General features: G+C 55.3%; 8 protein-coding genes across 9 annotated transcripts; 5 read left to right on the forward strand and 3 right to left on the reverse strand.

Moving 5' to 3' along the window:
* Positions 1 to 29,551: 29,551 nt before the first annotated feature.
* Positions 29,552 to 74,132, forward strand: SRCIN1 (SRC kinase signaling inhibitor 1). The gene is made up of 22 exons (XM_034070308.1): positions 29,552 to 29,669; positions 38,096 to 38,379; positions 49,303 to 49,326; positions 59,107 to 59,299; positions 59,565 to 59,763; positions 59,935 to 60,028; positions 60,414 to 61,243; positions 61,559 to 61,651; positions 61,803 to 61,846; positions 62,153 to 62,331; positions 62,675 to 62,850; positions 63,067 to 63,197; positions 63,788 to 63,935; positions 64,696 to 65,008; positions 65,947 to 66,196; positions 66,344 to 66,498; positions 66,600 to 66,752; positions 67,365 to 67,478; positions 68,683 to 68,729; positions 69,513 to 69,819; positions 71,331 to 71,468; positions 73,813 to 74,132. Exons 1-22 carry the CDS (start codon positions 29,552 to 29,554, stop codon positions 73,936 to 73,938), a joined length of 4,116 nt encoding a protein of 1,371 aa, XP_033926199.1. The 3' UTR covers positions 73,939 to 74,132.
* A 3,588-nt stretch (positions 74,133 to 77,720) lies between these two features.
* On the reverse strand, positions 77,721 to 92,629 carry ARHGAP23 (Rho GTPase activating protein 23). Its single transcript, XM_034070042.1, has 23 exons — positions 92,452 to 92,629; positions 90,803 to 90,827; positions 89,981 to 90,073; positions 89,534 to 89,612; positions 89,372 to 89,426; positions 87,483 to 88,851; positions 86,445 to 86,600; positions 86,206 to 86,317; positions 86,062 to 86,119; positions 85,810 to 85,947; positions 85,414 to 85,713; positions 84,296 to 84,357; positions 83,859 to 83,989; positions 83,578 to 83,696; positions 83,340 to 83,495; positions 82,526 to 82,604; positions 82,159 to 82,232; positions 81,957 to 82,046; positions 81,693 to 81,818; positions 81,510 to 81,551; positions 81,325 to 81,418; positions 79,907 to 79,938; positions 77,721 to 79,793 (listed from the first exon to the last, which is right to left on the reverse strand). Exons 3-23 carry the CDS (start codon positions 90,045 to 90,047, stop codon positions 78,789 to 78,791), a joined length of 4,344 nt encoding a protein of 1,447 aa, XP_033925933.1. The 5' UTR covers positions 90,048 to 90,073; positions 90,803 to 90,827; positions 92,452 to 92,629; the 3' UTR covers positions 77,721 to 78,788.
* A 17,866-nt stretch (positions 92,630 to 110,495) lies between these two features.
* Positions 110,496 to 130,956, reverse strand: SOCS7 (suppressor of cytokine signaling 7). The gene is made up of 10 exons (XM_034070309.1): positions 130,085 to 130,956; positions 125,917 to 125,981; positions 123,029 to 123,133; positions 122,239 to 122,340; positions 121,339 to 121,469; positions 120,695 to 120,863; positions 118,165 to 118,293; positions 115,359 to 115,494; positions 114,895 to 115,052; positions 110,496 to 114,676 (listed from the first exon to the last, which is right to left on the reverse strand). The coding sequence occupies exons 1-9, from the start codon at positions 130,906 to 130,908 to the stop codon at positions 114,932 to 114,934; spliced, it is 1,782 nt and encodes a 593-aa protein (XP_033926200.1). The 5' UTR covers positions 130,909 to 130,956; the 3' UTR covers positions 110,496 to 114,676; positions 114,895 to 114,931.
* A 1,025-nt stretch (positions 130,957 to 131,981) lies between these two features.
* On the forward strand, positions 131,982 to 142,186 carry GPR179 (G protein-coupled receptor 179). Its single transcript, XM_034070310.1, has 14 exons — positions 131,982 to 132,799; positions 133,172 to 133,280; positions 134,050 to 134,143; positions 134,555 to 134,751; positions 134,873 to 134,941; positions 135,647 to 135,756; positions 135,835 to 136,073; positions 136,393 to 136,531; positions 136,616 to 136,721; positions 136,808 to 136,954; positions 137,189 to 140,128; positions 140,294 to 140,662; positions 140,747 to 141,291; positions 141,337 to 142,186. Exons 1-14 carry the CDS (start codon positions 131,982 to 131,984, stop codon positions 141,929 to 141,931), a joined length of 6,477 nt encoding a protein of 2,158 aa, XP_033926201.1. The 3' UTR covers positions 141,932 to 142,186.
* A 1,356-nt stretch (positions 142,187 to 143,542) lies between these two features.
* MRPL45 (mitochondrial ribosomal protein L45) lies at positions 143,543 to 148,509 on the reverse strand. Its single transcript, XM_034070173.1, has 8 exons — positions 148,416 to 148,509; positions 147,995 to 148,187; positions 147,442 to 147,559; positions 146,564 to 146,662; positions 146,040 to 146,088; positions 144,909 to 145,058; positions 144,658 to 144,831; positions 143,543 to 144,173 (listed from the first exon to the last, which is right to left on the reverse strand). The coding sequence occupies exons 1-8, from the start codon at positions 148,458 to 148,460 to the stop codon at positions 144,114 to 144,116; spliced, it is 888 nt and encodes a 295-aa protein (XP_033926064.1). The 5' UTR covers positions 148,461 to 148,509; the 3' UTR covers positions 143,543 to 144,113.
* A 4,156-nt stretch (positions 148,510 to 152,665) lies between these two features.
* NPEPPS (aminopeptidase puromycin sensitive) lies at positions 152,666 to 185,017 on the forward strand. The gene is made up of 23 exons (XM_034070003.1): positions 152,666 to 152,812; positions 160,800 to 160,884; positions 167,778 to 167,855; positions 168,875 to 168,996; positions 169,873 to 169,980; positions 171,090 to 171,290; positions 171,737 to 171,833; positions 171,939 to 171,972; positions 173,306 to 173,420; positions 173,633 to 173,797; positions 174,125 to 174,229; positions 174,492 to 174,552; positions 175,368 to 175,477; positions 176,071 to 176,134; positions 176,712 to 176,851; positions 177,377 to 177,511; positions 179,012 to 179,231; positions 179,846 to 179,988; positions 180,745 to 180,801; positions 181,270 to 181,377; positions 181,584 to 181,739; positions 181,848 to 181,895; positions 184,072 to 185,017. The coding sequence occupies exons 1-23, from the start codon at positions 152,690 to 152,692 to the stop codon at positions 184,222 to 184,224; spliced, it is 2,628 nt and encodes an 875-aa protein (XP_033925894.1). The 5' UTR covers positions 152,666 to 152,689; the 3' UTR covers positions 184,225 to 185,017.
* Positions 185,018 to 189,112: 4,095 nt separating this feature from the next.
* On the forward strand, positions 189,113 to 211,924 carry KPNB1 (karyopherin subunit beta 1). 2 transcript variants are annotated; one of them, XM_034070093.1, is made up of 22 exons: positions 189,136 to 189,243; positions 189,480 to 189,538; positions 192,295 to 192,477; positions 193,311 to 193,511; positions 194,916 to 195,068; positions 195,888 to 195,947; positions 196,242 to 196,331; positions 196,517 to 196,627; positions 198,150 to 198,251; positions 199,454 to 199,678; positions 200,035 to 200,226; positions 201,181 to 201,311; positions 202,486 to 202,633; positions 202,882 to 202,953; positions 205,243 to 205,387; positions 206,992 to 207,074; positions 207,658 to 207,765; positions 208,025 to 208,168; positions 208,261 to 208,366; positions 208,712 to 208,826; positions 209,383 to 209,544; positions 210,452 to 211,924. In XM_034070093.1, coding segments are annotated over exons 1-22 (2,631 nt in total). In that variant the 5' UTR covers positions 189,136 to 189,203; the 3' UTR covers positions 210,453 to 211,924. The 2 variants fall into 2 exon arrangements, with proteins under 2 accessions (XP_033925985.1, XP_033925984.1); XM_034070094.1 differs by lacking the exon at positions 210,452 to 211,924 and having other exon boundaries at positions 189,113 to 189,243; positions 209,383 to 209,548.
* A 7,343-nt stretch (positions 211,925 to 219,267) lies between these two features.
* TBKBP1 (TBK1 binding protein 1) lies at positions 219,268 to 226,704 on the forward strand. The gene is made up of 9 exons (XM_034070253.1): positions 219,268 to 219,489; positions 219,561 to 219,683; positions 219,754 to 219,858; positions 220,285 to 220,435; positions 220,516 to 220,676; positions 220,766 to 220,815; positions 224,301 to 224,419; positions 225,063 to 225,808; positions 226,576 to 226,704. Exons 1-9 carry the CDS (start codon positions 219,268 to 219,270, stop codon positions 226,702 to 226,704), a joined length of 1,806 nt encoding a protein of 601 aa, XP_033926144.1.
* Positions 226,705 to 229,065: the final 2,361 nt, after the last annotated feature.

Consider the following 229,065-nt stretch of genomic DNA (forward strand, 5'->3'; position numbering starts at 1 on the left):
AGAGCACAACAGCTTGTGAGAGCCTCCCCACCACCCACCTTCCCTTAGAGGCAGGCAAGTATGGAGAGGCCAAAAATAGAGATGAAGAGTCCCTGAGGAAGCATATGGCAGATGGGACCAGATCCCTGACTATCGGGTGTTCTGTCAGTGCTTTAACTGGATGATCATCCTCTCTGCTTAGCTTTAAAGTATTGTGCTATTCCTCGTGCTGAGGGGATAGACTCTGCCTGTTGGGTTAATGCCTGTGAGGGCTTCTGAGGACTATGAGGACTTAGTGATACAGAAGATAGATTAGGGAGGTTTCCCCAACATTTTAAAGCTGTGATGCCTTTTGAAGTTTCCTTAAAGGAGAAGCCCCATGAGGGGGATTAACTGGAAGAAACCAGAAGAGAGCAATCGTGTTGTTGCACCAGAGCATCCCTGGGTTTCAAACTGCAAATGGCACTTGAATATTCCCATCCTGTGCTAAAGTTCTCCTAATAAAGCACTCACTGGAGCTTGTTTCTCCCATCTCTTCCTTTTATTTCCTGTTTTCCTTTGCTCATCAGCTTCTGGAAAGTGACTGATGGCTTTGAATCCTGGCCAGAGCAGGGTTGAAGGGGGTAAGAGCCTTTCTTGGCTGCCTTTTGTGAGCTGGAACTCAAAGCAGTGTCTTTGGCAGCTCTGAACAGAGTGCCTGGCTATGCAAGCACAACCCATGGCCTTCCAGGTATCTTTGTGCTGGGCTGCACTGTAATCTCCCACTCCAGCCATAGCTTTTGGGATGCAGCTTGTCGATGCAGTGCCTTGTGCCACACCAGCATGGCAACAAAACATGCAATATGAAGCTGTGGGGCTCCCCTGTGCCCTCCTTATGGACCTGGTGCCCATCATGCATCTTGTAACCCCAAGTGGGACCTGATGCTGAAGACAGGGAATTGCAGCTGGCTCTTGCCTGTAAGTTATTAGTCTCCTGGATGTTAAACCTGAATCTGGGAAGGGGCTCTGGAGCTGAGCATGCAGCATGGAGCAGGTAGGACCACTGTGAGCTGGCTGGGCCAGATGTTCTTGCTAGGTACAAGTAAGCATAGGCTGCCTCCATCCTCGGCTTTGCTATAGCAGGAAACAAACTTGCATTGAAGCAGTGACTGCATCGAGGATTTAATTAGCTCCGGCTGCCAAGCCCAACCCTGATAAGATCACATTGAAGGTAAATGTGAGTGGTGTTTCTATCTTAAACGGCATCACATCAAGAAGTCCTTTGGGGCTTGGATACAGGCAGGGAATGTCTGTGCTCCTGCCCCACTGTGGCATTCCCACTCTGGTTTGGGCCATGACTTTGTGTGTTTTGGTTTAGTTTTCTAACTCTATTCCTTCTAATGCAGGGCAAGGCACTGGGCTCTTCCCTCTCTTCAGGCTGTGCTCTCCTGCTTCATGGTCCAAGCCAAGCCTGAGTCCTGTCACATCAGTCCTGGCATGGGGTGAGCTGAGCTCACTCGTCCTCTGCAGCTTCTCTTGCATCATGCATTCAACTCCTGCATCCCCTCCAGCTCATGGGGCTGAACATCATCTTCACAGCCTCCAATACCTGCAGCCAGGCAGGCTCCACTCCATCAACCCATGTTTGCTAATTCCCAGGGACTGCAGAGGCTCTTATCCCTGTCGGAGCTATGGATATGCCCTTTCCAGCTGCTATCCTGGGGATCAGCCTGTCTCTGATTTAAAGGTACAGTCCGCAGGCAGCTGCTGCTGCACTTCATGAAAACAAGGGAAAGAAAAGTCCATTGGAGCTGGTTTCCTTGGGGCTCACCAGCTCTTGGAAATGGATTCCCCACCCGGGTGGCTTTGTGTGCGCCTCTGTCCTCTTACACATTCCAGGGAGTTTCTCTCCAGGTAGAGGAGACCAAGGCAAGGAAGCTGGGAAGGAAGGTGCGTTCCTGTATAAATCAAAGGGAGAAAGCGCCATGAGCACAGGAAGATGCTGCCGCCTCCATAGGGAATGAAGAGGAGAGCCACAGCCGCCAGCTTTAGCTTTTCAGGAAAAGCTTTTCCCCATCCTGTGCATGTCAGACTTCTCAAAAGTTTTCCTCATTTGCACTGGGATGAACCCAAGTTTTCTCGAAATCTTTGCCAAAATCCTTCTTTTTCTGTGTGACAGGAGAGAGAGAATCAACAATCTCTGAATTGCCAAACCCAGATCCGTGAGTCAGTGGGAAGCAAAGATGGGAAACTTCATGCGATGCTCCCGTTGCTCATCGATCGCGGTGGAGCACGTCATCCCAAACTGCCTCCCATTGCCGGCCCTCCTGGTGTGAGCACAGCACGGTGCTGGGGGAAAGCAGGCTGCAGGCACGCTTCAGCATCGACCTGGCTCTGTTAACCCATATGGAAAGGCAGATCCCTGTAAGCTCCTTAACTCCATGGGCTTTGCAGTCCTGGGGTGTTGCTGGAAATGGTACCAAGTCCCTGACCCTGATTGGAGCATGATTGAGCTGCTGGCATTGAGGAGCTCATCCTCTGTGTCTGGAGAAACATCTAGCAAACCACTGATACATCTCCTATCCCTTCTGACCCAGATTTCTGGTTCTTTCTGCTACAGAAATAGCCTTCAAACTCACTCTTTTTAGACATTTCCACCTTCCAGCGTGGCTGCCCTGTGCCGTGCATCATTCACACACATCCTCCCACCCAGGGCAAGCTCCTCTTTGTACCCTGGGTGCCATGGGCAGCACAAGGACCCTCTTGCTTGAAGCAGAGACAATTCTGCTTCAGGAGAGCGAGGATCTGGAGGAATCAAAGGTATTGCTGGCCCTGATTCCATTCCTTCTCCATTGCTTGCTATCACTTTGGGGCACTGGGAGCCTGTGAGCTCTCTCTATCTCTGCTAATGCCTCAGGACTGCCTCTGTGCTGTCTCCTGGTGGCTGTCTAGCCATCGGCTCAAGCACAGCCATGGCAAATAACATTTAATCCCTGCCTTTGAGTCCTCTCCCTTCCCCTTTTCCTTCTCTTTCTTGGCTGCTGCAGGCAGCGCTGCTCTGCTTGGGCTGTGGCATTCACCCATGAGCGAGGTGCTAGCTGTGACTCAGCTCTCTCCTTGCTTTTCTCCTTCCACAGTGTCTTAATCCTAACAGTCCCTTTATTTTTGGCACCGGATATTGCCCAAACTCTGCTCTTCGCAGTCCCTTCTCGAGCCCATCGCTGGCATCTCCTCTGCTCCTGTCTCCAGCACCGCAGGGCTGCTCTCGACCTTGACTAATGCTTCTTTGCCCCATGCTGGATGCTGCTGTGGATGTGGCTCTTCAGGCCTGATGAATTTGCTCTCCCTTTGCTCCTCTCTGCTGCCCTTCCTCCTCCCAACACAAACAGGTTTAATAAATCAGCTGCTGTTTCTTGCTCTCCTGCCCTTCTACAACCTCTCCCTGCTTGCCCCAGCCTGTCTCCTTCCCTTTTAACTGTCAGCATCTGCCTGTGATCAGCTTGTGATCACTCATCTCTCTTGTCCCATTGCTGAAGGTCCCAGCAAACACCTTGGCCTTCTGAGACACCCCAAGGCTCTGGAGAAACCCCCACTGCCTTCTATAGGCTTTCAGATGGTTCCTGTTTCCCACAGCCTTCACTAAACCCTGGGAATTAGTAAGATACTGGTGAACTGAAGTGATTTCCATCATCCATACTAACGTGTCCTTGCTGGGATGAGGGTGCTGTATGGCTCTGCATGGTATGGGGACACCCTGCACTACAGCCTGGCCAGGTTTTCCAGCCTGCACCGACCTCTTGGCTGCTGCTACATCCCCAGCATCATCCTAAGGCCATGGCTGGTTTGGTTCAGAGGGCTTTATTCTCTCTGTTCAATGGAAGGTCCTGCCATTGCCACATAAGCTGAGTCTTCCGAGGGGGTCTGGTAGAGGCAGGGCTGGTGGTATCCTCAGCAGTAAAGGGAAAGATGGAGCACTGTGAGCTCCAAGCCTGTGCTCCCCCCAGGGCTCCTTTAGCCGGGGTCAGTGCAGGATTTCTTGCCTGGTGAGAGGAAATATCGGTCATCCCTGCGATCAGCAAAGCTGCTCCTTGGGACGAGGAAATCCTCTTAAAGCTGCAGGGAGAAAACCAACCTTGTAAAGCATCCGGCTTGTCTTCCCCTGGGGTGGCTCTGTGGGGAAAGGGGAGGCTCGGATGGCTCCTGGGAGGATGCAGAGCTTTGTCCTGGGCACAGGATGGTCCAGTGGCCCCTAAGGACTGTCCTCAGGCTCTGGGACAGCCCTCATTGTGGATGAACACCCCATGGAGCAGTGCCAAAGACTTCTGTGAGGCTTCAGATAACAAAGGGTCCACACATAGCAGAGAAAGATGCCAATTCTTGGCTGAAGAGGGAGCAGACCTGACTCCCTCAACCTCTTTTCCTCATCTTTTCTTGCTCTCTTGTTCCCTCCATCCCCCTCCTGCTCAGATGTCCATACATTATGCATCAACAATTCCTTGCCGATGCAGCACTTGTGGATAGAAACCTGGCTATGAGCTGGTGAAAGATAGAGCTTCCTCTTCAATGCTAACCCAGGGAGCTGGCCACAGCCTCCAGATCTGGTGTAATTCACTAGCACATCCCACCCTCCTCCTTGCAGCCTTTCCAATCCGTGGGGGCAGCCCAAATATCCTGGTTGAGCTGGAGAGACTGGGCTGGGGATTAGAAGTTGGGATTCAGCCTCAGTTCTCCTGGGTGAGCTCTCCCAGGTTTCCTGCAGTGAAATGTAGGCAGGTATAGGTCAGCCCTCCTTGTGTGTGTGATGCAAGGAAGGTCTTGCAGGTGCCTTGCAGTCCGTCTGGTACATGGGGGCCTCACTCAGCCCCAAAATGTGTCGTGGTCACATCTGTCCTCGGTTGCCATGGAGACTTTTCCTCTTCCCAAGGCCCAAAGGAAAGCAGTGGATAATGAAAGGGCAGGGAGATGCTGCTGGAGCACATCACCCCAGGAGCCTCATGCCTGCATGGCCTCTGCCATCCTGCATCCCAGGGCATGTGGGATGCAGCATCCCCTTCACAGCTCTGGTCCAGCTCCCAGCCGCCGGCTGACTTTGATGGGGTGACTGCACTGGGTATTGATGCAGAGCTGTCACTACCAGGAGAAATCCCTGTGGATCCAGACATGTGATCCAGATGTGCAGCAATAGGTACAGCTGCTGTGGGTCCGCCTTGCTGCCAGTGTGGCTGTGGGTGAGTACCTGGCTCAGACCTTTGCCTTTCAGTTCCCACATTAGGGCCGGAGCTCTTTTCCTTTCCTAAGAAACAAGCTGAGTCCAAACTCCCCAACCAAAGCTTCTGTTCTCCTTTGTTGCTTGAACTTCTTTGGTTTCAACCCTTTTCCTTCAAGCTGTTGCAATTGAAGCTTGTCACCTCCATCCATCACCTACCTCTGTGGAGGATGGAGCAGTTGTCCCTATCTGCACACCTGGATTTGCTGTGGGAGGGCTGGGGGACAGGGATCACTCAGTCTTTGGAGCTTGCTGTGCAGACATGAGCTTCACAGACCCATTCCCAGTGGAAATCAGGCATGGATAGGCTCTGAGAAGGACTGGCGGCTTCCTCACGTGCTCCAGATGGGAAGGGATATGCAGGCAGCAAAGGGCCCCTTCCTGAGACAATAAAATCTATCGGTGGTGGTGGCTTTGCTGATAAACATCTGCCAATCCATATATTATTTAACTGTTCCTAAGCCCTCACCAGTCACTGGGAACGTGGGCAGCCAGCTCCTCCCAGCTTTATCCCTGGGTGGGAATGCTGGGGGATTCATTCCAGTCCTGCAGTATTTCCCCTCTTCTAGATACCTTTTATTGCTTGTCCAAGCTCGTTTCTGGAGCCCTCCAGGCTCTTCCTTGCCCTCCCAAAGGGAGTTTTCCATGGGGCAGAGCAGGGACCTGGCAACACCAATTCCTCTGCTCTGTTTTCCTTGTTTTACATTTGGGGAAGGAATAACACGGATCGTATTTAGAGGATGTAGCATTATAGGTGTGGGGCTGCTCAGAAGTGGGAAATCTGGGCATTACAGGCAGGAGATTGGGGTTTTAGGAGGAAAGGGATTGGTTGGTGGTGCTTGAAGAGAACGTAAAGCCTTCCTTTTGCTTTCCAGGTGGATTTGGGAAGAAGATGGAACATGTCTGGATGGGGGGAATGGTGAAGGCACATCCCCAATCTCTGCGTGTGGCAGGATGGAGCTGCGTGACTGGGTGCAGTATAAATGGAAACGTGTGGCCAATGTGGGCAGGGGCTGGGCATGCGGGTGAACGCCGAGGGGACAGATGTGTGTGGGATGGCTCCGTGTGAAGCTATATTAAACGCATGAGCAAGGCAGACTCTGGTGCTTCAGATGCTCAGCTTTGCTTCCAAGTCTCCCTGCTGAGGTGGGGAGGGGAGAGGGATGGTGCTGGAGGGCAGGGCTGAGCCTCAGTGGTCTCAATTCGCTCCTGCCCCCCCCCCCCCCCCCCCCTCCTGCTTTTGGGATGGGTCTGCAGGAATTGTACATGGGATGAACAGGGTTTCACCCACTAAATCCCTATGGATAGAGCCTAAACACTTTGGGAGGGTTTGGACTAAGGTGCCACGCACAGAGCATCAATAGCTGCTGTCAATGTGGGGGACAAGCTCAGAGCAACCCCTCCTGTGCTGACACAGGCTCAGGTGATGCTCACACCAATGCTCCCATTGAGAGGCCCACTTATAGCCTCTCCCAAACCTCCTTGGGTGCAGCTTTAATAGAGAACCTGGTCTTATGTATGTTTCTGGGGGAGGAAGGGGTAAGTTTAGCACTGCCCAGTTTGAGGTACCCTGTTAATGGGGATGAGACACCCCAGTGAGGTGGGTGGCAGAATCAAACCCTTTCTGATGGCTGCAGAGATTGAATGGAGCTTATTGCTGGGGGAGTTTCCTGAGACCAAGAGGAGGGATGCTACAGGGCTAAGAGCATCCTATTAGCCTCATGGTAGTGACGCTCTGGGTTACTGGGTCTTCAGGGCTAGTTTGGTCCAGCCTGGTGCTGACCCTCATCCATCTGTGGCAGGAGCTCCTGGTCCCCAGAACCCTGCTCACCCACTGCAGGGGTGAATGGCTGAAACAGCAGCCGAGATGGGGAGAGCAGGAGAAGGTCGAGGAGCCTCTTTTCATCCTTTATGGGAAAGGAAAAGGCTGCAGGTCTCTGCAGTGGGCTTGCTTTTGGGGGTGTTTGGGAAGACCCAGCCCTCCTGAGATCCCATTCCCACAGCTCTTGTGTGGATCCAGGTGTTGGCTCTTCTGCTGGAGTACGAGCTCCTGGCATGGTGTGGTTCCACACATGGAAAACCACATTAAATTGCTCTCTCTTGTGGCTGCAGGACCTTCCCTCTCCCTTCCCCTTCTGCAAAGCCTCAGAAATAAATAGACTTGTCCTCCCGGTTGACTTTCTTCCAAGAAACCTTGGATGTTTTCCGGTCACTCCCATGATTTTGGGTGGATCTGGCTCATGTCCCCAGCCCCCTGCATTGACTTCCATAGGGGAGCCCCTGCGGACACAGCTGCTCTGCCCTGCCACCCCCAACAGAGGCACTTGGGGGGTGACAACCCCACTGTGTCCCCAGGACCGGTCTCTTGTGCACATGTTTTGAATGGGGTTTTGAAAGCAGGAGATTGCCTCGTGGTGTCTTGCATGCAAGGTTATTGGAAGGAGACCAGCAAAGGTCCATAACCCCTCTGCTGATGAGGATGAAGTGCTTGTTTAATACATTTTTAGCTTTCAAATATTTCTCCTTAATGTGTTTTTGAAATGACTGCAGCTCTGAAGGGAATATGTAACTTGTTAGGAAATAGATGTGCCGATTAGGCTGCGTTTCAGCTCATTCAGAGACCTTTCACCGCCTCACTTGGATCTGCTGTGATCAAAACCCCTGCCTCTCCGCAAGCAGGCCCCCCCCCTCCACTGCCAAATGCCTGGTGACACCAGGATGCTGTCACAGCATCGCTAGGCTTGTGTTGGGTTGTTCTGGTCCTTCCCAGCTGCTCAGCTTTATGTTCATCCTGGATACCCCAGAATGCTTCCCAACCTGCTCCATGGTGGCCAGGTTGGCTCCCATTCCCAGGAGGGAATGGCTGACACCCTCTCTCCTTGAATTTCCCATGTGATGCTCCATATAAGGTAAAGCAGTGGCATGGGAAACCCCAGAGCCCCCAGGGAGAGCAGGATCTGTCCCACGCAGGTTGGTTTGGGAGGTGTGGGGTGGCCCCATGGGGTGACCACGTTCCCCTTGGGCACAGCGAGGTTCCGACTTTCCTGGTGGTACCTCTTCGAAAGCAGCAGATTAGGATCTGGTATTAAACTGGAGACTGTTTTAATGCCGTAGGGAACTTCAGCTCCTCTAATCTGCCTACCAGCAAGACACAGGCTGGGGGATTTCACTCCGTGTTATAAGCACTTCACCTCTTATTACAGCTCTGAAGTGCTCCCAGGTCTAACAGCAACTCCTTCCCATTCCCATGTTTCATTCATCACTTTACTCTCTCTAACCTGCACCCCCAGCAGACAGAGCTGCCCTTTCCCCCTCTCCCACCAAGATGCAGTTGCAGGGGTGCACGGTGGTGATGGGGTGCACTGGGAGGTGATGGGGAGCACGGGACCAGCCTGCTGGGACGCAGGAACAAGCAGCACATTACAGCGGAGCCCTGGGATGCCCCAGTCCCCTCTGGCCATGCGTGCTGGGGCATCCTGCTCTCAGGAGCACGTCAACCCCATCAAGATGCACTTCACTGGTGCTGGAAAAGGCTTTTGCCCCACGGATGCTCTCTAATGGAGCCGGTGTTGCTGCACTCTCCGTGCCGCTGGGCAGCTGCTAATGCAGCGCTGCGGGGAGCACGGGGCTGGTGTTAGCTGGTGTCTCTTCCACCTCCCCTTCCCCATGCTGGGGAGGTGCTGGTGGGCTCAGCATCCCGCAGGGATGGGAGCAGCACCTGTGTAGAGGGAAAGGCAAGAATCCTGCGAGCCCCCCGTGCTGCTCCTGGGAAATAGCACAAGACAAAGAGGATGCTCATTTAGTTTTTCCTCCCCTTTCTCCCTGGTGGGACCTCAGGTTTGTTTCTGTTGGCAAGGAGGTGCCAACGGGGGTGAGGTGCCAGTGGGGAGCACCTTTATGTACCCATCACGCTGCTGTTCTGCTCTCAGAGCCTGCGGCTGGGTCTCCACCATGGTGGGCACTGCCAGGGGGAGATGGAGCCTTGGTGAAGGTGCCCCGATGCCATCACTGCTCTTTGCTGGCTGCCTGTGCAGGTGCCACACGATGGACAAGCTGTGGCACTGTGATAGCTGTGAGTCTCACAGGGCCAGGTATGGTCATTCCTCTGCTGCCAGCACTTCCACCACCCTTTTGGCTTCATTTCCCATGTCCTACCTTTACCACAGGTCAAGCCCATTGCCCAGGCACGATGCCACCCACCCCACCCTCTCCCTAGGGATGTGCAGATGCTGTTTTGCCATCCCCTTTCGAGGTATATAATGAATAGAACACCTTAGGGATGCTCTTCCTGCACATCACCCGGAGCTGCCTCTCCCATGCATCCCCCATAGGTCCGGCTGCCTCCTCCGCTCGCCGGTGGCCGATGGCACACGGGGGTAACTTGCCACCAGCCCCGGATTGCTCCTGGCATTTGATCTAGCCACCTATCGCCGAATAAAACGTAGGGGCCTTTAAGAGGGAGCGGAGAGGGGGAGCCGTCTCCCCGCACATTAATCTCTCATGAGCTAATGTGTTTTTCCCATTTGTTCCTTTGTACATCCCGAGCTGCGCGCTCCCACGCGCATCCCTCCGCGCTCGCTCCCGCTCGCTCGCGCTCCTGCCTCCGTCTCCCATGCTCGCCCGGGCCTGAGCCCCTCTCGGAGAGAAAGGAAAAGGAAAAAGCAGGCGAGCAAGCAGAGCAGGAATGGGGAATACACCCTCTCAAGGCATGTCACTCTCACTATGTGCATCCATTCTTAAGTAGCAGGTATTTTTTTTATTCGTGTTGGTTTTTTTGCCTCCTCCCTCCATCTGAACCGGGGCAGCGTCGCTGATGCCCAGGGTGGGGGAAAGAATTAGCACTGGAGTTTGCTGGTGGTGAATTGGTACCCTGGTGGAAGGGGATGTGTGAAGGTGGTGATGCTCCGGAGGGGTGTGTGTCGGGATCGGCTGCACTGGGGATGCGGTGCCCTGCCTGGAGGCTCCCCCCCCCCCGCGCCGAGGACCGGTGGGCTGGGGGGATGCTGAGCTGGTGCTGGTGGTGATGCTGCTGCTCGGGGTTGGTTCGTTGTTGGGGCTGCCTGGCTCTGGAGGGATAAAGTAGCTGGAGAGCCACTGTCCTAGCAGCACCGGTGCGGGGAGCTGGAGCGATGGGGTGCTTGGGGGCGGGGGCTCACCGGGGATGCTCGAAGAAACCCGTTATTGTGCCGATGGCTGCTCCGGCTCCGTTGTGGCAGCGCTGTGCATTAAACACGATGTTTCGCCGACCGAGCCGGGCTGGATGCTGCCAGGCTCTGGATTTCCTTTCTCTGTGAGCTTGTGGAGACAGATGGGTGAGGAGGAGGGAGGCTGCGGGTGCTCTCCTACCTGCTCTCTCCCCTTTTTTGCTCCTCTCCAGCTGCTGCTGAGACACAAAGGGCAGGAAGAGCCGTAGCGCTGCAGGTTGCCCCTTCCTCAGCATCCTTGCAGGGGGAGGGAAAAATACCTGGATTTGGGTGTGGGGGGAGGCGCTGGGCAGGGGAACTTAAAATAAGTCCAAAGGCTCCCTGCCCTGTGCCACAGGCGGCTGCTCCCTGCATGGTTAGAGGTAACAGGTCCGCTCCCCCCTCCTTGTGTCACACAGGAGCTGCCCAGCCCCGGTGGGTGACAGGGATGCTGTCAGGGGTCCCTTTGTCTGCCCTCGCTGTCGGGAGCGCCCCGCAGCCTCTCCCCTCTTTGTTCTCTCTCTGTTCTTCGCCCTGGCTGTGGCGAGCCAGGCTGGGGAGTGGTGATGCTTCAGCCTCCGCGACCACCCACCCGCTGCTGCGTGGGTACCAGCTCCCAACTCCCAGGGAAGTTGGGTTGGTCTTAGCCTTGGGAATGCGTCTGTGGAGTGGGGCCCTTGGGAGCTGCACCCCTTTGTGGGCATCTTGGGGTGGGAAGGGGGTCACATCCAGACACCTCTTGCTTTAAGGGTGGAAGGGGTCCCTCAGCTCAGCTGGCCCAAGGTGGGTGGGTGTCCCCTAACCCAATATCAAGCAGGGAATTCAGCCCTTCCCTGTTGCTAAATAGGGACCCCAAACTTGCTCAGGCTCTGCCTGGATCCAGCTGTTGGTGTGGGGGCTGCTGATTAGGATCCCCCCTTCCCCAGCAAACCAACCCCGGGGTGCAGGAATGGCACACACCCCCCCCCCCCCCCCAAAGCTGCCTGAAGCCCCATGGTGGCTCTTTCCTCATTTTAATGAGGAATACATCACCAATGTGCTAATTACCCCCCACCAGAAGCTGCCAGTGTGGAAATGGTTCCCCCAGGGAGCTGCTGGTGGGCTGTGACCAGCTCAAGGCAGGGGGGGACTGGGTGGGTGTTTGGGGAGTGAGTGAGCACCCACAGGCCCTGGCAGCTCCAGGGGCTGGTGCATTTGTATGAAGGGAGCTTTAGTCTTTGTCAGGAGCTGTCCCTCCCCTCCCAGCAGGATGGGCAGGGAGTGGTGCTCGCCCCGTTTGGTTTTAGCTGGAATGTCCTGCTCGAGGTCTGGGCGATGCTCATCCTGCTCCTGGGGAGCGGGGCTGGAATGCGGTGGGGGGGAACAAAGGGGGGTGATGCTGAGAACTGGCGTGGCAATTGCACTGGACTGGGAGGGAAGAATCAGTGACAGGCTCAGTCCTGGTTCCCCATGCAGGAAAGCTGCACAGTTCCCACAGAATGTGGGGTTTCCTTTTTGGGGAAGGGGGATAAAGGCACCTCTCTGCATGCGTTTTGCCTGGGGCATGACCCTGCTCCATCCAAGGAGGGCACCTCTGTCACCCCACATCCTCCTCCTCTCTCCTTCCCTTCCCCTGGTGCTCACAGCATCAGCAAAGGCCCAGCCTGGTGGGAAACACCCACCCCTGCCTGTCTCTGCTTGCTTTTTCCACCAACCAATTCCCCATACTGAAGTCTCCCTATGGGAGCAGGAGGCCCTGGGTGCCCTTCCCTGCTGTGGGGACCCAAGGGGGTGCTCCCCTGGCACTGGCTGAGAGCATCCTTTCCCATGGACCACTGCTGTGGGGCTGAAAGACCCCACAGCAGCGCCTGCTGTGCGGGGAGCAGAGCAGGAGAGATGCAGCCCAGCAGTGCAGGGTTTAATTATAGGCATTGATTCCTCTGGTTGCCACACATCGATCCCAGCCGGGTGCACGGTGGCTGCCTCTGCACCCCAGGGACATGCCTGGCATGCATGGATGCGTGCGAGCGATGTCCCACAGTGTGGAGCATGGCCCAGGGCTGCAGGGAGCATCCCCCCACAGCCAGGGCTGGGTACCTGGGGTTGAAAGAGGAGGTGAAGGGGTATGGGTATCCCCAGGGTGCTGTGTGCGTGGATAAGTGGTGCTGAGGCTCCTGCTGTGAACGTTTTGGGGAGAAAAGAGGGAGGCTGCAGCATGGAGAGGTGTTTGGGAGAGGCTCAAGGGCGCAGTGGGGTTTGCACTGGACACTGGGAAGCTGCAGTGTGCAAACAGGAAGGAGGAAGGATGCTGTGCCACAGCCCCCACTCCTGGGGGGCATCACCTCCCCATGATGTTGCTCTGCTCCCAGTGCTGGGGTAGCATCCCCGCCTTGCTGCTACTTGTGATTTATGAAGCACAAACTGCTGCTTGCTCCATCACTGCAGCTTTTGGCTTGGGGGTGCTGGAGCTCCAGCAAAGCAGTGTGACGGGGACCAGCACCCACAGTCCTGGGGCACTGCTGCCGTGGGGCTGGGCGAGGAGCTATGAGAAGGACACAGATCTCCCTTTTATGCCAGCCCTGTGGTTGTGAAGTTCTTCCATCACCAGTGCTTTGCTCCGTGAGCTCTTTCCCAGCCAGGTTTGGTGACCATAATTATTACTATTAAAACCCCTATAGGTGGGTGAGGTGAGGGATGCCAGGTCCCGGGAATGGGGTGCAAAATTAATGGCTTTAAAAAGCAGCCAGCAACTCTGTTAGCATCACCATGGGTAGGTCTGGAGCCCATGATGGGTCCATTTGGATGGGTCTGGAGCCCATGATGGGTCCATTCGGATGGGTCTGGAGCCCATAATGGGTCCATGTGAATGGGTCTGAAGCCCATAATGGGTCCATGTGAATGGGTCTGGAGCCCATGATGGGTCCATGCAAGTGGGTCTTGCCCATAGGCCGGGCTCCATCTCCAGCAGCCGCAGCAAGGCATGAGGATGCAGGGTGGTCCCAGCTCCTCCTCATGAGCATCTTCAGCTCGAGCTGGGTGCTGTTCCCCATCAGCTGTGCTTGCTCCCCATCCAAGGTCCTTGTGAACCCCCCTCCTGGCTGTGCCAAGCTGCAGGTGCACCAAGGCTCAAAGAGGCACCCGGAGCTTCAGTGCTTGGTAAAACATCACTGATTTGCTCCTCGCCGCCCAATGGGGATAATAAAAGTTGGCTGTCAGCTGTTTTTATTTTCTCCCTCCCCCTGCCTGGTTTCCACTTTCAGAATGAATGCAAATGAAGATTTTTTAGGGGTTTTTTTTCCCCTTTTCTTAAATTCATCTCCAACAGAAGGGCTGATGGAGAGGGCTGGTGGGGGCGGGAGGAAGAGGAAAGGAGGGGGGATGAACACTTCTGGTTTGTTTGTTTTCCCCTCACCCCCATGCTGAAATGTTCTGATTGCAAAGGGAGGAGGGTGAAGGCAGATGATGCATTTGGGTTTCTAGCATAACTGATAGCTCCGGCTGGGGGAAACGTGGCGCCTGCACTCCAGTTCCAACTGGGAACCAGTTTTCCAGCATCTCCGGGAAAGGAGAGTCAGGAAACAGCTTCTTTTCCAGTTTCACCCATGGCTCCTTGCTCAGGTCACCCCATCGTGTCTCAGCCCTTGGAACAGGGCCATGGCTGTGGATGGAGGTGAGAGCTCCATCCTCACCCATGGGTGCTCTCTGCCCTCAGCTCCAGCCAAGCCTGTGCACAGCCTCTTTGGCTGGCATTGTTGGATCTCCTCCACCTCAAGTTTATATATTTCAATTACAGCCTGTTAAAAGCCTCCATGTTTCAAGAGCTGCCTGGATTTATGGCTCCTATCCTGCAGCCAGCCTGGGCATCTCCTGCCTCTCACAGAGCATCACGACTCAGGCCCCAGCCTGGGTCTTGCTGCCCCACAAGCTCTGCAGCCACAATGATGGGGAACAGCGTTAGGCAGCTGATGTCCCTGTTCCCTGGCATTTTCCCTGTGAGCACCCTGGGGTGGTGGGCATCAAAGTGTTATGGTCAGTGGCTCCCATTAATGACCTTAATTTCCCATGGGATGCAGGGATACCCAAGGTGGGGAAAGGATGCTGCAACTCCCAGCCCAGCAGCTTGACTTCCAGGGAGATGGATTTGAAAAGTGCTTATGGCATCTGCTTTGGGTTTTGTGGTTTCTTTTGTAAAGGGATATTTGGAGCTGAACTGGGACCCAGTGAGGAAGGACAGGGAAGCTCCGATCCTGTTCCCAGCTGAGCTCAGAGGAAGCTGTTGTGGGAGTGGGAGATAAGGACGGAGAGGTGGAGTGGGATTTCTGCAGGATGCATTTCCCAGTGTAGGATCCCCTTGGGGTCCTTCCTAAGCCCCATGGTGCAATCAGGCAAGGAAGGAGGCAAAAGAGGTGAAAATGGGGAGGGGAATCCAGTGATGTGCAGGGAGGAAGGGGCTGCACTGGGTTCCCCCTCCAGCTGGATCCAGGCTCAGTGCCACAGCCAAATTCCCATGGAATTGATGTGCATGGAACATATGCATCTTGTAAGCCTATAGTCAGCCTTATGGCACTGTCTTGCCCACCTCCAGCTTTGCCCGGAAGCTCCTTAGGGATCACGAGTGCACCGGGATCCTGATGTTTCGGGGTACCTGGTGACAGGGATGCCGTAGAGAGAAATCCCTCCTCCAGCTGCCCAACATCTGGGCTTGGTAACTCCTCTCCCAGCATTACCAAAGGCTTTGAGTGGTTCTGCCCTTCCCGAGCATTCCCTTGCTTGATCCCATCCATCTGTCAGTGGCTCGGAGGCGGCTCGGCCGAGCTGAGTGCTCAGTAATAGGGTGTGAAGGAACCACCTGCCAGTTGACTTTCCTCCTCGCCGTGATGCTTGGCAAGGGCAGAGCTGGAGATGAGGAACCTCTCCTCTCCCCTGTTATTTGGAGGGATGCTGTCACGCTGCTCAGGGGTTTATTTGGCTCGGTGGTTTTATGGTAATGAACCAGCTCTCGCGCTCTGAAAAGAGAGAAGGGAAGAAAGTGTCACTTTGGAGCTTCGTGCATGGAAAAATACAGCACCTCCCGCCCGCGATTCCAGTTGGAACGCTGGGAGAACACACTGGGAGGCAGGCAGGAATGGAGACGGGTGTCTGCCTCTGTGAGGCAGCATCAGTGGCCATCTCCTGGCCTGCTTTGGCCAACACATGCCTTTTCCTGGCTTCACCATCCTGTTTGCAGTGACCTTCCCTGGTGGGAAAGCCCCAAAAACCCCTTGTTTGCTCCTTTTCCAGAATCATGGAATCTCCGACTGGTTTGGGTTGGAAAGGTCCTTAAAGCCCAATCCAGCTCCAACCCCTACCATGGGCAGGGACCCCTTCCACTGGAGCAGCTGCTCCAAGCCCCTGTGTCCAACCTGGCCTTGAGCACTGCCAGGGATGAACCCATCCCATGGATCCATTCACATGGATGAGCCAATCCCAAGCTGTGCTCTCTGTGGGGAGGACTGGAGGGGCAAAGAGGGCAGGGTAGTTTGGGATGAGAGGACCTCCTCCCCATTGCTATGGGTTGGCTTTGATCAGTTTTGTTTCCCAGATCTTTTCTTGCTTCTCTGATCATTTTTGCCCCTGTGGAGCATCCCTGGTGGGGAGGGACCTCTAGTGCCTGGCAGCCCTGAGGACCAACAGCCATGTCTACAAAGGGCAGTAGGTGCATGGTGGGGCAAGGAGAAACATGAGCCTGGTGTTGGCCAGATCCATCTCGGATCAGTGGGTGTCACCAAGGGACATGAAGCAGAGGGGATGCAGTGAGGGAACAGGAAGCAGAGGGGATGCAGGGAGGGAATGTGAAGCAGAGGAGATGCAATGAGGGAATGTGAAGCAGAGGGGATGCAGTGAGGGAACAGGAAGCAGAGGAGATGCAGTGGGAGCTGCAGAGCCGTGGCCCCCTCCTGCAGACTGTGCCTGCTGCAGAAGAGCACTTGTGCCCCAGAGCTCCAGCCAGCCCCATGCTGGGTCCCTTGTAGAAGTGGGGGACAGGGCTACGGGGGTCCCATCTCAACGGCCCTGCTGAAAGCAGCACAGTGGAGGCAGCTCCTGCCTTGCCTGTGCAACAGGCAGCTGCCCGCGGGCGGCAGGATCTGTCTCATTTCAGGAGGATTAATGATTCCAGCATCATTTGAAAAACATTATATAGCTCATTAAAAACACATTGCCCAGACTAAACACAGAGCAGTTGCGTGTTTCCAGCCCTGCCAGCTCACCTCCTCGTGCCAGCCTGTGGCATTGCCCTGTACCCGCAGGGCTGCAGGGGATGATGGGGAGGCTGAAGGCTGCGCTCGCTGTGTGTGGACCGTGGCCATCCACCTTCCCTTCCTCCTCCAGCTCCTTCCAGGAGCACCCAGGGGCAGGCAGACAGCTCGGGAATGCTGTTCCCTTGGGATTATTGGGTGGCGGGTGTGCTTTGGGGAAAGGACATCAGTGCATGGCTGTTGGGAGCATCCTCTGCCCTCGCCTCCTTTGTGTATCAAGAGTGGGAGGCTCATGGAGAGCCCGTGTGCCCTCTAAAGGGACCTGATTCCCCCTCCTGTACCTGCTCTGTTTCTCCCTCCTCCTTTCCCACACTCCTCCTCCTTTCTCTCGCCTTCGCTGCTTCCTTTCAACTCTCTCTGTGGTGGTGGGAATCAAAGAGGAGAGCAGCTTGGGATTGTCAGTCCTTCCTCATCCGCTGCGCTGCGTGAAAAGCAAAGCTGCTAAAGGACACTCAAGGACATTCCTCACTCCTCTCCCTGCCCTCCTCCTCTTCCTCACCTGCAGAAAGCAATGCCCTGCTCTTGCCCTTCTCAACCTGCCCCATGGCACAGCTCCTGGCTCTCTCTGTGCCTCTGGTTTGTTCTCACCATGTGAGCTGCCCAGGCTCTGCGGTGTGAAGCAGCATCTTATCCATGCGTGATGTCCCTCACTAGAGGATGGGGACCTGTGTGGCTCCCTTGAGGCTTGCACCAGAGTACAGAAAGGCCCCTGGTAATGCTGAGCCCTGTGGAACCAGCACATGTGGTAGGATGCCTTTAGTTTGGGAGCTTCCAGGGCCAACTCCATCCTCAGGATGCAGCAGGACCTTGAGCAAAGGGTCGGCTGTGACTCGGCATCTCAGCCAAAGAACTCCAGGGAGGTTGTGCTGCTCCGCAGGTAATAATGAGTTCTTCTGAGCTGTCAGTCCCAGCTCTTCACAAAGCAAGGCTGTTATCTCCCTTCCACACGTGGGGAAGCCAAGGTGCAAGTCATTGGCCCAAGGTAACATAGAGTGAAGCAGAGACTGAACCCGGGAGCTGGGATCTGCTGCTGGGCCTCAGCATGGGATGCTTTGCAGTGCTGAAAACACCCCCAGCCTTTTCTTCCTCCCAACACCAACAATATCCTGAGGATGAGATTGGAGAGCTCAGTCTTAGTCTATGGAAAATGTATGAGAGGAACCACGTTTGTTCCCCTCCTTTTGTGATTTCATAGAATCCCTGAATGGTTTGGGTTGAAGGGACCTTAAAGCTCATCCAGTTCCATGGGCAGGGACCCCTTCCACTGGAGCAGCTGCTCCAAGCCCCTGTGTCCAACCTGGCCTTGAGCACTGCCAGGGATGGGGCAGCCACAGCTTCTCTGGGTAGCCAGCACCTCATCACCCTGGGCAGGCTGGCACCTATGGCCCAGCACCCTGCCCTCAGTGAGGTACCGCAGCCACGACCAGCAGCAGCTTCGCTCCAGGATGGTTCCTGGCACATTCCAAAGCATGGCATGAATAATTAAACTTGAACTGCAATTATCAAACAAATGAATAAAGCACATCGAGGAAGGATTTTCCACTTTTCTGTCTTTGTTTCTCTCCTGTTGTGCCTTGAAGATTCCTCACTCTGGGCATGAAATCCATTCCTGAGCCACAGGCGTTTGAATCCACACCCTGATCCACAGGGATGCCCCAACAGAAGGGGCGAGGGGGGGGGGGAACTGCACATACTGAATTCCCCCTGCTTGGATTTGAGGGTGAGATCCCACTGCAAAGCCAGGGATAACAGGGAGCATCCCGGGAACAGCAAAGCAGAGCTTCAGCAGCATTGGGAGGGTTGATGAGTCCGTCAGCGCCGTTTATTGTGGGATATTGAGTTAGAAAGAGCATTCATCCCCCTGCTACCCCCCCCCTCTAGGGCCCCCCTCAAGCTGCCTCATGTCACCCCATAGCTGAGCCCAGAGGGCAGCGATGGAAGAACTGAAACCAGAGCAAGAACACATGGAACAGAGACAGGCTTGGGACAAGGGGACAAATGTCCCCATGGCTGTGATGGATGAGCTGAGCTGCCTCTTGGCCACGGGAGCTGCTCTGCCCGCTTGCCAGCAAAGAAAGGGATCCTTGTGGGTGCTGAGGTCTTGCTGGCTTGGCTGGCCCCTTCCTGCCCCTGCCCTTGTCACCCTGCTCCTCCAGGCACAGGGGCTTGCAGGGGGGTGAGGACAAAACCACCCCATGGCCCTAAAAACAAAGGCTCAAAGCAGCTCGGGGCTGTTTAGCTGGGAGCCAAGGCTCAGCGCCTAGGGGAAGGATGCTCGGGGGGGGGTCTGGCTTTGGGGGGCTCCTTGGCAGAGCCTCTTCTCCCCCGTATTCACCCATCTCAGTTCTCAGCGTTGTGCTCGTGTCTCTCCCTGTGAGTAGGTTCAAGCCCCACAGAGCTGGGGTGAGGAAAGTGCTTTTTGATGCTGCTTCAAGGCTGTGCAGCTTCACCTATGCCAGGCAGGTCTAATCTGAGTGTGTGGCAGAAAACACCATGATTAGCCCATCTACTCTGATTCCCCCTTGCTCTTCCATGCCCACAACAAGCATCCTGGGCCTCGGCTTGGCAATACCCCACAGCAGCAATGGATTGGGGCATCTTGGGGTTCACTTGCAGCCCATGTGCGTGGATGCTTGCTCCCCTCCCTGTGTGCAGACAAAGGGGTGTCTGGCACCGTGGCTATGGGGTGGAAGGGGGCTGCTGCTCCTGTTGCCCGCACAGCAGGGCACATCCCAGCTCCCCATGGCTCCCCGCACTGTGTTTCATTCTCAGATGCTTCCTGCTGCTCCTCTTTTGTTTCACAATTATGCTGTGTTTGCTTGCTCTGATGTATTTGTTTATTCCCCTCCATCCCTGGCAAACTTTCCCGACTGGATCGCGTTCATTCATGAATCTCCTCCTTTCCTGTCCCTAACCAGGGCTCGATCGAATTGCAGGAGGGAAGAAGCCAGGACTCTGTTCCCTTTGTTTAAAGTCTCCAGGTCAGTACCGGGGCTGGGGGCCAGCAGCGTGCTCCTCCCCATACCTGCTTGTTTCATGTTTGATGTTTGCTCCTTCCCCACCCTTCTTCCAGGTGCAGGGAATGTGGTGGGTGAGAGCAGCACCTTGAGCTCGTTTGGGGTGTTTATAGGAGGTTTCATTGGTGATTAAGGTATCAGTCCCCATCCCTTTTTATAGGGGAGGGTTTCTGCAGTCAGAGGCATCATTGATGCTACAGGAGGGACCATTTCTCCATCAAATGCTGGAGCTTGCAAGGTTTGGGGTTTTTCCTGGTTGGGAATATGAAGGGAAAGCTCTCGAAGGGGAGTGAGAGGAGGATGCTGGTTCTCTGAGGGTTAGGAGGAGAGGCAGGTGCCTTATTTAGGAGCTGGCTGTGGAAGTGTGGCTGGTTCAGAAGAGCTGTAAGAGGGGAAATGTGGTGGAATCTGTTCAGCAGCAACCCCTGCTGGGTCTGTCATAATAATAGATTTGATTTCTGTGGCATCTGCTGGCCTCTAACAGGCTGTTTGCGTTGCCAGAGTGTCTCTGCAGTGATTGCAGTTCTTCTTTTGGGAGGCTGAAAAGTGCACCAGAGCCCTGTCAATCAGGGCAAGCAGCCCCAGGCTAAATAACCCCAAAAGCAGCAGCACTGATCAATGTGAGTGATCAGGGAAACAGCTCCCTTCACCCAAACCTCCTTGTTCATCAGCAGCATCATTCAGTTGGATGCCCTGGGGAATGGCAATAGGATGGGCTCTTCAGGAGCTGTTCTAAAGACTTTGGTGGCTTCCTGCTCTGGAGCAGGTAGATCTTCTGTGCTGGTTCGAGCCTGAAGGTATGGGGAGAGGCACCAGGCTGTCTGCCTTAAGGCATGAGTTCCTTAGGTATAAGGAAGTTCTTTACTGTGAGGGTGGTGAGGCACTGGAACAGGTTGCCCAAAGAAGAAGTAAATGCCCATTTACTGAGCAGGTAAATGCTCAAGGTAGTGCTCAAGGCCAGGTTGGACAGGTTGGAGGGTTTGGACAGGGTTTGGAGCAAGCTGCTCTAGTGGAAGGGGATTGAAACTGAATGATCTTAAGGTCCTTTCCAAGCCCAACCATTCCATGATTCTCTGTGGCTGCCAGGCAGGGCTGTATTATGAAACCCAGGCTGGAGATAGAGGAAATCAAGCTTGTAATAGATGGGGTGTGCCAGGCCTCCCCAACCCAGGGCCTTCGTGGTGTAAAACCAAGGCAACGGAACGGTGCACTGTAATTCAATTGCCTTGTTGGAATGAACACATTATCCCATGGGATAATGGGAGTGGGGAAGCAGGATGAAGACAGCAGCCCACAGCCAGGTCCTGCATCCATCTGAGGGTGTGCCCTGGGGTGCTAAACGCTGTTCTAGCTCATTTGGTGCCCTGGAATTACACATGGAATTACATTCCTGGCTCCAAATGGCGTGCAGGCTTTGCCCCTCAGCTGGAGAGCAGATTGCACGGCTGCTTCCTTGGGAGAAGGCTGGAAGGCTGCTCCTGGCCATGGCTTCTATTGCTCCTCATAGGAGTTTGGAGTTGGCTCTTCAGACTGGAAGCACAGCCAGCCCTGGTAGGTTCATCACTGATGTTCATGGGGAGGGCTGCAGGTCCTGCTGGTGTTGAGCCTCAGTGTACTGGGGAAAGAAGTAGCTTAATGGTGATGCTTTGCTGGGATTCTAGTTCTTGAATGGAGGTGTTAAAAGCAGCACAACAAGGAGGGCTTGGGGGGGTGTTTGTGGGATTTTCTGCATTGAAGGGATCTTTTTAAGACCCTATTTCGAGAGAAAAACCCTTCTCATCACCCAGTTTGACCCCAGCTGTGTGGCAGAGGCTGTAAAGTCCCCTCTCTAACTCCTGCATGGAGACGGTAACTTCTGGTTGAGCGGATGTTATCTCTCACCCTGCCTCCGTTCAAAGTGGGAAGTGATGGAGAAGCCTCCCTGCTCCGTGTAGGCTCTCCCTGAGTCCTGTTGAACGCATTTCCCTTCTCTGTCTGTGCGTCTGACGCTTCAGCTTCCAGCTATCAGATCCTGTTCCGCCTTTGTCTGAACAAGATTAAAGAGTCCCCGCTCTCCGAAGCTGCATCCTTGCCGAGGTGAATGTATAGACAGTTAGAAGGTCATCCTGCAGCCATGTAACGATGCCACTTAATGAGCTTGTCTCCCATGGAACGAAGGTGGCTTTGACCCCTTCTGAAAGGCTGCTGGTACCTGCTTAGGTGAATGGATCCATGGCTTGGTGATGGGAATCGGCGCTGCTCTTTCCTCCTGTCTCGTGTTCCGGCAGTGATGTGGTTCAGGGTAACCCTTGAGGCAGGCAGAGAAGGTTTAGGAGGTGTCTCGTGTTTCCCAAGTGCTGTTGCTAGCAGACAGGATGCAACAGGGACTCATTAGATGGAGCCGAGCCCCAGGACCGAGCAGGGAGAAACAAGGGATCCATGATGGGGCCGAGCTGGGAAGGTTCATGCAGCCTGGATGCTGTGGATGCACTTGTGGCTTTCCCAGGGGAAGGACAGTAGCCACAGGCAGGAATGATGCTGGCTCATAGAGACCAGAAGCAAAGGGGCTCCTGGCTGCCATGGGACAGGGAATGGGGATGTCCCCATCTGTTGCCCAGAGGTTCCCCCTCACTTCTCCCTTTGCTGGGGTTCCCCAAGTCAGGATGCTAAAGCAGCCCATGCTGTCGGAACACTTTTCCCTGTCAAGCAACCCAGGGAGAAATAATTCACAGAGTCAATGGCTTTTTAATATCTCTATGCTTCAAGTCAACTTCCAGTGCAGTCATTTGCCTTTTAATTAAAATCATTGCTTCTCCCCCCACATGCATCTTCCACCCCAGCACAGTCCAGGAACTGTGGAACCCCATGGGTGATGGAGCTCCCTTTCCAACCAGCGCCCAGAGGTGGATGGGGCTGGTGGTGGTGGGATGAGCCCCTGGTAATGGGGGATCTCAGGAGTGTGGAGAGATCCCCAAAATAGAGCCAGGAGCAGGTGGGAGGGACATGGCCCCTCTGTGCTCTCTGTGGGGTGTCTGCAGTGCTGTGCTGACAGGGAATGACGAGCTCCAGACTTGTCAGCGCCGGTGATGTACCTATAATTACTGTCTGATGTGCCAGAATTAGACCAGGAGCTGAGGAGTTTGATGCAGACGTGAGTGTCCTTGGTTGCCAGCGAGAGGTTTAACAAGTGCGAGGCTGCAGGCAGAGCAGATGCCAGCCCTCCCCGGGCGCTGCTCCTCTCTTTTCCTACTGGGAATGGACTTCTGGGAGGGATGGATGAGGAGCAAGGCACAGCCCCGCACCTGGGGTCTGTGGTAGAGGCTGCTGCTGGGGAATGGGTTGTTGCATTCAACTACTGGTTTCATGGGGTGGTGTGTGAAATCCCAGCTCCTCACTGTGATCAAACCATGGGGCTGACCTTCCCCATCCTCCAAACTGCATCTAAGCACCAACCTCTTCCCAGTGTTCCATCAGTGCAAACTCCTCAGCCCCTTATTCAGAGCTATATAAAGCCCCCAGATGGCTGCACACCCTGTAGCATCCTTCCACTCGAGGCACTTCTGTCTATCTCCTGTATCATTCGTCTGCTTCTTACCACGGTTTCTGGTTCTCAGCTCCCATCTATGGCTGTGGCCGTCTGTCACCAGCAGTGCTGGGTGTAAGTGATGGGTACTCCCAGCCTGCACCAAGGTATTAAAGCCTTTATCGTAGTCCAGGGCCTGTAATTCACAGCACAAGAACCAATAAATGGGAATGATTCACAATCATTTAGCAGCTTCTGCTCAGGAAGAGGGAGACCAGGACCTCAATTAAGCTATTTGTAAATTGTTAATTTAAGCATTTCACTCAGATGCCTTAAATTGTTCCCTCCTGCAGTTTACAAATGGGTAAAGAGCACAGAAATATAAATGGAGCGGTGGGGAAATGCCATTTACTTCCCAGTTTTTGGCAGTGGTAATAGCACTGTAGCTAGCAGCGCTTTGATTTAAATCAGAGTAAACCAGGGCTGCCTTCAAAGTAAGATTGACTGGGAAGCAGTGGCCTTCTGGTAATGGGGACTGGCATAGGGGCATTGAGGGGGTGATGTTTCCATAGGAGAAGGGGTTGCCAAAATGCCTGGGCAGCTCTGGAGTCACTGATCCCAACACCAGGGATGTGCACTTGAGGCTTTTTCCCATGCCCTGCAAAGTAATTGTTAAACCCCTTCTACCTTTCCTCTGGGTTTAAGCCAGGTGACTGCTTCCCTTCTGGTGTGGATGTCCTGGAGAGCTTTGGTTTTCCAGGTGGGTAAGGAGCATCATCAGCATCATTGGCTGGTCCAGATGGATGCGGCTCCCAGGGCTTGTTGTGACACCCTCTGCTTCATCCCATCCTGCAGATTTGCCCCCAGGCACTCAAAAAGTTTGGCATTTGGTCGGTGCCAAGTGGTTTTAAGAGTCATGAGCATCATCTGTGGCACTTGGGAGCTCTGCTCCCCCAGAAAGTGCTGGGGAGGAAGGAGCTTGTGCCCCCCCAAAAGTCAGCACAGCCCTTGCCAAGGCTTTCTCTCTGCAGAGCTAAAATGGGAAGCTCCTTCCAGAGACCTGGACCAGGATCTGATCCTGCACCAAGTGCTGCTGCAGCTGGCCCTGGCGTTATGTTCCCTTTGCTATTTTAATGCAGAACAGGGCACGTCTCCTTTAACCCTCCCCCTCCAGTATGGGACAAGGCTCAGCTCTGAATCCCGTTGTGGGAGCGGGATTTGCCGCATCTGCGCTCAGCAAGTGAGCAAAGGCAGAAGGGTGCTGAAGTACCCTGAGTGCGGAAGGACTTGGTGCTGTGCCACGGCACCGGCTGGGAGCCGGGCGCTGCGGGCGCCAGCCTGGCCTCGGAGGTGTTGGGTGCTGCAGCAGCTAGGGGCTGCTCTGTGCTGCCAGGCACCGCTCGGGTTGTGCCATTTAGGGAGCAAACTCTCGCTTCTCGCTTCTCCAGGCGGGTTTTGGCTTCCTCACCAGCTGGGGAGCAAAGCCCCAGCCCCATGGGCTCACCAAGCGGGTGCCCGAGGGAACAGCTTGGGATGCGCATGGAGCCGAGCCCCGGCGCACGGCAGCACCGGTCCCCGTGGGAGGCTGATGCAGCTCCCGGTGCCAAGTTCTCCCTTCGGCTCCACCTGCCACCGCTTGGCACATCCCAGCTTGGATCTGTGATGGGCTCTGCCAGCGCTGCCGGGTGATGCCAGCCTCGGCAGATGTTGCTTGCAGCCACGTGGACCTGGTTTCTCTCCTGCAGATCTGTTCCCTTTAGGGATGAGCCATCTCCCGAACCGCTTTGACACCTCCGGGTGCTCGCTGGGGTTTAAAAGAGTTTTTTATTACTTAAGAACTTATCAGCCATCAGCTGGCTGGGTTTAATGAGAAATTATGCTCCCTGGCCCTTCAGCTGTGAAATGCATTGAGTGCATTTAACTGTGTAGTGTCAAAAGGTCTCCAATGGATATTTTATTTTCCTTTTCTTTTTCTCTATCTGGCTTCTTCCCCATTTCTGATAGCAGCAGACATGCATCTGGTATGGTCCAATCAGCAGCCTCCGGGAGGGGAAAAGCCTTTCTGTCCACCCAGCTCTAAGCTGCAATGAGACCAATGCATCCATTGTGATGGTGAGGGTCTTCTTCCTGCTTGTGACACCCTGAGGACTGAGATAAGGTCTGATATAAACAGCCTGACCCACAGTCACAGTCCCACTACTGGATTGAGGCAGAGCTTGTGTCCTAATGGGGCCTTTTCTGGCCCAGTAATGGGCATTGTGTTGTGAGAAGGGGAAAGTGAGACCCTGATTTCCCATCAGATCTGCACTGCCCAGCTCAGTGTCGTGCCAGGGAGGATGCTTTAAGCGGATGCTCCTTCTCTTTCCCCCTGATGCTTCAAATGCATGGGGACAAGCAAGGAAAGGCTGGGTCTGTGCCTGTGGTCATGAGGATGGGCAGATTGGCTGCTGCTGGAATCCTGCATCTCTTTCTCCCCAGCCACTGGGAATGGGGCATGTCCATTCCCACAGAGTGAACCTGGTCCCAGCAGTGCAGCACAGGGCATGCAGTGACACTGAGCATGGAGCTGGGGCTCCCAACATAAGAGGGACATGGAGCAGCTGGAGTGAGTTCAGAGGAGGCCAGGGAGATGCTGCGAGGGCTGGAGCAGCTCTCCTCTGGAGCCAGGCTGAGAGAGCTGGGCTGGGGCAGCCTGGACAAGAGAAGGCTCCTGAAGGGGAGACCTGAGAGCAGCTCCAGTGCCTGAAGGGGCTGCAGGAAACCTGGAGAGGGGCTTGGGACAAGGGATGTAGGGACAGGCCAAGGGGAATGGCTTGAACCTGCCCAAGAGAGGGGAGACTGAGCTGAGCTCTTAGGCAGAAGCTGTTCCCTGTGAGGGTGCTGAGGCGCTGGCACAGGGTGCCCAGAGATCTTAAGGTCCCCTCCAACCCAAACCAGTCTGGGAATCTGCGATCTGCTCCTGGTTAACTCCTCTTTGCCAATCTGAGCATCCTTGGCTGCCTGGTGCAGCAGGTTCCTGCTCCTCCTTCAGCACTGGAGCTCAGCATCGCTGCTCTGAGCAGCATTGCCTTGGTCAGTCCCCAATATCTTGTAGTTTAAATGATGTACAATAGACCTACTGTGTGTAGCGTGTCAGGACACCGCATGCATGAATATTGCTGTATAGACTGCGTGTGCTGAGCCCAGTTGTGAGCAGAGACAAAGCTGTGCTCTGTGCCCCGGCTGTATTCCCACCCCATGACTGTCTTACTGTGCGGATTGAAGTGGTGCCGGGGCAGAGCGAGGCTTCATTGTGCTCGGGGCTGTACACAGGCATTGTGAGATGCAATCATCTTTCTAAAGAGCTTACGGAGTAAATAGGAGGATGGAGATGCAGGAATTGGCTGATGGAGGGGAAAAGCCGGAGCTGGCACCAGTGGCTGGAGAACAGGCACAGAGCAGGGCAATGGGCATCCTTCTCCCCTGCAGGCAGGTTTGGTGCTGCCTGAAAACAGCTCCTTGTGTAGCTGCTAAGAGCAAGCCCATGTCTGGCATTGCAGGTGTAAATGGGGATGTCTCACCCTGGTGTGTCAGCTCCTTTGAGCAGCCTCTCCCTGGGAATAGCATTGCTGGCACACAGCTGGTCCCTGGTGAGGATGAGGTGTCACTGAGCAATGGGCTTTTTGCATGACAAGTGGCTCAGCTTTGCATTGCAGTGAAGTTAGAGCCGTGGAAGCTCCAAAGGGGGAAGATCTCCCTCTGATTTAAAAGCAATCATTTGCCTCCATGACTGAGCAAGTCTGGGTGTAGGGAATGGTGCCTCTTCCGACGGTGACAGCAGGACCATCCCTGTGGTGATGGTGCAGCAAGCAGTACTGGGGGGACCTGGGATGGGAGGTGGTGGAAGCATCCTGGAGTAGACCTAGGTGCTCGGTGCTGCTTTTGGGTCCAGGCCGCATCCCATGGCAGCTCAGTTCCCTGTTGGAAATAAGAGATGTGGGGGGGTCTGCCCTGCAGGAGCATGGGGACCATCTATGTGATGGATGTGAGACAGCAGTAGATCTGCAGGCGGGCCCTTCTGAGCAGCTTTTAACTGATAATAATGCTTATTTACTCCTCATCACAGAGCAATCAGAATTAAAAGGTCACCCCATCCTCTGGCCCTCCCCGCAGCAGGAGTGAGCCAGGTTTCAGGGATCAGCAGGAAGGACAATTAATCCTGCTGGCAGGAATGGTGTTTGCTTTTCCCATGTAGCATCCTCCCATCCCCACACACTCTTTGTGCCCCAAACCTCCAGCTTCAGCTCTAGCATCCTGTGGTAGGGAGCACAGGGGAGATGCTGTGGGTCCTGGCATGCAGGAGGTCCCCAGACCTGCTGTTTGCCCTTGGCCGTGTCTCCTTGCCTCTCAACTCTGTTGCCTGTATTGACTCTAAGCTCTTTGGAGCAAGTCCTACCCCTTCCCCACGGTGTTGGCCAAGCAGAGCACAGCCGCTGTGCCAATACAAATAACACACAGGGTACAGATGATAGTCATGGTATCAATGTGAAGCGAGAGATGCCCTTGGTCCCAAACTAAAGGAGGAAGGGGAATAGGCCCCCTCTATGTGTATGATGTGCAGGAGCCAGCTCCTCCTGAAGTGCTCAGCAAAGAGGAACATTGTTTTTGGGGGGTTGTCAATGCAGAACATGCAGTGAATGCCTATGCCAGCTGTGACTCACATCTAAGGCTGTTGGAGAACCTGGAAGGGCTCCAGCCCTCCCAAACTTCTCCCTTCTTGTCCTGCCACTGCTGGGCTCTGAGCCATGAGTGCTCCTGACCCCCACACTCCATGTGTGCCTCAGTTTTCCCATCTGTGAAACAGGGATAAAACCTACCTATGGGTCTTTGGTATAAGGGCTCTACAGCCCTTCCCAGCCAGGGCTGAGTGGGCTTGGATGGTTTTTAAGTCCATGAGAGAATCTTCAAGATGCTGAAATGAGCTGGATGGAGGCAGAAACACTGGGAATGGGGGATGGAGGAAAACAGGAAGAGTTTGCAAAGCCACAGTGCAAGTGTCCCCCTCAATGCATGTGCAGGTGGTTTTGGGGTGCTGCTGGAATTTGCTGTCAATCGCATTGCACCAGTGTTTGGATGTTGCTTGACTATAGAAGGGGACCCTTGCAGCACAGGTCAGGGTTTTGCTGGGGTGTCATGGCCTTGGGCTGGGGTAAGACTGAGTTTTGGAGTATCTGTGGCAAGGTCAGCATCTTCCTTGGGGGGAGAAGCAGGCAAACACCCACAGAATGCAGACACAGCAATGGTCTTCTTTAGCTTGGGTGAACCAAGAGAACCTGGCTTGTGCTTCCAGTATCATCCTTAGGTCATCACTGCCTGTTCATCACTCATTCAGGGTGACTTCATCAGCCCCTGCCAGGGCCAGCCTGGAAATGGGCTCTGCTGTTACCTTGATGCCCTGTACATGTGCATCCTCCAGCATCGCACCCAGAGCCAGGGCGGATGCAGGAGCATAGGAAGGGCTCCTTGAGCCGATAGCCCATCACCAGCCCTTGCTTTGGCAGGGCAGGGAGGGGACAGTGGCAGTGATGATGGCTGAGCACCATCTCCTGGCTCCCAGCCCATGTGATGTGTTTGAGGGGGCACGTTGACATTTCCAGAAGAGAAGGAAAAAACCACACCCGGAGACCTGCAGGGAGCTCTGAGCCGCCTGAACCGGGAGAGCAGGAGACACAGGCATCCGAAGAGGAATCAAAGCGGGCAGGGGGGAGAGAAGTTGCTGGGATAGGGAAAGGATGTGAGGAAAAGTGCTGGCTGGGAGCCGGGAGGATGCAATGGCGGCTGGCAGAGGAGCTGTGGCACTGACTGTGAGCCATGGAGACAGCCCTGCCGCGCACCCCTCGCTAGCTTGGGGACAGCAGTGGGGACTGACGGGTGCCAGGAGCCGGGTGGCAGCAGGGCACCAGCTCCGGAGCTCCTCCAACCACCCAGCACTGCTCCGGCTCCGCTTCCCGGTGCGGAGGATCCGGCTCTGGATGTAAGGGATCGGTGTCCGCAGGGTTGAGCGCCGCCGGTCGCTGCGTGCAGCTTTCCTCGGGGTCAGCGCCGTGTGATAAGGTCGGTACCACCCCACCTCGCTGCATACGTGTTTAATAACGCTCTGATCCTGTATTTCATTAACAGAAACAGCTCAAGCGGCTCCATCCGTCTCCTTAGATTTAACTTGACATGTTGCTTTAAATGCCAAGTGATCAGGAAAAGCATCTTTCCCCTCGGTTTAAACATATGCGATGAGATGCGTGTGTTTGTCACACAGATTTCGGAGCCCTGCTCCGAGCCGGCTCCTGGTTCCTCTCGGCCGCCTGGGTACCACCATGCTTCCTCGCTGGGCAAAGCATCCCTTTGGAGCTTCCCCTAGAGCCGTGCCGAGGCTGCGGGAGCAGGAGAGACCCGCCGAGCCTGGGGACTACAGGCTGACTCCGTTGCTCGTGGGTATGGACCAGGGGGGTGACGTGATGGGGATGCAGGCACCAGGTGATGCTGGTCCCTCGGGGATGGTCCCAGCACCATTAAGGTGGGCTCTGCCCCCTGGGAGGTGATGGTGTGGGGCTGGGTTGGATGCTCAGTGGGGTGGGAGGAGGCAGCAGGGCTGCAGGCAGATGCTGCTGCCCTCCTTTTGCTTGACTAAACCTCACTGCCTGGACAGCTTCTGACTGGTGCTGGTGGAAGGGCTGGAGCTCTCCCTGTGATGTGCCCTGGTGGGGGTTAAGAAGTGCAAGAGAGCAAGAGGGTTTGCTCAGTGCCAACAGGAGGGATGGAATCTGCCTCTGGGGATGGTGCACCTCATCCTAATGTCACCTACAGCATCCCACTACAGGGTGGGATGTACTGGGGAATGCGGCGCCAGCCAGGCACTGTAGACTGTGCACTTCCGTGTCCTCATGCCCTGTGGAGAAGGGATGACGTGTCTCAGCAGCATCCCCATGCCATGTGCACATGGGGTCTCTCATTGGGCTGTCAGTGAAGCATTGTCGCATCTCACGCCATGATTTCAGATTGGGAGAGGCTTTCGATGTGGGTCTGAGCAGGTTGTTTTCAGCATTCCTGATTTTTAAGTAGCTGTGACTAACCATGCTGGCACAGCGGGCTGTGGCCACCCGCCTACATGCTACCTGGGCGCTTATAAATAGGGTCTGTTCTCCACACCCCATCAGGAGCCTTCCTGAGCCCCTCCATAACACCAAACCAGCTTCTTCCAGGCTCTCCCCCGCAGCCACCAGAGCTGGCATCACCCCATCTCCTGGCAGGAATCACTCAAAAAGGCAGCTCCCCCATAATTCCAGCCTGGAGGCTGCAGGAGCAGCACTCCGTGCTGTGGCTGGACCTGCTGAGCTCCGGGCTCTGCATCCAAGCACATCACAATGGCAGCAGGAGCCAAGTCTTTAGAAGAGTTGGGTCTTCCAGTGCCAAGGCAGAGATGGGCCAAGTGTTGTGCCAGGCTGAGCAGCCAGTGGTCCCCAATGTGCCAAGCTGGGAAAAATCCCCCTCCTGGGCACTTTCTCATGGAGCTGAGCTCTGTGGTGGCTCCAGGCTGGAGCACAAGGGCTGGAAAAGCCATGGGTTTGACTTGGATTCTTCCCTTAGTGATGATGGGTGGGGGGGTGATGGTTCTCTCCCTCAGCTCTGCCATGCTCTGTCAGATGAATTAGCTCCTGATACGGTGCAGCACGTTGAAGCTCCTGTCAGCAGCTCCCGTGGTCAGCATCCCTGTGCTGACGGCAGGAGATGAGAGGTGCTGATGAGCTGGCTTAGGGAATCGCATCCAGTGCACGTGGCACAAGGGGCAGGAGCATCACCTGCATCATTTCCCTGCACGGGAGGTGTCTCCCATCCTTTCACCTTCCTCTCCATCCACTTGTTGCATTTTGTCTCTGCCTTCGATCTCAGGCTCTCCGAGGTGAAGCTTTGCCTGTGTTCCCAAGCTGGTGCATCCCTTGAGCAGCAAACGGCCTCTTGGCTCTAACCTCACAGTTGCCTGTGGCCATGGGCCAGGCTGGAGGCTCCTGTTGCCAAATCCCCATTCCTGCTGCCTGACCACACTGCCCCTTCCTGTTTCTCCCATCATGGAAGCGGTTGTGTCAGCCTTGCTCTGTTTAGTGACTCCCTTCAGTGTCTCATTAGAGGGAACAATGGTTCTGTCAGGAACTTGTTTCTGATCGTGATGTGTGTTCCCTCCTCCTCTCTGCCAGCATCTCCTCAACCCCCTGCAGGCTCCACAACCTCCCCGTGCCTCTGCACTCTTGCTCTGCTTGCACAGAGGTGAGAGTAAGAAATGAATCCAAAGCTCTGCCTGTGAGCTCAGATGATGCCCTGTCTCCATCCTCTGTCCCTCCATCCTTCTGTCCCTCCATTCCTCCATCCCTCTGTCCCTCCATCCCTCTGTCCCTCCATCCCTCTGTCCCTCTGTCCCTCCATCCCTCTGTCCCTCCATCCGTCCATCCCTCTGTCCCTCCATCCGTCCATCCCTCTGTCCCTCCATCCCTCTGTCCCTCCATCCCTCTGTCCCTCCATTCCTCCATCCTTCTCTCCATCCCTCCCTCCATCCCTGGAGCTGCACCACATGCAGACATGCATCTTCCCTGCTCTCTGCCACACCAAGAGCTGGTTTTGGGGCCATTTTCTTCCAACTGGACCCAACTTCTGCTTGTAGAGGAAACCTTCATCCCTCCCCCTCTCCCACCTCCCTCCCTCTGCTCTGAGCTAAGAGGAATCATCGATTTGGTGTCTTGAAGTGATGCCTGATAGATTGGATTGATTTCCAGAGCCATTTGTCAGAGCAGCTCCAAGCAGGAGCACCCAGGACCCATGCTGTGACTTGGCTTTGCAGGAGCATGATGGGTACAGCTGTGCCTCTGGGGCTATTCCTGGACAGTGGCTCCATGCCTCAGTTTCCCTCTCCCATCTGGCTCCAAAGGGGATCCCCAGGCTCAGATCTGGCTGCTTCCATCCCAGCTGCCAGGCTGCACTGCCTCGAATCACTGCTGTCTGTATGTAGGAGACCAGACCACAATGTGGCTTGTGTCTGTGCTGGGAAGAGTCCGTCCCCTTCCATCCTCTCCTTTACTTGTCTCCTGCATCCCCAAGTGTTGGCATGTCCCCAGCCATCCCTGCCAGGGGCACATGGGCTCCTTTCTCCTCCCGTTCCCAGCAGGGATGCTCTCCATGCACAGAGGATGCTGCTGCCTTCGGCCTCCTGCCAACAGTCAAAGAGGAAGCTGATGGCAGGGCAAAGATCTGCCCTGCTTTCCCATCCTCCCTGTGTCCTCTGCCCATCTTATTTGCCTCTGCCCAAGCATGAGAAGCTCCTTGGGGATTGATGCTTCCCATTGCTGGGGTCTCCAGGAGGGCAAGGACATGTGGGGAGAAACTTCCACTTGGATGCTGCTCTTACTGCATGGTGATGGGGGCATTCCTGCCCATCGGCTGCCTTCAGAGCATCCCCTGATGCTGTGTACCAGGCCCATGATGCAGGTCAGGTCACATCTGTGCTTGGTGCTGTCCCCTCTGCTCCCTGAAGCACTCGGGTGAGGGTAGGGATGGTTCCCAGCTTGGACCTGGCAGGAGTTCCCAGGGAGATGTTGAGCCAAGGAGACAGGGTGAGGAAAAGGAAGGACAGGGGCTGGGTGATGCTTTTCAGGATGCTCGTGGTGTGTGCAGGCAGGGACAGGCAGGGAGGTGACAGGGACACCACAACGGGAGCTGCAGGATGAAGTGGACAAGGCTGGAGTTGCTTCTTGGGTGCCAGATCCCCCTTTTCCGGATGGCAGCATGGGGACCAGCCTGGCTCATGTACCTCATGTTAAAGGATGTGGGGATAGGGCTCTGATCCTGAGCCCAAAGTGAGCAGTCGGGCGTGCTGGTCCTGCTCTTGGCACTGCTGTCCATGGGATCTAGGAAGTGAACTCCTCTCCCGTCTCCATGTGCATGTGTGGGTGTCATAACACCCGGCGAGGTGGGAAGTAGCTGCTGCTTTTCACAGGCCTGGCCAGATGGGATTTCTCCTTCGGTTTGGGTTTTGACAATGACATGGGAATTTATCCGGTCTTTTCTCTGCTTCTAAAGTTAAAGGAGCTGCTTGTCAGGGCAGTGCAGTGGAGAGCTGCCAGCTGGATCATCCCATGCTCCAAGTGGGAAGCAACCAGGGGGCACCAGCCTTGCATGGCTTTGGACTGGCTCCTTGTCAGCAGCATCAGTAGGGCTGGCACTGGTGGGGTGCAGGCAGGATGCAGGCAGGATGCAGGCAGCATCCAGGGCACGTAGAGGCTGGGGACAGGCAGGTCTGCAGGGTCACATCCGGGCTGGCACCGTGTCCTGGCTGTGGGGCTGGTGGGATCAGCAGGGCCCTGGCTGGGAAGTTCCCAATGAAATGGTCAGCGGGTGGTGCTTTATTTTCCTTGGTTCCACTTGAATTTGGGAGTGAAAAGCACAGCAGGGAGCGGCTGAGCTGGGAGAGATCCTTTGGGATGGGGAGAGGAGATGGGAGAGCCCCCACCTCCCAGAGTGTGGGCATGGGGAGCTTTGCCCTGGGATGGATGTTAATGGTCCCTCATGGGTGGTCTTGGTGTTGCCTGGCTTTTCCCAGGCAGTTCGATGCTGGGTCTCCATCATCCCGGGAGCAAGAGGATGGCAGGGATGCTTCAGCTTTCACTCCTTGTACTGCTCACCCAGCACGGAGCGAGGGATGAGGAGAGTGTGCAGATGTCTTCAACACCCATGTGCTGGGATGAGCCATGGGTCTGTCCCACAACTGCCATTCCCATGGGATAGGGGCGCCCATAGGCACAGCTCAAACCAGGGATGTGTTCCTCTGCAGATTGATTTTAAAGGAGACCTGTCTCTGTAAAGCCCTGGTGATGGCTGGGTCGGTTTGGCTCAGGGTGGTGCTGTGTGTGGGGGACACTCATGTCCCCCCCCAGTGTGTCACTGCCTCGTTGCTGCTCCTGGGCACAGCTTCCAAAGGAGAGCACCAACACATGTGCAGCTCCAGTGCTTTTGGGCTGTGTTTGCTGGTCCCATTGCGGGAGTGAGATGGGGGCTAGGGACAGACCTTGCAGGGCACTTGACCATCCCAAAATGAGTGCAAACAGAGCTTGGCTGTGCCTGCATCAGGGATGCCTGGGCAGCAAATGGCTCTGAAGGTCCCTTTACCCCATCAGGTCCTAGTTTGGGTAAAGGTTCCCATTTCCGGGGTGCCCACTGAGTTCAGCTGTGCGGCACAACAGGACCTAAGTGTATCCAGATCCATGGATGCGCTTCCCAGTTGTGGCTCTGGTCCCCAGGGCCTGGCAGCAGCATGGCAGAGAAGGGGTTAGTTCTGAGCAGAGCTCTGGGTGCTGGGCAGCCTCCGTGGGTGCTGTGCAGGCAGTGGGCTGGCAGTGCAGCAGCCGCAGCCGCTGGGAGGAAGGCGAGAGCATCCCAGAGCATCGCAGAGCTCTTCCCTCTGCCTTAATGGCCGGGTGCGGGGGAACCGCATCGCTCCGGGGGGCTTCTATTCATTCACCTCCCTTTCTCTCGGAGCGGGCTCTCTCCTTGTCCTCGCCTCATCCCATTCTGTACAATTGCTTTCTCGGGCTGTGTTTCATGCTCCGGTAACTGCCGCTGCTTTCACGACCCGCTCGAGCTTCGCTGCTTCATGAAGATTTATGGAACTGCAGTAATAAACTGTGTTTGAAAGATCCTCTTCGTGATAAAGCCCTGCCAAGCTGCTGGAGGGGGGGATCAGAGAGGACCCTGCTGTTGTTCTTGCTCCTATGGGGCAGCACCCGCAGCCCAGGGCAGGGTTTTAGGGATCTTTCCCATCCCCGTCTCCTTTGAGGCAGCAGGGAGTTGGTGGAGAGCCGCTACTCGAGCTGCAAGAGCAATATCCAAAGCACCTCTGGTGCTGCTGCTTTCCTGGGATGCAGGCGATGGCCGCATCCTGCTAGCAGCCGGGGCTGTGGTCCCGGGACGGGTGACCCCTCTGCTGGCAGGTAAGGGAGATGGATGAATGAATCGGCAAAGGGAACCGCGCTCCCTTAACCTCCGGCTGCTCGGAGAGGGACTTGCCAGGATTTACCGTGGGATTTTGGTTGCTCTGGGAGCCCTGCGCTCGGCCAAGGAGTCGCCGCCTCCAGCCCCCGGAGCCCCGGGGGCTGCCTCAGTGGGGCCATCCAAGCAGTTTTCCAGCCGCCATGGAAGCTGTCCTGCTCCTGCGGGTAAGCGATGGGATGGTCTCTGTGCTGGGGACACCCTGCTTGGATGGGCTGGGGCAGTGCCGAGGGGGGACCCTGGGCAGGCTCCGGCCACCGGCTCTCCCACTCTGTTGACCTACTTGGAAGCAGCCCCTGGAAGCACTTTGCTGGCAGCGGGGCAGCCTGGGTGCGGGTACCACTGCTCCAGCATCCGTGCATGGGGTCTCTAGAGGGGGAAGAGAAACAACTTGGTGGGAGGATTTGTCCCTGTCCATGGCAGGGGTTTGGAAGCAGATGATCTCATGGTCCTTTCCAACCCTAACTATTCTGTGATTCTATTCTATACTTTCGGGTGGCAGGATGTAATTATCCCCTTGAGGTGAAGGCAGGAGGGATTAGGAGGGATGGAACCAGATGATTTCTAAGGTCCCTTTCAGCCCGAACCATTCTATAATCAATGTCCTTTCCCCATGCCCAGGGAAGCACAACCCTGCGAAGTTTAAAGTCTCTTTCCAAAGGAGCCCCTATATCCCAGCTGTTGGCTGTTACCAAATTGCCTCCTCCCACTCTGGGCTGGGATACCTAAAAGGGGAAAAGGTGGCCAGTGTGGGGACAGGTACACGTGTGTCTGTGGTGGCTTTTCCTCTTCTGAACTGAGTGGGGTTTATGGACCATGGGCTGCCTGATGATGGATGTGGGAGCGGATGCAGCACAGCCGGGAGGGGAAGAACCCCCAATGGCTTCCAGCTTTGCTCTGACCCCAGTGCAGATTGTTCAGGGCTTTTCAAATCACCCTTTTTAGCAGTCGGCAGAGGCAGAGCTGTCGCGTTCCACTCTTGGAGCATGTAATTAGGGAGCGGGGATCTGCATGCTGATGCATGGCTTGGCATCGGGAGCAGGAAGAGAAAGGTGGGAAGGAGCTGGGAATGATACCTCACCCCAGGGATGCTACACCCAGGGCTGGTGGAGGCACTGGGGAGGTGGCTGCAGGAAACCAGTGTTCAAGGCCAGGTTGGACACAGGGGCTTGGAGCAGCTGCTCCAGTGGAAAGTGTCCCTGCCCGTGGCTGGAGTTGGAGCTGGAGGAGCTTTAAGGTCCCTTCAACCCGAATCAGTCTGAGGTTCTATGATCTCGGGGTGTTTTGCATGGGGCAGATGTGCCAGCACGATGTGGTGATGCAGGGACCTGAGCAAAGTGATGAGGGAACAGGAGCTTCAGCTCTTGCTCACATTCCACATCCTGGGTAAGGGGACGATGGTCCCCTGGCTGAGGTCACATTTGATGATGGAGCTGTGGGGGACGGGAGCTGGACCAGTTGTGTTTTAGAAGAGGAAAGGGATGTTCAAGCTTTGGCAAGGGTAAGGATGTCCCCATGGCATTGCTGGGAGCGTGATGTCCCTGCCTGGCTCATTGCAAACCCCGTTGTATGACCTTGAGCAGAGGAGTTATGTCTGTAGCACACACTGGAGTCCTGTCCTACATTAAAAACACAATCAGTTGATATAAAGCTAATACGTGGTGCTGATAAATAATTAAGGGAAAAGGAAAAACCCGCTTATGATTTGCTTAACAGGAACTTGGGAATGAAGGGGGTGGGGTGGGGAGAAGGACAAGGAGAGAGATGAATAATGGATCAAGGTTAAATGGTGAGTGAAAAAGGAAAGCTGTAACGTGGTGAATCCCTGCAGTACACTTGCTGCGGGTTGCCAAACTAGTTAGAAGTGGTAAAGACAGCGCTGGGCACAGTGACAGTGTCCAGGACCAGCCCAGGGCTGTAGGACATGGGCTCTGGTGCCATCAGACCCTCACAAGTGGCTTCTTGGGTTGGGCAAGGGGCTTTGGGCTGTGGGGTGGCCCCATCCTGCAGCCAGGCAGGAGGTGCCAGGCGCTGGCAGCAGGCAGGGATTTCCAGGCATCCATCAGTGCTGGCGCTCGGCACAACTTCCCAGGAAACCCACAACGTGCAGCTCATGGATTATTAGCTAAGGGATGAGTCCCTTTCCCTGTGCTGCCTGCACCCTGCCTGCACTCACTGCCTGCTCTGCTGCTTGGGATGGGGGGAGCTGCTTGAGCGGGATGGGATAGGATGGAGCAGAGGGTCCCGTGGTGCTGCTGAGTTTGGTGCCCATGGGTGTTAAGAGCAAGATGGGGTCTGATGCTATGGGGGGGGGGCTCTAGCAGGTAGGTAGGCAGGTAGGACATGGGGGTTCTGCCTGCTCACATGGGCATCAGCACAGCACAGGATGGGCAGACACCAGCATCCCCTCACCCTGGCCCCGCTTTCCTTTTCTTTTTGGTTTGTCCATGTGTCCATGTCCCCCCGTCTGTCTGTGCTCTGGAACGGTGCCTGGCTCCTGTGTCTTGTCTGTGCTGTTTCAATGACCCAACACTGTTTTAGCCATGATTCAGTCTGAACATCGTGGTCTTGGTGGAATCCCAGCCCCTCCATCCCTCCTGCTCCCCCCCTGCCCCATCCATCTCCTGCCACCACCAGCCCCATGCCCCCTGCATCACAAGGGCATAAACCCTGCACCCACCAACCCATCCCACTGAGGGATGCTCCCGCTCCCATCCGGGCTCTGCTCACCTCTAGCTTAAGACCCCCTCCCCATATCTCAGCACCCCATAGCAGTGAGGCTGCCCCAGGGCTGATCCTGACCCTGCTCTGTTCTCCCCCTCCCTGTGCAGATCCCGAGAGGACGAGCACCCACATGATCTCGGCGGATGATGCCGAGTACCCACGGGAATACCGGACCCTGGGCAATGGCACCCGGCGCTTCTCCAATGTAGGGCTGGTGCACACCTCGGAGCGCCGGCACACTGTCATCGCTGCCCAGAGCCTGGAGGCCCTCACCGGCCTCCAGAAGTCGGAGATGGAGCGCAAGAGGGATGCATTCATGGACCACCTGAAGAACAAGTACCCACAGCATGCACTGGCGCTCCGGGGGCAGCAGGAACGTATGCGGGATCAGGTACGGGGCATCTTCTTGGGAGTGGAGGGGATGGGGACCACATCTCACCCTTCGGGGCTGGCTGGGGGAGAAGAGGCTCAATGGGGGCTTGGATGGTGCATGAAATGGGTGGCTGCTTGCAGTAGCCTGAGGGGGAGCATCCTCCAGGTCTGAGGAAGAGCATCCTCTATTCCTGGGGAGAAGCATCCTCCAGCCTTTTTGGGGAGCATCCCTCAGCCCTACTGAGGAGCACCTCCATCCCTCCCCAGGGCTGGAGGGCTCCCAGGCAGATTCATCCAGCCTTATGAGTGGATTCAATCCCACTGGCTGTCAGCAATAGTGGGGAGGAGATGGAGGTTTCTCCATGCAGAGGGGTGGGGGTGATGGCTGCAGACCCCAAACTCACCCAAAAAGGGGCAGCTGGACCCATGGGCTGGTGTTTGCAAACCCTGCTGCATGCCTGGCTCTCCTCTGTGCTATGAACCCCCCAAAATTGAAGATACTGGTGCAAACCCATGACATGAGCAGCAAAGAGACAGGATGGATGCTTTCTGAGCTGGGGGGTCAGTGCAGCTTCTGGGGCAGATATCTCCCCCTGGCTGCCCCACAAGGTGCTGTGGGGCTGGTGAGCTCAGGGGGCCTATGGGGCAGGATGAGGCAATGAGGAGCTGTTGCTCTACCCCAGCATGTGTGGCTGTGAAGTGTGGGATGCAGATGGGTGATGCATGCCAGGATTTGGCATCCACATCTTTTGGTTACCAGTTCCCCATGGAATCAATCCCACCCCAAGGACCTTTGGAGCAGGACGTGTCTGGGCACCCCTGCTGAAAGCAGCAGAGCCCAAGGGTTGAGTGGTCCCCATGGCTCGGGGTACACCCCTTGGCCAGGCAGCACCCCAGGGTGCTGGGGAGCCCATCCTGGTCTGGGTACCAGTGATGTGCCAGCGATGCTATTGGGGCAATGATAAATCCCCACCTAAACTGGCACTTCTATAAGGAGGCACAGGGGAGGGTGAGCATGGAGCTGCTGGAGGAAGTGCCTGGGAAGAAAAATCTTATATCATCTCCAACTAGACACCTCCCAACGGGATGCAGGCACTGAATCCCACAAAGAAACCGGCTTTGTAAGGAAAACCCTGCATGCCAAGGCATCGGCATCGCTGTCTCCTCTGTGTTGGGGTGCACTTGGGGGGGTCCCCACTTTGCAGCCCCTCTCCTTGCCCAAAGGAGGTCCACAACAGCTCATCATCCCCATTGTGGTGAAGGGCTGTTGGCTGGGGGTGGCTTGGCCGAGATGGAGAGGTGACATTTCCAACCAGAGTGACATTTCTCAGTAAATAACCAGAAATCTTTCCCCTGTTATTGCAACGATTTCAAGACTATTTTGTGTGGTTTTTAATATCAGCAGCTACAGAGGAAAAACTCAGCTCCTGTTGACTCAGGGTCTGAGCTCTGTGGGGTTTTATCAGGTGAAAGGAAAATGAGCTGGATTCTGGAATGATCTTGTATTCCTGGAGCCCCTTGCTCAGGGCTGTGGCTCCAGGTTGGCTCCATCCCCCTGCCCTGGGCATGATGCTAAGGGCTCAACTCCATCCATCAGCCCAGCTGCAAGCATCACCTCTTTGCAACCGATGGGGAAAGAAAACACCCAAATCCCATTCTTTTTCTCTACTTTTTTTTGTTTCCTTTCCTTTTTCCCTCATTTTCCCTGCGGGTGGCAAATAATAACAGGGAGAAAAATGCAACTAGAAAACACTGGAAACCCCAGGGGCCAACCTTTAAATGACATTGGGATGCAACACTCTGGGCCTTCCTATACCGTTTGAAGCTTGCTTTGCTATTCTAGGGGAGCCTGGCAGGTATTTCTGATCAGGCTTTGCTGTTTTGTTGGGGTTTTATGTGTAATTTCAACTGCGTTTGCCAAATCGGAGGTGAAGAGAAGCATTTCATGAATGTCAACATCCCTTTCAGCGCAGCGAAGCCTGCAGCAAAACGCCATCGTTCCCGTGCTGAGGAATTGGGAAGGGAAAGCAATATTAATTTTAATCATATGTATATATAACAGAGTAGGGGGGAAAGAAACACAGGGAAATCATTGTACCAACACCCAACAGACTGCTAGCAAAGCTGCGGAGAAGTCCAAGGAGGCAGCGAGCTTATTTAAAACCCAGATGGGAGAAGGCATTAAATGGGAACGTTAACAATAAAGAGAGGAATGGGAATTGGGATGAGGTGGCTGATGGAGCACGTTGGCTCCTGGGCTTTGAGGCTGCTTTGGGGGGAAATCCTACCCTGAGAAGGGGAAATCTAGAAGGAGAGGGATGGCATGGCTGGGATTCTTATCAGCGTGCTCTGGGATGCACGGTTTGGATGGGGCCACCCTGTGGTACCCGATGCTGAATACACATGTACCTATATGTCTATATACCTGTATATCTATATGCCCATATACCTATATATCTACATACCCACATACCTATATCTCTATCCCATATATCTATATATATATACATATACCTATATACTTATATACCTATATAACTATATACCTATATACCTATATAACTATATACCTACATCTCTATCTCATTATATTTATATATAGATATATATAAGGTTAATAACATCTAAAAAAATAGATGATGGTTCAAAGGGGTGACCCCATCACCCCTCCCTGCTTCCTACTAATGCCCACATTCCTATTGGATGTGCATTTGGGATGGGGCTCAGAGGGTATGTACCAACCAGGACAACATGGTTTTAATGCAGATAAGTGATAAATCCCAGAAAAGAAGGGATTACACCCCCTCCTTTGCCTGTAAGCAGGTAAAATACAGTTCAGCCCTGTCTGCTTGGGTGCCCTGCAGCTCCTAAGCTGCAGCGTGGGGTTAAATACTGCAGCGGAGCTGGAACAAAACCGTGCCTCATTTAGGGCTACAGGAAAATACATAAAAGCTTGGATTTAACTTGTCCAGCTCTGCTGCGGGAACAAAATAATAGGGAAAGGCTGGAGCTGAGTGGGAACGTGTTGGTGGCTGCCTGACAGCAGCAGATCTGCAGCTGCACAGAGCAAATCCGACTTTGGAATCGATAAATACCAACCAGTGCAGATGGATGTGCCCACAGAGTCAGGCCCTTGCTCTGTCCTCCCTCACCAGCGCAGACAGGGATGCAATGGGGATGCAGGCAGGATGCAATGTGGATGCAGGCAGGGTGCAACAGGCTGGGGAGATGCTGCATTGCTGCAGCTGGCTCCGTGCCTCAGTTTCCCTGATGGAAGCATGTGTCTTGGCTGCTTCCCCGGTCCATAGGAAGGGAGAACTCACAGAGATCTCAGGATCCCAGGACTCGGGGGGGTTGATGAGGCTGTGTCAGTCGCATTCGGGCAGCCTGTACTACAGCAGTGCTTTATGGGGTGTGTGAATGGACGCATGCACCACGCTGCCGGTGTCCAGGCCTCCAGCACCTACCCCTGCAGTCCCAATTCCCCCCAGCACTTACCTTTGCCCATTGCACTCCATTACACCCCAGCAGCCATCCCTGTCCCATTGCACCCCATCGCACCACCCACTCCATTGCATCCCCTGTACCCTAGCACCCATCCCTGCCCCATTGCACCCCATTGCACCCCATTGCACCCCATCACCCGCCCTGCCCCAATGCATCCCTATAGTACCCCATCGCGCCCCATTGTACCCCCCCATCACACCCCATCACCCTGCCCCGCCCCTTTACCCCCTCCGGGCCCCGCCCCCTCCGGGAGCGCGCGCGCGCGCCCCCTCCTGGCGGCCCGGCGCTGCCGCAGGGGGCGGCAGGTGGAGTCGCGGTTGCCATGGTGACCGCGCCCCCTATCAGGGCGGGCGCGCGGGGCCGGCGGCGGCCGCAGCGGCGGGAGGTGGTGGCTCCGCTCGGAACCGCCCGCCCTCCCCTCAACACCACCCCCCCCCCCCGCCCCTCCGAGCGGAGCCGAGCAGACCCGAGCAGACCCGAGCGGAGCCGAGCAGACCCGAGCGGGGCCGAGCGCGCCCCGCCGGCGCTGCGGATCTCACCTGCCGCAGGTACCGGGGCCAGCGGGGCGGGCGCGCCGCATCCCTCCTGCATCCCGGGGTCCGCCTCCCCGCACACTCCCCTTGCCCAGGTACCCGGGGTCGTTCCCACCCATCCCGGCACCCCCTTCCCGAACGTCCCCTTCCATCATCCCGGTGTTCCCCTCTCCCATTCCCACCACCAACGGGTGCTCCCGGTCGTGCCCTTCCCTCAGTCTCCCCTGTTTTTCCAGCCCCTCCGCCCCCCCCTCCAGCCCCTCTCCCTTTCCCCCAGTTCACCCCATTTGCCCTTCGCGGGGTTCCACAGCATGGAGCCAGTGGCAGTTTGTGGGTTCCATCGTCCCTGCATTACCCTTCGGTGCAGCAGCTGGTGGGGGGGGGGCCTCACCCTGCTCCTCCCGGTGCACGTGGAGCCATGCAAAGCCCCCCGTGGTGCCCGTGCCAAGCCCACTGCGCAGTCCCCGTCTTCCCAGGGCACCCCTGCATTGTCACCCTTGTCTCTGTCCTTCTGCAGGGGACACCGGTCCCCTCTGCCCTTCTCGGGCTGGGGGGGGGGGGGGGCAGACGGAGAGGGGCAGATGGTGGCCTGGGCATGCAGCATCCCTGCGCCGTGTGGGATCTTGTCTCACCTCCAGCTCACTTGGCCGAGCATCCTTCCCGTGGGGGTCCTGCCAGCACCATGAGGACCCACCCGGGTTTGAGCCCACCCCGGCCCTTGGCTTAACAGCATGTCCCTGCAATCCCCATGGTGTGAGGGTGGCATTGTCTTGTTCTCATGGAGTGCCTGAAGGCGCTGGGGGTCCCCCCCCATAGGCACGGGGTACCTGGGCCCTCTGCTTTTGCCAAACCAGTGGTGATGGTAGCTTGTGAATGATGCCCAAAGTGAACCGGTTGGTGGGAGCTCTCTGGGGCGGTGGGAGCGAGAAGCAGGGCCCTTCGTTGTGCTTCCCAGGGTCTCATCTTGGTCTCCAGAGGTGGAGCGTGTTGTGAACCATCACAAAGTGCTGTAATGGTGGAGGAGAGCGTGTGTGCCTGTCAGGAGTAACATGAAGGAGCGTGTGTGTGTGTCCCTGTGAGCAGCCAGAGCTGTCTCTTATTTGATTCTCTTATTTCTCCCCTCCTGGGAACGATTCTGGGCTGATTAAAAGAGACCTGATCCACGGTCTGGCTGGGAATCAGGTTCTCAGGAGCTGGGAGTCAGTCAAAGGTCCAGGGGTCACCCCACTTCCTGAGAAGTGGATAATAAATACGGCCGTGTTGATAACAGCAACGGCAGCCCTGGGGAGGGAATTCATGAGCCTGTGGTGTAGTCCAGCAAGGACATATCCATTGGACACCCACCAGGAATCAGATCTGACTCCATCCCGGCAGCAGGTGGGACGCGCCTGGTGCACTTCCCTGGCTGCACTTGGGTTCCCAGTGCTCCCAGTTCCTCACTGTGGTTCCCAGGAGCACAGTGCCAGTGCTGCTGCCCGTGTGTACTCCAGCCTTTCCGGCACACACGGATGCGGGGATGTGGCCATGTGCATCCATCCCTGCCCCTCCACTTAGTTTCCTGCTGGTCTTAACCCAAATGTGCCTCCTTCTCCAGAGGATCTGTCCTTCCTTGTTCTTGTCATAGAGTTTCTTAGGGATTTGTTATCAGGGAAGAGCTTCCTTGGCTTGGAGGCACCTGACAGAGGGTGGAGGTCACCCCAAAGCACTTGGAGGGGTCCAGACCCTGGTGCTGTTCCTGGCTGAGTGCAGTGGGGATGGATGGATGCTCGCTGCCTGCTCACTGCCAGGTTTACCTTGCACGTCCCTATTGTGCTGGTCCACCTACGCCGTGCCGTTGCCATAGCTACTCTGCAATCTGATCTGCCCAACTTCTGCCTGCTTCCCCTGCTTTCCCCCCAAAACCTTTGGCCCTGCACCTTGGCTGTTCTTCCCATGCCCCAGCAGCGGGATGGAGGTTGGAGGAGATCCTGGTCCCTGTGCTGGGGTGCATGGCTGCTTCCTGCTCTGGCTGCTGCAGCGTATGGGCAGTGATGGCACAGAGACCTTGACCTTGGAGGCCACAGAAGGGGGATTCTGAACACCCAAACATGGATGATCCCCAGCAGAGCTACTTGGGGGTGCACTGCTGGGAGCAGGCTTTGTTGATTTGCTTTGTATTGGCATTGAGAAAGGAAGGGTCAGGCGCATAAATCTATGGACATTCAAAAGTGCTTGTGCTCTAATATCACCTGGGTGTTGTAGGTTAAGGCCATAGTCACTAATGGAGACCTGATGAACCTCTCTTGGACAGCAGGCTGGGGTGTGTGTGCAGATGAGGGATGGTGCAGGGTGCCAGGGGTCTGTTGGTGATACCTGCCAGTGGCTCAGTGTCACAAACCATCTTTGGGCTGGGGACTGGAGAGAGGTGTCATAAACCCCAGGTCTCTGCCTGAATCTGCCTGAAAAAGGAGAAGCAAAGCAAGCATCTTGGTACTCTTTGCACGGTGGTGTCTGGGGTGGGTGACTCCCTGAAGCCGCTCAGGAGCCCAGGTCTGATGGGAACCATCCCCATCCCACCTTATCTCTCTCCTGTGTACTGAGATGCTCAGGTTTGAGAGGTCCTCCTGCAATAATTGTGAGGCCTCTGATGACAGTATCTGCAGTGCACAGCGCCAGGGTCGCTCTTCACTCTATCAGGTTCCTGTTTGCATTTGACTCTTTATCTTGTCATTTTGCTATTTCCACTTTCATTCAGTTTCTCTTGTGCTGAGAAGCATTAAAAAAAAACCAACCAAAAACCCAATTTTAATAAGGTGAAAGCAGATTAAATTCCCTTTACTGCTATTTTTCAAGGAGAGTTTTGTTTGTCAAGACATTGTGCCTGAGGGGGACTCCATCAGAAACTGCAACTCCTGAAAACGGGTGGATTAAGAAGCCTCTGTCCCTCCCTTTGGTGGAGCACACTGGAGCTGCTGCCTGGTTTAGAGGGATGCATTCAGTGCTGCCTTGTTAATCACTAACAGATCTGTGTTCTAATTGCTAACCTGGGGAAGTCTGCCTTGGTCAAGGCAGTGACTCACTTGGATTTCCTCCATTTACCTCCTTTCTTCTCCTGGGATAATCTCATAAAGCCTATAAAGAATATGACTGCTGAACTCCACCATGTTCTTCAATACATCCCCCACCTCTGGTTTTCCTCTCTTCTGCAGCACTCATGCAGGTGCATCTCTCCAAGCATTCATGTGCGCATAGGTTTCCTCATGGCCATGGGTTCACAGGAGCATCTCAAGCCCCATTTTACTCTTGGTCCAGCTTTAAACGTGTGCTGTGCACACATGTGCCCGTCTGTGCTTTTAGGGGGGCCCCAGTCCTCATTAGTCCATCATTTTGCAGCATCATGGACATGACTTTCATCGCAATTATCATCTCAGCCTTTGTAATTCTCCATACCTTCTGCACAGCCCTGCTGCAAGCGAGCTGCCTGGTTTATTGCTTGTAACAAGGCTGTCGCTTCAAATCCTCTCTCAGACCATTATCTCCCTTTGATGCTTTTGAAGAGCCAGCGATATGTTAATTCTACCTTGGCCTTCTCCTTTCTGTACAAACCCTCCCTTGCCAGCCTGGCTGGCTGCAGGGATGCTTGCAGGGGAGCTGGGGCTGTCCCTGCTCTGTCCCCTGCCTTTTGGGTGAGCTGCATTTAAGGCTGGGACTGTCTCCTGTCACTGTACCTGTGCTGGGGGAACATGTCCTCTTTGCTTTGAGTGATTTGGGGTGGATGAAGGACAGGCTGGTGCGGCAGCAAAGCCTGCAAGGACAGATGGAGACCTGAAAGGTGGTGTCCATCTCCTGCTTGGCCCTGGTAGACAGCACCAGATTGTAGGTCTTGGACAACCCTGCCGCTTGGCAGGGAGCAGGCAGAGCAGGCAGCACATCCCCTACCTCTCACCCAGCCCATACCCAGCTCCTTTGCTTAGGGGTCCCGCATCGCTCATGAGGATGCTAGCAAAGGGGCTGGATCCAGGGATCTGGGAGAGTCTTTGTGCCAGGGCATCCTGGTGTTGTGCTTCAGGTCATGCAAACCAGCCCGAATTGCTTCCAGAATATTCTTGATTCCATTCCACAGCACTTGGGGTTCAGACAAGCTCATCACCGGTTTGATGGGGAGTGGTTGTGTGCGGTGGGGATGTAATTTATGGACTTTGTGATAAGCCTGTCCAGTCATCCTAAAATAATAAATAAAATACATACCAAGGGCTGGCAGGAGATAGGATCAGTAATATCAGGGTCTGAGGAAAATTACTGAGCCTCTTCAACAGCAAAGGGAAGAGTAGGGAGGAAAAAACCCAAACTTGCACAAGGACAAACTCAAGAGCATCCTCTCCTGCCACAGACTGAGTTTGGGCCCTTTGGGGACTGGGACAGACTGGTATTGACCACTCTTCCCAGCAGCACCTGGCCAATATATGTGTTGAGGCCCATTGCAGCCATTCAAAGCAGAGAGGACCTGGGGGGGATGAGCATCCCCCCAGTCCATGTTTTCAGGGACCAGGCATGGTCCATGTTGCCCTCCTGCGTAGTGGGGTTCTCTTGCTTCCCTCCTTGTCTGGGTGTACTGGTGGGGAGAATTGGATGCCAGAGAGGGTGAGTGTGGCAATGGAAAGGGATGAAGGCTTCTCTCCTGGCTGTGATTTAATAAGAGTCTCTCATGCAGCATTTCCTGGGAGGCAGCATCCAAGCCTGGCCCTGGGGAGTTTGGCTGCATGCAGCTGAGCAGCAGCACAGCCACAAAACTGCTGCCCTGTGCAGCTTAGCTGGAGCTGTTTCCCCATCAAGGCACAGCGTGTCAGAGCCTTCAGGAGCTGATGCAATGCTGCTCACCTCCCCAAGACAGTGAGCTCCGAGGAGGAACGTGCTGAGGGTGTGAGCTTCTACCCAGGGTCAGATGCTTTGGCTCAGCACAGTTTGGGATCTGCTCCTGGGCATGGTCCGGCAGGTACCAATGCTACCAGTGGGCCTTGTGTCCTGCATCTCACCCCGGGATGCAAAGAGCTGCTGGTGCAGCGGGTGTGTTAATTGTAGATGTGATGGATGGAGTCATTTAGGACCAAAAGGCATCCTGAGGCGGTTTCTTACTTCCAAGTTCCTGGTGTTTTGGAAGAGCTTTATGTGCCCAGGATAGGTTTGGATCCTGCTGGTTGTTATCTAATGGTGCCTGGTAATCACAGCTCTGGGCTTCTATTTCTGGTTCTGCCTCTGAGTCACGATGTGCCCTTGGAAAAGACCTTTGTGCCTTGAGGCTCGTCCGCATGAAAACACTGCAGTTGTTTGACTTCAAACACTTTTCAAACAGTTTTGGTTTGGTGGAGGCAAAACTTTGGCTCTATGGATGTCTTGTGGAATATTAACGTGAACTGCACCTTGAATGCAGTTCACATGAATAAGAGCATCCTGCTGATGCTCGAGATGAGCCTAACAAGTGGATTGGTGTTTATATACATAGGCTAGACCTGTATTTACCTTGTCAGCAGAAGGGTTAATTCCCCAGCAGCAAGTCCTTGGATAAACACTCTGTGATGGTCTTGGCAGGCACCAGGGCATTGCTGGGACTGGTGGGGAGAGGGAGCTGGGGGGGGGGGTTACTTTCCATTTAAGATAATAATCCAAAATAACAAAGCAGGTTTGCAGCTGTAGTGACTGTGGTGGAGAAATAACCTCTGTATAAAAGCGAGGTGATAGGAGGGTGTGAGAGGGGAGGAAAGAGCAGCCGAGAACTTTGATCCCAATAAAAAGAGCGCTGGGACAAAAGCTGCTTTGTCCCCGTTTCTTCCACCCTACCCATTATCTGCTCATGTCGGTGCTGTCAGAAACGCTTCCCCTTCCAGCAAGGTGGATCCTCACCAGGTCTAACTTCCCTCCTGGGGGGTATTCCTCAAGCCCTGTCTTATGGTGCTGTGGGAGCTGGGATTGGGCTGCGCAGCACAGGGGCATCATCTCCAGGGTGGGATGAAGCTGCTTGTGCTGCTGCTGTGCCAAGTGCATGCCCTCCTCTGAAGCGCATCCCTGCTTTGCCTGCATCTCTCCTGTCCCCATCCTGTCCCCACATTGTCCACTGGGCTCCATCCTGGCTGTGTGAGCCCAGGGCTGCCCTGGGAGGGGGTCCCCAGGCTCTAACTCATACACGGGTATTGCCATGAGCCGCAGCTCAGAGCATCCTCAGCACTTAGAATCATAGAATAGAATCATAGAATCAACTAGGTTGGAAAAGACCTTCAAGATCATCAAGTCCAGCCATCAGATTTGGTGATCTTAAAGGTCTTTTCCAACCTCCTTGGTTCTCTGATCCTATTCTATCCCCTAAGCCACAGCGGGTGGCTGGGGAGAAGGAAGCTCCCAGGCTCTGCAGCGTGCTGGGCTGTAAGTGATGCCAGCTCCTGTCACTCGCTGTAGCACATTGACTTGACACCAGTGGAAACACTGTGAAGAAGCAACAGAGGGAGGTGGCCAGGGCAGGGAAGGGGGATTGGAAGATCCCTCTATAAATGAACATCATCCTGGCTTCCCAGGGCAGCAGCCTGAGCAACGCTTGGGACATGGGCACACCAGTGACTCCAGTAGTGATGCTGGGCTGCCATCCCACTCCCTGCTTTGCTTCACTTCCCTTCATTTGCACCCCGGTTTGCATTCAGTGCCTGTCACCATCCCTGCCTGCTTGCATGATCCTGCTCCCCCTTCACCAGCCCTTAGCAGCATGAAACTTAAGGAACCCGTTGGGAGGGGACTTGAAGCAGAAACGAGAGCGGGTTTAATGTCGCAGTTTAAAGTCAACAATTCTCAGAAGGAAACCCAAAGTCAAAGTGGAATCTTAATGTTCTTTTTGTTTTGTTTTGTTTTCTTTTGTTTTCTTATTTGGTTTTTTTCATTAGCAACCCAACTACTGGAGCTTTAAGGTCAGTATTCCTGATTTTCCATGCTTCTCTTTGAAATGCATGCACTTTTCCATCCTTGCCTCCTCTCCCTGTGTAGGGGGGGGTGGGAGCTCGGGTGCTTTGTTAAGGAATTCTGTGCCAAAGTAGTTTGTCCTCAGCTCAGCAGCAATTTAAGCTCATGAGAAGGATCTGTAGGCTTCTGGGGCAAGCTGTGGTGTAGATACAAAGCTGTTCTCTGAGAGGGGTGATGTGTGTCCTGCCCTCCTTTAGCCCACTACCACCCCATGGTCAAATCCTGCTGCTTTGGAGTTCTTTGATGGCAGAAGAAACCTTCATGCTGGGAAAAGGACAGGCTGGTGGTGCTGAGAGCTGTGGGAGGGGAAGGGGCAGCTCTGTCCTGCGTTGGCCATCACATCTCTGCCTCCATCCTCTGCTCTGTTGTTTGGGTGTTACGGTACCAGCCTGTTCATCAGGAGGCTGCAGGAGAAGCAGAATAGAGAAATCCCAGCCTGGTTTGTGTTGAAGGAACCTTAAAGCTCAGTCAGTTCCAACCCCTTCCACTGGAGCAGCTGCTCCAAGCCCCTGTGTCCAACCTGGCCTTGAGCACTGCCAGGGATGGGGCAGCCACAGCTTCTCTGGGCACCCTGTGCCAGCGCCTAAGCACCCTCACAGGGAACAGCTTCTGCCTCAGAGCTCAGCTCAGTCTCCCCTCTCTTGGGCAGGCTCAAGCCATTCCCCTTGGCCTGTCCCTACATCCCTTGTCCCAAGCCCCTCTCCAGGTTTCCTGCAGCCCCTTTAGGCACTGGAGCTGCTCTCAGGTCTCCCCTTCAGGAGCCTTCTCTTGTCCAGGCTGCCCCAGCATTTCCTTTACTGCACTGGGATCTCCGTGCTTAAACCCACCTCTCCCAGGCTACCCAAAGGGGACCATGGCAGGAGCCTCCTGGCAGCAGCAAGGGTCTGATTCCTGCCAGCACCTTGCAAACAGTTACCCCATTGTCTGGCAGGGTGAATGCGCCATCATCCCCTTGCCCTTCCTCCCTCCTGCTCGCCCAGGGATGCGGTGGCAGCACTTCAAGGCCAGGCATGTTGCTGGATGACCTTGGCGCGTTATCCCTGGTGGGTTTGCTTTTCCAGTGTGGAAAAAAACAGGCTTTTGGATGGCAGAAGCGAGCGGAGGAGCTGTAAAATGCAGAATATGTGCACTTGCTCCGAGTTTTCATTCCCGAAGGACTTGCGGTGTCAAAAGGGTGTGAGCAGCAGCTCCCCGAATGTTCAGCTGTCTGAGTTCTCACTGACCACGTGCTCCGGGCGACATTCCTGACGCTGGGAATGGGGGAAGGTGCCAAAGCCTTAATTTTGTTTGATTTTTCTCTTTCTTTTCATAAGTAAGGAGTAAAATGGGGACAAACTTTAGGGCTTCACGCACCCCAGTGGGGTCCTCTTGGGCAGCAGCCATAGGGGTTTGCATCCACAGAGACTGGGATCTGTTTTCTCCCCCAAGTTTGGAAGTGCTTTGCATTGCAAGGGGAGCATCCTCCCTGGATGTGTCCGTGGTGGGAATGTGTTATGGGATAAATCACAGCAGAGGGAGGCTGGCAGCTGCCTGACCCCATAACAAGTGGGGCATGAGGCAGAGGCAGCTGAGGATGCTTGTCATGGGGAGAGCCCTGCGGGGATGCTGAGCCCACAAGCAGGTGCTGGGGGCTTCCTTGAGGCCACTGCAGCCATCTGCATCCCCTGGGGTCTTGTGGAGCTGCAGGCTTGGCCTTCAAATGGGAAGCTGCAATCTCAGATAAGAAAGCTTTAGGTTCCCTATCTGTGCCACCCATCACTGCTGGGGATGCAAACTCAGCCCTTCTCCATCCCTTCTCCAAAGAGGGGGGCTGCAGCCAGAGCTCCAGCTGATGGGGATGGAGAGGATTGGATGGTGGGAAGGACTGTGCCAAATTCCTAGGGACACCCAGGGACGTGGCTGATGGATTCCCAGGGCAGGACCTGCTCTCCTCCTGCCCTGGCATCCCCATCTGCAATAGCAGGTGCTGATGGGGATTTGGGGCTCTTTTGGGGCTCTCCAGGTGTGTGATTTGGGGAAGAGGGGGCTCTGCATTGCTGTGTTTGTCTGTTGTGGTTGCCTGAGGATGAGCAGATGCTCTTGTGTCAGTGCTGTTGTTGCACAGGGGGTCCAAGCAACTGCCTGGTCCCCAGCCCTTTCCATCCTCTGCATCCCCTCGTGTCAGCAGGTCCTGCCCCAGCATCTGCCCTGCTCCATCCTCCTGCCCCAGCGCATCCATAGGGTTTCTGCACTTGCCTCTAGATGGAGCCAGCCCTGCTCAGCTCATGGATGTCCCTTCCCCTCGCATGGAGCCATTGATCCTGCTGCTCCATGGCCATTGTCACCCTGCTGCTGGTCCCTGAGTCCCCAGGCAGATGCCCAAGTCCCTCGGTCAGGACAATCTGGTACCCATTCGCCTTCCCATCACCTAAACCACATCCAGCCCCCATCCCTGCCAGTTTGGGGTTGTTCAAAACCATGTTCTGGGTGCCAGCACCTCCAGGGCAGGAGCATCTCAGCCCTGTGGGCTTGGGGGCTCCAAGGACTCATCCTGCATCCAGGGATGCAGCAAAGAGAGCCAAGTACCGAGGGCTGGGGGCTCCTGCTGTGCTAACACAGGGGTGGGCTGGCTCCTTGCTGTCATTTATGGGCTGGAGGAGGGATGGAAAGAGCAGAAGGCAGAGTCTTGGAATGGCTCCTTTGGTGCCAGGGCTTTAAAAGAACATAAAAGGGACTAAAGTGAAAGGTAGTGGGGAAAAGAATGGCTGGGATGTGGAAAAAGGGAAAGCAGGATGTGGGACACAGGACACCTCTGTGGGGGACCCACAATGTGCTGTCCCTGCCCAGCTCCTGCTCCAGCAGCACTCAGTGGCTTGGCCAGGGCATGGGGCCTCCCAGGAATGCCATGTTTCCTTAGTGGGAAGCCATTTCCATCCCACAGTAGGCTGGGATTCGAGGCGTTTCCCGACCTGGTATTACAGGCAGGCAGTGGTATTTACTTGTAGGAGACAAGCAAATAGCAGGCAGGCTTAGCTCCTGTATCCTGCTGCTCCTGCACCAGCCCTCTTCCCTGTAGCCTTGGCATCCACCGTGCTCTGTGGGACTGGCATTTACCAGTTCTATTTTGTTGCCCACAGGAGGAGGGGTTTGGGCTGTAACCTCTGCTTTTGGGCACTTGCTGGTTTGCTGCCCTGTCCATGGGAGCTGCTCTGGGTTATCTCTTGATCCTGGGTGTTGTCATGGTTCATTATCTCAGCAGGTATGGCAGGAGCATCCTTAGTGTAGGAATAGGAGAACTGAGGTGCAGTGGGACTAGGTAACACCCTTGAACACATTCAAGGCCAGGCTGGATGGGGTTCTGAGCAACCTCATATAGTTGGGGATGTGTCTGCTCATTGCAAGGGCTTTGGACTGGATGAGCTTTGAAGGTCCCTTCCAACCCAAACCATTCTATGGTTCTATACTCAGTGGAGATGCATCAGAAGGACCTACAGCCATACCTGGGCTGATATCCCAGATCTGGGGCTCTTTAACCTCCAGATGAAGTTGTCAATGGGTTTTTTTCCACCTCAAACCAGCCCCTTCAAGCCTTTCCCCCCCCCACCAGAGGCACCGCATCTGTTAACCACAGCTTGGTCTCCCTGTATACAGCTGTTAAAGCAAATCATGCCTGGGATGCCAAAGAGCTGAGCCTTGTCACCTGTCACCGGGAAGTCCTTGTCACTAATGCTGCTGACCCGTGTCCCTGCTGGTTTCCAGCCTGTTTTCCAGCTCCCATCCCTCAGTGGCTTCATCCTGGTGATCCCCAGCAATGGCTTGTCCCTTCTTTCCCTGCTCCCCATCCCCTTTCTGATGCTTTCCCACACCCGGCTTTGCTTCCTTCCCATCAGCATCCCTGAAGGATGCAGTCATTTGCTTATTTTGGAAGATGCTGTCACACGAGGCAGCGTCGCCAGAGAGCAGGGATTGACCACGGCTGCCGCTGGGAGCAACGGGATGGCCGGGATGAATGTCCAGGGATGGAGGCAGGACTTGCACCCTCACCCCCCTGCCATAGAACCTATCTCCTGTGACCACCTCAGCCACAGGGGATGTGCTGCATTCAGGCTTATTTCTGGTGTCGTGTTCCCCCCCCCGGTCTCCCCGGCCCATTTATCCAGGATCTCACTCAGGATGCTCTCCCTATGGATGCCAGGCTGGAAATGCCTGTTTGAGGCACGGAGAAAACAACCCCGGGAACAAAAGCACATCTGCCTTTGCTAGGGGGTTAATGCTTACCCATCCCAAGGGAGCCAAGGTTGGACCCGGTGCTGGAGGTGAGGATGAGTGGGCACAGTGAGTTCTTTCACTAGGGGCTGGTCCCAGCTCCCAGCCCCTCTGCTCATGATGGATTAGGATGGAGAGGGACCACCACCGTGGCAACCATCAGCCGTCAATATTCATGAGGCTGCAGAGGATCCAGGCTTTGAAATATTCATCAGGCTGATGGTGCCAGCAGGAAGGGGAAAAACTGCAGAGAGGGGACAAGCAGCCACCCGTGTCCTCCATGGAGCTGGCAGGGGCATGTCTGAGGCCAAAAGGGTGTTTTCTGCTTCGGAATACAACATCCAAGGGTCGGGCTCCAGCTCATCACCTTCAGAGGCTCGGGCAGCTCATGTGCTTTGCAGGGCAGGATGCTGGTGTCAGGAGATGCTTGCTGTAGGAGCACCCTGTTTCACCCATACATGGGGCCTGTTGCAGGGTATTGAGCACCCACCCAGCTCCTGTTCACATCTGGCTGCCGGGAGTGGGCTGTGCACATCTGGCTGGGAAGGCCCCTTGCTTTAGTCAAGGGGTCTGGTTTAAAAAAGCCTAATCCGATTTTAACGCTAATCCTGTTAACATTGAGATCAGGATTAATTCTGGGTTAATCAGGATAATCCTGACAAAATGGTGAGCATTAGACGTGGGATGAATTATTGCTGCCGTGAGCGGGAACGCTTGGAATTCAGTGGCAAGAGGGATGGGGGATGCTGGAGAGGGATGGAGAAACCACAGCCCCTTTGCATGGGAGACACTGGTGGTATATCCCTTCCTATGATGCTCAGAGCATCACCTCCGACCTCTCATTTCTTCCACCTTTGCTGCTGCAGCCCCACTTATTTCCAGGTTTTCCTCCTTTTCTTCCCAGTTGAGCATCTCCTGCTTGCTCTGTTTTGGGAAGCAGGAGATGGGGTACTGGAGTGTTTTCCTGCATGGAGGCTTTGCTCAAGTTCAGTGCTCCTGGTTGGTGGAGATGGTGTGAAACGTTGCACAGGGATGTAGAAGGGTTCATCCTGCTGGGATCAAGCACCAAAGCTGGGATGTGCAGGAGGAGGGAGGCACCTATGGATGTGTGGTACTGGGATAAGTTGGGCTGCCCTCTCTGAAACTGGTTTGAAACTCAAGAGCTGATACCTGGGCTGGTGGTACCCAGTGCTGGGGATGCTGCATCCCAATCGGGGGTGCTCTGCTCTGGCCAGGGATGCTCTCCAGGAGGGATTTGCAACCAGACTCGAGGTGAGGAGGTGTCTGCTGGGGAAGTGTCCCATTACCTGGGCTCTGCTCCTCTTACAGAGCAGCTGCCAGCTCCTTGCTGACTCACTCCCTGGGAGCATCAATAATTAAGGATGAGTGGAGTTTGTTAGGAATAAGTGAGTGAATGAATGAATGAATGAATGAAGCAGTTTGTGTCGTACTGGCACCAGGATGTTTGCTGAGGGATCAGGTCACTCCTGATGGGATGAGCTGGGCAGGATGGGAGCCTCACAGAGGTTGTCCAGACACCGACTGGTGTCCATTTTGCAGGGAAAATTCAAAATTCCAACAAAAATGTTTTCCTTGGGAACATTGACACGTTTCTCCAAAGGATAAGGATAGAGGAAGCTCAGATCTGTGCCCAAGCAGCCCAATGAAGCAGCACTGAGCTGGTGTGGTTGCGGATGGAGGCTACACCTGCAGTGTCCATGGAAAGGCTCTTCCCAGCATGGAGAGGGCCAAGGGATCACATCCAGTCTTTTTTCCCCATCACTTTGTTTCTGAGATATATTTATCCAGGGAATGGTGTGGGCTGGGGATGGTCCCCACTAGCTCCAGTGTGCCAGAGTCTGGGAATTCCAGGCAGGAGGCCTTGAAGCCCATCAGGCAGGAGTAGGGATGCAGGTAATGGCTGAGAAGAGCAGATATATTAATCATGTATTATATATATTTATATTAATTTTATAGATAGGGAGATGGCGAAGAGTGATAAAGAGCAAAGCTCCAAGAAGCATCAGGCAGGACCCCACATGCAGGCCCCTGTTACCCTCTCCCATGGCTCTTCCCAATGCCAGCTCCAAGGAATGCTATGGAGGTGGCACAGAAAGGTGCAGTAGCTCACCCTGGTCCCAGAGCAAGAGCCTGGAGTGACTCCCAAAACACCCTTCCCTGCTCCCAGCATTGCTGCTGGAGGCTGGTGGTGTCTCCTCATCCCCAGCACAGCCCAGACCACTGGGATGCTGATCTCCATCCCGAGAGCTCAGCAAGTCACCAGATGGGATCTGTAGTCAGATGCTGGATTAAACGGTGAGAGGGGGGATGATGAGGAATTAATCCAGATCTGTGTTCAACCAGGGGCTGGAGCCGGGGCTTTATGCACTTGGTAAATAACCGGTTGCATTGCTTTGCCCAGGGCTGGCTTTCCCAGCTCTGTGCCAGCTGTTTCCCAAGCTGACCAGAGTGGATTTGAGGGAGCTCTTCCCTTTATCCCCATCATGTGGCTTGGCAGAGAAGATGCAAACAGGCAGCAGCACCCAGTGCTGCAGGACCTTCACAGGACTCCATCCCTCCATCCCTCCATCCCTCCATCCCTCCATCCCTCCATCCCTCCATCCCTTCATCCTTCCATCCTTCCATCCATCCATCCACCCATGCAAGGACGATGCTCAGCCAGCCCAGATGCGCTCCTATGGCATTAGCACAGCGAGGACTTATCCATCCCAGCTGTGAGCACAGGTCTGTATCCATGCCTGGGGGCTGTTTGGGCTCGGTTCTGGGGGGAGAGGGGCTGGTTCTTGTGCCAGGACAGGGTGCAGAGCTCGGGATGAGCTGGGCCAGGCACTAGGTTGAGGGCAGAGGAGCTGTGTCCCCTGTGCACATCTCAGCAGGGTGCTTGGGGGGCTTCTATTATCCGGGGGGGGGGGGGGGTCCAGGTAAGGTCCTTACCATGGCTGAAACCCCCCCAGCACCAGGGGTTGCTGAGCACAGTGTGCGATGGGCAGAGGGGTCAGTCAGAAGTGGGGCTGAAATGGTTCCTTCCTCATCAGGTTAAGTCAAGCACAGCCCTCGGAGCCTGAGGTGCTGTTGGAGGCTCCATTGCATCCACTGGGACAAACCTTCCAGCTCGAGGGTCCTTTTGCCTGTCTTAGGAAGTGAGTGGGAATATGAATGAGCTCCGGTGGCTTTGAGCTTGGTGATCACTTCAGTGCCCATCACTGCTGGGTCCAGAGGGATGTCCCCATTCCTCACCAAGGAAGGACCTTGGCTCCTTCCCTCCCTCCAGCTCTGAGCATCCAGCCCTTGAAGCTGGGGAGGGTTATGTTGGAGAGGGGTTTGGAAGAAGGGAGGGAGGGATGAGGACAAGAAAGGAGAGGAGAGAAGGAGGAGTATCCTTATCTAGCCAGGCGGATCGAATGAAGCTGCTCCTGCGCTGACAGGAAAGGGATTGGTGGGAGTTTTAGGAGCTGAAAGGATTGCTTAATTGTAGCTTGTTTTTAGCTCCGAGGACATAAAAGACAAAAGCCCCCATGTCTCCTTCCATTCTCCATCCCATCTCGTTCATTTAAGGCTCCCCAGGAAGTGGGGAGGTGCTGGGGATGCTCCTGTTGCCAGCAGCGTTGTGGGGATGCTCCCACTGCTTCCCAGGAGGAGTCCGGGGGGGTCTGGCTGCTCTGTGAGTGGATTTTTCCTGGGATGATCACCAGAACAGCACCCATGGAGCATTCCCAGCATGTGGAGCACTGAGATTCCCCCTGCTTTAAACCGCTCCCTGGCAGGTCCCAAGCAGGTTTCTTCCCCAGCGTAGGCTGCAGACCCCCTGGCCTTGGTGCCCATCACCGCAGCTCTGCCCTCCCAAAGCCTTTCCTGCCCTTGGTGCCCATGGCCTTGGGACAGTTTTGGTTTACTTTTGGGCAGCTGCTTCGCTCCTTCCCGTTGTGCTCTGCCCAGGGGCTATAGGCACCCTGGTACATTGGGATGTTGTGCTATAGGGACTGTGGTGTATTGGGGTGTTGTGTATAGGGGCTGTAAGGACTTTCGTCATCTGGTGTGACAGCTCAACAGGTTTTAAAGCCCAGTTGAGGTGTGGGCTCTGGCTTGGGGGGGGATGTGGGTGGTGGGAGCAGGGAGGGATGGATGGAGATGGAGCAGGGTGAAGGCATGGAGGAGGGGAAGCAACAGAGAGAAAAGGGCTGCCAGGAGGGCAGAGCAGGGCTCATATCCTGGCCATGTATTCCTGACCCATCCCTGCAGCCATAGATCCATCCTGGACTGGGAGCTTAGAACAGCACCATAAACCCAACCCAGGACAGAACCCTCCAGGTTCCCCAGGGCTGTGCAAGGATGGAGAGCCCCAAAATCCAACTGCTCTGCCCCAAAGACCTGGGTTAGAGGAGACCAGGTCTCTCCATCACCTCCTGCATCTTCCTCACTCAGGGATGGTGCTGATCCAGCCCTACTTCCCTTTCTTGATGGGAGCTGTAAAGCCTCAGCGCTGCCAACATGCTTTGTGCTGGAACAACAACAGAACCAAAGCAGTCGATTTTCCAGCAATTAGCTACATACAGCAAGAACATTTCAAGCCATTGGAAACCCCACCCCACTGGATTAATTAACACCCCACCATTAATGTCTAATTTAAAGGATGATGATGATGATGCCTGTTATCATTTCATACTGCTGCTTCTTTTCCGTCTTAAAATAGAGCCCATGTCCCTTCCATGCTGCCTTTTCCACACCCCAGGAGCTGCTTGTTCTCCTTCGGTTTGATTTGCCAACATTAAAGACGGTGTCTGGGAAAATCTAGCCTTTTATTGGGAAGGATCCAGGGGCACCTCCCTGTGTGTTTGGAGGTGGTTGGTGCAGGAATCCAGTGTGCAGAGCCTGAACTTTCTATGCTGTTGGATATACCCTTGGCCATGCGAAATTGGGCTCGTGGTGTATTAAATCTTTCCTGCTCAAACCCCAAATCCATTACCTTCCCCCGGCGCAGGAAGCCATAAACCTTGCTGCTGCTTTGCTTCCAGAATAAGCCAGGCATTTATGTTTCCCGGGAGCTGGTTCATTGGTGTAATGGATGTGTAACCTCCTGTAATTGCTAAGGTTATTCCAGCACTTGCATGCGAGCCTGGCTCTGTCACCAGCTAGCTAGCACTGGTTTCATTTCCACTGGCTTGCTGGGGGGAGAACTCAAAGGCGCCTGGAATGGCACTGGGAGGCTTTGAAGTACAGCATGGAGAGGAAAACGTGAGCGAGCAATTGCAGGAGGCGAGGGGGCTGTAAATGGTTGTAGATGCTTACAGATGGAGGGGGCCTTGAGCTGGCGCTGTGTCTGGACCACAGCACTGTGCTGACTCAGCGGGAGAGCCAGGAATGAGCATCCCTGCATCTCCTCCATCACTGGAGCAGCCCCCAGGAGAGCTCAGCCCTGGGCTGGGGTACCCAGCCCACCTCTCCTCTGACCTCTCCTCTTGCAGACAAGGAGCTCCCGGCACTCCCAGGGCTCCCAGCCTGGCTTGGCCGATCAAGCCAAACTCTCCTTTGCCTCGGCCGAATCCCTGGAAACCATGTCGGAAGCGGAGCTGCCCCTGGGGTTCAACAGGATGAACCGGTTCCGGCAGAGCTTGCCCTTGTCCCGCTCCACCAGCCAGACAAAGCTGCGATCACCAGGTACCATCAGGGCTGTGCCCAGCCACCAGACATCCACCATCCACCAAGATGCCTGCATGCACCTGGTGTGGGATTGGCTTGGGATTGGTTTGTGTCTGCCCAAATAACCCCAGATGGAGGTGGGGGCACTGCAGAGTGACCAAGGGGGGTGAGATGCCTTCGGCCTCACTGCTTTAGGATGAGGTTGGGTGACCAGTGGGCAAACCTGCATTGGATGGAGAAGGGATGTGGGTGCCTCACCGCTTCCTGCTCCCTCTGTTTCCAGGGGTCCTTTTCCTGCAGTTTGGGGATGAGACAAGGCGCGTCCACATCACCCACGAGATCAGCAGCATGGACACCCTGCACGCCCTCATTGTCCACATGTTCCCCCAGAAGCTCACCATGGGGATGCTGAAATCTCCCAACACGGCCATCCTCATCAAGGACGAGTCACGCAATGTCTTCTATGAGCTGGAGGATGTCCGGTGAGAAACCCACCACACATTGATTGCTCCTCTCCTTAAGGTCATCCCCAAGCAAGGAAATCGGTGGGATGGGAGCAGAAGGGGGGAGGGTTGTGGGTGCAGTCCTGTGTCTGGGACTTGTTGGGGCTCAGTGACTGTCTGGGATGCTGATGGCTCTGCCTCTCCTTCCAGTGACATCCAGGACAGAAGTATCATCAAGATCTATCGGAAAGAGCCTCTCTATGCTTCATTCCCAGCCTCACACATCACCAACGGTGACTTGAGGGTAAGGGGGGGGACAGTTGTCACAGGGTGGGTACATCCAGTGGGCTGGAACCAGTAAAGAGAGAAAGTGATGGAGACAGGGACTTGGTAATTGCTTGTGTTTGTGGAAGGGGTGATGACTACGATCCATCTTGCCCTGTTCCAGCATTGTTAAGTGTTACTTTAAGTGAATGGATGTTTGGGGCCTGACAGCAGGGTAATAAACATGATAATTAGGGTATTCATCAGAATAAATCATCCTGCTGGATGGGAATAAGGGAGATGCCAGCAGGTGAAGATGCAGGAGCTGCAGCTCTTGGGGATGCAGCAAGGCAGGGTCCCAGCCAGGTGGATGGAGGGCAGGGAGCAGCTCTGTAGGTGCTGACCACCCCTTCCCCTTCCCGCAGCGGGAGATGGTGTACACCTCCAGGGAATCCTCTCCCACCCGCCGGCTCAACAACATGTCCCCAGCTTCCCACCTCACCTCGGGCTCCCCTCCGCCGGTGCTCCAGTCCTCGTCACCATCCCGCTCCCGCATGTCCTACAGCGGCGGCCGCCCGCCCTCCTATGCCGGCAGCCCCGTCCATCACAGCGAGCGCCTCTCCAACCTGCCGCCGGCCCAGGGGGTCTCACCCAGCCCCAGCGCCATCCTGGAACGCCGGGATGTGAAACCGGATGAGGACTTAGCCGGGAAGAATGTGGTGCTGATGAAGAACGAGGGGCTCTATGCCGATCCCTATGGCATGGTGCACGAGGGCCGGCTCAGCATCACCTCCACGCAGTCCTTGGCTGGCATGGGAGACCCTTTTGGCTACTCGGGGGGGCTGTACAAGCGCGGCTCCGTGCGTTCCCTCAGCACCTATTCGGCGGCAGCGCTGCAGACGGAGCTGGAGGACAACCTCTACAAGCCCAATGCACCCATGTACAGTGACACATACGGACCCGGTCTGGGTTTCCGGATGCCCCCATCCTCCCCGCAGAAGATGGCTGATGGGCGGCTGGTGGATGTGCAGCCAGGGCAGAGCCCGCACAGCCCCTACTCGGGACCCCCCAGCCGCTCCTCTCCTGTCCGTCAGTCCTTCCGCAAGGATTCCTGCTCCTCCGTCTTCATGGAGAGCCCTGTGAACAAGCCACGCAACCCCAGCTCCTCTGGGCCTCCGGAGCTCTTTCCTGGCCCTGGGGATCGCCCACTTTCGGGGTTTGGCTCCCCTGGACCAGCTAAAGACACAGAAACAAGGTGAGGTGGGACATGGGTATGAGCTTTGCTGCACTGGTGGTTGTCTGTCAGGGCAGCTGGGGAGGGAGAGGAAGAGCGGAGGAAGGCTTTGCACTGTGGTGATGGGATGGGTGATGAAGCACTGAATCGGGGGACTCTGGAGGCACAAAGGGATGAAGGGGATGGATGTAGCTGTGCCAGCAGCGCTGCTGCCTCCCCTGTGTCCCTCCTGGGACATGCAGGGACTCAGTGGGTGGGTGGCCAGGACAAGGCTGAGGGTGTCTGCGGTCCCCAAGCCCCCTCCTCACCCAGCCCCTCTCCCTTTGCCCACGGCAGGGAGCGGATGGAGGCGATGGAGAAGCAGATCGCCAGCCTGACGGGGCTGGTGCAGAGCGCGCTGCTCCGGGGCTCTGAGGCCGAGACCCCCAGGTAAGGAGCCGGACCACAGGTCTGCTGTGGAGAGGGGGATGCTTCTTGCTTCCAGGGGAAACCAGCCCCCCTGTGCCCCTGTGGCCACCCCTGAGCCGGTGAGGTTGGAGGTGCCTGGTCCATGCTCACTTCCCCCCCTCTTTCATTGCAGTGAGAAGACAGAAGCCACCAATGGTGGGACCCCCCCATCAGCGTGTAAGTAACTGGGGAGCCAGCCCCACACCCTGCCCCATGGCTGTGGGGAGTCCTGGGGTGGGCCCAGGAGCGGGGGTCTGCAGCCCTCACCATGCACTGGCAACCAGCAGGACCCCCTGTCCCACTATGGAGCATCTCCAGGGTGGCATCCATGGATCCAGCACAGTGATGCTGTGGATGGGGTTATTTTGGAGACCACCCCAAACTGCTGGACCCAAAGATGGGTTGGGAAAGGAAGGTCTTTCCTGGGAGAGCAGAGGCGCTGGGATATGTGTGCTCAGCACCCTCTGCTTGCCCTCCCCGCAGCCACCAGCCGCAGCAGCATGGGGACACCGGTGCCCGCGCCACCACCACCCTCTGCCACCAGCACACCCGCGGGGCAGCCCACTGCCATCACCCGCTTGCACATGCAGCTGCACCTCCACGACCTGCAGCAGAACGCCAGCGACCTCCGCAACCAGCTCCAGCAGCTCAAGAAGCTGCAGGTGGGTGTTGGAGGGGGGCTCTCATTGGGATGGCTCCAGACCTGGAGCAGGAAAATCCCCCTTTCCCAGTGACATTGCATGGGGCTGAGTGTGGGAGAGTGAGGGGGGCCCTCCCCACACTGAACCCCCCATTGATGCTGTGAGGATGATGGGGCACAGGTTGGCCATGGAAGTGGTAAATGCCCCATCCCTGGCAGTGTTCAAAGCCAGGTTGGACACAGGGGCTTGGAGCAGCTGCTCCAGTGGAAGGGGTCCCTGCCATGGCAGGGGTTGGAGCTGGATGAGCTTTAAGCTCCCTCCCAACCCAAACCATTCTATGCTGTTGTGATCCCGGTCCCTGCAGCTGCAGAACCAGGAGATGGTGAAGACGATGCTGCGGCGGACGGAGACGGAGATCAGCGTGCGGGTGACGGACACCATGCGCAAGCACGAGGACCCACTGCAGCGCCAGCGCAGCTTGGTGGAAGAGGAGCGGCTCCGCTACCTCAACGAGGAGGAACTCATCACCCAGCAGCTCAAGTGAGCCAAGGCTGGGTGTGCAAGTGGGTAGAGGGTCCTTGTGCATTGACCTCCATGGGTGCAAATCAGCAGCTCTGCCACATCCAGGCCACATCCTTGACTGCATGTCTAGCATGTCCCCAGCCCACTTGTTCTCACCCCTGTGGCCACCCCCCCCGGGGCTCTGCAGCATCCCGGTGCAGCAGTGACACCCCTGCCCTGTCCGTGTGCTCACAGTGACCTGGAGAAGTCGGTGGAGAAGATCCAGAAGGATTTGACCCACAACCACCGGCTCATCCCTGTGCAGGAGCTGGAGGAGAAGGCAGTGGTGCTCAAGCAGCTGGGGGAGACGCTGACAGACCTGAAGGGTGAGGACTTTGGGTGCTGGAGAGGGACTGTAGTGATAGGACAAGGGGTTTAAACACTGCCCTTGATTCTGCTGCTCCTGCAGCCCTCTTGTTCCCAGGCCCTGCCTTTCACAAAGAGATGCTCAGCATCCCGATTGGAAGTGGCAGAGCCAAAGCAGACCATAAATGATGATGTAGCAGCAGTTGCTGAGGTTGCAAGACAAGGGTCCATGGGGTGCTGTGGGGAGCACCATGGGGCATAGGGCAGAGGTAGGAGCTGCTCCCTTTTCCTGCAGCTTTTCCATGTAGTCGGGAAGATGCTGAGCAGAGCACTGGCCCTTGCAGCTGAGTCCTGGGTACCAAGCTCCCAGCTCCAGAGCAGGGTTTGATGCTCATGGATGTTGGGGGGACACCTTCAGGGGCTAAACTCTGTGCCTCCAGTGGATGGAGAAAGGATGAAGGACACAGGGAGCAGGAGAGGCACCAGCCCCAGCTCCTCAGGGTTCATCCCCCTCCATCTGCCAGGGTCCCCTTGCCTTGGCTGTGATAACCATGGGGGTGTTGGTGGCACAAAGGGGCTGTGGTGACCCCCACCTCTCCCCCTTTCCCAGCCCAATTCCCCAGCCTGCAGAGCAAGATGCGGGTGGTGCTGCGGGTGGAGGTGGAAGCTGTCAAGTTCCTCAAGGAGGAGCCGAATCGCCTCGATGGGCTCCTCAAGCGCTGCAAGACGGTGACGGACACCCTTGCCCAGATCCGCAGGTGAGCATCTTGGAGGACACAAGCAGTCCCTTCACTTTCACCCTGTGCACTGTGTGCTGTGTCCTGTCCGCACTACAGGTGCGGATCCCAAAGGGATGGGGAAAGGAAGCTCATTTTTCTGCTATGGAACTAAAAACCCACCCTTGGTCCTTCCCAGACTGTGTGGGAGCCCCTCTTTCTACACTGACTTTGCCTTGATCACCTTGGAAAAGCATGGAGGTGTATCCAGATAGAAAAGCAGCCTCAGCTGTGATCAGAAACCTCTTTCCTGAGGAGCAGGAAAAGGTTCTGCTGGAGGAAAATCATCTTCCAGATCTAACGATGGTGCTGAGCCTAGCTGCCGCTTCCCATTATGAGCCCTTTCGGATGGCTCACAGCTCACAGCCTCAGGCCCTTCGTTAGCCTGGTTTTCTATGGAAATGAGCTTGTATGATCACAATGTCTGAATCTGCCCTCCCTGTCATTCCCTATCCCTCATAACTCCTAAATCCAAAGGGCAATTTCAGCCAGATCTGACAGAGGGGCAGGGTTTGGGAAGATCCATTTTCCTACCAGGTTCATGCGAACGGACAGCTGGGTACAGGAGCTCTATGTCCCCCAGGAGAGGCTGTAGCATCAATACCAACCCCTTCGCAGCCATCCGAGAACCTCAACCTTCATCCCCATAGTGCATCGTTGCAGGAGGGCGAGCGTTGTGGTGCTGTGCCTTGGAAGAGGGTGCAGTGAAACCACCCTGGTGCCATCGCTCTGTCCCTTGCAGGCAAGTGGACGAGGGCGTGTGGACGTCCCCCAGCAACCTCAGCCAGTCCCCCAAGAAGGTGGCCCCCGAGACAGACTTCAGCAAAGGGCTGGATTTGGAGATGCCCACCAGCCCCCCTGTCAGCCTCCACCATCTGACGGCGGCCACTGAGAGCCTGGGCATGGCCGGCTTCGGGCACAGCCCCCCCCAAACCCAAAGCCATCCTTCCAAGAGTAACAACCCTTCCCGAGCACCGGAGATGGTGCCAGCCAAGACCCAGACGGGCCCTGAGACCCCCAGCAAGAAGAGCGTGGACAAAGCTGTATCCGTGGAGGTGAGAGCCTGGGATGAGCTGGGGCTTGGAGGGATTTTCCCTATGGAATATGCCTCAAAAGGAGAGCAAGCGGCAGGTGAAGGAGGGGATCCTGCCCCTCTGCTCTTGTGAAACCCACTTGCAGCACTGTGTGCAGTTCTGGGGTCCTCAGTGTGAAAAGGACTTGGAGCTGTTGGAGCAAGGCCAGAGGAGGCCACGAGGATGAGCAGGGGCTGGGGCAGCTCCCGGATGGAGCCAGGCTGAGAACATTGGGGCTGGAGAAGAGAAGGTGCATGGAGACCTCAGAGCAGCTTCAGTGTCTGAAGGGGGCTACAAGGATGCTGGAGAGGGACTGTCCATCAAGGACTGTAGGGATAGGACAAGGGGTGATGGGTTCAGACTGAAACAGGGGAAGTTCAGGTTAGATCTAAGGAACAAGCTCTTCCCTGTGAGGGTGCTGAGGCGCTGGCACAGGGTGCCCAGAGAAGCTGTGGCTGCCCCATCCCTGGCAGTGCTCAAGGCCAGGCTGTATGGAGCCTTGGGTGACATGGTTTAGTGGGAGGTATCCGTGACCATGGCAGGGGTTTGGAAGTAGCTGACCTTAAGGTCCTTTCCAACCCAAACCAGTCTATGATCCTATGATCCTATGGTTCTATTCCCAGCTGAACCTGTGAACAGGAATTTGGTTTAACCTCCTTCTCCTCACTGGGTCTGCAGCCAACATGGTGGCTGAAAATGGGGATCCCTCCTTTAATGCAGCTTTGGAAGCACCCCTTAATAGCACACTGTGTGTGTGGGGGTGCAGCTTGGGGATGGGCTCAGCACTGTGTGTCCCCCCATTCCTTCTTGGCTCAGCATCAGTTTGGGGGGGGGGGTGGCAGGAGGGTTGTGGGTCACATCCTGCCTGCAAGGGCAGGAGATGCTGCCATGCATGGGGCTGCAGTGGGTTCTTCCTGCAGGCTGCTGAGCGGGACTGGGAGGAGAAGCGAGCGGCGCTGACCCAGTACAGTGCCAAGGACATCAACCGCCTCCTGGAGGAGACCCAAGCCGAGCTGATGAAGGCCATTCCCGACCTGGAATTCGCTGCCAAGCACAAGCAAGGCACAGGCAGCGGCAGCACCGCATCCACCCCCGAGCACAAACCCTCCAAGCCGCAGCACGCACCGAAATCGGGGGGCAAAGGAGACCCCAACGGCCGCAGGGGCTCAGGTATGGTGTGGGGAGGTCAGGGCTCCACCTCCATAGCCAGGCATGGGGCGCCGTGGCTGTGCCGTCCCCGGTGTGGTTTGTGCCTCGGGTGTTGGATGAGAGGGGCAGGGACAGGTCTCGTGCCCTCACAGCATCGTTTGTGCCCAGACGAACTGACGGTGCCGCGGTACCGGACCGAGAAACCCTCCAAATCGCCACCGCCTCCCCCTCCACGCCGCAGCTTCCCCTCATCCCATGGGCTGACCACGACCCGCAGCGGCGAAGTCATCGTCACCAGCAAGAAAGAGCCCGGGTTTATAAAGGTAGTGAGCAGGGGAGGGGGGTTAGGGGATGGTGCTTGGGCTGCATTGAGGGGGTCACCATCAGCGAGACCCCCCCTCACCTCCCTGCTCTCCGCTTGCAGAAAGCCGAATCGGAGGAGCTGGAGACGCAGAAGCCGCAGGTGAAGCTGAGGCGGACGGTGTCGGAGGTGGTGAGACCTGCATCCACCCCTCCCATCATCGCCTCTGCCATCAAAGACGACGACGACGAGGACCGCATCATTGCGGAGCTGGAGGTGAGCCCGGGAGGGGCTGCGGGATGCCCCAGCTTCACCCGCACCGCAGGCGATGCCACCCTCTGCCCTGCTCCGGGAATGCGATGGGATGCAGGGAATGATGTCCCACAGGCTGCCCCCTCCTCGCCTGTCTCCCAGCAGGAGCACGGGGCCATGGGGATGGGCAGTGTGGAGCTGTTGCACCCAGCCAGACCCCTTCGCTGCCTGGTTCATGGTCTCTCTTCAGCACTTCCACCCCATCATGGGCTTTAGGACAAAGTCACCTGGTTTTATGCAGCTTCAGCAGGAGGGGTTTGTGTGCAGGGCATTGCAGAGATCCCTCCCAACACATTGTGCCAGGCTCTGAACTCTCCGCGGCTGGCTCTGCCCCACATCCTTGTCCCATTTGCTACAGCTGAGGTGCCCAAGTGGGTAATGGATGGCTTTTCCATGGCTGGTTTTCCCCCAGGAGGCCGGGGGACCGGTGATGCTGCAGGACGGGGCTGCATCCACGTTCCCATGTTCCGCTTGAGCCCAGGTTCTGGTGTGAGCACCACAAGCATCCCTGCAGCCACGGGCTGCATCGGTACCCTCAAGCCTCCCTCCTCCAATGGCCCCTGTTTGACTCCCCAGGTGTTTCAGAGGAGCTCTGCCTCCCCTTTCCTCCCCAAGCTCCGATATGATGCTGCCGTCTCCCCTGGGCACGCAGACTTGTGGCCCAACGGAGCCTGCATTGAAGGATGGAAGGTAACAGCGGACGATCCCTCCTCCTGCTGACGGGCTGCACTTTAACCACCTCCTCTCCCACCTCTTTTTAACTCACTTCTGCTTCTCTCTCTGGTTTAACAAACTAACGGCTTCTCTCCACTCCCTCCCTCACCACCACCGCGTGTACGGCACTGACCCGGCACAGGACCCAGCACTAACCCCTGCATCAGCGGCACGGCGCTGCTGCAGCTCCTGCAGCCACATGGATGGGAGGATGGAAGGGGACACCCCGGCATCAAACTGGGATGGGCACAGGGAGGGCTTGTTGACCTCGTGCCACACTGGGTGCCCAGGGAGGGTGCCCACTGGAAGGGGGCCATGGTGGGTGATGCATGTCTGCACAGGGAGAGCCTGATCCATGTGCATGATGCAGGTGAAGGGCTGGACCAGAGGCTGGTGGCTGAAGGGACCCAGTTGGGTTTGGCTCCATCACCCCTTCAGGCTCCCCCTGCCCTCCATCCTGTCCTGGGCTCCAGGGTGGAGGGAGCAGGAGGAAAGCAGCTGGAGAGTGGATGGGATGGAGCAGGGGATGCCCAGGGCGGGGGGAACAAAGGGGACCAGGACAGAGGGTATCACTGAAAGCATCTGGTGAGAGGACCTCTACCTCATCCAGGGCAGCTCAGGTGCTGGTGGGGTCTGGTTATGTTGCAGGGGTCCCTCTCCTGGGGCACGCAGCACCAGGGCTGAATCGACCATCTCCTGTCCCTGTGGATGAGGACCCCTTTCCACAGAGGTCAGAGTGGTCCAGCTCTGGACCCAGAGCTCCACAGCTACCCCGGAGCCCATGTCTCTTTGCCTCCTTATCCTGGGTGCTACTCAGGGCTCTGCTCTTGCACCAGTGCCCTGCCAGTTTACCCCAGCATGGGAGAGCTGGGTAGTTGCAGTTGAGTTTCCAAAGGCATTCAGTGCAGCGACACCAGCTCAGTTTTGCTGAAATCCAGGCAATGGACTGCCAAAAATCTCCCAGAAACACGTTGAAAACAGCCCCTGTCTCTGCTGTGGGTACCAATGGGACGTCAGGGCTGGGCAGGAGGGAGCTGAGCATCTCCCTCCTTGGCTGAACACCTCCCTGCAGCACCACAATGCCCAGAGGCAATCGAAATAGGGTTTCCAAGTGGTGTGTGCAGACTCTTAGTGCTCCCCATCACCTCCTGCTCTTAATGTGTCTGAATTCTCTATCTAGGAGCCGGGGAGCAGGCCCTTCTCCCTCCCGCAGATCGTGCTCACCCAGTGGGTGTCAGAACCACCGTCCCCTGAAGCCGAAGCAGTGGCAACAGGCAGCTCAGAGAATGGGGACCTGGCTGGACCCATAGGAGCAGGAGGGGTGGGAAGGAAATGCCAGGAGCCCACTGGCATCTCTGGTCCTGGGGACCCTCCAGGCTCAGTCCCGCAGCTCCTGAGCAGCCCATCCAAGTCCATCCGAGCCCATCCCATTGGCTGTGCCCATGGAGCAGGAGAGACTTGGAAGTTCCCTCTAGCAGCCAGCAAGGTCCTGCCTTTCTCAAGGCATAAAATGAGCTGCCCCGTGGTGGGAGAAGGAGGAGATGTTGCTCTGGATGCCTCCAAGAAGCAAGAAGGCAGCAGCAAGACTTCCCACCGAGGTTCCTTGCCTGCACATCCCCAGCGAGAAGCAATGGGTCCTGGAGCTGGAGAAGCATCGCTCCACTCCACCATTGCAAGCAGCAGAAGGCCTGGTGCTGTTCCCCAACATCCCAGTGATGGGGACCCCCAAGTTGGAGCTGGGAAGAGCAAACAGGGGGTCTCAGTCCCACCTGGAGACTCTGCATGGAGGGAGGACAGCTCAGCAGCCCCAGCCTGCCCAGTGCCACATCCTGGAGCTTCCCCAGGCAGGGATCCAACCCCATGGGGAAGTGAACAGTCTCGGGCTGAGCTGTCCCATGTCACAGCATCACCGTGCCGGGGTGGCACAGAGGATGCTGGGGTTGGGAGGAAGACAGCAGAGGGGGTCTGCAAAGGGCGGTTGTCCCCTCGCTGCTCCATGACTCCGTGCAGCAAGGAGATCTATGAAGGCACATACCAGAGACTGGATAGCCTGGAAGAAACCATCCGTGAGCTGGAAATAACCATCAGTGAGATCAGCAGCCACCCCGTGGCTGAATCTGTATTCCCTAAAGAACTGCTCAGACCAGCGGGATCCAGGGATGCTGGTGAGGAGACCAAGGAATCTCAATCTCTGGGGGATCTCAAACACCATAGCTGTGATGATGGGACTATCCTGGACCTCAGTCAGGCCAGAGATGATGCTCCCGAGGGCCTGTCTCCAAGCAAGACCAAGCCACCTCTGCTACCCAAGCCACAGGTTTATTTCCTATTATCCCTCTTGCTGTGCTCTGCCCTGGACTCACTCTGATGTCTCTCTTCCTCCACCTCTACCTGCTCCCTCTCTGTGACTGCACCTCCAGGCAGAGCCAAGGTGGAAAACAAATCTCTTTCCTTCCCTGTCACGGGAAGGGGTTTGGGAAGTGCAGGAAAGCAGGAGGGAGACTGAAGGCAGCGTGAAGAGAGGTGATGCTGCCTCCTGCCCCTCACTGGTACTGATGCTGCCTGTGCTGAACCCTTGCTAAGCTGGTATCTCCTGCCCAAGCAGGTTCTGGGGCTGGTGATGAGCATCCCATGGGGCCAGCATGGTGACAAAGCAGCATCCCTCCTTTATAAGTCCTTGTCTCAGGAACTGCAGTTGGAGCGTGGCAGATGTTTCTCCTAATTACATCCCAGCGCAGGCTGCCCGGAGCCATCCAAACTGCTTTCTGCTGGAATCTGTGGCTGGATATGCTGGGAAAGGAGGGTGGAAAATGCCCTCAGCCACTTCTGCTCCCTTATTAACAGTCAGCACCAGGGAATAAATCTCCATGTGCAGCAATGATCTGAGCCCTGGTTCCTGGTGCCACTGAGGGTGGCCCTCAAGGGGATGTAGCTGCAGTGTCTCCTGGTGTCAGCTCTCCAGTGGATCCTGGATGCAGGGATGGATTTGTGGCTGTCTATGTGCAGGGGTAGGCACAAAGCAAAGCTCAGCTCAGGCTCTGGCAGAAGGAGCTGGCTTAGTCCCAGAAGCAGAGCAGGAGAGCACAGGGCTTGTGGCACCCTTCAGGGATGCAGCGAATTGGATGTGATCCAGTGTGTGCTCATGCCAGGGATGCTGCAGCACTGGGCACTGGGGTTCCCTGTGCTGTGAGGTGCAGGAATCCCAGTGTCTCATCCATGGATCACGGAGCAGGGCAGGAGGACACACTGTGATAACCTGCTGTCCCTCTCCCAGTGGAGGTGCAATCTCGGCAGCAATCGCACATCTCTGGGGCAGCATCTTTGGTCCAGACTTGGCTTGGGGCAGGCAGGAGGCATGGAAAAGGATCTGGGGTGTCCCATTTTAGGGACCTGCAGTACCAGCTTCCCTCACTGCTGCTCTTCCATCTGCGCACAGCCAGGGAATAAAAACCTCTGCATTCCCACTGCTGCCATTTCCACCTGGAATCTCCCATCGCCTCTTTTCCTTTCTCTTGGCTGTTCAGCCCTGCCCTGGGCAGGGATGTTCTCCTCCTGCCCTCGATCTCCTGGTGTTTGCTGTGCCTGCCCCTAACTCCCTCTTTGCATTGCAGTGGTGACTGTTGGTAAGTCCTGCCTGGTTCCTGACCTCACTGATGCTGTGGTGACCTTGTCCTTGCCTGATTTTGCCTCTATGGGCTGTCCAGACACTTTGGTTACCACAGGAGCTGGGCACAGCTCCATGCATCCAATGTTCCAGCTGCCCATGGTGCTGCTGTGAGCTTTCATCTGCTGGTTTAACCCCCTTCCCCAAATCCTCTGTCCCAACAGAGCGGTGGCGTCTCCATCCCGGCCATGAAAGTGGTGAACCCGGCATCCCGGCTGAAGCAGAGCCAGCAGGGCAGCCCCGACAAAAGCAAGCACATAAAGCAGCGGATGGAGTACATGCGGATCCAGGGCCAGCAGCAGGTAGTTATCACCTCCAGCACCATCCTGACCAGCTCTCCCAGCACTAGGGAGAGCCATAGGCTGCCCATAGCCCCAGCATCTCGGGTGCTGCTTTCAGGGACTGGCTCTCTTGGTCCATCCCTTTACCTTGGCTGAGCCCAGTGGGGTTGGGGGCACAGGGATGTGACTCTTGGGGTTCAGAGGGGGCTCTTGCCCTGGTCTATGCCTAGCACGGTGGTTTCCATAGCTGGTTGCTGGGAATGGGGACATGGCTGCATACTGAGAGTGGCAAACTCATTAACCAGGGTGGTGTGAGGCTGAAGCCAGAGTCAGTTGTGCTGCAGCTCAGTGATGGGTGAGCACCAGGGTTGGTCCCCTCACCTTGAGGGACCCCATGCAGAACATCTTGGCCATGGTGATGGGCTGCAGAGCTGCGTGCACTACACAGGGGCTCCAAGAGCTGAGAAGGGAAGGGATGCACAACCCATCCCAGGAGGTTCTGGAGAGCCAGGACCCGCTGTGTCTGCAGCTTGTCCCAGGAGGGGATGTCACAGACAGAGACCTGGGCAGTGTGGGGAGAGCTTGGGGGGGGGCACAGCAGCTGGAAGAGGATGCTTTGGGGTGGTGGGTGCATGTCCCAGCCCAGCACCCACCCCTCTCCCATCCCCTGCCATGGTGCTGGGACTCGGTCCCCACTGTTCTTACTGACACCCCAGTGCTGGCAGTGGCTTGTCCAGCTTGCTCAGACCACAGGCAAGGTAACCACAGCCAGCACATTGCCCTCATCCCTCCTCACTCCTCTCTCCATCCCAGCCCTCCCCTCCTGCCTCCAGTGGGCAGCAGGACCACGAGTGGGTTCACCCCATCCTCTCCTCCCCACTCCCTGCTCTGTGTCTCAATCCCCTTTCCCTGGGCCTGGCATTAAACCACCCCAAATCAACCCGGTTTTGCTCATTCTGTTGGATCCATAAACCCTATTGGATAAACCAAAGGTTTTTCCCAGCTGTTTAAGCTGGGCTGGGACACATCATGCAATGTGGGAGCTTGTTGCATGAGCAAAATAAGCACCTTGTGTCCCTCCCAGCTCCAGCAAGAGGATGCAGCCACTCTATTCCCTCTTGGCTGCTCCATTGCTGGATCAGAGCCACTCAGGTCCTGTTTGTCGTGACCACAACTGAGATGATCCCAGGGTTGTGGTGAGACATCCTTAGGAAGGGTCTATCCTTGATGTTGGGGTCTTCCTACCAGTCACCCCCAGCACCAGGGAATGACATGGTTCCTGTCCAGGGCTGTCCCATGGGCTGGGGAGGAGAGTAACACCGCTCAAAAGGGCTATTCCAGGAGCTCTGAGGGGTTGGGAAGCATCGACCTGTCCTGGGCATCAAGTCCCATTCCCTGGAGCCCACACACCAGCACAGGCCTGGCTGTCCAGTGTCACCATGCCCCAACCTCGAGGCACCCCTTGGCACTCAGCCGGTCCCTAGCACCCACCTATGCCCTCACTGGGGTGTCTGGACCAGTTTTCCATGGCACTTTTATCCTGAATCCCCTCCCTGTACAGGATTTGGCTGTGTGTCCCTGTGCCCAGCATCCTACCCCACGAGCTGGGGCTGCAGGAGCCCTCTCCCCATTCATAGAATCACAGAATGGTTTGGGCTGGGTCTTAAAGATCATCTAGTTCCATTCCAGGAGGGATTGCAAACCTCATTCCTGGTGCCCCAGCTCCCTTTGGATCACACCGGAGTAGGGTTGGGTCATGTCAGTGCTGCTGGCCATCACATCACTGTGATGGGCGCAAGGGTACAGGGTGGGCACCATCACCACTCAGAGGAGCTGGGGCTGCCATGGTCCTGCTGTGGGGCTGCTGAGGCTCTGCCCTGCTCAGTTGAGGGTTGATGCCCACCCAGACCTTGGTGGCATCCCCGGCACCAGCCAATGGAGCTGGGTGCTGCGCTGTGCCCACCTCTAACATCTAACACTGCCCTTCTTGTCCCCCCCCACCTTTCTCCCCTTCACCTGCCTCTGTGCCTGCCTGTCTGTCCTTGTGTCTGTCCGTCTGTCTGTGTCTCTCTTGTCTCTCTCCTCCTTCTCCTCTTGGGGACGTCCCTTTCCCATCCAGTAACACGTGGGACCAGCCTCATCTCGTGCTCTGTTTGTGGTGGACCTTTTCCAGCTGCTTGACCTCAGGCCTAACTCAATGCTGCTTCTGAACAAACTCCTGTTTGGTTCTTGGCTGTGTTGGTTTTCGGTTGTTTTCCTTTATTCTGTCTTTTTTTCTCCCTTTCTTTTGTCTGTAAGGAACTGTTTGACTTTCCACCCCTTTCTCCTCCTCCTCCTCCTCCTTGAATCTTGCTTTTCTTTCTAGGCCGCTAGACCATCTAAAGAGGCTAGTGAGACTTCCCCCACGGTCTCAGAAAAACCCGCATCTGGCAGAACATCCATCCCCGTATTGACTTCCTTTGGGGCAAGGAACTCCTCCATCTCATTCTGAGCATCCTTGCCAGCTCAACCCAACTGCTGTCCTGCTCCCAGGGCCGGGCTTCTCTCTTCCTTGGGCTCCTCCTCCCTGGGACTTGTCTTCTTGAGGCACCTGGAGGGATTCACCACCCGTCCCTCCTCTTTCTGTTTTATATCAATGTCTTTGCTCCAATGTGGCCGACCTCGTGTCTCGCCTCTGCTCCACCTCGGCCCAACTTGTGTCTCGCCTCTGCTCCGCCTCGGCCCGACTTCTGTCTCCCATCTCGCTCCGCAATGGCCAACCAGCCACTTTCTGTTTCTCTCTCTCTCTTTCTCCTCCCTTTTCCTTTCCTTTTCCCTTTTCCTTTCGGTTCCTTTGGGTTCCTGTTGGTTTGGTTTTTCTCTGCCCTCCCCTCCCTTCCCACCCCACCGTTTTCTATTTATTTAAGAGCTCTCAGAGCTTCACTCCACCAGTTTCACCAGCTTCAAGCAAGGAGGACACCGGGCAGCACCCAACCCCGCTGCCCATGCGAGCAGCACCCATTCCACCCCGGAAAGGTGGCAAACAGCTGCCGAAGACACCCCTCGGTCCGACCGCTTGCTCCCGGCCATCACCGAGCATCCCGGCCGCCGCGACACCGAGCCAGCGGGATGAGAGGATGCTCGGAGCTCCGGCCAGGTCTTGGCGATGGGTGGCGGGTGGCGCGGCAGCGGGACCGTGTCCTTCACCGGTGCCACCCCGAGGGGGTGTCGGTGCCACCGGTTGCCCCCCGGGCGCCAGCCCCGGCTCTCCCCGGGGAGGGAGGGTGGGAAGAGGGGTGGGGAAGGAGCCGGGAGCAGCCCCAAGGGGTGCCCGGATGTGCCGGAGAGGCCGGAGGCTGAGGATGTGAAACAGGGAAGGGGCAGGAACGGGTCCAGCTGAGCTGCCATTGCCTTCGGGTCGCACCGTAGCACTTTAAATGGTCACTTGGGTGGGCACAATGTGATGCTCAGGGGGCTCAGAGACCCCACTGTCCCCTCCCTGAGCACCAAATACCCTTGGGGACAAGCAGGTCCCCAAAGCCCCTTGAATGGGGATCCCACACAGTCCTTCCCTGGGGCGCAGTCCCATTCCCAAGCCTGGGGGAACACGGAGGGCATCCCCTTGCCCGTGTCCCCCCCCATTAGCACAGTGAGCTGGGTGTGCACTGGGTGTGCAACACGAGATCGAATCACTCCTTTCGTTGGCCAGTGTGTCCTTGGGTTGGTTTACTTTTATTAGTATTATTTATTAGTATTATTACTTCTTCCTCCCCCCCCCCCTTTTTTTTGTATATCGATCATTTTTGTACAGAACAAGCCTTTTTTGAATAACAAAGAGAAGAAAAGACAAAAAAGAGACAAAAAAAGAGAAAAAAAACAAAGATTCATGATGCAATTTCTTTGGATTGCAAAAAGCAACTCTTTACATTTAAGTGAAGTGTCTTAACATTTTATATTGTTTTAAGAAATATATTTACATATTATATATATATAATATACGTACTATAAATAGAAATATATAAATATTTAAAGAAAAAAAGAAAAAAAAAGAGAAAAGAAAAGAAATAAATCTCGTCCCGTCTGGTATCTTAGGGGGTGGATTTGCTTCCCTGTTAGCCTATAGCTCCTTGTGATTTTGAGAGGGTCGGTTCCTAGCAGCTTGTGAGCCCTCGTGCTGAGTCCTCATTCTCCATCCAGCACCTTCCTTGTCCTGTCCCCATCCCCATCCCTTGCTGGAGCAAGGGGTGGAAGGGGCTGGGTGCCCCCGGGGATGTTGGCACCCATGGGTGATGGCCCCAAGGACGCTGGCACCCACCTCCCTGCAGCAATAGCAGTCACTTGATGTGTGTTATTTCCTTTTTTGATGATTATTTCTTGGTACCAAAGTGAAATACTGTAGCAAAGCCGCAGCTTCTTATGGCCAGGATGGGGTCCCCCCACTTTTCTTCCCCAGCCCCATCCCACCCTGATCTACACCCACCCCAGTGCTCCCGTGGGTCCATCCTGCCTGCACCCAAGGAAGGGGACTCCAGGGCAGCACCCTGTGTCCTGGGACCTCCTGTCCCTATTTGTCCTGGGGGGAACAAGTGCCACCAGCCCCCCAGTGATACAGACATGTGGGTGCAAAGTGGTCATGATGGGGGATAGTTAGTGCAGCCCCATCCCAGTAGCACCCATGGGTGTTCCATCACCCTTCTTACTTGGAGCAAGCTCCAGCTGTTGGGATGGGGGGTCTATTCCCTTTGCTGCACCCCAGCTTTGTCCAGGGACCACCCCCCTCCCAGGCATCACCATTGGTGGACCCCTGCCTCCATCCACATCACCTTGCGATGGGTGATGGGATGCACGATGGTGGGTGATGCGATGCACAGTGATGGATGATGGGTGCACTGGGTGATGGGGTGCACTGGATGATGGGGTGCACCCATTTCCTCCCCCCCAACCCTCCCCACTGCCCATCAGGCTGGTTTCTCTGTGAGCGTATGTGTCTCTGCGTGTGTGTGCGTCCGTCCCTTCATGGCATCACGCAAACCCTCCGCAAGCACCGACCCCGGTGCCGGCGCTGAAGCAAAGAGGACATAAACCAACATAAACCAAACCCTTCTGGTTGAGGAGAGATAAAGGAAAAAAAAACCACGAAAAGGACCAAAAAAAACCCAAAAAAAGAGGAAAACATTACAAAAATGATGAAAAAAAAAGAAACCAAGAAAAAGAAGAAGAAACCCAAGCGCTGCCTGCATCGTGCATGTGTCGGAGGCGCCCGCTGCATGCGCACCCCGCTTTACTGTCTGGATGTTGTTAAAGAAAAAAAGGTTATTTGTAAAAGGACAAAAAAACCCAAAAAACAAACAAAAAAAAAAGACATGAAAAAAAAAGAAAAAAAAACCAGGAAAAATCTATTCCTCCTGACTCTTTAGAAGCTGTTTTTGGGGTTTCTACCGCGTCGTGTGTCTCCGCATGAATTTTTTCTCGTGAGCTGTTTTAAAAGCAAAAAGGATTTCAAGAAGAACCAAACCCCCCGAAACCGAGGTGTGCAGAGGGTAAAGGTGGGATGGGGGGAGCTGCCCCCGCCGCCCTCCCTGCCCCGTGCCCACCGCTGTCCCTGTGTCACTGTGGATGCCATGGGTAGTTCTGTGCACAACGTGACCATTGTAACGTGCAAACGCCGATGACAAAGGGTTGCTTTTGGTTGTTTTCTTTTCCCTTTATTACTTTTCTTTTCTATCAGAGTGTCTGGCTTTAATAAAATTACTTTCTTTTTTTCTTTTTGGTTGTTTTCTTTCTCTCTGGCACTTTTTTTAACCCCCCCCCCCCCCCCTACACACACACACATATTTGGTCTCTTGAGGATGGGGTGAGATATCCCTCCTCCTGAGACCAGCCTGGTACCACATTCCCTTTAGGAGATGGAGTTAGACATCCCTGCTCCTGAGACCACCCCAGTCCCACATTCCCTATTGGAGATGGGGATTGACATTGCTGCTCCTGACACCACCGTGGTACCACATTCTCTTTGGGAGATGGGGTGGGACATCCCTGGTCCTGAGACCACCCTGGTACCACATTCTCTTTGGGAGATGGGGTGGGACATCCCTGGTCCTGAGACCATCCCAGTCCCACATTCCTTTTGGGATGGGTCAGTAGGGGTGTGGATCCATCTCCTTTCCCTCCAGGCTCTAGAAAAGGCTGGGATAAATCCTTCCTTGGATGCTGCCAGTCCTCCAGGCCCTGTAGCACAGAAAACGGGGGATCCCTGCCCTGATCCCCCCCCAGGCAGTGACAATAAGTCAGGAAACCACCTCCTTGAATAACCAGTTTATTTCCAATATATAGACCAGGACTGGAGTGGGATGAAGCAATTGAGGGGCTGTGTTTGGGGGGTTGTGTTTTTTGGGGGGGTTGCACTTTTGCATATACCAGCTCCACGGCCCAACTCATACAACACACCGGGGGGGGAGCACATGCAGGAGGGGAGTCAGAAGTCATCACTGGTCCAGTACTTCCCCTGCTTGGGGCTGGCCCTTTCCATGGAGCAAAACAGCTTAAAAAACCCTTTAGAAATCCTCTGCGGTATCTTACAGAGCTGGGGAGTGTATGTACAGGAGGGGAAATAAAGAAATAACCCAACTTTACAGCAAACATTTGCAGAACTTATGAGAACGACACGGAGAAACAGTGACGTGACTGGAGCCCCCCTCAATGACACCAGCCATGGCCCATGGCAAGGCTGGGGGGTGGTCCCCATGTCCCCTTCCTAAAGTGCTTCTGGCCTGGGGAGGGGGTAGGAAGGGGAGCGGGGCTGTGCCTTGTGCCATGTGCCACACACTGGGCTGTGGCTCATGGGGATGCAGGGGATAGCAGCATCCCCCCCCCCATCGCAGCAGGGTCCCCTTCTTGTCACACCCAGCCCATGGGGACACCATCCATCGGGCCGAGGGCCACCCCGGCTCAGCCCAGACCCTATGGCACAGAGCACACAGTGTGATGACACCCACGGTCCCAAGCAGAGGGTCCCCAGCCCGAGGTCTGCAAGGTTCCCAGCACAAGGAATGTCCCCAGCTGCAGCACCCAAGGAAGTGCCAGCACTTCCCATTGCCACAGACACAGCAGAGCTACCATTGCCTGGGGTGGGGATGATCCCCATGGATCCCTGGCACTGCCCACTGCTGGGACATGGGACCCAGCCTGTCCCCAGGGCCACCACGCAGCTTTATCCCATTCAGGCCCACGGGGACCTGTTAAATAAGAGCAGCTTGTCCGGAGCACACTTAAATACAGGAACAAAGGTGAGTCCTTAAGTTAAACCCTCTGGGTGATGGGGAGCTGTGAGGGGCACATCCCGGGTGGTGGGGGGGAGAGGGGTCACAGACACTGTGGGAAGCGCAGGGGGGCCGGGGGACCGGGGCTGCCGGGGGGGCTCTTGGTACCCGCTGCCTCAGTGGTGATGCCAGGCTGTGCCAGGGACCGGGCTTTGGTGGACTCCAGGCTGCTGAGCCCCGAGTCCTTGTCCCGGCAGGGTCCTGGGGCCACCTCCATCCCCCGCGGCTCCTTCCACTCGTTGCAGTTGAGGTCCTTGATGGCACCAGGCACCACCACCGTGTGCCGGCGCCAGCTGCTCTTCTTGCGGCGCGTCTCCGGGGAGTGGGCTCGGCGCAGCAGCACCCCCATGTCCTCGGCAGAGCCCCGCAGGCGCTGCCGGAGCTGCTCCCGCAGTGAGGGACCCCAGCCCTGCTCCTCCTTGCCTGCCCCCGTTGTGTCACCGGCCGGCCGGGGCCGCGCCAGCTTCCTGCGGGCCAGCGTGTCGCACTGGATCAGGCGGTGGGAATTGAAGGAAGGGCGGCTCAGGAGCCCCTTGTCCCCATCGCCGGGGACACCGTCCCCCTGCCCCAGCCGGCGCTGGGCGCCCTCCCGGCTCTCCGTGTCCGTTTCCATGTGGCTGAGCTCGCTGCGCTCATCATCCGCTTCCTCCCCCCGGCTCCCGGCCACCGACTGCACCTCGGAGCACAGGCTGCGGTCCATGGTGGACAAGGTGGAGTAGCCCGACACGATGGAGCGGGCATCGGGAGCCGGCTCGGACACGGCATCCCCGGGCTCCAAGGAGCTCTCCTGCTCCATCCTGGCCGGGCTGGGAACTGCCGGCTCGGGGCGGGTGCCGCGGGGGGCTCTGCCATGTCCCGGCAGGATGGTCGTGGTCCCCTCATCCTCCTGCTCCCGGCCTGGAGCATCCCTGCGCTCCGCATCGTCATCAGTGCTGCTCCCAACGCCCTCGGCCTCTCTCCTCTTCTTCCTCTTGCGTGCGGCGGCCGAGACGAAGGGGATGGCGAGGAGCTCTCGGTGTGGGGGTGCCTTTTGCGACGGCCACGTGCCCTGGGAATGTGGTGATGCCAGGGTTAGGGATGGCGGTGCCAGGGCTAAGGATGAGCTCCATGTCCAAGCCATCGCATCCCTCCCTGCCAGCCCCCAGCCCAGCACCCTCTTACCTTCGGTTTGGCGGAGCCGCTGCGGGTCAAGCCTGTAAAGCAGAGGGGAAAAAGGGGTTAACCAGGCCCCTCAGGAGATGGGTGAGTGCTGGGGAGGGGAGCTGTTGGGTAGAGCTGGGGGGGGATGCTGCTCCATTCCCCAGACCAGGATGGGGACATGCTGGAGCCATCAGACCAGCTGGTAAACAGGGATGCCAATGCACCTGGTGGTGCCTAAAGGCTTGAGGGGCTCCAGTGGTGCCCAGCACCACTTGCCTGGTGTAGAGCCCCAAAGTAAGGGTTGGGATAAGGGGGACACACATAACCAGGACACCAGCAACGAGACCCCAACCCTCCCATGGCCATAGGGCACAGAGGGCACCTGCAGTGGGCACGGTGCTGCCATTGCCATAGCACCAGGATGGGGCATGGGGAGTTGGATCAACACCACAGCCTTGGAATGGGGTTTGAGATGGGCTGAACCGGAGAGGGCTGGGACTTGGCCCAGCTCCCCAAGGGTAATGGGCAAATGGGGGCATGGGGGTGACAATCAGCCCTTGCCCCGCTGCCACAGTGTGAAGGACAAGACAACAGATACCCTCTCCCACCCCGCATGCCCCAGGATGGGGTTAACAGCCACTGACAATGAGAGAGGGGGAGGCAGAAAGGGGTTGCAGACCCTCCCCGGGGCATTGGGACTCCCATACCCCAGTATCTGAGTGTGCAGGTCTTGGGATACCAGCACCCATCACTGCTGGGGGATGCCAACAGCATCCCCAGTGCTGCCACATGAACCAGCCCACAAGAGAACCAGGGTTAAAGGGTTTGGGGGTCCCCAGGTGCTCAGCAGCCTCTGGGACTGATGCTGAGGACCCTGTGGACAGTGGGCAGGCAGGACAGGACCCTCTTCCCTCCCTGCTCGCACTCTCTCATGGTCACCCCGAGCAGTTAGTGCGTGAGCAATGCACCCAGAATCAAACTGTACCCGCTCTAGCTCTCGAGGAGGTCCGCTGGAGGAGGAAGAGGAGGAGGAGGAGGAGGAGGAGGAGGAAGAGGACAGCACAGAGAAGGTCAAGGAAAGAACGTAAGAAATCAGTCGAACATCAAAGTCTCCCAGGCTCTGGGTTGGCAGCATGGGCCAGAGCAGGGGTCCCATGGGCTGCTGGCTTTGAGAGGGATGAGGAGCAGCCACTGGAGAGAAGGGTGATGGGAAAGGACAGGGAGGTGGCCCTGTTGGCACTGGGGGGATGTCCCCACGTTCCAGGGGGGAAGGCACCGGGATGTCCCGCTCCAGCACACCCGGCTTTGCCATGGCCATGGGGAGACAGGCTGGCTGCCCGCGGGGGTGTGAGCATGGGGGGACACAGCAGTGGAGAGGGGCCTTGGGGTGTCCCGGTGCCAGGACAGGGGGGACCGGTGCCATGGGTGCTGCTCCTCACCTGCGGCATCGCCAGGCGCCGCGGTCCTGCCGATGTTGGGGAGCAGGTACTCGATGTTGGGCACGGACTGAGCCTCCTTCTCATCCACGGGGGTCTGCAAGGGGACAGTGGTCACCCCGGGTCCCAGCAGGGCTCTGTGTGTCCCCCCTGCCCCACCAGGACACCCTCATAGGGATGGGACTCACCTTCTCGCCCTTGTCCTCCTTGTCACTGAAGAACCAGTCCGACTGTGGGGAGAGATGGGAGAGGGGTCATGGACCGATGAGGAGCTCGGTGTGGCCAGGGAGCCCCCATTCCCCATTCCTGGGGTGCGGATCAGCCTCCCCTCCATCCACACGGATGCCCAACTGCCCACCAGTGCCACTCACGTGCTGGATGAGGGTCTCCACGATCTTGTAGCGGTCGGGCATGTGTGTCACCATGTCGGTCATGTTGTCCTCAGACGTCCGCACCAGTGTGGGGCCGAACACCAGTGCCAGGTTTCGGGGTTCCATCTGCAACCGGAGCCGGGTTAGTGCCTGTTCCTTGGTGTTCACTGCTCCATCAGGCACCCATCTCCCTTCCCACCCCACTGCAGCCATGGCTCAACCCAAGGGGAGGATGCTTAAGGTGAGGCCCAGGATGGGCAATACCTTGTTCTTCTCTGAGTGGTCAGCAATGGTCTTCAGGTGGCCCACAAGGAACTTGAGTGTCTCATAGTAGTGACCTGGCAGGTCCCGTATCTGTGGGGAGGCACCAGGTCACCTCTTGGCTCAGCCCATCCAAACCAGCCCCCAAAGTGTGGGGCTCCAGGGCTGTGGCCCCCCAAGCCCAGACCCTGCCCCATCTCCTTACCAGCTTCCGCAGTGTCCTCATCCTCTCGCTGGCGTCCTCTATCCGGTTGGCCTCGATAAAATCATTGTACTTGTCTGAAAGTGGGACATGGGGGGGTCAGAGCTGGGAGGAGGGCACAGGGCACCCCCTTCAAGGCCAGAGATGCACCAGATGGAGGTGCTGGGGAGGGTGCTGGTGGGGTCCCACAAGGGTGGGAGGGACAAGGACAGGGGCTGGCCCAAGGGACTCATGGAGGACAGGGTCTGCAGTGCCTTGGGTGCTCACTGGCTCCCTCTGTCACAGGGTCTGGGGACCTGTCCCTAACACGGGACAGGTGCTGGTGACCACCATAGCCATCAGTACTGATGGTCCCGGTGCAGTGACTCACCATCAGTGAAGAGGGGCTCAGGCAGCTTTCGGAAGAAGGATTTCAAGAGGCTGCTGATGACGTTCAGGTCCTGCCACCGCTGTGGGGAGAGAGGAGGATGCTCAGAGGGACCACCACAACCAGGAAAACCCGGTTGCCATCAGCACCGAGGGGGACACCAGCCTGTGCCGTCCCCATCCCTGCATCTGGCAGGGAAAGATTTGTGCCGCTGCAGCGATGGGACAGGATACAGGAGGACAAATGTGTCCTCAGGCTGGCACCGACACTGCTGCCACCCACCGCTAGGCGGCCCTGCCACTCCAGGGACGGTCACAGCGATGGGGCAGGGATGATGACTGGGATAGGGATAATGATGGAGACAGGGATGATGATGGAACGACGACAGGAATGATGATCATGATGGAGACAGGAATGATGACAGAAACAGGGATGAGGATCATGTTGGAGATGAGGAGGATGATGGGAATAAGGATGATGACAGGAAAAGGGATGATGATCATGATGGGGACAGGAACAATGACAGAAATGGGGATGATGATCACGTTGGAGATGAGGATGATGATGGGAATAAGGATGATGATGGGAATAAGGATGATGACGGGAACAGGGATGATGATCATGATGGGGACAGGGATGATGATGAGGACAGCAATGATGATCATGTTGGAGATAAAGATGATGACGGAGACAGGGATGATGACGGAGACAGTGATGATGATGGATTCAGGCATGAGCCAGGACAACAACCTCAGAGCATCCCAGCAGCCTGGAGGCAGGGATGGGGATGGGGACATGGAGCCCACCCTGCCCTCACCTCATCCTGCAGGTTGATCTCAGTGGCTCCCTTGTTGAGCTGCTCCTGCAGGCTGGACACCACCGCGTTGTTCCCGGGCACACGGTAGATGCCCATGTACTCCAGCCCTCGGTCCTCCACCACCTTGCAGCAAGCTTCAACGATCAAGGGGACGTTCTGCAGGGATATGGAGGAGGTGATGGAGGTGCCAGGGCTGTGTGGGGTCCCCAGAGGGCTGGCACTGCCACCACGGCTGTACCTTGTTGTCCGGGGCAGGCTGGCAGTCCTCCAGCCTCACACCAAAGGCCCTGGGGGCAGATTTCTTGTTCTTCTTCATGATATTGATGCCCCACGGAGCTTTTTGGGAGCTGCTATCATCTGGGGAGAAAAACACCCACAGCATCACTTGCTAACAAGCAGGGATACAGCGAAAGAGTATCCCTACTGCCCCATAGGGATGAACACGATGGCAGCCCTGGGCTGAGCCCTCCAAAGCCCCTGGGTTTGCTGGGCTGTCCCACAGGCAGGGCTAGGACCTACCTTTCGTGACGGCCGCATCCTGCCTGGGGGACCGGGGTGCACTGGTTCCCGTCTGCTTCAGGAACTCGGCTCGGATCCCCAGCCCACGAGGGCCCTTGGGTGAGGAGGAATCGGGCTTGGTGCCCGCAGGGCTGCAGGGAGAGCATGAGGCTCAGGGGGAGCATGGCCAGGGGAACACCAGCCCGGCGCATAAAATCCTCCTGGCATCTCTGCCCAGCATCCTCCAGGACCCCTGGGGAGCACTGAGCTGCTTTAAACCCTCTGCTCAGCACCAGTTTGATTGAACCAGACCCTGCCGGCAGCCTGAGCGCAGCCGGGCGCAACCAGCACCTCCAGCACTGCCCTGTCAAGGCAGGCGCTGGCTTTGCTCCATCACTTTACAATCGAGGTGAATAAAGCACTTGGGGTCTCGGTGCCCTCCGGCCCCGGGTCCGTACCTCACTTTCCGGTAGTCGTTTAACTTCTTGTTGATAAGTGCTTGGCTGGCAAAACCGGGGTCCTGGGGAGGCAGAGAGAAGAGGGGAAGGGAGAGCTTGAGCAGCGCATCCCAACGGAGGCCCCAGGCAAGTCCATGCTCTGCCGGGCACCACGCGGGGCCAGGCAGGACCAGGCAAAGGCAGGAGCAGGTCCCTGAAGTGCTGCCCTGCTGAGGTCTCCAGAGCTCCTTGCCACATACACAGGGTCCAAGCCGGACGCAGAGGCTCAGGGATGAGCACATCCCTCCATGGCACACACATCTCCATCCGCCCGCGCCAGGCGCACCCGCAGCACCACAGAGCATCCATAGACACGTGCCTTATCCCTGCAGGATGCTGCCCACATGGTCCTGAACAGCAGCACCAGCAGGTCCTCAGACAGCTCCAACCTGGCAGCACCATCCCTGTGCTGCCAGCACCACTGAGCACCCTCCAGAGAGGGGCTGTGCCATAGAGAACACAGAGAACCAAGCTCAACGCACCCTCCAGGGCCGGAGCCTGCCACAACCCTGGCACAATCACAGCAACCAAATGAGGCCATAACGGCACAGCCAGCCCCAAGCACCCTGCGCTGGAGCCTGTATCCACAGGGAGCAGCTCTCCCCATCTCACACCAAACAACCCATTGCACAGACCATGGCAAAGGGTCAGCCCCAACCTGGCACCGGCACCACGCGGACATCGTACCCAGCCTGCCCAATGTCTCTCCATGGAAGGAACCACAACACAGCACGGTGAAGACAAAACACACCACGGCACAGCCGCGCACGCTCCTGTTCCTCTACACAACCAAATGCTGCCGGCGGATCCGGCACCGACCCTGCCTGCGGCGCATGGAGCATCACTTCCAAGCACCCCGACGCACCCTGCCCTGGCCAAGGCCGGTGGAGCCGCGCTCTTCTTGATGCCACGGCACCATTAATCCCTCATGCACCCCCGGGAGCACAGCACCGGGAGCTCCGCACCAGCCCGGGCTGGCCGTGGCCTGGGGAAGCAGCACAAGGCAAAGAGGCGGAGAGAGCCGAGGCGGTTAGTGCCGGGAGAGCCAGAGGCAGGCGGGAGCCCCATGTGGCTCTCACCTCGCCCTCAGCCTTGCTGTTCTCCCTGATGACTTTGATCCAGGCCAGCATGTCTTCCCGATCCTCTGCCTGAAAGAGATATTCACAGAAGTCAGCGGTCGTCAGGCGGAAGACGTGCTTCCTCTTGGTCTCGCTGTAGGAGATGTCCACCAGGCACGCTTGGATGCTGATCGGCGGCTCCTCCTCACCTGGGGCCGGGGCGCAGGTCACCGCCTCCCGCCTGTCCTTGCACAGGTACAGCGAGTGGGTGCGCAGCACGGCGAAGACGCGCTTCCACTGCCGGATGCCTCCACCGACCTTCTGCGGGGACAAGGGATGGGGCACGGACCTCAGGGATGCTCATGGGGGAGCGGCCCGGCTGCGGGGCCGGCGGGGCTCGGGTGGGCGCCCGCGTACCTTCCCCTTTTTGGTGAGGATCTGCTTGCAGTGGAGCCAACCCTCCTTCCTCACGGCGCTGAACGGCACGTCCGAGAGGTCGGAGGTTGAGTGTCTTTTGGAACGGGCGTCTTCCGACGTGCCAAGGCTGTCCAGAGACTGTGGGGGGAACCGGAGGGCACCATGAGGGGGATGCTTCCATGTTCCATCCAGAGCGATCCCAGACCCCCCTCCTATAGAGGTACCCAAACCTCAGCATCACACAACACTCACCCCATCGGTGAAGAAGCTCCTCAGCATGCGGAGGCTGGGGACCCGGCTGGGCATCCTCCTGGAGGGGGGAGAGCAGCCCCCATGAGCAGGATGATGGGGAGGGAATGGGAGGGATGGGTCTGGGAACTGGGGGTCCAACCCTACCTTAGGATCTTCCCCTCATCCCGAAATGCGTTCAGACCATCGTCACAGGACTTGGAGCGCTCGGTGGTGATGGCCAGCAGGTAGGATGACCGGCGGCCAGCCTTGATGCTGCCTGTGAGGGGGTGAAGGGCAAAGCCCAGTGGGTATGGGGCAGAGCTGCAGGGTGAAGGGGGGCTCCTTCCCATCCTGCCCCACACCATGGCCCCAGGGATGGTTCTCGTGTCCCCCCCAGCACTTACTGCAGTCCTGGGAGTAATGCCGGCTCAGTGCAAAGGCGAAAGTGGGTGAGGAGGGGCTGGTGGCAACGGCGGGTGCTGAGTTCATGGCACTGGAGACCACAGAGGAGGCAGGAACGTGCTTGGCCTTCAGGTCAATGCTGGGGCTGGTGGGTTCATCTGTGAGGGGGGTGGGCAATGTTAAAGGAGGGCTTGGGGCAGGGGAAGACCCTGCTGGGACCCCTCAGCACTTCTGGCACATGGTGGGTTCGCATTGTCTGGGCTGGGGGACATGTTCCCATCCCCAGCAAAGCCAGGATGTGCCTGGAAACCTGCACAGAACACACGTACCCTGTCCCAACCCTCCCCTGGGGTCCCTTCCCTGCAGGCTGCAGTGAGGGATGGGGCAGAGCTGGAGCCAGCCCCAGACCCATTTGGGTCCCCATGGGCTGAGGTGGCTGTGCAGGGAGATCCCAGGTGAGGCAGGGAGTGCATCATTCCACATCTTCATCCCTGCTTCCGAGCAGGAGCATACAGGGCTCCAGTTCACACCCAGTAAGAGGTACCGGGGGCTGGGCAGGGAATGCTGGACAACAGAGGGAGGGATCATTGAATCCCAGCCTGGTTTGGGTTGGAAGGGAGCTTAAAGCTCCCCCAGCTCCAACCCCTGCCATGGGCAGGGACCCCTTCCACTGGAGCAGCTGCTCCAAGCCCCTGTGTCCAACCTGGCTTTGAGCACTGCCAGGGATGGGGCAGCCAGAGCTTCTCTGGGCACCCTGTGCCAGCGCCTCAGCTCCCTCACAGGGAACAGCTTGTTCCTTATCTCCAGACTGAACTTCCCCTGTTTCAGTTTAAACCCATCACCCTTTGTCCTATCACTACAGCCCCCCATGAGGCTGATGGAGCCCAAACCCTGGCCCCCCATCACCAACACCTACATCCCTGATTGGGGACACCTCCATAGATGGATGCTCTGAAACTGTGCAATGCTTCCCATCCCCAGATGCTTCCTCCCTGGCACGGAACTTGCTAAACCCCCTTCCTGGAGCCAGCCCCACTCACCGATGAAGGGGATGGATGCCAGCGAGTCCTCGGGGGCTACCAACGGAGGCACGCGCCGGCCCTGCCGCTCAGCTGCCGGTCTGTCCCCTTTGCCACCGGGCTGTGGCACCTCGCAAATGTCCATCCCCTTCACCCCCTCGGGGAAGACAAAGTTCATCTGCCGCAGGGGAACCGGCACCTTGCGGCCCGAGGGCGGCTTCTGCCTCAGCACCACCTCATCCCTCCGCTCCTCCGGCTGCTCAGCCCCCCGGCTGCTCTCCCTGGATGCAGTGGGGACCGGTGGGGGCCCGGCGGGCGGTGGCACAGCGGGGACCACGCTCTCCAGGAGCGGGGTGGCCGAGCGCTGCGGGATACTGAAGGTGGGCAGCCCACCGAAGGCTGGGTCCCGGAAGGAGAGGGCGTGCAGCAGCCCCGTGCGGCGCTGGAAGGAGGGGCTGTAGCTGCGGTAGCCGATGTAGCCGGAATCATCCGCGCTCGGCAGGTTGGGCTGGGATGGGTGCTTCTGCACGGGCGCCGGCTCCCGCGAGGAAGAGGAGGAGGAGGAGGAAGGCGTGAAGGAACCATGCGGGACGCGCTGCCCGACCGTGGTGGCGACCCGGCAGAGCCTCTCCCGGTCAAGGGGATGTGCGAGCAGCGCGCTGGGCTCCAGAGCCTCCATGGAGCGCCCGTATCTACCCAGGGCATGGTCGGAGCGGGCACGGGGGGCCCAGCTCTCCCGGCTGGGCTGCAGCAGGGTGTCATGCGAGGCGCTGTGAGGCCAAGCCCGGGGGGCCCTGACCGAGCCCCCCAGCCGGTCCTGGGACACGCTGCGGGAGCGGGGGGGCATGGCGTGCCGGCGCTCCTCCGAGGCGCTGCGCCGCGGCTCCTGGCTGCTAAACCAGCGTGATAGAGCCTGATGGCATTCCTGGCGCCCCGGGACCCTCTGGCTGCCGCCCGCTGCGTCCCGGCGGGACCGCCCGGCCCCCGACAGGCTCCCGGTACCCTCCTTGAAGCCGCAGTGAGTCCGGTGCTCTGGGACGTGCTTGGGGAAGCTCGAAGGGGTGGCGGAGGGGATCCCATAGCGGTCGGATGCGCTGGGGCAGCCGGTGCGGGAGAAGGAGCCGGGGTGGTGGCCGTGGGGTGCAGTGGGGCGCGGGGGGAGTGCCCCAGGTTGGGGCTCGTCGGGGCGATGCGCGGGGCTGCTGAGAGGGGATGCGGCTGCGGCGCGGTGGGGACGGGGCTCCGGTGGTTGTGCCGGGGGGGGCTCAGCACCCCGGGCCTGGAAGGTGTATGTCTTGCGTGGGTAGCAGATAGGAGGGGGCTCGGGGATGCTCTGCGCCCCGCCGGAGTATGGCTCATTGCCCTTCAGGTAGGCATCCTGGGAATACGCCTGTGGAGGGATGGGGGGTCAGGGACACAGCCCCTCCATACCCAGCTCCCACCCCATGAGCAAACCCCAACACTGGGGACAGCTGGGCAGGGCTGGCTGCAGCCCCCCCCCCCCCCCCCCCCCCCTTCCCAGTCCTGCTTTCCCATGGGGCCCGCAGCTCTAAGCAATGCTCCCACCAACACCAGCCCTTCCGCCCTTCCCTCTGCTCCTTCCCAAAATACCCCAGCACGGCTGCCGGGCCTGGTTCTCCCATCTCACTTTTCACAGCCACCATTGACTCTGTGCCCAGGGGATCCTCAGAGCATGGGGCAGGCACAGGCTTCCCAGGCCTGCTTCCCAGGGCTGTAGTACCCCCCAGTCCAATGGGATTGGGTCCCTCACACTGGGTGATACCCAATAGCAAAGCCGGGGGGGGGGTGGGTACCATCAGGGATCAACCAGCCCCTTAGGTTTGGGAGGGCAGGGATGTACAGGGAACCCAAGCCCTGGAATCAGCCCAGTCCCTGGTAGGTAAACTCACCAGTTGGAGGATGTCCTCATCCTTGGGCATGATGGAGAGCTCCAGCACATCATCACTGCAGCAAAGGGGGATGTTATCATGGAACCATATGGAACCCCAGACTGGTGTCTGCTGCAACGTGTCCCTTTTACATCACCTCCCAGCCCAGGGAAGGGGACTCACCTGTTCTGGATCAGTGCGATGACTTGGGAGTAGGTTTTCCCAATGATGCTCTCCCCATTCACCTTGACCAGCCGGTCCCCTGGGGAGGAGACAGTGTCACCACAGGCACATGGGGAGCTGCTGGCATGGGGCTGTCCCCACGGTCACTCACAGGGTTTGAACATGCCCAGGGCTTTTGCCAGAGGCAGAGCCAGGTCCCATTTGACAAGGGAACCCCAAAGCCAGCCTAACCCATGGGGACCCCAATGCTGCTTGGAGCATCCCAGGCCAGGGACAAGAGAGCAGAGCCAGGGGGTGAAGGGGGAGAAAAAGGAAGGAAGGCAAGAAAGCAAGCAGAATAAGCAATGAAATCCTTGTCAGAGCAGGCAGAGCATCCTGTGCACCACAAGCATCCTGTGCACCACAAGCATCCTGTGCACCACAAGCATCCTGTGCACCACAACTCACCTGTGCGCAGCCCAGCCTGGTGCGCTGGCCCATCCTCCCGCACGCTCTTCACAAAGATGGTATCCATGGGCTCCAGGCGGCTCCGGGGGGGACCTGCTCCCAGGGGACAGAGCACCAGGGAATCACCAACCCATCCCATGGCAAGGAGCATCCTTGGGCCCTTGTGGGAACCCCATCACCTGCCCCTGGGACCTGTGGGGCCGGGTCCTGCCCTGGGCAAAGCTTGGGGCAGCCCCAGCACCCCAGCCACAGCTCACTTGAAGGGCTGTTCCGACCTGGTTGATTCCAGGATTCTCCCCAGTGTGGCTGCAGCCACACTCCTCTGCAAGGGTAAAAGCCATCGGATGCGGCCAGAAGTGGAGGGCAGAGGATGGATGGCAAAGGGACAGTGTCAACAAGGGATGCTGAACGCCCTGGGGACCATCCGGAGCGAGGCCCTGATGGGTGCTGGGTCCAGCCCCTGCTGCCTGCTCTGGCTCCTTGGGCTGTGTCACCCCAGCAGCACCAATGTGTTCTGACACCTTCACATCCACTCACGTCAGCACCAGCCTCGGGGAGGAGAGCAGGGCCGTGTCCCCATCCCCAAACACCCTGTGCTTGCCCAAGCTGCCCACTTGAAGGGGCCATGCCACAGACCCTCTGGCTTCGGGACAGACCCCTCCTTAGGTACAAGGTCCAAGGACCAACCCAAGGGCTTTGGGGACACCAAAAGACCACGATGCTTCACCATCAGCCAGTGTTTAGGGCTGCAGTGCCAGCCAGTGGGGACAGTGAACTGTGACATCCCCATGCCCCCATGTGCAGGGTCCCTCTGGTGCTCACCTGCTCGGTTCCCGTTCTCCTCCTCCTGCCAAAACAAGAGAAACACATTCATTTGGTGGCCAGGACACAGTGGAGGGGACCCAAGGGGTGCCAGCACCATGAAGCCCCATGCAGGACCCACCACAGCCCCCTGGTACCCAACTGGTGGGGAAGGGGCTGGTTGTGGAGCAGGGGAGCACACCATGGTGCCACGGCAGGCGATGGGGACACCGAGAGGCCCTGGAGGCACAGCCTCACCCTGTCCCTGCCCTTCCTCACCCTGCGGCACCCAGCACCCTCCCTGCCCCCGGGGCAGCCATGGCTGGGGCTGAGGCACAGTGCGGTGAGCACGGCTCTGCCGTCACCAGCCTGGCTGAGTCAACCCCACCGAAACTCAGCCCCCGGACCTGGCTGCCCGCCGGCACCCATGGGTGCTGAGCCAGCCGCACCGCACCCTGCCCCGCCAGCTCCGGCTGCCCGCAGCTATTCCCAGTGTTCCCAGCGGCTTTCCAAGAGCATCTCCACCTCCCGGCGCTGATCCGGCTCCTTCCCATGCGGCCCCGTGTCCTCCCACCCTGGTGCCCAGTGTAGGCACCAGATCCTGGAGGATGCTTTAGGAAGTGAGGGGGTCCGTTCAGTCTCTCCCCATGGGAAAAGCTTTCCTGCTCAGGTCCGTGTTGCCAGTGTGAGCAGGGAAGTGCAGGCAGGATTTAGGGAAGCAGGATGAGGAGCCTTGGAAAAGCACCGTGACAGAGGATGCTGAATGGGGATTCCAGGGATTTGCTTCTCCCCACCCTGTGACTCACTTCCCACTGTGGTTCCTTGTGGGAAGGACAGAGCCAATGCCAACCTGTGGGGCAGTGAAGCTCCGGGGTGATGGGAGCATCCAGGTCCGCTCACCCAGGAGCAGGGAAAGGGCTGAGATGGATGATGCAGCCCCCAGACCCTTCTCCCTTCATCTGCATGAAGCTGCCATTGCAGAATATGGGGTGAGAGGAGGATTTTAGACCCCTGGAGCTTGGAGCTGGCATGGCAGGAGAGCAGGATCATTGCCTTCAGGTGCAGAGGGCACCATGGTCCATGCTGGAAGCTGCTGGCGGGTTTGGCATGGTCCCTCTATCCCAAAGGAAAGGTGCTGTCTGGATGAGCGCTTCTTGATGGCTCCGGGGGTGCAGGAGGTTATGGCAACCCAGGGTTGGTCCCTCCAAAAGGCAGCACCCAGGAAGGGTCCAGGCTGCAGCCACTGGGTCCTGGGGCAGATCAAGCCCGAAGCTTCCAACCAGGAAAATTGGGAGCCAGAAACGGGAATTGCAGTGCCTGTGTGCAGTTCACTTCAGCTTGAGCAGCATCCCGCTGTGCCAAGCCTCCCCCTGGCCTCGGGGGCTCTGAAGTGCCTTTTTCCTGCCATTCCCAAGGATGCCAGAGCCACGTCCGGAGCTGAGGGATGCTCTGCTCCCACAGCCAGCTTTGTCCCTGCCAAAAGGCTTCGGGACATCTCCAGAGGCGCTGCCAACTTGCTCAGAGCACATCTCCGAGGGCTCCTTCATCCCAGGGCACCCCAACCAAGCAGGCAATGCACAGCCCCATTCCCACCCTTCCACAACCATTCTGCATCCCAACAGCCCCAGGGGATCCCTATGGGGGGGTTGGGGGGGGGGTCCCAGCCCTACCTTGGTGGTGCTGCAGTGTACGGCCGACTCCGGGGGGTAGACGATGAAGTGGCGCAGGGTGAAGCCGAACCCCCCCTGTGAGCTCTTCCGCAGCAGCACCGTCCTGGGCCCCCCCCAGGGGAAGGAGCCCTCGGGGGGCACGTTGGCATTGGGGGATGCCCCATCTCTCCGGGTTGGTGTCGGCTGTTGGGGGGGCACAAGGGGGAAGATGTCACTTCTGGAAGGGGGTACAGGCAGTTCCCCCCCCCCCCCCATGCCTGCCCATCCAAAGCCTCATGCTCTGCTCAGAACTCTCAGGAATCCCCTTCCCTAATGCCAGGAAATTCCAGCCAAAGACCATCCCCCAGAACTCCTTGGATGGGAACTTTTGGGAGAAGATGCATAGAAAGGAAGTTAAGGGGGGGGGGGGGGGGGGGGGGGGGGAATGAGCCATGCCTGGAGGTCTGGATGGGACCCAGGAGGCAGCGCAGCAGGATTAGGGATGGGAGCGGATGCAGGAGTTGGGGACAAAAGGTCCCTATCTGATGATGCCGTGGTAATAACCTCGGGCAAGCCGGAAAGAGCCATTGGATGAGTGATGCTTCCCGAGACAGGGCAGGGATCTGGCACTGGGATGGGTGCTGGCAAAGGAGCCTGCCTGGAGTAGCAGATGGGGTCAGGAGGGCCACGGCTCCATCCCGGTGCTGGGATGGGGAACACGGCCACAGCAAAGCCATGGGCATCCTGCCTGGCACTGGGAACAGAGCTTGGGAACAGTAGGAAAACAGACACCTTGGCTGAGCCCGGGAGGGTTTGCAGCACTGCCCTGGTGAGGGATGTGGCTGCACATCTGGCTGCACATCCACCAGCCCTGCTGCAGCAGGAGCAGCCCCATGGCCAAAGGGAGCAGAGGGCCCTTCCCAATGCAATTCCTGCTGGAAGGGGAGAACCCAGCATCCTGGGAGCTGCAGGGACAGGCAGGATGGGTTCTGCACGAACGGGATCTCTTTCCCCACCACAGCAGCCGGGAGTCAGCTCATCCCGGGATGAGGGTGTTAAAATTCAGGCGCTGTCTGGTTTGAAGCAATGGATGGGGAACGGGGAGGGGAAAGGGACACACAAAGGGACAGTGGCACAAAACAGCCTTTGTCTGTGCTCTGCTGAGTGGGCCTTTTCGCTGCCGGGGGGGTAAATGTGACAGCAGCTCAGCGGGGCCAGGCTGAGCCCCCGGTGCTGGCACATCCTGCATGGCCCCACTGCTGGGGGTCCTGTCCCCATAGGGATCAAGGTCTCCATGGTGAGGGCACAGCTTCTGGCACTGCAGCCCATGAGGCATCACCCTGGCACAGCACCCACTCCATCACTGCCAGACCCAACCACCATGGCTTTGGGTGCTCGCAGACAAGGCCAGGTTGGACACAGGGGCTTGGAGCAGCTGCTCCAGTGGAAGGGGTCCCTGCCATGGCAGGGGTTGGAGCTGGATGGGCTTTAAGGTCCCTTCCAACCCAATCCAGGCTGGGATTCTCTGACACCACAGATACCCCAAACCAGGGCAGAGAGCAGCAACACTCCAAACACCAGCACTGCAGAGCCAACCCCCCCCACCCCCACCCCAGCACCATACAGGGGGTAAAGCTCCCCACGAGCCCCAAAGCCCCAATCGGTGACCCAAAACCAGATGGCAACGGGCTCCCCACACTCCCAGGGGATCCCCATCCCTTTGCCCCGGGGCCATCCCGGCGCCTGTCCCCATCTGCGCCCTCCATTGTGTCCGTGGCTGCTGGATTATTTTTAAGCTGACAGCTGAATGTGCCCGGCTGATTTTAACCGGCACAGACAAGGCTTGGAGAGGGCAGGATCAGTGCAGACACCACCACAGCACCGACCCGCAGGGATGGGGATGTGTCCCTGTGCTCACAGCCGCACCACAGCCATGGCCACGGTTCCATCCCGAGGTTCTGTAAGTCATAGAGGAGGAGGAATCACTCGGGAACGCTCCCATGCCACAGGGGCTGATCCCACTGCCAAGGATGGGGGTTTGCCTTGCTCTGATTAAGCATCCTTTGGGATTGTTACAGCCTCAACGTGGTGGTTTTCCCACTCCAGATCCCTTGTACCCCCCATCTGACAGATGGAGTCATCCACTGCAGAGACCCAGAGACCCTGCAAACCATCCCAGCCCGCCGTGCCTCAGTTTCCCTCTTCACCCACCCCATCTTGGAGCTTTCTGAACTGTAAAGCCCCCAGTGTGGGCTTGGACATGCCCTAACTTGAACATCCCCGCAGTGGGAGATGCTCCATCTCCTCCAGCAGTGGGTTGACACTTGATTTGTCACCTCAGCCATTTGCCCCCAGCACCCCCGTCCCCCATCCCCATAGAGGCCAGTTCCTTCCTGGCTTTTTGGCTTGACTTTCATTGCAATCAGGGCCAGACAGCCCTAACACCTGCGAGATCCCTTGTCCGTCCATTCCCCCCTCCCAGCACCGGTGCCACCTGCACCCCATGTCCCCATGCCCCCTCGCTACCCCATGGACAGGCAGAACAAAGAAGAGTTTCCTCTGCATCCTGGAGGGCAGGAACGGGAATAAAACCCAGGCACATCCCTGCCCTCACCGGCAGCTCCCAGCCCCGCACCGGGGCAGGAACCGGGATCCCCGACCCCAATCCCTGCAGCACCAGCGGAGCCCCCAGCCCCTTCCCTCCCGTCCAAGCCCATCGCGACGCTCGGTTCTCACCCGGCGGCAGCCGTGGGTACTGGGGTCGGCGGGGCCGCCCGCAGCGAACCGGCGCAGGCTGCTCAGCCACAGGCAGCGCGGCTCGGGGGAGCTGCAGTCCACCCCTACGGGCCGCTCCAGCCGCCAGCCCCTGCCTCGCTCCACGCTCCACAGCCTCTGGCTCAGCACCAGCACGGGGCTGGGGGCCGGAGGGGGCCGGGGGGGGGAGCCCCGCAGCACCCGGCGGGACCCTGCGCTCTCCTCCACCATGCGGCGAGGGCCGCGGGGGCTCAGGCAACAGGGGAAGGAACGGGCGCAGCCGCTGCTGCCTTCCCTGACTGCAGCCCTGAGGTGGGACGGGGAGGGGGGGAGGGATGTGGGGTGGGATGGGCGGAGGGAGGGACGGAGGGAGGGAAGGAGGGTGGGATGGAGCCAGGGTGGGATGGATGGATGGAGGAACGGATGGATGGATGGATGGATGGATGGATGGATGGATGGATGGATGGAGGGAGGGACAAAGGGAGGGATGGAGAGAGATGAACGGAGGGTGGGGTAGACACAGGGTGGGATGGAAGCAGGGCAGGCTGGATAGATGGATGGATGGATGGATGGATGCATGGAGGATGGATGGCCACACATCCCAGCTGGGGCTCCAGCCCACCTTCCCCCATGGCTGCGGTGTCCCTTTGCCAGAACTCCCCTTTCTTTCTTTCTTACTTTCTTCTTTCTTTCTTTCTTTCTTTCTTTCTTTCTTTCTTTCTTTCTTTCTTTCTTTCTTTCTTTCTTTCTTTCTTTCTTTCTTTCTTTCTTTCTTTCTTTCTTTCTTTCTTTCTTTCTTTCTTTCTTTCTTTCTTTCTTTCTTTCTTTCTTTCTATCTTTTTCTTTCTTTTCTTTCTTTTCTTTTTCCTTCCTTCCTTCCTTCCTTCCTTCCTTCCTTCCTTCCTTCCTTCCTTCCTTCCTTCCTTCCTTCCTTCCCTTTCCCAGTTTTGTTTTCTGTTTTCCAATCTGCCCCTTCATCCTCCATCACCCCGGGCTACATCCACCCTCCCTGCTTCCTCCTCTCCTCCCAGCCCCTTCCTCCCTTCCTTCCTCTGCTCACTCACACTCAGTGCCTGTGGCAAAGGGCGATGGCTCCAAGGGCATCACTTCACCAACCAAGAGCTCCGCCCCATCTCCCATTCTGGGGGATACCCGGGACTGCAGGTCCCTGCTGCTCCCCATGCATGGAGTCATCAACCCCTGCGGTTCAATCCTGGCTCCCCTGAGTTGAGCCATGGGAGGAGGAAGGAAAACGGCAGCACCGTGGTGAGCCCGGACACCAGAGCATGGCAATGCCTCCCCCCTTGTCCCTGCCCCTGTCCCCGCTCGAGGGGGTCCCGCTCCGCATTCCTGCCGTGCTGGAGGCTGAGGAGAGGCACATGCGGCCGCGCCGGGACATGCCGGGCATTGCTGGGATTGCAGCCCGCAGCCCTGGGGCCAGCGTCCTGCTCCCCATGGCCCCTCTGCCCCACCAGCAGGAGCAGCGCGGTGCCATGCACCCAGTGCCCACAGCCACAGTCCATGGGGACCCTCTGCCTTGGCATCCACAGGATCACAGAATGGTTTGGGTTGGAAGGGACCTTAAAACTCATCCAGTTCCAATCCCTGCCATGGACACCTCCCACTAGAGCAGGTTGCTCCAAGCCTCTGTATCCAACCTGACCTTGAACACTGCCAGGGATGGGGCATCCTGCACTCCCTGCACTTTCCCATAGCATTCCACAAGTCTACCCTGCCCAAAGTGCCACGGTTGTGGCCCCAAACAGCCTCAGCGCCTGCCCCAAGGCACACTGAGGGCTGGCTTGATTGCTTGGGGACACCGTGACACCATCCCAGTGCCTCCACACTGGCAACCTGGGGACAAACTGGGATGGGAAAAGGCAAGAGCCAAATCCCTGCCATTGCCTTCTCCCCCTGTCACCCTGTGTGCATGCTGTGGGTATCCCATGGGAACCACTCCAGCACATCCCAGCAGGAAGAGCTGCTTGAGACAAGGATAACAGAGCTGTGGGTTCGAGCAGAGCCCACAACTTGCCACAGAGGGACGGCTCCATCCGGGAACACCCTGGGAACAGCAGATGTGATCCTGTCACCTCCACTCACACCTTCCCCAGCAGCACTGAGCCCGGGGGGGGGGGGGGGGGTCCCTGTCCCCCCAAAGAGGGGGGATCTCGGGAAGGATGGGCCCCAGGCTCGTTCCTGCAGCCCAAAGCAGGAAAGGTCAAGCAGCGTTGGCGGGGGCAGATTCCACCCTGCGGAATGCGAGCGCTCCTGGATGCTTTCCAAACCCCTTGTGTTTTGCACAGGAGTGTCCTAAATACGCAGCCAAACAGGAGCAAGGGGGAAAGGCAGCGGCGTTCCCGGCATGCCCTGGCACTGGCAGGCATGGGGATGTGCACCCATGGGTGCTGGTGCCGGCATCACCCCCTTGCCTGCACCCCGCTGGGAAACTGAGGCACGGAGCATCCCAGGCAGCGCTGCCCTGGCTTTGGCGGCCTTTCCCAATGGGGTCTCCCTATTCCCCACCTGCCTGCCCCATGGCTGCTGCTCCCAGGGCTCTCCCACCCTGCCCAGGCCATGGGGACACCCCCAGGATGGAGGTGGGGGTCCCGTTTGGGGGTGAAACCCCACCACATCCCAGTGGCACTGGCAGCAGCTGTGGGGCTATGACAACCCCTGGCACGCAGCAAGGATCACGTCATGCCTGGGGCAGGAACAGAGGACAGAGGGACAGGCAGCTGCCAGTCCTGCCGTCACCACAGCGTGCTGGGATTGGCCTCCAGCACCGCTTTCCATGCGGGAAGGAGGTTTCTCCCAGCATGGAGCCCCACTGCACGCAGGGAAGGGAGGGGATGCAAACATTAATCCCTCCCGAACGGTGAGCTGGGATTAGGGTCAGAAAAATGAGGTTTTAATAGGATTTTTGGGGAGGAGAAAGCCGTGTTGAGACAATAAGTCATTCCCAGCCCTTGGATGGCAAAGCCATTGCCTGTTCCCACTTTAGGTCCCCCCAGTGCCCCTTGGTCCCAACCAGCATCTAGGGAGGCATCACCCCAAAGGGAGCCAATAGCAGGGGCTGCCTGCACCCAATCCATGCATCCCAGGGAATAGTCCAGCAGCAGGATCTGGCCATGGGGATGTGGTGGCAGGAGAAAGGGGATGGCACAGAGGTGACAGTGCTGGGAGCAGCCAGCCCCATCCTCCAGGATTACCAACCCCAAGAGAAAGCGTTTTAATTCTCCTTAACCCAAACCAGGGCTGAGGAGCTTTGCGGCTCAGCAGGGATTTGGGGGGTGCTGGCTTGCTTACACACAGCCAGCACATGCTCCCGGCCCCCCGCAATGCCCCAGCACGGCTGCAGCCCACAGGGAGATGCTGGGAAGCGGATGCACATCCCATGCAGAAGCAGCAGCAGTGGGAATTGGAAGCACCAACACCCCCCACAGGTGCCTCCCAATAACTGCCAGCAGGCCCCATGCCACATCCCAGCCTGGGCAGGGACTTATAGGGATGGATGCTCCATCCATAGGCAGGATGGGAATTCTGGGGATGGCTTTTGTTTGCCAGGCCTGGGGATGCTCAACAGATTCCTTCCTTCCCACCCCATCACTGCACCCAGGCCAACCCCATGGATGTCACAGTGGAATGGGGCATGCCCAGCAGGACCACAGCTTGAGTGCCATCCTCATCCTCACAGCCAGCTCCAGGGATGGCACAGGGTGTGGGACATGCAAGGCTTGGCAGCACTGGACCCACTGCCAAACCCCATCCCACACTGGGACCACACGCCCAGCTGCGGAGCCGCATCTCCATCACCCGAAGCAGCCAGGACAGGGGTGATGTTCCCTGGGTGACACCGAGTGCTGAGGAGGAGGTTGGAGCCACGGGCTGGCTCTCCAACATTCCCCCTGCTCCGCTCTGGGTGTGAACACGGGGAAGGAAATCGCTTTGTTCCTTCCCAACACCAACTTTTATCTCAACAGCGTCTCCTTCACAGCCCCGCGCCGGCTCCCAGATTGGCTCCATCCCCTCCCGGTCCCAGATTGGCTCCATCCCCTCCCGGCCACGTCGCCACCAAACTGAGCTCCCTTTGGCCGGATGTGGCTCCAGCTCAGCCCTCTCCAGCACCCAGCACCACACCTCCAAGAGCCCCCCCAGGGCATCCCTGCCAGCCGGGATTAGGGGACACCACATCCCCTCTTCATGCAGAACCTCCCCTTGGTGTCACCATCCTGTGGTCTCTTCCTTTAGGGCATCCCCAGACCCGCTCCATTCCCCATCCTGTGTCCCACAACACACAGCACCATGGGGGAAAGCGGCTCCATGGGGACAAGGGATCGGATCCACACCAGGTCTGAGCTCGGTGGGGATGTGCCCAATGGCCCAAACCCTGCAGGAGGGGCTGGGAAGCACAGAGCCAGAGTGACACTGAGGAAGTGATCGAGGGTCTGCCTTCACCCCCAGCTCCTCCTTCTCTCCCTGTCCTAAGCAGTGTTATCAGCAGTGAGCCCTAGAAAAGGACCAGGATTCCGTTTCCTGTTTTTCCCATGGAAACCCTCAAATAGAATCTGGCCTCATTACTGCAGGTTTTCGGGTCCCTGTTTTTTTCAGCAGCATTAACAATGAGCCATTTCCTCCGGCGGCTCCGAGAGGCACCTTACGCTCCGCTCCGCTCCTCCACGGCGGAAAGTCCTACCCATGGAGGTCAAGGCAAGGAGCTGCCAGCTCCTTCCAGCCTCTGTCCTGCTCAAGGCCGGGGGCCTGGGGTGGGGGCCAGGGCCGTGCACCCCTCCCATGGTGGAGGGACTCCTGGTACCACCCTGGGGTGCTGCCTGTGCACCAAGGATGGGGTAGAGCACAGGGGTGGGTGATGCTCGGGGAGGGGGATGCGCACAAGGGACAAATCCTGCATCCCTCACTGCGAGGACAAGAGGCAGCTTTGGGGACCACCATGCTCCCACAGCACCTCCTGCTCTGCTGCAGCCCTAAAACCCAGCGGTGCTTTCCTGCCTTTAGAAGCAGCCCAACATTCTTCCACAGCCTACGCGCATCCATAACCCCAAGGACCAGCCTGTCCCCCACTTGCTCCATCACCTCCCCATCCACCCAGGGACAGCAGCATCCTGCCACTGGTGCCACACCAGTCACCACCAGCCCCAGCCCCCTGCCTCCCACAGCACTGAAAGAGCCCAGTGTGTGCCACAATGGCACAATTGTCCCCCAGAGCCATCGGGCTCCATCCCACCGGCCCCAGGGCTGCCCCACGCGCTCGGCCACATCAAGGGGCCCACTGTTGCCATCGGGGTGGCTGGGTGGGGGGAAGGCAACTGTGGGCACCCCGATGCTGGCACCATGGGGTGACAGGTCTGTGGGGGCTGCTATGCGGGTGCCACTGATGGTGGGTATCTTACAGCAGAGCCTTGGGACCTGCCTGGCTGCACATCATGGGGGGACCCAGCTCCAGATCGGGAATTCTAGCAGGAATCTCATCCCTATCCCAGTCCGGACACAGCTCAGTGCAGCCCCAGCTCCCTCCTGCTGCAGCAGGGTCTTAACCAAGCAAAGCACTTGCAGGTAGAGGCAAAGGGGATCCTGCTGGATCCCATTCTGGGGTCAACACCCCCATGGACAAAGCCATTCCATTATGGCCACTTGATGACTTTCAACCACCCTTTTCCTTGGGGAGAGCCCAGCTCCAGCTGCCACTTTCCCAGCATGGAATGGGACCAATCCCCTATCCCAGCCACACCAGGAGATCCAAGGGCTGGGAACCACAGGGCATGCAGCTGATTCCCACCGAGGCGGTGGCACCGACGTGCCGGACCACGACGCTGTGGGTCTTGCAACACATCTCACTGTGGCAATTAGGGAAGACTTAATGAAATCCTGGGATAAGCAGCCATGGAAAAGGGAGTCACGGCTGCTTCAGGTGCTCTGAGCCAGTGCTGGAGACGTCTTGGTCCATAGCCAGGAGGTTGGTGGCAGGTTTAAAGCAGCCACGCTGCTTTACAACCTGGGGCATCCCAAGCCAGGCTGGCTCCTGGAAAGCCGGATGGGTTTGGGAGCAGGAGGCAGGGCTCAGCCCATGCAGCCGGCCCTGCTGCTCGCGGCCCAGAGGCAGCCAGGTCGATATTTTCCAACTTGAGAGCTTAAAATAGGTCATCTATCTCCATTCCTTTTTAAATCAGGTCCTGCTGCCTGCTGAAGACAAACTTGGTTTATTAATGGGATGGCACCGACTCGAAACCCCTTTTAATGAGAATAAAAAGCCATTCCCTGGAGCTCAGGAGCGTCCCAACACGACCCCCTCGTCCCTGTGTGTTTTCTCCTTGCTCTGCTTAAAGTGGGGAAAGGCCCCAGAACACAGCTCCAAGGCTCCTGGGATCTGGTCATGCAGCTCCCACCACACCACCGGTCCCAAAGCAAGAGCTGTCACCATGTCCCCCATGCTTGCAACGTCAAACCCGCCCTCCTAGAGACCACAATCCCCACTCCCTGCAGTGGTTCCTTGGCACTTCACACTGCAGATGACAGCACCCGGGCAGCGCTGCCAGCCCCGGGAGGCTTTGGGACATTAAACATCACCCATCAGTGATGGTGCAAGAGACGGGTGCCAGCGGTGCCAGCACACGAGACAGGTCAAGGTTAAAGCCACAGCAGCAGAGAGGTCAGAACCCTTCATGGGGACCCCACAGCTCCAAAGCCCCCCGGGGTGGGCAACCAGACCATGGGGTGGCATCAAGCCACGTGCCCCAGCGCGGCGCCGGTGCCAGGTTTTGCGCTTGCGAGGCAGGATTGCAGCACCGAGCACAGGCTTTTCCTGTCTTTCAAGTTCAGGGCTCAGAAAGAAAGGGAAGGGAAGGGAAGGGAAGAAAAAAAGACATTAAGAAACTCAATTTGCCGAGAGCACCGGTAAACAGGGGACGGAGGCAGAGCCACACGGGGATGAGGGCAGCATCCACTGGCTGGGGGACAGGGGGGTGCAGCCCCAGGGATGGCCGTCGGGCTGGATTTCTGCTTGCTCAGCACAAAGTCCTCGCTGGAGGATTGCAAAGCGCCTTTCACCACTGTAATAACTTGCCCCCCAAGGCATCCAGAGCCCCAAGTCCCCCAGGGGGGCAGAGGTGGGCACTATGTAAAGCCCCTCCGCTAGGTCCTGCCCACCCAAAAGGGTCGATTTCACCCCCAAAAAAGCATCAGAAAAGCAGATTTCAAGAGCGTGGCTATTCTGACTGCAAGCACTCAATGGTACGGAGTAAGCAGGGAGGAATCTGAAGAGAAACCATGATTAATGCTCAGCCGCTGCAACGAGCAGCACTCCCCATATCTGAACCATTTCGCACACCCCAATTAATCCTTTGAGGCTGGTTATTAGCTCCATGGCTGGGCCGAGGAAGCCGAGTTCAAATAACCAGGAACTGAGGAACAGAGGCCGAATTCAGCTCTGGGGCAAGGACGTGCAACCTCTGCTCAAATGAGCCGGCGTTGTGCCAGCCCAGCACGGCGGCCGCATCCCCGGCGTGCCCCCCACCACCGGCCCCCAGCGCCGTCTCCATCCCCACCCCACGCCTCGGCCAGGCTTTGGCATGAAATGGGCAGGAAATGGGGTTTTAGACGACGGCTGGGCTGGGCTTTCTTGGCACCATGCAGCTCCCAGGGGAGACGGGAATGGCCCCAGCGCCTGCAGGGCGATGCCGGTGCCCACGCCACGGGAGGAGCATCCGCAGCGTGGGGCAGTGGGGATGCAAATACCTTGGAGGCTGAGGGACTGCTTGAAGCCCTGTGCAGGGGCAGGACAGGACCTCGAGGGGCTATGGGTACATTGAGCGGGGTCTCTGCCTGCCCAGAGCTGGCAGGGATGGAGCAGCCGGACTCAGAAGGAAAAAGCCCAGCCACAAGTTATGGAGGAAACACACGTGGGTGTTCGATGGTCTTGTCCCACGAAGGGGAACCCCAGCCCCAAGGTCTCGCCTTCGGCCCCATGGCCGGATCCAGGCGCCTCAGCCCCACCACCCTGCCACGACACCACTGTGGATGGTCACCGGTGACCGGCCACGGCGGCCACCATCACCCGTGACACACAGCCCTGTGAGCGGGACTGGAGCCCTCCGGGTCCCACTGCCCCAGCCCCATGGCCCCCCGAGGAGCTCGGCCATCGCCCAGCCCCGCTGCCGGACGTCGGCGCCATGCCAGCACCCCCAGTACCTCCCAGTTCCCCCAGTCCACAGCCTCCCCGCTATCACCCAGTGCCGCTCACCGCAGGGGAGGGTGGTGGGATCCCGACCAGGCAGAAGGCGATCCCATTCATCGGGGCGCGGCGGCCGGGCTCGGTCCGGCCCGGCCCGGCCCAGCTAGGCTCGGCTCGGAGCAGCCCGGCTCAGCCCGATGAGGCTCAGAGCTCTGCGGTCCCGCCCGGCCCCGCACGATCCGGTCGGGCTCGGCTCGGTTCGGGCTGGGCCGGCCCCGGCCCCGGTTGCGGCTCCGCCTCCTCCGGGCGCCCGCGGCGGCGGGCGGGGCGCGGCTGGGACCGCCCCGACGGGAGGGACCGCGGGCACCGGGAGAGCGGGATGGGGAGAGCCGGGAGCCGGGCGGAACACGCAGGGAGCGGGATCGGGACGGGACATGGATAGGAACCTGGGGACCAGGACCAAGCAAGGGACATGCAGGGACCGGGACAGGGAACACCCAAGGACCAGAACAGGGACAGGACATTCAGGGACATGGATGGCCAGGGAACACTCAGAGAGCAGGATAGGGACACCCAGGGACAGGATGGACAGGGGACACACAGGAACAAGGACACAGATGGGGATGGGACACCCAGGGGTGGGTGGGGGGCACCCACGGACCAGGACAGGGATGGGGATGAGACATCCCAGGATGTGCAAGGGGCACCCAGGACAGGATAAGCCAGGACAGGACAGGAACGAGGAACAGAACTGACCAGTGCGTGCAGAGGGATCATGGAACAGAAGGACAGGGACTGGCAGGACAAGGCCAAGGCTGGGCAACACGGGATGAGTAGCACGGAAGGGCACATGGACAGGAAACACCAGGACAGGGGGACGGGAGTGACGGGGACTGGCACAGGCAGACACGGTGACGGAAACACCGGGGTTGGAGCTGACGAAAGGACAAAGGCTGACACAGACCCACAGGGAAAGGAAACGGCAAAGACGGGAAGCAGCAGGACAGACGGACGGAGCCTGGCCTGGCAGACAGGGCCCAGCCTGCTCAGGCCGCTTGGACCACAGCAGAGCATCCCAAAGCTATCATTAAGGAGCCACTGAGCAAATTACCTCCCACACCCGAGTCTCGGGGTGCAAACAGCACCTCAGAGGTGCTTCAAAGCTCAGAGTCACCACAGGCTTGAGCTCGGCACACGGCATGGAATAGGCACAGCTGGGACCCAGCACCAGCCTTGGGGTGATGGAGGCAAGGCCGGAGGGGAAATGGAGCCGCATGTGACGGGAAAGCTGGAGGAGGCAGGAAACCGGGGAGGAGTTGTGGGCACAGCCCATGGGGATGCATGGACACAGGGGCTGGAGCTGGGGTTCAATAGGGCTGAGCCCATGGGGGGCTGAGCCCAAAGGGGGCTGCAGCAGGGTGGTCGCCCAGTCTCCCATCACAGCACCCTGAGGGGGTTCCTCTGCTGCGAGCCAATGTCTCCATCCTCATCCCGGTCCCCAGCAGGGACAGGGCTCCATGCACAGGGAGGACACCGAGGATGCACAAGCACCAGCTCACAGCAGACACCCGGTGCAGGTCAAGGGCTCTGGCACATCCATGCTGTGTCCTAGGGTCAGTGCCGGCCCTGAGCAGCCCGGGGCTGCCAGCACCAGGGTTCCGTGACACCATTAAGCAAGTCTGTGTCAACAAGGACTTCCTGGAGAAACCTCAGCACCACCAGAACAAACACAGGACCGAGCCTCTGGCCATGGAAACACCAAGAACAGGGAGCTTCAGAGAGGCCACAGGGTCCGATCCTGCTTAAGGGCATGTCCTGCTTGGCTGGTGGCTCCTGCAGTGCTGCTCACCCTCCGTGTGCTTCATGCACAGCCACACAAGCACAGGCGGATGGGACAGCACCTCCATCCCAGGATGCTGAAACAGGCACCTGGGGTGCAGCACCCACAGCAAGAGGGAGGTGGGATGGGGGGTCCTGGTCTATGCCAGCACCCCAGGGGGACCCACAGCAGTGCTGCCACCATGGCTGTTCCCTGCCTTGGGAGCCATCCCACAACCGGAGGGAACAAACAGTCGGATGTGGATGATGGGACGTTTCCTCCCCTGCAGCCGGATGCCTGCAGCCTGTCTCTGGCCACCCTCCACCCCTGCTCAGCACCCTACAATGGGTCCCTCTGTCTCCAGTCCCCTTCTTGGGCCACCACCTCCTGCCTGTATGTACCGGAGCAGCTCCAGGTCTCGCTGGGATGCTCTGCATCCCTCCCACATGGACCAGCCAGGAGCCTGGTACTGAAGAGCCATTGCTGGCAGGACTTGGACATGGACCCCAGGACTCCTGTGTTGCCATGGGGCCCCCCCAGTGCCACCCTCACTGGGGAGGTGACATGACCCGAGCTGGCCATGGGCACCCTGATCCCACCCAGAGGCAGGGATGGAGCCGGGATGAGCTGAGGGACAAGCAGCCACCCCCAGCAACAGGTGACCCCATTGTGGGGTGCACAAACTGAGGGGGGGGGAGACTCAAGGAGACCCCCACAAAACCCCTCTCCCGAGGCAGCTTTTCCATAGGGATCCCCAAGGAGCAGGTGCCACCATGCCCCCACCAGCCGATGCTCCATCCCTCCCTCCTCCTCCCAGCCCTCTTTGTCTCCACCCCAGCACCAAGACCCCTTTTGCAGCCTCGGGGGACACCCGGCTCCCCCATCCCCATGTGCAGGGATGGGATGGCACCGGCACAGCATTCCCAAGCTACCATCACCACTCACCCACACCCCATTCCATAACCATCCACCTGAAAACCACAGCAGCCACCCCACTGTCGGGTTCAGCAGAGCAGATCCATCACACCTCAATCTCCTCGGTGCCCATCCCAAATCCCAGCAGCTGGAGAAGCGGATCTGGGGAGTGTGAGCCCCCCACCCGCCCAGGCTGCCGCTCCCTATGGAGCCACAGACAAAGGGAAATGAGAGGAGAATCCCAGCTTAGGTTTTAACCTAATCCCATGAATTCAATGAAGAAAAGCAGAAAAAAACCAGGGCACCGGCGTGGCCGGAGGAGCAGCAGCATCCAGGACACAGCATCACCGAGGCCAGGAGCGTGAGCTGCCCGTGGGGATGGGTGTTGGGTGCCCATCGATGGGGCCTCCCGGCGCTCAGCAACCCCAGGCAGACACCTCCCAGCCAAAGAGCTGCTCTTCCCTCGGCAGCCGCCGCGGCACGAAGCCATTTTGAGCTGGCAGCAGCGAGAGGAAGGGGTTACGGCCCCAACCCCTCCTTCCCCGGCTGTAGGGATGAACAAGAGCAGGACCTGGGGGGGGGGGGATATGGGATGGGATGGGGCGAGGAAACGCAGCAGAGCAGGGCAGCGGCGGAGGGGGGGGTGAGGAGGGGACTTCCGTGCTCATCCCACACCGGGGAGGGGCTGAAGCCCTGCCGGGACTCGGGGTGCCAGCGGGACCCCCCGCTTCGAGCACCCCCCGTTGCCCATGGCGATGGGGGATGCGGCCGGCACCAACCTGCTGCTGCTGCCGGCCTAGAGCCACCGCGGCTGCTCCAGCGGCAGCGCTGCCAATGGGGAAGGCGTGCGGAGCTCCGGAGCTCCACTGCATTGCAGCTGGAGGGGCACGAACGGGGATGTTTCCAGCGGGAATGCAAGCTCTGAGCCACGGGCGAGGAGCGGGGTTCGGGTGTGGGGCACCCACGCTCACAGCACCAGGGAGGGTGTTGGAGCAGGGCTGCAGCCTGTGGATGGGGATGGCAGAGCATCACGCGCAGCACCCACGTTGGGTTGGGATGCTCTCGGGGGGTAGATGGATGTGAGCTGCTGCAGACCCAGGCTGGGCAGGGGGTGCTCACAAGCACACAGACCCCAACACAGAACCATAGAACGGAAAGGACCTTAAAGCTCATCCAGCTCCAAACCCTGCCATGGGCAGCAACACCTTCCTCTAGGGCAGGATGCTCCAAGCCCCTGTGTCCAACCTGGCCTTGAACACTTTGCTGCGCGCTGGGGACGTGTCGTGCCCGAAGCAGTGGTTCTGCCCTGGTCCCTCTAACCAGCCCCAGACCAGGGGCACACACAAGGCATTAAATCCTTCACTCAGATCTAGGCCAAGCCAGGATGGGGCAGGTGGAGATGATCGGAGGCAGAGCCTGGGGGTTGCTGAGGCTGCGAGAAGGGAGATGGACCCCACACTGGTGCTCACAGCAAGTGGGGTGAGACACACCTCGGGGTGAGATGGAAACCTGGGGCAGAGCAGGGACCATCCCCTCTGTCCCCTCCACGTCGGGTGAAGAAACCATCCCCATAGCAGGGACCTGGGCTGGGCAAGCACCCATGGGTGCCCATGCAGGGAGCCCACGCACATGCCACAGCCTTTGGGAGCGCTGGTGTTGGTGGGGCAAGGATGGGACATGAGGGCCCAGGGTGGGCAGGCAGCGATGGAGGGGTCCTAGCGGTCCCCAGTTCGTGGTTGGGGGGACAGCTTGTGGATGACCATAGGGTGGGATGCAGGGAGATGATGGGGATGGTGCTGGGGAGGTCCTGTGGGGTGATCGAGTGATGGGAGAGCATGGAGGCAATGGGGGGTGCTGGGGTTGGATGGAGGAGTAAGGGGGTGATGGGGGTACCAGGAGGGTGATGCTAGGGTGGGATGCAGGGGAGTGATGGGGAGATGCTGGAGGTGATGCTGGGGAAGGCGGGTGGGGACCCGGGAAGGCAAAAAGGGATCCCCGAGCAGCAGGTGGGGAGCACCGGGGAGGGGGGGGGGGGGGGCGGTCAGGCGGGGTCTCCACGGCAGCCGGAGGGGTCCCTGCGGTCCCGGTTGGGGACAGTCCCCAGCCTTAGGGCCCCGGAGCGGCGCCGCGCCCGGGGCCGCTGGACCCATCCCCGCGCCGGTGCCGGTGTCGCCGCTCCTACCTGCTCCATGGGGCCGGCGCGGCGGGCGGGCCGCGGGCCATGGGCCGGGGCCGGTGCCGGTGCCTGCGGCGGTGCCGGTGCCGCTGCCGCCGCCGCTGCCGCCGCCTCTCGCCGCCGCCGCCCACGCCCGGCGCCGCCCGGCGCATCCCGGGAGCAGCGTCATGTGAGCGGCGGCGGGGGGGGACCGCGCCCGGCCCCCCCGGGGAACCCACCACAGCCCCCCCCCCATTCCCCCACATCCCCAACCCCTCCATCCCAAATCCCCATCCCAACCCTTCCATCCCATCCCCTTCATCCCAACCCCTCCACCCCAAACCCCTATCCTAACCCTCCATTCCATCCCCTCCACCCCAACCCTCCCATCCCAACCCCTCTATTTCAAACCCCCAACCCACCCCTTCCATCCTGTCCCCTCCATCCTGCCTTCCAGCACCACCTGGCATCCTGCCTCCCACCTTCCCCTCACACCCCCTTTGCCTCCTCATCCTCCATCCATCCATCCATCCATCCATCCATCCATCCACTCATCCACCCCTCTTACCCCTTCCTTTTTCCATCCATCCATTCCCACCCTTCCATCCACTCCTCCCTTCTCCCGAAGGATCCGGGGGGCTGCAGAGGTGCCGGTGTCTGTGCCCACGCTCGGTTGGCCCCGGGGCAGCGTTGGCCGGCACTGTCTGCCCCCCGCCAGCGGCACATTACCGGTCCCGGTCCCATTCCCATTCCCGTTCCGGCTCCTCCTGGTGTTTCCCAGCTCGGGGCCAAGCCCTGGGTAAATATTAGCTCGGAGGCAGCGGCGGTGCCAGCCCCAGTGACCCGCTGGGGCAGCGCCAGTGCCCTGCGTGCCAGCAGCACGGCCCCATGCCCTGCATCGGCTCCCGGCATGGCCCCGCACCGTGCCTCGGTCCCCATTCCATAGCCCTGCACCGGGCATCGGTTTCCCTTGCATGTCCCCACGCTTGCCCCAGTGCATTGGGATGAGGATAAGGATGAGGAGGGTCAGACCCCCCCCATTCCTTCCACAGGGTCCAGCTCTGTCCCCCCCACGCCCAGGGGGGACAGGACACCCCATACTCCTCATGGTCCAAGCAGGGTTGGCTTAGGAAGGGAGTCAGGGCTGGAGAGGGGACCCTACAGTGACACCCCAATGGGATGCTTTGGCCAGGCTCGGACATGGCACAGGGTGGGCAGCACCATGAGCAGTGATGCTCGAACCCCCCATGTCCCCCCCCATCTCTCCTGAGTCCTGGGGACCCATCAGGGTTGGAGGGGGGGGGGTTAGAAGGGGAGCCCCCACCTCAGAGCTGGCAGGGGGGGAAGCGAATGGGAAGAAAGCGGCTTTTGTCCGGGGGTTCTGAACCTTGCCGGGGATGGGGAAATTCGCTGCTTTCTGATGCTAATGAGATGTTAAAAATAAGCTCCTGCGCAGCGCAGCCGCGGTGGGGCTGCTCCAGCGGGGCCGGACAAAAGGGGCTTTATGGGCTGTGGGGGCACTCAGGGGGTGCCCCATTCCCACACAGGGCTTGTGGCTCCCGCAGGACCTCAGCATCCATCAAGGGCAAAACCCAGGGTACAACCCCTGACACCCCCCCCAGCACAAGGCTCCTTGGGGCTGGTGAACCCCAAAACCTCCCCGATGCTGCCCCAAAGGGGATGGGGATGGAAGGGGTTGGGGGCATCTCAGCTCCAGCCCCAGGTTCTGTCCAACTGAGAAGCAGCTCAAGAGGAAGCCTCAGATATTGGATCCCTCCATCTGGGCCCATCAATGGGGTCTTTGTCCCCATGGCAGGGGCACGGGGCAGAGCCCTGCACCAAGCCTATAGCCAAGACAGCAATGGGGGGGGGAACTGGTGCATCCGAATCCCTCCTCACTGCCCACACCCAGTGATGGAGGAGGAAGAGGAGGGGGGGGAGATGCAGGCTCAGCCCCATTCTGTCACTCCACCGCCTCTGATGTGCCAAAGCCGGGGGTGTTCAAAGGATCCAACACAGAATTAGGGGGGAAGCACCACGCAGTGGGGGAAAGGAAGGGCTGAGGTGATGCTGGAGGCAGGACATGGGTACCTCCATCCCTTGGGTCCCCCTCCCGCCCCATAGAGATGCTGCAAGGCAACACACAGCACATAAAGCAATTTCTACCGAGTTTATTTCAAACCCCCACTCTCTTCCCCTCTCCCCCTCCCCCCCACCAAAAAATACCCCCTAAAACCATACCCCATGAGTCAAACCGACGCTGGAAATGAGTTACAACCACTGGAATCCGCTCTCCCTCCCCAAAAAGCAAAGGAAAACCAACCCCAAACCTGGGAATTCCACACCAGCTTCAACCCCAGGCCCTGCAGCAGTTACCAACGGCTCCACACCAGAGGCCAAACATGCCTTTAATACAATATATACAGCCAAGCCCCGTTTCCCACCCCCAAAAATAACCAAACACACCCAAAAGTGCATTGGTGGTGTTTGTATCAAAAGCATCCCTGCTCGCAGCTGGGCCGCAGAGGCTGATTTACCTTTTCTGTGACTTTTTTAATAGAGTTTAGGAAAATAAATTATACAGCAACTATCTGAATAAATTAAAAGCACACACACACACACACACCAAGTGGAAAAGGGCAAAGGAAGCAAAGCTGCTTTGCTACCCAAGGGTGGTCCCAAAGGCTGCTTGGCCATAGGCAGCACCAGGAGCTGCCCCCAGTCTGCTCCTTCCTCCTCTAAAGGCAAACCTGGCGCCCCTGGGGGATGTTGGTTGGGGGGATGCTGTGGGTCTGGGTTGTGCTTTTCAGCTGGAGGCACAAAGAGGGGGGGACCCCCATCAGCAGGGGGTGGTTGGGGGGGTCCCGCCTGCCCCATCACACCTGGAAGACGCTGGGCTATGGGGGATGCTTGGATAGAGCACTCCAGCTCTGGAAGCCCAAGGGGCTAGGGTGGTGCCAGCAGCCCCACACTGAGCCCTCCAAAAGGTCAGGTTTTAAGGGGAAAAGCATCCCAAAGGCAGACTTTAACTAAGAAAGAGGAAGGGAAAGGGTCAGCTCCCTCCCTAATGGAAGCAGGACGATCCTTCTGCAAACCCAGCTTTCCAGTGGTTTCCTCCCCAAAACGGTCCCAGCCAAGATCCACAGCAGAGCCTGCACATCCCCCTGCACCCACATGGTAACAAAGGTCCCCATCAAAAGCACCTTTAGGGTTTAAAACCTGATCCCACATGGGAGCACCCCATGCCTGGTGCTTTCAAACCCACCGATTCTCTCTGACAGGAGCAGCTTGAGGTGGTTCCCACCAAACCAAACCAAAGAGGAATCCTTTTCATCCCTTCTTTTGGCCTCAGAAAGGTCAATGCTGAGCTAAAGACTTCCCTATGGAAAACTGCCCTGGGCTTCTTGGAATTCCCTGCTGAAGTGAAGGAGGCTGCAGGGAGAGGAGCAAAGTGGGACCTCGCTACCCAGGTCCACCACATGGCTGAAGGCTGCAGCCATCCAGCTGGAAAAGGAGCTTTTCCATGGATGCTCTCTGCGCTTTGGTAGTTTTAATATGGTCCATTTCATGGATCATCGGCCCCTGCTCCCTGCTGGAGGAGGAACAAGCACCAGCTCTGCAGAATTCAAGGTTGGACAAAGGAGGCCATAAAGTTTGGTTCCAAATCAGCAGGATGAGAGCATCCTCCAGAACCAAAGGACAAAACCATTCCAGGCCGGATGCAGACATCACCTGGTCCTTCCCCCAACAGGGATGGGGATCCGTTGGCAAGACGGGATTGACCTCTCCAAGATCCCACCCCAAAGACCCCTCTCTTCTTGCTCCACTCACATCCAGCCTTGGAACAAGAGCTCTGAACCCTCTCCATGCTCAAACAGATCAGGTTCCTCCCCTCACACCTGGATTGGAAGGAACTCTGGGAACAGCTTTACTTTAACTGGATTTCAAGGGAAGGCTGTTAACTCCGGTTACCCTTGGGATCACATCCAGCACTGTCAGCTGCAGGCAGCTCTCCTGCCTATCCTGAAGCAAGGAGAGCAAGTATTGCCCCTAAGGCCACCCCATCCATCCCAAGGGGAGCTCTGGGGGGTACATGGGGAGCTCCTGACCCACCACAGGGCCAGGCTCTGTGGTTCCACCCCAGCAATGGGACTCTGCCCTCATTCCCAGCACCACTTTTCCCTGGTTGGCTTCTTCCCCTTCCCAAACCCAGCCTGCACCCCTCCATCCCAGAACAGGGAAGGATGGAGTGAAAACGATGCCGTTACCATTGCACTAGGGAGAAGACCAGCTTCTCCCCAGCTTGGGCAAGGGGGACTCCCATCTCACACATCCAGGCCATCGTATCCTTGTCTCCGGGGTCTCTTTGGGAAGCTTGGCAGGACACACATGCCCCAGGCACGCTGCTCTTCACTGGCATAGGGTTGGGCAGGACAGGCACCAGCCCAGGCTTGGCTCTCGGGAAGTTTCTCCTTCCCAGCATAGGGATAAGTTGGAAGACCCAGCTCTTCAGCACACGGACAGCCGGGATGCTGTGGATATTCCACTTCCACCTTTCCCCCCTGACATTCATGCCGTGCTGTGCGTTTCACTTGAAGCAGTTGCATTCATTTTGCAGGCTCTGCTGGTAACCGGGTGTGAGCTGTAGGTCTACAGCCAGGGGAGGGAACAGCACCATTCCCCACACAGGGACATGGGAGCTGGAGGCTGGATTAGCTCCCATTTCACCAAGGGTCGGGATATGCCGATGAGCACATCTTGGGGCAGCTCCTGGTAAGCACTGCCCCAACCATGGGACACAGTCAGTAGTGAGCAGTGTCTGATGAGGTATTTCTGCACAATCTGAAGCTCAGTTTGTTTCATCTGGAAGCCAAATCCTTTTTAAAACCATCCTTTTCCCTCCAAAGCCAAAACCTGAGGCCAGAGGTGATGGTGAGGGGCGGAAGGACAGGGTTCGTTAGCACCCATCGTAGCAACACTTGGCAGAGGCAGACAATAGGGGGGTTTCCTGCAGGCTGCTTTAAGATCCACAGGACTGTGCCTGATTCAAGGGCTCAGATCATTCTGCAGGGCAAAACCAAAGTCCTGGAGCTTCTGAGTGCTCAGCTCCACAGCCCCAGGCCCCACCAGAGCATCGCATCTTCAGCCCATGCTGCTGCAGGGTTGAGAGCACAGGAACATTTGCTCGTGTAAATGCAGGAGGAAAGATGCTTCTCAGCATCCCTTGGAGCAAACTTTAAACTTCATGAAATGCAGACCAGATTTGATGGGGTGAAGGGGTCTTTTAGCCAATGCCAAGCCCAGAAACACAGCAAGAGCAACCCCCCCTCTTGGCTTGACTGTTTCTGAACTGCTGTGGTTCCAGGGACATCCCAGGGAGAGGAGGAAGCAGCGAGCTCAGAGCTCAGATGCTGCTCTAGGAGAAGCCTCACTTATCTGCTTCCTGCTCCAAGTCAGCCCAGAGATGCCTCTTAATGCCCCAGCAACTCCCAGTCGAGATCCTTCACAGCTCAGCACAAAGCCACTTCATTCACAGCTTCTGGAGACAGCCAGAGAAAAGGCTGAAAGTGCACATCCCATGGCTCTGCAGGGCTGAGATCGCTGGAGCAAGTACCTTTGGTCCATGGGCTGCAGCAACAGCTACAGCCACAGCTTTGCCTCCTTCCTTCCACTTATCAGAGGCTCAGCAAAACCTTCCAGTGTTTGCTAAGGGAACGAGGCCTCCTCAGAGGAGCAGCAGCCATTCCCTTTGGCAGAAGGCTCCATGACATCCAAACAGGCTCCCGTGCTTGTCCTTCCTTGGGCCCAACTTAAAAGCCTATGGGCCCATCCTGCAAATCCCAGTTGCAAAGCTCGGCTGCCCACTGTTCAGAATTCCATGCTTCCCAGAGGTTATTCCATGTAGCTGCCTGGCACCATGGCTCAGTCTTGCCTCCAAGCAGCTCTCTGGCTGCATCTCCCCATCAGTACGGGCCAAAGGCCAGTCCTGCCATCATGCCTGGAGCAGATGGCCTTCCTAGAGAGTCCCCATCTCTCTTCCTCTCTCCCCACCTTGAAGTTTCCAAGGGAGGACAATGCAATTCAGCTGATCATAGGACAGTTATTTCTCATGCTGAAAATAAAAACCAAACCCAAAAGACATTAAAAAATAAAAACTTTCCCAAAGTTGCAAATAGTGCCAGGACATTCTTTGTTCTGCAAGGGGTCCACGAGCTGGGCTCAGCTCTCTCCCCTCTCCCTCAGGCAGGAGCTGAGGCTCTTGTTCCCCTTCCGCTGTGCTTCTTCGGAGTCTTGAACCCTCTTCTCTGTACAAAAGAGCTTGAGAGCAGAAGCAGCCCCGCAGAAGCAGGCTCCCCGTGCGTGCCTCCTTCCACCACAGCCAGGCTTGGGCTACGGGATGGCAACAATCAAATTCCTAGTGGGGAGAATAAAGGGGAGAGGGATCAAGCAGCCTGTGGGATCTGCTCCAGCACAAGGAAGCAGCAGAAGCCTCACCCCCTTCCAAAGGGAAAGCTGGGCAATGGTCAAAGAGGGAATGGCCACAGCTTCTCTGGGAGGGTTTTGTGTTTTCATTGCAGCCAAAGGGAATGGGATGATCTATGTTTGACCCCCAGAGCAGCAGCACACACGTACCATCAGTGACAGCAACAAGGTGAGTGAGGCAGCCTCGCTACGTGGAGGATTCAGTCTCCTGCTTCTGTTTGGAGATGAGCTGAGCCTCCTTCAGGGACAGATACACCTCCTCCTGGGGGTCGTAGTAGTAGAACTTGCGGATGTAGGAGATCAGGGGCCTGGGGAAGGAATGGGCAGAAGCTTTAACCATTAACCACAGCCACACCAACCACCATGAGGATAACCAGAACCTCTCCCCAAGCCCACTCAGCACAGTCACATCCAGGAGGAACAGGAGCTTGTACCCCATAGGCAGGTAACACCTCACTCCCGAGCTGGTCACCATTCCTGTATGCATCCCTACACACCTCAGGATATTTATCATGTCATCCCAAGGTGGAAGAAGCCAACTAATCCCTTGCTGCAGGTACAGACACTTTCTCACTGCTAAGGTGAGGGTCAGGGAGGAAACCAAAGAGACTTACTTGGGCAGCGGGAGCTCAGGAATATGGTCTATTCGGACCAACTGCCTGATCCGAAAGCGGCAGAGGTGCTGCAGGGATTTGACATTGCTGAACCTGGAGACTGGATACAGCAGCTGGACAGGCGTTGGAGGGAGACCTTGGGAATAAAGCAGGGTTGGAGGTGTTATGTTAGGAAGAAACCACTCCTGATGCAGCAAGGAAAAGCTGGCGCTCTCTGCAAGGCTGTATTGGATAGCACATCATCCCAGGAGCCCACTGCTTTGGAGCTGCTTGGGAATAGGGAGCCAAACCTTTCAGGGTTCAGCTTTCCTCACAACACAGCAACAGTTTGGAGGTCATGGGGTGACTGTGGAAAAGCAGATCCTGGGATACCACAAGCTCCCAAGCACCTCTCTCCATGGACTCGTACATGAAACATCGCTTATACCGAGAAGCAACAGAGTGTGGAAGGGATGCAGAAGGAAGCCAAAGGAGAGGGCAGGCAGCATGAGCCGCACGTAGGCTTTGCTCTGCACAAGCCTCTGGGCGCTTCTTGCGCAGCATGAAAAAGCTGGGGGATTTGGCCAGCTCAAGCTGCTCATTCTTGGGGTCACGAGGCTGGGCACAAAGGCAGCTCCCCACGCAGGCAGCAGCCTCGCAGGGCTGGAAGCAAGTTGCATCCAGCTTTCCCTCTACCCCACCTCCTCCCATCAGCGTTCCAGGCAACAATCGAGCCCTCAGAACCAAGAGGTCGGGGCAGGAGCACCAGGAAGGCTCTTTGGGAGCTGGGTTCATTCCCAGCACAAGGTTTTTATCTGTCCTTTGCAGCAGGATTCAAAGCCAGTTACACTCAAACCCCCTCCTGCTGGCTTGTCTCCGAGGGCAATGGAGAGAAAGGAGAAAAGGGAAAGCTCTTCACACTAAGATGGGCTCAAAACTGCTCCGGGCAGCTCAGGAAGCTGTGAGCCAGCTTTTGAGAAAGCAAAGAACAGCAATCAATTGAAGGCTGGATTCTCCCCCCCCCCCCATTCTCCTATAGAAAGGAATTAGCCTCTGGGAGCTCAGCCAGCAGCTCCGGGGCTGCAGCACGAGCTCCAAGCTCGCCGCATGCCTCACTGCCAGGAGCCAGATGCGAGCTGGAAAGTGCCCCTTCCTCCAAGCAGTGGTTACCGGCTGGGCAGGAGAACAGCACTAACGAGCACTCTGGGGAATGCAGATCCTCAAGGTTCCCCCATTACAGATGAGGCATCAGGGTGAGACCTCGTTTTGCAAGGATCAAGGAGCAGCGACTCAAAGAAGCGCCCGGGTTCAATGCTGCACCCGGAGGGAGAGGTGCAGGACCAGGAGCCAGCACAGCCTGTGTGGGGACCAGGCAGAAGGGACCCCTCAGCACTGCTTGGTGAGGTCCTGTTCTCAAAGATATTTTCTAGAGCAAGTGCTCTTTAAGGTATTTCCCTGGAGTCCTCAGCCCTCAAAGCCCTATTCTCAAAGGGGAGAAGTGTCAGGATCAGGAAGGAAAAGCATCTTGGAGTTGAAAGGATTGTTTGAAGGGAGGATACATAGCAAAACCAGCTTCCCATCCCTCTCCTCCCAAAGCACAGCCATGTTCTACATCAGCTCTCCAGTTATTGGCAGTGCCTGCAGCAGAGGGCAACACTGAACAGAGCCAGGCTGTGATTCCAGCACTGCTGGGAACCCTGCACAGGAGCATCCCATCCCTCCTCCGGACCAGAAACAACCTGGGCCAAATCCTTTCCATGCTGCAGTGTCAGAGAGGTCACCATCACCATCAGGGTCTGCTTGCATGATAGCAATGGAGGCAGGGAACAGATTTACTGCAGGAATCCTCACACTCAGTCCTGCTCCTCTCTGCTTCACTGCCATCACCCATCTCACCACAGCAGCATTCCCATTCCTGCTCCCTTTTGTTCCCAGCATCCCCACTCACCCGCCCTCCAGATCCTGTTCCCCACTGCTGCTCCCTCACAATTAAGGGGCACATTTGCCCACTTGGCAAGCTCTCCCCTTCCTTTCACACTGGAATTTTTGGCCAGCTTGCTGGTACACCAGGACAAACGAGTGAAACAAAAAGCACAGAGGATACTGGTCCAGTTGCCTGCCCAGATTTAGCAGGCAGGAGATGGGAGCCCATTTAAGGAGCCAGAGCTTGATGGATGGGGAAACAAGCACTCTGCAATCCCAGCAGCATGCAATCAAACATGCTCCAACAAAGCTTCGCTAACACTCCCTCCCTGCTTGCAAGCACCTGCCTGTTGATGGGCTCTGGCATCAGGGTCCCCCCAGGGACTCTGAATCTACAGCATCTATCAAGTGAGCTCCAGGCTCACTTTGAGCTCACACTTGGAAACGTTCCCACAGCTCAGCTTAATGTCTCTCCCTCCTGACAGCCCCAGGTGGATTTCAGCTAAGGGAGAGCTGGGAAACTACAAAGCATGGAGTGGTTCTTGAGAACAGCAGCACTGAGACTGGGGGAGGGAAGAAAGAAGACCTTTAGTAGCCAAACAGCTGCTTGTTGAGGGAGTAGCATTCCAGTCTCCAGCTCCATTTGTCACAGTGGGGGTTTGTGTTATGTTTCCACACTCCTGGAAAGAAAGCTTTAGGAGGTCTCCTTATCACGAGTCTCCACTTAGCACAAGAAGTGGTGTAAGGGATGTGCTCCTCAGGATCCTTCTGAAGTCAATGGGCAAGGATGCAGAGGAGGATGCACTGAGCCCAGCAAACCAAAGCCATGTTAAGCTGGCTCTCTAGGACAGACCAGCAGCTGATGACAGGAAAACCTCCCCCAGAGGCAGAGCAGGACACTCACCTGGAACCCTGGATCGGAGGAAGTAGAGGAACTTCCCGTTTTTGGAGTGCATGATCGCTCTCTTTATGAACTCCACCACGGACTGGCAGCGGTCTTCAAACTTGGGATGGCACCAGAGGCTGAAGGTCCCTTCCAACAGAACAGAAAAGGCCTCATCTTATAGGAGCACTGGCAGCAAAAGGGGCCATTTAGCCAGGAGTGATGCTCTCAAACCTAGAAATGGCACTAAGAGGAAACACCAGTGGCACCAGCTTGTGAAGATGCTGTTCCACTGGACCCAGTGCTCTCCAAGAGCTGAGCATACACAGAACTACATCATATGACAACTGTAACCCAAGGAATGACCTCAGGTCAGGCTTGCCTGAACTTGTGAGCAGCCAGCAACAACTGCTGGGTCTAAAACTACCAAGACATACTTGAACAGAGCATGAAGAGATGTCCCTGCTCTGCAGCATCCCCTCAACAGCACTCTCAAAGTGAGCTGCCGCATCCAGGCCCTTAAGCCCACATACAGAGGTATGTAAAAGCAGTGAGCCAGGTGTTGGAGTCCTCTTCTGCCAGCCTTAAGGCTGTCAAGGATCACTTATTTCAGCAGCTTTATGTTCTTGCTGGCTGTTCCAAACACCTTAATCTAAATGACTGTCAAGCTAGAAGCAGGGGCAAGGCACACGGATGCAGCCCCACCTGTGCTGCCACCTGATCCGGTGCCTTGAGCTGGAGCAGTACACTCTGACACTGGAGAGGGGCAAGCAGACCCTCTACCCTGCTTACCCATCTCCAAAGAGGCTGAGTTGAAGCCTCACGTCAGACCAGTGTCACAGTCTTTGTGCTGTGAGCAGACACCTCCTCCTTGCACCAAAACGCAGCCATTTAGGCCCTTTCACCAGCCAAATCAGAGGTACCCAGGCAAGCAGCACCCCCCCAGCACCATCACAGGCCCTGCAGCACCAACCTGCTACAGAAACAGTAGAGGAAGCAGCTTTGTTGGATGTCCAGCACTCACAGCTTTCTGTAGGGTGGACAGCAAGCAGCACTACAGGGCTATAGACAGCCCACAGCTTGTTCCAGTAAGGCCTTACTGGGAGGAGATACCTCTCACCCTTGGCACAGGCCAGTTTGGGAGCAATGATCTGGGCTAGCACGTGCTAAACATCCAGGATCACAGGTAATTCTTGGGAATCCTGGATCTGTACGAGCCCTTGGCCAGTGAATGCAAAGGACAAGCACCAGCATCCTCAGCCTGCCTAAAAATAGACAAATAAATGCTGGTTTCTTCTCCTCATCTACTTGAATCCTGAAGGTCAAGCATTGCTCTTACCATTCCCCCAGTCTCCCCATTTGTCATCTCCATTGGTTTCTCAAAGTGCTCCAGTCTGCAGTTTTCCAGGGTGCTGCAGCACATTCAGCACAAGGCAGCCAGGCCTGGGGGGGGGGGGGGAGAACAGGGACCGACAGAGACCCAAGCACTGCACCCAAAAAATGCAGTCCTTGATGCAATGCCATGGCTGGGAGAGATGCTCGAGGGAAGGTGGCAGCACCAAGCTCCATCCATGCAGTGAGGAAAGGGAAGAGCACTGGGCTAAGGATGCTCAGAGAAGGGAAATAACCCAACCCCAAAGTAAGCAGCCAGACTTGCTCCAAAACTCAGTTATGGAGGAGAATCCATGGCACAGGCAGCCTCACATCCCTCCACCTGAAAGAGATTCTTGCAGCTCTAGAGGGGTGACAATGAATACTGGGCCACCTCCCCATGAGAGGGGCTCAAGACCAGAAGAGCTGCCAGGTTTGGCTAGCAGAACTGGGAGAGAACAGCAGCATCCCTGGAGCAAGGACAAGGAGAAAAGGATGAGCTCTGCTCTGAAGGGCTGCAAACCACTGTTTTCCACAGCAGGTTGGCTGGGAAGCCTCTGAGCCCATCATTTCAGGCACAGTTAATGACAAGGCTCTCTAGGCAGCTGTTATTAAAGCTTGCCCACTGGTCACAGGGCAGCTGCACGGAGCCTCTTGGGTGTTTTCCTGAGCCTGAGGACAGTGTGCACAAGGAGTTAGTACAGGAAACCACATGTGGAGCTAAAGCCTCAGCCTGGGACCTACTGCAGCTGATCCCACTGCTAAGCATCCCTGGACAGGGGGAGAACAAAGCAAGGTGCTGAGCTGCAACACGTTGAGATCACTTCTCATTTCGCAGGGAGAAAGGCTGACGGGTGATGGCTTGTGCTGTACCTCACATCTCAGTGACACAGGGTCCTAAGGACCCTTCCATCACCATTTCTTCAGGTGCAGTTTTCCAAAGTAAGGCCTGAGGGAACTTTGGTGCTCCTCAGTTTTATGGAGAATCACTTCTTGAAGCCCAAGAAGTAAAGTCAAGCCTGGCTCCTAAGGCCTCTTGCAGAACCTCAGCACAAGAGTGAGGACACATCAATGCTACTCCCCTTCTTTTGCCAGCTCTGTGCCCAGAACACTGCTTTGGGCCCCTGAGATCACACTGTGGTCAGCAGCATCACCAGAACCACCCATGCATGGCTCTTACCTCTGTAGTGCTCCATCCTGGTGTGATGGGTGATGCCCTGTGACCGAAAGCTGAGGCTCAGGATGTAACGAGGGTCAGAACTGTCTCGGACCAGAAAGGACCCATCTGGTTTCCCCTTCAGCTTCATCTCTGCATCCTCCCAGTTCATCGGTCCCCAGTACCAGCCACACTAGGAAGAGAGACAGCAGAACATCAGCAACCAAACACAACAGCATTTGCTCCCGTTGTTAATTCCTTTTAAATGCTAAATTGGAAGTGCCCTGTTGTGTGCACCCAGGAGCAGGGATGGTTGGGACTTGCTCCTGGATGAGAATGCACCATCACATCTCTTCCCAGCTAAAAGTGGGGAAAGAACAGATGAGATGAAAGCATTTCATTCCACACAATGACTCAAAGACCTCACTGGGAGACAGGCAGGAGGCTTTTTCCAGTCCTATCCTAATCTTGTGCTCCCAAATCTATGCACCCCTAGTGTGAGGCATCCCTGCCCATGGCAGGGGGTTAGAAATCGGTGATCTTGAGGCCCTTTCCAGCCCAAACCACTCTATGAAGTCTATCAAAGGGACCATTAGTCCCCAAAAAGCAGAGCTTAGACCCAGAGCCCTTCCCTTGGGGTTGGTGCCCCCACCCCACATCCCCGTTACCTTCTCCAGCTCCCTCAAGCTGGCTGCGAAGCTGCTGGAGTCGGGGCGGTACAGGGGGCACTGGAGGTGCTGGGCAGGCTGGCCGGGCATCGCCTCCATCGGCCTCAGAGGGACAATCCGTGGGAAGGCATCTGCAGAGGGAGACACAGCCCAGGCCTTGGTCATCCTTAGGGAGCTCAGCCCCTGTCTCCCTTGCATGGCTCTGGAGGTGAAGATGCAGGAGCTGCAGTGGGAGGAGGAAGCTGGGATGACCCATGGGAGGGCAATGTCCTTGTGAAGGACACAGGGGAGTCACTGTCTGCTCCTCCAAGGGAACTAACTCAGTGCCTTCACTGCTATTTCCTTCTGCTAGCTTGCAGGGCAGTGCCCAGCAGCACCCATTGGAAAGAACAAGCACAGCCTGAAAAAAGGGGCAGTTAAAGCTCTGTGGGTGCTGAAGGAAACCGAAAGTAGGAGGGTAAATGCACAGGAAGCATCCCAGTGTGCTGTTCAGTTGGATGCACACCAGGCTGGCTGGCAGAACGAGGGCTCCTGCACCAAACCCTGCTCCCACAGCTCTCTCCCATTCCCATGTTCCCTGACACAGCACAAACTGGGGTGGGCTGAACCCAAGAGGAAGCAGAGCAAATGGGAGATGCTGAGCTGAGGAGAAAGCTGGTGCAGGGCTGGGCTTCAGAAAACCCCTGTGAGCAACAAGAACCACAAGGGAACTGGAGCCTTGACACAAGAGTGCCTGAGCACCCTACAGTGCAGGACCGCACGGCCCCAATCAGGCACTGCAGGCAGCACCACTGCTGTTAAAGCCCAAAGTGCAGCCTTAGAATCTACCAAGCAAACCCCCCAGAAGGTTCCAGATCCCTCAAGGGAAAGCCAGAGCCTTGCTGCTAAAGCTAAGCTGACCTGGGGCATGGGGTGGAGGAGGCGGAGGCAGAGGGAAAGACTGCAGGGAAGAGCCCATTGGACCCACTAGGACAGATGCAGGCAGCGTCCCACTGATATCATCTAGGAGAGAACAGAGGCAAGAGAGATTCAGAAAACAGGGAAGCAAGCGAGCTCTGCACTGTGCACACACAGGCCAGGGGCAGCCAAGATGGAGCTTCCCACCAGCAGCTCAGCATCCTCCTCTTGCTGCTGCTGCTTCACACCAGCTCGGAGCCTCACACGCTCCCCAAGGCTGGAGGAGTTTGGTTTCCAGCTCCTCACATGCATAACACAGGCATTTAAAGGAGGTTTCACAGCCCCAGCACATGGGATGTGCAGTTTAAGGTGCTGCTTGCTAAGGCTGACTTGATCCTTCCTTAGCCCCTTCTCAGAGGAGGATGAAGAGCAGCTGAGCCTGGCTCCAGGTGAACTCCCATGGAGCTTGCACTGACTACAGAGCACAGAAAGGAACCAGCCTCGCTGGGTGATGGGCAGGAAAGGGAGCAGCAGTTCCCAAAAGCAGCAGAAATGCTACAAACCCAACACGTTACCTCCCCACCTCACATTGCTGCCCCATCGCCCGCCCTTCCTGGCTGATCTAGGAGAAACACTGAGCCAGGAACAGCAAAAGCAATCCTCTGCTAGGGAAGGGTGAGCAGGCAGCGAGCCCAGTGCCAGGGATGCTCAAGGCTCTCCCCTTCCCTCCCTACAAGGGCAGTTCCTAGGCTCCCATAGGGACACAGAGCAAGGATGCTCTCCAAGACAGTACCTAGCAGGCTGAGGCTTCGTCGGGGTGGAGGTGGTGGAGTCGGAGGGTGAGGGGAGGTCAGTCCTCGCTGCGAGATGTCCACGTCCACCAGCGACACCGTTTCACCTGTGGGTTAGTGGAGCAAGACCATCAGCATCAGCCCTGCTCCAGGGCATGCAGAGGCTGAGCATGGGGAGGGGGAAAGGGGCAGTAACCCCTGCAGGCTCTGGGACACGATCTCATGAGCTGCTTCCCTTTGGAGACATGGATTCGCTCGGCTGCTACAGCCCAAAGGTCAGGCAGAGGAGAATGACACCGGCACTGAATCCCACTGGAGTCCAACACCAGGATGCTGGGATGAGGAAGGCACTGAGACCTTTTCAGCAGCAAGTTCACAGCAAGCAGAGCTCATCAGTGCTGTACTTTTATGCCAAAGGCCAGGAGGGTACCAGCTCTTCAGATTAATCAGAGGGAACTGGACAGGCTTTAACATTAAATAACTGGAATTTGCCGAGCATTAAAAGGCTTCAGATCCAGGATACTGCTGGGGGAAATAACCACACAAATTAAGATGTCCAACTTAAACCCAGAAAAGCTTAAATTGAGTCTAAAATCATGGGAGAGAAAGGAAGGCAGCAAATCCAGGTCAAAGCATCAGCCTCAGTATTGGACTGATGCAGAGGCAAAAGGAAAACACCCAAATCCCAAAGAGAGATTCTAAGGGGTGCTACCACAGCTGAGGCTTAAAACTGAGTTTAGCCAGGCTCTGATGGACACCAGCACTGGAACCCCATCATCCCAAAGACCCAAACCATGGTCTCAAGGACAACAAGATCTGGCTGCCTTAGATTTCAATTCCTGTGGGCAGGGAGCTCCTCTCCTGCTCCAGATACCGTGCACAGCATCACCCACCTGACAGCGTATTCACCATGCATTAGAGAGGACGAGATTGACTCAGCTTCCTTCTGCTTTTAAGACTCCTGTCTATTAATAAGCGATGGCAAGAGCAGTATTTAGGGGGGGTATTATCCAAGGTGCCTTCCCCCTAGGGTGCAGGGTGTGAGCACACACGTGCACAAAACCACTCATTCATTTCCACACCTTAACAATAGAGTGCCCAGGCTGCATCCACCTTGGGCAAACAAAACTAAAAGGTAACCAGGCTAAGGGGAAGAGGGCAGGAACTCAGCTTCCAACCCTTCCCAAGGCAGCAATGGTAGGCTGTGATGGGCTTATGCTTCCAAGGGATGCTCAAGGAGAGCCTTCCCAAAGGCTTTCCTTCATCCCACGGACTAACCTGGAAGCAAATCCCCAAGGAACTCGTGCAAGCTGGGCCAGACATTTGAATTCTGTCCCAGCCTCCAAAACCCCACAATGGAGGAGCCATGGAAGAAACCAAGCAGTGCAAGACTGAAGTCAACACCAACCCAAAGGCAGATACTGACTTTGGGGATGATGCCATGATCTTCTGCACAGGAAAACCCCCTCCAAGGGCACTGTCACTATTGTGTTTATACTCACAGCTTCCCCCAGCAACAGCTGACAAAGCAGCAGAAGCCACTTTTGCCTGCACCAGCCCTGGGTTGCAGATGACACTGAGGAACCAAGTCCCATCACATGAGGAGCAAGTCCTCAACGTGCCACCCTGTCCTCAGGACACGGGCTGAAGGGATGTGGGAATGGAGAAGAGAACAAGCACCAGCACAGCTGAATCACCCTCAAGTGATTCCCCTTCTGCAGGAGCTGAAGGAGCTACAGGCAACATCAGGAATGGATCAGAAGCTGCCTGTTCCTAGTTTCAGGCAAGCCAAACAAATGCTCTGCCTTGAAGGGAACTTCACTGACGTTTAAACCAGGTCAGAGTAAGACCAGACTTCACCACTGCTCTACAAAGAGGCTTTGCCCTGCTCAGGGACACAAAACATCCCCCTCTCCATCACCTCCACCGACAGCAAGAGGCTTTCAGCCCTACCCATCGGTTTTAAGGCTGCACAATCCCATTTGATTCCTCTGCTCTGCACTAAGACTCTCAATAGGAATCTATTTAGAATCTGATCTCCATAAGGGACCATGTAACCCCCCCCCCAAAGCTCATAAATACTCACTCGTGCCCTTAGATTCCTGCTCATGCAAGTCTGGAGACAGGAGTCACGCAAGGAAGCCCCAAGCCCTGGGGCTGGGACTGCTTTGCCTACGAACCCAGACCACAAGAGGCACATGACCGTGACTGGGAGCCTTTCAGTCCAGAGCAGAGCAGGACTTCCCCTCACACCATTTATAAACCAGCTTCCCCCCACCCCAGCAGAAAAGGAAAGGTCAGAAACCAGCAGGACAAGGGGAAAGGGGGAAACCATGTTCCACAGATGAGGTCTCAGTTCCTATTGCAGAGCCAGCAGCGGTGGTGTATGGTCCAGGTGGGAAGGAGGACTTGGTCTTAGCCCGTCTCAAGCCAAATGTCTTTGCTCTAGAAGGGATTTTGCAAACCCCTTGGATGCAGAGGCCTGTGCAGAGGAAGGACCAGGACCTTCACCTCCACCTCGTGTTTCAACAGGAGGAATTGCAAAATGCTGATGTGCAACCACTGAAAGGGACTTCTTACAAGGATCTATATGGACAGGCCAAGGGGAATGGCTTGAACTGCCTGAGGGGAGACTGAGCTGAGCTCTGAGGCAGAAGCTGTTCCCTGTGAGGGTGCTGAGGCGCTGGCACAGGGTGCCCAGAGCAGCTGTGGCTGCCCCATCCCTGGCAGTGCTCAAGGCCAGGTTGGACACAGGGGCTTGGAGCAGCTGCTCCAGTGGAAGGGGTCCCTGCCTGTGGCAGGGGTTGGAGCTGGAGGAGCTTTAAGGTCCCTTCCAACACAAAGTACTCTTTTCACAGCCAAATGTGCTGTAAATCTTCCAAAGCCTTACCTGTGAAGAGGGGGCTGAACACAACCGGGGAAAAGGCACTTTGAGTTCTTGTCAGTCTGTGTTTCCTATTGGAAATAAGGGAAGCGCTGTTAGTGGAGAGGAGACGACCTGGTGCATCCCACAAGAAAACATCGTTTGACCTCCTCCAACCAGCAGAACCTTCCCCATGCCTCACTCCAGGAGCAAGAGACATCCCATTGCTTCGTGCTCATTGGACTCCTAGAGCAGTGCTTTGGCCTAAGTAGGGCAGTCAACCAGTAAAGCCAGGTCTGCGTCCTGCTCCGAAGCACATCCATAAGTAGGGAATTAATAAAGCCTTTAGGAAGAAGAACCCCAAGCCAGTGTGGTAACCAGAGCCCAGAAGCTGTTTCACAACCGCTGCCTCCCTATTGCTCTGCAGCAGCCATTGCCAAATGCCTTTGACAAACAGGTTTGGTCCCTGAGCAATGAGGGGTTGTGCCTGGAGCAAGGGCATCGAGTGCCCAAAGGGTTCCAAACTGCAGGTGAAGGGCAGGCGAGCTACACCCAGAGCTGGGGAGATGGATGGAGGCAGCTACAGATGCACCTCTGACCAGGACCCAGCAGTTGCCATGCAGCTTGCTTTCCAAACCAGAGGGTTTATAACAAGCACTGTGCTCTCCCCACACAAACCCACTCCTTCCTATTGCAGTGCTAAGGGGCTTAATCCAGATGTAGGCACATAAACTGCTGGTAAACTGAGGCACAGAGCATGGCACCCCCAGGATTCAAATCCAACAGAGGAACCCTGGTGCCAGACCCTCAGTCCCACCTAAGAAGGGAGCACAAGAATAAAGACCACCAGCAGCTTTGACAAGGGTCTTCCCAGCATCCTGCCAGGCCCATCCAGCCCTGAGCAGCCTGTGCCAGGTCTGTAGTGGGTTCAGACAAGGTTACTCCCAATGAAATAGTGCAACTCCACTGTGCTGACCAGAGGAACCGGTCCCATTGCAGGCAGGCAAGTGATGGCACCGAGACCTGCAGGAGCTCAGAGACCAGCTCTCCTCACAGCCCAGAGCACACCAGTTCCACTGCAAGCACACTGGGAAAGGGCTGACACTGTTCTTCTTGGGCATCATCTTCACTTTCCAACCTCCTCCCAGCATGAGACTGATCCTGAGCCTAAAACTTGGGCTCCAGCCCCCAGCTCTGCTCTGAGCCTCCTCCAAAAGCTGGACAAGGCAGCTTTGGAAGGATCACTCTGAGCAGATGCAACACAACCATCCCAGAGGGAGAAGAAACCTGAGGTCCAGGCTCATATTCCAAGGAGGATGATTCCCTGATTATCAGCCACACACACACACAATTACACTTCTGGACTAATATCAATGAATAACATAGTAACAGCTCTGTTCCCTCCCACTAAGCCAGACGGAAAGGAGCATTGCTGGCATTTTGCTGTTACCAAAACAGCTACATTTTATGCCAACATTTTACAACCATCACTTCCTGAGATGTCTGGTTTCAAGCAAGCAGGGTGAGAGCAAGAAACGATTCCCATGAACTGGATCCTCCACTTCCCAACTCAAAACAAGCGGCTTCCATACATCCTTCTCCTGCCCTCAAGCTCTGCAGCATCCAAACGATGCTGAAATGGAGCTTCCCACTCATCCCAAGGCCCTGTTAACACCAAGACAAGTCTCACCCAGCCACCCAAGCTGGCCACGTGCTACTTTATGCTTGTAATAACATGAAGACATGTGAAGAACCAAGGTCACCAATGCAGCTACCAACCAGGACCTGGTACCAACCTCACCAGTGATGCGCAGCAGATGCTGGCTGCAGCTCAGGTTTGCCTGCATCCACCCATCCATAGAACCAGTGCCTAAATCCATATGCTTCCCCTCCACCAACCTGGATGGGAAGCTTGAGCAGTGACTCCAAAGACCAGGAATTGTGCTTCAGATGGATGTTTAAAGGAGAAAGGAGCCAGGACAGATAACACCAGTGCAGTCCAAGGGAGCACCCTCCATCAGCATCCTTCACCAGAGAGACTTGCAAGTCAGCAACCAGAGCCCCATAGCAAGCAGAGGCAGGAATTAACCCAAAAGCTGCTCTAAGCCCAGCTCAGCAGCAGCTTATGGGGAACACCAGATCCATCCTCTATCAACAGGCCCATAAACTCCAGCTCTGAGCAGAACCAAGGAAAGGTCGTGCTACTGATGGAGCTGGTTTGATCCAGCAGACAGCATTCACTGGGGGGGTTAAGGCCAGTAAAGGCCATAGCAGAAGAGAGGAAAAGGAAAGCACCATCTGCTGAGGTCAGACATTCACTTCCCAGCAAACTTGGCTTACCTAAACCTCACCTGCTTAGGCAAGGATGAGCATCCCCAGCACCCCAACCCACTCATCCTCATTGAGGAGACCTCCAGGACCAACAGGGACCATGCCATCCCTGCACAGCCTCCCAGCAGAGGAGATGCCAGCTGCAAGCACACCCATCCCACAGCCTAAAAAGCCCAGGAGCTGCACTCCAGGGAGCAAAAAGCATCATTCAAATAACCCAGCCCTCGTGAGCAGGAGGGGACACTGGAGCTGACAGCAGCAAACAGCCCCTGAACCACAAGAGTTGCTGCATCAGGCACCTTGAAGTAACCTCTGTTAAAATCACCTTAGTGCAGGGGAGTTGTATGATGCTGGAGCAGATGTGACCATTGAACCAAAGGCAAGACCCAGGCACTGATAATGGGGCATCTGTCCCCGACCTGCTGAAGACACAACTGCCAACTCTGCACTGCCTAATGCCAGTGCTGGGGGAGGTCCTGGCCTCCTTCCTACCAGGCCAGCATAAACCACAAGCCCATTAGCAGAACATTATGTCATTACAGGCTTGCTACCATTTGAGGCCCATTCAGTCATTTGTGGGGAATGAAGCCCTTGTCTAAAGCTGCTTCCCAGGCACGGGAGCTTGGCAGGGCTCAAACACCCTCCCAGCAGCTGCAGGGCTGGGAGCTGAGGCTGCCCCATCTCAGATCCCACCCTCTCTGCTTCAGAACAGAGGTAACTTTGGCCTCTGGTGCCTTCTGGGCTGTGCAGGTGCCCCGTTACCACACCTGACCCAAGGTCAGCATCTCAGAGCAAGCCTGGAGAGCTGCCTGCTCACCCATCAACAGCTCTTCACCTCACTGAGGAGGCCACACACCCCAAAAGCCTTACACAGGGAAAGGGCTGGGCTGCAATACCCAAAGCCCATTCAGTTACTGGCTGCTGCTCCCAGGCTGGGTGCACAGGCCTTGGGCAGGCTCTCCCTGCCTCCTCCATGAGGGATCTCAGTTCTGCTGCTGGAAATGCTAGGCCACCAGAGGCATCAGCCCTTTACCCTCCTCAGCTGGCATCAAGCAGCTCATGTCTTCTGCTGAGACACGAGGCTGGAGCAGGAGTGGGTCCCACACCAATAGGTCCCAGGTTAGATCCCTTCAGCCTAACACAAAACCCAGTCAACCTCTGGTTGCCAATGCTACATCCTCCTACAGAGCATCACCCACCATCACCATCACCACCACCAAGGCCAGAGCCCAGTGGTGACACCGGGGAGCCTCAGGACATCGTTCTGCAAGAGGAAACACCAGCCCCTTGGGTCTCAGCACAGAGCCACCAGAGCCCATCCCCAGAACACTGCACTTCCTTGCTCAGCCATTGCCATCCCAGGGCAGCTCCAGCAGCTCCTCCCAGGCACCCTCTGCTGATCCTGCTCCCGGATGGTTTTCCCCCATCCCCTTTAAGGATGTGAGGCCCAGAGCAGCAGGTTCCTCCTCACCTGCCTCTCCTGAGCTCCAGGAGATGAGGCCTCAGCTTGGAAGAGGCCTGAACACAGCTCAGAAGCTATACACAACCGTGATGCCCATGTGCAGGCTGGTACCTGCTCATGCTCCACTTCCACCAAGGCATCACAACCCTGGCACCCCCGGTATCCCCGTGCCATGGGGCCACACTGCTGCATGCCCCAGGCTGCTGTCACATCAACCCCACACTCTCCAGGCTATCATCAACACAGGCGACTGCTCCCCACAGCCCCTATCACCCCAAAACCACCTCTGATGCCTGCAGCCCCCATCCCACCGCTCCAAAACCATCCCTATCCCCACAACCCCCATCCAAACCCGCCCCACCCAGGCCGGACACAGCCCCTCCGGTGCCGGTACCCCCATACCTGCCCGCCTCCTGCTCGCGGCCGCGGGCCCCGCACACATCGGTCAGGCTGCCGGCCGAGGCGGGCAGGTCCCCGGAGCGCCGGCCCTCGGTGCCACCGGCGGCGGCGTCCGCGGTGGCTGAGCCTCCGCTGCAGCTCTTGGTGCGGAAGAGGCGGCTGAGGCGGATCTTGAGCGAGCCCTTCCTGCCGCCGGGGCCGGCTCCCCCGGGGGCTGCGGCGGGCGGCGCGGGGGCTCCTCTACCGGTAGCTCTGGCGGCTGCACGGCCGGGGGATCCCGGCTCCTCCTCGGAGCAGCTCCCGGCCTCGTCCGGCTCCAGCGCCTCCAGCACCAGCAGCGCATCGCTCGTCTCCTCGGCAGCGGGCCCGGCCGGCGGCGGCGGCCCGAGGCAGGGGCAGCCCGCGGGTCCCTTGGTGCCGAGCCCGGGCGGCCGCAGCCCCAGCGCCGCCAGCTGCAGCTCCAGCCCCAGCCCCGCGGCCGGCGCCGCTCCCCAGCCGCTCCCGGCCTTGGGCTCCAGAGCACAGCGGTGCCGCGGGCACAGCAGCTCCCCGCCGGCCGCGGGGCCGCCCTCCTGGCCCGGCCGCCCCTCGGCCGCGTTGCGGAACACCATGAGCTGCGGCGGCGGCCTCGGGCTCCGCAGCGCCGCAGGGCCCGGCAGCCGCCCGGCGCCGAGGCCCAGCGGCCCCGCGGCCGCCCCGCCGGTACCGGCGCCGCCCGCCGCGCCCGCCTCCGGCCCGGCCGCATAGCCCAAGAGGCGGCTCAGCACCCGGTACGAGGCCGCAGCGGCCGCCGCCGCATCCCCGTCGCGCAGCTCGGTGCCCTGCATGGCTACGGCCGCCGCATGGCCCGGACCGGCACCGGGACCCGGAGCGGGGCCGCGACCGGGCCGCACCGCCCACACACCATCACGGAGCACAGCCACGCCCCCTCACTTCCGCCACAGGCCACGCCTCCTGACGCAAACCACGCCCCCCTCGGGTCGGGGCACTTAGTTGGGGGGGGGGGGGGTCGGGCACCGTTGGGGCAGTCCCGGTAATGAGTTGGGAGCCTGAACCCCCCCCCGGCACCGGGCAGTGCACGGGTGGACGGCGCCGTCCTGTGGTGGCTCCGGCTCAGCTCTCGCCCCCTGCGCACCCCCGGTTGGAGGAGAGGGGCCGGCTCCTGCCCGGGGATGCTGGAGGAGTCACCGGTGCTCCAGGCAGGGAGAGCGGCCCCAGCGGCCGCCGTGCCTCAGTGTCCCCTCTGCAACAGGGGCAGTGCTGGGTGGGAGCTGGGACAGCATCGCCCAGCTCGGGGGGGGATCAGGCCCTGTCATGGGGACCCTGCACCCACCACCTATGGGGACATCCCTATGGGTGCCCCACTTCCATCCCATCGCCGGGGTAGGGGGGAACTGAGGGATTGAGGCCGGCGCCATATGGGGAACCAGCGGGTGATTCTTCCCCGACTGCCAGGAGGGCTGCGGGAAGGGGGAGAGAGGAGGAATATTCCCAGCCCTGTTGCCATGGCTTCCCATCAGGATGCGCTTGCATCACGGCCAGCCCGAGGGGTGCAGGGGTCCCGCCGGGGCTCCGGGCTGGGGTATGGGGTGTCCCCACGGGCCTCAGGGCCGGGCTGCGGGGGTCCCCATGGGGTTCAGGGCCAGGACCTCCGCAGCACCGCATCCAAGCAGGAGCGCAGGGACAGACGGGGGGGCTCCGGGCACCGGCGCCAGCAGATGAGCACGTTTTGGAGCTGCTGACGTCTGCTCCGGCATCACCGAGGCAGGAAAACAAGCGGCAGAGCGCGATTCACAGCGCTGTGGAGCCGAGCAGGCTCCGGGGCATCACCCCCACCATGTGCCCCCGGGGCCGGCCGGCGGGGCCGCAGGGGGCCGGGGGGCTCCGCTGAGCCCCAGCCATGGGGCCGTGGCGGTGGCTGCTGCTCTGGTGCTGGCACACGGCGCTGCTCCGTGGCCAGCGGCCGCAGGACAGCCCCCCCCGGCCGGAGGGGTGGTCCCCGGCTCCATCACCCCCCCGGGTGCCCACAGCGGAGCCGGGGGACGCCGAGGGCTCTGCGGCGGCTCTGGCGTTCCTGCGGACGGGCGATGAGCGGCTCCTGGCCCGAGCCAACTGCAGCCGGGGGGTCCCGGCGGCGGCCGCGGGGCTCGGGCCCCCCCCGGCGCTGCGGGCTGCGCTCCGCGCCGCCCCCGAGGCCCTGGCCCAAGCCGCCAACTTCCTCAACATGCTCCTCCAGACCAACGACATCCGCGAGGCCAGCGTGGCCGAGGATGTGGAGTGGTACCAGGCGCTGGTGCGCAGCCTGGCCGAGGGGCACCCATGGGTGCGCAGGGCGGTGCTGGCCCTTGATGCTCACCCGCTGGCCGCCAAGCCCCGGCTGATGCTGCAGGCGACCAAGGGGGATGGTCAGATCCTGCTCCAGGATGTGTCCGCTGCTGCTGCTCCAAGCCTCGGGAACCTCAGCTGGGACAACGAGTGGTTCAATGCGCTCAGATCCCAGCGGAGCCCTGCCCTCCGCAAGAGGGTGCTCAGCAATGACCTGCGCAGCATGGAGACCCCCAAGTGGCAGCGGGGTGACAGCTACGTGGGGGACCCGAGCCATGTGCGGTGGTCCCTTCCTTTCCTCGAGTGCCGGGATGGCCGATTCCTGCCTGTCTGGGCTGTCACGCTCTCCACTGCTTTCTATGGGCTCAAGCCAGACCTCAGCCCTGAGTTCAAGTAAGTGGTACCCAGAGGGGCTGGGGGGGGGGCTGTAAAGAGTGTTGGGAATGCCCTGTGTGAACGCTGGGGATTGGGGTTGGAGGCAGCACCTTGGGGTGCAGGCAGGATGCTTTGCCAGTACCCTGCCTGCATCCCTGTGCATGTGTATGGGTATTTGCACACCCATAGACACGGTGTAGATCCAAGACCCTGTGTCCAACCTGGCCTTGAGCACTGCCAGGGATGGGGCAGCCACAGCTTCCCTGGGCCACCCAAGCACCCAGCACCCCCATGGCTGTGCCCTCCCTTGGTGCCTGTCCCAATGGCATTGGTGGGGCATGGGGCCTGTGCTGGTTGGGGACACGGGGCTGACCCCATCCCTGTGCACAGGGGTGTCGTGCGGGTGGACATCGAGCTGCGGGACGTGGCCATTGACCAGTGTGCCAGTGGGCCGGGCTGGTTCGCAGACACGCACCGCTGCGACCTCAACAGCACCCAGGTACCATCCACCAGCACCCAGCACCCCATCCCCTCACCCAGTAAGGCACCGCTCTGCCCCCATCCCTCCCTCCGACCCAGCTTTATCCTCTCCTGGCCCCATCCATCTGCTTCCTTCCGCAGCAGTGGAGGGGTTTATCGTGCAAATCTGCCCTCCCTGTGCCAGCAGCAGCGAGTGACCTGGTGCTCCCTGCCCAGACATCACGGGGATGGCTGGGCATCGGTGGGACAACCACCCCCATCCCTGCCAGTGGTGCCCATTGGAGATGCCAAAGCCTGTTTCAGGGCTTGGCGCAACTGTCAGCATCCCCAAGCAGGGCAAACACCACAGCCACACGGCTCAGTGTGGTCCCCAAGTGGGAAAGGCGTCACCAGGTTCTCTTTCCTCCCGAGGGATGGGCTCTGGCGCTGGGAATGTCCCCAGGACACAACAATACCCAGAGAAGCTGCCAGCACAGCCCATTGGGGGCAGGATGCAGGCAGGGGGGATTAGGGCAGCGCCGTTGCCGTCATGGCTGGGCAGGATTAGTGCTCTCTGCTGCATTATGTGTCCATTTAGGGTTTAGGGAAGGATTTGAGGGGCAAGCTTTGGCTTTTAATTCTTCACTGTTTAACCACTGGCTCCTCCTGGACAAAGGGAGAGCAGGCTGGGGGCAGGTACCTGTGAGACAGGGGATGCTGGAGCCACTGGTGCAGGGGGGATGCAGGGATGGGGGAGAGTTTGGGATGTGGGATGAGCCTTTCCATACATCCCAGTCTGTCTCCTTCAGTGTATCCCGCAGGAGAGCCGCGGCTTTGTCCTCGGGAGGTACCTGTGCCGGTGCAAGCCGGGCTTTTATGGAGCCAGTGGAGCAGCCCAGGCAGGTGGGTGCCGTGTCCAGAGGTCCCCATTTCACCCAGTGGGACATGGCCACTGCAGTGGGGCCTAGGGCTGGAGGGGATTTGGGAAGTCCAAGCCCATTCCCTGGCAAGGAACGTGCCTCCAAGTGATGCAGTGATTGTAACCACGAGTAATGAGTGAGAGAAGAGGAAACGGCCTCAAGCTGCACCAGGGGAGATGGAGCTGAGGACCAATTCCTTGCCCAGAGGGTGCTCAGGCATTGGAACAGGCTGCCCAGGGCAGGGCTGCAGGCACTGGCCCTGCAAGTGCTCACACACCCTCAGTGCCATGGGTTAGGGGTGGCCTTGGCAGTGCTGGGGAACGGTTGGATTCAACGTTAAAGGTCTTTTCCACAGCCTGGTTGAGTCCATGATAACTCCACGATCCTATTCCAGGCACAGTGGGGGCAGACGAGGGGTCCCTGTTGGGATGCCGGCCCTGCCGCCAAGGATGCTCCACCTGCGAGGACGATGCTCCCTGCCTGATCCAGGAGGACCGGGCGCTGCGGGCGGCCGTGCTGTCCTGCCAGGCCTGCTGCATGCTGGCCATCTTCCTCAGCATGCTCATCTCCTACCACTTCCGACGGAGCAAGGCAAGGTGTTCCCGTATCCCACCCCCCCTCTGCTCCCATCCCATCCCCAAACCCTGCTGGCTCAAGGGGGCAGCTCCCTGCCCTGGCTCCTGGCTGCATCCTCACATTTGTGTCCCTGCAGAGGATCCGGGCCTCTGGAATCATCCTCCTGGAGACAATCCTCTTCGGGTCCCTCCTCCTCTACTTCCCAGTGAGTATCCAGCTGGGATAGGACTCAGTGTAAGAGCCTCTGCAGCCTGGCAAGGGTGTGGAACTGGCCCCAAGCAGGGCATGGGCACAACTCCACCTAATTGTGGATTCACTGGCACAGCTCCCAGTGGCTCCGGTGTAAATGTTGGGAAGCCAAATCCCTGCTCTTGCCGGAGTTAATCCCTGCCCAAATCCCCTCTCCCTCCCACAAGAGCCCTGGCGGGTGCTGTAGAGCCAAGGGGGAAGGATGGGAGCGGTGAGCACTGACTGCATCCAGCTCTGGAGCAGCAGCACAAGAGGGACCTGGAGCGGTTGGATGAGGCCATGGGGATGCTGCGGGGGCTGGAGCAGCTCTGCCAGGCTGAGAGAGCTGGGCTGGGGCAGCCTGGACAAGAGAAGGCTCCTGAAGGGGAGACCTGAGAGCAGCTCCAGTGCCTAAAGGGGCTGCAGGAAACCTGGAGAGGGGCTTGGGACAAGGGCCTGTAGGGACAGGCCAAGGGGAATGGCTTGAACCTGCCCGAGGGGAGACTGAGCTGAGCTCTTAGGCAGAAGCTGTTCCCTGGGAGGGTGCTGAGGCGCTGGCACAGGGGGTTGGAACTGAATGAGCTTTAAGGTCCCTTCAACCCAACCCATTCCATGATTCCCTCATTTCCGAGTCTCCACCCATCCCTATTCCACCACCAACCCGTCTCTCCCCCCACCTCAGGTGTTCATCCTGTACTTCAAGCCCAGCATCTTCCGCTGCATTGTCCTGCGCTGGGTCCGCATGCTCGGCTTTACCATCGTCTATGGCACCATCACCCTCAAGCTGTACAGGTACCGGGGTGGGGGGATTGAATGTTTGTGCCCCCCACAGCAGGGACCCATTGGGGCTCACCCCTTTCCCCCTTGCAGGGTGCTGAAGGTGTTCCTGTCCCGCACGGCCCAGCGGGTGCCCTATGTGTCGAGCATGCGGGTGTTGAAGATGCTGGGGCTGATCCTGGTCCTGGTGCTGTGGTTCCTGGCAGCCTGGACCATTGGGATGCTGGAGAACGTGGACAAGAACATCCCACTGGTGATCCGCACCCAGACTGCCGGTGGCCTCCACTTCTACATCTGCGGCCATGACCACTGGGACTACATGATGGTGATTGGTGAGACCAGCACCCTCCCAGCCCAGGACCCCATCCCATCAATGCAGCCTTTCCTTGTCTATTTAATGTGCCTGGAGCCTGGAAACAGCTGCCTCCCGTCCTCTCCTCTGAGCATCCCCAGCACTCACCCTGGGGCAGGGTACTTCACTGGGAGCTGAGCCCTGGTGATATGCAGGGATGCTCTGCACCGGAGCCAGCAGGGCTGGATGTGCCCCGAGGCAGGGAGGTCCCAGTGGGTAGCAGCACCAGCACCCATAAGAACACACTGACAATGATGGTGCTGGGTGCTCAGCATCGCTCCCCTTGCTCTGTCCCACAGCTGAGCTGCTCTTCCTGCTGTGGGGCAGCTTCCTGTGCTTTGCCACGCGTGCTGTGCCCTCTGCCTTCCATGAACCCCGCTACATGGGCATCGCACTGCACAATGAGCTCATGATCTCAGCCACCTTCCATGTGGTCAGGTAGGACACGGGCCTGCCAGGAGCTGGGAAACACATTCCCATCCCTGGCAATGCCAAGGAACCGGGTGGCAAATCCTATTGCAGGTTCATCATGGTCCCCTCACTGCATCCTGACTGGACACTGCTGCTCTTCTTCGCTCACACCCACAGCACCATCACCATGACCCTGGCGCTGCTCTTCATCCCGAAGGTAACGCTCATCCCAAAGGATGCAGGGGAAGGGGGATCCCAGCGTTTCGGGGCTCCCTGCGTGAGCTCTCCCCTCGTGTCCTGCAGTTCCTGCACACGGGCTCGCCGCTGAGGGAGGAGATCACAGCTGAGGTCTATGAGGATGAGCTGGACATGCGGCGCTCGGGCTCCTGCCTCAACAGCAGCATCACATCTGCCTGGAGCGAGCACAGCCTCGACCCCGATGACATTCGGGTGGGTGCCACACTCAGGACCTTCTTTTGACGCTTGCTCTGCAGAGTAAGAGGTGCCTCTTGCAGTCTTTCTCCTGATGCAAAGCAGATGGGGTGTGGGGGGGCACAGGGTGAATCCACCAAAGCCACGGGTAGGGAAACCTCCTTGGCATGGAGGGATGGGGCCTGGTTTGGGGGTGCAGCCGCAGCCCCATCGGACACGTTCTCCTCTCCCTGCTCTCTGCCCTCGGCACAGGAGGAGCTGAAGAAGCTCTACCGGCAGCTGGAGGTACACAGGAGGTGGCGGATGGCAGCGCTCAACCCTCACCTCCCCAAGCAGCGCAGCACCCGCCGCAGCCTGGCTCGCTCCATCACCCGCCGCAGCAGCAGCACCCGTGGGTCCTCGGCCAAGCAGCTCCTCAATGCGGGTACCACCACCCTGAGGATGCAGGATTATGGCTCCCGCAGCACTGAGGGGGTCCAAGGGGGTTCGCCCATCCCTGCTCCCCCCCAGGAGCCTGTGCCGGGGAGGAAGATGATGGTGACAGCAGCCTCGGAGCAATCTGACAGCGAGTCCCTTGATGCTGCTCCACTCATGTACAAGTCAGCCAGTGCCCAGAACCTGGTGGGGCACGGGCAGCCCCCCCTGCCCCGTGCACCCCCCTTGCACAAGTCACTCAGTGTGGTGGCCGGGGCGCAGGATGAAGCCCTGCTCGCTGCCAGCCGTGCTGCATGGGGGAAGCAACACATGGAGCATCCGTTCACCCTGGCCTCAGGGCACCCCACGGCACAAGGACCCCCCAAGGAGGCTGGGACGCCCCAAAGCCCTGATGCTGTCCCCAGCCCCACCGAGGGGTGCTCGCAGGATGTGTCCCCCCTGGGTGATGGCAGAGTGCAGAAACGCATCACCTACGCGCCCATCAAGAGCATCAGCGTCGATGGCTCCCATCACCCAGGGCGGGTGCGGATGGTGGTGGTGAGGAGAACCCCACCACGGCCCCCCGTGCGCTGCCAGAGCCTGGGGCTGCGGGGGACAGCGGCTGGGGACAGCCTGGGGCCAGCAGAGCCACCCATGGGACCTCCAGCACGGGTGGGACAACCAGAGGGAAGAGCAGCAGGAATGGAGGAGGAAGATGCAGGGTCCCCATCGCCTGCAGCATCCATCCCAGCACAGGTCTGTCCCTGGGAGCTGGTCCAGGAGGAGATCCTGAGCCGGAGGGAAGGAGCCACCCAAGCAGCAGGGTCGGGGAGCACTGGTGACACAGCAGCTGCCCCCCCCCACATCAAGACGTCCCTCTGGAGCCTGGGCCTGGCCATCAAAGCCTTCAACCGCTCCAGAGGGAAAAGCATCCCGAAGGGCAAGAGGGAGGGCAAGGGGAGCCTCAGGAAGAGGGGACATGAGCAGGAAGGGGGCAGCAGGAGGGAGAGGCCAAGCTCGGCAGAGCCATCGGCCGTGTCCCCTGCAGGGACCACGGGCTCTGAGCAGGTCTTTTGCCAACACAACAACAATGCCAGGGCCGATGGAGAGGAGCCGGGTGAGGAGCACGATGCTCCCCATGGGGATGCAGATGCAGAGCACAAGGTCCCATCAAACTCTGGTCACCAAGAAGGAGCTGAATGTCCCTATGAGCCCCCGCTGGTGGTGGCCCAGCCCCAGCAAGGGGATGAGGCTCCCGTGGTGCAGCCAGGGAATGATGCTCCTACGGCAGCACCAAAGGAAGGGCTCGAGGGTCCCAGTGGGTCCATCCCCTACCAGGACCACACAGAGGTGGAGCAGCCACAGGCAGGAACCATCGCAAGCAGCTCCCCCCCATCCATCAGTGATGGGCAGAGAGCGGCTGCTGAGGAGCTGGAGGCTGGGATTTGTCCCCAGGGAAGCCTGGATGTCCCAGCAGGAAGCGTGTGCAAGGAGGAGGGCAGCAGCCACCCTGAGCCCCTTGGTTCCAGGGACGTTGGGAAGGTCCCTGCAAGGAGCCGGAGCGAGGAGATGCCTGCAGTGGTCAGGCAGGCCCAGGTCTGTGTTAGAGCCAACCAGGCTGATCCCAGCATCAAAACAGGGATCTGCCCCTGGGAGGAGCACAGGGGGGACCCTCAGCACCCCAGGGAAGAGCTGAGCATGGAGAAAGCACCAGCAAACCCCTCCGAGCTGCTGGAGGGGCCTTGGGAGGGCAGGAGGGGCCAGGTTTGCCCATGGGAAACCATGGAACAGGGGAGCACCACGAGAGCACAAACCGGCCCCGGGGACACGGAGGGGGCTGAGCCGGAGCAGGAGGGGCAGGAAGCAGAGAGGAGACGGGTGGGTGAGTGGGGCAAGAGCATCAGGGCAAGGTCCCTGGGGTTGGTGGGAGCTCCAGAGCCACCCAAAGCTGCTCCCAGCAGCTCTGAGCTGCCAGGAGGGATCCCACCGAGCGCTCGGGCTTCGGTTTGTCCCTGGGAAGCGACGGGAGCTGATGGTGATGCAGGAGGGATTTGCCCTTGGGAAGGGGGAGCAGCCGTATCCAATGCAGGGAATGCAGAGGATGGTGACGTTTCCCAAGGGGAGAACGGGATTTCCCCCCGGGCAGCAGCCCCGGGGGGCACGGGAGGGATGGGTTTGGCTGCAGGCAACGGGAGCACCCAGCAGGGATGTCCCTATCCCAGGGATGGTGTGGAGCAGAGCAGCACAGGGCTGGCAGCAGGACACCCGGCTCTGCCCAAAGCCACAGCCAAGCAAGCAGGAGCCATGGGCAGCAGCAAGGCCGATGTTTGCCCATGGAAAGCAGAGGCTGAGGTGCTCACCAAGGCAGAAATCTGCCCTTGGGAAGAGCCTGAAGCTCCATCGGGGAAGGACAGAGCAAGGCAGGACATGTGTGGCCCTTCCAAAGGGGAAAACAAAGGGGCGACCAGAGGAGTGGAGGGCACCAAACCAAAGCTGGCAGAGGTGGGCGGACATCAACCGGAGGGCAGGAGCAGCAGGAGCTTCACAAATCTCATCAGGAAAAGCATGGGGAACTCAAAAGCCAAATCCAAGAAATCCCAGAGCGTGGAGAGCATCAAGGAGGAAGTTTGTCCATGGGAGAGCCCAGACAAGGAGCAGCCCACGGAGCATCCCCGTGCCAGGAGCCCAGCAATGCCCAGAGCACCTACGAGGGCATCCCAAAGTGTGGAGAGCCTGAAGGCAGAGGTGTGTCCTTGGGAGGCTCAATCCATGGATACAGCAGAGATCTGTCACTGGGAGGCAGTTGCAGCTCCATCGGGTACAGAGGAACCAAGGCAGGACAAGGATGCTCTGTCCATAGGGAGAAAGAGACCCTTGACAAGGGAAGGTGCCTTCAAAGCGATTGGACACAGCACACCTGCAGAGGAGAAAGCAAGTGTGGAGAGCCTGAAGGCAGAGGTGTGTCCTTGGGAGGCTCCAGGGGCTCAGTCCATGGATACAGCTGAGATCTGCCCCTGGGAGGGGGCTGCAGCTCCATCGGGTACAGAGGAATCAAGGCAGGACAAGGATGCTCTGTCCATAGGGACTAAAACCCCCTCTCCAGGTCAAGGTGTCTGCAGAGAGACTGGAAAGAGCACATCTGCAAAGAAAGAGAAAGCAAATCCTGACCGTGAATCCATCTGTCCATGGGAGAGCCTGGACAAGGAGCAGCCCATGGAGCATCCCCATGCCTGGAGCCCAGCGCTGCCCAGAGCACCTACGAGGGCATCCCAAAGTGTGGAGAGCCTGAAGGCAGAAGTGTGTCCTTGGGAGGCTCCAGGGGCTCAATCCATGGATACAGCAGAGATCTGCCCATGGGAAGGGGCTGCAGTTCCCTTCCAGCAGCTCAAGCCAAAGCAGGGCCCTGGGGGGGTGCCCAAGGGGGACAAGCGCATCAGGCGCCAGGCAGCGCTGGCCAGCCCAGGGAGAGCCCTGGAGAGGGGCAGCAGCAAGCGAGAGGCTGTGTGTCCATGGGAGAGCCTGGACAAGGAGCAGCCCATGGAGCATCCCCGTGCCTGGAGCCCAGCGCTGCCCAGAGCACCTCCAAGAGCATCCCAGAGTGGGGAGAGCCTGAAGGCAGAGGTGTGTCCTTGGGAGGCTCAATCCATGGATACAGCAGAGATCTGTCCCTGGGAGGCAGTTGCAGCTCCATCAGGTACAGAGGAACCAAGGCAGGACAAGGATGCTCTGTCCATAGGGAGAAAGAGACCCTTGACAAGGGAAGGTGCCTTCAAAGCGATTGGACACAGCACACCTGCAGAGGAGAAAGCAAGTGTGGAGAGCCTGAAGGCAGAGGTGTGTCCTTGGGAGGCTCAATCCACGGATACAGCAGAGATCTGCCCCTGGGAGGCAGCTGCAGCTCCATCAGGTACAGAGGAACCAAGGCAGGACAAGGATGCTCTGTCCATAGGGAGAAAGAGACCCTTGACAAGTGAAGGTGTCTGCAGAGAGACTGGGCACAGCATGCCTACAAAGGAGGAGAAAGCAAATCTCAACCGTGAGTCCATCTGTCCCTGGGAAAGCCTGGACACAGAGGAGCAATCCCTGAGAATTGCAACAGGGAAAGAGCTGTCCAAGCAGTCCGACAGCACGGAGAGCAGGAAAGCTGAGATTTGCCCCTGGGAAGCAGCAGATCCCAGGGGCTCAGAGGAGGAAATCCCACACGGAGCTGATGGAGCATCATACCCTGGGATGGGAGAGTCAAAGCCGGTGCTGGGAGCCAGCACCGTGTCTCCACCGAGGAACAAACCCAAGGGCAGACCTGGCAGTGAGGCCAAGCACAAGCCCCTGAGCCGCATCCAGCCCCTGCAGAGCCCTGGGGCAGAGCTGCTGCCCTGGGGAGGGGGTTCAGCCCCTGGGGCAGGCAGCAGCCCCAGCCCAGCTGAGGTTTGTCCCTGGGAAGCAGAAGAGGCCCCATCAGCATCTGAGAAGACCAGCACAGACAGCAGGAAAACCTCAGCAGTGTGTCCATGGGAGGTGCAGAGTGTGGCTGCCTCCCAGAGTGGAACCCAAGCTGATGTCTGCCCTTGGGACCATGAGTAGCCCCCTCTGGCCAGGGCCATCAGCCAGGTGCAGATATGGTTTGCATGACCAGAAGGTCTTGAGCTGAAGGCTGATGCCCAGTGGCACAGCCCAGGCAAGGACAGAAGTGTCCACCAAAGCCAATGGCATGGCCACACTTCCAGTGGTCTCTGGTGGTGGCCTTGGGGACCAGTGCAGTGAGGGGACAATGAACATCTCCCCATCAAGCTCTCCAGATGGGTGAAAGCACCACCCATCATTTGTCCACAGGTAGGTGGCCCACTGCAGGGTCCCTGTGGTACAAGCAGGCACCTGAATATGTTAAAATACATAGGGAAGAGCCAAACCAGGGCAGGAAGGTGATGGAGCAGGGGGGAAACCAGCTTCCCCCAGTGAAGGTTTTGTCCCTCTCTCTGAATCCAACAAGGCTCAGAGCTGGTCCTGCTGTTCCTTTGTCGTTTGGATGCACTCTCATTAGAAAGGGATGCTGATGTCAATGTGTTGCCTGTGGTCTTCAGCACTGAAGTGTTCCATGATCATCTGATGGTGTAAGTAAGTGTACAGAGAGAAAATAAAACATTATCTACAGAGCACACACTTTAGTGGCTGATTTATGGGGTGTGGGCATGATACTAAACATGCTCAAGAAAGAGATACAGCAGAAAGGAGTGAGGCTGGAAAGGAAACCCAGAAACACAAGTGGGTGAGTTGCAGAGGTCTGAATAATGGCAAAGCTGATAGGGAGCCACACACTGCCAGACTGGAAGGAAAGGTCTTTCCCCCTGGAAAAACACAGCTACTCCAGCAGAAAACTCAACTCTTCTCATCCAGAGCCAAAGAACCTGGTCTGTAGGTACTTGCTGAGGAGCTACATCCACACCTGCTCATGAGCTGCCCAGACACCAACTAGGCAGCTCATCCAGGTTTATTTTAGCTCCCATATGCTGGAGCACTGAATCTCTCCTCAGCTCACAAGTGTAGGCAGAAGGCTCAATATAGTAGGTTCTTTCAGGAAAGGCAGACAGATTGTAACACCCCTCTGACTTCCCAAAGAGATGAAAGGGATTCCATTGCTGGCTCCTCTCCTAACAGAGCACAGGGGTGATACTCTGCCCTTTCAAAAGGACACAGAAACACTGAGCAACTCTGCAAGCATCGGGAGCTGTAACTCTTTCAAACAGCACACTCTGTACAAACTCTTCCTTGGCAGAAGGAATGCACTTAACTCACAAGCTCTGGAAAATGGCTGAGGTAAAAAACAAGACAAGGTTGAAAAATGCTTTGTTACCTGATAACCAGTGAATATTTTGCTCTGTAACTGGAAGTAAATGGAACTCACCTGAGCAAAGCAGAGCAAGAACAGATTAGCAGACTCACTGCCTTGCTCTCAGCCATGGAAAAAGGAAACCTGTGGGTACATTTTCCCAGCCCACTCAGCCTGCAAAAACCAGGACCCTGATGGCAATATCACTGTGTCCACAGGATGGTGCCAACCACTCACTACCACCATCCACTGTTGAATTCAGGAGCATCTCTACCTAATGCTCCAAAACTCATCAGCAAAGAGATGCACTCTTTCAAGAAGGCAAAAGACTTTATTATCAGTGCTGTGCTGCAGCCCCTCTGCAAATGCATTCACTCAGCAGGAGTCCAACTGCAGCACCCACCCAGGAGAACATGATTTCAAGTGTGCTTGCCTGTTCTTCCCTGTTTTCTGTCTGGGAATCAGTACAGAGAGGATGGGAAAAGAAACTGCTGATGCCTCCTTCAAGTCTGAATGAGAGGCCAGCAGGTCTATGACACCTCCAATGGCAGAGTCAAATACCCCATGTCTGAACAGAGTGCTGCTGCCAAGGGCTCTTCTCACAGGGCAGGCTCAGGACAGGGTTAGCCTCAAGAGCACTCCTGAAGAGAACAGACTTCCTGTCTTCACAGACACACAGACAGGGTTAAGCTGTAACACACTAAGTCCACCTGGATGGAGTAAAGCTCTCAGAGCTCACCTGAATGCCCTGCCAAGCCCCTCTTGTTCTTTAAAGACAAATTCTTAGTGAGCAGAGTCCATTTCTGAAGCTGCTTTGTCTGTTGACTGCTCACTGGAAAGGCACAGCCATATCCAAGCTGTCACCTCCACAGCCATTCTCCACTTCTTCCCCCCCACGGTTGCTTGCACAGGCTGTCTCTGTACAGGCTCTGGAACTTCCTACTTCATTTCTTCGTACTCTTGTGAGGGATCCAAGGTTGGGCCAGGAATCAGCACCGTCTGAAAAAGCAAGGACCAAAATCAGCATGACACAGAGCAGCTCTGAACTGCTGCAACAGGAATCCTTCATGTTATAGTGCAGGAGAAGGGATGAGCAGCGGGTTCTGGCAATGCAAAGGCCCTGCACACAGGAGGGGACCAGATGGCAGCAGTAGGGGGAAAGACACTGGGAATGGGATGATATGCCTTCTATGACAGCATAGTTCCTCTTCTAGGACCTGTGTTTAGTTAACAGAGGAAGACTGAGTGCCTGCATGGCTTCACCAGGTTGTGTGCAGGGAACAGTAACCCCCTAAACTATCACATATATGACAAATGCCCTCAGCCTCCTATTAGAGCTTCCAGGTGCTAGAGGTTGATAATGCCACATTAATAAACAGGTCTGCTTGCACATTAATCCACCACCTTCCTGTTACAGGAAACCCAGCTTTGGTTTTGTCCAGAATTATCCAGGGACCACATCAGTGCCTCTTGGTGGCATTACCTTCACTATGGGGTCCTTTGGAGGAGCCCACTCGGGAACGATCTTGCCATGCATCCTCCACGTGCCGTACGGGTTCACCAAGTACTTCTCAAACACCACATACTCCAGAACATCCTTGGGCACCTGCTCCCCACCATACATCAGCCTCCCAAAGCGGTCATAGATGGCCAGAATCTGTAAAATGAGCCAGGTTATGCTGGGCTGGCAGGTTGGAGTCAGTTGGGGAACACAGGGAGCACAAGGGGAGGTACCTGCCGTGTGTGCATCCGCACTGTCACCTGCCCATACAGGTTGCCTCGGTTCACAATGCTCTCGCATCGAACATGAACCACCCTTGGGGGTTCCAGTGACTCCACAAACTTCCACCGGATGGTTTTGTACCTGTTCCCACGAACCATCTCCTGTGAGGAAAAACAAACGAGCACCAACTTAATTAGGATGTGAATTGAATCATAGAATAGTTAGGGTTGGAAAGGAGCTTAAGATCATCCAGTTCCAACCCCCCTGCCATGGGCAGGGACACCTCACACTAAACCATATCACCCAAGGCTTCATCCAACCTGGCCTTGAACACTGCCAGGGATGGAGCATTCACAACCTCCCTGGGCAACCCATTCCAGTGCCTCAGCACCCGCACAGTAAATAATTCCTTCCTTATATCCAATCTAAACTTCCCGTTTCAGTTTGAACCCATTACCCCTTGTCCTGTCACTACATTCCCTAATGAACAGTCCCTCCCCAGCACCCCTGTAGGCCCCCTTCAGACACTGGAAGCTGCTCTGAGGTCTGCCTGCAGCTTCTCTTCTCCAGGCTGAACAGCCCCAACTTTCTCAGCCTGGCTCCATACAGGAGCTGCTCCAGTTCCTGAGCATCCTTGTGGCCTCCTCTGGACTTGTTCCAACAGTTCCATGTCCTTTTTATGTTGAGGGCACTGGAACTGCACACAATGCTCCAAGAATCACAGCCTGGCTTGGGTTGGAAGCGACCTTCAAGTGAGTTCCAACTGTGGCAGGGACCCCTTCCACTGGAGCAGCTGCTCCAAGCCCCTGTGTCCAGCCTGGCCTTGAGCACTGCCAGGGATGGGGCAGCCACAGCTTCTCTGGGCACCCTGTGCCAGCGCCTCAGCACCCTCAAAGTAAAGAGTCTCTTCCTTCTATCTAACCTAAATCTCCCCTGTTTAAGTTTGATCTCCACTGCCAAAGTCTGAAATAACAAGCATAGTACTATATACAATGAAGCATTTCTTTATTAGCTCATATTGCGCTTTCCCTCCCAGCTCTGTCTCTACTGTACCCAGAACAAAATGAGACAGATGGTCAGGCTTAAAGCCTTAAAGACAATGGAAGAGAAGAAGGACAAGCTGCATCCACAGAAACACTTACTGGGTAGCAGCGCTCTGTCACCAGGGAGTGAAGTTTCTGCTTGTTAAAACTGCAAGTGAAACACACATGGTTACTGGAATACACTCCTTGTGAAGAGGCTTACACAGCTTCCTGCTTCCGCAGGACACTCAGTCTACTGGCAAACCAGAAAAAGCAAGCTCCTCAGCTGCCAACTCAGCACAAAATCAGGATCCATCATCACTTCATATCCCAGCAATTCCCTGCAGCATGATCCTGAACAGCACCACAAACACACTCATCTGTTGGTGACATTTGAGGTGCAACAACTCATCTCTCCTGCAGGACAGGCAGAGGGATTTCCTGCAACCTGCTTTTCCTTATCAAAATGAATGGGTCCTGCCCAAATTCCCAACAGGCTCCTCCCCACAGAGATGGGGGCAGGAAAAGAAAGTACTTGCTGCAGAGGAGGTCCAAGGATTACAAAGACAAGGAGGAAAAGCAGAGGATATTAGTGAGGAGCAGCAGGTTCTACCTAACTGCATCAGTCAGAGAAGGAGTCTTACTTTGCCAGGCAATTGTGAGCTTCAATAAATATCTCCTGTGCCTTCTCTGGGAAGGTTTTTGTGCTGAACTCCAGATCATGATCTTTTATCTTCCGCAGACTGAAAAGGTAAGAAAAGCTTTATAGTAAGGAAAGAACAACTTGGAACCGTCTTGCATGCTTCAGATGATGAGGCATTAATTCAGTCCAAGCCTAGCTTCTACCAAGAAGCCACTGAAACTGGAGACTCCCCCCCACTAAGCCATAACCTCTGGATGCTTGTAAAACACACACAGGGCTGCAAACCCAAAGGATCCTCAAGAAAGTTGGGGCTGTTCAGCCTGGAGAAGAGAAGCTGCAGGCAGACCTCAGAGCAGCTTCCAGTGTCTGAAGGGGGCCTATAAGGATGCTGGGGATGGACTCTTCATTAGGGACTGTAGTGACAGGACAAGGGGTAATGGGTTCAAACTGAAACAGGGGAAGTTTAGATTGGATATAAGGAGGAAATTCTTTACTGTAAGGGTGCTGAGGCACTGGAATGGGTTGCCCAGGGAGGTTGTGAATGCTCCATCCCTGACAGTGCTCAAGGCCAGGCTGCATGAAGCCTTGGGTGCTATGGTTTAGTGTGAGGTGTCCCTGCCCATGGCAGGGGGTTGGAACTGGATGATCTTAAGCTCCTTTCCAACCCATTCTATGATTCTATGAAAATAAGTGTACATGATACCCATCTGCACCAGGACAGGAACCTTGTGTTCATTCTCACACCAGGGACTCCTGGCTAAGTGGTACCACAGCAACAACAGAAGAAGAGGGTAGAGACCGACCCCCACCATCCCACCCTGCAAGACAACACCAAGCAAAACATCTGCACCATAGACTGATTAAAAAGGAGGCACGTACGCGAGCTGGGAGGCAGCGGTCTGCTTCAGCTTCTGCATCTTTTGTGCCATCCCATCCTTGGATAGGGATGTCAGGCGGGCATCCCCCTCAGGAGGGACGTAGGGGTCTATGATAGCGGCTGCAGGAGAGAAGAGAGGTCAGGAGGAGGCTGTAAAACAGGAAAATGAAGGCAACAAAGGGGCAGCATCCTGGCTACTGGGAGCTGGGAAAGTGGGATTCCCCCCTCATAACATGTCAGTAACATAAAACATGAGCATGCAGTTTCTAGTCTGAGCTCGTCAGCAGTGCCAGATGCCTGCTGTCTGCCCTCCTCTTCCATACAACACAGGCAGGTAAGACACATCCAGCAGCAAGGAACGTGACCTTCCTTCCTACTCCTCATCCCTAGGGGCCAACAGCCTGGCACCCTTCTGAGGCGAAGGGCAGGTGCCACCCTCACCAGGAGCCCGTGAGCGCAGCTCAGCCTATTGCAGACACTGTCCCCACGGTCCCTCTGCTCACTCACGGCTCCACGCTGCTGCTGTGCATCAGCTAAGGGCAGAGGTTCTGGCACCTGTGGAAGCCATGTAGAACGTCCGCTCCATGCGGTCCTCGGGGGTTCTCGCCACCAAAGGCCGGAGCCTCTTCTCCTTCTCCTCCGGGCTCAGCTCCCTGGCCCACTCGGGCACAGTGTGCTTCTTCTTCTTGGTTCTCACAGGGACAACGAGACCGGCCGGGGCCGCAGCACGGAGCACGGCCCCCGCCGCCTGAGGGAGCACAGAGCAGCACAGTGAGCCCAGGGCCCACACACACCCCCATTTATTCCCCTTCGTGTCCCTGTCCCCTTCGGGCCCTGCCCCACGGCCCTCCACACAGCCTTGTACCTAACGCCCTACCTTGTCCCGCGGGACCTCTCCTTCCCCACACCCCATTCCCATTCCCTTCCCCATTCCCATTCCCATTCCCATTCCCGAATCCCCCTCAGCTCAGCGCACCCTCAGGCCCAGCCAGCCCACACCCGCCTTCATGGCGGCCGCCATCTTCCCCCCGCGTAGCACGCCGGGACGGGGGCGTGGCCAGGAGAGAGGGGGGCGTGGCCAATAGGTGGCCGCGCGCGGGGCGGGGCGGGGCCGGCGGGAGCCCGCGCTGCGGCGGCGAGTGGAAAATTCCATCGGCTGCGGGGGGGGGGGGGGGGGAACACGCGGGGGAGGCTCCGCCCATGAGCGCAGCGCGGGGGGGGGAACCCTGAGCTCGGGGGTGCAGCGAGCGATGGGGGGGGGGGGGGGGGTCCGGCCTCGTGCTCCTGGTGCACAGGGAAAGGGGGTGCGGGGAGAATGGGACCCCCGGGGCAGGGGGATGGGAGATGCGGGACCCCGCAGGATGCAGCAGGGTGCGGGACACGGGTCCCCCATGGGATGCTGCACGTCGGGGGATGCAGCACCGACAGCTCCCATCAAACCCGGCTGCTCCCAACGCCCCTTCCTTCGGAGCTGCCGCTCGGGGCCACCCCGGTGCGCTCAGCACCAGTGCCCAGCAGCAGGAAACAGCTCTGGTCCAGCGCACAGCCCCAGAGGCGCCGCATCCTGGGGGTGTGAGCCCCGCAGAGCCTGGCCCCGCTCCCAGTTGGCGTTGGGAATGTTGATCTTGGCTCCCCGGGAAGCGTTGCTCCATGGACAGCTGGTTAATGTGTACTGACGGCTGCGCTGTGCCCGAGACCGTTGACCCCGGCCCACGTTGTTATCTGTGCCGGTGGGAGCGGCCCTGCAGGGCGAAACGGGGGGCACCGAGGGGCACTGGGCACCGCAGGGTGTGGGGATCGCAGCTGCATCCCCGCAGCGGGTCCCAGAGGCTGCCATGATGCTTGTGGGGGCTCATACAGGAGAGGGGCAATGCTCCCCCCCCCCCCCCCCAGGAAAACCGGAGCCAGTTTCTCCTCTGGAAAACAGGGATCAAGCCATGGGGTTGGGAATCCTGTCCCACAGCAGCCAGCGCTGAGTCAACCGGCCCCACAGCCCCAGCACTTTCCCACACCTCCGGACTTGTGGGGCTGGGTTTTTCCAGCCTATCCGGCTTTCCCAGCTGCGGAGCTGCCCTGTGATGCCATCTCAGCCGGTTTTACCACCCTAAGCAGTCATTCCAGGGCTCTGGAAACCCCCCTGGGCCACGTCCTTGCTGCGGGCATTGCTGGGGAACACAACCCAGGAGCATCCCTACCTGCTGTGCTCTGGACTAGGGCAGCAGGCAGGGATGCTCCCAGCAGAAGTGGCCTCTTGGAGATGCCACTTGATGGTGACCCCAGCCCATGTGTGAGCTTCCTGTTGCAAAACCACCATGCAGAGATTCACCCCATCGGAGTTCAGGACCAGGGCTGGGATTTGGAGCATCAGCAGAAGGTGATGATGCATTTCCCTCCATCCTTGTGCAACTTGCCCCAGGCACAACAGGAGGGTGACAGTCGGACCCGCACGCACGAGGGGAGGAAGCCATGCACAATCCCTCCCAACCCAGGCCCCAGGAGCCACTTTGCAGCTTCCAGGCTGTTGTCCCCATAGTCCCAAATACCAGAGATTCCTGCCCTAAGCCTCCGGCCCAGACCTGCAAGGCAGGATTAGCCAGTGCCCTCCGGCTGCTCCCACTCTCAGCAGGGACAACACAAAAGAAAAGCCTCTCTTGGGATCTTTTCCTTTTTCTTCCCCTTTCCCCCCTCGTTTTCCTGCACTGACAGCAGTTGGTGGCTGCAGAGGCTCTGGGATAATTACAGCTCCTGGCTTCCACCCCATCCATTTGTCCCAGGCACTCCCTTCCCCAGTCTGGCGCTGCAGGAGAACCCGGTTTGGTTGGGACAGGGCGGGAGGAGGAGGCCTCCCCCCAACTCTCTCAGTGGAGGTTCTCTCTTTCTTCCTTTCTTTCTCTCTGGATCCTCGCTGACAGCAGCATCCGTCATCCAACAATATCCCCTGCGTGGAGCAGCAGCCGCAGATGGCAACCGGAGCCCTGTGGCCACCAAGCCCTCTCGCTGTCCCCACTGCAACCGGGGCACCCAGTGACCTGCGTGGCCATCGGGGACAGGAATTAAAGCTCAGAGGAGACAATCCCTGCGGTGCCCGGCAGCTCTGCTCCAGGAATAGGCTTATCCTGCCCCTGACCTTGTGCCTGCCCAGTTCCAGACGTGGCTTTGCCCAGGCAGGGCCAATGGTAGCCACAAGCTGTGCCCCAGGGCATTGGAAATGGAAGCAAGGTGGGAAGAGAGGGGCTTTTAGCTCCGGGAAGGTCTCTTAGCATGGCTGTGGTGCTGGTTGGGCATCTCCACACTGGCCTCGGGGTATCCACAGCACATCCAGGTTGAGTCCTCCTCCATCCAAACCACGGGATCACCACTGAAGCCCTTCCCTCACAGGGGCAGACATGGGATTTTCTCCCCATCACCCCACTGGTATCACAGCCTGGAGCTCTACCAGCACCAAAACCTTCCCCAGCACCACATCCACACTCTGCCCACATCCCTTGGAGCTCTGCACCGCACCAGGGTGCTGGGAGGGGATGGTGGCAGCTTCCCAACCGCCCTGCTGCGATTCCAGCTGTTTCCTTGTCTCCCTTCTCCTCCTCGGGGGGTTTTCAGCACAATGCGGCCCCACTGAAGCCCCACATGAAGCCAGGCCCCTTGGTTTTCCTAACGACGTGCTGAGAGCTGTCTGTACTTCCCCCATGTGCCCCAGTTCAGGCCACCGGCTCCTCTGTGTCCCAGCAGATCCCAGACGTTCTGCACAGCGAGCACCGCTTCCAGCAATGGGGAATCTCCTTGGGGATGGAGGGGGGAAGAAAAGGAGGATTTGCATTTCTAGTGGTGGAAAGCAATTCATGGTTTCCTGCTGCTGCTTCCGCCTTAAAAGGAGGGAGGTTGTGGCACCCACAAAGACGCAGCATTGCTCCTTTCGGGGTGCTGAGACTTCAATCAGGTCTGGGTGTGGGCAAAGCCCTTAGTGCAGGCTCCCCTCTTCCAAAGGAATTCCATTTTCCACCTCTTCTCCCCCCCCCCCCCATATAAAGCCTTTATTAAGAATCATTTAAACTTCCTGCTGGTGTTTGTCAGGAGCCCAAAGAGCCACCCAGCATCACCCGCTTGGGCCATTTATTACCCTATAACTGCTGCAGGGGCTTCTGAAGAGGGATTCCTCACACAGCATCCTCCACCCTGCAGACCCCGGTGGGAGCCCCCAGGGGCTGTGGTACCCAGGGAGGTGCTTGGCCATGGGAAACAGCCACTCAGCACCCTCACAGGGAACAGCTTCTGCCTCAGAGCTCAGCTCAGTCTCCCCTCGGGCAGGTTCAAGCCATTCCCCTTGGCCTGTCCCTACAGGCCCTTGTCCCAAGCCCCTCTCCAGGTTTCCTGCAGCCCCTTTAGGCACTGGAGCTGCTCTCAGGTCTCCCCTTCAGGAGCCTTCTCCTGTCCATGCTGCCCCAGCATCTGCGGTTCAAGCCGATCCCTTGATTTCCTGGCGCTGGAGGTTGGTGACAGCTGCACCCCATGAGCGGAGCTGCCTCCTCTGGACCCGGCAGCACCCGGGGAGAACGGGACCGGTGTCCTCCACCCGCACCGCACGATGGGATGATGAGCACCGGCCACAGGGTGCACCTCCCGGCACCACTGGTACCCCGGTACCGTTAACGGGATGCCCGTTCCAAGGCCCCCGGGGCAGCTGCACAGAGCAGCTCCCATAACAAACCATTCCCCATCTCCCGGTCCCCATCCCTACTGGGAACGGGATCAGCACCAGCAACCCAACCGCTGCGCATGCGCGCTGCCCCTCACACCGCTTACGCAACGCGCTCGCTCTGTACGTGCGCGGCCGCGTGGCGCCGCCGCCGCCGCGCGCGAGCGCGCGCACGCGCTGTTCCTTCCTCCTCCTCCTTCTCCTCCTCCTCCCTCTTCTCCAGCCCCCTCCCTCCCGGCCGCCTCGTGCCGGGAGCGCGCGCGCGCGCCCCCGCCCCTCCCTCCTCCTCCTCCTCCTCCTCCCGCCGCTCCGCCGCCGCCGCCCGTTCTCGGTCCCGCTGTACCGGTTGCGGGGCCGCCGCCGCCTCCCGTTCCCATTCCCATTCCCATTCCCGTTCCCGTTCCCATTCCCGGTCCCGCTGTGCCGGTGACGGGGCCGCCGCGTCCCCGGCAGGAAGCTTCCCCGCTGCCCGCCGCCCCGCCGCGGGGGGGCGCAGCCCCGAAACCCTCCCTTCCCCCCCTCCCCTCCCCTCCCCTTCCCCCCGGTGCTCCCCCGCCATGCCGGAGAAGCGCCCCTTCGAGCGGCTGCCCGCCGACGTGAGCCCCCTCAACTACGGACTCTGCCTCAAGCCCGACCTCATCGACTTCACCTTCGAGGGCAAGCTGGAGGCCGCCGTGCAGGTAGGGCCGCGCTCCGGCCCCTCCTCATCCTCCGCCGCCGCTGAGGGGGACCTGTGGCCTCAGGGGCCCGGCTCCCTCCCTGCCTCCCGCTGCCAAGGCCCCATCTCCCCTTCCCCATTCCCTTCCTCCCCTCCCGGGCCCGTCAGCCCGGCAGGGCCCGGCCCTGAGCGGCGGAGCCGGCCGGGCAGGTGCAGAGAGGCCGCTTGGGGCTCCCCCCCTTCCCCGCTCCATTCAGCCCATCCATAGACCCCCATAGCCCGGGGGCCCCGCCCTGCCCCCGGCAGCACTGGGAGGCGCTGGGGGCCTCGCCCCTACCCCCGTGCCCCTGTGTGTGTTGGATAGACCCGGAGCGTTGGGAATGCCGTAGCGCGTTGGGATCCCGGGCCTGTTGCCGGCCTCCCGAGTGCTGCTTGTATCCCTCTCCAGCCATTCCGATGGCTCGGGATTATGCTGGAAAAGGCGAACAAGCGCACATGCGGTTAAACCGGCGCTCCCCCCCCCCCCCCCCCCCCCCCGGTGTGGTACGGTAAGCTGGTAGGCCTCAAGTGTCATGGAAAGCTGGAGCGAGAGGCTCGGTGGGCAGTGGGAAGGGTGTGCAAGCTGAAAGCACCGGCTCTGCTGCCTTGTCTGCAAGGCAAAGGCTTCCCCCGTGTCCGTGCTTCCAAGCTGGAATGTTTGATGGGAGCCCTGGAGTCTCAGTCATTCCCGAGCTGCTCTGCCAAGATTCCCTAAATCTCCTTTCCGTGCCTTGTGCAATGGTTGGAAACTGAAGAACCGGGAGAGCACTTCCTTAACCCAGGAGGATGCTGCTGAGACGCACACAAGAGTTAAAGCCGTGGTTAAAGCCTTGGTTTCACATGAGGCAATAACACTGCTGAACCTGAAGCACCGGTACAGAGGGAGCCGGTGCCTGCCAGCGGGTGATGGTGAATCTGGGGACCTGCAGGGAGGTGATGGCCGGAGATGAGTAAGTTTGTGTCATGTGGAAGGAACACTGCAAGCCTGAGAGCCTATTGCAGAGCCTGCCCTGAGCTCGGGTGCTCTCAGGCCTTCCAGTGTGATGGTGCAGCTTGAGACATTCCCAGTCTCTTCCGTCTTAATCCGAGCCACCTATTCCTGTCCTCGCACCCAAGTTGCTGCTCCTCAGGCCTGTTACAGCTGTGGGGCCCTGCTGTAAATGGGATCACTGAAATCATCCAGGTTAAAAATAACCCGGGGGGGGGGGGAGGGGAGAAGTGGCTTTTTAAGCCAGCGTTGCTGTTGAGGAGAGCGTGGATGGAACAGCAGCCGTGGAAACTCCGTCTGAACCCAGGAATAATGAGGGTTTGGAGGCTTCTGGTGGGAGATGGTGCTTGGTTGTGCCTGGGTTTCATAGTCCTGTGAGGTGTTTGTTGTGCTGTTCGCTGTGCAGGGGATTGCTCAATGAATTCCTAGAGCAATGGATACCACCTGACAATGCGGAATCCTGGACTCTCCTACCAGCTGAGGGCATGTGTTGAGGGAGAGCACTGAGCTGTCAGGTTCAAGGCTGTAAAAAGCCCATGTGTTCACATGGTGGTGAGCTCACCTGGTGTTCCCACGGGAGAGGGAATTAACAGAAGTTTAGGGTGAGGCTTTGAGAACCCATCTGAAGTACATATCTTTAGTTTTAAATAGCTTTGAACAGTCAGAGGCTGAATAATCATGAGGCCACATCCCAGCTGCATGCAGGCAGGCACGGGAGAGGTGCAGGGAGGTGCATGGGATGAGTGTTCACACGCTTGGCTCCAGTTAGAAACCCGGAGAAGTTTGTGCCTGTGGGTGTCCAGAGCACAATAAAGGCACACTCCAGAAAGTTAAGAGGATGGAGAGAAGAATAAGCAGCTCACCTGCAGTGCTGAGTGGACAGGATGCTTTTTGGACAAGGAGAATGGCTTCTTTAAGAATATGTGGTCATTTATTAGGTTTTTGTTCCTGAATCTAGAAGATAACTCGTTCGTGTGCTGTTGGTTCAGGTAAGGACCCCTTGGCTGTTCCTACTAGCAGCTTGCAGTGAGGTGGAGTGTTGCTCATCGGAGGTGTTCTGTTTGCGGCATGCTGGAGAGCTCTGGCATGTGTTGTGCAGTCATTGAGGGGAAGGTGCTTTTATGTTAAGGCACAAACTTTGAATGCTCTAGATTTTGGGGAGGGAAATACATAGACTGCCTCCTCTCGAAGAGCCAGGTCCCTGATCGAGCATAGTTCTTAGTCCCTCTGCTCCATTCCAATACAATAATGGCTGGACAAACAAGAACCCCCATCAAGTTCTTAAACCAGTGGGGTGAGTACTGAAACTTTGACACCAGAATGAATCCTGTTTAATCACCAAATGAGGAAACCATTTCATTGTGTGCAGCAAAAGTGTGCGTTTGCTTTGGGGTCTTTTTGTATCTCTAGTAGCAGAGTGGCATTAGGGAAGGCTGTGATATTTAGCCAAGGTATTACAAGGGAACACTTGGTCAGTCAGTTTGCGTTTCTCACTCAGAGCTGTTAAAGAGGGATTTGGCAGCCCTCCCTGTGGAATTCTAGTCAGTCTCTCGACTTGAGCACCAAGCCCTAAAGAAATGGTAAATAACTTCCCAGCCTTGGGTTTGGGGCAGCGCATTTGTGTTGGCTTTTGTAGGGAGAAAGAACTTAACACAATGTTTTGTCTTTATACCCACTATAATAAATGTTACACTTAACATGGCTCCTTCAGTTAAGCTGCAGAGGATAAAGCCTTTTATGATTCAAAAGATAAAGCTGTTGCTTCTGTGTCAGTGGTGACCAGGCTCATTGCAAAGCCTAAAAGAGAAATGATACATGGTAGAGGTTTATTGGGGCACTTCTAGTTTTCAGGTTAGAGAATGGGCCCTCTGGGCAGTGTTTGCTGTGCCTTGAGAAAGGAATGATGCTGAACTCTGCCCCTTGATCCGATTTCCACCAGCTTTTGAAGCTGTGTTGAAGTACCTGAAGTTTTGTCTGCTTCTGTGAAGTTTTGTCTGGTTACTCCAGATGTTTAAATATTGTCATATGATAATAAATAATGTCATAAGATTTAGCAAAGGGTCATATGAATATTTCTGAAGCCCGGAGAGTTGTGTAACAATTATATAAACTGTCAGTATTATAATTGCCATTTGTCACAGTTAAATCTTCCCAAATCCTTAACTGAACTGTTTCCCAAGGAACCCTGATGCGGCCAGGGCAGACCGTGGCTGGGGGAGAAGCAGACATCGCGTGTTGGCAGCAGATCTGGAGCTGAAACAGTCGCCTACTCTCAATCCTGTGCTCACCCTGTCAGTGATGTCCCCTTTAGCGTTTTAAGCTGTTGATTTGTTGGGCGTGTGGGGCTGTTCCTGAATGAGCACAATTCAGTTCTCTCTTCTTTCTGGGTGGAAATAGTTCATCTACTTTATTCATCTGCTGGCTTGAGGTTTCATTATTCTAACCCTGATTCTCAGGCTCTGGTTATCAGTGCAGTGCACTCGTATTACTCAGTGTCTAGGCCAAGTTTTTTCCATTCTGTTTCTGACTCTTGGGAGGCTGAACCGAGGGCTGGAACAAAGAGGGGATGTGCAGCACAAGGACCCAGCAACAGAAACATCTGGTTCTCAAAGTTCAACCCTTGTTTTGTGCTTCTATGTGTGAGTTCTTAACACTGTCCTGCCTCCAAAGACGACCTGTGTGGTGCAGAGCTCCAGGAAGGTGCATGGTTGTCCTCTAACTTCCTGGTATTTCCCCCTATATAAACCACCTTCTTTAGTGTTGTGTGGTGATTCATTTCTTTAATTAGAAATGGCAGTGAGGTGTTTCGTGGTTGCAAAGCAACCTGTCCCTAAAGAATGTACAGTCTGAGGGGGATGGCCCTCATCAGTATCTTTTGCAGTCCCTTTAATATGTCTTAAGGATACTGTTATATTTAGCAATGTTTAACCTGTATCTGTTGCTTTTTATAGGTTAATTATGCAGTATCTGCTAGACTAAAGACTGTGTAGTCTTCTGATCCTGCTGCATGCCAGATAAAGATTTATTGTGATGCTCTTGTATGTAAACCTTGGAGAAAATAAGCTTTAATGGGAGTAGTGTTTATACTCAGTATCTCTTAGGGGGTTAGAAATTGTGTTATCCAGCATTGTAACTTGCCTTTCCAGCCCATGAAATTAGACCTGAATCTGAGTGTTGGAGTCTGGAGCTTCAAAATCAGGACCTCAGGGCTGCGTGTGCCCTGATGACACAAGCTTCCAGCCAGGAAAGCCTGTGCTCCCATTCAAAAGGCCCCTTTCAGTTCTGTTATTCATAAGGTGAAACGATTGCATCGGTTGTAGTTACAGAGGGGTTTACATGCCTGGGTGTATTTGACACTCCTGAAGTGGGTACTTGGATGCTCTTTGGAATAAAGTGAGTTTTTCCAGTGGTGGCATTGGTAATTTACTGCTTGTCTACTGAAATCTGCTTGAGATGCAGATTAATAAAACTCTTCATTCATTTTCTCATTGAAGTTCTGAGTTCTTAAGAAGAACCTACAGCACAGCTGAGGTGATGTTAGGTGTCTGTTCTTAGGGAGTAAAGTGCTAAAACCATACATACTTGTTGTAATGCTACGTTTAGAAAAGGACTCTGAAGATAAGTGACAAGATCTTACTTACCTAGTCTTAGAACTGGCTCTTGGGAATTCACTTTGACTATGGGTGATGTCTTTTGGTGCCCCTCAGCCTGTATTTCAGGTGGGCTGGCATTCTACTGAAGCCATTCAAATGCTTCTTTGAAATGCCCTAAAAAGCTTTTTCCATCAAGTCTTTTCCTGCTCTGATCACTGGGGAAAATCAAAAGCTTCACAACACCTTTGCAGAGCCAAATAATTTGCCTTTTCAGCTCTTCTTCCATCCAGTGATGTTATCTTGGAAAACTTCCTAGGGGGAACTTCAGCCGTTATCTCCTCCTAGGTGAGATTTTCCTTCCCAAAGCAGAAGTGTGGATGTGCAGGAGGCTGGGAAGCATCTAACACCAGGTTACCACCACAGTTCAACACCTGGAAGGTCTGCAGCTTTGGTACAGAGCAGACCTGCTTGAGGTATCTGTGCCTGGCTACTCTCAGCAGGTATTTTAATGTTAGTTTCATCAAAACCAACAGCTTTTAAATGTTGAAACACTCCTTCCATCCAGACATTGGGTTTAGTTCATCTGCTGCTTTTAAGCAAGTCAGCCTTCTGGCAAAGCTACGTTCATCGTGGGCATTTGGTGCTTGCTCTTGCCTTGATTAGCCTCTTCTTGCTGAAGAGTAAATGGATTCTATTCCAGAGCAGGGTGACAGTCTGCATATACACACCTTTGTAACTGGTTGTACCTGATGCAGTGAGATGCTTTTTACCATTAAATATGATTGAATTCATGAAAAGCACTGCATGAGCAGAGTATCTCTCTTGCAAAGCATAGTACTAGTAGAAATGGCCAAGCAGTTTCAAGGTACCACTTAGAGCAAAACACATTCATTCATCTTTCTGGTGTCTGTAAGCATTAGGGCATGGGTTCTTGTGGGATGAGTGGTTGGAAGGGTGCTGGGCAGTTTATAGCTTTGTTTTGTGTCTGTATTTCATGGTTTTTAGTGGATCAGAGGGCTGGGGCTCTCACAGCCTTTGTGCCAACATGACATCTCTGATTTCCCCACCAAATTCAGTGAGTGTTCTGCACAGTGCACTGTCAGCAGTCACATCTGCACACTGGATTATGCTCTTCGTTTTGGGGAGTTGGAGGGGTAGACACTTTATAGGCTACTGGTTCACTTGGCCCCTTTAAATGTTCTCTGCTGGGTTGCACTCCTGTAAAACTGGTTTGATGCTTGTAGGAGGTAAGGAAAACCCCCTGAAAACCTGTAATTGCCTTTCGAAGGCACCTCTGAAGCTGTCTCTGCTTAAACCTAAACTTAGTTTGCAGGCAGAGCGCTGCAGAGGGAGTTCTGCTGTCCTCAGAAGAGGTTGTTTTTTAAAGATGGAGCCTATTGTTCAACCCAGCATTGTCTGCAATTTGGACAACTCTTGATGCATCTTGAATTCTTCATCCAGAGAGATTTGGATTTGTAGATTGAATAAAGGCTCCTCTTAGACACTTAGAAAAAGCTTTTCTCAGTCTCATTTTTGTGTGTGTTTTAGAAGACCTTGAAAAACCCCAAACCCTCATGTAGTGATGAAAAGTGCTGGGCTTTGATCTGAGGTTCTGGAAAGTGTTGTAATCCTTCAGTTGCATGCACACCAGGCTGCTAAATCTGTACTAGAGGCATCAAATCTAACCTGTGTAGCTTCAGCTGCTGCCCTTTCTGGTTTTGTGCTTTGCAAGGCTGGTGGTTGTAGAATCAGGGTGACATTGTTTTGGTTTCATTACCATGAAGAGGCAACGTGGAGCTCTTGTGCTCCATGCAATGCACTGCAGCGTGACTCACAGGCAGGGTTTGGAAAGAGTCACCAAGAGTTAGGCTTGTCAAAGTCTGAACCCTGACATAGAACAGGTTATACACAGCTCTGTTCATAGGAATAAGCCAGAGACAAGGTGGGGACTGGGGTTAGAAAGAATCTTCTGAGTTAGGTTTGTCTTGTGTCAGCCAGGTTGGCTTTCCCTGGAGTATCTGGTATTAGCCCTTTAGTTAACTCGATGGACCCTTCACCTATGTAGGTTCACCTGTTAAGTTGTGTATTTAAATTTCTTAAGCCTCTCTTACCTCTGACTATGCCTGAATTTTGGTTTTATGTACAAAATGACAGAGGAACTATTCCTTTAGTGGGCCTATGTACAACGGCTTAGGGCTGAATATCTGCTTCTGTGTAGTCCCCTTGTGTAGGTACCAGCTCATTACATCAGAGTGATAAAGTCAGCTTCAACTCTGACCCTTCAGCTTCTTGTTTTGGCTTTGCTTGTAATAAATGCAGTTCCATTTGGCTGATGAGTGGTGACTCGATGTGCATGGGCAGAGCAGTTTGCTACAGGGGAGCTCTGCGTTTGATGGAACCAGTTCCCACCACAGGGTGGTCCGGCTGGTTTCTGCTGTGTACACACATAGGTAACTGGTGTTAATAGTGCTTTTTAAGGTTATAATAGTGAAAAAACCAAGACAGGGGTAGAAATCCTTAGGCTAAGGAGCTTACTATCTGGGGCAGGAAGCAATTCCTGTGTGCCTATGTTAAACTCTAGTTGGCTGTTGTGGAAATTCTATTGTAGAGGTGTTGCCTACTGCTAGAGATTGTACCCTGGACTACCGGAGTTACCAGTTCAGTCCAATGTGATGATTCTGGTGCTTTCAGCCATAAGTTCCTAAATAATTCCTAGTTTAATTCCCAAATATTTTAGCCCATCGTAATTAATTGATATTTAATTTGAATTCCTCTGTATTCAAGCTCTTGCATCCAAATAGAAAGCTGGCGCAGCGAGACAGTTTATTACTACGCTGGGAGCTGGCCACTTGTTAAATAAAGCAAAGCTTGCCTAGCCAAGAGCTGGCAGAAGGAAAGCTTTCAGGAAGATGGAAAGGCAGATTTCTTGGCAGATGTTTTCAACCTAAGAGTTCTTCCAGTGGCGTGAGTTGAGCACACGGTACCCAAGGATGTGTTTCTGAGCAGCTCCCAAGGATGTAAGATCGGGTTCGAAAGCTTTGATTGTAGTCATCTCTGAAAGGATGCTTGAGGCTTTCTGTCTACTTTTATTGGTCTTGGATTCCCAGCCATGTACAAGGCCCCTATTGTCGAGCTCTCATACCAGTTTTTGACAGGCAGTCTGTTCCCTTAAATAATTTCCAGCCTCAATAAGTAGGTCTGGATGGCTTGAACAGGCTTCAAGTGTGTGTGTTCTGCCACAAGGGAGAGCAGGCAGTGGAATATCTCTTTCTTGACCGCTCTTAAACACTGAATTTGATTTCACTTGATGGCAGAGGGGGGTTGGGTTAAAGGGAGGTGGGAATGCCTACCCAGGGCAGCACCATTTGATGCTCATCATTCTCTTCCAGGTGAAGAATGCAACCAACCAAATTGTGATGAACTGTGCGGACATTGACATTATTACAGCTTCCTATGCGCCGGAAGGAGATGAAGGTAGGATTCCTTTGTTGCTGGAGCTTTTACCTGTTAATCCATTGCATTTCTGACGTGAGATGCTGCTGCCAACAGTTAACAACTGAGATTGCGACATTATGTAAGAGTTTGATAAGCTAAACTACCCCTGGAAGCACAGAATTTCTTATCTAACCTTCATTCTCTTGTCATCGCTACCCTTTGCATCATGTTTAAATACATTACCTTGAGCTTCCATGACATCTACTTTCTACACCACAGTGTCTGAGTGTTGCAGGCTAAAGGATGTCTGACTGTTCCTACATTATTATTTATCTTTATCCTGGATAGCCATGTAGGAACATGATCTGTACTGCTGGACTTTGCAATATTGACAACATCTGTGACAAAGGTTTAGATAAGGAATGCATCAATAATAGCCTGAAGCAGGAATCACTCATCGGGAAGGGTTTGAAAAAGTACAGAAAACACTTTATTGACATCTAGCAGGATGCTGCAAGGGTAAGGCAACATGGGAAAAGGAGAGGGGCTTTTGACAAGGGCCTGTGCGGATAGGACAAGGGGAATGGCTTTAACCTGCCAGAAGGGAGATTGAGATGAGCTCTTAGGCAGAAGAGCTTAAGCAGGGTCACAGGGAAGAACCCTGTGAGGCCAGGTTGGATGGGGCTTGGAGCAAGCTGCCCTAGTGGAAGGTGTCTGCCCATGGCAGGGAGTTGGAACTGGATGAGCTTTAAGGTCCCTTCCAACCCAAACCAGGCTGGGATTCTATGATGATTCCATGATCCTATGGGTAACAGATTTGTATGTGGCAAGTAGAATGTCTGCAACGAGTCCTTGCATTTAAATTGGTTTGAATGATTTTTAACAGAGTATTAAAGAAACCAGAGGGCTTCTTAAATCCAGTTGAGACCACTGTGCTTAGGTGGATGGGGAGCTCTTGTCTGAAGGAAGTAGCCTTGGATGGGTGTGTTGTGGAAAAGTAGAGCTCACAGCAGGAAGTGCAGTTCCAGGGAGGGAGGGTGGCAGGCAAGAGTATTACCAAAGAGCTTGGAGCCTGGCCACTGGCCTTTGCTAGTGAAAGAACAGAGCAGTGCTTCCTACGTGCTCCATTCGGGGTTGGCCCCTGGTGCTCCATTCCTGCTTGCCTTTCATTAGTGAGCTTCAGTTGATTGGGTGCCCCAGGTTGCTAAGTGCTCCTGGAGCTATTTCATACACTGAGTAATGAGGTGATAACAAGAGTGGTAGTAATAGCAGAGCGTGTGTGGAATCTGCTCCTCCTACCACCCAGCCCTAGGCCCAAACTACCTATTTTGTCATTGAGAAAATGAAAATGAAGGGAAAAGGTACCTAGGAATAAAGGCTTTTTCCAGTCAAATCAGGAAAAATACATAAAATAGAGAGGATCTCTATTTTAATGTATTGTATTTGTTATTTTCACAGCTGATTTCCCTGTCAGAGGGGTCTGTTTTTCTCTTCCTTTAGCAGCATATACTCTTAACTTCAGAGTATCCATAGTAGAGCTTAATGGAGACCTAAACCCAAGCACACTGCAAGTGAGTCTGTGGCTTAAATTCCTCCATTCTGCTTTTTCAGACAGCTTGGGACATGAAGTAACACAAGTGCAGCTCGTTGTTGTAGCCTCAGTACTCGAGGTGCAGCTTTGTTGCATGTTTACTGTAGTGATACTCAGGCTTCATGGGGTTAAAGCATATTTCTCAGTTTGGTAAAGTGCCAGCTGGTGTCATGGCTTTGGAAGGAAAATTGCATGGAATTGGCAGGCTCTTTGCTGGCACCTGTTGATACAGATCCAGTCAGACTTACTAACGCTCCTATTGTGAGCAGCTTTTGGATAGGGATTGTATAACTGATCTCAAAACCAGGGTCTGAAATACAGCCTAGTGAACCAACAGGAGTATCAGCCACATCCTTTGGATTGAGTTACTTAGGTGAGCCTTGTACCAATAGGAGAGTACTTGAAGATGAGGGAGAACTTAGGGATATTTTCCCCTTTAAAGGCTGGAGTGAGGAATTGTATCCTCATAGTTCTGTACCTGGGTGGGGAAGAGTTTCTCCCCCATTTTCTTGTGAATGTGAGACAAAAGGTAATCGGCTGCTTATCTTCCTTCAAGTGTGGCTCTGTTCTGAGAAGTAGCTGGGTGGAAAAGAGTCCTTCTTGTCCAGGGGTCCCTTTCCCTTGTTTGTGCAGGTGAGCTTGTGATGTTGGTGCAGAATAGCTGATTCTTTCCCTAATAATTCTTGGTAGTCTTGAGGACACTGTGACTTGTACGACAGGAACCTTGGCTACCACTGTGGGCCCTTGTAGGCTACAACTTGGCTACCACTGTAGGCCCTCCCCTCCTATTCACATCTTTTAAAGGTGGATACAGCAGAGACTAGAACTGAGATTTGAATGTGAAACTTTAATGCAGATTTGCAGGGGAATCAGATTATTGCCCAGTATTTGATGGGAAGCTGAGGGAGCTTTAAAATCAAAGTCAAAAATGACACTGCATAATCCACAATTGAGTGATAGTGAATAATAAACTGGGAGAGATGGGTTAGGGTTAGTGCTTCAGTTAGTGCTTCAGTGTTGAAAAATCCTGTTTCATCACAAAATGAGTGTAGTGATTGGAACTGGAAGTTGTGGATTTGCTGTTTGTGCCAGGTATTGCTGTAATGGAACAAAGCTACTCAAAAGACTTTGAGTTTTCCAGTGCTGAAGTCATGACCAGCTCCTTCCACTCCTCAGAACGAGCAATTGGGTTTGTTCATTCCAGAAGCTACTTTTTAGTAGTCAGATATCTATAGTGCAGCCTTAGCACTTAGGTGTGCACATGCTCTGTCCAAGTGATTGACTTTGTTCAGCTAAATGAAGACCTGAAAAGTCATTCTGGAGCTGGTTGGTTCTTCAGTTTAATGTTAGGGGATTGAGTTTCATGTGCAGTAGTTGGAGTGTCCTGTAAATCTCTCTTTTAAGGGGCTGTGAAATTGTGATGGAGTCATAATCAGTGAGCTGCATTGTCTTCAGCTTGGAAAGCCTTCAGATACAGCGGGATCTAAAGCAGCTTCTTCAGTTTAGAGATGCTTGGAGGGTGGTAGTTGGCAGTTTCTCATGGAAAATGAGAAGCAACCATAGTGATGTTTGCTTAGCAGGAATCATGGAGTGAATTTGGTTTAATGTTTGGAACATGCTTGGGTGCTATTGCTGGGTGCTGATTATGTCAAAGCTGTGGCTGATCTCTAGTGCTTATGGAAAGCTGAGCAGTGTGCCCCAAGTGTATCTAAGCAATGCTTTCCCCTGGCCTGGGAGCACAACCACAGCACCATGAGCACCACACGGCCTGAAATGGCTCTGCAGTGAAGGGGAAGCAATGCTTGTCCTCACTCCCTCCCATCTGCTGGAGTTCAGGGTTGCACTGCAGAGCATCCCTGTGGATCAGGAAACTGCCCTGGCTAAAAACTGCCTCTGCAAAGGGAAAAAAGAAGGGCAGCTTGGAGACACATCACCTCCTGACCCCAATGATTGTATGTGGATGCCAGTGGAAAGAAGAGAATGGGAACATGCAGCTGGGGCCAGGTGGGAAAAATGAGGCTATTGTCTCTGCCCTTGGCAAACTAGATTTGTTTAAGCCAGTTGTGCAACCTTTCATTGTAGAAAAGCTCATCTTCATCCCCTCTTCTGGAGAGGGCTTGACGTGACAGAATGTGTAATAGTGGGGTTTTTAAGGAGGCCTGGGCTGCATTGGCAGGGACAGTTTGGGAATATCGGATACCTCTGCCTCCTTGAAAGGATTTTACAACCCCTGGTTTCAAACCCAAGAGATGGGGAAGGGCTCGAAAGCATTCGTGTTCTAGGGAATTGTGTCAGCATAGTTCAGTGGCTGATGATGCTGGAGGAGCTCAGCATGTGCTGTGTCAACACGTAGTTGTTTTAAGCTAACGTGCTTGATTTGCAGGTGGAGCAGCAACGTACACACTCACTGCAGCTCAGTTGATGACTGCAAGTTCATTAAGCCACCATACCTTAACTACCAGGGACCCCTCCATGTCATGGAATGAGGGCTGCTTGGAAAAACACCATCTCTTGCACTTGGCTTCATCTTCACGTTGAAATACGTGTGCGTTTGCTGCTGCTTCAAACCTCTCTGGCTGGGATCCCCGTGTATAAGCACGTAATACAGCAGTTCATGAGCCCAGCTGCTGTACTCTGGTTGCTGTGCAGTTTCAGAAAGGCCTCTTTGGAGGGACTCTGATTTCTTGCCAGTGCTATTGTCAACTCTGATCCGGAGTGCTCCGAGCTGGGGAGAGCTGTGAGATGGGATCTTTATGCTGTTTCTTTCCCAAAGACATGGAGCACTAACAGCTTTCTCCTTTCTCATGCAGCTTGGTCCAGGCTCTGTACTAATGTGCTAGTGATTAACTTGCAACCTTGCCGTGCCAAACTCTCCAAAGTTCACAGGCTGCCAAAATTGTGTTGTTCTCTTCAGGAGCTTTTGTATTCAATGCTGTGAGGAATTCAGACAGCCTCTTACTGCAATTACATCTTTGTTATAAGCAGTTCCCTTAAACTCTTAACAAAAAGTATTGTTGATGGCTTTCCATGGTTCTTTTTCCTCTGGATTAAATTAATGGCACTGAATAGTTTATAAAAAAGAAAGTATCTTTGAATCTTTCATTTGTATTCTGCTAGTTTGGAAATTGATGGATAAGCAGCTTCTCTTTGGGAATGGCAAGAAGTTGCTGGAGCTGGGCGTGGAAAGACACCAATTCCTAAAGGAGTACCCATGTTGTGAAGCTGGAAATGAGCATTACCTTGTGGTGGAGGCAGATAAAGCTTTTAGGTGTTCATGAGATGGTCAGGACAAGCAGGGCTGGGGTATCACACAGCTCTGCCTCCTCAGTGGGGAGTGGGATCAGCCTGCGCTGGGAGCACAAGGCATCATTCCTGAGCTGGCTGTTTCCAGCCCATTTAAGCTGTAACTTGTTTAAACATTGTTTCTAACCTTGGTGTAATTGGGATGTAACACTGGAAAAGTCAGGTTGAGAAGCCCTTTGAAACAAGCTTGCTTTCTACATGGTGTTTTCCCAGAGGCAAATAAACCCTAAAGGTCTTCCTTCTTCCAGCACTGGGCATGTTTGCCTCTGTCTTTCCTATGGCTTTCCTAGTGCAGGTTATAAAGGTTATAACATACCAGAGCTCCAAATTCCAGTACACCAAAGAAGAATTCACTTTTGGGATAGGAGGAGGGGGAAACTTGATCTCCATTGTCAACCTTTGGCAGAAGATCTGCATAACCCACATTCTTCTGTATTTCTCAGTTTCAGTAGGTTAGAACTATGATCCTCAAGTCATGGTATTGTTTGTCTTTGCTATCAGATTGTTTCCATTAGAAGCTGTAAAAAGATAAAAATGGGTTTGGTTTGGTTTGCTGTGGTCATTTGAAACACACACACACAGAGGGGGGAAGCGTTTCTGCATTCTTGTACTGATCTCTATCAGGCATTTCTCAGGTTTTCCTTCAGCCTCTGACCAGGGGCTGCCAGCTCCGCTCTGCAGCTTGTCCAGCACCAGGATTCCTCCCTGGAAGCCTAACATGAATTCCCAACAGGTATCCAGCCCTGCCCGAGGTCACTAATATGCTATTGCAGAACAGGTTTGTTGTCTGTTGGACTCTTAAAGATAGCCAGGGTCAAAATTCAGTGGCTCTAGGTGTAGTCAGCAGTCAGCTCCATTCCCTGTTGCTGGGAAGCCCACTGGGATGTTGTACATTAGCATTGTTCCCTGTATATCTTCTCTCTGATTCTTATATCATCTCCTTTCCTGCCTCAGTGTTCCGAAGCAAAGCTGAACTTCGACTTTGTGTTGCTCACTGCCCAATGCTTGCTAGCATTTTGATGTCTTTGGCATGTATTCTGTTTAAAATGGTCCATCTGATCCCTCTTGGAGTTGAAGTCTTGGAGCTCCTCGGTACAAACCTGTGCTTCTACTTGGCCCTCTAAAGGACATTTTTTTCCTTGAATTTGTTTCTGTACTGTATTTTCTTTTACAACTAGAGTTGTTTTATTGTAAGCACTCAGGGATTATGTACCCTGGCATGGTGGTTAGCTCTGATTAAACACTGAGCAGAGCCCTGTGAAACCAGTAGTTAAGACTAATGCATTCATGCAGTTCCTGCATTTGTTCTCTGTGAGCAGAGGTTGGTATTAACTCCGAGTTAAGGCTGAAATCATGCTATTCCAGAATAAATAGCACTTTACATTTTAGAAGAATGGAAACATGTTTCCTGTTGTCACATATGGAACAACTTAACTGAACATCTCATGAGCGTGCTCCGGCTGCCTCTGAAACCAAATACCTGGATCCTTGCAGTGAGGCTTGAGCATGGAAACAGGTCATTGTACGTTAAATTGTTGTTTCAAACAAGCTTTGTTCCTCGGAATTCCACGTAAGGAAGGAGCTGATAGAGTGGAAGGTTTTTCCTTTAGGATGTTCCTGTATCACCACACTTTCCAGCATCCTTTGTCCTTTGTGACCGTTCAAAGATAGTGTCTACCTCAGCAGAGAACTGAAGCTGTTCATTGAATCTTTCTTCCTAAATCAATTTCAAAGTACCTATAAAGGTTCCTAGAACCGTTTCATGATCCCAGGTGTGTTTTCATTTGATTTGAGTGATGTGAGAGGCCTGGGACAAGCAGCTTGTATTAGGAATCACTGAATCTTGGAATGGTTTGGGTTGGAAGGGACCTTAAAGACCATCTAATTCCAACTGCCAGGTTTCGTTGGTTGCTTGCATTTGTATCTTTCTGGATTATGCAGAAGCATGTTGTTGGATTTGGCTGATTCAGTTCATTTTAAATGCTCAGAACATCTCCAGGCCTTATTTCAAACCAAGTGGTCTGTTTGTCTGTTTCAGAGGTACATGCCACAGGGTTCAACTATCAAAATGAGGATGAAAAGGTTACTCTTTCCTTTCCCAGTACTCTTCAGAAAGGTAAGAGCTATTTTCATGCTTTCAGCCATGTGTTCAAGGCATTTGCTCTCAGGAAAGCTGGAGTAGGACAGCTCTGTCTTCCCTGAAGTCTGACTGGGACCACAGTGCTCCCTGGGGAGTCTGTTCACTCTAAGTCAGTTTGTGAAGCATCTGGAGTTGAAGATGCTGTTTCACTAATGCTGATGTTTGCTTCCGACACCTCAGGTGACTAATTCTGTACCTGCTCTTGGAAGTTAGGCTCAGAAGCTGTTTTATGGTAACTACTGAGGCTCTCTTTTCCTCTTACCACAGAGGAGCTGATCCAAATTACTGCAGTATTTTCTTAGGCATGACCATACTAATTCGTTTGAAAGGCTGCAGTTTTTTGTTCTGCGAAGCTTCTCCATTGAAACTCTGCTCCTTGATTTGATTAAAGCAGTTTTAGTTCATCCTGACCAATACAAGTAGAAAGATTTGAGGGTGATAGAGTTTTCGTGTCTCATTCTATGGGGTGTTGGCATGCTGCATCCCTGATCAAGATCGGGTTTCCCCTTTTGCACTGAGACATTGAAGGCAGAGTAAATCCTGAGACTACTTGAATTAGGAGCTTGAATGCAGCCAGTGCTCTATCTTGGCTCTTGGAGTGCATTTCATAGGATGCTGTTATTATGGAGTAGCCACCTCTATATTTGCCAGCCTTACTCAAAGGTAAGGATTGTGGGATGGGACATCTCAGCTGGCTGGAAGGAGGTGCTCCTGGTTATTGCATTGTGTTTAGAAGACGAGATGAGGTCTGCAGCAGCCTCTGCTTGCTGGTCAGTGCTCAAATGCTGTGGTGAGTCTGGCTCTGCCTGCATTGTTCTACTGGAGCTGCTTCTGTGGAAGGAGAGTGAAGGGTTTGAGGGAGGCTGGCAAAGGAAGCGATGGCTGGGGATGAGCTGAAGGGACATGAGCTGAGTGGCCTGGCCTGAAGGTCCACACCAAATAAACCTTCCATTTGGCACATATGACTAACGATGTCTCATCTGTTTCTGTTACAGGGACAGGGACACTAAAGATAGACTTTGTAGGGGAGCTGAATGATAAGATGAAAGGGTTTTACCGAAGTAAATACACCACCCCTACAGGAGACACACGCTATGCTGCTGTCACTCAGTTTGAGGTATGGGCTGTGTTTTTCTTTGGGGGGAGAATGTAATTCTTAACACAGGATTTACACTTAGGAGAAACAAAGACACAGTTTCCCAGCTTTAACTCTATTCACTAGGTTAACTTGCCTTTAGTGTGGAGGGATAATACTAAACCCAGCCTTTATGTTGCGAATTCAAGGTCAGTAAATTCTGGATCTGGCAAATTCCCCAGCTAAGGATCATGCTGATGTGAGATGCATCGTATATATCCAATAGCAGTGTTTAAGAACAGTGCTCTATTTAGATGTAGTCACATACCTCTGTCTAACTTGCCTTTATGAAGTCTATTATATTAATAGGACACTTTGCCTTTATCTCAGTATCTTAACGACATCCAAAATATGAGCCAGATTCTGCCTTAAGTGTTACATAAACCCTGGACATCACGACAGAATTATAATCCCATAGTTATCTGCCTGGTTACATAAAAACAGGGAGCACTTCCCTGGTACAAATGGAATGTTTCATGGGCTCAGTGTGCTGACAGAACACAACTGGGGGGTCTTGTGTGTACGGTCTGTGAACGCCTGGGTGCCCTCTCTGCTTTCACATGACTGAGCTTTGCTTCTGTCATGACTCTGCTGAATTCCACTCCGCCTGTAGAATTCCATCAGAGCACAGAGCTCATTTCAGCTGCTTTTTGTTATTCTTCCTTAAAACCAAGAGGGAAATCAGAATAAAATGCTCTTCACGCAGAGGTCAAGAGTGTCAGTGGAGAGGCTCCACACCAATGACTTGCCAGCATCCATCCAACTCCTTGCCTCTAAAACGTGCTGCGTTTTCCTCTTGTGTGTTACTGCCACAATCTCTTGCCATTTGGTTGTTTAATGCTCTTTTGTTTCCTTCAGGCTACTGATGCTCGCAGAGCTTTCCCTTGCTGGGATGAACCTGCCATTAAAGCAACATTTGATATTTCTTTGGTGGTTCCTAAAGACAGAGTAGCTTTGTCCAATATGGTAAGTTCTTGATGTGTGAGCAAACCATTTGAAATGAAGCTGTAGGACCTGGTTATTTGAGGGTTAATAGTGTGTGATGAGATTGCAATGTCAGGTCCTAGCCCAAAACCCAACCAGGTTGTACAGACCACAGCGGTGCTGGGTTGAAAAACTCTTAGCATATGTCAAACCATGTGCTGCTTGATGAAGAGTGACTGCAAAGAAAAGAAGCCTTTGTGTGTTGATGTAGCTGTTATAGCTACATAAGCACCAGAGATAAATAAGCATGTTTTCTGCTCCAGGGAATTTCTGGGATAAAGCATGCAAGTAGATGTATCTCAGTCACAAATACAGGTTGCGACTTGATATATGGTGCATGTACCTAGATTATGTTGCTGGAGAAGAGCAAGTCAGTTTAAAAATAGGCTTTTTAATGCCAGTAGCCGACTTTCATTGTTACTTGTAAAGGCAGACCTCACCCGCGTGGTTATGGTTTCTGGCCACGTGGTTGTGGTTTCTGTTTCTCTTCATCAGGGACTGTAGCGATAGGACAAGGGGTGATGGGTTCAGACTGAAACAGGGGAAGTTCAGGTTAGATCTAAGGAGGAAGTTCTTTACTGTGAGGGTGCTGAGGCGCTGGCACAGGGTGCCCAGAGAAGCTGTGGCTGCCCCATCCCTGACAGTGCTCAAGGCCAGGTTGGACACAGGGGCTTGGAGCAAGCTGCTCTAATGTGATGCATCCCTGCCCATGGCAGGGGGTTGGAACTGCATGATCCTAAGGTCCTTTCCAACCCTTGTTATTCTTTGTTTCTATGATTTAAAAGCGAAAGCCTGATGCTTTACTGGGATGTGGCCAATACTTTCTTTGAAGGCCAGCAGCTTATAGCTAGCATATGAAATATGCATTCCATAGTAATGGAATGTAAGCTCTGAAAGTCCACTTCCATGGTGACGGGGCGTTTTTAGTTCGGAAGGGGAACTACATCATGATCTCTATCTTGAAAATCATTGTCAGAGGAGTCCGTTCGTTTTTAAAGGCATGACTCATAGTGATGGAGCAGTTACTGAAAGGGATTGTGGAACCCAGTTCCACTTCCACAAAACTAACTCATTCCCTTTCCTGTTGGAAGAATGTTGTTGACAGGAAGCCATACCCGGACGATGAGAACCTGGTGGAAGTGAAGTTTGCCCGGACCCCGATAATGTCCACCTATCTCGTAGCGTTTGTGGTGGGAGAATATGACTTCGTGGAGGCCAGGTCCCTGGATGGTGTCTTAGTGCGTGTTTACACTCCTGTGGGCAAAGCAGAGCAAGGAAAGTTTGCATTAGAGGTAAATGTGCTCAGGGTGACTTTGGTCCTGCTGCAGTGATCTCCGCCAGCCTGGACTCCTCCTTCAGTTACCTCGGTCCACACAGAGCTCGTGAGGCTGCTTTTGTTTGCTTTAATGGCTCAGAGAGACTGGGTTTGGTGTTAAAGAGAACGGCAGCTGTGGGCAAACTGATGTCTTTAATGACAAGAACATACGGTTTAGTTCAGCTCTGATTTGGTGATGGAGACTTGGGCTCAAAGATGATGAGAAATGCTGAAGGGTGGGCTACAGCCTGGGAGAAAAAGGGGATGGGAATCTTCCAAACCATTGTGCTCTGGAAGCTGGGAATGGGGCTTCTGGAAGAAATCTTGTGTCTGCTGCTTTCTCAGGGCAGTTTCAGTCATAAATTTCCAAGTTACACCAATTGTTCTAAGTTAACATAACATTTCTCCTCTCATTTCTTACAGGTTGCTGCTAAAACTCTGCCTTTTTATAAGGACTACTTCAATGTTCCTTACCCTCTTCCTAAAATTGATCTCATAGCTATTGCAGACTTTGCTGCTGGTAAAGTAACTCACTTTATTGATGAACTGTCTTTTATTTGAATTTCAAACCTTTAGGAAGAGGTGTGTATCAATATCAATAAACCTTTGTATTTATTTTATAAAGGTGCCATGGAGAACTGGGGCCTTGTTACTTATAGGTATGCTGTTAAAATACTGTCTTTCCCCCTCTTTGTTCACTAATTCTTGGAAGTAATTGGATTAGTTGTAGGCAGCTGTGATTATTGGGTATCATCCCAACTAAGACTGAGTAAATACCTTCAACTCTCGCTTCGGTTTGGATGAATTTGACTTCTGCAGCAGCGTGCATTGTACAACCCTTAGGAAGGCCAGAATGAGTTAGTACAACCACTGTGCAAGGGCGTGAGGTGTTGAAGTGGTCTGGCAGCACTGCCTGTTCCACAGCAGAACTTTCTTCATCCCTTTCCCCCCCACCCTGTAAAAGTGATGCACTCACTGCTACAGCTGGAAGAGTTACTGTATGTCATAGGCCAGTTGGTAAATTACACCCACAGTACAACCATGTGGAGACAAGTAAATGGCAACGAAGGACTTGCCTTCCTTTTCAGTTTGCTTGTTTCCTTCGGCTGATCAAGCTTCTGTACTTTTGCTTGATATTATTCCACTCTGTGCTCGTTGTTAGAATGCTTTTCCTTCCACTTTGGACAGCATCGCTCTTGTCAGCTTTGGACTTTAAAGCCTGGAATAGTTGGGATTTCTTCTGCGACACTTTTTAATTTGGCCTTAAAAACTGAAATGGGAAATTGAGCCCAGGCTGAAAACTAAACCCAGATCTACTTGTCTGCTTAGCACAGTGCCGATGAAACCTGCTGTTTTGCTCCTTGTATCAAAAAACCCCATTGTGCTGTTAATTCCTCCCCTCCATACACTGTTTGCCACGCTTGCTCCATCCCTTTGGGTTGGCTGAACCTGCAGGCACCATCCCTTTTGAGATCCCCTTTGAGTGAGCCACCAAGTCCTGCTCATCACAGGGGGGTTCTAGCTTGTGTGCCTGACCTAGGGAGTGCTTGTGTGTCTACATGTGTGTGCCCTGTGTGGACACTCGTGTGCAGTGGTGAGTGTAACACGGTTGGTTGTGCACTTGGAAGAGCTGGAATTCCTCTGGGGATGAGGGAGGGAGAGACTTGCTGTGCATCCATCGTGCAGTGCAAAGGGAGTTAAGGGTCCTAGGTTATGTAGGTGAGCTATTTTATAAATGAAGGAAAAAGCTTTCTTGTTCCTGCCTGGGTTTTTGCGCTGGTTTTCTTGCATGCCATAAGGAATTACTGCTCCAAAGCATTCCAACAGCTGTGGAACTTCCCAAAATAATGTCTACACTGAAACAGCTTTTGGTTTTTCTCAGTTGCACTGATCACTTTTTAGCTTGCTTAGGTCATTTAACCTACTTTTGATTGCGTTTTATTCTCTGGGCATGTACCACTCTGTTCAGTTTTCCTTCTCTCTTAACTACAGGGAGACTGCATTGCTCATTGACCCCAAAAATTCCTGTTCTTCATCTCGCCAGTGGGTTGCTCTGGTCGTGGGACATGAACTTGCTCATCAGTGGTTTGGAAACCTTGTGACCATGGTATCTAACAGTTACAAGTTCTTCCAGTTCTCTTTGATGTGTGCTTTGTATCATATGTGTGTGTTCAAGTGTTCCTTTATAGCAGGCATGCTATATTGAAAGCAAATATTTCACTAGTGTTTTATTACCACTTCCCTCTTTACTAGACTTACTGTGGATTACACGAAGCTGTTGGGAAGTTAGTTCTTCATTCTGCCATCTTCTCTTTCCAGGAATGGTGGACCCACCTCTGGCTGAATGAAGGATTTGCCTCCTGGATTGAGTACCTTTGTGTAGATCACTGTTTCCCCGAGTATGATATCTGGACTCAGTTTGTTTCTGCTGATTACACACGCGCTCAAGAGCTTGATGCCTTAGACAACAGTCATCCTATTGAAGTAATTCTGTCTTCTTTTACCTTCTATTTCCACTGGGGTTTTTTTGCATTGGATAAGCATTGAGCCAAAGGATTGGAGCAAAGTCTATGCGATTGAATACCAAAACCTGAGTTAAAGTATGTTTAACCTATAAACCAATCCTAACCCAGCCATATGTGGAGAAGCTTAGCAGCCTGGGGGCAGATAACCCACTAAGGTAGTTTAGTGATGGATGTGCATGGGCTTTCTACAGGGAGAAGTCAGCTCCTTAAACTCTAGAACAAGCAAAATCAAAACCTTAACAGCCCTTAACATGGTTCTGACTGTGAATTATCCCATTTACCACAGGTTAGTGTTGGCCATCCCTCCGAAGTAGATGAAATATTCGATGCTATTTCTTACAGCAAGGGAGCATCTGTAATCCGAATGCTACACGACTACATTGGTGATGAGGTAAAAAGATCGTTGTTAGAAAGCCAAATATAGATTGTCAAATCTTTTCACAGTAAAAACAACTCTCTTAAATCTATGATTTGTATTTGGGCTCTCTTTGAACTTACCAAGGAGAACTAAGATAGTGGGAAAGAGCAGGAGTTACAGATGTATGTACTGATCCTAAGATTCCTTGGCTGATTCTTGAATGCAAATGCAGTGTGGAGGGAGGACTGAAACCCCTCCCTCCTGGTGCCATTACATGTTCAATTGTGTGTTCCAGGACTTTCGGAAAGGAATGAATCTGTACTTAAAGAAGTTCCAACAGAAGAATGCAGCTACAGGTAACTGGTGGTGGTGATGTGCTTTATAGAGAAGTGATTTCTGGGGACAAATCTTTAGTGCTAAAGTGATGGATTCTCAGACAGCTGCTTTTCCACCCGAAAGAACTGAAATGCAGGGAGCTTGTTTCTGGTTCCCTACAATGAGTACCCTGCACAGCCAGAACTCAGCATCCTTTAAGGGTTCTCTGTCTCAGGAGTACGTGGCTGGGGTAATCTGCAAGCGCTGCATTTCCCCTTGCTAACCCCATCTGTGTACTAATCTAATTTAGAAATGGAGTATGTTGATTTGCCAAGTAAGCCTTTTTGCAAGCTTCCTTTCGCAGTATTGATTGCATGTATGATTAAACAGTTCAAAGTCTTCCCTAACATCTCGCAGCGCTTTCTTTACTCGAACCCTTTTTGTGTAGCAGGCATAAATATGGAAGTGGAACATCGTGCTCTAGCAGCCAAAACCAGCCCCTGTTGTTCGATCGGCTCTTGGCATAACAGATGAAAAGCTTTAAGGAAAAGCTTTTTCTAGTTACCATTTTGAATGTTTGATGCCCCTTTTTGCTCATTTGTCACAATGTGTCTCGGTTGCATTTTTTGAGCAGTAAAGAAGGTTTCTTATCCCTCTTTTCCCCCCACGAGTGGTTTAACCTATTGCCTTTTTCTTGCCTATCACTTGTTATGGTTTGATAAAAGCACAACCCAAAACATGAAGGGCAAACAGGAGTAGCAATACAGCCTCCCCCATGCAGTGCCCATGGAGTATCCCTAATAGTGCCTGACATGTCTGGCTCAGGGCTCCCAGAGTCTTGCCTTTTCTTCTGCAGAGGATCTCTGGGAAAGCCTGGAAGAAGTTAGTGGGAAACCTATTGCTGCTGTGATGAACACATGGACCAAACAAATGGGATTTCCACTCATTTATGTGGAAGCTGAACAGGTAAATCGTAACTGTGTGGTTTCCAGCACTTCAGATTGCAAGGTCTGTGTTTAGCACCCAGTTACTTGAATCCCCCTCTTTGATCAGGAGGCAGCACAGGGGGTCACTGCTGAGTGACAGTTCTGTGTTGAAGAGAGGGGAAGTGCAGCTCGCTTGAGGAACCTAATGCAAAGCAGCACAGAGTTATTCCACAAGCTCTCTAGATCATGTGCTGGGAGTTTGCTGACCTTGCCTCTTGCCTCTTTGTGTGTGAAATGTGTGTAGGGGGGAGGGCATATCTGCCTTAGCTCCCTTTGCCACACGTTCTGCTTCTCCCTCCAGTTCAGTTGTGCTTATTCTACAAGATTGCAGGGTGAGTGAGGATTACTGCCTGGAAGCTGAAGTCAGTCAGATTCAAATGAGGAATGGGGTATGTGTGTGTTAACAGTAACAGGGATGAATGCTTTGGAATGGTTTTTTGAGGTAGCTCCTTTGTCTAGAGGAGTATAAGTTACTCCTTTGAACAGAGGGACAGGAATGGATTGTGATATAGAGAAGCTGAGATGTTCTGAGAATTCCTTTCTCTCTTTTCCCCTCCCTTTTCCCTCCCTCAGCAAGAAGATGACAAAGTGCTGAAGTTAGTCCAGAAGAAATTCTGTGCCAGTGGACCATATACTGGTAAGATGAGTGCTAAGAGCAGGAATGGTGTGTTCACTGCTTGCAGTGCAATAGCAGGGATGAAACCACAGGCAGGTGCTCTGCTTGGGTTCGGGTGTTGAAGTCTCTATTAGCAGAAAAGCCAAGCTCGACTGCTTTCACATGTGGTTTCCATGTCCTCCTTGCATGGAGAACAGCGTTCCTCTGCAGCCTTTGGTTTGGGTTTCATTCCAAGGTGCTTTGCTGATGGCCAGTTTAAGGTTGGTGCTGAGGAGCTGTGAAAGCTGCTGGCTTTAGAGAAGTGCTGAGATAAAAATGCCTCTGGGAGCAGGCAGAACTGTCTGCAGACACAGATTCCACCCAACTTCCATGCTTAGAGAAATTAAAGCGTTTGGCTTGAAAGGGAATTTAAGAGATTCTTGGGGTTTAGCTCCAGAATTGCCCTTTTCCTTCAGATCTGTGCCTTTTTAGATTTCAGTCTAAGTAGCCTTGCTTCAGCTGCTGCTGAGCCTTGTCTGAACGTCAGGCAGGGTATCTCAGTGGTGGGTGCACCCTCTCTTTGTCCTTAGGCCTTCCTGTTTGCTATTTCTTCTTTCAGGGGAGGATTTGCCCATGTGGATGGTCCCCATAAGTATTTGTACAAGTGATGACCCCACCTGTGCCAAAATGCAAATACTGATGGACAAACCAGAGCTCACTTTGGTTTTGAAGGACACCAAACCAGACCAGTGGGTGAAGGTGAGTTGACACCAAGGAGAACATATTCCTAGAAGGAAGTTTGCCACTGCCAGGTTCCCTGACTTCTCATTTACCTCTTCTTTATTCTCCCCCCTCCCCTGCAGTCTTGTTTTCCTTATGGAAGGGACTCTCTGTGCTGCTACTGAATACTCTGTAACACTTAGTGTAGTCATTTGCCTTCCCAGACCAGTCTAGACAATGAAAACCTGAACCTTATGGAAACCCAAACCATAAAACCAGTGTGCAACCAGAGGTAGCATTTGAGTTGAACTGGGAGCGGGGGAGGCTTTCCTGGTGCCCTGTGGCAGCCCCAGTTTAGTTAAAATCCATCCTGAGCAAAAATAGTCCTGTTCATCTTCCATTAGTGGGAAGGCTTTTGCTGTAGGCAGATGAGTACAAATCTGTGGGTTGAGGTCTATTACAGACACCAAACAAACTGAAAGGTGTCATGGGCCATAAACTAAAAAGCATTTCCTCCTTGGTTCCTTACTTCTAATTCTTTCTCACTCTTTTGGTACTTTTCAGTTAAACCTTGGAACAGTTGGGTTTTACCGTACCCAGTATAGCCCTGACATGCTGGAGAGTTTAATACCAGCCATCAAAGACCTCTCCCTACCCCCTGTGGACAGGCTTGGCCTGCAGAATGATCTTTTCTCTCTGGTAAGCAACCCTTTGCTGCTCTGTTTCATAGGAGAGCTACAGAAACTGCAGAAAATGGGTGTCTGAAGAGGCAGCCTCAGCTTCTGGAGGCAAGGTGCCTTTAGGGTTATTGCATACATCACAGCTATTACCTTGACAAGTTGTAACTTGTCGTGTAAGACCTAACCCCTATGGAAGCAGTGTCTAGAACTCCTGTTGCACTCTGGAGGGGAAGAACTGTAGGGTTCTTACTTCCGAAATCATTTTGAGGACCTCCTTTCTTGAACTCCTCAAAATAAAGAGATTTCAGTGATGCCCTTGCCTTTATCAACCCCTGTCAGCACCATGTGCCTTATGCAGTTGGGCTTGTAACTGGCCTCTGCTGGAGGAGGTGCCTGCTGGGGCTTCTCACTGGGATTGCCCCCCAAGCTGCTGTTGCCAGCTCTGAACCATCAGCTGCTGTACTCTGCATTTCACAGTGTGTTTCTTCTTCTTGCTAGTCAGCAAGTGAATGGAGACTTCTAAAAATGTGGGCTTGCTACCCTGCTTCTCTAGCTTGTAACTCCTGTTGTGGCTTAGTTGAAGGGGTTTGAGACTGCAGCCTGAGTTGTTTCCCAAACCATAGAATCCCAGCCTGGTTTGGGTTGAAGGGACCTTAAAGCTCATCCTGTTCCAACCCCTACCACAGGCAGGGACCCCTTCCACTGGAGCTGCTTGCTCCAAGCTCCTGTGTCCAACCTGGCCTTGAACACTGCCAGGGATGGAGCAGCCCCAGCTTCTCTGGGCAACCCAATGAGCAAATCATACAGGTAGGAACATTGTGTTAGACTCCTCTTTTGGTTTCAGTATTAATCATGGTTTTATCATAGGAATATAGCTTAGATAATAAAAATTGATCTTCACCTCTTTTCCAGTACCATAAATTACTGGTCTAGTTCCAGATTAACAGAAATGGTTGGAGGCATCTACAGGAGGTATTATCAACTGCACTAAGTGTAGAGGTGTTTTCCTGCCTCTGTAAAGCTGTTCACATCAGCTCTCCCTGGCAGGGGTGCAAAGGCAGTGGTACTTCTTGTACTGCTTCATGGGTGCAGCAGGAAGCAAAGATGACTTCTGCAGCTTTTCATTCTCCCAGAGCAAACCTTCAGTCTCTAAATCTTTACAGTTTTGAGTTAAAAGAAGATTGGTGGTGGGTGGCTGAGAATAACTCTGGGGGTTTGCTTGTGCTTGCCAGCATTGCTGCAATTCTGTTAAGTCATTTTATTTCCTCCTCTTGTTTCTTGGTTGTAAAATGTGCTTAGAATTGTGTAGCTGACTCCTTGTAAAGTGCTTACCTGGGTATAAAAAGCATCATGTGCCATGAGGTGCTTTGACTCCAGTGTTAACTCCTCTTGGCAGAACCCCGCAACAGAGTTTATGTGCAGGCTGTGCAAACTGAAGGCTATAAAATAATGTGATGTGCTCTTAAATGGCTTAATTCTCTTTGGAAGTAACATTAATCTGTGTCTTTTCCTCTCCCAGGCCCGAGCTGGAATCATTAGCACTGTAGAGGTTCTAAAAGTCATGGAAGCTTTTGTGAATGAGCCCAATTATACTGTGTGGAGCGACCTCAGCTGTAACCTGGAGATTCTCTCAACTCTCTTGTCCCACACAGACTTCTATGAGGAAATCCAGGTGTTCGTGAAAGATGTCTTTTCACCAATAGGGGAGAGACTGGGATGGGACCCCAAACCTGGAGAGGGTAGGAAACTTATGCTCTGAAATCCAGTAGTGCTTTTGGAAAACTCCTGTGTAAATCAGCCATCAAGATGTTGGGAGCGGGGAGAGAAGGGAGGAAGAAGAGGCTGAAGCAGGTTCAGGGGTGTTTCCATGCTTAAAACCAGACAGACAAACACAAACCCCCACAATAACCCCCTGTTGTCAGGCACAAGCTGAAATGGTCACTGACTGATTACGTATCTCCTTTAGCTTTGCATCTATTGGAGTGCCTAAAACTCATGATACTGCAAGGGTGGAAAGCCATGTGTGTGCATGTTTACTTGTTAGCCCTAAGCTAGCCCTAAGCTAGCCCTGTTGTAGATGCAAATGGTTACTAGTACTGCCTTCGGTCAGGTTACAGGCCTAGCCTGTTGTGTTTGGGCTGGAATCATCTTCTCCTGACCCTCTTGCCCCAAAAAAATCAATGTATTCTCCAGCTGGCACCAAGGAAGGTGAGAAAAGGTTTCTTTAGATATCCTCAAGCACGTGGAAGGATTCTTATATAGCTCTTTCTTGATGACTTTAGGTAGAAGAACACTTAATTATTGAATTGTGTCTCCAAATAATACTGTTTTCCTCCTGCTCCTCACTCATTAGGTCATCTAGATGCACTTCTGAGAGGGCTGGTCTTGGGCAAACTAGGAAAAGCTGGGCACAAGGCGACATTAGAAGAAGCCCGACGCCGATTTAAGGACCATGTGGAAGGAAAGCATGTGCTGTCAGCTGATCTGAGGAGTCCTGTAGGTTACTGTAAATGTTGGTTCTCTAAAGGCCCTCCCTTCTGTCTTAGGGCTGTGTGCACTGAGCTCTTGGATTTCCAAGAATAGGGAAGCTAGAAGCAAGGTACGGGACGAGCTGATTTTGGCAGAGGTAGTGGGAGCTTGAAGTCCAGTTATGAAGCAAATGATACTGGGGTGCATGGTACAAGCATCTCTGTGTCTCTTGAATCAAGTAAGCCTCATCTCTCATGGCCAACACATAGTCCTAACTCATAAGCTCAGCTATACCCACACTGAGTGCCATAGGGCAACTCTGGTCTCTAGAGCATGTTGCTTTTTGGGTTCTGAAGACTTATTTAAGTGCAGTGCTGAACTTGAGCTGACTTCTACTCACTTGCATCCAGTCACTACCCACCTGCATCCTCCAGGTTCAAAAGCATCGTGGTCAGCTTGTCTCTGCAGAGCACAAAGTCTCTGCATAGTGGATTATAGTGGATATGGCCTGAGTATATATGAAGTACTTAATACTTAGGGGTAGCTTGGTACAAAGATCTCTATTTGTAGTGTTTTGCTGTGGTTGAAATTACCAAAATCACGCTGAAATTGAGGAAGAGCTGAAGGAGTTGATGCATCTCTCAAATCCACTTTTAACATGAAAGGGATCAGTGCCAGATCTGTTCACTTGTCCAAAATCTACCCCAAACATGTAGAAATTGATGGCTGCATTTCTGAAAGTGTGGGTTTTGAAGGACCTTCCTTGTTTATGCTCTGTCTTAGGTATATCTAACTATTTTGAAGCATGGAGATAGTACTACTTTAGACACTATGCTGAAGGTGAGTGCACACTTTCGTTACCACTGCCAACTTATGCAAAGAGAAGCTAAATATTCCCCCCTACAAGCTTCTGTAAGACACAGTTTGTCTGCACACAGGCTCAGGCTGATGTTCTACAGATGATGTGAACTCTTGGGCTTCCTTATGGGATTCCTTGGTCCGTGTGTAGTAGGAAATTGCCACCTAGTGGAGTGTTGCAGCTCTCAGTTTAGGATTCTTTCTCATTGCTGGGAGGTGTGGTCCTACTTGACCTTATCTAGTGGTGAAGATGAGTTTATCACTACTGGTAATTTCTGCTGATGCACGTGTAATGAGGTCTGTAACGTGGAGGGCTGCAGGATGATTCATGAACAAGCTCAATTTGTCCTGTATGACCCTTGACAACTAATCTAGCAGCTCTAGTTCAGTGCTGGGTAAGAAGACAGCATTTAATCCTGTGCACTAATATTACTCCCTTTGGCTTTGAAGCTTCACAAGCAAGCAGACATGCAGGAGGAGAAGAACCGAATCGAGCGAGTTCTTGGAGCCATCTCTCAACCAGAACTGATTCAAAAAGTTCTCACCTTTGCACTTTCAGTAAGTCATTGAGAAAGCTGCTGCTTCCTTCACCTCTGCTGACAGAATGCTTGGAATGCATTAGAATAGGAGGAATAGCCTTAAGGATTAAATCTTGGAGTTTGGGAGGGAAAGATGAAGGTGGTGTTGACAGATGCGATGTAGAAGTGCATAAAGCCAGGATGTTGTACTTGTTGGAACACTCTTGTCTACACTTTCACCTTCAGGAAGAGGTACGTCCCCAGGACACGGTATCTGTTATTGGTGGAGTAGCTGGAGGCAGCAAGCAGGGGAGGAAAGCTGCTTGGAAATTTGTAAGGGACAATTGGGAGGAACTTTATAATCGATACCAAGGTGGATTCTTAATATCCAGACTAATAAAGGTACGTGCAGCTGAGACAAGCCCTGTTCGCGTACAGGACCAAACCTAAACTGCTAGATCTGCAATGCTAAATGCGTACCTTTGGTTAATGTGGTGTTTTTTCCTTCAGCTAACAGTGGATGGATTTGCAAATGATAAAATGGCTGCAGAAGTTAAGGTAAGACATTGTAAGGAAAGGAGCAATGAACTTCATCTGTGACAGATGTTGTGTGCCCTGGACTGATGGGAGAGGCATGAGTTTGTGCTTTGAACTGTGGCTCTAGCCTGTTGCCCAGTTCCCAGCTTGCTTCAGGTTGAGTTATTTTATTGAAAGGTGTTAAATGGGCATTTTCAGAGCAATGTGATGCCCATTTCATTGCTTTCACTCATTTAAAGTGCTAGCAAAGCCAACCCAGTTTCTGGCAGGGATTTTGAGCCTCCCCAGAAGACAACCTTTAAAGATAACTGTAGTAAAGCCAGTAGCTGTCACAACTTCTGTAGTAAGCTGAAACTCAAGCTGCCAGTTTCTCCCTCCCCAGACTGATACAACATGTTTAGAGCTGATGGCGCTAGCACCCAAGCGAATTAACACAGCAGGAATTGGTTAAATTCCATGTTAAAAAGCTTTATGTGATCATCTGTGCTGGGTGCTAAGAGCAAGGATTTGATGCAAAGCAGATGAACGTGGTTGTAGAGAGTCTGTTGTGAAGTCGGTGGCTCAAGGGGATGGGATTTCAGTGCTGGGCTCAAGCATCCCCTTGTGCTTGGGAGCACAGGCACTGAGCTTGGCAGAGCTCTGCCAATGTGGGTAGCTTTTGTCATTTACTCTCTGCCCATTTCCAGGGACTCTTTGGAAGAAGAAACTTAAAGTTATGACCCTGAATTATCACTTTCCTGTTAGGGAAATGCTTGGGAGGGATTCCTATTGAAAAGACAAGCTGAGCCATGAACTCCATCCATCAATGTTTATCGCCCAGTGATCTCTTCTTAGAAAGGGTTTAGGAGCAGAAGGGATTTCACAGAGGAATCTTCCTCTATAGTTCTTTTATTCTTAACACTTTACAAACCACTTCCCAGACCAAATCACAGCTGCTTTCAGGATGCTTCCTTACACTTAACTGGTGTACTTCATGCGGCTGAGTCTCCAGGTCACCCTGTAGTAGACATGAGGGTGGGCTAATCTGCCAAAGCCTGCTTGCATGAGCAGGGGGATGGCTCCTGGCCATGCCAGCTTGTTCTGCCCTTTAACCAACCCTAAAATGCAAAGTCACAGCAGCCTCTGGTGCAGTTTCTTCAGCTGTTTGCAAGGGATCGATATTGTTGCTTCTGGAGGAAGAAATGTGAGACTATTGAGCACAACTCCTGAGTGCTGCTGGTGCTTGGAGGTCATTATGCAGCTTGGAAAGAGGCCTAGGTAGAGCTCAGCAATCTGATACCCAGACAAATGGCTCCTGCAAAATGACTCGAGGCTTCTGTTAGTGTCTTCTTCCAAGTATCCAGAAATACACACTTGATTTGCTGCTCGCTTGTTGCTTCCCAATGAGGGACTGAACTCATCTCTTCAAGTGCTGCTCGCTGGCAGCAAGGACAAGGTGGGGCAGGAGGTGGTAGAGAAATGCTGCTTTTCCTGAGGGGGGAAATGGGAGCATTTTGCTGTTCCTTCTCTACCTGAAATTGCCCATCTTGCAAACTCGACAAGCACCCTGTGAATCACCTCAGTGTGTGATGCTGGTGGGAGCAGAACTGTGGGCATAGAATCATAGAATAGTTAGGGTTGGAAAGAACCTTAAGATCATGCAGTTCCAACCCCCTGCCATGGACAGGGATGCCTCACACTAGACCATGTTGCCCAAGACGCTGGCCTTGAGCACTGCCAGGGATGGGGCAGCCACAGCTTCTCTGGGCACCCTGTGCCAGCGCCTCAGCACCCTCACAGGGAAGAGCTTGTTCCTTAGATCTAACCTGAACTTCCCCTATTTCAGTTTGAACCCATCACCCCTTGTCCTATCCCTCCAGTCCCTGATGCAGAGCCCCTCTCCAGCATCCTTGTAGCCCCCTTCAGATACTGAAGCTGCTCTGAGGTCTCCATGCACCTTCTCCAGCCCCAATGTTCTCAGCCTGGCTCCATCCGGGAGCTGCCCCAGCCCCTGCTCATCCTCGTGGCCTCCTCTGGCCTTGCTCCAACAGCTCCAAGTCCTGATGCTGAGGACCCCAGAACTGCACACAGTTGGGTCTCATGAGTGCTCAGACGTTAGAACCTCATTCCCATGGCTGTATATGGGGAACTCAGTGACTTCTGATCTCCCCTGTGCCTCTTTTCCACCCTGATGGATGCTTGTGTGCTTTCCATGCAGGCCTTCTTTGAGAGTCACCCAGCTCCATCAGCAGAGCGCACAGTGCAGCAGTGCTGTGAGAACATCCTGCTCAATGCAGCTTGGCTCAAGAGGGACGCCGACAACATCCACCAGTACTTCCTGCAGCGCAAGGCCCCACCAGCCATGGTGTGAAGCTGTGCATGCCCCTGCTGCAGTCCTGCTGCGCCTCATGGGGAGAGGGAGGAGCCACCCAACACCTGATTCATAGGCCAAGAATTTGGAGTCTTTTTCTCAAGCCAGTGGGGATTGGACAATGAATGTAGTTTAACTGGTTCCTGCTCACACTCCAGATTGAAATCCCAGTCAAATTCTCTGCAATTCAGCAAAACAAAAAACAAAAAACCAACCACACAAACACACACAAAAAAGGAAAGGAAAAAAAAGAGAGAGAAAACAATGTGTAAATATGATAGTAATAAACTAGAGCATAACAAAACTGTGAAACTTCCTCAAGCCTTGTCAGTGGTTCAACTATTTAACACCCCCCATCCTGCCACTTCTTGACAGATGTTCTCTTGTTTTACACCCTCCCCTCCCAAACCCAAGCTTAAATCAAAGGAAACCACTGGTTTCTGGGTCAGTGGAATTTGGGGCGAGCCTGGGGCAGGAATGGGTGAATGCCTCGGAGCGTGGCGGTGTGGAGCAGGTCGCTGGGGAAGGCAGGTAGCTGGTATCACATAGAGTCCGTGCATCATTGGAAGCGCGAGGTTTTGGGGAGAGATGTTCCTGCAGCCTCCCCCCCCCCCCAAACCTCAGGATAGTGAGCTCCCTCCCTTTTGTGTTACCTCTCAGCACAAAGACAAAATGTTCTGTTGCTCTTCGGTTTTCCTCCTTGGATCCACTTGCTGATGTCCTTCTTAGAGATAACGGGATTGTAAGGAAACATCTTTCATAGCCACATTAAAGAAGAGAAAGAGTCATGCAATTTGTTTGGGTTTTCTTTATTACCCCCCCTCCCTAAACCGCATCCTCCCCATGCATGCAGATGAGGAGGTGACTCCTGTGTGGCTGGTTCTCCTGGCTGCTCTTGGGGCAGGTCTCTCCTCCTCCAGACACCATGAACCTGCCTCAAAGCCCCAGCTTGTCCAAGCTCCTCCTGGCCGTAGCAACAGTAGCTTCTTGTTCCTTTCTGTGATGTCCATGGTAATCTGATTCAGAAGCCTTAAATTAGTGATGACTGACGTGCTGATGAAGTCCAAGCTCTATGCCATCATTCCCTTCCCAAAGCAGCGTGGTCTACTAACCGGGCACAACACCCTCTAATGACAAAGGTTGCAGTTCCATCTCTTTTTTACCCTTTAACAGGAATTCGTATGTGGTGTGGCTTAACTGTATTTCAGAAGGTCATCAGACTAATGTCAGACCGCTTCCCTCAACCATTTTTGTGCTATTGTTTAAAAAGAACACGAAGATTAAACCAGTTGGCGTTAATAAAACTGTCAATGTGAAACCCATGGCCTCATCCTGTCTTCTGTTTCAAGAGCGTTGCTGCTTTCAAAGGACCTCAACCACAGAGGGAGCAGCCCCAGGTCTTGTGTCCATGGAAAGCCTTGTTCTCAGCCTTCTCGTCTGCTCTCAGGGCTTAGGGCAGCTGAATGAGCACATAGAGCCCAAGTGTAAGTAGATCTTTGTGTAATCTGAATCAAGAGTGGAGTTGAGCACTTGAACCAGGGAAAGGAAAAGGGGAAAGAAATGTGAATAAGCAGATTTCTGTTAAATACATGCAGACTTGAGGGATCTGCAAGAAGGAATGGGATCGTGCATGTGCTGCTGATGCTAACAGCGATGAGCCAGAGCAGGGATATGCACCAGGTCAGTTACTAAGCAAGGTGCAGAGCTCTTAACCAGCATCATGTTGGTTCCTACCCCTAGGGCTGCTGAAAGAAGGCTGAAGCAGGAATTCTGTGCATCCCCATCACATCTGTTAACCCGCCTGCGGGTTTTCCCTGCTGTCAGCACTGCAGAGCCGATGGGATTTCAGAGGAGTAAGCTGGTTTCTCTTCTGCTTCTTGCACATGGACAAAATAGCATGCAAAGCTGTGATTCCAGTGTGAGCAGTGATGTATGAAAGGAGAAGGACCAGAGCTGCAAGCTGAAGTGATCTTGTTTGGACTTTAAACAATGCAAATGACATGCAAGCAGTGGAAGGAGAGGGCCAGAAATAACAAGGTGGTGGTCAGTGAGCAAACTGAATAGTCTGCAGCAGACTGGCCCAGCCTGGGCTCTTCTGCATGCAAAGAGAGGAGATGTGAATCCTTCATGGAAGTGATTTGGGATTTGGTCACTTAATGGGAAACCTTTTGTATCCTGGAATGGTTTGGGTTGAAGGGACCTTAAAGCTCACCCAGCCCCAACCCCTGACATGGGCAGGGACCCCTTCCACTGGAGCAGCTGCTCCAAGCCCCTGTGCCTTGAGCACTGCCAGGGATGGGGCAGCCACAGCTTCTCTGGGCACCCTGTGCCAGCGCCTCAGCACCCTCACAAGGAAGAGCTGCTTCCTTATCTCCAATGTTTCCATACTTGTGTGCAGAATATGCTCCATGTTTTAAATGACAGAAAATCAAAGGGCAGCAAAGAAAAAACTTGTGAACCTTTAAAAAAACCCGAAAAAAGAGCAAAACCCCAACCTCGACTTCCCAAATCCTCCCTTCACATGAACTGAGCTGTGTCTGTGCAAGGTCAAGAGCTGCAGTGAGGTTTCCATGTTACCCACCATTGCCCATCCCTGTGATTAGCTGTTACATCGCTGTGTTTCAGACACTTCACACCCATGTGCTCCTGTAAAGGTACCTTAAACACAGCTTCAATGGAAGGCTTTGCTCCTGATGGAGGATGCAGTGCACGTGGTGGTTCGTGTCAATGAGCTGCTGCTTGCATCTTTAAACCTGGCATCAGCTGAACTCTGGATTTATGGTGCTTCCTTAGAGGTCGCCACTGAACTCCAAGTCAAAGATCATTCCCATCCCTTGGAATTGAGGTAGGAGTTCCTGGAGGCAGATCAGCCCCATAGGCTCATGAGTTCTTGTTCTAACCATGCAGAACTAAGCCCAAGGACCCTGTCTCCGGCTCCAGCAACTCTCTGCCAGTGTCTGTGGCTGTTTATGAAGGCAGAAGATGATACAAGCCTCTGTAATGTGAATGCTGAGTATTCCATTTATGGCCATGAGGAGGAAACCAGTGCACCGAGCTCACACCAGCGCTATCCGGGGTGGGGGGGGGCGTTTCCAGAGCCTCATTCATCCTCATCTGACACTGGGGCTTGGGGCTTTCATTGCTACCAAGGGCAGATCTGCACAAAGGTCTCCAATCTTCCTCTCCTGGCTTTCCTATGGGAGCAGTCCCTATGGAAAGTCATCCTGGGGTTGTAATGGCCCTAGAGCCTCGGGAGTGGGGAGGGCGATAGAGAAGCATCTTGGAGCTGCATCCCAGCTGCAGCTGCATGAGGCTCCCCTGCTCCCATCCTGTCCCTTTTTCCCTGTGTACGAGAGTGACTTTCACCCCGTTTCCTCCCCAGTGTTGCTCAGCGAGTTGACTTTGATGTGCTACCAGAGAACTCCATTCCTTCAGGCTGAATAACGGGTCCGTTCTGTTCTGTGAGTCAGCTGTAAATAGTCATTGGTCTTAAAAAGAGGAAGCAATGTGAACTGTTGACAGCTCTGCCCATCCAGACTCTGCTGCTGTGTTACTGGGGAGCAGCATCCTCTGCCCTCCTCCTGCTAGCACTGTGGGCCATGGGCATCCCCATCTCAAAGCTTCACAAGCCCTCATTCCAGAGGTTAGGTTCAGCTTTGGTCTTCCATATGGAATGGAACATGTATGGACATCTTTCCCAGGGCACCCTGTGCCAGCGCCTCAGCACCCTCACAGGGAACAGCTTCTGCCTAAGAGCTCAGCTCCGTCTCCCCTTGGGCAGGTTCAAGCCATTCCCCTTGGCCTGTCCCTACAGGCCCTTGTCTCAAGCCCCTCTCCAGGTTTCCTGCAGCCCCTTTAGGCACTGGAGCTGCTCTCAGGTCTCCCCTTCAGGAGCCTTCTCTTGTCCAGGCTGCCCCAGCCCAGCTCTCTCAGCCTGGCTCCAGAGCAGAGCTGCTCCAGCCCTCGCAGCATCCCCATGGCCTCACCCAACAGCTCCAGGTCCCTGTGGCGCTGAGCCCCACACGCCTGTGCGGAGCTGCCGCATTCACCCCGATCTGGGGCACAAAACACACCCGAGGGATGATTCATGACGGGAGCAGCAGAGGCGGCCGGGCCGGGCCGCCCGCGCACCCTCCCTGCGGCCTCGCTGCTCCTTTATCCCCCGGCCGCAGACTCCTCGCGTTGTTAATTGCTCCCTTCCGGGGCCGTACGGGGGAAGGAGCCTGCGGGTCACGGAGCCGTTACCGGCCTCAAGCTCACACCGAGCGGGGCCGGGCCTGGACCGGACCGAGGCAGCGACCCCCGGCTCCGGTTCCCCCAGCACGTGACCGGATGGGGGGGAGGGGAAGGGGGGGGGAGCAGGAATCCCCTCCCCCCCCCTTTTCCCCCCGCTCCGTTGAACCGGGGCCGCCCCGGGGTTACCGGTGCCCCCACGTGTCCGCCGCTCCCCTCCACAGCGCGCCACCGGGGGGCGCGCGCCTCGCCGCGGCCCAATCACCGCGCTCGCCGCCGGAAGCCCCGCCCCCTGCCTTCCTTTCCCGCCCTTCTCTTCCCCTCCCCCCCCCCCCCTCCGCTACCCTCCAATAGCCAATGGGGACCGCGCTCCCTGCCAGCCAATCAGCGCGGCGGCGCGGGGCGCGCGCGGGTGGTATCCCTCCGCCGCCCGCCGGCCCCTGCTCGGTGTGTGTGTGTGTGCGTGCGCGCGCGCGCGGCCGCCGCCGGACCTCCCCCCCCTCCCCTCACCCGCTGTTCTCTGTCTCCCTCCGCCGCCCGCAGCAGCCGGAGCCGCCGCCGCCTCCGTTCCCCCCCTTCCCCTTTCCCCCCCGCCCGGAGGGGACCACCCGGCTCGGCCGCGTCCGCGGGGCAGGCCCCGTCTGACCCTAACCCCCCCCCCCTTCCCCTCCTTTCCGCCCCGCTTCCCCCCCCTCCCTCTCCTCTCCCTCCGTCCCTCCTGCCGCCGGAGCCACCACGCCGCCGCCATGGAGCTCATCACCATCCTGGAGAAGACGGTGTCGCCGGGTAGGGTGGGGCGGGGGCCGCGCACCCCTGAGGCGGCGGCTGAGGCCCCGGTGGGGTGTGGGCCTCGGCCGGGGGGGGGTGGTGGTGGTGAAGGCCCCGCGGGGCCGGTGCCCGGGGAGCGGGGCCGGCAGGGATCGGTGCGGCCGCGGGGTCCCCCTGAGGGCCGCGGCCGTTGGGCCCCGCGCGCCCGCCCGTTGACTGACGCCGGTTCCTTCCTTCCCCCCCTCCCGCCGCAGACCGCTCCGAGCTTGAGGCGGCGCAGAAGTTCCTGGAGCAGGCGGCGATCGAGAACCTGGTGAGAGCGGAACGGGAACGGGAACGGGAACGGGACCGACGGGAACGGGAACGGGACCGGTGGCGAGAGCTTCCCCTCCCCCCCTACCCCCCCCACCCCGCCTGAACCGCCATGGGGCGCAGCCTAACCCTGCCCGCGCCCGGCCGCCGCGCCCAGCCAATAGCAGCGCGTCTTTCTCCTCCTCCAGCCAATAGCAGCGCGTCTTTCTCCTCCGCTAGCCAATAGGAACGCGGCGCCGGGCGAAGGGGCCGCGCCGGCTGCGGGAGCGCCATGTGCGGCCGCGGCCATCGCTGCCCCGGGCGCCGCCCGGGCCGGGCCCGGTCCGGTCCTTGGGCAGCGGCAGCCGCAGGGATGAGCTCGGTGCCGTCCGGCTGCGGGCTCCGGAGCGGGGGGATCGGTAGGGTCAGGGCAGGTCAAGCGGGGCCGCAGCTTCCACTGTGACCTTCCTGAAGGGAATGAAAAGGGGGAAAAAAAGCTTAAAAAGGGAAAAATAGAGGAAAAAAAACCCAACCCCACCCCCCCTCCGTTCCCCTCCCCGAGCCCGAGCGCAGTGCAGAGCCCCTGGCATGGTTCATTGCATCTCAGGGGGTCCCAGCACCCAGCGTTCCCGTTGTCATCGGTGTGTTACCATCAGGAGCACGAATCGTGGCCTTTTGGGTTTAAAGGCTTTGGTTTTGGTGTGCTGAGGCGCTGGCACAGGGTGCCCAGAGGAGCTGGGGCTGCCCCATCCCTGGCAGTGCTCAAGGCCAGGTTGGACACAGGGGCTTGGAGCAGCTGCTCCAGTGGAAGGGGTCCCTGCCCGTGCCATTGGAGTTGGAACTGGATGGGTTTTGAGGTCCTTTCCAACCCAAACCAGGCTGGGGTTCTGTGGTTCCATACCCTGGTGTACACTGGGAAGGTCCCAGAGCACTAGAATTGGTGTTTGTTAAGTGTCAGGATCTCCCTGGTTGGACTGCAGGACCCTGGGCAGTGTTATGGGCAGTGTTGCAGGGTGAGGGCTGGAGGTGATTGTGACCCTGCCTTTCAAGCTTTTAAAATGCCAGTTTTCCAAGGTTTCATATGTATTTGCTGCCTTGTGAGAGCCAGGTCACGACAGGGAGATGAAATGGAGCTTATGATGGGGCTAAAAATGGATGTTCTGATGTGGAATGGTCCAGCACAGGGCAGGGGTTGAGGAGCTTCGTGTAGGCTCTGAGGTCAGTTAATGGCTTGGTTTGGCTGGAGGATGAAAGCTTCAGGGTACTTCCATTCACAGCAACAGGGTTGAGATGGGCAGGGGTAGGAGCTCAGGGCTGTAGCTGAGGTGGAAGTGGTCCCCCAGCTGGGTGATGGAGATGCACCTGCAGAGCAGCTTCTTCTCCTTCATTTCCTCCCTGGAGTTAATTTAGACCCTTCTCTGAGGCTCTCATTGACACTTCCCATAGATGTAAGTGCTGAGGTCGCACACATCTGCATTTGCTTTGAGTCTCAAGCCTGGAAGGCTTCGTGTCACGCTTCTTGCCTTCAGCTGGAATTCTCCCTCAAGCTCCATGAAAAGCCGGGTGGTTTATTGCTAATTTATGGGTGAGAAATCCAAGGACACTTCCTCACCTTTCAGTTTCAGTGCAAACACAGCAAGACTTTGATTCTTGTCCTGTGAACTTCAATGCTAAATCAAACCAAGAGTGTAGAACGTGATGCCTGGGAGGTGGGTTTAGTGTGTGTATTTGCAGGGTTTCTGTCTGTTGCATTGAGGATCCAATGGCTTGTGCTCATCTGTGTTTGAGTGTTGAACACACTGGATCACCCAACTAAAATCTCCTTTTGAAGGGACATGCTTGCCCAGTGATAATGTAGAGTCCAAGATGCTGGATTTATGCAGGGCTTCTGATGAGCTTTGGGAAGTGAGGTTTTAAACATGGCTTTTTGGTGCCCTAAAAGCTTTGTGTGTGTCTGAAGTTTGGTTACAGACATTATAGGAGTGTGTTGTGTGTAACTGGGTGTGAAACGGGTTCAGGAAAAGCCAATTCCTGCTTGCTGGGAAGCGGGTTGAGCATGGCCCAGCTGCTTCCAGCCTTTCCTAGCAAGGTTTTCCTGGGAGGCAAAACCCTTTGGAGGGGCAGCTCCAGTGCTGAAAGCTCCCCACAGCAGAAGCCTCTGAAACATAAAGCAATCAGAGGAGGAAAGGGTTTAAAGGCAGGGGCATTCCTCACCCGCACCAATAGCAAGTGACACGGATGCCAGGTATTTTTATCCACACACGTACTCCCTTTGGGGGGGGGGATCTCCATGTGTGTCTCTGCCCCTTTGATTTCAAAGGAGGAAGTTTGTAATGTCCCAGCCCTGTAAAGCAGTGTCTGATTTGCCACTTGAGCAATGCCTGTGTTAGGTTATGGCTTGGGTATTGCCTTGAAACAAGGCACAAGTAGCAGAGAGTTACCCTGTTTGATACCCATCCAGAAAATACATATCTTGGCATGGGAGCCCAGTAGTTTATTTAAAGGAATACTTGAAGCAGATAGGAGCAGGGAAGGTAAAATAATGAAGTCCAGCAAAGTCAATGCCTGCTTATGCTGCTTCCCAGCAGTTCTTATTAGGAACTTACCACCTGTAGTGGTGGGATAGAGCACAGTGGTGGTGATGGTTTGATCATGGCCTGGTAGAGAAGGAGCTTTGGTGACACACGAACCCATTCCTCGGGGTCATTTGGGGTTTTCTCTGGGTGCTGGGAGGGTTTTCCCCCTCCTTGGTGGTGCTGATCCCAGCTCTCTTCCCAGCCAACCTTCCTGGTGGAACTGTCCAGAGTGCTGGCAAACCCTGGCAACAGCCAAGTTGCCCGCGTGGCAGCCGGCTTGCAGATCAAGAACTCCCTCACCTCCAAGGACCCCGACATCAAGGCTCAGTACCAGCAGAGATGGCTCGCCATCGACGCCAACGCCCGCAGGGAGGTCAAGAACTACGTAAGTTGGGTCCCTTTTTGCTCCTTCTCATCCCATTTCCTCACCGTGGGGATGAGAGGTGAGCATCTTGTCCGTCCTTTTCCACCTGAGGACCAGGACCTCGCTGATACAAGTTGGCCTTACCCTTTATATATTTCTTTTAATGGTAATGGGGTTTGTATAGAGCAGAATAAGGTTGGGTGGGGGATGATGATATCACTTTAGGCTTTTCCTATACTGCTGATCACTAAGGGGGAGCTTGCAGTGCAAACAGGAGCTGTCCTATTGGGTATTGGAGCTACAAACCCACTTTGTTACAGGTTTCCATCAAGTGTCATTAGAAATCTAGTGGTTTTTCAGTGGATATATGGAAAATGAAGGGGTATAACTGGAATTACTGAAGCAAATGTGCACCCTCCAGTTCTGAACAAAACAGTTATTGAAGAACAGACAAATTGCAATTAAAAGGAAGGAAAATTACTCAGCCCTGTTGAGATTATCCTGGCATAAACAGTGCAGGCCCTGAGGGGGGTTAACCCCCATTTTGTTTAGCATTGGCAATGTTGCTTTCCAAGGCAAGGAGTTGATGTGTCACGGCACGCAGTGCTGTGTATGGGGTTTAAAGGACATGGTGGAAGTCCATGGAATCCCACAGCTGGATCTCACTTCCTGAAAGGGGCAGCTGTGGCCAGGTTGAGTTCAAACACCATTTGTCTCTGGTCATGGCTTTGTTTGCAGCAGGAGGAAGCAGAGCAAAGGGCTTTACTGGGGAAGGGGGATGATTTGGATAACAGGCTTGTGCCCATCTCTCTTTGGTCACCAACACAAAGCATCTCCTGCCAATCTCTCCTCAGGTTTTGCAGACATTGGGTACAGAGACGTACAGGCCCAGCTCGGCCTCTCAGTGCGTGGCTGGCATTGCCTGTGCAGAGATCCCCATGAACCAGTGGCCCGAGCTCATTCCCCAGTTGGTAACGAACGTTACGAACCAGCACAGCACAGAGCACATGAAAGAGTCGACGTTGGAGGCCATTGGCTACATCTGTCAGGACATTGTGAGTACATCTGGAGGATGGGGATGAGTGTGTTTGAAGTGCTCTGGAGCCAGGCTGAGGGAGCCAAGAGGGGCTTGGGACAAGGGCCTGTAGAGACAGGCCAAGGGGAATGGCTTGAACCTGCCTGAGGGGAGACTGAGCTGAGCTCTTAGGCAGAAGCTGTTCCCTGTGAGGGTGCTGAGGCACTGGCACAGGGTGCCCAGAGAAGCTGTGGCTGCCCCATCCCTGGCAGTGCTCAAGGCCAGGTTGGACACAGGGGCTTGGAGCAGCTGCTCCAGTGGAAGGGGTCCCTGCCTGTGGCAGGGGTTGGAGCTGGAGGAGCTTTAAGCTCCCTTCCAACCCAAACCAGTTGATGATACCTAATAGGCTGTAATGCTTCCTTGGGTCTGTCTTTTAATACTTGTCTGGAGGATGTTTCTGTGCTGACAGAACAATGGGCAGTAAACATGAGGATGGTACCTGGAAGGACTGACCTGCTTTCACAGCACAAATCCAGGGCATCTCTCATAAGGTGCAGATTGAAGTCTATGTTGCAGCAGTTGTATGATGGTGAGGGCTGCTGCTACCTAACTTCAGCTGAACATCCAGATGTGTTCATCCCTGGCAGTGCTCAAGGCCAGGTTGGACACAGGGGCTTGGAGCAGGGATTGGAGCTGGAAGAGCTTCAAGGTCCCTTCCAACCCAAACCACTCTGGGGTTCTGTGATGATCAGCACAGTTTGCAGTATCCCAATGTGTTGCATCAAGTATCCAGTGTGAATTGCTAAATCCCTGGGTGCTGCCTGACCTTCTACTGGAAAACAAAGTTAGCTGCTGGGTTTTTTGGTGCCACTGAATGCCTTGGAGAATGTATGATGTGGCATTCACTGGTTGAGCCTCTGTGTAGTGAGGCAGAAAGAGATCTCTTCTTTTGGGGCTTTCATCAGGCTGCAAGGGATTGGTTTCACTGTTGGCTGTTAACTCTCCTTGCTCCTTGTCCAGGCAATGTATTTTTTCCCTATATCTCAAAATATTGGCAACTTTACCATTGAAAGTCTCTACCTCAGCTGCTGGCGTAGATCTCTGCCCAGTGTATAAAGGAATTGGAAATCAGTATGGTTTAACTTGCTAATTGAATGAAGTCAAGTAGTCCAATGCTTTTTGGCCTGTTATTTGAGGCAGTGGGGTTTATTTAGCATTGGTGACTTGGAATATTGGGCTCTCAGCTCAGTCTCCTGTCCCAGAAGCTGTAAAGACACATTGGTGGGTGCATTCCTTGTACTTGTGGTCCAATCCTCCCTGTGAACAAAGAACTTCTTTTCCTTAGCACCTTCAAACTTGAAGATTTCAGGATGAAACTTAGGATGCTTTAAAATACAGAGGGAGCTGTTCAGCTGGCAGGTAACTTTCTTAATACTTCTTTTAGGATCCAGAACAGCTTCAGGACAAATCCAATGAGATCCTGACAGCCATCATCCAGGGAATGAGAAAGGAAGAGCCCAGCAACAATGTGAAGCTAGCAGCTACTAATGCACTCCTGAACTCTTTGGAATTCACCAAAGCAAACTTTGACAAAGAGGTGAGGGGGGTGACAACTCATGGCTTAAACTGCAAGGGCTGGATCCATGGTCTGTGATGAGAAATCATGCACCACGCTGAGTTTTGATGCATAATCATGATACAGCTGAGACTTGGATTCATTTCTGTAGGTCTGGTGCATGCTTGTCATGACATAGAAATATTGTGGAACCTCTCAGAGGTTCATCAATGGAAAGGAAGTGCCACTGGCTTTCTTTTGGATACATTTGAGCTGACCTTAGAGTTCAGCCTTTGAGATGCTCTGCTTCCCAATCAGACTACCCTGTAATGCTGCTGCGAGCGTACAAGCTTGGATCAGCACTTCCTTTCAAGTGGTGTGGCAGCAAGCCAGATTTAACTTTGCCTCTGGAAATTGTTGGGGGAGGAAGGCCTGTGAGAGGCTTCAGAAGAGGGGCCTTGGAGTGAAACTGTCCAGAACAGGAAAAATCGATTGATTTCCCTTTTCCTTCTTGGATTAAGTCTGTCCTCTAGGTCTCAGGGAGATGCTGGGAAGATGGAATTCGTGTTGAACCTTCAGCTCAGAAGGTCTTTTAACGAGAACTTATTCTGCTTTATCTTTCTCTTTTGGACAGTCTGTTAAGTGCTTTTTAAATTGGAAGTTTGGGATTCCCATTTTGGGGAAGAAATAGTGTAAAATACTGCAGTGAATAGTAACCTGTACTGGTCCTTCATCCATAGCAGTGTTGCGTGAGTGACTGCACTAGGCCAGACTCAAAACACACCCTCCACAGGCAGGATGCAAAGACTTTAATGCTTTGATAAGGCAATTCTAATGTTCCTTTTCTGTTTCTTCTTCCAGTCTGAAAGGCACTTTATTATGCAAGTAGTCTGTGAAGCAACGCAGTGTCCAGATACAAGGGTGAGTGGAATGAAGGGCTTGGTTCCTCACTGCACCCTTCTGGGGAAGCTGGCTCTGGCATCAGCAAGGAGCTGTCAAGTGTTACGTGGAGTAAACACTGTTCTCTTAAGTGGCTCTGAGTACTCAAAATGAGTTTTATCCTTAAAGCCAGAAGTTGCAAATGCACAAGCAGCAACTTGCATCCTCCTAGTAAAGACCTTAATAGTTCGGGTGTAAACCTCAGGCCAGGTTATTAACCTATGGTGGGCTACAGCTTGGTTTGCAAAGCACTTGATCCGTTTTCTGCTCTGACAGGTACGAGTGGCTGCCTTACAGAACTTGGTGAAGATAATGTCCCTTTATTATCAGTATATGGAGACATACATGGGGCCTGCTCTTTTTGCTGTGAGTACCCAGGTTTCTCATCCCTTGTTGTCTGAAATTCCTGTGTTCCTTTCCCCTAATCCAAGTGTAGAGGTTTTCTTATGTTCCTGGTTTGCTTTGCTTTCTTCGGCTGTGACTGCATGCTGGGAATCCCTCTCCTTGCTAAAACATCCTTCTTTCCCCTCCTTTCTTTCATGTTTCTACAGATAACCATTGAAGCAATGAAAAGTGACATAGATGAGGTGGCTCTGCAAGGGATCGAGTTCTGGTCAAATGTCTGTGATGAGGAAATGGACCTGGCTATTGAGGCATCCGAGGTGAGCTTTCAAATGACCACTGGAGAGCAGTGCTCGTGATCATCTCTTTGGGAATGCTGAGCTCATGTATTTGAACCACATCTAAACTTCCTCCTGTTCTCCCAGGTGGAATAGTGTGGGAGACCCCCTTGTGTGGCACTCACGGGTCCATGATGAGACACCATGCACCACTCTGATGTGATGTGATGCATGTCTGTGACTGAAGCTGAGACCTAAGCCTGTGAGGCTGGGTGGCTGTGGGTGCTCTATGTTGCAGGCAGCATGGAGCTGGGGTCCCCAGCTTAGCTTTTTGCTGCTAGCCTGGATACTATCAACTCTGGTTGATGGATTCTGCTATTCCAGGTAGATACAAAGCCTGTAGCACAGGGGCTGCTGTTTGGAATTCCCTTCCATAACTCTTTGGCTTGCTTCCTAGGCTCCATAGCGTTTAGTGTAGCTGGAACACAACCACTTTTGCTTACTGGGTTAGAATGGGATGAACTGCCTTTTTAAGTGAGCAGAATGGTTTTAAATGCCAGCCCGGCTGGGAATTGAAGCTGCTTGAGATAAAGATCCTCTGACAGCTTTGATGGGAACACACTGTGACATACAAGTGCTGGTTTTCTGCAAATGGTACGTGACAGCTACCTGATTGCTTCTGAGCATTCAGAAGTCAACTCGAGCTGCTCCTGTAAGGTTCACCTAAATGTGCCTTGAGCACAGATATCAGGCATGGTGTCACACCAGCAAATTCTCAGTATCATGAGGATCTTTGAGCTGGGCCTTCATTAAGGCAGCATCTTGAATACTTGAGATAGCACATTGAAGGGAGAGCATTTCTTGACTTCCCTGCTGTCTTGGAGGCCTAGTGGGCTCTGTTCTGTTGACATATAAGAGACAGGACTTAGTCCAAACCCAGTGTGCAAAAAGATTGATCATATTCTGTCTAATCCAGTATTTATGAGTTAAGAATAAAGTGATGGGCTGAAAGGAAAGTAATCATTATCCCTTACAATGGGTGTGGATGGAGAGAAATTTGGGGTGATGTTGTGCATGCAGATGCTGTTTGCATAAATTAGCCGACGAGATCAATAACAGCTTAAACTTTGAAGGGCTTCAGATGATTCATATCCATCTTTAAAAGTAGCTAAATATATATTTATGTTGAATGCCCAAAAAAGCAAGGATAAAAGGACAGGCAGCAGCACGTAGGTTTAGTTTATACACTGCAGACCTTTTGCTGCTTCCACTTGGGGTCACTTGTTAATTATAGGTGGCTGCAAACTGAAAACATTCCTATTTGTCCCATGTGAGGGAGGAGGAGTTGTACATGCATGGAATGGCAAATGGGACTTGCTTGTTGGGTAGGACTGGGATTGGTGCCGGCTGTCCTTGAGGTTCCTGGGTGCTACAATAACTCCAGCTTTGTGTTGGGAAGGGGAGGAAAGCATGCAAAAAGGGAACTTGTGACGCCTGGACGTGATCAGTCAGCCTTCATGCCTATATAGCCACTGAGAATCATTGTGTAACCTCTTTTCTCTAGGCAGCAGAGCAAGGAAGGCCCCCAGAGCACACTAGCAAGTTCTATGCGAAAGGAGCGCTGCAGTATTTGGTCCCCATTCTAACACAGACATTAACAAAACAGGTGAGTTGCAAAATCCCTGTTGTGTGGCCAGAAAATCCCTGCTGTGCCTGCTCTGTGTTCAGGACCAGTGATTCTGCTGGTGCATGGAGGAGGAGATTGTCAGTGGTGGTCATCGCTCCCTTGCATAGGAGACTGCTTGGTCCCAGAGGTGCTTTAGGTGCCCTGGGGTGGTTTATACTGGTGCAGCGTGTTCAGAGCACCTTTCATGGCAGTCCTTGGGCTGGGATGAGACATTGTGCACCACTCTGCCTGAATGATGCATTGTTTTTAGGGCTGAGCCTGGGAGAGTGCATGTGGTGTCACTTGAATGCTGAATTCTCTGAGCACCCGCTTGTGTTTGTGGTTTCTGAAGAGGCTGGAGGGTTAATGTGTATTCTGTACAGTTAATCTGTATTCCCAATGAACTGCTTGAGAAATTCAACCCAATACACGGGCTCTGCATCATTTGAGATCCAATTCTTGAGCTTTACTACTTGAACTGGGAGGCCCGTGTTTGTTGAGTACCTAGTAAGCACTTCATAAGGACTTGTTTGGACTCTGCCTTGCAGCCTAATCAAAACTAATGGTATCATTTGCTGCAGCAGGTCTAATTATGAAAGAAAACTGTTAATTAAGCCATCCAGGATGAAGTTCATTTGGCTTACTGCAGTGAACTGGGGAAATGCTTGATGCTCTTAGTGAAGCCAGAGAATTGGTTCCCTGGTTTTGTATTGCTGTCTGCTCGGATGCAGAGAGTTAAACTGCAGGAGGTTCTAAAGTGCCTGTTAAACCAGGACAGATAAAACAGATGAGAGAATCACAGGTACACAGCTTCAAAGGAACTGGGGAAGTGGCTGAGCTGCCAGTCAAGGGGGAAGAAGCTATTTAACTACAATGGCCACTCTGCAATGGCATGGATCAAAGGAACAAAAGCTCAACCTGGATGAGAGAGAAGCAGTTGGGAAGATGCATGAGGCTGCTGGAGGTGTGTCAGTAAAGAGCCAGCAGCCTTACACCACGGTGGAAAGGATAGAGATGATGCAAGTAACTCGGGGTGCTTCTCTGCCAGAGATGCAGGTGGTACTTCCAGACCTACATTAATTGCTAAATATAAAGCCTGGTATTAAGGCAACATTCCCTGCAGTAATCCAACACGGATGCTCTGCCTGTGAGTGGGTAGGGGATGTTTTCCCTCAGCCTGACCAGGGGTGCTGTTCTCTTAGGATGAAAATGATGATGATGACGACTGGAACCCCTGCAAAGCAGCAGGAGTTTGCCTCATGCTCCTGGCGACCTGCTGTGAAGATGACATTGTTCCTCATGTCCTGCCCTTTATTAAAGAACACATTAAAAACCCGGATTGGCGATACAGAGATGCAGCTGTGATGGCTTTTGGCTGCATTTTGGAAGGACCAGAGCCTAACCAGCTCAAACCACTAGTCATACAGGTAAGATTCATTATGTTGTCTTAGAGGCTTTCAGAGCAGAAAACTTCCTGATTTGTTTGGGGGAGGCTTTGCCCATTGCTCTTAATCTAAGGAAAAGCAAAAGGATGTCACCTTTTAATGATGTTTTAGTGATGTTTGGTAGCCTAGGGCAAGTAGTTTGGTTACATAGCTCTGAATCACACAGACATGCAAGGCTTCAGAATAACTGCCTCCAGTTCTCAAGTCTTAGCCCTGAGAAATAACTTTATGAATCTTACAATATCAGTTCAAGGGGATACATTCAAATCCAACGTGGTGGCAAATGTCTGATTCCATATATTGCCCTAAAACCACCGAAATTTGCAATGCTGTTCTAGGCAATGCCAACTTTAATAGAACTAATGAAGGACCCCAGTGTTGTGGTTCGAGACACGACTGCTTGGACCGTGGGCAGGATCTGTGAGATGCTTCCTGAAGCTGCCATCAATGACATTTACCTCGCTCCACTGCTGCAGTGTCTGATGGAGGGCCTGAGTGCTGAGCCCAGAGTGGCCTCCAACGTGTGCTGGGTAAGGCAGCCACTCACTGGTGGATGTGGGATAAGCTTTGTTGACAAGGGGAATGTAGTTCATATACAAATACACACACACACGTGTATATATATATATATATATATATGCACGCATCTAAATGTATATATACTCAGAATTAAATGGATTTCAGAGATGATTCATGGCTTGGTCATCCAACACACAAGTGTGGTTAACACTAAAGTAAGTTATCTCAGGTCTGTTTCGGGGCTCTGGTAGGAAAGAATAAAGGAAATGGATTTGAAGGAGAGAAATGAGAATATTCATTGGTTTGGAACTGCTGTGGAAGCTTTCCCTGATACCTGTTTAAAAAAGGCATGCTGGGATTTAGCTTTTTTCTTAGGGACAGCTGGATTGCTGCCTTAACATTATAGGATATGGTGCTTTGTTTGCCATTACCCCAGCCTGCTTCTGCAGTGGTTCCAGAGCTAAATTGAGGAGGAGCATGAGATTTCCTTGTTCCCTTAAAGCTGCTGTCCCGTGGGTTGGTTTGCTAACTCGAGTTGTATCATCGTCTTGATGGATGTCTACTACCAAACAGCACATCTGATCTTTCACTGTAAAGGGAGTGTGTTCCCTTTCTGCCTTTCAAAGAGAGCTGCTCAATAGGAATTGAGCTCGAGATGAGCATCAGCATGTCAAAACAAGGTTTAGAAATGACAGAATTTGGTCTGTTGGTATTCTGGAGGTTTGAAGAATCTAATCAGTGGGGAAGCTTTGCCCTGATCTGTTGATCCTAGCAAAAGCCCATGTAGCTGTGGCTTCTGTCTTCTGAAGATGATGATGATGTGTTTTTAGAGTGAAGATGAAGATCAGGAGCCTTTCAACTCTTCACATCCACCTCTCAAGAGTGTTACAATTGGTTGGGATCTGTTGCTGGGCTTGTGAGGGTAAACTCCATTGAGTAATAGCAATGGTTGTTCTGTGTTTCAGGCCTTTTCTAGTCTTGCTGAAGCTGCCTATGAAGCTGCAGATGTAGCTGATGATCAGGAAGAACCAGCAACCTACTGCTTATCTACTTCATTTGAGCTAATAGTTCAGAAGCTTCTGGAGACTGCAGATAGGTAACACTGAAATCACTGCCTTAAGCTCTGCAAAGATGCTGCTTTTCCTTCCTCCAGGCTGCTGGTCCTCTTGCAGCTTGGATATGAACGGTGCTTTTATCAGAACTGGGCTTTTTTTGTATCCTATGGAATATAGAATGCTAATTCCCTAGAAGAAAGCTGTTCACACAGAATAATTTTGCAGCATTTTGTCATATCTGCTTTTGGGAAATGTGGGATTTCCTCCAGGAGCACCCATTCCATGTTTTCCTTTGAAGACCCCACACACAGTTTCAGTAGTCCTAAGGCTCATCAAGGTTGGCTCCGAGGCCACTGAATAAGCAGGATTGCAGCAAGATGTCATTAGAAACCTGTGTGTATCATGCAGCTCCTTTGCCTGGGATTGTTTTATACCCTGGTTGTTGCTGTGATGTTACAGCCATTTACGTGAGCACCAGGTACTCCCAGAAGAGATGAGGACCTAGTTAAGCTGGATACTGCCCTTTTCCCAACTAAGCTGCAATATAAATAGATGAGGCAAAATGTTGTTCTCAGTTCTGCAGATGTAAGAATTAAGGGTAAGGCTGGAGCTGTATTCTGCCTTGAAGGTCGAATGTATCTTGACAGCTCAGAGTTCAATCATTAGATCATCAGTTCAATCGACAGCTGAAGCCTTTTGCTGCAGGACTGTTGCTTAAATGGTGTCCCTGCCTGAACAGTTCAAAGCCTAAACTCTTCCTGTCTAATTGACATCCAACCAGAAGCACAGTGTCTGGCTCAAGGCTCTAAAGCCCATCAGTCAGCATAGATCTCAGCTGGCTTTATGTCAGATTTAACACCCTCACCGAGGCCTGGCAGGGATAGCAGAGGTAGTAATGTATGCTGCTCACCTCTGGAGACCAGCTCTTCCCAGACAGGGGAACAGCACACTGGGAGATGTGGGTTGGAGGCTTTTTCTGTTCCTGTACTTGCTTGCCAGTGACTGAAAATATTGGAAGTCATTATTAATAGCAAATGAAAAGTCATTCCAAAAGTAGTTTCACAAATTTCAGTTACTTTCAAGTCTTGGAATCCAGGAATTCAAGTGCTTCTGCTTGTCACAACACCAAAATTTAGCTGCTATACTAAAAAAAAGAGTCTTGTTTCTAAGCAAGCCTGAGCATTGGGAGCTGCAAATACATCCCTTCTGTTACAGGCCTGATGGACACCAGAATAACTTGAGGAGTTCTGCATATGAATCTCTGATGGAAATAGTGAAAAACAGTGCCAAGGACTGTTACCCTGCTGTCCAAAAGACAACTCTGGTCATCATGGAACGACTTCAGCAAGTGCTGCAGATGGAGGTGGGTTTATTGCCATTGCCTGTCTGGGGTAGGAAAAGGAGTTTTGTTGCTGAGTGCATATGTTAGGGTATAATGTGGGTTTATTTTGTTAGAGGTGGGTAGATACACTAAGCTTCTGAACAGTACCTCTTGCCTTAAATTTGAAGGAGCACATTGCATCTCTGGAGCTGACAGTGCTGTCAGAATCCGCTGGGGGGGTGTGGATGGTGGCACAGGCTTATCACATGTGGGGTTTTGTTCTTTTACAGTCCCATATCCAGAGTACTTCCGACAGAATCCAGTTCAATGATCTTCAGTCTCTCCTTTGTGCTACTCTCCAGGTAAGTCCCTGTCTCCTGTGTTCGTGGTGATGGGGAAAGTGATGCTTTTAGAGGTGCTTCTGTGCCCCTGAGGATGCAGACGTGGGTCTGTTGAGGAGATCGGAATGAGGAAATGGGATCTTGCTTCCCAGCTGACGTGTATGGAGTGATACAAGGTTCAAAAGGCTTCAGTAGAGTACGACTTCCAAAGCATAGGGCAATATGAATAAAGAACACTATGCAGCATGCTATGGGGTGTATTTACTTTCAGATTGGCTCTTATGTTGGCTACAGGCTGAACAATGGCTTTGGCACAGACAAAACCCCTCCATAATGACTTTAATTCGCTCATCTGCCTCTTGTGGTTGGTGTTCTTATTTAAAATGACACTAATTAAAATGCACTGAGTGTCCTGGAAATTAAACATCTGGTAACGAACAGCCCATGTGACTCGGGAGTGCAAGCACATTGCAGTTCCTTGCTTACTCCTACAAAGTGGTCTTGATGCTTCCCCATTCCAGTTCTTGCTTTGTCCTGGAGTTACTTTGATACAAGTTGCTCAGTGATTTTTCTAGTCTCTTGCTATTGATTGCAAGGGGGGAGTTCAAATCTCTCATTTGCTTTAGAAGCTTTTCCAAACCCTGCTCTGTAGCTGTTTCCTTTTTGATCCCAAAAGCACTTTGAAACTTTGTGGGTGAATATAAATGAATCATCTATATGCAAATTCCTCAGTGTTTTCCTCTGCAAAGTTACATTTGTGGAAAATCGACCTCTTCAGTTACCTATTTTCATTACAGTGGCACTCGATGAGCTTAAAGGTCTTTTCCAGCCTAAACAGCCACTTTTTTCCCCCAGGAGGTTCATCAGGCCATCCTGCAATAGGTGATGGTTGCTATTGAAGCTTTCCTGTTCATGCTGCAGGAAGGGTGGTGCTGGGCTCTCCTGCCTAACTTACTAACAGTTACAAGGTGCTGCTTTAAAACTCTATATTAGATGTAGATTCAGCATCAGCATGGCTCTGGGCAGATCAAGGAAGAGAAGAGGTGTTAAAAGTGCTGTGTAACCTGAAATAAGAGCAGAGCATCTCTCTGCACTCAGATTCATCCCTTTGCTGGGTGGTGGTACCAGTGCTGTGCTGTTTGTTCTTGTAAGCCCAGTCAAAGGAGCCTTTTGCTCACCCCCAGGTAACAGTCTGCTTCTATCCCCTTTAGTTTCCCCTTCTCTTAAGCAAGGTTAAGAGGTCTCCTGGGTGTTGCCTCCAGGTTGTTTTGGGTAATCCTGAACTTCCTGCTCATTCAAAAGCCCATCAGCAGCTCCTTTCTCTCGCCAATTTTTAGGGTAATTCCCAAATAATTGGGAATAATCTGTTTTTCTCTTGGGCTTTAATGGGGAGCCTTCAGCATCCAGAGTCTCCCTTTTTGGCATGAGTTGATCACTGGCGCCTTTCCTTCTGGGAAGTGTAGGACAGGCAGGATTAAACTTCTTTTAACTTGTAAATGTGTGTTTCTTCTTCATCACAAAGTCTGAACCTCGAGTATTTACAGTGATTGCTGCAGGTACTTCAAGCCTAAAGTAAACCTCAGTAAAGAGACTCTATTTACATAGGAAATCAGGAGACATCGAGGTTGTGTTCTGTAGTTCATGTGCTAAAAAGGATGGGCAGAGCTTAGGTTAAGTTCAGGTATTTACCCAAGGTGTTTCCTTGGCCTTTCTGCTTGCTGTCATCAGGTATCAGTTTGGCTTTGCAAACATCTCACTGCTAAACCCATCCCTGTAAATGTATTTAGCAGTGGTTGTGTGTTAATTTGTTCCCCATTCCTCCTGGCTAGGAAAGGTTTGACTGCAGCTAGCAGTGAGGCCTGGCTTATGCCCTGCTTTAACAGCCAGCATTGCTGGAGTTGAATTCTGTGGTTTAGAAGCAAAGCTTATGTGCAACCCATGCTTGGCAGCAAGAGATTGTGATCACATTGCTGTGATGGAAAAGGGCTTTTTTTTGATAGGGCCAAGTATGGGCTGGTCACATTTAATGCCAGCTTACAAATGGAAAGCCTGGAGAATAGCCTATGCAGCAGGAAGGGTAAATTCAGCTTGTTCTGTAGCTGGAAAATTGAATGCAGCTAAAATGAATGGGACTTTGCACTTGCACTGACAAAGCAGATTTTTGCAGCAGCGGAGTTCAAACAGCAGCTTCGTTTTTAGCAGCCCAAATGTGGTCACGAGTGTTCAGAGCTGAGCACAGGGGATGGAAAGGCACAAGCCAGCCTCGCAGAGATGGAAGCAATTAGAATCTCTTTCTCCTTTCCCACCCAGAACGTCCTCCGGAAGGTCCAGCACCAGGATGCTCTGCAGATCTCTGATGTGGTGATGGCATCTCTGCTGAGGATGTTCCAGAGCACGGCAGGCTCGGGGGGTGTGCAGGAGGATGCCTTGATGGCAGTCAGCACCCTGGTGGAAGGTCAGTGTTGTGCTGCAGAGCAAGGTGTTGGTCAGGGAGAGGTGAAGCTGGGGCAGAGCTGGTTTCCTTCCTTCTCTTTCTTGTCTGTATGGCAAAAGCCATGATGAGTTCCTGGTTTTGCTTGGGGTATGGTTTTGAGCACACATCTCACCAGCTGTGAAGCTGAGGGGCTGGTTATGATGGGCTGTTTCATGAATGAATGGTTTGGTTTCAGTTAACACAGTTAAACTGCAAATTCTGCCAGGAAGCAAAAACCCCTCTAGTGCTGTTTCATAGAGTGCCCAGCACAACCTGGTCCCTGAGCTGCTGCAGGGCACATTTATCTTCATGATTCATACTTAGCCCTGCTTGTGACTCATGGTGGGTTCCTGGCGTTTCGACAGGGGTGGATTTACAGTCATTGTTCTTGTTTCAAAGAAATCACTTGGGCAAAGATCAGCCTTAGAATGGGTCCCAATGGGGGAAGGCAAATTGGGTTGTGGTGTTCCAGGCACTTTGAGATGCATGGCTTGGGTTAGAGGGTGGTGGATGTGGCATTGCCCAGAGCTTTAGGAACACACTCTGCTGTCAAAGGAGTGGGAAAGTTGAGGTGCTGTTGAAAGTCCATAACCTCATTGCCTGACACTGCTGCCTCCCCTCTAATAAAAGCCAGGCATGGGCTGGAAGCAGCCTTCAGGGAGATCATTTTGGAGAGAGGCTCATTCAAGTCGTCTTTTCCTGAGGCTGTTATCCTGGCTAGCAGGTGCCAGGACCTGTTCCTAATGGAATTACATCCCTGATTGCTCTGAGAGTGCATTTGAAGTGCAGCAGAGCAAGTTTGGGCTTTCTGGAGAAGCCCTTTTCAGCAGCGGTGTGTTTGGAGAGCAGGTCTTCATCAGACTGCTCTTGAGAACATTTAGTGGGATTGCCTGAGGATGCTGGGATGTGAATGAGAAGGCTGAGTTGGGATCATCGCACACAGGAATGGAAGTGTGGTCATCTTGAGCCCAAGGTCCCTTCACTTTTGGATAGAGAAGTCTGCATGTGTGGTCTTAGAATTGCAAGTGACTTGGAGGAGGGTCAGAGCCTGCAAAGAGCAGGAATATTTTACATCACATTCTGGTTAAATATGAGCCTGCTGAGGAGTGCTTGAACTGAAGAGGCCAAGCAGCTCTTTCCAGAAGGAAGATGCTAAAGCTCTTATGGTGGTAAAAGTGATGCGGAAAGGTGGATCTCATCATCCTTCCTAAGCACAGGAGGTGATTGTTTTCAGAGGCCTGTGAGGAACTGAGCACAAGTCCAAACCTGTTTAGTCCAGATGGATGCATTCACTGGTGCTTGGTTTGTGTGTGAGGTGGAAGTATTCCAAAAACCAGGTAGAAAATGATGTAGCAACACGGTTTTAGTGGCATTACCTGGGGTAACACTTGGACTCGATGATCTTAAAGGTCTTTTCCAACCTGGTTGATCTATGTCTGATGGAAAACTGGTTAGTTGGGCTTCTGTGGAACATACAGGTACTGGGGTTGAGTGGAATATAATGGTGGGTTGCTGTGTGGTTCAAGTCCAGCAAATACATCTTAAGTTGGGATTTTTTGTCTAACTGGACTATTTTCCATGCACAGTCTTAGGTGGAGAGTTTCTGAAGTACATGGATGCCTTCAAACCGTTCCTTGGCATTGGACTGAAGAACTACGCTGAGTACCAGGTAGAGGTCAAACCAGGCAGCCCTGTTCACAATCTTCAGTTCTCATCTGCTCATGGATGCTGATTTCATCCGTAAAATGGATGTGCATCCATAAAATACCACAGCTTCTGGTGATGAAACCAGAATTGGAGCCCCACTTCTCTCTAATTACTGGCTGCATGCACAGATTTAGCCTCCTCTTTAATTCAGCAGAAGGCCTTCATTGACTTGACACCTGTGTTTTCACTTCATAGTTGGCCTTGATGAGGAAAGAGGTTGCTGCTGGCTGTGTGTTCCCATTAGAAGGTCAAGTCCTGGTGCTTCCTGTGGGGTGGAAGTTTTGACCACCCAGCTGCTGTGTTCACACCAAGTACCTGGCACTTTGGCAGCTGGATCTCTTGCCCTCCCCCCTTGGTGAAGCAAGTTGAGCTCTTTGCCAGCTTGGTGATACAACTGGTTAAGGAAGAGCCTCATCTGCTCTAAGAGGGTCCTTTAATGGGTGTAGACTCTCACTGCTTAGGGCTTTAATAAGCTGAAGCTGCAAGGATAGAACGTGGAAGACTGACTCACTGGGTGGGTGTCCCACTTGCTGTTCTATTTGCAGGTTTGTCTGGCTGCAGTGGGCCTGGTTGGTGACTTATGCAGAGCCCTGCAATCCAACATCCTGCCTTTTTGTGATGAGGTTATGCAGCTGCTCCTGGAGAACTTGGGGGTGAGTGTTTACCTTCTCATTAGCCAGTTAGTAACAGTTGGCTTGCACACTGAGAAGAAAGTGGGAGGTGGGAGAAGCAGAAGTGTTAGGCATGCTCTGAAGATCTCGTGTTTGACAACTATCTGGCTTACTATTTGAATGGAATCCAAATTTATTGGGGGTGAGGATGTACATTTCAAGGAAATGGCCTAATTTATTAGCTCCTCCCTCCTTACAAAAGCAATGCCACTGAATGTAACTGTGCTAAAATCTCTTCCAGAACGAAAACGTTCATAGGTCTGTGAAGCCTGAGATTCTCTCGGTGTTTGGTGATATTGCCCTTGCCATTGGAGGAGAGTTTAAGAAGTACCTCGATGTTGTACTCAACACCCTCCAGCAGGCTTCTCAAGCACAGGTCGATAAGGTGAGCCAGTGGTGCTGTGCCTCTCCGCTGCATTAAGACCACAAGGAAGGGCTGGGCACCCACTGAGTGTTCCTTTCCTGATGCCTTTCCAGTCTGACTATGACATGGTGGATTACCTGAATGAGCTGAGGGAGGGCTGCCTGGAAGCTTACACTGGAATTATCCAGGGATTGAAGGGAGACCAAGAAAACGTGCATCGTGAGTACTGTGTCCTGCTGTGGTGGTGCTGGGCTTGGGGTGGGAAAGAGACATGGGAAGAGCTGGGCTTGGATAAGCTGTTTCAAGCTGGTTGTCACATCTGAGGGCATGTCCTTGTTCATTCCCTTTGTGGGGGAGTGAATGCTTTACTGCCAGGAGTTGGGAATGGGTTTGGAGGCCTTCACTGCAGTTCCTCTTCCTCTGGCAGTTTTTCCTCTCCCCATCTCAGCATCTCTGGGGTCAGGTTCTGCCTGTTTGGGGGCTATCCTGGAAGCCCTCTTCAAGGGCAGACTGTTAAACACAAGCTGTGTTTCACCCTCCTCTCATCAAGCTCTTCTCTTTCAGCGGATGTGATGCTTGTGCAGCCCAGAGTAGAATTTATCCTGTCTTACATTGACCACATTGCTGGAGATGAGGATCACACTGATGTTGTAGTGGCATGCGCTGCTGGGCTGATTGGGTAAGCATCCCCATCCCATTTCAGCATGCTCATTAGATAGAGATAAACCTTTATACAACTGCCTTCATATTTGAAGCTGGGCTTTTATGACTGAAGGTGTTTAGTGTCAGCTCTGGGGTGTTGGATGTTTAACCCAAGGAGTGAAGTGGTTCTGCAGGTGAGGTCCTTTCACTGACAGGGTGAAAATCCCTAGGTGGGATTGAACACTGGGGGGGTGTTACAGAAATCCCAGATGTAGGATTTGTCAAGGATGACCTGGGTTTAAAAACAAGCTCCCTTCCACCTTCAGCTCCCTGGGCAGGGAGGAAGGAGGGTCAGGATGGTTTAATCTTTGTGGAATGTAGGGAAGGGGACAAGGAGACTGAATGTCTCCAGTTAGGCACAATTCCAGAAGACTTGAGTTTTCCTCTGCTGAAATTAGTGACCATATGCAGCATTTTCGAAAGGACATGAGCTGTGAGTCAGATTTCTGTTCGCTAGCAAGAGCTGATCACAGTGGTACTGGAACATCTGCTTGTGACACTCAGCCTTACAGCCTCTCCCTTTGCTTCTGCAGAGATTTGTGTACAGCCTTTGGGAAAGATGTACTGAAATTAGTAGAATCTAGACCCATGATACATGAACTGCTGACTGAAGGAAGAAGATCCAAGACGAACAAAACAAAAACCCTTGCTACCTGGGCGACTAAAGAGCTGAGAAAACTGAAGAATCAAGCTTGGTAAGGGCTTCCACCCACCTCCTTTGCATGTTGCATAATTGTGAAATTGGCTAAACTCCTGAGTCTGAAAGATGCTTCCCCAAAGCCTTGTTCTCTGGGCGGTTGTAGCTCGGGTGCTTCTCTGTAAACAAGCCCCATCTGTGGTCTTTGTCTATGAGAACAAATACAAACTGAGGAGCACAGGGAGCTGCGTGGCTTTCACAGGACCAGATGCAGACCAAGGGGCTTCTTGTGTTGTGAAATGCGTCCCCTTGCTGGTCAGGGACAAGCTGAAGCCTTGGTGTCTCCTCAGTCCTGCTTGGAGTTCAAGGAGCATCTGAAGAATGCTCTTAGTCTTTATGCTTTAGTTTTAGGTTGTCCTGCAAGGAGCAGGAAGTTGGGCTCAATGAACTCCCTTAAACAGGAGAGATTGAGGTTGGGTAATAAAGAACTTGTTCCCTGTGAGGGTGCTGAGGCGCTGGCACAGGGTGCCCAGAGAAGCTGTGGCTGCCCCATCCCTGGCACTGCTCAAGGCCAGGTTGGACACAGGGGCTTGGAGCAGCTGCTCCAGTGGAAGGGGTCCCTGTCTGTGGCTGGATTGGAGCTGGAGGAGCTTTAAGGTCCTTTCCAACCCAAACCACTCTGGGATTCAATGATCCTTGAGGGTCTCTTCCAACTTGAAATACTCTGAGCCTATGATTCTGATGAAGCAGCTTTAGAAAGGAGCAGGTTGGAGAGGGGTAGGATGGAGTAAGTGCGTTTGGGCAATGAATCTGGCACAGCTTTGTCAGCCCATCAGGAGAAGCTCCCAAGTGTCCCATCTATTTCTCTTGCTTCTGCAAAGTCACTTTTTACCCCACTTACTCCCAGCTTCCCCTCCTGCCCGCGGGGCTGGGGTTCCTTGTTGATGAACCCTTTTTGCTTACAGATCTGTTACCATTGGGATGACACCTGAGGCCCCCACTGGAAATCTCCAATCTTTTGAGGAAAAAGCAAAACAAAACCAACAAAAACAAAACCACGGAAGTGAGGAGTGTGCACGGATGCTGAATGTTTGGGAATGAGAGGATGAGTGTGAGTGAGGCTTGAAACACATCACATTGTGAATCCCGCCACAGCAGCAGCGCTGTCAGCGAGCTGAGCACTGACTTGCATAGGAATCCCGGCACCGGCTGGTTTTGGGAAGAGGGAATGACCCGATTCTGTCCAAGGAATGAGCGAGTCTCTTCTTGAGGCAGACCAGGACCAGCTTCTCTGTCGTGGCCGGTGTAGAAGGGGAACACGGCCGGTTGGGAGGAGAGGAAACTGGGTTCAACTGTGGTGCTCTGGGCTTTGGGCTGCTGGAGAAGGATGGAGCCAAGGGCTCCAGCCGCCTGCCCTAACCTTTTGCCGCACGATGCTGTCGGTGATGGGATGAGAGGAGGAGGGTGAAGGCTTTTCAGTCTAGGAGTGAGTGTGTGTGAATGAGGCGGTATCCACGTTCTCAACTTCGAGTCATTGCAGTTTATCTTTTCCCAAAAACCACATAAAAATGATAAAAAAACAAAAAAAGAAACCCACAAAAACCACCCAAGGGTTAGCTGTTGCATTTCATAAACTAACCAGAGTTCAGTCTACTGATGCAGCGTTAAGAGATGTACAAATAAAAGAGGGGAAAAAGACAAAAAAAAAAGACAAAATAATAATAATAAAAGAAAAGATAAAAAAATAAGGAAAGTTGCTCTTTAGGGCTTTTTATTTTAGGGAAACACTGACGAATGTTCAGAGCTCCCGGTCCCGGTGCCGCTTTCCATGATCTCGGTTCATCCAAGCGCCTTTCCTTCCTTAATATTGTTCAACTGTGAATGTAGAAACGGGGGGGGGGGGAACCAACCTGACCCCAACCTCTTGCTTTAGAGGGAATGGAAAGCAAATGGCAAAGGCGATTTCAGGCTTCAAACTTAAAGTTACAAGTGTTCAGTGCTCCCAATTGGCAGTGAGAACGCAAAGGGAAAGCTCTCTCCTGACTTGGACTCGTAGCAGCCCCGACACCCACAGACAAATTGTGCCAAAGAGTTGAAAAGCAAAAAGCAAACTTCAGGTAATAGCAAAACAACAAAAAAAGGCAAAAATGGCAAAAAAACCCCACAAAACAGCTTCAAGTGAGGTGAAATTCAATGTGCGACCACGATGCGGTGATAAAAATGCCATTTGGAAACTGCTTGGCCTTTTGTGCTCTTTATTTGATCAGGTTTAATGTGGTATTTGGTCTCTTGCTGCGCTTCAAAAACAAAGGAAAAAGAGGAATTTATAGAAAATATATATATACTGACTTGAGCTTACACAAGACGGCACTTGTAAAAGGTTCTATTTTTCCACTGCAGTTGAAGATGAATAAAATGGTGTCAAACATTCCCCAATACTTCCCTTTTTTTTCTGTATTCTTGGTTTTTCCAGTCCAAGGGAACCCTTTAGGTGAGGATGTGGTCGCCAGCAGCAGGCTGATGGGCAACTGGGACCTCAACCGGCTGCTGATGCTCCCCTGGCCACGCAGCGCTTTTGTGTTCACATGAAGGATGCGAATCTCTCCCTTTCCTTCTTCAATGAGACTTTTGCTTTTGAGGAATAGGCCCTTTTAGCTTGTCAGCAATAAGCCAAGATCCAACCCACCCCTGCAGAAGGTGCAGGGGTTGGAGACTCTTTCTTTTCATTTCCTTTTAATGCAGCAGTTGAACTACCAGCATCTGACTGCAGTTTAACACGGGCATCCTGCAAAGCTGCTGTGGGAGGGAGACTACAAAACCTTCGCCAGTATTCCTTTTTTGTTGTTGTTCTCTCAAAAGCAGCAAGAATCTGCTTTATTCCCCACTTTCCCTTTTTTTCTCCCCCCTCCCCATCCCTTCCAACTCGGATCCAAGGATCCAGGACAGTGGAGTCCCACTTCTGTTGCCCATCTGCACTGCAGCATCCACACTAGCTCTTGTACAGGGTATCAGATACGTGCCTTTCAGTGCTGGGTTCAGATCGCAGTCGAAGTGCCGACTTTGAACCAGTGTATGAGAAACAAAGCAGAAACTCAAAGGGAAAGGAAGGGAAAGGAAATCCCAGGTTTGGAGAGGAGAAAGGAGCTCGGGGAGCTGGGAATGCCGGCTCGCTCCGGAGCACGGCCTGGGTCACCTTTCATAGTGATGCCTTTTTATTTTGGTTCTGGAGGTGGGGTGGGATTTCCTAAAAAAATTAAAATAAAAGATATATATTAAAAAATTACAAAAAAATTTAAAAAAAGAAAGGAAAAAAAAGACAGAAAAAGCCATTCCTGAAGTTGGGGAGGGGACGTGGAGGGAAGCAAATCTGATCATTCCTCAGTGCTACCTGTTTCTGTCCTGTGTGGCTGTTCAGCTGTAGACAGCAGGAGAATAAAGTACACTGAGACAGTAGTGGAAACAAACCCGTGTCCGGCCTCTTTGTCTGGGGGCTTTGGGGTGGCTTTGGGGTTGATTCCAAGGGTCCTCAAAAGCAATGGGGAAGCACATGAGGGATGTGGCAGCGCCTCTTGCCCTGCTCCTGCTGGCTGCAGAGGGAGGGCAAACCCTGCCTTGGAGCTGGTTTTTGCTCATTGGGGGCTTTAATCATAGCAGAAATCCATTTCAACCCAGCCTGGGCATCAGTGCTGGGGTTTGGTAGCTCTGGTGCTTGCATAGAGTCATGGGATGGGTTGGGTTGAAGGGACCTTAAAGCTCATCCAGTTCCATGGGCAGGGACATCTTCCACTGGAGGAGCTGCTCCAAGCCCAACAGGGATGGGGCAGCCCCAGCTTCTCTGTGCACCCTGTGCCAGGACCTCAGCACCAGGGTGAGACTTTGCATCCTGCCCCTCTAACCCTATCTCAAAGCCCCATTTAACCCAACCCGACATCCGCAGCTCCAACCCTCTCCTTTGTTATCTCCGTTTATCACCCCCTCAGTTGTACCTAGCAGAGGAACCAGCGCTTCTCCACTTCTGCCTCCCCATGGCAAAGCCTTCAACCCACCCTGATGCACCAGCACTGCGGGCACCCATTGGGTGCTAACACTTTGCAGGGCCCCAGTGACGATGGGAAGGGGGGGATGGGTTTATTTACCTTGGAAATGATTAAAACCTAAACCAAAACGCTTTATTTTTGTTACTTATGGGGGGGGGGATTTATTTTTGCTGCTTCATCTTCCCAGTCTCCTGCTGGCAGCAGCATCCTTTAGCTTGCAGAGACTGTGTGGGTGCGCGCTCAATGAGTGACGCTCGCCCGTTTCCTCTCGCTGAGGTGACAGCACAGTGTCATCTGCCATATGTGCCACCCGCTGTGGGGACAGCGCAGCCCTGCCTGCCCCTTGGATTCATGGAGCATCGGGATGGAGGGTGAGGAGCATCCCCCACCCCTGCCCTGGAGCGCTGCGGCCCTATGGGGAGAGGATTGAAACCACATTTCCTGCAGCTTTGGGAAGGGGAAATGAAGCCACAAGTTGATTTCCAGCCTCAGAGGTGATGCTGTGGCCTCAGCGCCTTCCTGCGAGCTCCCTGGTGCTGTCTGGCACTGCCGGCACTTGCTGGATGCAAGCGGTTTCCTATGATGCCAGCACAGGGTCACCAGTGTGGCCTTTGAGCTCCAGAGCCAAGGGGAACCTTCGGTTTAGAGCTCTCCTGCTGTGCTCCATGTGTTGGCTGCTTGGGAATCCCATTGTCTCAACACGGGAGCATCACTCAAGCATCACTCACATGTGCTTGCCTGGCAAGGACATGGGGCTTTCCTGCCACAGCCGGAGCCCAGAGGAGCTGGGATCAGCACAGGTATGGAAAGGCTGTGCCGTCAGGAATGGGCGCTGGCACAGGGGTTTACAGAGCTTTCTGCTCTCTGGTCATGGGATGCAGCTTTCCCTGCTCACATTCCCCTGTATCCTCCTCCCCTTGCTGCTCTTGGGGAGCCCAGGGTGTGATGTGCAGGTCCTGGCTCACAGCCGATGCTTCCAATCAAAGGCGAAATGATCTGAGGTTCTCTCCATAGAGATGGAAGTGCTGCTGTGAGCAACCACATCCGCTGGGAATGGAGCTCCGTGTTCCCACCGGAGACCCTGGTCAGCAGCAGGAATCAATGGGTTCAGTGCTTGGCCTCGTCTCGATGGCAGCCGGAGCTGATGGGATGGGAAGGGAAAACCTCAGCCCCAGGTAATGCTTCCCGGTGTCACCAGAGGGATTTTAAGTGTCCCCTGGCAAAAGGCTGAGTTCTGCCACTGGTAATAACCCGACAAATCCTCTGCCATAAAGGCACTGAGCTGATGAGAGACCCCACAGGCTCCTTCGTTCCTCCTGAACATTGGTAAAGGAGGGTGACAAACGGGAGATGCTCCATGAAGATGAAGGTGATGTTTTGGGGTTCAATGGATGCTTCAGGACAGCTCAGGCCTCATGTGAACCCAGGGAGTTGCAGCCTCCAGGCTGTCCGAGGAGTCTCCTGCCTCCCCCTGCTCCCCATCATTCCCCATCACAGGCACTGGATCAGCTGAGATCTCACGGCACTGGAAATGCATTAGAGTAAATAATTCCATTATGGAGCAAGGATGGGAATGTGGGAGAGAGGCAGGGTGAGAAACGCTTGGAAATGCCAGGAAGCTTTAAGGTCCCTTCCAACCCAAACCATTCTGTGATTCTGTGAAGCCTCAGGGGAAGAGCAGAGCATCCTGTGGGATGCTCCCTCACACCCAGTGAACGCCTGCACCCCATGCCCTGCATGCAGCCCCTCGGGGGGGCATCATTCCATGTTCCTGTTTGGAATTCACTTGGAACCTGATGGAAACCTTCATTTGCACTTCAAAGCACTCGGAGCTGGCACTGGGCTGTATCCGGAGCCCTGTTTGTGGCCCATTCCAGCCCCACGGCTCCTGCCCGGCCCTGTGTGACTCCTTTCAGCCCAGCATTGTGACCCCCCCGGAGCTGTTTTCTTCTCCAGGCCACTCGCTAAAGCCAACGGTGGTGATTCCCTGGCAAACTCTCCAATGGGAATGGCCCCGTTCCCGACTGCCATCAGCCTCCCAAAGCCTCCAATGCTGCATTTGGGCTCCACAGCCCCCAGATGTGGGAATCACAAGAGTGGGCATCCTAAGAGTGGTACCTGCCAATGCCAGGCTGGGGCTGGTGCCGAATCAGTGCCGTGCTCTCCTGGAGCATCTCAGGCTCCATCCAGGCTGATACAGCCATGCCAGGAATCAGGATCTGGGTGAGAGCTCCTCAGCTGGGATCTTCCCTCCTTTCAGGTGTCCAAATGGGAACCAGGGGCTGGGTGAAGCCAAGCACTGATTCTGCCTGGTTTTGACACCTTTTCCATGAGCTCTCATGTGATGGAGGCACATGGACGGGATGATTCCCACCGGGGTCTTCCATTGGGGAATGCTCGTGCAGTGCCATGGGTCTGTCCATCCAGGCCTCCGGATCTGCAGGTGCCAGGATCTGTCCCCCTGGAGCACAGGGATTTGCGGATAGAGCCCCCGGCACCGGCAGTGCTGGTGAAAGGAGAGCAGCTATTAATAACCCTGCGCAGCCACGGGAGAAAAATGGAATTCCATAATGGAAGCGGCTCCGAGAGAACAATTCAGGGAATAAAATGTTCATGGAAAAGGGGGGGATGGAGCTGAGCCCATCCCCCACCGCGCGTCCCTGCAGCTCGGTTCTGTCGTTGTCCCCCCTGGGCTACCGGATGGGTGAACCCCCCCAGGCTCCGGACTCAGCCCCGAAGTGGGGGGGGGTGTCCCCGGTTGCAATGGGGGGGTCCGGGGTCCCCTCCCCAGGGCAGGGCAGGGGGTGATGGCTCCGGGGGGGTCCGGGACACAGCGGTGCCCCCCCCCCCCCCCCCCCCCTCATGCACCGGGAGCGCCCCCGAGACCCGCGGTGCCCCGGGAGGGGGAAACGGGGCGGGGGGGGGCGGCACCGGAGCGGGGGGGGGAGGGGCTGGCGGCCGCTCGGTGCCCACGTGGTTTCTCGGTGTCTCCGGAGCGGAAGAAACGGCGGAACGGAAAGGAACGGGCGCGGGGGCGAGACCGGCACCGGCACCGCTACCGGTAACGCGACCGGTACCACCACCGGTACCGCCACCGGCCGGGGCGGGGACCGAGCCGCATCCCGGCGGCCGCCGCCGCAGCAGCAGCATCATCGCATCGCTTCGCATCGCCCGTGAGTGCGGGGCCTGGGCCGGGGCCGGCGGGGGGGAAACCGGGCCCGAGAACCGGACCGACACCGCCACACCTGGACCCGCGGCCCCCCGGCCCATCGCGCCCCCAGACCCATTGCCCATCAGGCTCCATCCCCGGCTCCATCCCAGCTCCATCCTGGCTCCATCCCGGTTTCATTCCCAGCTCCATCCTGGCTCCATCCCGGTTCCATCCCGGCTCCATCCTGGTTCCATCCCGGTTCCATCCCCGGTTCCATTCCCGGCTCCATCCCCGGCTCCATCCCGGGCCCCTCCTGCACCTCCGGTCCTGGTCCCTGCCTGCCGCCCCCCGGGCTGGGCTCCGGAGGGGGTGCGCAGCCCCGGGCCGGGTCTCTCCGAGGCACCGGTGCCGCCGCAGGCCAAACCCCTCCCCGCTCCCCCCCATCCGGTGCCCGGGACCCCCTCCGGGGCTGACCGCCCCCGGCTGCCGGGGTCGGGGCTCCAGGGTCCCGGCCCCCTTTGCACGCCGCTTCGCAGCCCGTCTGAGCTCACCCAGGGCCATGGCGGTGGCATCGCACCCCCGATCCCCCCCCAACCCCAGCACCGGGAGGTGACAGCAGTGAGGAGGGGGCTTGGCCCCGTTCCGGGGCTGGAGCTCGGCCCTCACAGACCCCCCTACAGAGTGGGGCTGTGTTGAGGACACCGTGCAGCCCCCCCAATGCCATCTGGGTGCCAGCCACCCGCTGCCTGGCACAGCCCGCGCCCATCCCCGTGGCCTCCATCCCCCCTCCAGCATCCCGGCGAGCCGCAGCCCTGGTTTCTCTCTTCTCCCAAGGTATTTGTAGGCCTCGGGAAGGGAGCGACCGCTGGCACCGTGGAGGGAGCACCGTGACCGGGGGATCGCCCCTGGAGCCCCATGCCGGAGCCGCCGCGCTCCGGTGCCCCGGCCGCGGCTCCCTGCTGACCCCTGGCACACGCGTGGCCGCGCCGCAGCCCTGCCCAGCCCGCACCGCCTCGCCCCGTGCCCGGGGCCCGCTGCCAGGCACGTGTCACGGTGGGGCACGGGAGGGGAAACTGAGGCACGGGAGCGGGGCCTGCGCTGGGGGTGCAGAGCTGCTGTGTATGGGGATGGGAGGGGGGCCCGTCCCCAGCCAGCACTGGGGGGTGCCCCGAAGGAGGGGTCTGGGCACCTCCAGACCCTGCAGTGCAGCACTCATGGGGTCTTGCTTATGGGGTCCTCAAGGGCTTGGGGAATCTCATCTTGGCTGCCTCAGTTTCCCCAAGGGGGTGATGCTGGTGCCCTTCCTGCCTAGCACAGGGGTCCAATTCAGTGTGGATTTAAGGCCCTCACAAGAGGGCACGGAGCTGGGGGGGGTGTCCCTGTTTCCTTGTCCCAACAGAGGCTCTGACTGCCCAGCACTGGCTGTGGGGCAATGGGGGGTCTGTGTCCCCCTCGCCTGGGGCAGAGCAGGGCCGGGTTCCTCCCCATCACCCTGCGGATGTCACCTCCCTCTCCAGGCTTTCTGCTATGAATTATTTGTATGGTGACGGCTCCTGCCTGAGCCGGTGCGGCTGCGCCTGAGCAGCGGCCGCCGCGGTGCCCATGGGGTGCCCATGGGCACAGGGCTTGGGGCAGGAGCTGCGGTGCTGGCGCTCACACTCCTGGGGCCCTTTTTCCCCATCAACCAACCAAGGAGCCCCAGCAGAGCCGGTGGCAGCCGCTCTCCAACCCCCCCAACCCCCTGACCAGGGTCACATCCTGCAGCGATGAACAGGGTCACATCCACAGAGACCTGGACCAGGGACTCATCCTGGCCATGGGCAGGACCCGGAGCTGTGCGGAGCTCCCGGTATATAGGGCACAGCAGAGGCTGCTGCCGCCGAGGCGTGGGAGCACGGGAAGCAGCTCGCGTGCGGGGCGGGAGGAACCGGCTCCCGGCGCTATTCCTGGTGCTGGCTCCCGGGGGGATGCGGGAATGTGACCGTGTCCCCCCCGGTGCCAGGCTGGGGATGCTCCCTGCAGCCTCCTGCCTTCCTCATGGTTCCTCCTGCAGGGAATGCCGGGATACTGTGTCCCCCCCACCACCACCACCTTGTCCCATCCCTGTGGGGTTGGAGCCAGTGCTGGTGGCAGCTTCCAGGACCAACCTTCCTCTATAAGCCTTGGCCGATGGGAGAGGTTGAGCTCCTCAGGAGCCTCACTCCATAGGATCATGGGATGGTTTGTGTTGGAAAGGACCTCAAAGCTGATCCAGTTCCAACCCCTGCCACAGGCAGGGACGCCTTCCACTGGAGCAGCTGCTCCAAGCCCCTGTGTCCAACCTGGCCTTGAGCACTGCCAGGGATGGGGCAGCCACAGCTTCTCTGGGCACCCTGTGCCAGCGCCTCAGCACCCTCACAGGGAACAGCTTCTTCCTTATCTCCAACCGGAGCCATCCACAGGACCCATCTGGGCTCGAGCATCCAGTGTCCCCATGGCCCAGCCTTTCTCTGGGGGCTTTGTGCTGCTCCCATCCATACCCATCCCTGCCATGGGGTCACCAGCGGCTGTCTCTCTGTCCACCCATCCCATCCCATCCCACCGCAGGCAGGACATGGACTCCATGTTCGAGGACGACATCAGCATCCTGACGCAGGACGCGCTGGGGCAGGACGAGGACTGGCTCGACAGCCCCAACACTGACCTCTCGGGTGAGATGTGCTCGGCCTCCCACTTCGCCCTCATCACTGCCTATGATGACATCAAGAACCGGCTGACGGGGCTGGAGAGGGAGAACTCCACGCTCAAGCGCCGGCTCAAGATGTACGAGGTCAAGGTGAGGGGCACGGGGGGCTCGGGGGGGCTGGGACCGGGGGTCCCCACTGACGCCCTGCCCCATGGCTGCAGTACCCGCTGATCGGGGAGTTCGGGGAGGAACACATCTTCTCCCTCTACGAGGCCAAGGAGACGTCGCTGCTCAAGAGCGAGAAGGCATCGCTGCAGCAGCAGCTCAACCAGTTCCAGCACGAGGTGAGTGGGGCTGGGGGACATGGGGGGGTCCCTGAGCTGCCCCCCAACCCATGGATCCCTCCTTCTGCAGCTGCAGAAGAGCAAAGAGCGTGAGGAGCAGCTGGAGGAGATGATCCAGGCCTATGAGAAGCTGTGTGTGGAGAAGGCTGACCTGGAGACGGAGCTGGGAGAGATGGTACGTGCCGGAGGGAGACATCCGTGTCCCGTCCCCATGGCAGCAGCTGGGCAGATCCCATAGGAATGCTGGTGCCGCCACCAGGACTCAGTGGGATGTAGGGCTGGGGGGATGTGGCTGCTCACCCCCATTCTGGCCATGCTGGGGATTTAGTGATGCACTTTGCTTGGATTTATTCATGTCCCTCCCCACTCCCGCTCTGCCAAGGGATGCTCCCATCCCCAGTGTGGTGTCCATGTTGGCATCCCCAGCATCCTGCATCCCATCCAGCACTGGGGGACTGGCCACATGCTAGGGACATATCCCACACCACTGTGCCATGACACCCATGAGCTCCATGGGGATCCTGCGTGCTGGGTCTGCAAGGGTGGCCCCCGGGATGGGTGCAGTGCTGGGGGGTTCATCCCTTTCCCCCTCCCCATGCAGCGGGCGCTGGTGGACACTCACCTGAGCCGCATCCGGAGCCTGGAGCAGCAGCTCCGGCAGCGCGACAGCAGCTTCCCGGCGCTGGGCACCCCGATCCCGGCACAGGAGGTGCCTTTCATCACCCTGCACCCCAACCCCAGCCTGACCCACGGTGAGACCCCCCCCACCCTGGGACCCTCCAACCCCCCCCCCCAGGGCTCCATGCCGGTGCTGAGCCTGCCCTGCCCGCAGTGCTGGAGCGTGCCGGGGGCTGGCAGAGCCGGGGCCTGGAGGCTGAGCTGGAAGCAGCGCGCCAGGAGACCCAACGGGCCCAGCACCGTGAGGAGCATCTCAAGGCCGAGTGCGAGCGGCTGCAGGCGGAGCTGAAGCACCTGCAGGACACACGGGAGCAGGTTCGGAGCAGGGACCGGTCCTGTGGGAGCATCCCCATCCCTATGGATGCAGGTCCGGGTGCCAATGGGATGTCTGCTCTCCCCCCCAGGAGCAGTCAGAGCGGGACATGGCCTGGGTGAAGAAGGTGGGCGACGACCAGTAAGTACTGGGGTGAGGGCTGGGCTGCAATGGGGGGGTCCCCACCTCGGCATGGCGGGGGTTGGTGGTGGGTAGGACTCTGCTTTACACCCAGGGTGTCCCGGGGGGGACAGGACTTCCCTTTGGGCAGGATCCCTGCGGGCTTCCCCATCTTGAAGCGCTGCAGGGGGGGATCCAGCACCCCAAAAGCACCCTCTGCGCCTCGGGAGTTCGGAGTTGAGCTGGGTGGCCCCGGCTCGGTGCCTGCGCTGCTGCCTCCAGAGGGCACTGATGGCTTGTGGCTGCCGCAGCGCACACAGCACCGCACTGTGCCACCCGTGCCATGCATCCATGGCTGCGGGACACGGCAGCAGGAGCATGCCCAGGCTCCTCGGAGCCACCTTCTATCCCTTCCCTGCACCAAACCCTGCTGGCACGTTCCTTTTTGCGCTGGTACCCGGGTGTGGAGCCATGGTGGTACTGGGCATCCTTCCTCTGATCCTCATGCTGCATCCTGTCCCCCTCCTCGCTGCATCCATGAGCTCCTGGAGCTCCATCGGGGCAAACCCCGGTGCTGGAACGGGGACTGAACACCTCAGAATGGGGGTTTGGGTAAAGACACCCCCAAATCCAGGGATGATTGATGTGGCACGGCTGAACCGGGGCTTTTTCCTATGCCTCGACCCCATAACTCCCCCCAGTAGCTCCGCTTCAGGGGTATTCCCTGCGAGCAGCCGCCTGCACCCTGTGCACTGAGGCGGCATTCCCGTTATCCCGCTATCGGCCGGGATGCAGGATTCACACTGCCAGCCCTTGCCGAGCTGTGGACAGATCCGAGCTGACGCGCGGGGCCGGGGCTGGGGGTTTGGGGGGGGTCCCCCCTCCGTTCTCCCGACGTGTTTGATGCTTTCACCGTTTCTCCTCTCGCGGGGCTCGGGGCGCTGCAGGCACCGATGCATCCGCGCTGATGGGGCGGCTGCAGCCCCGTCCCAGCGGCACACCCCGCGGGTGTCCCCCGTTCACCCTCCCCATCCCCTTCATCCAGCCGGGAATGCTGAGCTCTCCCGCACTCCCTTCATCCCATGCTCCCCATCCCACCCCATCAGCCTCCACCAGCAGCTAAAGCTCCCAGTGCCCACATTAACACCTCGGGTTTCAGCCTCACTTCCACACCTCGGCATGGGGAAACTGAGGCACGGGGAGCCCAGTGCCCGGCACCCCTAAGCCGGGGGACACCTTCCCCCTTCCCCGGGTATGGGCTTTCCCTCCCCAGCCCGGTGCTTTCTTGTAAATACGGCTCTTTTTTGTAACCCGCTCCTCTCCACCGCTTCTTTTTGGGTGTGAAAAACGCTTTATCGGCGCTTTCCATCTCCGGGTGACATTTTTGGGTGGCTTTTGCTGAATTACTCAGCGTGCTGCCGCGGAGAGGGGCGGGGGTCCCTCGGCCCCTCGTTTTGGGTTTTTTTTCATGGTTTTGCCCATTTTTGGGGTGTCTTTCTGAGGGGCTGACAAGCTGCAGCACCAGGGGATGCTTCGCAGGAGGGAGCCCCGGGTTACTGATACCCAGGGGGATGCAGTGCTGAGTGCTAGGGGTGATGGGTGCAGGCGGGTCAGACCCCTACCCTCATCCCTGGTCCTGACACCGTTTTGGTGAGGATTTATGGCTTTTAGTGATTCTGGTGCCTTTGCCAAAGGTGCCACCGTGCTCAGCACCTCCTTTGCCAATGATGCTGCACTGAGACATCCCCATCCCCTGTTCCCTAACCCTAAAGGGGGGTGCCAAGCAGCTGCTAGGGTCATGCCAAGCTCCCCCCAGCTCCTTGGCAGCACCTACATCTGCTGTTCCTGCTTGTATTCCAGTCTTCATCCACCTCTTGTTTACCAGGTGGGGCTCTCTGGAGGTCACCCCAAGTTCTTCCCCCCTTCCTGGTGCTTTGAGTGGGGGGCACACTGCACCCCAGTCCCCCGGTTATCCTCAGCACCTCACTTTGGTGCTCCCACCTTGGGATGGGGTCTCAGCCCTCCACAGCATCTCTGGCTGGGGGATAAGGAGGGGACCCGGTTGTCGTGCCATGGACCCAGGGATCCAGCCATTCCCACCGGAGCAGGGATGCTCATTTCGGCACCGGGTTTTCGGTGGCTCTTTTGTTCTCATGGCTTATCTGCAGTTGCGTATCAAACCCACAGCTTGCCTTGAAGCAGCAACTTGGGGGGGGGGGGGAACCGAAACCCCCCCAAATTCCCCTTTGCTGGCATTAAACCACCCAAAACCCCTCGTGGACCCCCTTGGCTGTGGGGTGGAGGGGGCATGGGACAGGTCCCTGCCCTCACAGGGTGAGGGGCCGGGGGCTGCTCACAACAACACCCCCCCCCCCCGGCACCTCTCACTCCTCCGCCTCAGCGCTGCGGTTTTGGTGCTTCCTCCCTGCGCCTCAGTGTGACTTGAGGGGAGCTGGGGGGGGCCAGACCCAACCGTGGGGCTGGGGGTGATGGGACCCCCCCGGCTGTGGGGAGCAGCCGCAGCCTCTGCAGCAGGGCCCTGGCTCAGAGCCGGGTGCCCACGATGGGTGGCAGGGGGGAAACTGAGGCACGAGAGGTGGGAGCCGGCAGAGGTGCAGGTTGGGGGGGTCTGGGGCCAGTGGGGACCTGGCTCAGGACACAGCTTCCTCGTTCTCATTTGCTTTTGGTTTTCTTTCTTTCTCCGGGTCTGTTTTCTCTCTCTCTCTTTTTATTTCTTTCTATTTCTCTCCTTTTTTTTCTTTTTCTTTTTCCTTTCCTTTTTTATAATTATTTTTTTTTTCTCCTTTTTTCTTCTTCTTTTTATTTCGCTTCCTTTTCTTTTTTCTTTTTCTTTTCTATAATTATTTTCTTATTATTATTCTTTTTTCTTTTCATCTTTTAATTTATTTTCTTTTTCTTAATTTTCTTTTCTCTCCTTTTTTCTACATTTTTCTTCTTTTCATCTTTTTTACTTTTTGTTTTGCTTCTTTTTCTGTTTTTTCCACTTATTTTCTGATCGGTTTTATTTTCGTTTCCTTTTTGTTCTTTCCCTTTTCTTCTTTTCCTGATTTTCTTTTTCTTCTTTTCTTTTTCCTCTCTTCCCCCCCTCCCCAAATGCAATGCTGGGGGGGGGGGGGGGGCAGGGGTAGACCTGTCAGCTGCTGTTACAAGCAGCATCTCCCGGGTCCGGGGGGTGTCACAACAGCTCAGTTCTCCCCTCGGTGTGGATGCTCAGAGCCCCCCCGGCCCTCGGGGCCTTCGCATCACCGCAGAGAACGCGGCTTTGAGAAGTGACACCCAACGTGGGGAAGGATTTAATGCCTCTGTCAGGGCCCCGAGAGCGGCTGGGGGGGGGGGGGGGGCGGCTCCCACCTCCCTCCGGTTGCACCCGATGCACAGCCACAGCTTTCCCCTTCCGAGTGACAAACCCGAACGTGGGTTTCGGGTGCCCCCCATGGGGAAGCAGGGGCCGCTTCGCCCTCAGTGATGCTGCGTCCTCGCCGCAGGGTGAACCTGGCGCTGGCCTACACGGAGCTGACGGAGGAGCTGTGCCGCCTGCGGAACCTCAGCTCCCTGCAGAGCCAGATCCTCCGCTCCCTGCTGCAGGAGAAGAGCCTCAATGGTGGTAAGGGGGGGGGGACACTGGGGGCTGGTACTCAATAGCCAGGCAGGGCTGGGGGGCAAATAATGGGGGGTCCATGCTGGATGCCCTTGTGCTCTGGCTGGTGATGAGCTCCTGCATGTGTTCATCCTGGGGAGCATCCCTCCCTGGACCATCCCTCCCCAAGAGCATCCGTCTCAAAGACCTTCCTTCCATGTGGGCAATCTGGTCTTATTGAACGTGTTCCTTGCTCATTGCAGGGGGGTTGGCCTTGATGAGCTTTGAAGGTCCCTTCCAACACAAGCTGTTTTATTTACATTGGATATTAGGAACAATTCCTGCCCCACAGGGTGCTCAGGCATTGGAACAGGCTGCCCAGAGCAGGGCTGCAGGCACCATCCCTGCAAGTGTTCACACACTGTGGAGACGAGGCCTCAGTGCCAGGGGTTAGGGGTGGCCCTGGCAGTGCTGGTTGGACTGGATGAGCTTAAAGGTCTTTTCCAGCCTGGCTCATCCCATGATTCTATCCCTGGGACCATCCATCCCGGGATCCCTCCCCTCGGCCGCATCCCTTACCCATCCACCCCGGATGCATGCAGGGGATATGGGATGCTCTCCTCGCCTCCAACCTGACACTTGGGGGGGTTCTCTGCTCTCTCCCCTGCAGGCCAGCGCCACTCCCCGCTCTCCCAGTGCCATTCCCCAGCCTCGCAGCGCCGCTCGCCGGCCCCGCAGTGTCCCTCGCCCGTCCCCCCGGGCCGCCCTCCCGCACCCCAGTGCCAGTCGCCAGCGCGGCAGCGGCGCTCGCCAGGCCCCCCCACTCAGTCCCCGGCCCAGCAGCGCCGCTCGCCAGCCCCCGGCCCCTGCCAGTCCCCGGCCCAGCAGCGCCGGTCCCCGGTGCCCCCGTCCAGCCAGTCCCCAGCCCAGCAGCGCCGGTCCCCGGTGCCCCCACCGTGCCCATCACCGGCTTCAGCATCACCGCACCGCCTGCCCGGAGAGAGGATGGAGCTGGGCTATGCCAAACCCTCCAGCCGGCACATCAAGGCCGGCTTCCAGGGCCGCCGGAGCTACTCGGAGGTGAGCAATGTGGCTCTGTACCAGCAGAGCCGCTCGCTCTGGCTCCAGCCCGAAGCCTCGACGCTCCCCAAGCACCGACCCTATGGCGAGGTGTACTTGGCGGGTGCCGGGGCCCCCCTGAGCGCCCATGAGCCCTTCGAGGAGCACGTCCGCTTTGAGAAGCAGTCGTCGGATGAGGAGGATTGGGCACTGCCCAGCCCGCCCAGCCCCGAGGCCGGAGCCATTCGCTGCGCATCCTTCTGTGCCGGCTTCCCCAGCCCCGACGCCGACGCCGCACACCGGACGGCTGCTGCCTATGCCCGGGCAGAGCATGCTCAGTCCTGGCCCTCCATTAACGTAAGTGGGGATCCCCAGCGCCCCCGGGATGGGTTGGTGGGGGCGAAGGAGCCCCACTGATGCGTAGGCAGGTGGTTGCTGCATGGAGCGCCTCGGTTTCCCCATTGCTGCACCCAGCAGCTGGTTTTGGGGAGGAGCTGGGGGGGATAGGGAAGCAGTGGCAGAAAACAACCATATCCTGGGCTGCATCTAAAGGAGCATAACTAGGAGGTCCAAGGAGGTGATCCTGCCCCTCTGCTCCTGTAAGATCTCACTGTGTGCAGTTCTGGGGTCCTCAGCATCAGGACTTGGAGCTGGTGGACCAAGGCCAGAGGAGGCCATGAGGATGAGCAGGGGCTGGGGCAGCTCCCGGATGGAGCCAGGCTGAGAACATTGGGGCTGGAGAAGAGAAGGTGCATGGAGACCTCAGAGCAGCTTCAGTGTCTGAAGGGGGCTACAAGGATGCTGGAGAGGGGCTCTGCAGCAGGGACTGGAGGGACAGGACAAGGGGTGATGGGTTCAGACTGAAACAGGGGAAGTTCAGGTTGGAGGTAAGGCAGAAGCTGTTCCCTGTGAGGGTGCTGAGGCGCTGGCACAGGGTGCCCAGAGAAGCTGTGGCTGCCCCATCCCTGGCAGTGCTCAAGGCCAGGTTGGACACAGGGGCTTGGAGCAGCTGCTCCAGTGGAAGGGGTTGCAGCTGGAGTAGCTTTAAGCTCCCTTCCAACCCAAACCACTCTGGGATCCCCATGGGGAGCAGGCCATGCTCAGCGCCTCCTTCTGCCCCACAGCTGCTGCTGGAGACGGTGGACTCGGAGGTGCGGAGCTGCCCGCTGTGCCAGCTCGCCTTCCCCATCGGCTACCCGGACGATGCCCTGGTGAAGCACATCGACTCGCACCTCGAGAACAGCAAGATCTGAGCCTTCCCCCCCCAGCCCCTGCTCCCCGACCTTTGGATGCTGCATGAAAACACACGAGGAGCGACACAGCTCCCAAAATACCTCCAAATCTTCAGTAGCTACACAAAGACTGAGACCCCCAACCCCGGAGCCCACCCACCCTCCAGATGGGGGCTCCTTTTGCTCCCACCTCGCCCCATCCCTGCATCCACACCAGGTCCGGATGCTCGAGTTGGGGCAGCAGGATAACGCCATCCCGAGGGGACCCGACTGCATCCTTGGGTGTCATCTGCACCCTGGGGTGCTGCTGCTTGATCTCAGGGAGGATTTGAGGGGCCAGGTCCTGGATCTGACCCCCAGGAAGCAGGTGAAGGGCTGTCCTTTCCACGGGTCAAAGTTAGGTTTGGGGGGCACGAGGTGGGGGGCAGCTGCTTTTTCTTGGTCCCCCTCACCTCATCTCACCGGTTCAAGCATCTTTCCCATTAAAAGCCCCCCCTTCCTCCCCATTTCTCCCCCCTCCCCATCATGATGCTGCTGAGAATCAAGCCCCAAAGTGCAGCATGGACTCCCCCCCCCACCACTGCACTGGGCTCTGGGGGCTCTCCCTGACCGTGACACCCCCCAGTGTGGGGACCACGCACCCCCCACCCCACCAGCCCCCCCGCTTTAGCCCAGGGGTGCTGCTGACCCTAAGTTCCCCGTCCCCCCATATCCCCCCACGTTCAATCTACCTCAAAGCTGCCGGGATTGGGGGGGTCCACAGCGCCATCCCCCCCAGCCGAGCTGCTCCACGCTGCATGTCCCCCCCCCACCCATACCCTCCCCATCCACCACCGGGGGCTCGGCTGGGTGCAGCCTCCCTCCACTGCACTGGGACCCCTGGGGAAAGGGACCCATGTTCCCAGTGCCACCAACTCCAATAAACCCTTTCCAGTGCCCAAAATGCCATGGAAGGGCTGAAGCTGTCTCCTCTCTTTGGGTCCCATGGGGCGGAATTGGGGGGGGCTGAGCTGTGGGTGCTACCCAGGGATGGGGATAGGGTGGGGGCATTGTGGCTGTCGGGCTTCATGCCTCCATCACTGTCTTGTACCAGCATCATTAGGGCTGATGCTTCTCCTAAAGATGCAAAGGAGGGAGGCACCCCACAGGGCTCAGAGTCCTGGTGGGGGTGATGGCTGGGATGGGATCCTCCTGGTTATCCTGTGGGAAGGGCCTGTCCTATGGACAGGGAAGCCCTATCCCTCATCCCATGGATACCATTGCTCCAACAGCACTGCTGGATCCACTTCTCCGTGTTATTGTAGGGCCTAGAGCATCCCTGCCTGTGCCTGAGGGTCTGGGGGGGTTGTGTGTGTGTTCCTGCCTGGTTTTGCACCCAGTGTGGATGCAGGTGCAATGAGACCCCCTTAAATTCAGCTGCTGATGGGAAACCGCAGCTCCCTGCCCCTGGCTCCGGTAGGGAGCATCCATGTGATGAGTTGTGACCGTTCTCAGGCTCTCTGCCCCTGGGGGAGGCTGCAGAGGGTGTCAGGGGCACGGTCCCTGCTCCCTGAGCTGGCTGCAGGCTCAGTTCCCAGCTCGCTGCAGCACGGTGGCCTGCAGGGTGATGGTGTGAAGGAGATACAGGCCCCGCGCCGCCGGCAAGGCAGAGGCACAGCGATGAGAGCGGCGTTATCACACCCTCATCTCTGCATCTGACAGGGGCCGGGGGCAGGAAGAGCAGCCCCTACCCAGGGCTGAGCCAGAGCTGGGCACCGGGTACCAGGCAGCGATGGGGATGAGATGGGGGGGATGTGGTGATGCTCATGGGGATGGGATGCTGCAGCAAAGGGTCCTATGCTGGAGGGGGGATGAACACACCAAGGAATGAGGCCTTATCCATACCCAGGGTGGTGTTGAGGGTGGATTCATCAGTTTGGACTGGGATGCACTGGGTTGGAGCAGGGGGGGAGCCGGTTGTGGGAAGGGGGTGTCTGCACCCCCAAATTCTCCATCGCTCCCCAGCTCCATGCTTTGAAGCCACGTGGTGGGTGTCAAGCGTTGGTGCCGTTACTCATCCACCACCGACCCGGAGCCGCTTTCCTCCGGGGGTGGCTGCTGCTGAGTCAGGAGGGTGCTGAGCTGCCCCCAAAGGTGTGGGGACCCCCAGACACCCCCCCCCAAACCCACCGGCCCCCGTCTGCAGCATCTGAGCCATGTGGGAGGAACCAGGCGGCTCCAGGACATGCATCTCCCAAAGCAGTTGTGACCCCATGCCCAGTGCATGATGCTCGGTGAGTTTCGGGGTGCCTGCACCCCGGGATTGGGGTGTTCACCTCCTGGGAGGGCTGCCCTGCTCCTGCTTCCCTTCGTGTGTGGGGCCAGGGAGGGCGAAGGGCTGGA

This window comes from Melopsittacus undulatus, chromosome 17 (assembly GCF_012275295.1).
Source record: "Melopsittacus undulatus isolate bMelUnd1 chromosome 17, bMelUnd1.mat.Z, whole genome shotgun sequence".
Taxonomy (NCBI): Eukaryota; Metazoa; Chordata; class Aves; order Psittaciformes; family Psittaculidae; genus Melopsittacus; species Melopsittacus undulatus.

Excerpts from the sequence above, each read along its gene's own strand:
- KPNB1 (XM_034070094.1), top strand. The coding sequence starts at position 189,204 with ATGGAGCTCATCACCATCCTGGAGAAGACGGTGTCGCCGG. Across the intron at positions 189,539-192,294 it reads AGGCGGCGATCGAGAACCTG|CCAACCTTCCTGGTGGAACT; the intron begins GTGAGAGCGGAA and ends CTCTCTTCCCAG. Across the intron at positions 208,827-209,382 it reads TGCGCTGCTGGGCTGATTGG|AGATTTGTGTACAGCCTTTG; the intron begins GTAAGCATCCCC and ends TTGCTTCTGCAG.
- ARHGAP23 (XM_034070042.1), bottom strand. The coding sequence starts at position 90,047 with ATGGATACCATCTTTGTGAAGAGCGTGCGGGAGGATGGGCCAGCGCAC. Across the intron at positions 81,819-81,956 it reads ACCACTCAGAGAAGAACAAG|ATGGAACCCCGAAACCTGGC; the intron begins GTATTGCCCATC and ends CTCCGGTTGCAG. Across the intron at positions 79,939-81,324 it reads GGCGCCTGGCGATGCCGCAG|GCTTGACCCGCAGCGGCTCC; the intron begins GTGAGGAGCAGC and ends TCTGCTTTACAG.
- SRCIN1 (XM_034070308.1), top strand. The coding sequence starts at position 29,552 with ATGCTTCCTCGCTGGGCAAAGCATCCCTTTGGAGCTTCCCCTAGAGCC. Across the intron at positions 61,244-61,558 it reads GCTAAAGACACAGAAACAAG|GGAGCGGATGGAGGCGATGG; the intron begins GTGAGGTGGGAC and ends TGCCCACGGCAG. Across the intron at positions 63,198-63,787 it reads GACGCTGACAGACCTGAAGG|CCCAATTCCCCAGCCTGCAG; the intron begins GTGAGGACTTTG and ends CCCCTTTCCCAG.
- TBKBP1 (XM_034070253.1), top strand. The coding sequence starts at position 219,268 with ATGGACTCCATGTTCGAGGACGACATCAGCATCCTGACGCAGGACGCG. Across the intron at positions 219,490-219,560 it reads TCAAGATGTACGAGGTCAAG|TACCCGCTGATCGGGGAGTT; the intron begins GTGAGGGGCACG and ends CCATGGCTGCAG. Across the intron at positions 220,436-220,515 it reads CAACCCCAGCCTGACCCACG|TGCTGGAGCGTGCCGGGGGC; the intron begins GTGAGACCCCCC and ends CCCTGCCCGCAG.
- SOCS7 (XM_034070309.1), bottom strand. The coding sequence starts at position 130,908 with ATGCAGGGCACCGAGCTGCGCGACGGGGATGCGGCGGCGGCCGCTGCG. Across the intron at positions 121,470-122,238 it reads TCCTCCACCCCATGCCCCAG|ATGCCTTCCCACGGATTGTC; the intron begins GTCAGCTTAGCT and ends CTCCCTCTGCAG. Across the intron at positions 120,864-121,338 it reads GCTTGAGGGAGCTGGAGAAG|TGTGGCTGGTACTGGGGACC; the intron begins GTAACGGGGATG and ends CTCTCTTCCTAG.
- NPEPPS (XM_034070003.1), top strand. The coding sequence starts at position 152,690 with ATGCCGGAGAAGCGCCCCTTCGAGCGGCTGCCCGCCGACGTGAGCCCC. Across the intron at positions 173,421-173,632 it reads TTGGAAACCTTGTGACCATG|GAATGGTGGACCCACCTCTG; the intron begins GTATCTAACAGT and ends TTCTCTTTCCAG. Across the intron at positions 180,802-181,269 it reads CTTTAGACACTATGCTGAAG|CTTCACAAGCAAGCAGACAT; the intron begins GTGAGTGCACAC and ends TTGGCTTTGAAG.
- MRPL45 (XM_034070173.1), bottom strand. The coding sequence starts at position 148,460 with ATGGCGGCCGCCATGAAGGCGGGTGTGGGCTGGCTGGGCCTGAGG. Across the intron at positions 147,560-147,994 it reads GTTCTACATGGCTTCCACAG|CCGCTATCATAGACCCCTAC; the intron begins GTGCCAGAACCT and ends TCTCTCCTGCAG. Across the intron at positions 145,059-146,039 it reads TGACAGAGCGCTGCTACCCA|GAGATGGTTCGTGGGAACAG; the intron begins GTAAGTGTTTCT and ends TTTTCCTCACAG.
- GPR179 (XM_034070310.1), top strand. The coding sequence starts at position 131,982 with ATGGGGCCGTGGCGGTGGCTGCTGCTCTGGTGCTGGCACACGGCGCTG. Across the intron at positions 135,757-135,834 it reads ATCACCCTCAAGCTGTACAG|GGTGCTGAAGGTGTTCCTGT; the intron begins GTACCGGGGTGG and ends TCCCCCTTGCAG. Across the intron at positions 140,129-140,293 it reads AGGCTCAATCCATGGATACA|AGCCTGAAGGCAGAGGTGTG; the intron begins GCAGAGATCTGT and ends GCAAGTGTGGAG.